The sequence below is a fragment of the Rhipicephalus microplus genome, chromosome X, assembly GCF_043290135.1.
Source record: "Rhipicephalus microplus isolate Deutch F79 chromosome X, USDA_Rmic, whole genome shotgun sequence".
NCBI classification, from domain to species: domain Eukaryota; kingdom Metazoa; phylum Arthropoda; class Arachnida; order Ixodida; family Ixodidae; genus Rhipicephalus; species Rhipicephalus microplus.
Genome location: NC_134710.1, coordinates 395,013,839 through 395,298,556, shown reverse-complemented (window position 1 = coordinate 395,298,556; position 284,718 = coordinate 395,013,839). Strand labels below are relative to the sequence as shown.

Sequence of the window (284,718 nt, the reverse complement as noted above, 5' to 3'; positions counted from 1 at the left end):
GCGGCAACCAAGCCCACCTCAGTGTTCAATTGCCTCTGCAAGATGAAGCCCGAACAAGTTGCAGGGAAGAAGACGGCGGTCTCATACTTCCCTGGAAAGACCAGCTAAAGAACCTAGTAAGAATGGCTCCAGTGATGACAGCAACAGCATGGGCCTGGACAACACCACACATGCTGGAGATGCTTTAGGTCAAGCAGGCTCTGTTGTCACAACACCAGGAGGATGTAATACCACCGGGTCGCAGTTGTCAAAACCATTCAATTATCCAGCACCTGAGAACTCTGCCAGCTAGAGCGAGTGTGTGCGGTGCTTTCAGATTTATAAACTTACAACAAAGCTCTTCCAAGATGATAACAACAATGTGGTGTGCGCGTTTGAACGCGAACCAAATGGCCCCAAACACTTCCCCTGCATTTCACCGACAACAATATCAATCGTGCAACGTGATCTGGAGAGAACTAGACACTACATGGAAGTGAGTTTGCTGCAAGAACTTTCAATTATTAACGATACATTGCGTGCCACTTCGGTAACTTGTATGCATGCCAACTGCTTATCTTTTTATTTTGAAGAAACTTCGTAAAGATTCACGTGTGCGAGAGTGTTTTTCTGTCATTTCTTTTGATACAAAGGCGCAGGACTATATCAAATATTTGAAAAGAAGGCTGAGAGCATGACAATAGCGATGTAGAAAAGGATGTCACTGCGAGGCTGTCTGCGTGATTATTAGAGTACGCTTTGTCTTGAAAGCTTTCTCTGTTCCGTCAATGGGAACCATTATTCTTGCCGTGGGTGGCCAAGAAACATCACTTGGACTTGTGACATTAGATTTCCTAAATATTTTTCCACTTTAAAGACGTACCAAGAACCAATGGTATAAATGCCGACGGAAAATAAACCACCGGCACAGGCATGTCGAGGCGCTTCAATGGGTTTCGCTTGCTTTAGCCGTTCAACTTACAGCATAGGCTTCCTTCGTACCTGAGACACACGTGGCTGTAGAATTGTTCCATCTTTGAACATTTTTAAGGACTAGGCAAAAAGCCAGACAAACGTCTCCAGCTCTTCGTTAAAATATTTCTGTCTCTCTGAACGAGAGCATCGGTTGCTGTTTTTCGGGATTTATGAAGTCCATCTCTTTTTTCATCAGGAAGGTGTTGTGCAAGTGCGCCGGTAAGCAGCAATATGCAATCAGTCCTACTTCTTTGACTTATTCGTTTATCGTTAAAAGCTGGATGCTGGCTTTTGAACCCACAGCTAAGCATTATTTCTTTCGTTTAAGTTATGCATGAGCTATCTCAAAGTGGCACATTGCGTCCATCAACATTTAGGTTCCCCGAGACCTTCGTGCCTTTGCTGTTAGGACCCCAATCATTCTTACGTTTTCATTATGCAGTGCTGAAAACATTTCGGCGCTTTGGTGTTGCTCGAACAGCACAGAATCTCGTTTTCATTGAGAAAGTTCACTCATAAACTCGATATAATGTCGACAAGGCTATGCTAAAGTCACCGTCAGCTAAGGGCCTAGAATACAGTTTTTGTACGCTTCATATATGATAGTAAAATGAGCTAAATATTCTTCAACTTGCCTTCTTTTCGTATTTACCTTTTTTTGTTTTCTACGCAATAAAAAACTGTCACTACAGCAGAATATTCACGTGGCTAATAAATAAATATGTACACAAATAAAAAAATGATGAAGCTTCTCTTTCAACCGTTGAACGCAATAGCGATATTGTCTGCCTATAGTGCGTACTTCAACCACTCAGCGCATGCTTTTTATTGTATCACGTTACTCGAGAAGATTAATCTACAATGTAATTTACAAAGCTGAAAGTAGCTTGTGTCGGTAAAGATTTCGCATATGGCGGCGTTTTGTGTTGTGGGTAGTATATCTTAAGCCACGAGACTATATTCGCATCAAAGGTTTTCGAACTTGCCATGCACCCACTGCGGGGTTTTAAGAGAATGCGTGCATTAACATGTGTGCTTATTTTATAATTTGTGGTCGGCTTTAAACATAAAGTCAATATAATAATAACACGTTCGCACAACTGATGGCAATTTTTACGAGTCCTGGCCTTGCTGATTTTTGTCATTAGGTACAAAAAAAAATTCAGCAGGTTCCACGCACCTGAGTCTGAGTCTTTATTTCAGACATGCATACAAACAAAAATACATGACTGAGGAGGAGAGAAAACAAAGCCACACAGTCGTGGTTCGACGTTCCTTCCTTCCCCCCGGATACATCGGAACTGTGGTATGTACGCAAACAGAAATAGTACAAGCTGATGTGTAGCATAATAAACAAGAAACAAGAACTCAAAATCAGAAAAACTCGGTGCGCAATAAAATTGGCAATGCTACAAAAACTTATCTCTAGATAGATTCAAATAAGGTTGCGTACACAAAATATGATTCAAGTGTTGGGGAAAATGCACATGTTACCGAAATAAGTTTTGAAGAGAGCTAAAGGAAACCTTGGGAATCATGAGTGTCCTTAAGAATCGGTGTTATACTTAGCTCGTGGAGGGAAGAAAACTTTGTTGTAATTTTTATTCCGCTTTTTATTCAGCAAAACGCTACAAAATGACGCTAACTATATGTACAAATGTACGCACTAATATTTGTTAAACAGTCAGAAATTTGTTATATGAGGAGTTGTTCGTTGGAGAAAATAGTTTGAATGATATGTTAAAACAACGAAGCCAAACAGCACACATATACGCCTGTTGAAGTACGAGAGATGAGACGGTGGCGATGAGCCCGTGCCGAAGCCATAGCTTTATATGAGACGTGAGCGTAGGCTGAGTCGTAGCTGCAGCGTCTAGCCAGGCCAGGAGCTAGGCCATTCTGCTTTCCCCGTGGCTCGCACATCACGTGCCACGCGGCGCACTTCTTTAGCGCGGCAGCTGGCCAAGACTGCCGTGGCGCTACATAGCTGCCCCCTAGCGTATTGCGCGGTTTAAAAAGTATATAAAGAAGAAAAACCAAGTAAGAGCGAGACTATATACATGGACGGTAGGCCTAAATGTTCATAAAGAAGTCCAAGTCATGATCTTGAAAGGCATAGGATCTGTGTCGTAGCTCCGGTGGGCGGCACTGAAAGCAGCAGAGTGGACGAGGGTTGCTAGACACGGACGCTGCTGGCAGAAGCAATGGTGGTCGTCCGTTCGGCCGGGCGACGAAAGTCGCGTGCCGACGGCGCAGGTGTGACTTTCGGCGATGACCTCACGACAAATGGCGCGTTACGTGGCATACATGCGGCAGGCATGCGGACACAAGCCGACATTGGCTCGAATGTGGCGTAGTAAGTTTTTCCACGACGCGTACCGTAGGTGGTGGGCTGCGCAGCAAATGGCGGGGTGGGGTTGGAAATGCCGCGTCGATAGTGCTGGTGCTGCGCACGATATCGTAGGCGGAATGCCGACCACTGATGTGTGGAGCGATACACTCTAAAAAAATGCCGAGTAAAAAGGGTGTCTTTTTGTCCCACAACAATAATCGTCATAAGGCTTGAGTGTGCTTCCTTTCTTGAAAACTCGGCGCTGGCCACTTTCCTATCGAGAATGCACTGTAACCCTGATAATGGGCATGTCGATCGTGACCGGAACGTACCGGGCGCGGGGCGATAGCGCAAGGATGGAACGCAACATAGATGACGATTATTGTTGTGGGACAAAAAGGCACCCTTTTTACTCGCTCTTTTTTTTAGAGTGTATACGATACCGCTCTGCCTTTCGCATTTGACAACAATGTGTCAGGGGGTGTCTTCGTCGTACTTGCGCCTTCTCGCCACAAATTCCCGCACATTGGGGTGCTTTGGAAGGGTAGGTGGAAAGCTGCCCGTGTGTTTGGCTCTGAGTACGACAACGTCGTCGTCTCTGACGCACAGCCGAGAGACATGTGAGGCCGTGGACGGGTGTCGGCGTATTTGGAGTCGGGGCGCTTGCATTTCCGGGGACGTTAAGGGGCATGGTTCGCAGAGCAAGCGTAGACTCCGCAGTAGGACTGGGTCTTGAACCAGTGTTCGTAGAATTTTCTCGAAGGTCTGGTGACGGGCAGCACGCGCGCAGGGCAGCATGCTCATTGCTTGCGTGTCTGTCGTAGCATTTGCGGGTAGTTGCGGTTATGGCTGGTTTGGTGCGTTGTACGCGGTTGTCAAACTCCTAATGGTAGGCTCGGCGGTTGTGTCCGAAGTCACCAGGCGGATCAACTGACTCGTCTGTCATCGGCAAATCGGGAGCCGGTGCAGGAGAACAGGACTCTGCGATTAATCCTATGGTGCGTGAAGCCATAACCAGCGTCAAATATCCCACAAAACGAGGTGCAAGTGGTACTGATGGTAAAGCCAGGAACTCGGAGATAGGAACCGGAGACACCGGGGTGGCGAGCATTTCAGTCGACAGGCCGCATGAAGCGGCAGGGTGATCTTCCTCACCTGCATAGCGTGGGGTTGATGGTATGGCGTTAGTCTGGACTGGCCGTGCCACGGGAGGCTCACATGAAAATAAGCAGGCATCACGGTGTCGCTTTTGGGAAGGCGATGTTTGATGCCGTAATACAGGAGCACGGCGTCGCGCAGATGATCTTAAAGGACCACTCACCGGGCACCATACCGAATTTTAGTTAGACAGTGGAAGTTGTTGAGTGTCCAATGAGGAACGTTTTGCCACAAAAATTTTTCGAATCAGTTCATTTCGAGCGGAGTAAACAGGTTTAGTGAAGCGGCGCGAAACGAGGGTGAGAGGAGGTGAGCTCGGAACCCTTGCCGCTTCTCCGCGTAGCCTTCGCAAGCCAAATCTCTACCCCACCCTCGCTGGCATCCGACCAAGAGGTGACGTGCGCATCACGTGCCCGAACAAACCCCGCCCCCGTGCACGCGAGCGGCGTTGCTTTGTTGACCAGCGTTATTTTGTGGTCTTCTGCCTGTTTCTGCGGGATTGTTTGGAAACGCTGGCTTAGACGTGGTAGATTAGATGAGCACAATGAGTGCGCGAACACGTAGGAGCGTTCCATTGCGGTCGTCAGCTCAATGCACTGACCGCGGGGACCCGAACGCATGCGAAACGCTGGCACATTAGCCCCGCTTCTCGTAGCGTTTCACAGGAAAAAATGTAAGAAAAACGCGCACAATTTTTTATTGCGTCTCATTATTTATTTCAAGTTTCATTTATCCCTTAAAGCAACATATACATAAACTACGCATGTTGTATTAAATAATTTTTGCCATGCCACGTGGTATACTGTTGACAACGTCAGAGCAGAGTCGTCTACGTAGAGGACCAACGTCACCGCATTGCCGTGTACGTAGGGCCATTCCTATGCCTACGTCATGCCCTCATTCTGTACGCGTGCGCCGGTAGAGGGGAGGGGGAGCAGCTTTCATCTTTAAATTTTACCCACTTCCGCGGCGCGTAGCGTAGCAAATTTCGGCAGACGAGATCATGAACGCATCGCACTTGTCATCTTAAGATTGTCAAACCCGGTGAGTGGCCCTTTAAGGACGACAGCTCCACGCGAAGCACGTGAGGTGGTGTTTGAGGTCCCCCGGAACATGGTAATCTAGTATCTCAAACATGAATTCTTGGAGCTAAATGCCGTTGAACTCCAAGGCTGCCTCGAACTCTTGGAACCATGACACGATGCAGGAAGCCCGAAACGGAGGTAGAGGTGAGTCAAAGCGCGGCATCAAGGCTTCAGCTGGCCGAAACATGGCCGTGAAACTCAGAGGCAGTGGTGCCGCGCCGGTCGCTTGTCCGTACATCCATGGTCACCAAGTATTGAGGTACGAGAGAGAAGATGGTGGCGATGAGCCCGCGCTGAGGCCACAGCTTTATTTGGGACGCGAGCGTAGGCCACGTCGCAGCTGCAGCGTTCAGCCAGGCCACGAGCTAGACCGTGTTGCTTTCCCTGTGGCTCACGCATCACGTGCCACGCGGCTCACTTCGTCAACGCGGCAGCTCGCCAAGACTGACCTGACGGTACATGCCTTTATATCAATATATGTGACACCTAGGCCCAGTACGGGACTTAACTTGGGTCTGAGCCCGACCCAAGGCCGATGCTCACGGGCCTGGGCTGGGCCAATGAATACCTTATCCGGGATAGAGCAATGCCTTACCCAGGCCAGCCCAGGCTTTCATGCCGGCACGGGCCCGTGCAGTGCTCTGTACCCAAAACCTGCAGCAACACCACCCAGTTCTTCATCTACATCATATGTGACACCTAGGCCCAGTACAAGACTTAACTTGGGTCTGAGCCCGACCCAAGGCCGATGCTCACCGGCCTGGGCTGGGCCAACGAATACCTTACCCGGGATAGAACAATGCCTTACCCAGGCCAGCCCAGGCTTTCGTGCCGGCACGGGCCCGTGCAGTGCTCTGTACCCGAAACCGGCAGCAACACCACCCAGTTCTTCATCTATATCAGCCGTAACCTCCGAAAGACGCCGACAGTTATAGCACGTGCTTCAACCATAGTGTAACATTTATTTGCCCTCAGCTTGAATTTCGTTTTACGATATGCTACCGTAACTTCACCTATCCAACCAACATGCCGGAATCAAGCAAAAATAGAGCTAATAGATGCACCCCAGAAATATACCACCGTAATACAAGCATGAAAAAAGTTGAGGATAAATGCCTCCTTTTTAACGGCCGCTGTTGTTTAGCTGTTTTATGTTTGCTTAGTTAGTGCACACACGAACCGGCGCCAGAGTCCTTCAGTACTTTTACTGGTCATGAAGGGGCGGCGCTACATGAACGCGCAGGGCATCAGACAGACCAGAGGGCAGCATGCTGCTGGTGCCGCCATGAAGACAATACATTATTTTGTGGCATGTCATCGCGTAGTTTTTCACCGTATGATTACTATTGTGCCTTGTGCGCTGTGCCTGAAGATCTGGAAGGATACCGTATACCTCCTGCGTACCTGGTTGTCGATCCGGTTACAAAAGAAATGACGCAAAAGTCTCTTAGTTGTCGCTGCCTACAGTAATCGACAGGAAAAGTGTAAGCGCTCAACGCCGTGACAAGAAACTGGTGTTTTCACATTTTTTTATCCGTATTTGCACGTGTGCGAAAAGCACTTCAATGAGAGTGACATCAATCGCGTGGACCAGTAGCTAATCGGAGGTGTTCTTGTGAAGTCACCGCATGACGTTCCGCAACATTTGCCGACGTTGTACGGAGGATTTTCCACGGCCCCACGGCGTACTTGTATACTGCAGAAAATGCAGAGCTCGCCCACCTGCAAGCGTCGACGGGAACCGTCAGCGAGCTGCATACTGTTGAAGCTGCAATGGACTGTACGGGAGCCCTCTTGACTTAGCTACAATGAATAATGACGAATTAAATGAAATTCAGCATACAGGCTTCCTCTTCCTCATTCCATGCCAGTATAAAATACGGAAGCCAGATGAGTGAAATACTCGCCATTTTCTTATACAGGAATTGAGATGACCAAAAGTGGAGAGGTGATATGCCAAACAGCTTAAAAAAATCAAAGCAGACATCTGTTGCATGCAACAGAGACTTCAGCGGTACTAATAGATGTTTGCTATATGGTGACGGCGCAAGGGAGGTTGCACCACAATGATGTACAAAATTTGCGCAGGCTTTGAAGGCGTGAAAAGGTAATTTTCAATATCAATGCTTCATGACCACAAGAAGGTAAATTTTGGGTTACATTTTGACGCCTCTGGTGCGGTACGCAGTCAGTCAATTCTCACGTTTGAGGAAGCATGAAAGGCTTTCGCCTTACTCTTTCTTTATTGTGAGGTAAAAAAACTAATGCTTGCCCCGCACCGTATACATATAGCAAGCAATGCTAATAAAAAAGAAAAATGAACAGGGCCAGCCAAGCGAAATTTAAAGGGGAAAGATTGGGCAGCAGAAGCGAACTCCACCCCCAGTTAAACCGGACAAGAAAAAAGGAAGGTGTTAACTTGGTGTGCAATGTTGATCTTGCTGCTAACATGTTTGACTGAGTTAACCTTCCGTGACAAATCTTGCGATGTGCAGCTTAATGGGGCTGTCTTGCAGATCTTGCTTTTCTGTCGGCTGATAGAGTAGGAGTTGCCTGTTGATTCAAACTGGTCTTCCTAAATGAGTACTCTGTAAAACTATAATACTTTTGATTACTGCCCCCCTGCGCCCTCCCGGTTAGTGTCAAGTTGATTTGTATCATGATCTCCTCTATAAACTACGACCTACTAACCGGCGCGACCTTTATGTAGGAGTTGCTTGTTGATTCAAACTTGTCTTCCTAACTGTGTACTCCGTAAAAGTATAAGTCATTTGATTACTGCCCCCCTCCCCCGCCCCGTTTATGTCAAGTTGATGTGCATCATGACCTTCTCTATAAACTTATCACCTGATCACCGGCGCCACTTTTATGGAGGCCTGTGGGCCCAAAAATTGGCGCATAGGGACCGGAGATACCACCAGGTGCCACCATGACTCACACTCATAGCAGACGACGCATTGCCACCGTGGGGCACACGTGTGTGCACGTTTCTGCAATTTTTGTCCTCTTTAGAATGCGCCGATCGAGCAACCCACAAATTTAACCAATAAAAGCAACATTCTAGCTGTGAGAAGCACCGTGGTGGTTGGTTTCGGGATGTTAATTAAACGAACTCAATCTGCGTGAGCGCTTTTGCGTCCTCGTCTAAGCGCAGGCAAACGCGAGCACTATGCGACACACCACACCTTATGTTTTGCGCAGTGCGCCCCACCTAACCGCTGTCTAGAAGGTGCAGGAATAATTCGTCCATGGACAAGACCACTATTGAAAAAACGTCCACCATAAGAATGGCGGATTCCACCATCCACCATTTTGGTGGATTATTGTGCTGGAAAATATTGGTGGCACATGGATATGGTGCCGTATGGTGGAGCGGATGGTGGATCGCGGTGGTGTGAACAAGACAGCCTTGGTTTTTATGGTAATAATTTGTAATGAATTTAAATCACTCAAGGATGCTTAAGGCTGTGTTTGCTATGTTTACGAGATGTACGATGTCATGAGATTGAAAAGAAATACTATTGTCGTCCGCGTAAACTACAAACTGAGCAGTTTTGTCATAAATGTTATGTCATTATTGTAAAAACTTAAATAAAACAGGTTCAAGTACGCTACCTTCGGGAACACCTTGTGTTAAGGATCTTGCTGATGAGAGTTTTGATCCAATTACAACGCACTGTTTTCTGTATTGAAGATATAATTTCAAAAGTTTGAATGTAATGCCGTGAAAGCTATAATGCTCCAGCTTTGAGAATAGAGTTTGATGGTTAATAGAATCAAAAGCTTTCGAAAAGTCAGTTAAAATGCCTAGAGTTAATATTTTTTTCTCAAAGTTGTTTAGGATTATTTCTTTTTGCGATAACAGAGCAAGCTCTGTTAATATACCATTGCGGAATTGGTACTCTGTGTCTGATAAGATACTATGTTTATCACAAAATGATGTTATTTTTTTTTTACATGTGACGTTTTTGAGGCCTTTAGAAATTATCTGAAGTACATAAACTGGTCTATAATTTGTTAATTCATTTGTGTTGCCGGATTTAAATTAAACGATCACTTTGGCATGCTGCATTTTCTCAGCAAAGACGCCATTAGATAAACAGATATTAAAAATGTGGGTAAGCACATCTACCACAAGGTCAAGCACATATTTGATCGGTCAAATTTGAAGCCCATTACATCGAGCGCTGTACTATTCTTTAACGACATGAACGTTGTGTATACTTCCTCTGCCATTACAGGTTCAAAAAACGCAGTGTGTCTGTTAAAGTTACCCAGAAAGGAAGTGGCATTTACATCATGCGTACTAGAGTTCAGAGACGTAAAATGCTTGTTAAATGTGTTATCTAATTCTTCACCACCTACGACCTTATCACCAATTGTTTGCTCTAGCTCCTGCTGCCTGTGACAATCGGACAGAAGAATCTTATTTGCTTCGCGCCATACGACATCACTTTTGGTTCCGGCTATATTAATGACCTTTTCATCTCCGAGCAACGATGCCTGTGAAATGTTTTCGAACTTTGTGAAGCACCTACTGCGGGGTCCTAAGGTAATGCGCGATGTAACGCGTGTGCCTCTTGCAAAGCCTGGAGGGCTCTAAAACAGATATTCATTATTTTAATCACATGATCTGACACCTGATGGCAATTCCACGAGTCCTGACCTTGCTGATTCCTGTCCCGGAATACAAAAAAATGGCAGGTTCCGTGTACCTTGGGAATCCATGTTATACGAAGCTTGCGGAGGGATGGTGACTCTGTTGTCACTTTTTTTCAACAAACGTTATATGACGCTAAACATAAATACAATCGTTGTATTCACAGGCGCATGTTGAACAGTCACAAATTTGTTATATAAGCAGTTGTTTACAGTTGCATAACGATATCAACATGGGTATTGGCCATACCCGAAGCGCTAAGCTGATATGTAGCGCTTGTGCTCACGAGGATGATATCCCTGCACACTGCTACATAAACCAACTTCAGTGGATAACGCCTAACTACGACTGACTTTAACCCGACGTTACGGCCGTATTATAGGAGCAAACATGCCATGTATGTAAAGTTGGATAACCAGCCCGGGAACCACTATTGACGTTTCGAGAGTATTAAAGTCTGTTTCAAAAGTCCCACACATCCACGGAGTGAATTATGATGAAAGATCTTGCTCCAAAGGTTAAATCCGGTAAACCATGAATCAATCCTCTGCACACTAATGATCATCATATAAAGACGTGACACGAGAGACCTTGTGGTGTTATTGTATATACACGTTATATACAAAATGTTTATTACTTACATGTCAATGTAATGTATACAAATATTTACATACTGATGCAGTAAATACATTTTGTTCAAGAGCTCATTTTGCGATCACATAGGCTTGGAGGAACGTTTTCATTTTATGATGACTTTGTGATCCGTGAAGTACAAAGCCAGAGAATCTTAAACTATAGAATGGAGTAGAAAGTTAAAGAAGGGTCTTGACTGTGAGCCCGTGCTGCAGCCGCCTTGCGAGCCCTCCGCGCCGCCACCTTGGCGTCGGCGGTGTTCATAGTGCGGGTAGCGGTATCGACGCGCACTGAGCGATGCCCCACGAAAGAAAAAGGAAGCGCACCGAGAGCGAGTACTATATACTGGGTGCCCTACGTAACCTGAGCCAGAGTTTAAATATATGACGGAACACGTAACTACGACGTGACCAAATGCATGTTATTCACCGTTGCCTGGAGTTATACTATGTTGTGTTCTCGATTATTTCATAATTATATATGTTTAAATAACTAACTTTTCAAGAAACGAAGACAGATAAAAATTTCAATGAGAAAGTTGTGCATAGGTTTGCCAAATGCTCGATTAGACAGTTTTGAACTTTATATCTATTATGTATTAGTGTTTTCCTGCGAATCGCAAATGCCCGCGAAATACAAAAAAAATACCACGTGACGATCCCGCTAGCACGTCAGTGCACTCGATAATTCTAGTGCTCCCTAACGTTCCACGTATAAACGACACGCTTCCCTTGCACCGGTTCATGACAGCGATAAGCAATCACAGTGGCTATCCTTTTTGTGGCTGATAGCAAAACGTGTTCATTGTAAAGCCACCACCATCGTTGCGACCCTGCCGAGACAGCACAATGGAGTAAATGCTATGGTCGTTCGTACGCAGTTAGGGAGCACTAGAATCATTGCGCGCACTGCCGCACGAGCAGGTTTGTCACGTGAAATTTTTGGTATTTCGCGGGCATTTGTAATTAGCAAAAAACATTAATACCTAACAGATACAAAGTTCAATACTGTCTAATCGGACGCTTTGCAAACAGATCTACGACTTTCTCTTTGAATTTTTTTATCTATCTTCTCTTTGAGAAAAATTATTCATTAAATATGTAGTAATAAACAATATTTGAAAACACAAAAAATATTCTAACTCCAGGCAACAAAGAACAATATGCGTGTGGTCGCGTCGTAATTACGGGTTCCGGCATATTTTAAACTCAGCCTATGTTTACCTGGGACACCCGGTATGTCTAACACGTTGAGACGCAGTATGCGATCAGATTGTGTTCCTTAAAAGAATTTAAAGCTAGAAAATCAGCGATAAAGCGGCAATTGTTCTTCCTATGTTATCACTACACAGCGAGAAGGTGGAAGTGTGCTCGATTTGATTCTATATGCTTGAATGTCACCTATTCTTTTATTGCCAATATTATTCAATTGAAGATGACTTTGCGAAAGAAGATGAGGGAAACACGGGTAATATTTAAGGTAAGGTTCCATAATTTATTTACCATGTGTATGAAGGACACTGAAGGCTTTATGTCGGCACATGCAAGAGAAAAAGAACTGCTTTACCAATACAATTAAGTACACTCTCAGGATATGATACATGCAAAATAGACAAAGGATGGGAGCTGAAAAAAAAAACAGACGAGAACTCAAGGAGGAAACAGAAGTAGCCATAGCTGAAGACTAATTAACTGCAAAAAAACATGTATAACATCCCTCTCTACCATGACGTATGACTTGCCTCAAAATGCGGAGTCATGATGCAACGCAACGTCATGCTTCTTTCTCAGTATACTGTGCTGCAAAAGTGACGATGGTTAGTTCAAGAGAGGACACAGGATACAGAAGTTTCTCGCACACTGATACGTTCGGAACTAGTGATGGAACGTGAAAAAGCCACATTTATGGAGGGCACCAACGGCGCTACTGCGATGAATTAACCGCGGTTTAGTGAGAACAACGCTCGCGACATGCACTACCCTGCTATATAACCCCCGAGGAACCAGAGGCGCGTGATTTTGCTTTGCTTTGGCGCAATAGTACCGGTGCCGAAAGGTGCCAACAATAAATTACGCATCAGCCTCCTTCATTCCCCGCTTGCACGCTTTTCTTCATGAAGAGCCAATTTTCTCCCCCCCCCCCCCCCCGCCTCCTTCCATTTGGGTTCGCACCGCTTCCGGAACAAAAAGCGAGCACCCGTGCTTCACGCGTGCTGGCCCGTCGTGCATGGTGGCTGGTTTCGCGGGCTGTCTCTGTGAGTTACAGCCTCATTGGATAACACAAAAGCCGCAGGCAGAGCCGAACTCATCGAAGGCTAAATACGAAGGGAAAAAGAATAACTGAAAAAAAATACAAAGCGCCAACGCAAGTGGGGCATTTTGAGCGGGGCTTCCCGCGATGGTAGCGAAGGTGGTTGCGCGATTGGGCGTGCACAAAAGAGCTGCCGCCCGCGAGGTCTGGCAAAGCAACGCGGCGCCTTTCTACGGCTCAGGCAGAAGTGAATAACGTTTCCCATGAGCAGGCGGCTCTGTGCAAGCGGGAGTCTCGTTGACGTGAATGGGAGCCGCGCTGCAACCTGACACGGGTAGTTAACTGGCCCGGCAGATTGCCCCGGGCGACTCGCCGCACGCGCCACCGCAGTGCGTTGAGTGGGCCAGCGCCACTTCCACCGCCAGTGCTCAGGTGTAGGGTTACCGGATCCGTCCATGTTGCTGCCGCTAATCTCGGGCAACTTGGGACTGCTCCCGCTCGTATGCGCGCCACTCATTGTGCGACGTTCCGGCCCGGATTCTTTTTGCCGCGAAATGCCTGTTCGCGTGTTGCGCCGCTCTGTCGGACCGCCCACTCGGCATCATTTGAACCCTGGAACTGTGGTCTGACGCAACCGCAAGCACTGTTTCCCGCGGTATATGCAGTGGATCCCCCGCGAATGAAAAAAAAAGAACAATACTAACAGGAAAATGGTGCTCCGCAAGCACTCGGCGCACAATGCGGGCCATCTGGAATAGATATTGCTCTTTCCAGTAATATTTTGGTCGTCACATCAGCGCGTAGTTAGTGCGAACCAGTGTTTTTTTTTCTTTTTTTTTTCTGTGGGCCACTGACATCATATTCTACTTGCGTGTAGTTGTAGCGACTATTTCTCCTTTTTACAACGGCCTGAATATAACACGGTCAATCCACGACTATAGAGGAAGTAGGAAAAGTAAAGGGGACTGGTAGAACACGCAGCGACAAGGAAAAGCTTGCTATAGGTGGTTATAATAAACAGCGTCAATTATTTCAAACAAAAGAGCGGAAACAGAAAGCACTTGCGATGCTTTATGTTCGGAATAATATATGCTATATATAAGTTCCTGAAAAAAAAAACAAGGCACTTACCCTCAGCACACTGTCATGACGACGATTTCGTCGGATAAGTTTGCTGCAGTGCGTTCGCCGTTGTGAGATTGGCTCGTTTTGGTAGGTCGAGATTCGCCGCGGTCTCTGAAAATTTCACGTTTACATCCCCACGGTACCAGCCGGATGCTGCGCATCTTCTGTGCAGACGAGACAGAAGAATTCGCTGATTTTCGGTCTTCTTGCTGTATATATAGGACCGCGCTAAGGTTGAGCGGCTGCGTAGGTTGTGAGGCAGTTTTCGTTTCCTTCTATTCACTTTGTGTCGTTAGCTCGAGAAGGAACGTCAGCCGATAGCAAGCAGCATTGTTTCAGTTGCACTCGGTCGAAGCGTGCCCGATGGATTAGACGTGAACACAGAGACAGTCTGGCGTCAGCATGGTACCCCGCGTAGTTCTGCAGCGCAAGCGACGGCCGAACATTTCGAGTTCCTGTTAACTCAGGGAAAAGAAATCAGCCACCACAGGGGCAGCAGGGATTCAAAACATCATTGTGATGGCCCTGAAATCGCCTGAAGGCACTGGTAGCCGACGCATCAATGGGCCTCTGCCGAGACCCAGCGCACCGCGGCGACTCCTCGCATCGGTTCGGCTTAAAGCATGGCTGTATACTGTTTGCGCGCCTGCAAAATCGGTGGCGTGAATTGCGAAACCGCAGTGATTGCCATGAACCTTTCGTTCCGGTCCGGTGGGGTAGCTCTTGGAAGCGGGCGGGTTCGCGACAAGTCGGCACCTGTGGTTGAATTGTTGAATTGGCATGTCTTCGACTGCTCCCGCGTTAATTCTTGCAAATGAGCTCGTAAGCGGAACCGCGGGCGGTCAGCGAGCGGTTCTTCTACCAGCGTACAGGGGACAGGCAGGTTATTGCCCCGTCGTCAAAAAATTGGAGTGTTACAGGGGAGCCGTTCTATGGTTCTATGGCCGGGAAAGCCCAGTAGCTCTAAGTCTAGATAATTTCGTACCTCGGAGCTCGCCCATGCTGTTATGACTTTTTCTAGTTGTGTTTTATTTACATTTTGGTTTTTGTTATTTTGGGAGAGGGCATGAACCACCACGTGCACGAAAATGGCGTCCTTGTGACGGGGTTTTTTTTTATCGACTAAGTGTTTTGTCCTGTCAGTGGACAAGTAGGTGATGATTCGCCGAGATCTGTGTAAGGGCGGAGCACCCAGAAAATAAGAAGAGGCCCCGAAGTCCAGGCCAGGCGTTTTAAACCAGGCTCAATCTGTTAGACACCGTTGGCTCCGCTGAATCCCGTAGGGTCGCCCTACAGAAGACGGTCCTTTTCCAAAGTGCCCCACCCCCTTTTTTTTGAAACGTTGATGTCTGTTCTTATGTAACTTTCGATGATATCTGGGGTTTAACGTCCCAAAACCACGATATGATTATGAGAGCCGCCGTAATGGAGAGCTCCAGAAATTTCGACAACCTGGGGTCCGTCAACGTGCACCCAAATCTGAGCACACGGGCCTACAGCCTTTCCGCCTCCATCGGAAATGCAGCTGCCGCAGCTGGGATTTGATCCCTCTACCTCTTATGTAACTTTTGTACAGTCTGTAAATACAAGTTTTTCTCTGTCTACTAGAACTTCTCCAGTGTTTCTGCTTTATCTTAATGTGACCAGCAAGTCAATTACCGCTATTGGAATAGCGGCTGCTCGTTTCGTCGCCCACTTTGCTATATCACCTCGGGTGGTGCGTCTCGGGCGCCGTGTGATGAGAGTTGGTTTCTACGACATCGCAAAATAACCTGGATTTTACTTTTGCGTTCAACGTTATGTTAAAACAAATGGCATCCGCTTTGGCGTGGGATCTCGCTCGGCGTCGTCTGCGTGGTCATCAAGGGAGCGAGTGTTTAGCAAGATCAAAGTAAACTATGTCGTGGGATACACGTATTCTTGGAAGGCTCTGAAGTACCATTGTGCCAATGTTGGCAATCTTAGTTTCTCGAGATATTTGAAGCCATTTCCTGCATTGCATATACTAACGCACTTATTCGTTATCGTAATTGGCGTCATCATCATCAGCATGACGTATAGTTGATACCTTTCGTGGGTTGTTCATGTCTTAACTCGCTTATTCCTCATCGTCTTCGTCGTGTCGTATAATGGGTATAAAGGACAACGCACAACGGACAAGCCTAGGCCCTCAGGTGCGTCATACTAAAGAGATGTGAAGATTGAGCACTAGCCAATATGAACGTGTCAGTATACAGAATGCATTTTACAAAACACTGTGATGAAGAAGATGTACTGAATTCAGTGGTATACCTCAAAAGGAGACCGAGTACATTGAGAGACTGCGCAGACTTCATCAAAAACCTCAATCTCAAGAAAGAGGTTAAGTACTGCCTTGGAAAAAGTAACCATCGTTACACTCGTTATGGTCCATTATAACTGGAATAACTGTCCTCCATTCATTCAATCATTGCAAAAACAATGCCACCAAGCGACAGCTCTGCTGTCACTTTGCAGACTGTCGTGTTCGTTAACGTAATCCCGTGGGGCCGAAAGTACGAGGTCTTATTCAAAATGCGAACTTCCTCCTGAGTGCCTTCCTCTAAACGAAGTATTTCGTAGAGTTTCTTTTTTTATATACCGCAGTTTGGGGTTCGCCGTTCAAGGCATTGAGCGGTGAATTCGAGTTACCGCTCACGTTTTTTTTTTTTTCGAGGGCAGTGGCAGTCCAGGCACGATCGTGGTCTCGGAGAGGAGATGCCGCTCGCCGGAATCGCTGACCAGTGCTGGGCATCCTGCCTTCCCCGTATACACTGGCGCCTCGGGCACGCGCTGAAATCGCAACGTTCAAACGAGCGCTGCTCGAATCTCTTTCGTCGCGCAGCTTCTGGATTCTCAAGAGAAAAGCGAGGCACACTAAAGGGGATGGAAAAACAGACCACGAAAAAGACAAATTCAAGAAGGCCGAAAAAAAAACAAAAGTAAAAGAAAGGCGTAGGAAGGTGCCTCGAGAGCGCAGTTCGTTAAGGGGCTAACCTAAGGGAATCTTAGGTGGCCCCCGCCACGTCGGGAGCGCGAGAGGGAGACGAACTACGCGACCACCGGCCTAGATGGCAGTTGCGCGGAAACCGCTCTTTCAGCATCGGGAATCAAGGAGTGGCAGAGGAAGGGAGAGTCGGCGCTACAGCACAGAGGGTGGCGAACAGGGATAGTAAGGGAGAAACAACGGCCGGAAAGATACAAAACTCCGCTGGAGGGGAAAAACGGAGGGCTCCTGATCGGCCGAAGCGCAAAGTGGATCAGGAAAAGCTTTGGGTTGCGGTTCGGCGAGCTCAGCGCAAGTTTCTGGGGCGGTTCTCTCTCCCTCACTTTAGCTCTATCACTGCAATCTCGCATTCTCGCATACGCTGCTCCTTTCATCACTTGTTAACCATTACGAATGTTCCTACTCTCCCCTAACACACACACAGACACACACACACACACACACACACACATACACACACACACACACACACACACATATATATATATATATATATATATATATATATATATATATATATATATATATATATATATATATATATATATATATAAAGAGAGAGAGAAAGATGCACAGTGATGCACGCATGCCATTCGGCCAGGGCCGAATACATGCACCCAGGCAGGAGAAGAGCGGAGGTAGGTTGACAAGATGCCTTGTTAATAGTGACATCTTTGCTCGTACGAGATGAGTGATTAGAGCTGCGCCGGTCGCACGAATTGATTGGATGAGTGACAGCCGAATCAAGCTGGATCCCAGCAGCTGCGGGCTCACTGCGTGTGGGAACATCCACCCATCGTGAACCTTTATTGATGTTATTGCCGAGTGTGTAACAGCGAGGGGCATTATTACAGTAAAGCGAAATTCTGGAACACAAAGGAGAATAAGAACCAGGCGCGATAACGGAGAGCAGCGGAGCAACAGGAACTGCTGCTTCGCCCACATTCACATAGTGTACTGCTGGAGGAGGAGGAGGAATAACTTTATTAAATGCGAAGAATTTATTAGCAAACATCAGCGAATTTGACCGTATCTATCTATCTATCTATCTATCTATCTATTTATCTATTTATCTATCTATCTATCTATCTTTCTATCTATCTATCTATCTATCCAGCCACCTACAACTTTTAGCTGTCGAGGCCATTTCGATAATGGGATCTATACCGAAATTTGTATCGCATAACATGACTGTAGGACGAGCATGATCTACCAGCCATAACATGAAAATCAAAATATTTCATGAATCTATTGATTTACGTGTTATGGCCACACTGCTATTGCGGTGCTTTCGTTCACATGACATATTGCAACACTCGTGTAGTATGACATCATTGCATGGCGAACATAAGTGACAGGCCCTAACGTAGAAATCAAGACATGCATGCCATGTAAGCCATCCCTACACGGCCCGCTCATGGTGCGTTAGCGGTCATTTCGCTAGTTTCAAATATACCAAATTCGTTATTACGGGACGTGAATGGATGAAAAATGTATATGACTGGTGAAACATGATAACCTTGACATGCGTGTCATGAAGAACATGACTACATTCCACGCTCATATTGTGCTCGTGGCCGTTTCGCTAGCTTCACGTACACCAAATTTGATATTACGTGATGCAAATGGACGACGAAGGCAAATGGCACGTCCAAACATGATAATCATGGCATGCGTGTCGTGTAAAACGTATTTCATGCTACTCTCATAAATCGCTCACTGCCTTTCGCTAACTTCACATATATCAAATTTGGAGTGACGTGACGGGATTGAATGACGAAGGTATATGACTGGTGGAAACGTGATAATCATAACAAGCGTGTCGTTCAAGAAGATGGCTACATACTACGCTCATGAAGTGCTCGGGGCCATGTCACTGGGTTCACATATACCGTATTTGGAATAACGTGATGTGAATGGACAAAGGTAAATGACACGTCCAAGCATGATAATCATGATATACGTGTCATGTAGAACATGGCTACATGGTACGCTCGTTGCGCGCTCCCGGCCGTTCCGCTAGTTCAAGTTCAAGTTTATTAAAAAGGTATCTCAGAACACAATGCATGTTTGTGTGAAGATGCTACACTTTCAGAAGGTCCAAAAGTAAAAACTGTGAGAGGGCCTCCGAAAAAAATTGAACAAAAATAATAATCACAGGGAATAAATTGAATACAGGTTCATTGTTTAGTAAAGAAGCACATATATACACACCAGTATACACATATATATTTACATGTGTAAATGAAAAACCTCAATATTGGCAACACAAAACCGATTGTTATACTAATAGGGCGATGAAAGGGGGTATTTACAAAAAAATCACAAAGCATAATGTCCATAAAGGCAATGTAGAAACGGAGTGGTATGCTATAGAAATGATGAGAGAAAATATGTTTTCAAAGATGAACGAAACTGGTGTAATGATGACGTTTTAATTTCAGGGTCCAAAGCTTTACAAACGTAAATTGCGCTGAAACGAGCAGTTTGCTCGGCATATTACGTCGCGATTCCCGTAACGAAAAATTGTTTGACAGAGCACACCTGGTCTTACTCTTATTAGTGAATATGAATTGGAAGGCCATCAGCAGGCACTTCGTGGTTCATGACTTCTGTAGCAAGACCATCAGGCTAGCTTTGTATGTGAAAACAACAGGGAGTACACTCAATTTTAGAAAGGGGCTTGAACGATGAACGACGGGATGAGAAGATGATCACATTCAGCACGCGCTTCTGAATGCTAACTAAACAAGAGATAGAAGTGTAATAAGTATTTTCTTATGTAGTAATCCTATATTTGATATGTGTATGGATGAAGGCATGATAAAGAGACAGAAGTGTATTAACGCTGAAGCTTGAACACGTTTTAAATAATGACACTATGCCGAAGCCACTTTTTTTAACTACCGAATCGACATGGGTATCGAATTCAAGATTGAAATCACACCCAGGAACTTTGCAGAATTCTTTCGTTTAATTTCAACATTGCTTATCCGTGTGTGTACCGCAGATGTCACTCTTTATTAGGAGAATAGAAAACTGCGAACTTAGACTTTACACGGCTTATACATATGTAATTCTTAAAACACCGGTCCTCAAGCTTCCTTACTGTGTAGTTTAATTTATCTAAAAGGTCAGTGGCGTCAGAAGCAGAAGCTACGATCGTCGTATCATCATCGTACAGAAAACACTTGGCACTAGATAAGTGATTAGGCAGATTATTAATTATAAATGTCAAAACTAGGAGCAGACCAAGAATTGATCCCTAGGGTACACGTTTGGTCATGAGCCTATGTTGGGAAAAGGCACCATCGATAAATGCCCATTGATATCTGTTTGAAAGGCAATATTTCAGAAGTGCGAAAAACGGGCCAGTAATAACGTAGTATTCTAACTTAGAAAACAAAACGTATGGTTAATATTGCCAAAGGCTTTTTAGGAATCAAAGAACACTGAGCCGCCTAATAATCCCCTGTTCAAGTTTGTTGAGATCCAGTAAATAAAGCTAATCACAGCACGTTCTGATAAAAGACCAGCGCAGAACCCGAACTGTGACAAGGACAGTATGCTGAATTTCAAAAATTAGTTCAAGAAACAAATTTCGATTAAGTTTCATACTATTTTGATGAAAAATGTCTTTATAGAAATTGGCCTGTAAATTTTACTAATGCCGGATCGTCCTTCTTTAGTATAGGAATTGCTTTAGCGACCTTAAGTTGATTATGAAAAACCCTTGTGTCAAAGATCAAGTTTACTAAATGGCAGATAGCTTAAGCCATAACTTGTTTGACTAATTTATTATGTATTGAGTGTATGTTGTGGGAGCCAGCTCCTGTATTATTCAGCCTTTTAATAAACTAGCTTCAGATATGCCAATTCGTATTACGTGACGTGAATAGACGACGAAGGTAAATGACACGTCCAAACATGATGGTCACAAAATATGTGTCATGTAAAACATGATTACATGCTACGCTCATATGCGCTCACGGCCGTTTCGCTAGCTTCAAATATATCGAATTTCATATTACGTGACGTGAATGGACTACGAACACAAATGTCAGGTGCCATCATAATAATCATGACATGCATGTGAGTCATGTGCGGCATAATTTACGTCCGCCTCATAAAGTTGTGCTGATTTTAAAGTTACGTATCAATCATCCTAATTCGTGCTTCGCATATAATCGATTCTCTCTGTACGTGGTATCTGCCAATTTTTCAACACTTACTTGCTGTGACGGGCGATCAAGGTCGGGCCCTCAGTCCAGTGTACCACTGGGAAGGCTACACACGCTTAACGATAGCAGCGGTACGCGGGCCTACGAAGGTTATAGTTGTTTTATTATACTGATTTTTACCACTCCTCGGTGGCTTAGTAGCTAAGGTACTCAGCTGCTGACCCACAAGTCACGGGATCGAATCCCGGCTTAGGCGGCAGCATTTTTGATGGAGGCGAAAATGCTGTAGGCCCGTGTGTTGAGATTTCGGGTGCACGTCAAAGAACCCCAGGTGGCCGAAACTTCCGGAGCCCTCCACTACGGCGTCTCTCATATTCATATGGTAAATTTGGGACGTTAGACCCCACATATGAATCAATCAATATTCTGGTTTGCATATATGTGCCTGCCTACAGGTGCACTGAAAACACTTCAATCGGTCCGTTAAATCCATACCGTAGAATTCGTTTAGTATCGATGGCGATGCGGCGGGTGAAGAATGTTGCTGCCAAACAAGAGTGAGTGGAAACTGTAGTGTCAGTTCGAGCTATAGTTGGCACTCTATACTTTACCATTGATAAGTGCAAGTTGTTTGAACTAAAGGGTGTAAAAACACAGATTAGGTGGCAGATTAGATTAAGCGTGCCTGCACACTGTGCACGTGGGTGCTAATGCATATATATATATATATATATATATATATATATTATGTATTATATATATATACGTATACACACACACACACACACACACATATATATATATATATATATATATATATATATATATATATATATAACTCAACCCCTGATGAAGGGAAGACCCTTCCCGAAACTGTTGGGAATTAAATATATCTATCCTTGTTGGCAGCGCTCCCGTTGTGCCATATCGCATACCTTCACGATGACTAACTGGCCCGTTAAATTATTTCTCCCACTATATAAAATATATATATATATATATATATATATATATATATATATATATATATATATATATATATATATATATATATATATATATATATATATATATATATATATATATATATATATATATATATATATCATCAGCCTGACTACGTCCACTGCAGGACATAGGCCTCTCCCCTTTTCCGCCAGTTAACTCGGTGCTGTTCTTGCTGCTGCGAATTTATACCCGCAAACTTCTTAATCTCATCTGCTCACCTAACCTTCCATCTCCCCCTAACCCGCTTGCCTTCTCTGGCAGCCCGCTTCAATTAGTTACCCTTAATGACCAGCGGATATCCTGTCTACGCGCTACATGCCTGGCCCATGTCCATTTCCTTTTCTTGATTTACACTATGATATCCTTAACCCCCGTTTGTTCCCTGATCCACTCTGCTCTCTTCTTGTCTCTTAAGGTTACACCTACCATTCTTTCTGTCCATTGCTTGGTGCGTAGTCCTCAATTTAAGCTGAACCCTCTTTGTAAGTCACCAAGTCTCTGCTCCGTAGCTAAATACCAGCAAGATACAGCTGTTATATACCTTCCCTTTGAGGGATCGTGGCAATATTCCTGTCATAATTGGAGAGTGCTTGCCAAATGTGCTCCCCCCCCCATTCTTATTCTTCTAGTTACTTCAATCTCGTTGTTCGGCTCCGCGGTTATCACCTGCCCTAAGTAGACATAGTCCTTTACCACTTCAAGTGCACTATTACCTATCTCGAAGCGCTGCTCTCTTTCGAGGTCGTTTTCTGCAGAATAATTTTAAGACACACCTTTCTGCTCTCCATGTCGAACTCATTAATCATGAGTTGCAGTTCGTCCCTTGAGTTACTCAGCAATACAATGCCATCCGTGAAGCGCAGGTTACCAAGGTACTCTCCGTTAACTCTTATTCCTAACTGTTCTCATTCTAGGCCTCTAAAAGCCTCCTGTAAGCACGCGGTAAATAGAATTGGGGAGATTGTATCCCCCTAACTTACAACCTTCTTGATTGGTATTCTGTTACTTTCTTTATGAAGCACTATGGTAGGTGTTGATCCCCTGTATATTTACGCCTTCTCGTAAACTATGAAGGCTATGTATAGTGGTTGGCTTTATTCTGATGATTTCTCTATTTCCTAATTGATAGTATGAATGGGATCAATTGTTGAGTAGCCTGTTCTAAATTTTGCTTGTTCCTTTGGTTGATTGAATTTTAATGTTTTCTTAACTCTGCTAGCAATTACCTTTTTAAATAGCTTGTATACTACAGGGAGCAAGCTGATCAGCCTGTAATTCTGCAAGTCCTTGTCATCTTCTTTCTTATGTATTAAAATGATGTTAGCATTCTTCCAAGACTCTGGTACTCTTCCAGTCAGGAAACACTTCGTAAACAGGGTGGCTAATTTTCCTAGCACAATATGTCCTCCATTTTTCAGCAGATCTGATGTAACCTGAGTCTCACCGGCAGCTCTGCCTCTTTGCATGCTCTCCAAGGCTTTTCTGACTTCTTCTATCATTACTGGTGGGGTGTCATCTGGGTTACTGCTAGTTTTTATAGTATTAGGGTGGTGGTTGTCCCGGCTACTGTTCAGATCTCTGTAAAAGCCCTCCGCTATTTTCATTATCTTATCCATATTGGTAGTTATTTTGCCTTCTTTGTCTCTTAGTGCTTACATCCAATTTTTGCCTATCCCGAATTTCCTATTCACTGCTTTGACGCTTCCTCCGTTTTTCAGAGTGTGTTCAATTCTCTCCATGTTATACCTTCTTACATCGGATTAATCAACTTAGAAAGCTCTTTCAGTTCTATTTTGTCTGTTGTACTTGAGACTTTCATGCTTCGACGCTTCTTATTGAGATTCTTCGTTTTCTGGGAAAGCTTGCCAGTGTGCTGTCTAATTACCCTGCCTCCAACATCCACTGCACACTCCGTAAAGGTACTTGTAAGATTATTGGTTGATTGATTGATTTGTGGGGTTTAACGTCCCAAAACCACCATATGATTATGAGAGACGCCGTAGTGGAGGGCTCTGAAAATTTCGACCACCTGGGGTTCTTTAACGTGCACCTAAATCTGAGTACACGGGCCTACATCATTTCCGCCTCCATCGGAAATGCAGCCACCACAGCCGGGATTTGATCCCGCGACCTGCGGGTCAGCAGCCCGAGTACTTTAGCCACTAGACCACCATGGCGGGACAATGTCTTGATGATGTCACCATATGATGTTACGTCATAGATCGCCAAAATTTTTGACGCCGTTATACCGCCATCACGATATCACGTTACAGGATAACGTCATCACATGACATCGTAGCTTGGTCAAAGTTAGATCTATCACGGATGACGTTCAACACCACGTTAGGTGCAGAAAGCTTTCGGAGGGATCAATACGACGACTGAGAGGAACAAGATGACGGCTTTCGTCTTCGACTAGTCTAACGTGAAAGCACAAGGGATCTTGAGAGTTTTTATTTCTTCTTTTTTTTGCATTTATCCACTTTTCTTTTCTCCAGCACCTTGCTCCCTTCGGGAACGCATGGGGATGTCTACGTCATTGCTAGGCAAGTTTATGCTGTGAACACTGCCTGCGCTGAACTCGTAACTGCGCCCTGTGCACACATTTTCCCGTTTAGTAAGGTGCTGTTTCACCATAATAAGCTTGATGAGGAGCCCGCGAATTACAAAAATAGCGGCATGTTCACTTTCGCGCCACGATGTGTTTCACGAAGTGAAACAATAAATTTGTTTCGATTGATAAGTTGCTCTCTGAAAACTTTAATGTCGTGATTTCATCATTATAGGTATACTAATAGAGAAAATTTGGACCAATGTTTGTTTTAAAATTTCGCACCGCAAAGTCCACGTGCACATCGAAAAAGCCAAGGCGTTGGAGCGGAGGCCTCGCAAGGCAGTTGCGGTGCGGGCTCCTCTGGGTCCACGCTGTGTGTGTGTGTGTGTGTGTGTGTGTGTGTGTGTGTGTGTGTGTGTGTGTGTGTGTGTGTGTGTGTGTGTGTGTGTGTGTGTGTGTGTGTGTGTGTGTGTGTGTGTGTGTGTGTGTGTGTGTGTGTGTGTGTGTGTGTGTGTGTGTGTGTGTGTGTGTGTGTGTGTGTGTGTGTGTGTGTGTGTGTGTGTGTGTGTGTGTGTGTGTGTGTGTGTGTGTGTGTGTGTGTGTGTGATTGGGGGGGGGCAGCCACCCCCTAGTCACCTAAAAGGGGGGGGGTCAATCTGGCCATAGATTGACCTAATAGAAGGGAGCCGCTGTCAAGAATCTTCGCTATAGTAATAATGATATTATTAATAATGAATATTTATTTAATGTGTCCAGGAACATCACTAAGGTCTTTTGTGCAGGCACATGTAAAAATAAAACTATAAAAGTAAACAATAGAATCTGCATCGATAAATGATTGATGGATATGTGGGGCTTCACGTCCCAAATTCACCATATGATCATGAGAAATGCCGTAGTGGGGAGCTCCAGAAATATTGATCCTCTGGGGTTCTTTACCATGCGCCCAGAAAAAAAAACTGAACAGTTCTTTCCTCTTGCTGAACGGAGAATATTCAGCCTTCTTGTGTGCTTAATCTTTATGTTTCAGGGCACTTATAGGTCCTGGGGAGAACCAGTGAGACCATTTACAATGTTTATGTATATATTGCGAAAAACTTATGCAGGCTACTTAACACAATCTCCAAAAACTCCTCAACTTGTTCAATATTTTTTGTCAGTAATTTGTGACCAATCAACGGCTAAGATGTAATATATAAAATCTCATGTAGTCACCTTTCTGGAAAGCAAATCTTGGAGGTTCGTTGAAATGACTACTGCAGCTTGTTGTTTAGGCACATACAGATCATCTTATATGGTGGAATTTATCAAAATGAACAAGAGAGGTGTCCGAACGCGAAACTTGAACAGGTTGGTCGCTTGACAGACAGAGGTCTAAGACATTGTCTTTGCAATTGACGAATATGTTATGTTTCAGTAAGGAAATAAACGCCACAAAATTTTAGAGGAAGCTGCACCTTTTCGCAATGAAATAGAATAATGAAGAAAGGTAAGTGTGCTCCACTCAATTCTGGGGCCATTGAAGTCACCAACAACAATTCTGTGCCCATCGTGAGAAGATATCACATGCTGAATGAAAGACATAACATCATGAAACACGGCAGGGGAAATGCTGGGTGTTATATAAGGACATCCTATTAACAATTTTTCGTGGCACTGAAGGCTGAATTCCAAATACATGGATCATTGGGAAGATTCCAGGTCTTTCCGTCTAACGGATTTCAGAGAACTGGCAATGGCAACCAGTATATGCCGCCGTCTTTTTGTTTGGTTGCACTGAAATCTCGGTCACTGTGGAAGGTGGTCAGCGTTGGGGAGAATAGTATTATAATTATTAATAATTATTATAATATTTTTTGGGTTTAGCGTCCCAAAACTTTCGCTGCCCCTGATAGGGATTGTCTTAGTATCATGGTCGAGTGGATGTCTCGAGAATTTACAGTGTACCAGATTTAACCACCTGACCGAGCTCCTTCGTCATCATTCACTTCCTGGATATGACGGCTCTATTTCCCACTTCCCCTTCTCCTGACAATTAGTTGTGCTCCCTATTTGACTGCATAAATTAGCATGGGTTCCTTAACTAACCACTATCTCTACTATTCCACAACTGCGAACTCATGCTACATGTGCTAGCGCACTGCACCAGCTGTGATTTTCGCTTTCGGCATGGAACTCATCTAGGTTCACCCGCCCTAACTTCACCTGGTAACTCAAAAGCGAGACCCCGGCCCGACCCGCAGCCGAGAAATATTTCACCTACCCGACCCGGCCAGGCCCGGCCCGACCGCATATCGGGCTCAACTGGGACCCGAGCCGGTAATCTAGGTGGTGTTGCCAAAACATGAAATTGACAGCAAGGTTGTTTGCTATAAGATATACGTTTTGTTCTCACATGCTTCAATAACAAGTTCGCTTTACCCTACCATCTTTTTTTTTCTACAAGAGGGCTTATGGTGGAAACACTTAAGTGGTCACACTGGGTAAGATAAACGTTTGTTCGCCAGTAGTGTACAGTACATAGTTTATCAGAAAATTCAATGATGAGAATGAAGACTGGCATGTAGCAGATATTGTTAGAAAAATATAATTAGCTGCATCAGTTTAATTTTGACCGGAAACGCGACAAAAACAGAGGAGGCCGAAAAAAAACACTCTCTTCATATTTCTTGCATTGTGCTATATATTCAAATTTGAAGCACGCTGTATGACAGAGCCCATCATGCACCCTTCTGGAAAAGCAGCACCTGTCTTCTATATAGTAGCACCTTGTCACACCAAGATAAATACAGAAACAAGCCAAATATATAACCTTTGTTGTGAATAAATTAAGCTAGATAAAAACTTGTAACGGGGTAGCTACGTGATTCACGTGTACATTTATAAATACGTAAAAGCAATCGAAAAGAAGCAAACATCTAATTCTCATAGCACTATCTTCATAGAAAACGCCACGACCAGTATGTGTAGTTGGTAAATTTTTTTTGGCAATGTTTATAGTTTGTGTCTCCATATGTTATTGTGCAGAAAAATAAATTGTCTAAAGATTTCGGCTTTATGCACGCTATGCGCGGTTGCATCAAAGATCCTGCTGTATTACAGTTTTTCACCCTGCTTCCCCTGCTGGCCGGGGCATGCCTCTGCTTTGAAAACTGTGAAAGCATCGGCAGTCGTTCTCAATTTCGGCCAATTCAGAATGTCCTTGAAGACATCACCAGAAGGAACATAGCATTCACTTATTCCTCTCGTCTCAGAACATCGCGAGATTCTTCAATATTGCAAAGAAAACTTCTCTTTGAGGGCTTTTCCTTGTACTTGTCAGCAGTGTACGTTATTCTCGCTTGCACCATGCTTTTTTTTTCATATTTAAATGATGAAAGTGAACCAACCAGAGATGTTTTACCGTACACGTTGGCTATTTGGCAGGACTGGCTGGAGGTGGATGAAGCAATTTTCTTCTATTATCAGGGTTTCTTCCTGTTCGGCAATATTTGCGCGAATAAGCTTCTCGACGCTTACTCGGTGGATGTGTACGCTTCGAGGTGAAGGGTCATCACCCGACACGGAATTTGTAATCGCCTTTTTTTCATCTTCGTAGGAAGCGGAGCAACTATTACACTGAACACACAACACACGCGCTTAACTTCAACTAAACGTTTATTGCAAACGTGAGAGTGTGTAAAGAGGGTAAATGAGAAAACCTGATAAAAGGCAGAACAACAAAAAGCACACGTGCAGTGCCGTACATTACTCATCTGTTATTATCTATCACACGATCCAAAAAGCGAAGTTCTTTCCGCGTGAGTGAGATAGAAGGTGCAATAACACGCTCAAAATCATCAGGTGTCATTTTTACGGCTTCTACGATGAAACTGGTTAATAAATCTCTGTCCCGATAGTGCACCTTCTATCTCGCTCCACCCATCCAAACATCATAATCATTACATGTGTGTTATGTCAAACATGACCACATGCAACGCTCATAGTGCGCTTGCAGTCGTTGCGCTGGTTTCACAAATAACGAATTTCATACTAGGTGACGTCAATGGATGACGGAGCCATATGACTGGTGCAAATATCATAATCGTGACACCTGTGTCTTGCAAAACATCACTACATGCTACACTCATAGCGCGTTCATTACTGTTTCGCTAGCACCACATACACCATATTTGATATCGCGTGACGTGAATAAACGACGACGGTAAATGACACGTGCAAACATGATAATCATGATATGCGTGTCATGTAAAACCTCACTACCTGGTATACGCTAATGGCGTGCTCGCGGCCGTTTCACTTGATACACATTTACGAAATTTTGTATAACGTGACGTGTATAGACGACGAAGGTGAATGACACGTCCAAACAGGATAATCACGATATGGAAGTCGTGTACAGCATTATTTACGTCCGCCGCGTTTAGTTGTGTTCATTTTGAAGTCATATATCAATTTTCCTTATTCGTGCTTCGCATATCATCGATTCTCAATGTACCAGCTGCCTATAGACTGTTTAACTTCCCTGCCGTTCTTTTCCTCCTATTTTCCTCTCTTCCCACTGTACGTGGAATCTGCCTTTTTTTTTCGTCAGGCACTCCCTGCGGTCACCATGCGTCTCTGCCACTCTGCCACCATGCAACTCTGCCACCATCTACCCTTCATAAAGACCCGTAATAAGGGTAGGGAATGTCTTTTTTATTATATGATACCTTTAGAGATGTTGGCGTTCCTGTAGATCCCCGTGGCCACTTTGTTTTTCAGGTTATTGAAGCACATCAATAAAAAGTATCTTAACAGCTAAGGAGAGCTCGTATAGGTTTATTCACATATCAGCACAAAGAAAAGCACGAAGTCCCATCCTATAAAGAGGCAGCGCTAGCTGACATTTTATACAACCTATCCCCCCTCCCCTCTCACTCCTACTCTAGCAGCTGTCCTCACCCATGCGAGATTAAATTTTCGTAATTCCGCCTGTTAGCTCAAGAGAAAATCTCAGACGTTAATAATGGGGGCACAAAAAGCAGACTGTGCACGTCCATGTCACGTCACATGACCACTGGTAGCCGTCAGAGTGCCACGGAAAACGAGTGTGTATTCAAAGAGTTCTACATAATGAGACTCCACACAGCCTTTCATTTAAACAGACACAAAACACAAGCAATGACTTGGTTTATATTGACGAACAGTACTCCGAGAATTCTAGTTTCCTATATTTCACTAGCATAACTTCAATATTAGCGGAGGAAATTAAGGCTGAAGTTTTCTTTTTATACTTGGCAACCGAAATCTCTGCGCGTGATGTCAAAATTTTCAGAACGTTCTTTTCGTATTTTCGGGAAGTTCACTTGATGATTTTTTAAACATCTATTCTAGTCCTATGGTACACCCAAAAGAGAATGCACTTCTTGTTTATTGATTACAAACTATGTAAGACCCGTAGATCCCTTGAAAACCTATGACGTGGTGTTTGGTGAAAGAAAATTAGGGCCGTCTCCAGCCACATATTCTTTTTCCGCGTTTTATCGCTTACCAAGTGTTGTGTCTGAATAAGAGTAGGTTTTTCGGTATTGTAAAATTAAATTTTACTAATATGCGAAAAATCGTTTAGATCTTTAGTGTCCCTTTAAACGAGGGCCGGAAGTTTCCAGAACGTTTCCCCGCTTTGGAACTTTGCGATCACTCTTGCATCGATAAGTAAACTTGATAAATCTAATATACTACACCTATTATTGTGCTTACAAAATAGCATTTGAGATATATAATAAATACTTTTTTAAGAATATCAATGAGAGTAAATAACGGCATCTTCCTAAAGAGAACCCCGATGGGATGCGAAGCAGCAGAGTTGTGCAGGGGTGGCGTCACAGGTTGAACGGTGCTAAAGTGGGTGCTGCGGTGAGCGCTGGAAGATTCGTTTGAAGCGATGGCTGGCGTAGGTCTTGTCATTTCTTCAGAGCGGACAAGAGGGCTGGACCAGAGGTGGCGCGTGTTTTTGACCTTGACTACCATGGCCTTGTGATTGGTGAAGTGCACGCTGAGAGGTTCCTGCAGACATTCTACATCCAAATTGGCAAAGACAAGATCAAAACACGTTCCCCGTATTGTGGTGGGTAGTTTTCGTTTGCCAACACTCACTTTAGCAAGTGAACTTCACGCAGGTAATCGATAAGTCCTTCTCCTCTTGCTCCGCTGAGGTAAACGTTGAAGTCTGCCGCGACTATAAGAGGAGCGCGTCGACATGTCTCTTCTCAATCAGTCAGCGTCTCCTCCAGACAGCACTGAACATGTTCCTTCGGCAGCTCGAGAGCGAGGTAGAGCGTCACTTACGCTCACGGCAACGAACTCGGAGCAGGAGCGTTTTCTAAAGGTTGCGGATTGTTCTTCCAGGTCACCTCCGCATCGGCCGGCGGAGCCCGGTGCTTGCGGGTGATCGCTTCGGCAGATGGCGCATGGTGCTTTCGAGACGTCGTCGACGACGTTGCCGACGATGGCGACGTTGTCGTCGGCGCATGTTTCTGTGGGCGAAGGAGTTTCACTTTCGGCGGGCTCTCCGTCGTAGATAAACGAGCTGAAAGAGTGTTCACTCTATATGCGCTCGAACGTTGTGAGTAGTGGCGAGAGTAAAGCGAGAGAGGATTCACACGCGGCGAGCACGTGGAGGTGATGGAGAGTGTGACATCACCGCGCACTGCGAGGGAAGGTGTAACTTACTTGGCACCGCCCCAAAACCTGTGGCGCGGGGAGCGTGGTACGGCGCGTTCGCACAAAGACACCAACAGACAGCGAAAAAACGAATGCGAGCAAAGCCCCGAACACCGAGATGTTTGCTATAAAAACACTTGGTCCATTTACTTTACTCTCGCCGGTTTCAGATAAATGAAGTAGCCCCATATGCAAGAGGTTCAGTACTTGTCCCTCATAAAACATCTTCAAATACTTTGCCCCCCTCCTACACACATGCCCACACAGATGCACCCACGGACGCACGAACACACACACACACAGCACTCAAAACAATTTTTTTCGAGACTCTTAAAACCTCAAGTTTCCTGAAAGTTTATAAAATACAACAAATACAGTGTGAAATCCTTGACGCCCCGCCGCGGTGGTCTAGTGGCTAAAGTACTCGGCTGCTGACCCGCAGTTCGCGGGATCGAATCCTGGCTGCGGCGGCTGCTTTCCGATGGAGGCGGAAATGCTGTAGGTCCGTGTGCTCAGATTTCGGAACACGTTAAAGAACCACAGTTGGTCGAAATTTCCGGAGCCCTCCACTATGGCGTTTCTCATAATCATATGGTGGTTTTGGGACCTTAAACCTCGCGTCCCAATAATCAATAATCAATCACATCAAATCCTTCACGTCACGCACGGAGTAGTACAAATTGGTTATCGGAGTAGTAGGTCATCAGTCTAAACCAATTCGGTGTTTCACTTCAGTGTCCCTTTCAGAACTGAAAGAAGCCCAAGCCTGGCCTGACCCCAGCCCTGTAGCTCCAGGCCTGAGCCCAGGCTGGGCCCGCCACGATGAAATCTATTTTACCGAGCCGTGCCTGGCCCACGGGCCGGTTCCGGGTTTTCGGGTAGGCCCGATCTCGTACAGTGCTCTAGCCTGTACACGTAGTCCTGCAACCAAGCACACCTCAGCCGCTCTGCACCCGCAAAGAACATCGAAGAGCGTGCTCGGGCTTGGCATGTTCATGCCGGGCTGAACAATGGGCATTCTGAGCCTAGCCCTTCAATGTGGTTTCTTCGCTGAAGCCACCTGGCTGCTTTCGCACTCCGTTAGTATTTCGATTTACTGAGGCTATCACTTATAATATAGAAAAAGCCGTGATGATTACCTAATCATTCATTCCTAAGACACACGTACACAATAAAACAGACCTCTTTAACCCATCTCCCCTTTCAGACATTATCGATAGTAGAATACCCTTTCCGAATGCCGTTTAGGTGAACACAATAAAGAAATATCGCGTCACCATTTAATCCCACAATTATTCAATCAATAACTGGTTAGGATTTTTGTAATATGGTGATGATTTCGCATGTAGAGACTTGCCGCTGTTGTTTCTTGATTGTATATTTGTTAACAACGTTTCCGTATTATTTTAAAACCGTTCGCTCTCGACATCAAGCAGAGCACCTTAAATTCTGAAGTCCCAATTACCAAATGACCATCTAGAGCAAGTTTTACCTGCCGAACAAAGAAAATGTCCTCCACGGACAACAACTGCCTTGAACATTCGACCATCGCGGAAACTGTAAAAAATTATGGCAGCTTCGCGGTACTGGTTACAAGCCTGAAAGAAGAGCATAGTTGGGAGACCTCACTTGTTTCTGTTGACTTTCTTCTTTCTTTTTATTGATAGCAATTATATGAACACTCTCGGCGAGGTTTTGCTGCTGGTGTCTGCGTCGCCATCACTAACCGTATATGTATACGCATCTACATATACAAAAACGCAAGAAAGAAAAATAAGCAAAAAAAAAAGACTCCGGTGCATGAGGTCCAACTTGGAACCGCGCTCGCGAGCCCTTACCTCACGTTGGGGCGGATCGTATGTTTTGGCGGGCCTTGGGACTTCCCCGGAACGATTCTGTTGTAGTTACTGGGTGCACAAAGGTCACTGCAATCGTTCCACTATTTCCGTTAGGGAAAAGGGCGTGCTTTTTAGACACAGCGAAGTAACAACGGAAACGCTTCTTCGCGTTCCTCTGTACCTGTGAGTACGTTTCGTGCGTGATTTGTGCGTGAAAAATGCGGGCCACGTTTCCATTTGCTTGCCATTCTGCGCGTGACCTTCTCATTTGTCACTATCGTGTTCATTGCTTCACCTTTGTGGCAAAACTGCAACTTTTTTTATCTCTGTTTGTTGCATTTTTGTTTGTTTGTTACTATTTATTTCTTTATATACCTTCCTCTCCCTATATCTTAATATTTTCATCTCAAGGTCACTTTCTACCCTTTCTCTCTGTCTCGGTTTCATTTTATATCTCTCACTCTCTACGTGTGTGTTTTCTATCTCTTTCGTTATCTCTCTCTATTACGTGTTTCCACTTCGCCAAGCTGAGTTTTCGTTGAGCGCTCGTACCTGCTTTACTCGGTAGTGGGACTTGTCTAATTCCAGTGGTGCATACCCAGGTTTTTTTTGGTTGTTTTTTCAACTCCGCAGAAAAGCGCGGCGACTTGAAACAGCTTCGCGGTTAAAACATGATCCAAGGAAGTAGGTATATATTGCGATACCCCGCCGCTGTGGTCTAGAGGCTAAGCCACTCTGCTGCCGACCTGCAGGTCACTCGACCGATTCCTGGATGCGACGGCTGTATTCGCTATTGAGGCGAAAGTGCTGTAGTCCCGTGTGCTGGGAATTGGGTGCACGTTAAAAACACCCAGGTAGCCAAAATTACCGCAGCTTTCTTCTACAGCGTCTCTCATAATCGAAGAGTGGTTTTGAGATGTTAAATCCTACATATCATTATATGTATTCTAATGATAATAAATGATTATTTATGTGTCGATACAGTGCGACATATGCTTAGCAATGAGTGGCGCATAGGAGAAAATTATACATGGTAGCAAATTTGTCTTCATTGTCGTAATAAGTTTCACCTGATAGTTTCACCATTTGTTCTTTGTGTGTTTGGATTTATCCGTTCATTTTTAATCTATATTTCCAGCAGTTTTAGCTTAATATCTGCCTTAATAATCCTGCTACCGTGTTCTTGGTACATACCTCGGTATGACTGCGTATAATCCGGAAGAGAATATCAGTGAAGTTATAGTCATCATCATCATCATTACAGTAAATATTATTGGACGTGTCTTGGATTTCCGGCCTTGAAAGGATCCGGGAGCCATGAAAGAAAACCATGTCAGACAATGCTTCATGGTCATAGATATGATTTGAGCACTACTGCAGAAGGTGGTCGACTGGCACGGTGAGGGGCTTTCATTCAACACCGGCTTCAGCCTTGGAATACGCGGGATCAATGTCCTGGAGGACCACCACAGCTACGAGTGCATTCAGGCCGACGTGAATTTGTTCAACTTGTTAGTTGTTTTAGGAACGGAAGAACGGAAGGTTTTTGTTGAGTGGGGTAGTGCCCTCCAGTAACAATTTTGTATGGTAATGAACTTCCATGTGGTAAATTCCATGCTGTTATTTATGCATTATGAAATTAATAACTCTTTCTCATTACTTGTATAAATGCAGCTGTCAATCTACACAATAGACCGTTTTAAGTTTTATTGAACCTTTTTTTATACAATGCCCTTTTTCTCTCCTATCAAACAATTTGTATAAACCAATGAATCAGGGAATAATTTCTCACTTATATTCAGTAATTCTATCTGCAGAACACATTATTATTTAAAATGATCATTAAAACATTATTAACCTTCACCTATATGAACCTTTGTTTGTTGTAGTCGAACACTAGTCCATAGCCAGAGCTTGCTGTGTGAATACTTTCGGTCGCTAAAGACAATGTGCATATTTTTAGTGATAGTCAATTGCGTAGGCTTGAAAGACACCGTCAATATCTATGATGCCGCGGCGACCAGGCATGTCTACCTTAGAAATGAATGTGCATAGTTTTTAGTCTTCATCGACAAACGATTACGTAGGCTTAGCGTACACTTTCATGATTTATGACGTCATCGTTAGCAGGTTTGGAAATACCTATGTGGCGTCACAACCTATATTTCCTTTATTTTGTGTTTTTTCTGAATTATCAAGCGTCGTTTAGCCTCAAGAGGAATGCCCTTGATACTGTAAAGTTGAAAGAACAAATACGAAATTTCTATCTCCGTTAACAGAAAAAATATGTTGCTATACGACTTACCATGATGATTAAGATTTGGCCTTAACATGAAGAACAAGACGTTTATCTGATTTTCAGTCAAAAGTTCTGAAAGTGGGATTCTTAGTCCGGAATCTCATTGGCACTGGCTGTTGTCCTCGTACGTTTCAATGGCCTCTCGGCTCTTCGCATCTAAGGGAATATGTTGTTACCTATTTCTTGAGGAGACGTACAAGAATAAGAAGAAGATATATTTCTCTGGATGCCAAGCAGATTTCTTGTATGCACCGCTTTCAAACTTAGAGGTCTGACACACCAAGTGCGCTCAAGTTCCTAGTGTCGGAAACAATTGGAGATGATCAACCCGTTGAAGGTTCTTGACCGGTCGGGCAAGGCGCTTTCCTTGAAGACTGTCTTCGGCCTCTGCTTGAGCGTGATCGTCTACTACCTTAAATACATCCACGCCGATGTGATGGCATGCCGCCTCTTACTTGGTGTTGGCAACGGCAACGAAGAGGTGTATGTCATGAGCTTTTGTATATCCTGCTGGTACACACAAAGCATCAAGCACAAGGAGTACAAGGAAGGCCTTGGGAATTCACACGACCACACAATTGTGTGGCCGAGTCGGGACACCCACACCAGTGCGCACGCACAGATAGGTGTCATGAATGTCCTGGTGCTCCACTGGCTATGTTCCCCGCTGCCTTCGAGGCACAATCTCAAGAAGCCAAAGTACTTCAGCCAACATAAAAAGCACGCAGATGCAAATAATTAACATGCTGATGAGCAAAGGCTTTCCACACGAAAATATTCCATGTTACATCACCGAGTTCTTCTTGTATGTGGCTCTCATATTTCAAAAACACGCTACACCAGAAATAGATGAAGGGGTTTTTCCAGACGGCCATCCAGGCGGCGTACTGTAAGCCCGACAGCAGCCCACTCCTCACGCAACTGAAAAAAACTATGGCACAACTTTTTCTTATCAAAGAGGCCAGTGCTCCGAAAAATGTGACTTGCCGATGACAGCGCCTAGAATACCGGAGACTAGAATGTCGTGAACTTGCCGCCGCCGCAATGTTGCACGCGGCTGCCAAATGCCTCCCCGAAAAAACAAATCCTGGGCGCCTGAGACAACTAAGTCAACTCCGGGGCAGAACAGCTGCGTCAAAACGCATCCCGAGCAAGAGCTTGTAACGAAGGCTGTCTCCGCCTTTTCTGGTAAGACAAGGCATAGAGGCTTTCAGAAGAACGGCTTCTGTGAAGACAGCAACTGTATGGGGTTATGCATCACCACTCGGAACGCTCTAGATGTGCTTCAGCGAAAGCATGCTCTGTGAGCCTAACAGCAGGGAGCCTGCTTCTACCAGGCGGTAACAACTCCATGTTTTGTAGCATCTCCGCCCCTGCGAACCTTGCCCTCACCACCATACGTGGACGGTACCCTCACCGGTTCAGCCTCCAACAGCGTCACTGCAGGCTGAAAAGAGGAATCCCTTCTGACGGAAAAGTGCAACTGGCCGTCTAGAAAGCGTCCCCTGTGATACACCGCCTGTCAGACTGACCAATTCAATACTGTAATGTATAGGGACCAGAGATAATTGTAAAGTAAGAGGTGTTCACTACGCAATCAATGCACTGCAAGGGACTTCACGTTTTTTATTAAGTAGCGTGCTATACGTTACTAAGCTGGAGGCATGCCAGCTACTTATCTTTGTTTGAAATGAGTTATTAAATAATCACTTTTGATGGTACTTTTTTGTGTTTTGGGTGGCACATGCGCAAGAGATGAAAATGTCCTGCAGATAAGAAAGCTCAATAGACCAGTGTCTTGCGACGCACACGAAAAAAGGGTACTTTAACTTTTTAACACTTGAAGACATAATTAAAAATCCAATATGAAAACATTGTGCTACATGTTTTATCTACTATGTGCAAGTGAAATCGTTGCTCGCGCGATTTCAAGATGAATGCAGCTCAAGCAGAGGTGAAACATGACGTCATGCTTGGTCGAGCGAAAAACGCCAAGAAGGGAGTAGTAAGGTGGGCTGCGTTACTGAGGCGATAAACGCACATTTGTTTGACTGGGTGTTGTTGCCCGTGGCCATGAGCACCGTATATCGTAAGTGAGGATCAGTATATAGTATTATAGTTCGCTTTTACCCTCCAAAACTACGATACCCTTATGAGGGACACTGCAGTGGAGCGCTGCAAAAATTTCGGGCATCTGGCGTTTTCTAGCACGTACTTACATCTAGAGACACGGGGTCCTAGCGTTTTGCCGCCATGTAAATGCAGCTGCAGCAGCCGAGATTTGATCCCGGAATTTTCGAGTTGGCAGTCGAGCAGAAAAACCACCTGACGGCTACGATGGTCGAGCGGATCGAGAGGCATTTTTTATCTTTGTACGTTTTGAGCTTTCATCGCGAAGTATGCGTTTTCGCAACAGAATGACTGAAGGTCACTTTAATCGTTGTGGCGATCGCGTTATCTAACACCGGCATCTTGTTGCGTTACGCAATGTTGTATACTAAAGAAGTTAGATGTCAGTCCTACTTCGCACAACACTTCGATACGTTGCTATCGCATTCCTTGCTTCACCTAAACCTACTTCGTACAACACTTTATTATGTTGCTATCGCAATCATCGCTTCATTCTCGCAGCGAAACTAAGTTTTTTCTCCACTATTTGATTAAGTAACGTCAAACCATGGTATAATAAAACACGTTCAAAACACTATCCCTTATGGCATCTATAAGAACCTATTTTTTTCACAGTGCAGCTTTGTTGAACAAAGTCTGAAGCCTGCTGATCAAGAATTCCAAAAATGAATTACTTTTCTTCTAATGTGGTCGTTTTTTTCTCTCTGGTGAAAAAGAAAGAAAGCGTTTGCAGGTGTACGTTGTTGGGCAAGGCTGGAACCATCAGCGGAGCTAGAATTGGAACTGCTGAGCAAGAATCCGCTCTCTCAAGCCTGCGTACCTGGCAATTTATTTGACATAGATTTGGCAGGATAAGGTCACATATCGAGTGCTACATGATTTTGCGGTGAATTGTCACGTGAACAGTGTTCCTTGATCTGGCATCATTTTTTCCTCCTCTTTTTTTTCCTCCTTTCTCTTTGTTCGCCGTTCTCTCTTTCTTCTTCGTATCTCTTTGACACACTCTTCCTCATTCTTTTGTTTTCTCTGTCAATTTATTCTCTTTTGAAAACAACTGCTCTATAGCCAGGACACCAGAATAAAAATATTCAGCACGAAAGCGTTTGATAGTCTGCGTTCATCCTGCATTCCTCTATTGTAGTGTCCCGTCTCTAGCGCAGTGAAATTTTCAAAATGACTGACCAACTAGCCCCCCAGCATAGGCTTCCTTAGTTTATTTCTTGTTCTGTGTACGTTTTTCTTCTCTTTTTTTACTTTATTTCGGTCCATACCGTTATTTCTCTTTTGTATATCTCTTTATTTATCTCTCTCTCCGTTTTATCGGCCATCCGAGTTCTTGGATCGCATGCTGAATATATCGACGCAACAGGCGCAGTGGATATAGTGGTGCAGTGCTTGACGGCGTGTTCGGTGAGTGGGCAAAAAATAAAGGAGAGAAAAGAAAGAGTGCGTGGTGGCATAACGATGACAGCTCTCCTGAACACTGTACGGTATTTTGCTGAGCATGAGCAGCTTAGCTGTTAAAAGCTATATCCGTAGCTTTTGAACGATGTTTAAGCATGCATAGAAAGTATACGTGAATTGCTACATCGTCCATTATTTTGCGAAGGAAAGTGACAGGTGTTATGGTACTGAGATCAAACGTAATTATTATATTATTGATACGTTATAATAATGAAGTTACAAGCAGATATGGGTTAAATTAGAAGCACGTGTTAATAACATAATCACACTGTAAACTCTCTTTTCTTGTTGTCAACGATAAGTCAATTCGTGTTGGGAAAGGGAAGTTAGCGTGGCGCAATGACAGAAAACTGGCCTGATTATAAAACGACATGACGTCCCACAGTGCATCATGGAAATGTTACACATATGATGCATCTCTGTAGGGTGGCTGATAGTATATGCACGAATACGATTAGTGGATAAACCACTTTGCTAAACACAACAGCTATTTTAGTGGAGAATGAGATGTGATTTCGCGTGCAGCACAAGTCATGGTGAGTGGTGATAAAATTTTCTCACTTGTCTGTTCTGTTGATGACACTTAAATATACATTATAAAGAGCGGCATGTCAATACCTGGGAATCGTCAATAAATTGATGGAATAAGGTTTCACTCAGTACCACGAGTTTGGAAGCTGATGACCTAGTCATTCACCTGCTCCCGTAGGGGCAACACGTTCCTTTTCTTAGTCAACTGAAATGTTACCTCGTTGTTTATAGAGAGCAGTTGAGTGGCTGCTTTAATTGCTATGTCTCGCGGTAAATAACTTGGTCATGGTCACAAACTTAGATATCTTTACCAGCAGCAAGTTTTTTAACCGAAAGTTTTATTCAAAGGGCTGTTATTTTTTCCTGTCATATTTTTCGGGCCATCTGCATGCTAGATCAGCAATACTCGTCAACATTGTGTCAATTTTGTAGTTGCAAAGAAATGTTTCATTGGCCTAGTCACAGAGAAAAATATGTGTGCATAAACAGTTTTTTTTTTCGATTGCACCCGAATAATTTCCGTAAAGATTTAGAGAGTTTATGTGAGGGCATTCCAGGTCAGCCTAGCTCACTCAGAAATTCATGAACAAAAACATAGCTGCCACAATAGAGTGAAACATGAAAAAGGTTTGAAAACAGAGTTGATAAGTCTTACCTCCTTTGTAGCAACTGTTATGTCGCAATTGTAATTAAATATTGCATATTAACACATTTTTATAAAATGATTTTCTTAAGTGTACACGTTTTCAACAATGTTACTATACTTTTTGTTGTGCGCAACACAACTACACGTAATGACTTATTTCTAGCGGTAATATGTCTGCGTTACATGTTTATCAACTTTTGTGAACGACAGGTGCTGAAATCGGTTCCTCCGTGTTAAATAAGTCCAATATTTTTTGCCTCGTAAATCACACAATTAAAAAAACACAAAGTTTAGTTTCTGGCTACTGGGTAGTATGTGCATAAAATATGACATAATTACTGAATTCCTAAATATCCATAAAATATGAGATAATAACTGAAATCGAAAATATTCATTCACGAATTTCTGTCCATCTCTCTTGGAATCACCCGGTCGCGATAACCACGTTCAGAAGGCTAACTGCAGTTGTATCTACCATATGCTTTTTCAGCCGTTAGAGTAATACGCTCAATTAACTTCTCATTAATGTCCGCCGTAATTTAATGGGTTGTCATCTCCTCGACCATGACATTATTCACAAAAAATCAGTCTGACTGATCTGCTAGACCTGCTAAAAGAACGCAATAAAGAAAAATTGCGTCACAACCAGACCCAGAGTTTCCATTGAGTAAATTTGAAAAAGAGCCGGAACTCCAGCTGAAGGTAGCTAAACATATTCAGGTGACTGCATTTTATTGCCACATTTGTAGCCAATCAGAACGGAAGCGGTATTATGAATGCAGTTTGCTAGAGACAGAAAAATAGTGACAGAGGCAGAGACAGAAATTTTGGAACATTCCAACCAACAAGTCAACTCGTATAAATTAAGCAGTTTTTTCTCTAAAAGCCGCATGTTAAAGATCAGTAGAGTTAAGCTAATACCCGTAGATCTTCAAGTAGTGAAACCTTATTGAAAATGAAGAATCTAGTTGTATCTTGTTGCCAACCTCTGTTTTGTCAGGTTCCGCTGAGAACACTAGCTCAGTATGAACATTCTAGACTGACCCTCAGCTTCAACCCTGATGGTGGGCAGCGGGACTATCGTGACAGCCACGTAGTAGCCATCACACACACAACTTCACTTTCCCGTCTTAAGCGTGCCGTGCGTGTCAGTGTGGGGCCTCGATGCGCAGCAACCCATTGGTGTGTGAAGGACATGAGCGTTCAGTGCAGCTTTCACTATGAAAAGCTTTAAAACAATGTATTTAACAATAGGTATTGGTAAACGCGCTAAAATATATGTTTAAAATAGCAATAACGTATTCATTCCACCAGCGTGAAATTTTCGTCGGCTGACAGGCACGAAAAGCATAGCCAGTAGGCACAAAGTAGCCCCCATTAACCACGCTGACCAGAACTCATATTTATTTCATTATTGATTTGTTCCCTTTTGGTTTTTGGTATGTTTGTTGCGGGTCTAATAGGAACATTTAGCAGTTTCTTGTAGTTTTATTTAGTACCGCTGTTTCCTCGCACATCATTACTAGCGTTGATGTGTACTCCTTCATTGGAGAATATATCAGGTTATTTTTTTTATTTTCTCCATGATTTCTACAACTGTGCGCAGCTTCAGTACTAACATGTACTTTTTAATTTAAGCTCCGATCACCTTTTTTCGGCATATTTGGTATTTTAAATGAAAAAATATTAGGTCGATGGGTAAATAAATGAATAAAATTAGAAAACTTCGCCCTGTCACAAAAATGCAGTCAAGTAAAGCTTGGCTTGTGCACGCCTGAGGTGTTATTATCCTTTAAGGGCGGAGCACCGAAGGGGGCCAAGCTGTCATAAGCTGTCGTAAGCAGTTACTTCATGCTGTGATCGCACGCTGTATTCGTCTATTGGCGTTACACAGGTAGAACCACATATGACGTAGCCAGCTGTAGCATACTAGCTGTAGCTGTAGCACGTGCTCACGCAAAGGAAAATCTTCATCCTCTTGTTCGTCAAACGCCTCCATGATGATATAGTAAGTGCGGACAATACTGCTTTGGCTAGGGAAGCACGAAAACACAAACCACGTGTAAAAACTCAAAATGGAACCGAGTTAGAAATAGAATAAGAGAAAAGGAAAAAATGAAGCATAGTAGAAGCATACAAAGAAGAAAAAAACAAAAAAGAAAGGAGGAAGGAAAGAACAAAAATCGAAGATAAACAAAGACTGCTGCTCAGCAAAAGAACGCTTTAGATGCCGTTCGTACTGGCCTTCATAAAACTAAGCGAATTGAGTTACTACTTGCGTGAACATTATTCTCGCAGAGTTATTTAACATAAAATGTTTTTTTTAAATCTCACTAATTTCTGTCCAAGATATATAGCGACAATGCAAGCTGATCTGAACAAGTGAAAAACAATTATTGTTCTCCTTCCATTTGAAGTACGTCGTTTATTCTTTTATGTATAGATATTATATCCGGAACAAGTGCCTCTAGATTATTCAATCGGCTCTTGGCCGATCCACCTGTGTGAGTATGAGCCATGTCTAAGGATTTATCATCATAATCGAGGCTGCTCAGCTCCCCATTTCGTTCAGGCTTAGTGCAACTATGTGACGCAGACTTGCCTTTCTTTCTGACACTTTGTGCAGTGCTTCCTGCTAACAGCGTTCTTCCTCCGTGCAGGGAACAGCACATTCATCCTCGTGCTTGACAGCGCAACACTCTGTCGCGGCGTGCAACAAAGATGAGCAAGTAACAATGAAATATGGCCCGCGTACGACGCCACCGCTGAAATGTTTGGGTTGTAAAAGCTTCACGTAATAAAAAAAATAGGAATTCAACGGCCAATCTCACACCAAAATAGCAACCACAGGAACGAAAAAAACACATACACAGCCCGGGCGCTCACTTGCAGCTGTTAACTCCTTGAGGAAACAGGCTCATATCAATTCACTTCTCGTCAAAGCATACATAACGTGCGCAACAAGTCAGAAGCACGGTATTTGGACTGCATGTTTCCTTTTGCGTGATTAGGTAAATGACAGCTCGAGCCCGTTGTGCATGCATTGAGTAAATTTATTAGCCTCTTCGCTCAAGAAATAAACAGTTTAAAGTGAGCGCCAGTCCTGTCTATGGGTTTCCTTTGCTTGTGTGGTCGGGATTTCGGCGCGAGATTGACTACTGAATTGAGAAATGCACCAACTAGCCCAACAGCGAGTTCTAGTAAACAAATAAAAAAGTTCGTTAGATCTTTCAATATTGTTACACACGAAGGCGTAGGCTTGGCGGCACTCATCTAAGACATATGGGCGACAGTGAGCAAGCACACTTAAGTTTTCAGTTAAATCAACCCATTGAATGCCTTATGCGAGAACTTTTGTTTCTGTGTGGCAATAAGCACCCACATGTTGCTGCCGATTTTTGTGATGCTGTCAATGATGACGACAATAAAATATTGCTTAATCACTCTTTATGAGAACACTCAGAGCCGTTCAAATTTATGTAATTGACATGGTGTGACGCCCGATGCAATTTCACGCCAATACCATGTAATAATACGTGTGTTATTGTCATTCCTCCAACGATATTACGTATGCATATTGTATTTTCTCCAAGCACCTTCAAAGACTGCCGTTGATACATGGGATAGAATACTTGACTGCCACGAAAACTGCCCGAGTTCGATCCAATTCCTGAGCTTAAGAGCTGCTGTTTATGATATTTAATGAGACCTTTGTTTTTGGTGAAGGAGGTCTCTCATGAGCCATTGAAAGTTTTCGCTTTGTTTAATGGAGTGATCAATTGGCCGCTTCGGTCCTTTGACTTGGAGTCTCCAGATGCCGAGGCAGCTCGCAATCATAGCGCAAAAGTCTGCATACCAACCGAATACATCAGTGATGTCGGAGCCACCACTTGGGTAAACATTCCTGTGATGCATCGACAAATGGCACCGATCAGTTGAGTGGCCATCTCCAACATGTCTGCATGCAGTGGCAGCCATCTGAACTCAGCGCGTAAGTCTGGCGATTATTGTAGTTTTTCATCCTGCTAGTTTCAAGGCATTTGTCCGTGAGCTTCTGTAATAACACAGTTGACGTTTCCTGCGCCTTTACCAGCCGCGTCTTTTTTGACATGGGGGATTTATAGCTACGTTGATGAGAGCTCGCAGACTTGCTTTCAAGAACGACCCAAATAACACACGTTCACGAAGCATTACGCGTCCAGCGATGTCCCCTTCGAAAATACGCACTCAAGCTGTCACCATTGTCACCTGCCGGCAACCACGTGATCCATCCTACCAGCCAGATCACACCACGCTCTCACGTGAAGAAGTCACAGTGATTAGGAGTGATCAGGGTCGAAGTTTGTCACCCCGAAAGAACCAACCCAAGGTAGCCCGAGCGCTGAAATTCTACCAACTGAATGCGCAGCCACATTTCAGAGCTTTATTGAGTGCTCCTAAACTCCCGACCGAATACGCCATAAGAAATGCGTCTACGTAAAACTAGCCCCGTTTCCCGGAGTCTTGAGTACTGATCATTTCCCAGAGGCCGTGTAGCGAGATTCCGAGAAGAGGATACATCGTTACAGGAGGTTTAATGATGATCAAAGGGTAATTGCAGTGGGATGTAACCTTAATTGACCATGTCTGGGGAAAAAAGCATACGCAGACGACGCTCCTCGTTGTACGTTCTGCGGCTTGGTGACGGGCCCCGTTTTCGTGGTTCTGGGTGTGATGAACACTATGGAGTCAAGTAACGATTCATGAAAAGGGATATGATTGAAGAAGACTTGAGAAAGAACCAAGACACCACTTTCGCAAACCATCTTTTAGCCTCGTAATGTGCGTGATCATTGTTCTTGGAGTTTTTTTTTTTTCCGCAGCTACGAGTGCATCCACGCCAACGTGAAGCCGTCCAACGTGCTACTCGTTTAAACAAAGACAATGAAAACAGGTAGTACTTTCTAAACATTGATTTCACCTATCTGTGCTCACAAAATGGCAAACAAAAGGAATGTCTGGAAGATCTCGGGAAGGAGAACAAGCGCACCACGAAGTTTACGAGTCAGTAGGTCGCGTGCACTTGTGAAGGGGTGACATGGACATCCTGGAATGCAGTTTTATACAGTGGTTATGTTGCCATGTTGCCAGCTGCATTGGGAGGACAGCCTCAATGACCACGAGTATACCAGTGACCAGAAGCGCACTCTGAGCGAAAAATTCCTCCTGCTGATGAGTAAATGCTTCCAACGCAAGAACATTCCATGCGGTGTCACCGAGTTTTGGCAGCACGTGGCTTCCATGAAATTCGAGGACACGCCGTTTTATACATGCGCGGTTAAAAAGAATATTGAGGAAGGGAATTCAGGTACCAGCTTTCAATCTCTACTGCAGGTTACACTTCACGCCGCTGAGGATGCCGCGGCACAATCCTTTCTCGCCACAGAATCCCATGCTGCAACAAATCCTCCTTCCTGGTGGTTGCACGAACGTCAGCGTGAGCCTCATGAAGTAGCCTCCGCCAATGAATTTCTCCCGCAAAGGCACGACGCCATCCGGAAAACAGCCGCACATCACTCGCCGCCTCCAAGTTCGCCTCGGGACTTGACGGCATCGTGAAGCAACAGCTCTAGCGAAAGCAGGTGAAGACTAAAGCTTATTCATCCCTCTTGGTTTGTACGAGCTCTAAATACTCTGAGATTTACGTTATGTTGTTGCCCCTACGTCGTTGTTCGAAGTTGTGTGAACGCAGATCGTCTTATTCACTGTTTCAAAAATGATTGTGCCCCCAGTCTTCGTATAGTTGAATAGTTTCAGTTCAAATTTTTTTGCATCTTGAAGCTTCGAGATATGTCTACAGGGTTCGCTCGACATCACTAAAAGGGCAAGATGGTGACACTCGTTAACAGCCACGCGAAAGTATTTCAAACCCGAAGAAAAATAAAAAGCCACCACGTCATCGCGATAAGATATTTTTAGCACGAGTATACCTTATCGTGCTCTTGTGGCTGCCTATTTTTTTCTAATCTGCATGCAGATGCCTGATGGGTAATCGCGTTATCTAAGGAGAATTATTACAGCACACCACAACACATGGACAGACAAAGCGCACGGGACTAGCGGTAACTTCCAACTGTCGGAAGTTAGCGCCAGTCCCGTGCTGTTTGGCTGTCCGTTCGTTTTTTTTTTTGCGCTAGAGTGATTCTCCTTAGGTTTCATAAACCAACTAGCCCAAAAAAACGTTTTACAAAACCTTGGTATTTTATTCTTTCAGGTGCAATGGTTTCGTGGCAAGTTGTTCCATGTAAATGAATGCAATCTGGGTGAAGTGGTCAATTAACTTTACGCCCTGTACTTTTGAATTTCATCCGTTCACAACGGGACTAGGGGCAGCGAGCTGAAATTATGGATAATCTTTCAATAGGCATAGTGCATGCCTGCAATATGCCCTTTAAAACGGCTGACTGCAGTTTAGCAGCAACACACGCAGGAAGTGACGGTATCTGTTCAAGGCAATATAAAAGGGCTGTAACTGAACATCTAAAGCAACAGGACGCATGAAAACAGATAGTAACATGCAGCAGGAAAAAAAATACCGCCGAGGAAGCTCTGGAGCCCCCAGAATACAAAGCTGTCGAAAAGATCGAGGAATCATGGAAAGTGCATAATGTGGACCTCCTCATTTTTATCCCGGGTGCAAAAAAGGTAATTTTTCACCTCCTTGATCACGCATCAACGATGCATTGTGAATGCCCATGCGTGGATGAGGGCCGAGTAACAGAAATAATTTTGCCCACCTGAGGCTCGTAGCAATCACCTTCAGGTTCATCAGAGAAGTCACATTGCGCCTTCATTGTAAAGTGAGTGCCAACGTTCCTAGGGGGACTACTGCAAGTGCCGTTGCGAGTTGCCCACTGTGTCATAATCATAATTGTGTTGCGAGGTTGGGAAGTACTCATTACTTCATTATTTATAGTCTTGTGAAGTGTCGAGGTTAGCACAACGCGTCTACAAGTAATTACGCTCACCTAAGTGAGGCTCGTAGATGGGTGTCGGAGGGGAGGTGGCTAGGCTTGTGCTTTTATTTTGTCCCCGAAATTTTGATAGGGAGCAGGTGTATTACTGAAAATGAATATTGAAAATCAATGTTTTTTAAATAGTCAGGAGTGTTAGCAAGTCTATACCACCCCATGAGAAAAATTCCTGGCTATAACGGCCTTAGCTATGTAGCTGTACATATTTTTATGTTGTGGCTGATGATGATGAACGATTATGGTAGAGCCCTTTGTATCGGGTGGGAAGCTTTGCAGCGCGAACTCGTTGCGCAATATATGTTGCGTTACACCCAGTGTAGCTTTACTCTTCTGTAATGCAACCTTACGTGTGTTAGCTTAACTCCCCTCCTGACATGCCATCTTTATAGGTTTTTGCAAAGACGTCCCAGTTTGGGCATTGTGCAACGAACAGCGATGGCGGAAGACAACTACACCATCAAAATTGGTCGTCAATAATTCATGACAGCTCACGCTGCAAAATTACCGTAGAAGTCTTCTATCGCTTCTCGCTACAGTCATTACGGATAGCAATTCAGAAATTTTCAGCATCTTTATTTATGCTCATTCGATCTATGACGGCTCCACTGCGCCGGAGTCACTGGTGCTTTTGTGGTTTTTGAGACGTCACTCGAGGCTAGATGATGGGTAGCTTTATTAAAGCCTCAAGGGTCTGCCTTTTGTTGTATATTTAGAACTAAAGTCGGTTAATATTTACTTCTAACATTATGTGCATCGTATTGTTCATCACTTTTCAGGGTTGCTTTGCACTTTTGCGCAAAAAACTGCCCATTCTTACTGAGAGTTTGTGCCTAAATTGTATAGAGTAGCTAAAGAAATCTTGCACGTATCTAAAACATAAAATGGAACCGGGCGCACAACTGCGGAAACGGAACGAACAGCCGTGCTGTCGCTGCAGCAATCGCAGGCCTCGCAGAGCATGCTGACTTGCAATGATTTTCCTCGGCACTGGGCCGCGTGCAATCACACAGAACAAACACAGAACGAAAGCACCGTGCTCGCACGTTGTGCCTTGCGGCCTCCGCTCCGAGAAATCCCGAGAAACGAAGCGGCTGCGGCACGTCCTCGCCCACTTTGTCCCCGGGGGCTTTTGGCGCCGTCGGGACCACAGTGGCCGGGCGCATTCGCGCAGCACAGGCATCTGCTGGCCGCAGGGCTCTGCCGGGCACCGGCGAAAGCCTTGAAGATGCTAACTGGCCGCTGCTGATCTTGCTAATGAGTGATTAGCACGAGGCGCGCCACGAGGACCAGCAATTTCTGGACGCACTCTCTGCGCCGATACTTGCGTGGATCTTACATAGCTTGTCGGACGTCTTCGGAAAATACGCGGTCCTTACAGTGGAGCGCCCGTTCTGCCAAATCATCGTAGAGGACACAAGTAATTGTATCCACAAACTGTGCTTGCAATAGCCCCAATTTTCTGAACGCAACAGTTAACGTGAAAGTTCATACTACCTCCCTCAGTATATTCCTTACGAACACAAGTGTAAGGTCACGTCCGACAACCTCACTTGTGCGGCAACCACCCCATTTCCCCTTCTGTCATTATGTAACGCGCCACACCAACGCCTTCACACAAACATACATGTCACACATCATTGTGCTTCTGAACTCACGCAACGAAAAAAAAGGGCAAATGTTGTCAAACTGTTGTCTAGCTGATTAGCAACGGTTTGCTACGAATCGCCTGCTGTTTCTTCGTCATATGATGCTGTCTTGGGGAAAGTTGTGCGTCCATTGTTTCAGATGACATCCATGGTATCATGCAATTCCGATTCTGGCGCGTGCTCTGTATTTCGGACACATATTCTTATTGCACTGAACACTGTTGTTGTGGTGTGCTTGGAAGAATTACCATCGGGTGGCATCGACATGGTGTTTTTCATCTCCTCTCTCGTATTCATCTCTTCCTTGAACAAGGAAATGATGTACACGAGAGGAGGCGCATCCCTGGATAATCGGAATCCGTGTACGGTGGACGGATAGATACAGCTTTATTAAATGTCTGCCATGGTCTTATGTTTCCCTAGGGGAAACACCAAGGTCTTGCCTCAACGCCACCTGGCCTCACGGGCTTCATGGACTTCCCACGTCTATGTGCCGAGGTCTGAGCTGCATGCACAGAGTGACGGGCGACTTCGACTAGATGGTACAGGGTTGAACACAGGGTTGAACTTGAACACAGGGTTTCACTGAAGCCAACGTTTCGACAAGTCGTCTTACCTTCTTCAAGGCTCAATATGAGTGAGAATTAACAGACAACGATGTCAAGAACCTCATAGAGGATGTTACATGAAGTAATTGTAATGTAAGCGTCAAGAAAGAAAAGTGGACAAAAATATAACTTGCCGAGTTATCTCTTGGTCCAATTTTCTGTCTTCACATTTCAATTACAATTATTTCTAATAACATCCCCCATACGTTCGTTGACATCATTGTATGTTAGTTCTCATTATTATTAGGTCTAAGAGAAAAAAACCACTCCCTGAAATTTACACTTCTTTCCATTTTTAAGGCAGCAACTTGAAGATGCCTTCAAGGAATCTTCCCTTGAATTTTGGACTTATTTGGATTCACATCTGACCAAAGCTTGCATGAAAGTAATTGCTCAGCTTGCAGTATTCTTGGAGGACGCCTGAAAGCACACGAAACACTATTTGGGCTGGGGTAGACTTATTTCAGTTTAGCTGCGCCAGTATAAAAACGAGTTACCAATGCGTTTAGACTGCACGTGTTCTTAACAATAGCAAGAGTAACCACCATTGTCGATCTATTTTGGAGTTCTGCTTTATCGAATATGTTGCCATAGCAACGACCCACGTCGTCCTATATAATTCAGAGTGACCGGGAGATTCTTCCCTCAGCAACTTCACAAGGAGGTATGCTGTTCGTGTGTGAGAACGCATGTGTTTGCCGTATATGTGCGTCTATTTTTGCGTTCGAACAACTTTTGTTCAATAAATCTACTGCACAATCAAGGCAATTCTCGTTCTGTTAACTTCGGAGATTTTTAAGCTTCTTGTTTCACCGTTTCGCCTGAACCGCTACGCCTGCAGCGTGCAACGCAACAACTCGGCCCGCATTCTCTCTTCATCCCCTTCTCCATCTTGGAATGGACTGTATGTCAGCTTAATATTCGAATGTGTAGGCGATATAACAAGGCTTAACAATACAAATATTATTTAGCGACATAGGTAACCCTTACAAACTATTAATAAATATATGGTTTTTACGTCCTAAATCAAAATATTACGAGGCACGCCGCAGTTAAGGAGTCCGGACATTTTGACCATGTGGTTTTACTTTTTGTTCACTGATATCCCATGGTAAACAGACATTCAGAATTTCAATTTCACCTCTATTGAAATGCGACCGCTGCGGCCGAGACTACAGCCGCGACCTTCGAGTCAACAGGCGAGCACCGTATACCAGCTACACCACCACTACTGTCCGCGTTAGTATCACGGCAATCTTCTTGGTAGGACCGTTCTCAAGTTCTACACGTTTCAACTTTCCCTATAGGAAGTAGCCCCAATGATCTGCAGCCGAGCAGCACAACGACACAGCTTACTGCACCGCATGCATGCAAATGATCGATGGTTGAAACGAGGAGAGGCAATGCATATGAGTTGCATGCATGACTCTCAGATTCTTGCTGTCTATTTCTTTCTTGTTTCGAGGAAAGACAAATGAGAAAAAGGCAGTAAGAAGCGCTCGCAAGGCGTCGAAAAGCAAAGCCAAAAGACGAAGACGTGAAGAGAGCCAACGAGGAGGCAAGATCGCGTTCGGGCACACAAGTTGAATAAGCGCGGAGGAGAGCGCGGCGGAGGGCGCCTTCGCCGCTGCGCAGCGAGTGCGAGCCAACAAGCTCGAGCATCGCGGAGCCAGCGCCGTTCGCAAGTCCCACGAGATCTGGGCCCTGTGATTTCATTAGCCCGGGCCCTGCACGGCGAGCCGGGTGCACGAGCCGGCGTAGCGGGGTTGGAAGGAGGGGTCATCCCTGCATCCCAGCCAGGCGAGGCCCACGTGGGGGCTGCCTTGTCCTTCTTCATTGGGTCCACCACTGCTGTCGATTGTTGGCTCGAGCGGATACGCGCGCGCATCCTCACGACTGCTACGAGCTTGTTAGGGAAAACCGCCCCGGTCGAACCGAAGTGTACGAAGACCCGCCGTCCCGTACCCGACCCCGTGTGGTCGCGCGGGACTTGCCTGCTCCCCTCGAGTGTTGACTAAGGAGTGTGCCGTAGCGGTTGTAGGGTAGTAAGTCTCGTTCTAGTGGCTTTACTGTAGGTGGAGAGAAGTACAGAGAGGAAGTGGTTTCTTATGCAATGTGAACACACACATACACTATATATATATATATATATATATATATATATATATATATATATATATATATATATATATATATATATATATATATATATATATATATATATATATATATATATATATATATATATATATATATATATATATGTATGTGTGTGTGTGTGTGTGTGTGTGTGTGTGTGTTATTCGAAGGTCGCAGGTTCGGTTCCTGCCCAGGGCAAGTTATTTTTTCACCCACTTTTCTTTCTTAACAATTACCTTATATATTAGTCTAATAACCTCCCCTATACTTTCCTTGACATTATTGTCTGCTAAATTTCAATGTTATTGTGTCAAAACAGGGATAACGAGCTCTTAAGTATACACTTCTTTCCCTTATATATATTATCGAGCACGTGATGTGACACTTCTTTCAGGAGGAACGCACGCAGTATTGTCGCACGTCCCGTTTTCTTTTATCCCGGTATCCCGTCTCTAGCACAGTTGAAGTTTTCAAAACGTCTTGTCAACTAGCACCCCAACATACGCTTCTAGAGTACTGACTTGTAGTGTATACAACAATTTAAAAAAAGATACGTTAACTCTCTTTTCTGTCCCACGGCTCTGCGATGAGACTATATTCTGCAGAGAATGTTTACGTGTATCTTTAAAGACAGTCTTGCACACGGTTATAACTCGGGACTCACAAAAACTGGTCACAGGACTATTTTTTTTTTTTTGCTTAAAGTGTATAGCAAGCGCACCCGCACAGTTAACCTGATCTATACACGAAACACGAGAGTTTATTGGTTATGGTTTCAATGGCACAATAAAAACAAGCCCTAGCCTACGTTTGCACAGAATACACAACCACTAATCGTTCGTGCAGCTTATTGACATAGTAAACGCATTCAAACAAGCATGCAGAGGTAGTTCAGTGACACGAACTATGCTGTGCTGTATAAATAGCGTTTGAATGAAAGTGTTCACGTAGGCAGTGCCGCCGTGTGCTTATTATTGCGACAGTAGATGTCATTTGGAGCATAATACGAAGGAACAAATGCATCTTATGCTTCAAGCGCTTCATACCAACCTTTGTCGCCTTACTGATCGTAGTAATGCATCAAAGTGCTCTCAGTAAGTGATTAACCCCATTTGCTCTTAATCGCGGCAAAGGTGATCGCATTTCATTTTCGATGAAGGTGAAAATGCTTGAGGCCCGTGTGCTTAGATTTACGAGTATGTGCACGTAAAGTACCCCAGGTGGTCAAAACTTCCGGAGCCCTCCACTACGGAATCTCTCATGTTTATATGGTGGTTTTCGGACGCTAAACCTCAAATATTATTATTTTGAAATGCCTGGCATACTTTCGGAGATTTATTGACAGTGTCTTATAATCTTGTAACACGAGGCAGCTAAAGTGCACTTTGAGCAAGTGCACTTCGCCGTGAGTTTCATTTGCACGCTGTCACACGAGAAAGTTTAGTGTGACTCACTCCAAAGTAATATTTGTCAGCAAGCGCGTTCGCCATCCTCACTTTAGTGCGGCGACTCGGTAGCAGTAGCTTGAACAAAAATGCCCTGTTCCCTGAAGCGACGCTTATGGTATTTTTCAAACATTGTTCTCGTTATTAGGAATACTGCTGTGTATTAAAAAAAGTCAAACTACAACAAAAAACCTCGCTACTCTTGTCCTCGGGAAGTGAGCGGCCACGTCCGCCAAGCGGGATGCGGTATAGCATTTGCCGTTCATTGCTGCCCCGTCCGTCGCGTTGTTTACTTCTTGGCTCACTTGCACTTGTGTATGTGAGTCATTAGTCAATTGCAACGGCGTGTACCACTGATGCTGCTTCCACGAGGACAACGGGTTGATTGATTGATTGATTGATTGATTGATTTATATGTGGGGTTTAACGCCCCCAAACCACTATATGATTATGAAAGACGCCGTATTTTCGACCACCTGGGGTTCTTTATATAACGTGCGCCCAAATCTGAGCACATGGGCCTACAACAATTCCGCCTCCATGGAAAATGCAGCCGTCGCAGCCGGGATTCGATCCCGCGACCTGCGGGTCACGAGGACAACGGGTTCCAGTGATGAGATATCCGAGAGCGCAAAATTAAGAAGTATATCTGGCGCTATATGAACCCGCCGATGGCCACTGACACATTTCCAAAATACTACACTTTTTTCTCGTGTAGCAGCGCACCGCCAAAGTGAGGCTTCGTGAGCTTTTGTACAGCCGGCCAGAACTTTAACTATTGTCCGCTGCGGCCACGTTTTTGTCTGTCAGCGTCATATGGAGGAACGAAATTGGAAAAATTTGTTTTGTGGGCATGCGCATTGTGAGCATGAGCATGTCCTCATCATTTTCGGAACTTAATTAAGCGGTATGACAAAGATGCACAAAAAACTGCCACTCACGCACGCTGAAGATTTGCCGACTTTGCACCCACTCAAAGTGCATGCACTGAAGTTGCCACGCCGGAGCGGGGTATTGGCAAACCTCGCAAGGCGCTTGGATGTTTCGCGAAACCTTGCGAAGTCCCTTCAGGTCATGCGAATTCTCGCCACACTGTCAGTTCAGCACAAAACGGCCTTCCAAGTGCAACACCCACATGGGTGTGCATATTTTTGCCAATTTATACTTCGTTGATACCTCTGCTTTCTGCATTCCTATGCGAAATGAAACGGCGCAACATATCTTTACATCTTTCTCACAACAAATTAATGTGATAAAGAGTATGATTGTTTTTTTCAGTCTACCCGTAGATCATGGCAATCAGTCTGTGCCGTGGCGGCCGCCTTTTCGATGAAGGTGAAAATGCTTGAGGTCCATGTAATTAGATTTAGGTGAATAATAAAGTAGTCCATTGATTGAAATTCGGGGTTTACCGTCCCAAAATTCCCATATGATTATGAGAGACGCCGTTGTGAAGGGCTCCGGAAATTTCGACCCCCTGGAGTTCTTTAACGTGCACCAAAATCTGAGCTCACGGGTCTACAGCATTCTCGCCTCGAACGAAAATGCAGCCGTCGCAACCGGGATTCGACCCCGCGACCTGCGGGTCAGCATCCGAATACCTTAACCACTTGACCACATCGAAGCGTTGTTGTGGTGCCTCAGATATGTCCAATAATTGCTTTTCAATTGACAATCGCACAACTATGAACGCTAAACCTTGAGCAATATTTGTGGGCGCAGCGGATGGGGTTGGCCGTTTAATGCCGTTTTAGGTATCGTTAGGGTGGACAAACAGACAAATGTACAGACAGACAGACAGACAGACAGACAGACAGACAGACAGACAGACAGACAGACAGACAGACAGACCAAAATTTCCGTCAAAGACCCCAAGAAAGACTACCGTCTTGAAAAGACAACTGTACTCTAAGTTGCCGTTGTCGACAGAGGCCCTAAGAAGAGGATGGAAGTTTTGAAGTGGGAAAACGCATGAAAAACAAAAGGGAAACACTCGTGCAGCCTCAATTCCATGGCCTCAATATTTTTTTGTTTCTTTTAGTATTACGCTTCTACGCAGTCACCTTCGGAATTCTAAGTTCAGTCCGCGTGTTTCACTCTCGAGTCAAGGATTCCAAGCATGGACAACGGCCGGCAAGATGTACTAGCTTTGGTGAGACTGTAAGCTGCCCAGAGAACAAGCAAAGCGTGCCGATAGCCACAGGCGGGCTCAGATGGCCGGAAAGCGCTGCCAATGGTGTATGTATATTGGGCAAGCTTCGCTGAGCTCCACGTGTTGTATAAACATCCGAAGGAGGGCAACGCTTCGGCAGCTGGGCGTTGACGACGTACAGAACTTTTTTTCTTACCCTTGTCTCAGACGCTTTCTCGAAGCTTGGTGGGGCCGCAGTATAGGCCTTTAACCTTCACTCCTTTGTGGATTCTGCAGTTTGAGCCCTTGTTCAGATAACAGAACGTGCTTCAGTTATTGGTACCAAGAGCGCATAACGCTTCCTCTTGTTTTATCATTTTCTCGTCATTTAAGTTTCAACGTTCATTGGCTGCAACGGCACACATGCGAATGGTTCAGCTACACATGCCCTTTTGTAAGTCGCACGCTACGTGTTTCCCATACATTAGCCCGCATATTCCGTATACTTGGACCCAAAGCAAAGCAGTGCCGCAATGCTTGCGTTTTTGACACTCTACTTAAAATATGTTAATGTATCATTTTCTAGTACACACAGTGTTTAGAATGGTATACTCTAAAAAAAGGGGGAGTGAGAATGGAGAAACGGGCTCCGTTCTTCCTTCGGCGCAGCGAATTCCTCCCTTTCGGGCGCTTTACCCGTCGCGCCTTCTCGCGGCAAGGACCAAAGGAGCAACGTTCCTCCTTCAGCGTTCAAGTTTCTCCTTAATCACGGGGGTCTTGAACACGCGCATGCGCACGCCAAGCCTAGCCGGCCGCGGCCAGTCGCGAGCGATTGCTCTTACCTAAGATTGTTGTAAACAATGCAGGAGTGACGTTTTTTTTTTGTTTTACTGGTGTAGAGTAAAACCCTCTCTTTTTTTATCGTCAGGCACTCGCAAGATGCTCCGCACACTTCCACGTGTGTCTCGTGTTGTTTCATACTACCGATTTGCCACGAATACAAGGAGCTCTGCTTCCCAAGCAATCTTTCTTTATCGATTGCCTTAGAGTGTACAAAAATAATGAATTTTTTCGGTGTCGACATACTTGGTAAGCCCACGCACTTTTAGTTTCGCACGGCACCAACAGCACTCATGAATTCAACGAGGCGCGTAAAAAAGCATCACACTTAATTTTTCAACATTCTAGGAAACCTGATACCACTCTACAGTCCATGCGTGAAAGCACGATCATATACAATTGATAAAGTTATACGTGCCACTACCGCCATATGGATGTTCTTTGCAGTTTACCACCATTCGAATACAGCCGCCGTGGGCGGAAGTCGAACCTGCGTCCTCCAGCATAGTCACACGACACCCAATAAGACTATGCTACCACGGCAGGTGAAAGCACAGAGGGAAACAGGCTGCGAAGTTTCACCGAGCATTTATTCGCCAGACTAGGTTACAACCATCAGAAATGTTTTAAACATCATCATTACTAAACTTTTGTGAAAAGTGAACCAATGACTTCTGTAGTTTAAACCAAACTCTCAATCGCATTCGTTTTGAATTGCTCATGCCAGCACTGAGAAGTAGGAAGGAATTATTCAAGCGTGCAGTATGCCTTTCTCGTCCATGATTCACCTTTGTCGTGAGAAACTCAACACAAAATGCACTTCTAGTAACAGCTGTGCGCAGCAAGTAGATACTAACGCTCACTCACCTTTGTGAAAAGAGTATTCCGAATTCAGAGTAATAACCACCACAGCCACAGTGCTAACAACAAAACTGTGGCATGCACTATGATTGCAAGTTGACACGCGAGGCGAATCGCGAGAGGGATCTGAAGCAGAAAAGTATGTAGGTACAGCATTCTATAAAGTTATAGTAAATTTGCGCACTGCAGCGATAGTACCTCCACTCAAGTATTAGAGCTGCCGCGACGCCAACAGCCACTGTCATAGCTCACGAAAAAATACCATCGGATGCGAGGTCATCGCTTATTTCTCTCGCAGGACCCGCGTTGTAACGTAGGTATACACTGCTAGGACGGTCGTTACCGCATCAAAAACATTGTCATTGAAGGGCTAGTTGTGTACTGTATCCGTGGCTAACGGTCACACTTGTGGTAAGCACGTAAAAAGAATATAAGCAAACGTTAACACGAAACAACTAAACGAGGTCGACGTGACCACAAAACACCTAACACGACGGAGACAAAGTTCGGTCTGCATGGTGCGCCCTCTCCAAGTAACAAGAAGAAAAAAAACGTGACCTCCGAAATGGCTAACGCGCAGCAAGTGTTTGCAATCTAGGAGGCTTCAAGAAAAAAAGTACTGTGGCAGTGGTCTAAAGATGGCGCAGCGTTCGGAATGCCGTGGGCATTCTATGCATGGCTTGGGAGTATTCGCCTTCGTGAAAACCTGATAAGCTCTAGTCATTATTCCGTTCATTATTGCGCAATCATTAATAAACTTACGTTTGTCTAAGCATCAGATACAATATATTTACGTGTGCGCATGTTGTGGTATTGATACAAAACGTGAACAAGGTGTAAGAAAACCTCCTTGTAAATTGTGCCACTATGGTCAGTCGAAATTCATCGCTATATAAGCGGGTGCGCTTTCATAGTAGGGTGTAAGTAAACACGTAGAAGTGTGGGCCGTTGCTGTGAATAGTTGATTGTGTTCTTGTTGCGTATTTGTAGCGTACTCTATGTGTAGTATGTGTGCATGTGTAGCTATATGCATTGCATCAGCACATATTAGGCTTCCGGTGTCAGTGAGTAATCCTGAATGGGCTGAGGCGTAAACAATCCGCAAGGGAGCCGTGATAGTGGGTATGACAACGTACGTCACGGCAGGCAACTTTTTTTTAGTTTCGTTTAGTCCCTCCAGATGGCGCCAGCTACCACCTACTTCACGGCTATGACGCTCTCACACCTCTAGCTACTTATATAACGTTGAACATCTATCGTTGAACGTTGAACATCTAACCTATATAACGTTGAACATCTAACATTGAACGACTGAGTCGGAATGGTTTCGCTGCGATCGAGTCTATGGTTTGGAAGCACATCTCGTGACCTGCGGACCTGTAAACGCATGGATAACGTCGCCGCACTATGTGAATCTGCGAGAAATAAATACAGTAAGCCTAGCATGCACTCTTCAGGTGAGGGCTCTGCAGTATCCGTGTCTTTCGGAGTTCGTCGCTTCGCTGACCGAACGAAACGTGCTTGTTTCGCCGTTCTCTTTCGCGATGTGTTTATCGCCACAGGTTCGTCTGCTTGTTTTTATAATCATTTCGTTCAATATCAAGCTCAGCGGGACCATTTTTTGTAACTTTCAGGGCCGTGTACTCCTTATAAGTCGAGAATCGTTGCATTTGCTAAGCATACTCGCTTCGTCTGGGGGCATTCCCGTGGATGAGGGAGCAACGTTTCTCTATTTAAAGATGAACATTGGGGACATCGCCGTTCCACCCTTTATGGAGAGAACGTCACTCCATTTTTAAAGAGTGATATATACTAGTTCACTGTATTTATGGCACCGCGGCCCCACGCTCGCTAAACCTTTCTAAAACCTAGGAGGTTACGCCCAGCGAGTATAACGTAACAACCCTTTCTTGTCAGATAGTGCTCAATCTACTTGCCAATGGCAGCTAATGGGGAATGAGAGACAAGAGAATTCGGCTTTTAGTGAACGCGCACACTGTGAATTTTTGTTGTTCAACAACACACAGGAGGAATCTCCCACCGGCACCATCTTGCAGGTCAAAGCGTAGGATAGGTTACGCACTACCACGAGGGACAAACGAGTGCCGCGTTAAGAAGCTTCGCCCCTAAAATGCCCTCACGAGAGAATTGTTTTAAGAAAATATTTCAGTCTTTTCCTTATGCTGGGCAGTGGGAATATTGATACCGAAGGCAAGTAGGGCTTACCAATGAATAGCGTGGTGAACCCCTAGTTTTTCCACGCATTCATTTCCTAAGGTGCGTTTCGGTTTATTAACACACGTGCAAACCAATGAAATACGGTACAGAGCATTAAGCGGAACACAAGCTTCTCATGACACACCCTTAGTTCTAAGTAAAAGGAGACAGCGTCGATGAAGGCGATGCTCCGTGCGACGCTCAGACGTGCACAACTGGTCGCACAGTCATCGCGTGTAAACTCTGTGGTGCAGATGTGTTCCAGCTGGCAGTTAGTCCAAGCAGAGAAACGCATTGACGCCGACGCCGTATTTTCGTAATGACAGGCTCCTTGAGAAGACTGTCATCACGATAATACGGCATTGGCAACGTTTTAGGGATAACAAAAAATCCCAATGGACACAAAAACGAATCACGATTCAGGTCGAAATTCAACAGGCATTCTGCGTTGTCGTCAAGTGTTGTACCGCAGTCACGCCAGTATATGAAACTTAAGAAAAGAAGCAACACCCTACAACGCAGCCACCATATAAGGGCTAAGTCAACTTCGGTTGCATGGTTGGCGTTTATAACAATAGAATAAGCACCACGTATGCACTGACTCAGCAAGGGGTAGTAATTTGTTGCTCGAATCAAGAGGAATATATGCCAACAATCGCTAGTAGTGATGTGCACATCATCTTAGCTTCGCCTCCATTTCGTTTCGACAAAAGTGACGTATCTGCTCTTACGTCACTGCTGACGCTGCGCCAGGGCATGTAAGCTATAGCCAATAGGCGTCAATTCAATTGACATCTCTGGTAAGTCCACAATCTGAGCACGACTAATGAATTTGCACAAAGACTTGCGCCTATACCTTGCTCAACATTGTTCAAAGATAGTAATAATAATATTAATAATAATAATAATACAGCATAGGCAGCTACTTGCATCGATTTCCACAATACGTGGGATCAGGGCAGGGCTGCCAGTTCCACCCATGAAAAGTGTATTGGGGCTTCCTTTTTCGCCGAGTCACTTGTATAATTTTCAAGTTGCTTTCACGTCCTTTTTTCGGTTTTATTTACATTTTCCCAGCAAGTCATCATCACCTGCACCGATGCGCATTTGTTGCAGCGCGTTTGTCGAGGACTGGGCAGTTTGGTGTATATATCCTTGCGCTGAGTTCCCCATCAACAGGGGAGGAGGGGGTGACAGTTGATCGCAGCACCTCTCGCCATTCCCCGCCGTCCTCCTAAGTCAATATAGGAGGCATATTTGGCGCTTCAGTTGATTAGGGGGGAAGAGGGGGGGGGGGGCTCCTTGTGCGCACGTTAATCGTGCGCAAGCAATTCTACCCGCTGAATGGAGACTGGTCAGTGTTAAAAAGTACTGCGTGCTTTCTTTCACAGTTGCATAAATTTTCGCGGAACAAAACAATTTGGTGGTTGCTTAAACTCCCTTTAGTACTTGAGCGAGATTATTTTTTATATACAACGACATCTAGCTGTTATAAAATCACAAGAAAGTCCCATATTGTCCACGGCCGCCAGTGTCCGTAACAGTTATCGCATGAAAAACGAAAAAAAAAACTAAATAAGGAAAAAAAACCATATTGGGACGAGGTTTGAACCGGTGTCCGCTCCATGCCAGTCCTGTATTCAACCATAGAGCCAAATGTTTTTTTATTTGTTTAGTTTGTTTTTGAGTCACGCTGGTGCTGGAAATTTCTTTGCACAAAACCCCTAGTTCATTGCCCCGCGAATCGACTGCTGTAGAATTTTTTTAATCTACCGAAAACGAGCAGAGTCACAGATAATTGTCGCACGCACTGCAAATTCTTTTGTAGTTCCGGCTAGTGCGCTGCCCTGTACAAGCGTTATGTCGGAGAGGAACCGCGTTAACATACGCAATATAACTTGGCAAAAGATTAAGATAGCAACCAAGGCGTCATAGAAGGCGAATTGTGTAAGTAGGCGTTACGCAATGTGAAATGCATGAGGAGTGCATCGCTAAATGTTCAGAACCCATCACAAAGGGTTAAGCCATAGTTGTTCATCTTCATCAGCCGCCGAATCAATTAACGTAGCATAGTGCGTACCTTGCGAGAGTGCTTGTATTATATTAGCGAGAAGAGTGCAACGGGTTCTAGAGAGTGTGCTCTTCGAGCTTTCGCCTGTGACTGTGCTCCGCTTCGAGCGGAGGTCGGGCGCATTTACCATAATTTTCAAGAATGGTAAAATTCAATGTTTACGCTTTTTATGGGCTTGCTTTGTGACGGGTATTCACTTGTTTTCTCGGTATAGCATCTCCCAAATATTGAACTAGATTCCTCGTCCTCATTGAATCCACCGTACCTAGCTGTTAAAACTTGAAATGTTTTACGAGGCCACTTTTGATATTACAAGCATATTGTAGTAGTTTGATTAAAGGATAAATTGGATGACGTATACTATTTCGAAAAATGTTTTTACTGCACAGATTACAAAATAAGTGAATCCGACAAAATATCCAAAGTGTTTAACCTTACTATACCAACAACGGAGGCTTATGAAGATGACGCAAGGACAGCGTAGCCTAAAAGATACGATCATTCTAAACAGTAGAACTGTAAATACAGTTCACCTATTATTTGGGACGGCTCAGTGCTGTCCTATAGTTTAGTACCAAGTACTCAAAATTGTGAAACACGTTTTCTAAAGACAAAAAATACAATTGTGAACTCTATATCCTGTGCTATTGTTAGGAATCAATACATTGCCTCCACCCGTACGCCGTACGCCTGGCAGCAAGCATAGAGTAGACGATTAGTTAATTAAAAGCTTCCATGCGTCGCATAAAGGCAACACCCAAATTATTGGCCTCATGCTTGAGAACGCTTCCCGGCTGCGGCGGCTGCATTTCCGATGGAGGCGGAAATGTTGTAGGCCCGTGTACTCAGATTTGGGTGCACGTTAAAGAACCCCAGGTGGTCAAAATTTCCGGAGCCCTCCACTACGGCGTCTCTCATAATCAAATGGTGGTTTTGAGACGTTAAACCCCACAAATCAAATCAAATGCTTGAGAACGCAGGTATACTAGCCGTCGCACAGTGATATTGCTATATGTTAATAACTTTGGACAATATGTGTTTCCTAAGAGGTAACCGCAACTTGCTACAGTAGCTTATTGGCCACGAGATCGATCCAGAAGTCGTAACACCATCGCGGTGGCAGTATGATTACGCGATGGGCGGCGCATCTGCAAATTCACACAGCAGTGCATCGTTTTGAGCTGATTGTCGGCGAATGAAATGCGCTGAGTGAAACATACTATTGATATTACGCTCTGCATCGCCGTATAGATGCACGACGCCCATCCAACGCCACTATTACAAGTGATAAAAACGCAATCTGCCCACGAAATGGATTCTCGCCACGAGTGACGGTGTGCGCTTTAGCACTGACTGACGTTTTTTTTGTTTTTTTCGCTGTTATTTTATTTGTGCGTGTTTTTCGTGTGTGCCGACTACTTCGCACTGTTTAGCGTGACTGAACTAAATTTACTTGCTCATCTTCACGCTCCCCTACTCCCCTCCCCAGCCAAAAAAAAAAAAAACATATGGCGGCTCCACAGCTTTGAAACCCGAGGAAGTCGTCGCACGGACACCCAGGGATTCCCGATCGCTGAGGTCCCCCTGCTCCGTTTACCAAAGCGTCAATGATGTTTGGTTTAAGCATGTGGGGTATCCCCAGCACGAGTAGAACTTTGTTGGGCAGGACGATAGTTATAGCGCGAGAACAAAATGACGACACAGAGACAAGAAGGACACGAAGGACTTTTCTTTGTGTCGGCGTTTTGTTCTCACGCTATAACTATCGACATGCCATACCAACTAGTCCAAGCTGCCACACTTCTATGTTGGGCAGATTGACATTCCCGGTGTGCGACATACATGCGTTACTTTCGGCAGCGCTTTATCGGCTTCCAACTCGTCACGGCAGTGGCGATACGCGTGGGGTAGGAGCACTGGTCTCGCTCGGCGTGGTGGTGGCGCCCTTTCTCGCAGCCAGCTAAAACCAGCCCTACACTGTAAGCTGAAACTATCCGAGTTTGGGGTTTTTGCGGCTCATGACCTCTGAAAACTCTCTCGCGTTTAAAATTACTACCTCGTGTTGGAATAAAAGATGGTACATGACATACTTTTACCACCACCTCTGATGCACGTAGTAAAAGGAGTTCAAAATCCAGTTTTACAACGTAGGGAGTTTTCTATCACGTGATTTTTAAGCTGTGTTTGCGAGTTTATTACCACGTGACTGCAAGGTGCAGCTGCTTCGGCAACTTTTGCCCCATACCCCCCCCCCCCCTTATAGTGACGCTCTCAGTGAATCCTGAAGGTACGCGAGGACCACAGATTTTTTTTTTTTGCATCGTCATGCCTCATGACTGAACTCGAGTCAACGCACATTTACTGGAACTAAGGGCTGCATAAACACAACGAGCGATGACAGCATTCTGTGAACGAAAAAGAAAAAAAGGGGGGGGGGGGAGGTTCAGGTTAGGAGGGCGCTCTCAAAAAAAAAAAAAGAAAACCTGCTGTGGAAAGCTGTCCTGCATATTTTCGCAAATTATTGGCTTCTGCTCTGCGGTGGCCCTGGAGACAGAAAGCGCAAGAAGCTCGGGATCTATGTGTCTGGTTGGGATGATGGATGCCACGTGCTTTCTACATCATCGAGTGACCGTGCGCTACTGAGCGCCTCCGAACCTGCACGTCGCGCATATCTCGCTTCCGTGCCGAATCGCGAAGATCTGCCAGTGCTAACAAAATCAATCTGGTGTCATCGTCCATGGTTGCTTCCTGGAGAAGTGATAAACAAAACGCTTCACTATGTCGTCGGCACCAAGCCGTGGCCGCCAGTGACCAGTGGGAGTGTGTCACCGGGGCAGGTGAAAGAAGCATCGCATATATTTTGTTCCACAGAATACGATGTGTGCTGGAGTAAAGTGCTGCCCTAATTGCCTGCCTCATGCACCAACTGCTCTCAAACATGTAGCGCGAAGCCGGAACCAACAAGCGGCTGCTGGTGAGCACGAAGAAAACCCAGATAGTGGTCCGTCTCTTTCGTTGGAAGTACATACATCACCCAGTCCCCGTAAGACTCCGCAAATAGCGGACACGTGTTCATTTGTGTCTGAAATGACGATGAAATTCGCACAGAATATGTATTCTGTGATCGCCAGCTGTGTTTCATCGCATAGCCGTGCTCCTCGAAAAGGCCTAGTACCCCGTTGGTAAGCAGCTTGTATGCAAACGTGCACCGCTCTTCTACGCCTGATGTCACGAATACGCGCTGCTACTGTGTTTGTGCATCGTCGCTCAATGAAAATCATTGAGCTGCCATGGTTTGTGTGTACTTCGGTATATTTTATGGACTTGTGCATCAGCAGTGCTAACACGTGTGGGGCCAAGAGCCCGGTGTGCTAAGTAATTATTGGATAATCAAAAAGATGGGATCGGGTAGATTTAAAATAAAAGGTCGGTAGAACATACCGCGGCCTGCAGCCCATTTTATGTTTACGCTTGTACCTTTAACCGTTGTTGTAAATCGATGCAAAAAAAGAGCTCTCCTACCAGTACAACACGGCCGGTCAAGAAGTCATGCCTTTATATACCGGATTGTCAAAGTGCATCTTCGAAGTGTGGCAGCTTAAGCCAGTTGCTATGGCATGACGATAGTTATGCGCTCGTGTCTTTCGTGTCCTTCTTGTATCTGTGTCGTCGTATTGTTCTCGCGCTATAACTATCGTCATGCCATACCAACTAACCCAAACTGCCACACTTTTATGTCAAAGTGCAGTCGAGTAACGCGTGTAGACTGTTCGAGTGATGTTGTATTCTGCATTTGTTGTGTGTGCGTGTTTGTCTGTATGAGAATCTATGTGTCATCAATTGTGCCATCATTTGATTTCTATACATTTGTCGACTTTTGGCGAATGCATCCATCAACTTTTATTTTATTTTTTACCACCGGAAATAACTCCCAGAAATAACCTCCAAAACTTGTGAAGGCAGTAAAAATTTACTCTCTCTATACTCGCTCAAAACCTCATTGTGGTAAATAATTATTGCCCTTCCTACGTTCAAAAACTCAGTTAGCACGAGAGGAAGTTTTTAATTCGATAGTAGGTGGTAAAAAAAACACAGGAAAGGTAGTGGGCTAGAGGACAATTTGTTTACCCAGTTTTTGAGGTTATTTCAGGTGATTTTTGTTTAGTATCTATCTATCTATCTATCTATCTATCTATCTATCTATCTATCTATCTATCTATCTATCTATCTATCCGCTTACATTTGGGTGCTCCTCGTGATCACCCCCTTAACTTGGCATGACCCAAAATTAACATGGGAGGGTAAGATGGCAAGATATGGTGCGCTGGTCAAGACATGAATAATGTCACAACCTCGTCACCGTACGTCGTCACGCAATTCCAGCCCAGCAGTGGAACATTCACAGCGCGGGTGGGTATGTGCCGCTTCTATGTGGGTATGCGCCACAGGTTATTGACACCTAGTATCTACCCAGGAGCGACGAGAAAAAAACATTACCAATTTTAATGCGTGGTCGTTAAGCAATACCCGACATCGGTAGCGTCGACGCAACGAAGGCATATAGAATAAATGTCAATGTTGGGAAAAACCTGAAATAGGTAGCGTTGACACCCCCTATGAGTGCAAATATTAAATTTCAGTGTCCCAGCGGAATCAAACATAAGCATTCTACCATAGAATTATACGCCAGGTCTCGGAACTACGTTTAAAATAGACGCTAATCTTCGTGAAACGTCAATGGTGGTTGCAGTACTGCCTACCCAATTTGATAAACTTTACATGTATACTCCTTTGACACATCCGTCACGTTAGGTTGACGTCCATTGTGGTTAGGTGCCATGCGCTGAAGTTCTATTTACGTATCAGTGTCCAGAGAAAACATCTTCGCGAGCATCAGCGATTCATATGAGCTTCTGGTGTTCCTAATGCGGATGTTCCAGCTGACATCGTTGCGCAAATGCGAACGACTGGTTATATAAACTTACAAACTTATAAACTGTGTGTATATATATATATATATATATATATATATATATATATATATATATATATATATATATATATATATATATATATATATATATATATATATATATATATATATATATATATATATATATATGTGTGTGTGTGTGTGTGTGTGTGTGTGTGTGTGTGTTATGTCTGTGCGTGCCACATTTCTACATACATTTAGCGTAATTTCATGACTTGAAGTTGACGCTCAATAAAAAAATTGCTACACGGTTACCATTCCTCCGCATGCTTCGCATAACGTCGATGCCCAGGTACGTGGGATCTACCGAATTTATTTTTTATCCATCACTCTCATATCATACTTCTTTTTTTATCTATCTCTTCAATTTCTATCATTCCCCCAATCTCCCACTGAAAATGTACGGTAGCTAACCGAGCCAAGCTTGGTGAACCTCCCTGCCTTTCCTCTCCGTTTCTCTCTCTCTCCCTATCTACGATTCCTCAAGGCAACATCACTGAGCGACCGCTTGTGAAACCCTGCCATGTGTGTGGTGTGCAATGTGCATCTTTTTCTTGCTCTATTTAACTCCCTTATTCCCCACTCCCCGTGTAGGACAGCAAACTGGACGTAGTTCACCTCCATAGCGTTCTTATATTCTCTCTCTTTCTCTCTACATATTGCCACACAGACTATTTACACTATCCGACATTATGACGAATCAGCGTACACAGTCTTGTGCGCACTTCTGCTTGTGGCCACACGACTCATGCTTTTTGTTCACGGGCACGAGTCAGTGTGGGTCGGAGCTGCGAAGAAGAAGAAGGTGCGTTGGCGGATGAACAGTTTTTGTTTTGGAACGCTCTAGCGGACTCTTCCATCTTTTCGCACATAATTTCCAGGGCACAGCTTCGCCCATACTAAACTAGTTTTGACGTTTCTTCTCTTGCACCCGTTATATTCTGGTGGAGGTGCGGGGTATGATCGGAAGCCCTCTTGACGCAAGAGAGCGAAGCCCCGATCCTCAACGATTGGAACCTGGCGAACTTACTCCGGTACACCAGCGTTCAAGCCGCCGCCTTCGAGGAGAGCCGCCTGAATTCGCACCCCTCTCCAGTGCTCCAGCAGCCCAAGCAGCGTCCACGGACAACAGAACGATGGCTTACCAGGTGACATCATCGGAACTTATTCGGTCCCCACCGTGCTTGCCTGAGCCCTTCCACGGCGACACGTTCGAAGATGTAGAAGATTGGTTAGAGCACTTCGAGCGGGTTGCGAACACCAACGGCTGGGATGAAGCAAGGAAACTGCGTCGCGTGTACTTCGCATTGGAGTATGCAGCGAGGACGTGGTATGAAAACCACGAAGCGTTCATACCGACATGGGAAGAATTTCGACGACAAATAGTAGCTACATATACCAGCACCGATCGTCGGGAGAAGGCGGAGAACGCTCTACAGTCCAGGAACCAGCCCACGAACGAAAGCATTGGCATGTATATTGAGGACATGTCCCGTCTTTTCAAACGCGCTGACCCGAACATGAATGAAGAGAAAAAGCTGCGTCACTTGATGCGAGGTGTCAAACAGGAGTTATTTGCCGGTTTGGTACGCAACCCACCTCGTACAGTTGCTGAATTCCGCACCGAAACCACCTCCATAGAGCGGGCATTGCAGCAGCGCTCTCGTCACTACAATCATGATACGAGTAGTGTTCCTGCCGATGTCCTCTCAGCAAACCTGGGCAGCAGCAGCGAAGCATTGAGGGAAATGGTGCGATCCATTGTGAAGGAAAAGCTCCAGAAGCTGCTGCCCCGACAAGTCGCAACGCCAGTTTCGTCTCTCACTACCCTGTTCAGAGATGATGTTCGCCACGCCATTCTTCAAGTCGAACCCGAGGCGCAACCTGTTCGACTTGAACAGCAATTGCAAGAACGCCCCATACCGACTTACGCCGATGCTATGCGCCAGCCCACCGTGCATACTGCTTCGTTTGCATTTCCCAGTGGCTACTGACCGGCTTCGCGTGGCACAAGCTATCCAGCTAATTCGAGACCATGAAAAAGCGACGTGTGGCGCACACCTGACAGGACGCCTCTCTGTTTTCACTGTGGCGAAGCTGGACACCTGTACAGAATGTGCCCATATCGACGAGTTGATCTCCGTGGATTTTCTCCAAACGCGCCATGCCCCCGAAATGGCGAAAGACCCAAACAAATCGAAGATTACTTGTCCGGCCATCTGTTTCCAACTGCTGGTTTCCAGCATAAGCCTAGATCACCAGCGCCTGCTCGCTATCGATCACCAGGCCCTCGACGATTCAGTTCACCTTCTCCACCTTCAACCTCAACACACCCTCGTTCAAGCAGTTACCATCAGGAAAACTAAAGCCAGCGACCTATGGAGGCAAGGCCGTTGATGTCCGACCAACTGAAGATCCTCTGTCCAGGTCCCAGTGCAGCAACGACGAGCGGAACACTACAACTAGGTTAAGTAAGGACAAAATTTCTTCAGACTTACGCGTTACCGTGGACAGGTGTGAATTTAACGTGTTAGTTGACACAAGCGCTGATTATTCGTTTGTCAGTTACGCTGCCGCAAAGGATTTAAAGAAAGTCCTCACGCCTTGGAGTGGACCCCAGATACGCACGGCTGGGGGTCATGTCATCACACCTCTGGGAAGATGTACCGCAAGAATTGGAATTCAAGGCGCTACTTACGTTTCTGACTTTGTCGTACTTCCGGAATGCTCTAGAGATTTAATACTTGGAATGAATTTTCTGCTAGCAAACGGAGCTATAATCAACCTGCAGAATTCTAGTGTCTCTTTTTCGACAAAACTGGCCATAGACACAAATGAGCTAGAGTACACTGCATTACGTGTTATAGATTGTGATGTTACCGTGCCACCACAATGCAGCGTAATAGTCGGTGTAAGAAATGAAGCATTCATTTATTCTGAAGGTATAGCGGATGCAAACATCGAACTACTGCTCAAGAAAGGCATCTGTGTAGCTCGAGGCATTATTCAATTACGTGGTGGATGTGCCGATGTATTGCTCACGAATTTCGGAAACGAAATTCAGCATCTTGCAAAGGACACTGCCATCGCCTTCCTGCACGGTTTTATAACAGTGACGAATTTATGTGGTCTGGTGTCAGGGCCACCTACTTCGGAACCTGCGCCCGATGTCGTGGCAAGAGTTGAAATCAGCCAAAATCTATCACCAGCCGAGAAGAAAATCATCCAAGACCTCCTAAGAGACTTCACCAGATGTTTCTCTACCTCGTCAAAAGTACGGCTGACCCAGGTTGTTAAACACCGAATAATAACAGATGAAGCTACAAGGCCGGTACTCCAAAATCCGTACGGAGTGTCACCGAAGGAACGAGAGATCATAAAGAGCCAAGTGAAAGAGATGCTGGAGGACGATGTCATACAGCCGTCCAATAGTCCGTGGGCGTCACCTGTACTCCTTGTGAGAAAAAAGGACAACACGCTAAGATTCTGCGTTGATTCCAGAAAGCTGAACAGCGTGACCAAGCGGGATGTCTACCCTTTGCCGCGTATTGATGATACGTTGGATCGGCTACGGCACGCAAAGTATTTCTCTTCATTGGATTTAAAAAGCGGTTATTGGAAAATTGAAGTGGACTAAAGGGAGCGTGAAAAGACTGCTTTCGTAACCCCGGATGGTTTATATGAGTTTAAAGCACTCGCATTCGGCCTCTGTTGTGCGCCTGCAACATTACAGCGCATGATGGACCGCGTCCTTTCAGGCCTCAAATGGCAGTCGTGCTTAGTCTTCCTGGACGACGTTGTGGTGTTTTCAGCAACGTTTCAACAGCATGTGGAGCGACTACGTTCGGTACTTCAGGCTATCCAGTCAGCCGGCTTGACGATTAAACCGGAAAAATGCCAGTTTGGATTTGAGAAGCTTCGTTTCCTCGGTCATGTAATCAGCGTGCAAGGTGTTGGCCCGGACCCGGAAAAGACTGTGGCCGTGGGGCTGTTTCCCAATCCAAAAGACAACAAGAAGGTATGCTGATTTTTGGGTTTATGTGCCTATTACAGGCGGTTTGTGAAAAATTTCGCGAAAATTGCCGAACCTCTAACAAGACTCACAAAAGAGGACGTGCCATTTATTTGGTGCACCGAACAAGACAGTGCTTTCAACACAACGAACACAACGAACTAAAGAAACGTTTGCAAGCCCCACCTATCCTGGCCCACTTCCACGAAACCGCAGATACGGAAGTTCATACAGATGCCAGCAATCTAGGCCTAGGTTCGGTCCTGGTGCAATGGCAAAATATAGAAGAGAAAGTGATAGCATATGCTAGCCGCACCCTCTCAAAAGCAGAAAGAAACTACTCTGCAACCGAAAAAGATTGCTTGGCAGTCATATGGGCGATCAGCAAGTTCAGGCCATACCTCTACGGCAGGCCGTTCCGTGCCGTTAGCGACCACCACTCACTTTGTTGGCTGGCGAGCTTAAAAGACCCATCGAGACGGCTTGCGAGATGGAGTCTCAGGCTCCAAGAATATGACATTGCGGTCACATATAGGTCAGGCAGAAAGTATGATGATGCTGACTGCTTATCACGTTCACCAGTCGACTCGACTCTTTCAGAAGAAGAAGACTTCCCACTCCTTTGTGTGATAAAAACCTCCGAAATCGCCAAACATCAACGGGCTGACATGGCACTGCTGCCATTAATAAAGTATCTCGAAAGGCACGACGAACAAGTTCTTCGCGTATTTAAGAGAGGGTTATCCTCATTCTTCTTGCGAGATAATGCACTTTACAAGAGGAATTTTGAACACAACAAGGAGAAGTTCTTACTCGTTGTACCATCAGCCATGAGGCATGAAGTCTTAGAAGCCTGCCATGATGAACCGTCTGCGGGTCACTTGGGCGCGAGTCGAACTTTCGCCAAAATTCTTCAGAAATACTACTGGCCCAAGTTGCTAGCGTCCGTGAAGCATTACGTCAAGACAAGTCGCGAGTGTCAAAGGCGCAAAGCACCACCCCTCCAGACGGCCGGCCTTCTCCAGCCTATAGAGCCACCTGCGACTCCATTTCAACAGGTTAGAATGGACCTCCTCGGACCATTTCCAATGTCGGCATCAGGAAAAAGGTGGATAATAGTTGCGACTGACTATTTGACACGATACGCTGAAACCGGCTGCCTTGAGCAAGGAACCGCAATGGAAGTCGCGAAGTTTTTCGTTCAGAATATTGTTCTTCGCCATGGATCCCCACTCGTCGTGATCACCGATCGAGGAGCAGCGTTCACGGCTGATTTGATGCAGTCCTTAACGACAATGACTAACACCAGTCATAGGAAGACCACTGCATACCATCCCCAAACCAACGGGTTGACAGAACGTGTGAACCGCACCATCGCTGACATGCTGTCGATGTGCGTTCACATTGAGCATAAATTGTGGGACGAAATCTTGCCATACGCAACCTTCGCCTACAATACGGCCGTGCAGGAGACCATCCGCGTCACACCATTTCAGCTGGTAAACGGTCGCACTGTCACTACGACACTCGATGCCATGTTGCCAGTAGACAACGAACAATACGAGCGATCTGAACTTAACGACTTTCTGCAGAGGGCTGAAGAAGCACGCCAGTTGTCACGACACCGAATACATCAACAGCAAAACAAGGACGCAAGCCGCTGCAACCTGCGCCGCAGAAAAGTTCAGTACAACCCAGGCGAGCGAGTGTGGATATGGGCACCTATTCGACGCCGCGGCCTATCAGAAAAGCTTCTTTATCGATACTTTGGCCCCTATAAGGTTCTCCGACGAATTGGTGACCTAAACTTCGAAGTCATCGCCGATGGACACCTCCGTTCAAAGCGGCAAAACAGCACAGAAGTCGTACACGTCGTTCGTATGAAGCGCTATTATGAGGGGGAATGAAAACGCTCCCTTTCTCTGTTTGCCTCCCTCCATCGCGTATAGGGACGATGCGTATTTCGAAGGGGGACTAACGCCACAGAGACTATTTACACTATCCGACATTATGACGAATCAGCGTCCACAGTCTTGTGCGCACTCCTGCTTGTGGCCACACGACTCATGCTTTTTGTTCACGGGCACGAGTCAGTGTGGGTTGGAGCTGCGAAGAAGAAGAAGGTGCGTTGGCGGATGAATAGTTTTTGTTTTGGAACGCTCTAGCGGACTATTCCATCTTTTTACACATAATTTCCAGGGCACAAGTTCACCCATAATAAGCTCATAATAAATCCTACGCACAGTGCGAATCGATTATATGCGAAGCACGGCTGAGGAAGGATGATATGTCAATAAATTCAGCACAACGTTACGAGTCGGACGTAAATTACGCCGTGCACAACTTCCATGTCATGATTATCATGCTTGGACGTGTCATTTACCTTCGTCGTCTATTCACATTACGTGATACCAAATTTGGTATATGTGGAGCTAGTGAAACAGCCGCGAGCACGCTATGAGCGTAGTATATAGTCATGTTTTACATGACACGTGTGTCATGATTATCATGTCTGCAAAAGTCATATACCTTCGTCATTTATTAACGTCACGTAACAGAAAAATTGGTATTTGTGAAACTAGCGAAACGAGCACGAGTGCGTCATGAGTGTGGCATGTAGCGATGTTCCTACATGACACGCTTATTATAATTATCATGTTTTCATCAGTAGTATAGCTTCGTCATCCAATCACGTTAGTTACACCAAATTTGGTATATGGAAAGCTAGTGAAACGGCCGCGAGCGCACTATGAGTGTGGCATGTAGTCATGGTGTTACATGACACGTATCTCATGATTATCATGTTGGCACCAGTAACGTACCTTCTTCATTCATTCATGTGACGTATATTAAATACCAAATTTGGTATATGTGAAGCTAGCGAAATGGGCGCGAGTGAATCATGAGTGTCGCATGTGGTCATGTTATTACATGACACGCATGCCATGATTATCGCGTTTGGACATGTCATTTACCTTCGTCGACAAGCGTGAGTGCTGACGAGCAGTGTGACCCACTGTTCCATGTTCAATGCAAAGGAACAAGGTGCCCGAGTGGTGGTGTGCTGTTTCAACTAATACTAGCAGATATATGGGCCTAATCTCCCCATAGCTAAATTTTAGTAAATCTTAGTTTCCTCCATATTTGCGACCGCTTCATATGCGTGACAAAACAGCTTGGTTTTGTTGTACACTACTTTTGTCGGCATAAATATACGCTATGTCATCATTTTAGCATTAGCACATTTAAGCTTAAGCAATATTAAAACATCACGTCCGTTCAAAGATGTTCACCATGCAAATAGTATATGTAGCGGGAGAACTGCTCCTACGAAAATTAGTAGAGCGGTTTTGCTGCACGGGATATGTGACCAAGCTACTAACCCCAGACCTTGGTGTTTTGCGTACTTTTGTAGTTACTATTGCATCTCGTGACACCAGCTTTAGGGGGGCGTTCATTTGTAGCTCAATCAAACTATCAAAATGCATATCCTACATTGAGAAATTGGTGGGATGGAATTGAAGTGCCTGGCCATTCCCGAATTGGGAATGGGCCAAATTTTTTCATCGCGAGAAATTACAAGTAATGGATATGCGGCAAGTCCTCATTCCCCGGAATAGAATCAGAATAGAATGTAGGCGCCCATTTTGAAACACTGATACAAATACAATATAGTATGTTTTAAAAAGGTTCACCATGTGATCCACTTGTTCAACCCTCTTAATCATCAATTCTTGCAAGGCTAACACTTCCACGTCATTTTCGCTTAACATTCACTTTTACTGCGGCTGCTCTTGTTGTGCCGCTAAACCTCGTATATTGAACGTGCCTATCTTCAGTGCAAGAGCCGAACTCAGAGAGCGATGAGACAAGCCTCGCGCATTGCATCTGGTTTATATTATCGGGTGGCAGACTTACAACCTGCCGCTCCGCTTGAAGTGGTCTAGCCTTCTCAGACGAGGCCCAAGTATTTTCTCTGGTGGCGCACATCGTTAACTTTAAACACTGCACGTCTGTCCCCAGTTCAGTCGGGAGGTTCCTCAGGTCAACATACACGCTAAGGGACTGCTGGTGATGCCTCTTTCTTTGATGATGGTGCCGACCTCCCATCTGGCGGCATTTTAGACTGTAAAATCAATGTTCGTCGCCTGATGAATGGTGCCTTCGGTAGCGGCTCACCGGCAGAAGTTCCCCGCTGGTCGTTTTCTTCTACCTCAAGCGGCATATTTACGACCGCTGGTGAACAACTTTGCTCGCACTACACGCCGGTGGCGTCCTGAGCTGGTCCACCCGTGCTGGCTGAACACCACCTAGACTACCTCAAGAGCTCACCATGGCCATTGTGACGTCACGGTACAAGTCCGCACCAGTCGCTCCATGGTTTTGCTTGCTGCCAAGTGTGCCTTCTATTTATAGTGCTAGGGGTGCGTACGGAGTGAAAATAATTTTATGAAAGCTTGAATTTCTTGTACAAGCTTAGTAAAAGAAAGTAAATTCGTAAATTTAGGCAGGAATTACAAAAAAAATCCCCCCCTTTCAAAAGACACTCAATGCTGTTTGGTCATACTTTCATTGTACGATCGAAAATCAAACATTTCTTACATCCAATAAACTACAGATTTTTAAACATTGTCAACTTTTTTGTTGCCTTAGCACACAATTAAAGTATGCCAGACTATTTTTTTCCAATGTACTGAAAAAAAGGGGGGGGTGGACAAAGGCGTATCAGCCGAGGGGGCGAGAAGGCGCGAGCCCCCCCCCTAAGAAATGTTGGGGAGGGGGCTGAGTCCCCCCACTTTTCACAGCGCTAACTGTCAGCCGCGCGATTGGAAAATAAACTAAGGCAAGGTTTTCCTTCGCCAAAGTAATCACTCAATTATCCTGTTACGAGGAAAGAAAAAATTTACCAAGGGACGTTTAATTATAGTAAAAATTTTTCCTTAAAACTGCTGTGACGATTGTCCTTGAATATTTCTTGCGGTGCGGGCCACCTATGCGACTCTTTCACGCCTTGTACAGTAGCATTGCAAAGCGGGGTACAGTACAAGGCGTAAAGCATCTTTTACTTGCTTTGTTACGAATGGGAACGCGCAATCGTTTTATGGACCAGTCAGAGCATCTGCTGCTTCAAAGAAATTGTTTTTTTTTTTACCAAAAACGAATAGCGTCACCACTGCTTTATCGAAGCTACTATGAGCCAATGATTGTGACGAATCTTTTTAAATACTTTAGTTCTGCTGTAAAAGAAGCACCACAAAAAGGTTTGCGCTTTTGTCTCTGATAAACCTGATCAGCCTTCCTTACGGTAACTAGGAGCGATGGTAGCAGTTTGCAAAGTGGGGAATAATAAAGCATTTCACTCGAGTACAGTGGGAAGCTTAGCTTCTATAAGCTTACCCCGCAGCTTGACCCACCGGACGAAGGAGAACTGAAAGACCATAATTTTTTGCACGATGAAGGCCTAGTTAGGAGTCGCGCTAGTTAGTTTTCATTCAACTTGAATTGTCTTTTGCAGCTCAAAATACAATTCTGTCATGAGAGAAGCACACGCGCACAGCGCTGCTTAGTTCTCTTTCAGCAAGGATGAGCTCACAGAGGTTTACACGCACACATTACCTCTAAAAAGTTTTCTCGAGTAACTGCGCAGTTACCATGAAAACGGTTCTTTGCTCCTCCGAAAGACGAAATGTGCGCAAAAGGTTGCACACGGCCCCACAAGTGGGGGCTGTTATGCCAGCGAGTCCTCGTCAAACGTCCGTGCCTCTGAAAAAGGCAATCTGGGTCAAGGCCAGTCCGCCTGGCGCGATCACCTCGACGGCGTGAACACGCGCGGCGCCCCTCTGGCCCATGTGCAGTGAGTCAGCTGTGCACGTGACAGCGAGCCGGCGGCCGCATGTCTGGTGGTCTGACGCATGGCGCGGCGGCCCCCATTGGCGGAATCTGCCCTGACGACCAGCGGCGCTTCTGATTGGACATTTTGGTTGGACCCGGTGTAAATAAAAGAAGCCCTGCGGCGCGTCGCGGTCGGAGGTCCTACGAGAGAGGAGTCCCCATGTCGGAGAGCCGACATGTGTGTGAGTCAGCGGTCTTAGGCGAAAGGCTGACCTATGTGTTAGAGAGAAGAGCTCGGCTCTTCGAGTCTCTGTCGGCCCCAGTGCCGAAATTGTAACGCCTCTGTATATATGCTGTACATAAACCTTGTTTAACTCACCATCGTCTCGTCCCCTCGTCTTATCAGCTCGGCGCAGAAGCAGTCGCGAGCTGAGATACATACGCTACCAAACGGCTGGTGACCTTCCCGGCGGAGTTGAAAGCAGTGGCGCCTTCGAGGCCGTGTTGGCGTCCCCGTCTTACGCAACAGTGGTGGCTTCGGTGGGATCGGTCCGTCCTTCGCAACAGTGGTTGGCAGCTGCGGGATCGGCCGGCGTCAGCGACATCGATGCGGTGAGTGCCTGATGTTTTCCCCTCAGTTCACCAGACTACTGTAGCTCAGGTTGTAGTAGTTTAGAGAAGGGCTGTGTGAAGCATTGAAGTGAGCTTTGATCGTTTCAAGCCAAGTCGAAGCGCTTTGAAACCAAAGTTAATGCGGAGGGGGTAAACACGGAAGTGTGAAAAATTGCTTGCGCGTCTTGCTAGTAGGCTTATAGTGGGTACGGCAAGTAGATTTTAACAGGGGCAAACAGCAAGAGGCTAGTGTGAACGATGGAGAACCTTAAAGTGAAGGAACTCATCGAAATTTGTGAGGAACTCGGCATTACTTTGGGCCGTGCGAAACGAAAGCAAGCGATCCTTGAGATCATGAGGGATGAGGGAGTGTCGGCTGAGGAAGTCGATGAGGCCTGGGTGGATATTAAAGCACGCCGTGAGGAGGCTGAAAGGCGAGAAGTAGAAGCTCGCGAAGAAGCTGAAAGGCGCGAAGCTCGCGAAGAAGCTGAAAGGCGCGAACGTCGCGAGGAGGCCGAGAGACAGGAGCGTCTCGAGTTGAAACGACTAGAATTGGCAATCCTACAGTGTTCGCAGGCGCCTAGCGTAGCTTCTCCAACAGTTCAGGTCAGCGGTTTTAGAATTCGGGACCAACTGCCACCGTTCGTAGTAGGCGAGGACATGGCGAAGTATCTCGTCAAGTTTGAACACGTCTGTGAGCGAAACGCTTTGGAGCGGTCTCTTTGGGCGCAGAACCTGTTAGCTCTTCTTCCCGGCGAAGTGTCCGACGCATTAACTTGCTTGTCTAGGGAAGCGTTTGAGAGCTATGACGAGGTTAAGGAAGTGCTCTTGAGACGTTACAAGTTGTCACCCGAGGCTTTCAGGCAAAGGTTCCGGTATGCTGCAAAGGGGAATGAGTCACACGTTGACTGCGCGTTTCGTCTTAAAGCCGATTTAATTGAATGGCTCAAGGGCGAAGGTGTTTATGACGACCGCGATAGAGTGGTGGAATGCGTTGCATTGGAGCAATTCTACCGCTGCATCGAGGACAATGTCAGACTTTGGCTGCAGGACATACTTGGGGAAGTACAGCTAAACAAGGCAGCAGAGTTAGCTGAGGAGTATTATACTCGCCGAAAGTTGCACAGCAGGGCAGTGCGCGTTGAAAAGGATGAGAGAAAAGAGGGCTTTTCAAGGAAACCTGATCAACGGAAACCCGTTCCGCACCGTAATTTCAAAAAGGACCCGTCTCTTACGAAGGACAGTGTAGGGGAAGGGCAAACAGAAGCGGAGAAATCGAGTGAGGTTTCTACCACACAGGTATTTGAATCGGAAAACAAACGGAAGCCGCTAATCTGCTACAACTGCAAAAAGGAAGGGCACATCGCGAGAAACTGTCAGGAAAAGTTTGCCTTCGCAACGATCCGAGAATCAGAAAAAAACATTCGGTTGTTGGAGCCGTATCTCCAAGAAATTAGGGTCAATGAGAAAACGTGCCGAGCACTTAGAGACTCAGCGGCAACCATGGACGTTGTCCATCCTTCATTGGTGTCTCCGGATGACTTCACAGGAGAATGCGCGTGGATTAGGCAAGTCGCCGAGGTGCAGAGTGTTCGCTTACCAATCGCCACGGTTGTCATTGAAGGCCCGTTCGGTAAGCTTCGCACCGAAGCAGCTGTGTCTGCCGCGCTAAATGATCGTTTTCCTTATCTATTCTCCAACAACTCAGAGCAGCTTCTCAAAGAGCAGGGCAAATCGTTCTTCCCCAACTTAGCGTGCATGGCTCTCACGCGATCGCAAGCGCGAAAGCTTTCGCGGAAGCTTGACTTGGTTCCATGCGGTGAACTCTCAAGTGACCTTGTCGGCGGGTCGACGGAACCCCAGAAAGGAAATTTTCCGCATGAGTCATGTGAGCAGTCACGCGAGCGGCCCGTCGCGGGAGCGGCCGGCGCGGTATGCGCTGGGGGAGACGACGTGGCGCCATTGAGTCAGAGCGAGAGGGTTGCAACGCTCTCGCCTGTAGCGGAAAGTTGGAGCGAGCCGCCGAGAGTTGATCGAGAGACGCTCATTCGAGGGCAGAGTGAGGATCTCTCGATTGAAGCGCTAGTGGAAAGCCAAATTGAAGCGCGAGTGGAAAGCCAGAAAAACGCGGCAAAAGTGCTGTCGAAGGAGCACTACGAGAAATCGGGGAAGAAGCGCGCTTTTGAAGTTGATAATCAGGTAATGCGGCTGCAGCCATCCAAAAGGAACAAGCTTGAGGTTGATTGGGAAGGGCCCGCCAAAGTATTATCGAAGCCTTGCGATACAACTTATGAGGTGCAAGTAGGAAGGCGGCAGAACAAAATTTACAACTTGATGAAACCCAATGTTCAACATCAAGCGGTCGTAAATCAGCTGTTGAATGCTTCAAAGGAAGAGGAAGCAGAAATTTTGAGTTCTAGTGAGGTAATTGAAGGGGGATCGAAAGTAATCCGGGAGCAGATAAACCTAGAGCCTAGCTTCAGTGAAGAAGGACCTGAGAAAGAGGACCTGAGAAAGATTGGTTCCGAGTTTGAAGACGTGTTTTCGGACCGCCCCGGAAACACGACGGTGATCGAACACGATATCGAGCTAAGCGGTGAGGAGTCAATCAGTAGCAAGTCGTATCGTTGTTCCCCTGTGCAACGTCGCAAGTGTGAGCCGCTCTTGGTGCCGCATAGGTATCGTCGCCTAAAAGTGGCCGGTTACTGAGGTGGAGCATGTTGCTCCACGGCGCAACTTCGACGTTCGCTAAAAAAAAAAAAAGGAAAGGTAAACGCTAATGCAGGTGCATTGAGCAGTGCGTTCCAGCTAGTAACTTCTCAACCTTTCGGTTTCTGGCTGGCGATTCGGGGCAAAATTTTGACCTCATCACGACCTGGGCTGAGCGCTCTCGTTCAGAGTGATCTCAAGGGGCCAACTTTATGTGGTATTCTAATTCGTTACGTTGTTGTACGTGGAAAAAAAAATTGAGTTGTCATTTTAAGAGTCTTGTGTCCCACATGTGCCTCTTGATGTAGAGGGAACAAAATTCCGATAAACACGTAGATAGGTATATGTTGTACTATACTTTGTCTGGTGTTCTGTCGGGTGACCGGGGGCACTTGCTTGTGTCGTGTGTTGTCTGTTGTCGAACCGTTCTTAGCAAGTTGCAGAACCATCGACAAGTGCTGAAACCGAAGATGGTCAGAAGAGACGAGCGAAGTTGGCCAGCAAGTTGTGGCGACAAGCCAGTGGAGCTGGGATCCGTCGTCAAAAGTGGAATGTGTTCCCGGACCAGTCTGGAGCTGTATTCTCCCCATGGCCCTGGAGGCGAACCTGGAGGGACCTGGCGAACGAGCGCACCTGACATCCGAGCCCCGTGGAAGCAGCTCGTCTTTCCGGTGCATTGTCTGGCGGCGGGGGTGCTGTTATGCCAGCGAGTCCTCGTCAAACGTCCGTGCCTCTGAAAAAGGCAATCTGGGTCAAGGCCAGTCCGCCTGGCGCGATCACCTCGACGGCGTGAACACGCGCGGCGCCCCTCTGGCCCATGTGCAGTGAGTCAGCTGCGCACGTGACAGCGAGCCGGCGGCCGCATGTCTGGTGGTCTGACGCATGGCGCGGCGGCCCCCATTGGCGGAATCTGCCCTGACGACCAGCGGCGCTTCTGATTGGACATTTTGGTTGGACCCGGTGTAAATAAAAGAAGCCCTGCGGCGCGTCGCGGTCGGAGGTCCTACGAGAGAGGAGTCCCCATGTCGGAGAGCCGACATGTGTGTGAGTCAGCGGTCTTAGGCGAAAGGCTGACCTATGTGTTAGAGAGAAGAGCTCGGCTCTTCGAGTCTCTGTCGGCCCCAGTGCCGAAATTGTAACGCCTCTGTATATATGCTGTACATAAACCTTGTTTAACTCACCGTCGTCTCGTCCGCTCGTCTTATCAGCTCGGCGCAGAAGCAGTCGCGAGCTGAGATACATACGCTACCAAACGGCTGGTGACCTTCCCGGCGGAGTTGAAAGCAGTGGCGCCTTCGAGGCCGTGTTGGCGTCCCCGTCTTACGCAACAGTGGTGGCTTCGGTGGGATCGGTCCGTCCTTCGCAACAGGGCACTTTCTTCCTTGTGGAGTAAAGCACCCGTTCTTTGGAGTGACTGCAAAAATGTTTGCGCCGTGTGCAAATGACCAATCGGTGCCTACGCAAGCCTGTTTCATTTCAGACGGTTCTGTTGTGTGGTGTGGTGTAGGGGTTAGTGTACGCGCAAGCTGATTGAATGGTCGAGAGTTGATTGATTGATATGTGGTGTTCAACGTCTCAAAACCACCATATGACTATGAAAAGGCTGCGAAAATTTCAACTACATAGGGTTCTTTAATGTGCATATATATATATATATATATATATATATATATATATATATATATATATATATATATATATATATACATATATATATATATATATATGAGAGACGTTAGTTCCCCCCCTCCTACTTGCAAAGAGTTGATAGGCCACTGGAGGTGGACAGAAATACAAGCAGAAAGCATCTCCTCATAAAAACCGTTTTGCTTCACCAAAGTTATGTTAAGGAAAAAAAAACAAGTAGTCGAAACAACGAATTATCAGAATTCCGCTGACTTTTTACTGACATCTTGTAAAGTTAGCCTAATAGTGATCACATGTTTGGTTTATCAACTCAGAATTGTTTACTCTTAGCACTACCTGACAAAAATACCACAGGTAATTCAAAAAGAGCTCACTCAGCAGTTTTGCGCCGCACCAGAGACCACAAGGTTGCTCACACTGGCGAGATCACAAAGTGTCGTTCGCTGCCCGGAACCACCGCACGATTAGGATTTTCACAACACCCTTCCATCGATGACAGCCCTCGTTGCCGCTTGTAGTCACCTGAGATATCCAGAAAGGGCTTAGAACGACTTACTTTGCCCGAACGCGGCCGAAGCTTCGACCATTTCTCACTGCACTGGCTTGGTGTGCGCAATGTTACTTTGAAGGGAACCACGGCCACCCGGTGGCGAGGTTGCCTACGTAACTACTCCAACAGCCAATGAAAGCCGCCGAGCGATGCATCGGAGCGGAGGAGGAAGGAAGCAACAAAAAGGGAGAAGGCAGGGAGGTTAACCAGAAAGACATCCGGTTGGCTACCCTACACTGGGGGATAAAGGAAGGGGACAAGAAAGACGAGAAAGAGGGAAGAGAGGGAAAAAAGGGGGTGGGGGAGAGACTGACAGTAATTTCACTGCAGCGTGTAGAACTCTACCGCATGTCAGAGGCGTTCACACAAGCCTGTCTTTCTCAGGAAACGCAGCAGGGCTTTCCCTGCCTTGTGGGCTGTCGAGGCATGTGTACGTTGCTGTAATATACTTGTCTCTCTGAGGCAAATCGAGGACAATGACACAGCAGGTGTTCGATATTTTCGTCGGTGCCGCAAACATCGCACGCCGCACTGTCATTAATTCTGATTAACTGACAGTGCGGCGTGCGATGTTTGCGGCACCGACGAAAATATCGAACACCTGCTGTGTCATTGTCCTCGATTTGCCTCAGAGAGACAAGTACTTGCCAACGCAATGCGGCGACTGGATGATCGGCCTCTTTCTGTGCAGGTGCTATTACAGCAACGTACACATGCCTCGACAGCCCACAAGGCAGTGAAAGCCCTGCTGCGTTTCCTGAGAAAGACAGGCTTGTGTGAACAACGAGCAGGAACAACGAGCATCGTTGATGCATCGTTGAGCATCGTTGATGCATCGGAGCAATTGCAGAGCAACCACCGGAGCATAATCAGAGAATTGGCTTCGTTTTCCTCCGGTTTTGTTAGTCCGCAACCAATCGGGGGAAAACGGTAAATAACGAGTGTATATGCTCCGGTACATTCTGGTTTGGGTGACGTCACTGGAGCACAGCGGGATCATCGTCCCACAATTCCTCCAAGCTGAGTATATTTTTATTTACAGTGCGGAGAAAAAATACAGCACTGTCGTCAGTGAAAGCTGATGGTTTATGCTCGTAACTGTTGCATAGTTGTGCGAGTACATCTAATACGTATGCTCTGCATAAGCGGGAGTGGCAATCGTGCTGCAAATATGTATACTTTGTGCCATTCCTAGTTAGCAATACATTTCTTACATCTTCCAAACCACTCTCTTGCATAAGTTCTCAAAGCAGCAAGGCCCTTTGATCATGCGTGGACAGCTTCTTGGTTCTGTCTTCTCTGAAGCACACGCAATTGAAATCCATCACAATTATTATATTTCTTTCATATTTTAAATACAGCTCGGCACTTGCAAAAATGATAACCGATCAGTTACGCTATCCGAAGCATATACGCAAATGATGATGTGCTATTTTTTACCAAACCCTACAAAATCACACGAAACAAGATGGTCATCATCGCTAACATGAATATACTCTAGAAGAAGTTCTAAATAGTTACGCAAAAAGAGAGCACACCCTCCCGAGGTGCCAACGGAATGACAAAAGAGACATTATAGCGGTACCGGAAAGCTCGACCACGCGGTATGTTTGTTTTTGACTTTTGACTTTCGTCTCCTGTAACGCTATAATATCGAGGTCATCCTCTAGAAGAAGACGACTGACCTGATATTGCTTTCGTTTAGATCTTAGTTTGCACACATATAAAGTAGTGATCCGCAATGCAGGTTTGAGCTGTAAGGCCGCAGACAAAAACCGAACGCATGGTTTTTACCTCGCCCGTTGACACATCCCTGGCTTCCACTGTTGAAGTTGTGAGCAGACACGTACAAGGCGTGCATCCTGTACACGCTGTACATAATAATGAAGCCATATTAAGAAAGACCTTGAGCATCTACGGAATTAGGTCCCTCGTTGTCTGTCTTCGCCCGTCGCTATGAGATGACTGTGGGGGCGGACGTTTGCCCGCCGCAATCTTCGGCTTGAACTTCAAGCTGGGCCACCAGAATGTGGTCGCCCCGCCACGGTGGTCTAGTGGCTAAGGTACTCGGCTGCTGACCCGAAGGTCACGGGATCAAATCCCGGCTGTGGCGACTGCATTTCCGATGGAGGCGGAAATGTTGCGGGCCCGTGTACTCAGATTTGGGTGCACGTTAAAGAACCCCAGGTGGTCAAAATTTCCGGAGCCCTCCACTACGGCGTCTCTCATAATCAAGTAGTGGTTTTGGGGCGTTAAACCCCACAAATCAATGAACCAGAATGTGGTCGTTTTGATTGCTGCCTCACCTTCTGTCGTCCTCTCTGGCCCAGCGTCCTCGTTGCTAACTTCCTCAAGCAGTCGCATTGGGCTTGTCCCCGCACTTACAACGTCCATGTCTTCAGGCTGTTGAGTCGACAGCCCAGTAGCTTGTTCCTGCTCGTTGTTCTTTTAGTCCCGCGTTACGGAGCTCGCGCTTTTGGTTTGTTGACTTGAACCACCCACCTTTTCAACCTGAGCCACATGCTTCCTTCGCCCTTCGGGCCCTTACAAAGAGTCGTCAACCCGGGACCCCGACTTGAGCTGCTTGCTGCTTCTTTAGGATCAACTTGGTCCTCTATGTGTTCTAAGACGTGGTTGCTCTCACAGACCCGGCCACACTAGCGTATATTTGGATGCACTCGCTGTCTTCATGGCCTTAGCGTCTGCGCTTGCCACACCAAGGTATGCGACAGTCTTAGCGTACATATCGCGTTCGCCGACATCGTAGGCATAGTGGCGCTTGTCGTACCACAAAAAAAAAGCATTGAGATACCACCAACTCGGAACTGGCGGGGTAGGTCTTCGATGGTCAAAGCCGATTTGAGTTGCAGAGTGATGGTCTGGGTCGAGGTTTCTATACACTCTTAGTCAAATCCTGGTAGACTACACGCCTGCAGGCAGCAAAGCAAATCAAGCTATCACCGCTTCTGCGTGGCTCCGTAGCTGTACGCTAGAGAAACCAGACCGATTTGAAGTGGCCTTCAGCATAGCCGAGACAAAGATTAGCCGGGATTTTTAGTCAAATTTTTCCTGGCAAGATACGCCCTGCGGGGTTAGGCGTGGCATTTACGTAGGCGGCCGGGCCCTGATGTGGTGGCGAAAAAAGCATTGTTTTAGGCTTTTGGAAGCGGTTTCTCGCCGATAATGTGGCGGATATTGTAATTACAGGTAATTAGAAAATTATCAGTATCACAATCACGTACATCAGTGAGATTATCATGCAAAGCACACACAGCCCTGGAATCGAACTCGGGACGGCATGCACGTGAAGCTGATGTCTTACCCATAGTACCACAACGCCACCGCATGAAGGCGATTCTTTTTGCGGGGTATATACCTACCAAGTGGATTTTCGCAAACTGTCGGTGGCACCTTGAACTGCTTTTGTGGAATAGTTTGTAGGGCTTCGTGAACTCAAGACAACCACGGCGAGCGCTTTCGGCGGCGACGTCGGTTCATGATGCGCTGTTTCGCAAGAACGAGTAAACTGTGTTTGTGCGTCGTTTTAGTGCTTCCCCGTGAACCACGGTTCTTACGCTCACCGAAATTCGCGGATGATGCTGTGTTCGGCTGTCCAAACCTGCGTATGTTTCTCGCACGTGCGTGTGCTGTGAGAAATTTTGCAAATTTGTGTCGGGACGTACACGCGTGTCAGTGACAGCTGCCTATTCTCAGCTATTTGAAGACAATGTGCTTTCGCACGTAACCATTTCATGGATATTTGAGCGTGCCTATACTCTAACATTTGCATTTCGTACGCGTGAACTGCCGCGAGCTGCACGCTGGGGCAGCAGCGCCTTTTTAGCATTTAGACGATTACTTATTTCTGCAATTAGTATTTATGCACATTATTTCACTATATGAAGTGGTTTTTACTCATTTTCAGTCTTTAACTGATATTATTTATGGGGAGTGGCTACTCTTACCTTTATTCAGCATCACACCGCTGTTCAAGTGAATGCCAAAACGCGCGCCTAGGTCAAGTATGACGTACACAAATTAGCGACGGACAGATCGGTCTCCTTGCAAATAAATAATGCCTCTACACACCTCTTTCGCGAACGTCGGCGTGCAGTTGGGGTCAAGAAATGGTGCAGAACAAACCTCAAAATATTTGTTGTTACTCCTAGCAGTTGCTCTTTAGAAAACAGGAATTTTTATAGCTGGTACATTATCTCTACAGCAGTACACTGGTTGTCTTGGTGGTGGTTCACTGTTACAACTTCATGCTGGAATATGAGAACTGTACTTAATGTTCAAAAAAGAGTGAGCAAATGTTGATGACATACGCTTTCCTGCTGACTTCGATTGATTGATTTATATGTGGGCTTTAACGTCCCAAAACCACCTTATGATTATGAGAGACGCTGTAGTAGAGGGCTCCGGAAATTTCGACCACCTGAGGTTCTTTAACGGGCACCCAAATCTGAGCAAACGGGTCTAAAACATTTCCACCTCCATCGGAAATGCAGTCGCCGCAGCCGGGATTCGAAGCCGGGACCTGTGGTTCAGCAGCCGAGTACCTTAGCCACTAGACCACCACGGCGGGGCTCTCCTGCTGACGTCTGCATCGGACTTCTGACTTCTGCACTTGATGTTCATCGTCAAATTACGCAACGACATATCAAACATCGACCAATCAATTTTAAATTTTGATCTTTTTCTGTCTCGCGGCCTTCGGTTTTTTTTCTTTTTTGCCATGCTTTCCTAAACTCATCAGTTCAACTTGTTTCTTAGAACATGAGCATTAACATACATAGGCCAGTGTTTCAGAACGCTGTCACGCATGCACTAGTATTCTTTTATTTAGTGCATGACGCAATGTCATACCTCTACAACTGATGAACGAAAAGTTGTTTGTACTCTTTTATAGAAGTCAAAAGAGTAACAATGGGACTGCACAACCCAGTGTATGCCCAAGTGCAGAGTGATGCATTATATCTTGAATAAAGCCTGCCATATAGCACCGAAAAATGTTTCCGTGTCAGGCCATCTTGTAGAAAAACGACCATCACAAGACAGCGGGACGAAACGGCGACGCACAAATGCCACGGCATGCAGGCGATGGTGACCGTGACGCCGGCGCCGAGCGCCCAGCTGGCGTGGGGACGGCAGGGGGGGGGGGGGCGTTTCTTTCTCTTTTCTTTCCGTGCTCGCGCTTGTGGCTAAACGGTTCTGCGTAAGTTGATTCCGGCTCCTGGCGCCAGGCTAGCGCGACGGAGAGGGCGGCGTCCCTCTTTTTCTTTTTTTGTCATCTTGCGCCTGCTCTTACCGGCTGTAAGCGTAACTTCCGCGCTGTGCAGATGTCTCGGGTATTTTTATTGCTGGCTCCCTATAGACAGGATTTAAGTCTGTACGCAGGAGCGCGCCGCCTATGTGCCATTCGTTACTCGGCACCTGACTGAGAGTGTGTAATTGTCATTGCCTGCACCGACAAGTGTTGTGGGCATTTGCCCTAAACCGATGTAAGGAGACCAAACTGTGGTCGAAAAATTATGTTTACAAAGTTCCTACACACTTTGCAGGGACACCACTGCAAGGTTACACATTTCAGATGGCACGCTTATTATTGCGACACAACATATAAAAGCAGTGAAGGGTACTAGACAGTCCCTTCAAAGTGGTGTTTGAATTTGCGCACGCAGACAATTGCTGCTTCGAGCACAGCAGTCAGCTAGGGAGGGAAGAAGAAGAACTTTATTTGTGAGGGGTTCGGGGCAGGGGTGCTGAGCTGGATGGCTGGGGCCTGACGTCCATGGCTCATTGGCTACTACCACCTGCCCGACGTGACCCGGGTGCGCAAGCTTTATCTCTGGGTGAGAGCTGGTGAGCTGTGCCTCCCATTGCTCGAAAGTATTAATGAGTCTGTATTGACCTAGAAAAGTATCTAAATTTAGTGGCTGGTTAAGGTGTCCCCACTAACTGTGGTAGAGCGATGGCGAGCCGCTACACCAGGGGCAGGCGTGCCCATACAATTTTAGGAATTTTTGTTTAATCTTTGCTTGTTGAGAAAGATCCCACGGAGGTCAATCGCATCTTATTCGTTTATTGATTATTGGGAGGCACTGTATTTTTGTCGTGTGCTTCACTGGTTAGCAAGAATTTCGTGAGGGGCCATTCCGGAAGATTCATTGTCCTTATCATTAGTTTCTTCCCGGAGTGTTTCGAAGGATTAAAAGTGAGTCCGAGGCTTTTCTCGGTTCGTGAGCCTTCTATAAAAAGCCTCGGAACTCTCGTTTCGCTCCAGGCGTACGTGTCCTGGACATCTACTTTATAATGTGAACGGCTTATTTAACCAATTACCAACCATGGTGGTCTAGGTGCTAAGGCACTCGGATGCTGACCCGCTGGTCGTGGGATTGATCCCGGCCGCAGTGACTGCATTTTCAATGGATGAGAAAATGTCTGACGCTTGCGTGCATATATTTAGGTGCACGTTAAGAAAATTCTGAAGAATGAAATTTCCGGAGCCCCCCATGACGACGTCTTTCATTATCATGTGGTACTTTTGGGACGTTAAACCTCAACAATATATATTAAATAAAGAGTTGACTTTGCACCAATATCGCAACCACACAGAAGACGAAAACACATAGACAGGACGTACGCTGACTTAGAACTGAGTATTTCTTGTGAACACAAGCTAATATCAACCCACTTCTCGTCAACGCAGGCGCAACATGCTCGCGCCGTTGCTTACCTAGTCACGCTATGAGACACATGCTCTCTAGAAAACGTGACTGCGACTCATACAGGTTGAGTGACGTTTCGCTAATATAAATAATACCCCGTTTATATATCTAATAGGCCTCTGAATTTTCCTGTGCTACCTTCTTTTTACTTTTTCCCAGGATCCTAATCTCCATGAAGCATGGTGTGCATCCACATGAAGTGACGTGCGCGCCTAAATTGTGCACCGTCCCTATTCTTCACCGCAATAGCGTATTCTTATTCTTTATCGAGAGACCATGAGAACGGCCGAATGAGGACGGTTTACCTGCATGTTCACTGCATTTTCCAACACTATTATTTCAGTGGGCAAAAATACACTACCCCGCATAAATGAGGATGCTTAGAGCGATGTTGTATTGCACTCGAGCTGTCGGCAACCCCTTGAAGGCGGTGCTTTTTATGCTTGCCCGTAACAAGCGAGGCGTTCGCAGAAACTCACAGCGTTCGCTCTGTAGAAATTTGGAGGTCCCACTACCGAATACCGCAGATCCGAGATAAATCTGGGACATTGGAGGGAGAAAGCGTATTGAAGAAGAGTGATGAAGAATGCTGAGAAAGGAGGTTGGAGGCTGCTGTGGGGGAAAGTAAAGCCCAGTAAAACGAGAAGTGAAGTGGCATGGCGGTGGGAAGGAGGATTGAGGTGAGCACTAAGGCGAATCTACACACAGTGAAGGGAAGGAGAAATGTGAAACTGAGAAGGAAAAAAAATATAAGGATTTCTTTGCGAGCTGGGACTAGATTCCCGGCACCCATGGTTAAAAGGTTAGCGTCCTAATCACTCGCATATACAGGCACGGTACTAGAACAAGCAGGAAACCCTTTTGTTGCATTGCTATGGGCAACATAACGAGCAAGGATTAGAAAGAAAAAATTCCGCCATATCCACGAAGCGAATGATGATGAGTGGGCGAAGCTCCGGAGGTAAACCTGGTAAACAATGAATCCTCTGCACATTTTGCTCACTCGATATTATTACATCGCTCCCCCTAGCGTACGTCGCCGCACTAAATCGAACGATTGCCTTCAACCAATGACACGCGCAATATGTGACATCATTCCTATTTTATAAGATCTCGCGTCTTTCATCAACTACAAGTACCGCTTTCTAGTTTATAACATCTTGCATCTTTTCATCATCAGCTACAAGTACCACCATCTAGTAAACACTACAAGAACTAAACGAGAGGTGGCTACATACAGGAGACGGTACCGCCATCTAGTGAACACTGCAAGAACTAAACTAGAGGTGGCTACATGGATGGATGGATGGATGTGGCTGTACCCTTTAGATCGGGCGGCGGCTAACGCCACCTAGCCGTAATACTTGGTGAACTAACCATTACATTTATCTTTTTTTTCCTTTAAATAATGAAGTTGAGGATTCGTACTTCGCAGTGAAGAGTATAATTTTCACTCGTGTCTTGACTTTAGCCACCCATCAGATAACCTCCTTCTAGTTAAGTCTACCCGCTTAAAGTCTATTTTGCCCTCGCTGTCCCTAAATTCCAGTGCTTTGAAAAACTCTGCGCCATCATCCTGAACTATAGGGTGAAGCCCTTTACAGAACATTATCAAGTGTTCGGCAGTTTCTTCTTCCTCTCCACACGCACTGCATACTGTGTCTACCCCTTCGTATTTGGCCCGATATGTCTTGGTTCGCAGTACTCCCGTCCTGGCCTCAAACAGTAGAGAACTACCCCGAGTATTATCATAGATCCTTTCCTTGGCAATTTCCTGCTTAAAAGTTCGATAGATCTCTAGTGCGGACTTCTTAATCATGCCCATTCTCCACATGTCAGTCTCCGTTTCCTTCACTTTCTTCTTAACCGATAGTTCTTTTTGGTTTGGCCACCTGCTGTTTTCTAAGTATTTACCAGTCAACTTCCTGGTTCGCTTCCTCCATTTTGTATCGACATTCTTCATGTACAAGTAGCTGAAAACCTTTCTAGCCCAACGCTCCTCCCCCATTTCTCTCAATCGTTTCTCAAATTCTATCTTGCTGCTAGCTTCCCTGCCCTCAAATGATGTCCATCCCATATCACCTTGTACTCCCTGATTTGGTGTATTCCCGTGAGCTCCTAAAGCAAGCCTACCTATTCCACGTTGCTTAATTTCTAATCTTGCTTGAACTTCTGATCTCATGCACAAGACCGCATTGCCGAACGTCAGCCCAGGAACCATGACCCCTTTCCATATTCCTCTCACAACATCATACCTATTGTAATTCCACAGTGCCCTATTTTTCACGACTGCGGCATTCCTGTTACCTTTAGTCGTCACGTATATTTCGTGTTCCCTCAGATACTCGGTCCCATTGCTTATCCATACGCCCAGATATTTGTATTTATCTGTTATCTCTAGCGTGACCTCCTGTATTCTAAGCTCACTACCTTCGTTGTCATTGAAAATCATGACTGCTGATTTTTCCTTACTGAATCTAAAATCTAACCTATCTCCCTCATTACCGCAGATGTCCATCAATCTCTGCAAATCTTCCTTGTTATTGGCCATTAGCACTATATCATCTGCGTACATTAATGCTGGTAGTGCCTGATCAATAAGTTTTCCTTGTTTGACTAAAGAGAGGTTGAAGCCCAGTCCACTTCCCTCTAATTTTGCCTCTAATCCTTGTAGGTACATCATGAATAATAAGGGTGACAGGGGGCACCCCTGCCTAAGCCCCCGTTTTACCTCTGCAGGCTTGGATACCTGTTTTTCCCACTTTATAACTACCTTGTTACCTTTATAGATACCCTTTAAAAGATTAGTGACTACATGTTCCACGCCTAGTGTGTCCAGTATTCCCCACAATTCCTCTTGAACCACGCTATCGTACGCTCCCTTGATATCCAAAAATGCTAGCCACAGGGGCCTGTGTTCCTTTTCTGCTATTTCGATGCACTGCGTCAGTGAGAACAGATTGTCTTCCAACCTCCTGTGTTTCCGAAACCCATTCTGCAGTTCCCCCAGCACCCCCTCATCCTCTATCCACGCCTGCAGTCTTTCCTTTATAATTTGCATCGCCAGCCTGTAGACCACTGATGTCACTGTTATAGGACGGTAGTTGTTTATGTCAGCTTTTTCCCCCTTTCCTTTATAGATCAAGCTCATCCTGCTAAGTTTCCATCCATTGGGAACTTCACCATCGATTATTATTTTGCTCACTGCCTCTCTCAAAGCCTGCTTAGACTTCGGACCTAATGTCTTTATCAGCCTAATTGGAATGCCATCTGGGCCTGTTGATGTACTACCAGGAACCCTTTTCTCAGCCCTTTCCCACTCTTGTTGTGAAAATGGAGCCATTGCACCACTTGATTCGTCCTTGTCTATTGCGGTGCATAAAGTACTTCTTTGTTGAAATTTTTCTGTCACCCTTGTTCTTATATATTCAATAGCTTCGTCCCCTTCTAACCTAGCACCTTGGGCTGTAGTTATAAAACTCTGCTCTAGGCTCGTCTCATTTCTTAGGGAGTTTAGATGGTTCCAAAATTTCGCAGCTGCCTTTTTATCTTTTTTATGTACTTCTGCCAGCCACTGAGCTCCCTTCCTTCTAATCTTTTTATTGATCAGAAGGGATGCATCCCTTCTACAGCTTAGAAAGGTTGCCCATTTTCTTTCAACATCATCTGTCGGTTCACCCCGCTGCTTAGCATGTCTGTGTTCCCTAGAGGCTTCCTGACGTTTTGCTATGGCTCTCTTAACTTCCTCATCCCACCAACTTTTGGGTTTGTGTCTTCTTTTCCGGGGTGATTTGTCACGCGTCTTAACAAGCTCTAGCTCAAAGAGTCTAATTAGATTCGTGTATGTCCACACTGTCTTGTTATCCTCCGTGATTACTTTCTCAATTTGTTTAGTGGCTATTTCAATTTGCCTTTCTGGATAAAAATTTTCCTGTAGTTGCTCATCTTGTCTCCTTCCCACTTTCACTGATCTTCCAAAACTTAGCTTGATACGTTTGTGATCGCTACCCAGACTTCTGGAGCCACCTTCATCTATGTGCATTCCCCTGAGCTTATCGTACATCCTATGTGACATCAGTGCATAATCTATCGTCGACTGAAGCCTTCCTACCTCCCATGTTATTTGCCCCTCACACTTCTCGGTACTGTTGCAAATGATCAAATCAAGCCTTTCACACATATCCATGATCATTTTGCCTGTCGGGTCGGTATACCCATCTATATCTTCTATGTGCGCATTCATGTCTCCTAGTATAATTATCTCGCACTCTCTTCCTAACTCCTGAATGTCCTTTGATATACACTCTACCATTGCCTGGTTTTCCTCTCTGGCCTTTGCTCCCGTCCACAAGTACACGAAACCAAGGAGTGTCATTTGACCTGCCACTTTCCCTTTTAGCCATAAATGTTCCTTGCACTCCTGCTTGACCCTTTGCCAGTCTGTACTTTTATGAATGAATGCCCCAATACCACCCCCCTTTCTGCTGCCTTCTGTTCTGTTACAATATTCCCACGCGTAGTCCGGATTGTTCGGAGGTTGTTCCATGTCCCTGAGATGTGTTTCTACGAAACCGTATACCATCGGCCTCTCTTCCCTTAGCTGTTCTTCTATCTCTTCCCACTTCAGCCTGTTCCTACCACCCTGCATGTTAATATACCCTATGTCTGAATTGGCTCGGCGCTCGTGGCTACGTCTATTTATGCCCCGGACTCTACCTATCTTAGATAGGTAGAGTCCGGGTAGAGTCTATCTTACATACAGGGGACGGTACCGCCATCTAGTGAACACTGCAAGAACTAAACTAGAGGTGGCTACATACAGGCTACAGGGGATGCACAGCCCACGCCCTAAGGAGCTTCGCCCCTAAAATAAAGAAAGGCAGAAAGACACACGAACCGAGAGAAACAGAACAAGAGTGAAAAAGATAAAAACAAAGAGAAAGAGAGAGAGAGAGAGAGAAACAAAAATTGAGACAGGCAGGAAGAGAAAGAAAGGAAGATGGCATATCATAGCCGTGTATAGTTTATCATAACAAGAGGATGGGAAATGAAAGTGATTGTAACAAGGAAGAGAAGAAGCGGGGGAAGGAGGAGGCCACACGGTAACGTATAATATAGCATGCATAATACAGTATAATGTGGGGTGGGAAAAAAGTCAGGGGGAGGAGATAAGAAAGGATGAGGGCAAGGCCACCGGTTTTGTTGATTCCACAGTCTTTGCACCACTAGTTTGTAGCTGCCCGATTTTTTACCTGCCCAGATCTCTGACTGTGGCAGTCTGTGTCATACTTAATTGAAAAAAAAATATGCAGACGGTCGAAGCCTTTAGGACAACACTACAATTTGATACGCGTATACATAAAATTATAAAAAAAGAATATTTACATACTAATTCGCATTCTGCTAAATTGTTTTCGAACCATAATCAGGGATACCCAGCATCATCACTAAGCTATTATAGTGCGTAACATGTCCTACGCTTTGACCTGCAAGATGGTACCGGTGGGAGATTCCTCCTGTGCGTTGTTGAACAACAAAAAATTCGCAGTGTGCGCGTTCACTAAAAGCTGAATTCTGTTGTCTCTCATTCCCCATTAGCAGCCATTGGCAAGTAGATTGAGCACTATCTGACAAGAAAGGATTGTTACTTTATACTCGCTGGGTGTAACCTCCTTGATTTTAGAAAGGTTTAGCGAGTGTGGGGCCACGGTGCCATGAATACAGTGAACTAGTATATACCATGAACTCGAGGTGGTTAAAGGTGGGAAGTAGACCCGAAGCGCAAGCCGTAAGAAAGTGTGCGTGTGCCACTTCTCATTCAGTCCTTGTAATGTCCACTGGACGGCGGTGCTTCTATATATGGGGAATATATGATGAAAAGATGCGAGATGGTGGTACTTGGAGTGTTGAATAGATGGACGAACGGACACACAGACAGATACATGGGCGGACGCATGGATAGCTGCATGGACGGATGGACGCGTGGACGGACGCAGGGGCGGATGCATGGACGAACGCAGGCATGGACGCACGGATGGACGTGCGGACGCACGAACAGACGCACGCACGGACGGGCGGATAGACGCACGGATGGTCACACAGATGGACGCTTGGACGGACGGAAGCAAGAACTAATGGACGGAGGAAGGTTTAGCGAGCGTTAGGCCGCTAAGCTCTGGTATGGGATGCAGGTGCTAGTGTTCAAAAATCAACGTGCCAAAGCTGCACAGAGTATTCGAAGTTTTTCTATGGGGCTCAGAATGGGAAAGGTGCAGTTGGACCGATTTGTTCAGGTGCTTGAAGGACGGGGGTCTTGGTTTGGCGCACCTTTTTTTGAGACAATTAGTGGATATATTTTTGTTCTTCTGTGACGTCAGGGATCCGTTTTTGTGTATACCAACTCTGCTTAGGCAGTACCTTACCGGAACTGGTTGTCACTACTGATAACAAGCTCTTGACGTTGCGCGGCTATCTGAACAAAGTGGTAGGTAGTGTACGTTTTTTGTTGGTTCGTATTTCTTTGAATTATCTATGAAATGTTAAAATGAAAGAATTGCACAGTGTTTTATGTGAAATAGTTTTGCCAGTACTATTGTACAGGGTTATATTAAGAGGATGACCGGAACAGAATGTTCGAAAGCGGGTGAAAAACATGCCGGTCTCTACAGCAAGCCTTGTCCTTCAAGAATGTCGATGCTATAAAAGGAATATTGCGAGCAAAGGAAGTCAAGGTGAAGGAGCACTACGGTCTGGTCATATGATTCTGTAGACCAAGGTATACGCATAAAAGAGCATTGGTACCTTCCCAGCCTACTTGAAGAAGATGTGTGTGAGACCTTGGCACCCTACGGCACTGTAGAGGATATTACGTAGGAGCGGTGGCGCGTTTATGGCCTACTAAACAAGGGTTCTTTGACGCAGCTTTTCAGCTTGGTACTGAGGAAAGACCTAAGACAGCGACTCGCAAAAGGCATCTAACATTGAGGCGCAATACAACGAAGCACCCCACGCTGAAAAAAAAAAATGCACGTAGCTTTCTCAAGCGGGAGTATAAGGAAAAGCGTCTCGTGACCACGCAGCTGGTGACAACGAGGAAAGGAGACCCTACAAACGAGGAACCACCACCTACATTAAAAAGAAATATCCTCCGTCTTTCCAAAGTGCACACATGGTTTATTTTCCAAAACGGGCGATCGATTAAAATTACTTTCAGTAAGCCCATATGGCACAACAGGTATCACCAAGTCTGATTACAGCGCTAATGAATATTCATGGGAATAGTCTACAAATTTTTATAAAAGGTTGGGCCACATCAGACATGTGACAATACAGGACGTACCATCTCCACAAATACTTATGTAACACCTAGTGTCTTTGAATGTTGTTCGATTGATTTTATATGGGTGGTTTAACGTCCCAAAACCACCATGTGATCATGAGAGACGCCGTAGTGGAGGGCTCCGGAAATTTCGACCACCTGAGGTTCTTTACCGTGCACCCAAATCTGAACATACGGGCCTACAGCATTTTCCGCCTCCATCGAAAGTGCAGCCACCGCCACTGGGATTCAATCCCGTGACCTGCTGGTCAGCAGGCGATTACCGTAGCTCGCTCTAGACACACTAGACCACCGCGGCGGGGCTCTTTGAATATTGTGACACCATCGATGGCCGAGTCGCCATGTTGAAATTACATTTAGCCAAGGCGTTTGATAGAGTGTTGCACGAGGTGTTGTTTTCTTATTTATGATGTTAATGTTCGTGATATTATGAAGAAAGGTGTTAAAATTGTGTATGAGGACTGTGCGATACAGGTTATAATTATTAAAACCCTCAGTCTAAGAATCCCTGCTTCATCAAGTGTCCGGTAAGGGTGTCCACTAACCCTTCTACTTTTTTCATTATACCTTGGGTCCTTTTGCTTGGCTGTTATTAATAACAAAAATATTACGGGTTCAGACGGCAAATGACCAAAGTACTAGCCTAAGCGGGCGATATATCGTTAATTGCCAAGCAAGCACCCCCCCCCCCCCCCCCTCTACGGTGAAACGTAATTCGAGCGAATTTGGGAGGAGAGCGCTTGCTCGGTCCTGGACTGAAGTTCAAGATGGCGGCAGGATAGTCTTTAAATATATAAAAAATGCCCATTCATGTTTACAACAAAATGTTTCATTTCTAAAGCATTTCATAAGCAGCATTAGATTGCCTTCAGTGCACTCCTCCTTGTGCTTCTTTTGACACAAGTGATACTGTTCTTGAAAAAGGAGCGTTAGGGGGAGGTGGGTGCTTCCTCTGTCACTCGCGCTTATTTAAGACCATCCCCCCCCCCCCCCGAAAGAGGGTGGGGGAGTACTTGCTCGGGTGGCGGCACTGCTGAGTATTTGATAGTAGCCGCATTCTTTGATGATCGAGAAAACGTCCACGAAGTTGTTCAAGTCAGAAGAGCATACTGCAAGCAGTAAGGATCCGAGATAAAATGGGTTAAAAGCATCGGTATATGGCATGGAAACTAGGACATAAGTCCAACACACTACTCTTCCACCCAGTGGATGACAAAACATGTGAAGTATCTGGCAGTGTCGCTGGAGCACTATAAAATTAGCACAGATTATTGGCTACAGGAAACTGATAAATTGAAGGAAATAAGCAGGTGTCTGGATTGGCCGAGGCATGTCAATGTTCGGCCGTGCGAGTGCTTGTAATTTAATAGGTCTCAATATGGGTTATTCAATTTGATAGGTCTTCGAGATACTCTTTCTGTAAAGAACTGACAACAGTGCCTTTTCCATGGAGAAGCTACGGCGAATGCCTTCTTGAGTACCACATTTTAGTGATACTTATGCGAACGAAACTGGGGGCGCACGTGTCGTAGGGTGTCGTGTGCTTATTAGAATGAAACACCAGACATATACGTGCATGTATTTCTACTGCGACAAGCTCTCCGGTGCCCCCAAAGTGACCTCACTATCTTAAACACAGTAGTTTTGATTCCAGAGTCACAGTGCAGACTTGAAGAGTCTCCTGTGATTTTTTTACCATGCCGCTCCGATCGGGCAACTGGACGTCAGATTATAACAGGCAAGCGTGCATTCAAGGGCAAGAAGACAGCAAAGTCCGTGGTATTTCTGTCAAACACACAGGAGAGTTTATTCAGTAACACGTTCGTCATGAAAATAAAACAAAAACAAAAACAACGCGCCTTTATACAGTAGACACACTGCCGTTGTATAGCTTAATTCACAATCTTTGGTGTTGCTTAAAAGTGCTGCACCTTTTTTAAATATCTTTTGTTTTCTTGTTTCAATTCATGTTCATGCGCTGAAGCAGACTAGACAGCAATGACAAACAGCAGCAAGTTTTCAAACTACGTTGGCGCACGCTGTACACGTGAAAACACGCAACCCGTTCATGAGGAAGGCTATGTACAAGGACGCGATGCGCAATGGCATGCATGTTTCGACGCTGCTTGATACGTGGTGCATGCGCAGCACGCCGTCCTAGTCCACCTGTATAGCTCCGTGACTCGAACTCAGGAGACGCGTTGCCTGTTGATATGAACCAGCTACATCGTTACAATAATCACCGGGGCAAACAAAAGAAAGTTAATGTGCACTGTCTTACAGATCATTCACTTAGGAAGCGTTGTCATTCGCGAACCGGCTTGTCGCGGTTGATTTCATGTGTGATATATGGGTCAACAAATTGCAACTGACTCGTTTATGTGACTGCACAGAGCAAGGGAAGAAATGAGTGATCAGTTTGTGGCTGCACCTTTTCGGACAAGCCACTGCATTCTCTGTAACGATGTGCGTTGCGGAACTGCAGTAGTGGACGCTGATACGTGAATGCCGACGCACGCAGGCTGTCCAGCTGGTTAGCCACCACTTTCAAAAATAAATAACGAGTCAACCCAGACCATGTATCTTAGGAATTCCTACTTTATGCTAGAGCAGGCCGTGGGCTGTATTCTGAGACGATCACTTTTAGAGACATCGCTAGAATGCCTCTGTCAGTGCACGCTAGTTAGCTAGTCGAGGAAAGTTGGGCATTTAGTCAACCACCTTGTTTCGACGTGTGAGATTCTATGCCACAGAAAGCAACACTGGCACCAAAAGTGTTCATCTCAGAACAGGTCGTCGTGTCGGGATTTTGCAATCGACTCTGGCAAACCGTTATTATGGAGGCCGCAATTTCTAGACAGACAATGTCGCTTAATAAGGGCTCATTCCACTTTCTTTCATGCTCTACTGTCATTTGTATTCCATATATTTATTTCTTTGTTTACCATTTCCGCGATTGTATCCACGCAGTTCATTATTGCGCAACTTAGTTTGGGCCAAATAAATAAAATATATCGTTGATAAGAGGAGTTTCCCATTAAATGGTCAGCTCTCCCGTAGTTACGTGTGCAACTTCGCTGTTTGCTGACACCCGTCTTTGCGAGCAGTTTAATAGTCTGAAAGCTTTTTTTTTAATGATGCGTGACCCCTATTCGATCATTCTGCTACATAGAAGCTTTAGTGATTTTGAACTACAGAGGTAAGACTACAATGCAAAAGTAAGTACTCAGTACTCAATCTGTGATAAATTGCGAGAAATGCAATAGCGAAAGCCAGGCATTGGAGCTCACAGTGCAGCTCGGATCGCAAAGAGTGGAGTTCACAATACGTGGAGCTCGCACTTCTGAGAGTCTGAGACAACGATCGAATAATTAGACGTCAAAACTTGTGCACTGAACGCCAGTGATGTTCGCAAGTGACAATATTCTCTAAGATCCGCTTTGTTCGATGGTAGCAAGGCCTCACTTCTGCCTCAAGCTGCGAGAAAATTAACTGACATCGGCATTTTCGCGACATATTGGGCAAAATTTATTTAGTGTAACACAATATAATCTATTAAATTTGTACTTTATTAATGCCTTAAGAATAAGTGCCCAGTATATGTGTTATTTCTGCGCTGATTCTTCTGAAAACAAATGATAAATTTTTTTTTCCTAATGCTTCCGTAACGTTGGTGCTCTGCATACAAAATTAGTTCTTGTATATCACGAGGAAATATGTATCTGGCACTCCTTAAAGTCTCTCTATTTTTATTTTCATTGTACGCTAGAATATTCTGCACTATTTCGTTTGTGTTACTCCAGTTATAACGCTGAGCCAGGCTCAGAGATTATACTGATATTGCAATTTTACTGATTATACTGATATTGCACTTTTGACTATCCGCACGCGTGGTCATAGCTCCCCTTTCACGCATGGCATATAAACGAAACTATAGCACACAACAATCTTTAGATACACGAGATAGCACAATTTTTAAACACTGTGGAATGTAAACTGGGTGTACCGTGTTCAAAAGCACTGATGAATTCGGTGAGATTTTATAGTAGCATATTGATCTCCATTATTCATCACATGCTTTCAAGATAGCACCTCAGTCATTTCAAAGAAGGTTAAAAGAGCCTGCAGTTTTTATGTATAAGTCATTTGTCATGTCTAATAATTCACGTTCACAAGTATAAAACACTGTCTTACCCTTACCGGACGAGTTGATAAATGGGGTTTTAACGTCCCAAAACCACCATCTGATTATGAGAGACGCCGTAGTGGAGGGCTCCGGAAATTTCGACCACCTGGGGTTACCGGACGAGTTAAGCATTACTTAGTTGGGTACAGTGTACTGCATTCATTCACATCATTTAATACTCTTTATTTAGCCTGTTTCGAAAACAGTTATATGTCATCAAGATCAGGCAAAAGGAAACAGGCGTAACTGTTTCCTGACTAGGCCTATATCCCAGCACGTGAACAAAAAAAACAAGGACAGCAGTGAGGTAAGAAAAAACATCTAGTGCAGCACAATTGAACAAAATTACTGTAAAGAGCTCAATTTGAGAAAAAAAGATCTGCCTGCAACTCTTTCCCCACGTTCTCAGACCAGGTTACCGTGACGTCACAAACTTTTGCAGCCTTTTTGAGCCTTGATTCATCAACGGTATAAAGAATAAACTTTTACATATTGCCCATAACACTGAACCACTATATGCATTTTAGCATCTAATGAAAATTCCCCAGGCATGCGCGGCACGCGCAGACAGTCGCAGCAAAAGCATGAAGAGCGGCCTTTCAGGGTCTTTTCTAAACAGACTTCGGGTAAATACTAGAAGCACACTTGTTGGATACCCACAATGCCATAAATGATCATAGTTTCTGCGTAGTAGGCCAGCATTCACTTTGCTATCTTTCGTCATTCTTCGGAGAAACATGGTGTCCGCTAACCACCTGCAACAAATTTTGTGCGAATTTTATGTTGCATTCGGTGGCTAATGACAATGAATAATTACGCCTGAAGTGGGTATGTGCCAAAAGCTATTAGGTGATGAAGAAAAAGCTTTTGTAATGTGTTGGAGCATTGGACGACTGACTAGTTACGCAATTCGTATCGTGTGACGTCTGGTTGTTCCTTTGCTGTTCTAAAACGCTTAATTGCTCATAATAACGCGAATCCTTTTCCAACATCAAGCCCGCCTGAAGCAAGTTTGCGAACGAGTCCCAAGCACCATGCAGCGTGGCTCAGCGGTGAATATATGGGCTGGCACACAGCGGACCTGGGTTCAAATCGCTCTATGTCGCCACATATCTAGGGTGTCTCTTGTTTGAGCTTTTTTTTTTCTATTTCGAACGACTCTGGTTATGGACACCAACGGTGGCGGTGGCGACGGACAACTACGGTGCCACGCGTGACCCGTGTTTTGATCTCATACCAGCTTCCGCTGTAGAGAAAAATTAATGATGGCGGGGAGAGTATGAGCGGGGTAGAAAGAAACATAATCAGGCACATGAATGTCGCTCACTTTTTTCTTTTGGTGTTTTCTTGTATTTTAGTTTACCCTGTCAAGTACCTTGTGGCAGCCTCCCAACAACTCACCCTCGTTACAATCTTGAATGTTGAGCTATTACTATTACACGTCAAACTTCTCCTCTCCGCCAAGTATTATTCAATAGGGCCCAATAGTTTGGTGTAGTGGCTGCGATTCACTTCCTTTTCAATCTCTATAAATAAATGCGCCAAGGAAATAACAAGGTCGTTAGGTTAAGGTGATGCCGAGAATCTTTGGTGACAAGCTGACTTTATATGACTAGAATACCGATGACGTGGTTTACAGAAACAGCTACGCAACAGCTGGAGGGTTTACCTTCGTAAAATACACTTTGAACGTAATTGGCTTAGAGCTGTTGTGTTCTTTTTTTTTGCATTTCATCATTGTTCAGAAAGCTTCACTCACACGGTATATCCTACGAGGCAGGCCAGCTATAACATCATAGATTCTTAAGACGCGATTATTCAAATGGAAAAAAAGGAACTCTCACAGACCTCGTCCTTGTTTGATGTGGCTGAAGGTGAGAACCATCTGCTGTCGCTACTTTACTGTGCACTTCATGGTGAAGACCAGCGTTCTCGAATCAACTCTCACTGATGTTACTTTCTTATCTACTCAGTACCGACGTAATTTTGTTTCAATATGCTGTAAATATGTTTCAATGTTTCAACTTTCACCGTCTCAACAAGCATTAAAGGCTTTCGCTCTTATAAATTCAAGAAATATTTGGTAGAAATAAGCATTCGTACTACTGAACTATTCTTGAATGATCAGATCAGAAGTTCTGTCCACTGTAGTCTTTTCAAGAAATTGGGCTCAAATATTGCAAGTGTTATAAGCTAATTTTACATTTTAAAAAGGACACTTGCAAATACCTGACACTAACTAGTGAATCAATTTTCTTTCCATCACAAGTGATTACCATATTTTTCAAGCTCAACTTCGTGAAATAAACTTTGGAGTGAAGGTCATTTGACCACCGATTAGAAGTCAAACATACAAAAAATACATAATATTCACAATATTGTATTTTCTGTGACGTGGAGGGTAGCATGTGGTATGTAACTTCTCTGACGTCTGCTAAGAAGTGACATCACGTAATGTCCGCTATTTTCACAAATGTAGTGACGTAGTCTGAATATAAGCAAAAAAAAACTGAAGCCCAAACTACCCTTTTTTGAAATTTTTAAAATAAGCAGCAGCCGGCTTGACGCACGTCACCAAGACTTCGTGGATACTTTAGGACATTTGTGCGACAGAACTTTTTTTAACTTCAATTGCGTGGAAGCTAACTCAGTTGCATAACACCTACTGCAGAAACACATACCTAGGAGCATGTCGAGGCTGCAAAAATTTATAACTTGAAATTCCCTCTCGTTTCTGTCTCTCATTCAATGACGTCACTGAGGATCGTTGCAGGAACTCTAAGGCAGTGCCGCTCACAATATTCTGTTTCTTTCGTTTGTGTTATCTGCTTATGGAGCTGCTATGTGAAGTACAACTTACATGTTCGGTGTTAGTGATGTAAAATAAACCAAGGTGTTTAAGTTAGCGTGCGTTTTGAATGACCTTCACAGACACACTCTTAAATGCTTCGTACACTTCATCAAATAAATTTTTGTATTAGTTCGATGCAAAACCCAACATCGACACGGTAAGCATACTCGCACTGGCGTTCATTCACGACATTGAATTATTTCAATCGTTAAGGTTATGGTCGTCTGCGTGCACGAGATCAACAAGTTTAACTTGCACGGCAGATGTCTAAGTGCGTGGTGTATATGTCCATCATTGTTTCTTGTTATAGAGGACTCATATAATTATGATAGGTCAGAAAACACCACCGCTGTTTGTTGTCGGATGTCGTGTCACTGTTTTGTAGCCGGTATATGGGTATCGAACATCACAGGTATGAACTGTGGTTCCGTAAATTTTCAACAAATATGAACATTTTTACTTTATCAGATGAGCAGTAAAGCTTCAACCCACCCCGTGGACCACGCGGTGATATGTTGTAAACTGAAACAAAACATATAAAAAATGCTAAGGCAGCTGTACAATCATGGCGAAGCCCATGCATAAGCGGACAGCGCGTAAAAAAGATGAAACAAGGAAGCAAAACTGAAAACTTATCGCCGGTGTAGACATAACCGCCACTGAATTGCTCAGGCTGAAATAACACAATGGGTGTAGTTTCTCGCTTATCTGTTACCCTTGCCGATCACTGCGAGCAACGTCTTGCCTTGAACGGACATGTCGCTAACTCCGTCACGCACGATTTACCAGTGCAACATATCCCTTCACTTCAGAACAAAAGCAACAATGCGCCATACCAAGATGGAATAAACGGAGCAAATCTACGCCGCGAACGCGCAGCGAAATAACTCGTGCAAGAGAGGCGGACACGCAGGGGTGCGCAACGACGTGATGTCATAGCATCCCCTTATTTCCTTTGCGTCGTATCGCGTTCGCAATCCGAGAGAGTCTTCACGATGTCCCGCGGTTGCTATCACTCTATAAGGACGTTTTCTTGATCCGAGTGGCGCCGTCTTCTCTGTCAGCGATTCGTGCCGTTTCTCGATTCAATATAGGCTGCCCCAACGGCACAGTTATATTGCGTCTCGAGCTGGAGCCGCACGGTGTACACACAGGCAGCGCGTCGTGGTGGCAGCAGCGCTAGGAGCAGCAGGCGGCGCTTAGCGGCGGCGGGGCGCCGTCGTCATTCCGACGTTGTTAGATGGGCCGGATGTCAGCGTGCTGTGTCTCCTTGTGCCTGCGCAGGTCCACTTTCCTCTGGAAGGCCCGGCCGCACACATCGCAAGCGAACGGCTTGAAGCCCGTGTGCTTGCGGCTGTGGGTGATCAGGTTCGAGGACTGGCTAAACGCCTTGCCGCACACGGCGCACTTGTGCGGCTTTTCACCTGCGAACGACAAGAAAAGAGGCGTGTTTCAGCAACGGTACGCGGTATTCGTCCACATTGGGCGTGATGAAAAATCCGCGTTAGAAGTGTGCGCTTTATCATCACCTTCGTCATCCAACTTGTGCTGGTTGTCAAAGTGAAGATTTCTTCCTTCAATTATTCACTGTTTTGACTTAGGTGACACCTGAGAGTATCCTTTTATTTTAATGGCATCATGAACTATGATTCTATTTACAGAGTCGTCACACCATGACTTTTTTAGATAGATAGATAGATAGATAGATAGATAGATAGATAGATAGATAGATAGATAGATAGATAGATAGATAGATAGATAGATAGATAGATAGATAGATAGATAGATAGATAGATAGATAGATAGATAGATAGATAGCCACTTAGGGTTCCTCAACGTGCAACCAAATCAGAGCACACGGGCCTACAGCATTTTCGCCTCCATTGAAAATGCAGCCGCCGCAGCCGCAATTCAATCCCGCGACCTGCGGGTCAGCAGCTGAGCACCTTGGCCACTAGACCACCGCAGCGGGGGCACTGTGACTTTGTTATAGGCTTCGGTATCTGCCGTGAGTATAGTGAGGCCCATTTACTCGACTTCGTTTTCTTAGGTTAAACAACAATATCGGTTACACCAGTTTGATTATTAATCTACAAATTCACTACCTAGACGATTTCTAATACGTAGTAGACCTGCAAGGCATCTAACATGTTCGTTTAAACAACCACAAAAAAGGAAAGCGTTTGTTTGGGTAGTGAAACTGCGACTGAATTTTCAAAATTTTAAGCCTTTCGTCACTTCTCTCCAGGTATGACACATTGGCTGTCTGAATTGACCGGTGTTTTTCGTTGTGAACTGCTCTATAGAATACACTCTTGTTTGCGAATGCAGTTACACGAAAAAAACCCAATAGCGTCACGGGAATTCTTTGACGGATTCCACCATGCACCAATCGCAAGGTGTATACTTATTGGCCTTCGTAAGAAAAGAATAAAAAAAAGCCCGAACAATTACCCTTTTTCATGGCATGGTTTGCAGTAGGTCAGTGCACTGTGCGTGGTTACGAGAGTTCATGTGATTAGAAATTCATTTTTTTTCTTCTGCGATACTTTAGTTCATGGTAATTATTTGCTTAATCTACGTACGTTTAAGCCAGTGGTTCTAATTGCACAGTTATTACGCTAATCAATGTGCATTACGACCACACGACACAGGAAGTACAGCAAAAATACCAGTGTTATGAGCTTAGCAAAACAGTACGCGATATCTATCATATGGTTGCTTATGTGCATTTCAGAAGCATGAAAACACTTTAGCAAGCTCACTTGCAATAAACCTCTGCTTCATGATCTTATAACCTGAATTTTTTACTGGAAAGCAGGAAAAATTTGTCAACTTTTCATTGAGGAAAAACATTGATTACATAGCGAATCAAAATATTTATTAACTCCATTGTTCATGTATGATTTACCCTAAAGTAATTTAAAACATCCGCTTAGAAAAGGAACAATTCCCTCAGCGCACGTGAGCTGTTGAGCATCGCTCTCAGGATTAGCCCAGAAGAGTTGGCCTTTAAGTTAATGGGAAGCATTGAAGCAATTGTTGAAGTGTTTAAACAAAAATGAACGTTGTGAACTGAAGTGTTTAAGACAAAAGGAAACAGACAGAAACGAGACTAAAGTAGGAAAGCGCCAGGTATACGTTTCGGGCACGCTTCATGTAGAAATTTCACGCAAATATGAGTGAAAATATTGAAAAAAAAAACGCATCGCAGACCGGCAAAAGCAGCGGCAATGGGGACAATCAGAAAACACCACGCCATTCAAGTGATCCCATCGTTCTTAAGGGTCACTGAGACATCTTCGCCGGTGTGCATGCGTGCAATAAATAAAGGGCGGTCTCCCGCGTTCCGGAGGTGGAAGTGAAATTATTCCGGTGATCACTGTCGCCACTTTGTCGGCATATGCGCAGAACACCTCCACGCTTCCGTTCGAAAAGATTAACGCGATAAAAGACAAGCGCTACTGCTCGGCCCGCTCTCAGCCGTCTCCCGCCCTGCGGCATGTAAAAGAGCAATTGGAGCGACGATTGCCGCGATCAGCGGGCCTCATGAGGCAGGCGGGGTGGGGACCCCGCTTACCCGCCTCCGCGCGCCAGTGGTGGAGGTGGGGGACGACGTGTCACGTCGCAGCGAACCCATCGCGTAACACATTCAATATGTTGATCCCGCCGCTGCTCCTGTTTTTCTTCCGTTGCGCTTTTGTGTGGCGGGTCCCCTCTTGCTTTCAATGACTAAATCAGCGAGTAATTTTTCGTGGGGGCTGCCGTGGCTACGCCAGCGACCCCCAGGGTGAGGACTCCCTCCTCGGGGGTTCTTCCTGACGGCGGGATCGCGCGCAAGATGAATGGGCCCAGTTTCGGTGAATAGCTATCGACAGTGAACCCTGGAGGGGGCTCGGCCGCGAGCCTCTACTGCAGCAGGGAGTCCGTTCAGCGTAAGGAGCAAAACGCGCCGTCACGCAGACTCGGCCGCCAGGAACGCGAAGTGGTGTGCAGTGTACCACGGGGATCGGTGCCGCGTCGAACTCCCCTGTCATACGCGTGGTTCATTTTATTGAGAAGAGAAGAATTGCCGATTGGAAGTAATGAAGTGGCTCTCATAACCCGCTGAAGATATATTCGTCGCGCGCAACATTTTATACACATCGTGGGAAATAAGATGTTTAAGTAAAACGGTTAAATGGTACACCCAGATTTTCTCTCTCTCTCTCTCTCTTTCAGTCTACATTCTGTACGAATTGTGACCACTTAGTGTAAAAAATTCTTTAAGCATAGATACCAGCAGATCATGGTGTTGGATTTTACATTACTACCCAAGTCCAAATATGGGGTAAAGAGCGTACCACAATGAAAATCTTTCTGACAAAAAAACAGGGCAAGAGTGGTGGATGTCTCATAAATACGAGTCGTTTTGACAACACAACGGGTACGATGATGTTGTCTTTGTTAGAGGTGAGAGTGATTAAAATTACGAGGCATAGGTGGGATGCGTCATTTTTTATGCATAACAATCAGTTTTACTGTTTTTTTCGTACCAGAAATATGTTATGCTGAGGCACCACGACAGTTAAGTCCCACGAAAGCGTGTTTCCACGAAAACATTCCATGAAAGGTCGATGTCCCGGGTCTAGACTTCCAACCACAACAAGATTTTTCTTAAAGTGGCAATATTTGTTAACGGAAGATTCGTATTGATTTGGTTGTAGCTTTGGCAATGGGCGGGTGGAAGTGAAATCTTTGCCTGCCCTGGAGTGCCAAGTGGTGTATAGGAAATTTTTTTCATACGGCAGATTCCGATGCCTTTGAACATAAAAAAGATATTTTTGCGCGACTACAAGCACTGTGATGACGTCAGCAGTCCACCAGTTTCTTTACTGAAACAAAGGCACACTTAAAGCGACAAATTTATTATTGAATATTGGCTTCAGAGAAGTAAAAGTAATAATAGCCACACTGACAGTGGATGTACTCTGCGAAATTAATTTAGAAATTATCAGAACACAAACTCCGCGTTTATAATTACAAACAGATAATAAATACCCCACTAAGCTCATTTTTAGGTCATTGCACCACCACAACCAGCGGTGATGGTTAAACAAGAATATAACACGATATCTTAGGATTTAAGGCTCCGATGAAGTTTTATTCTAGCGCTTGATGCACGCATCATGGGGCAAAAATGACTGCGCAAGAAGTTCTCTATTACTAAGAAGGTACCTCGGAGGCGAATCAGCCAGTTTGTTTTTTTTTTCTTTTTTTTTTGGTAAAGACAACTAAATTGTGCCGATGTCTTCTTGGCATTATATGGCAGATTTCTTAAAACATTCTTTGAGCATACTTTTTGAGTTTTCATCATGTTTTTTAGTTTCGAATGAAACACCTAACTTTTGTTTTTGTTATTTTTTTCTTCGGAATAACCCTGAAGAAGAGGGTGGGTGCCGTTCCTACAGATAGTGTGAAGTTTTATTCATTGGTCATTTATATCACATACATATGATGCAGAGTTTTGCTATGAAACTGGGTCATGTATGCTATGTCGGCTAAGTAATGAAAAATATATACCAAGGTTCTGTCACCTCATAGCACCTGCTTCTTCACCCTACCTGAAACCATAGGCATGGGTCGTGCTGTGAAAATAAAAGCAGCTCTTGAAGTGGAGTGAAGTGACAGGGAGCAAATGACGTTTAAGTATTCGCGCATCTCCTCGCATGCATAACAATTTCCCCCAATGAAGAAAGGACTGGCACAGCTCATGATATTGCACAAAAGGTGCCAAGAACCGGTCATTATACGAGTGATGACCCCCGTTATATTATGACACAGACGTCCGATTTTAAGGTTCACGTAGACTCGTCGAGAGCTTTAGCTCTAGGCGATAGCCCGGTGACTGTACTTCCCGGAGTAGAGGAATCACGTGCATATTCGCAGTGGCACCCGCTACCTCCTCGCAACATCCCCTTCCTCGAGGGGCCTCGGCAGGCAGCACCCCTGGCGGCGTGCATTGTTAATGACAAGCCTGATTGTGTGTGCCTCGCCGATGGCGTAATAGCAGCGGGGCACAGCGGGGCTGACTCGTGAAGAGCGTGCAGAGCAGCGCCCTGGCGGGGCGCAACACGTCCCCAGGGCAATTAAGTAATCTGGCCATCTGCATTCAATCACACGTGGTATGTACAACGCGACCGGGGGAGGGAAAACGGTGAGGAGGTGAGACGGGTTCTTTTTGGGTGTGGTGTGGGTGGAGGGCGCGTAGGCGTGGGCGTAGGGAACGTGGATGGAGGGGGGGGGGATGACACAGGCTTAACGTGGTGGCCTCGCGGCAACTGGTCTGAAACGCATCACTGCGTTTTCGACCCGTGAGCTGTACCTTTGGCGACTTTTTTACAGTGGTCTTCATTACTGTCAAATCAATTATTTCGTGAATTGTTTAGGTCGTATCGGCATTTTTTCCCGTCGTTAGCGAAATCAGGTGAATAAAAAGGTATGGCCAGCTGGGTCACTGCCGAGAGAACACAAAATAATGCAATAGATGTTCTGAGAAATGAATGAAATGCGTGGTGCAGTGTTTTCTTGGCAATTCGAGATACCGTCGTGCATCGACTAAGAGACCAGTTCTTTACGAAGATTCTGATGATTCGTGGAAACCTCTGGTGGAGCGTTAGTTTATGGTTTGTTTGAGCTCAAGCGCCAACTAAAAAATAGTGTAAGTAGTCGCCCAACATGTATTCGTATGGTGCCTTATTTCCTTTTCTTCTTGCATCGAAACTGTTTTAATTTAAAAAAACGGTGTTAGAACCTTGCGTTATTTGTCAAGTTTTTTTACAATCACAAAATCCCACCTCAGAAGCTTTTTTCTTGAAAGTTTCAAATTAATTAGACTGGGTTGAAACTGTGGCACAAGTAATAAAGCGTCGCTGTCATTGATGAAATTTGATGGATTCAACGAAAAACACAAACGCACCATTAAAGAATACGTTCATGCCTTAAATAAATAGGGTTCATAGTACTCCGCGTGTAAAAACTGCAATCTTTAGCTACTCCGTCAATGATTGACACCTTCTTCGTACCTGTGAATGTTTTCCGGCTGAACAAATATTTCTTGTGTTGTCTTCCATTTTGTGACGACGAAGTTGTGTGCTTTCATTCAAGAATGCCAGGATATGCATGACATCACGATTGGCCAGAATGTACCTCTGACGTGAAATTCTAGCATAAAGGTGCTCTATAAATACGTCCCTCACATCTACAAGGATTCAAAACAAAACTCAGCAAAAGCCCCCGGCAGAACAGTTCATGTAAGCTTCAGGTGAACGCTGCTTGCATAGCGCTTATAGGGATCGAGAAAGAAATCGTGGAATGTGTCCTCACAGGACTTTCTTTTTGATTTGTTTTTTTTTTGCTCTGTGTATCACGTCCACTTCCCAGATACGTAGTTCATTGCTGTTCAGCTTTTAAAGACGATAGTCTCTCCTAGGGTAATTCGACGCAAAAACTTTGGTCTGTCTCTCTGTCTGTCCATACATTAGTCTGTTTGTCCGCCGTAACAATACCCCAAGCGGCACCAAGCGATGCCCCAAATGGCCAACCCCATCTGAAGCGCCCACCAATATTGCTCAAGTTTCAGCACTCATACTTGTGTGCTTCTCAATAAAAAAAAACAATTATTGCGCCTATCTGAGGCACCATAAACCCACAACAATATTTTGAAAATTGTGTCTTTTTAGTAGAGAAAGCACACATAAGTAATTTTAGGGACCGCAGCGTTTTTTTGCAACTCGATGCTCAAAAAGGCAAGTGTTTCCAACGTGTTGCTAAGCGGACACGGTGGTGGCACCTGCCCGTCGCTTTGCGGTCTACACCTTACCGCCTCCAGGACAGGCACGCACGCCTTCCTTCGTTTTCAAAGATAACTGCCAGACAGCACTCGTGTCTAACGCACCTCAATGCGCTCGTTTGCCTTCGCTGCACAGATCTAGACTCTCTAACGCAGCGCCTCCATAAAATAATTCACCAATTTTGTCACACAGAACATCAAATAAACGTTTTGTTCATTCTCTGCACACGCATGACTATCGTCTTTCGACGACATTTTCTGTGAAATAGGCAGATACTGGGCCATATTTTTTCCAATTTTTTTAGAATGAAGTTATTATCAGAATCACACACTCCACTCCAACCGCAGTTTACGCACTCCTGTTCAAATAGAGGGTAGTCCGACAGAAATAATAAATCAATATTTTTCAGGAAAAATTGATGCTGAACATAATATTAACGATGGGGGCCGGTCAGTAACGAATCTTCGGAAACTTGGACAGTTATCAGGGGACGGAAACTCCCTATACCTTCCATGGCGCGCGCTTTCGCATGGTGACACGCTATGGCAGCGTCGTTTTCACCACTGGCGGCTGCCGGGCATGCTGTTAGAAATAATTCACAAACAAAACATTTCTACTATGACGTCATTGGTGAGGTCAGCAAATAGTGGGAAAGGGTATAAACCATGGGTAGCAGGGTTGCAGCGAAAGCTCTCTTTTTCACTTCCCATGCAAGTTGAATGCGTTTGTTCTATCTTTCATGTCCTCTGGGCAGTCGGGCAACGCTGCTATTCATTAAATTCAGTTAACGACTTTTTCAATGTTGTTCGCGTGCGATGAAGTTGACAAACAAAAGCTGGCCCATTTCTCAATATGCAAAATGCGGTGAACACAAGCAAATTTAGACTTTTTGTAATCGCACGTTTTCTACTACAAACACATGGATCTATGAAGAGCTAATCTGCAAAATCAGCTTTATTTAACATCTGAAATCTGCTCATAATGTGCAAAAAATTATTCAAGATTATCTAAGCCCATGCGAAGATTATTCACAAGTAGTTCACGTCGTACTTGACTCAATCCTGTCTTTCATGACAGAGAACATATTTTCTTTCAGATCATGAGTACCAAACAATACAGAAGATGGAGGCATGAAGCGATGAGCAACCATTAAACAGCCAATGACACTGCAAAGTATGCACTCTTAAAGAAAGGCAGTACTACTTCTTACTTTTGAGGTAGTAAAGGGGTGTCACAACATTCACTACCTAAGTAGTAACTGCACGTAGTAGATCGCAGACAATTACTACTTTGATGTAGTAAATGTATGTAGTCTACTGAATGTTATCTTTATTCATTCATTAATTCATTCATTCACACATACATAAGAGTCACCCCGGTGTATGACTGGCTTTGCAGCTCTAAAGCACTGAGATGTCGGGAAGAAAAGTTATGTTAGGTTAGGTTAGGTTACCGAGAGCGAGATAATAGTGTAAGTCCGGATGAAGAGAGCGTCTTTTTGTTCGGTGGCGAATAATATTTAATCACGTGTTGGGAGTTGCCGAGCGCCGCATATACAAGGAGTGAGGCGACAAATAATCCTTTTGTTAGTACGTAGTCGCGTTGTCTTCCCCGCATTACCATTCTTCAAGCCAGACAAGAGTACTTCAGTTGCACTTGACAGGTAGCACTTGGCAGGTAGGTGAATATTTGTGAGAAACCGCCCATATGGTTTCTCCTTTGTGTACAATGGCTGCCTAAATTACCTTCCATTCGCACCCATTCACACTTCACATTATTTCGAATAGGTGTTCGAAACCTGTCTATGCTTACTTAAAGCTGCAAGATTTTCAGTCTTGGATTCTTCGAGGGCACATCAGTTAAATGCAGAGCGGCTAATTAAGGCCAGCTTTATTGGCTACCCTGCACTGACAAAAGGAGGAAGAGGACCGAATGACAAGTAGCGAAAGGAGAGCATTTTGTACTTCGTGCCAACATGCACACAATTGTGCGTTCTTGATATCACATCGCAAACGAAAGTGATGGAAGTTACAGATTAGACAGTTTGTTGAACTGCGCTAGTGATCAACTTTAAGGAGAGTATTAACAATTATTAATTCGTAAAATATTCACCCACGTTCAACAACTCCACAGTGCGCAGTGTTGTAAGGGCACTGCTTTTAAAAACATACACATTTGCATAATTATTCGCAACATATCCGCGTTGTGGCAGTGTTTTGACATAGCACATGTTATATTGTTTAATGTGTCAGTACAAGACACTGCTGCAATATACCGCAGCAAGGAAGATTGAACATAATAGTTACAGTATTGTTAGCCCACTTCCAATAACACCGAAGTCTTCGTTGTTGAGTAAAATGCCTAGCATCGTTTTATAACACAGACATCAATCTAGTGAATTCATCCAGGATATGGGTTCGGATCCCACCTTTGGTAAGTTGTTTTTTTTTTTCGTTTGCAGTGATTATTTTGAATGCTTAGTTTCTACGCTTTCAATAAAAGCAACAAACAATTTACCCCATGCTCTTTTTGCCTTTACATGATTGTGACAACCAAAATCTGCGCTCCATTGTTGCCTCACTACAATTATACAATTTTAGGAAACCAAGAACACCAATATGGTGCTTCGGAGTTCAAATTACTTGAAGGACTGAAATAACCCACTTCCGTCCCTGAAGGTTATTTGGCTTCGTTGATATGCTCGACATCTCCACTACATGGCTACAGCTCGGAGGAAGAATGATGGACTAACAATTAAAAAATGTAATTCATAAATGGCTCCAAGCTCTAGGAAGAATTATGCAACACGCACTTGAATACGTAGTTGCTAATGTTAAACATCACTAGCCACTACACTAAATAGCGCAGATATTACTATTAGGAGCACACACACACATTCGCGCGCACGCACGCACACACGTAACGCAACGCAACACCACGCATTGTGCTATTGTTCTTGAGCCATATCACAACCGTCTGCTTTCGGGATTGGTGAGCGAAAGTGTGAGAAAGAAAGTGGCTCAGAAGAAAAACCCTTTCGACGGGTGCTTTGCGGAATGCGGCCGTACGCACCTTCGATTCGGCGCCAGGGACAGCCAATGACCTCCGAGGTGTGGAAAGAAAGGGCTGGGAGGAGACATTCGAAGACGATTCTCGATGCTCTTTCGTTTGTTTCGACGTAGGGCGCGGGAATTCCATTCTCTGCCCGGTCTTTTTCTCGCCAGTATTTTTTGTCTTCTCCCCTATTCTGCGGCTCTGCCCGTAAGAGTGCTCCCTCGTCCCAATGTTCTCCCATTCGAAGCCGCAACACGAGTCTCTCTCTTTTTCAACCGCAGAAAGTGGTTTTCGCCGCAGCATGAATCACCTCGCAGTGAAGCCAGTACTGCGGAAAAGCGAGCAGCGTTTTTTCACTGCAAGGACGGCGACGACGGCAGTAGAAATGCCGCTAAAGTAAAAAGAAAATATTTACAAAATGGTGGTTTTTTTTAATGTTTTGAAAGAGAAATGAGAAAGAAGCGCTCGTTGAATTCCTAGCTTCCGTAGTGGCGTGTTTTTCAGTTTCATTTTTTTCTTAAACCATGGTGAGGCGTCAGTGTTATAAGTTCGCGATAAGGATGTCAGTCGAAATGAGATTCCAGACGACATTTAGACGAGTACTCTTTGAGGAATAGGATGTGGTGCGGCGTTTAGAGTAAGCAATAAAACATAATCTGCAGCGTTGGATCCACTTATGCCGCGAGCGTGGTGAGGTCTATATCCTCGCCTCGAGCGAGGTGATAGCGAAAATAGGATGGAAGAGCAAAGAAAAAAAAAGTAAGAGAGTGCTTTTTTTCATAACTTGAGAAAGAATCTCTTCATGCCTTCCGAGTGGGTTGGTTTTTATTTATTCTTTTTTTTTTCATTTTTTCAGTAACACAGAGCATCTTCTCCTCAACGTCTCTGTGCGCTCGGCAATGCCCATTTACGAAGGAACTCAAGAGGACAGAGCGAAATCAACCTAGAGAGAATGTGGCATAAAAAAAAACTCGCGAGTGAAGGTTCGCGAGAAAAAAAAAGTACCAGCCCGAGTGAGAAAAAATCTAGAATGGGGACAATTTTAAAGCGCCAAGGTTGGCGCGTTTTATTGGCAATAAATCAAGAAGTGTAATATTTCTGTTGGCGTTTTCCTTCTTCTTTCCTTCTCGTTTTCAGTACTGGAGGAAAGTTTCGTGGCGGCGCTTTGAAGAAAGGTTCTGAACGGCGAAGATGGGAGTGGAGGTTGGCGATGGCACGACGTGCGGCGAAAATGGGGGCGAGATTCGACCGACGTTTTCGTGGGCGTCGCCTGTGGTTCGGGGTCTGTCGTCGTTGGCGCTGGCGAGATTATTACTGGGCGCTCTCACGCGTCGTTCGGCGAACGTTGTGGTGATTGAGGGCTGCTGGCGCGAAAAGCGCCCCTCCCCCTCCCTTCTTCTCCCTCTTCACCTCTCCCTGTTCATATCGCCCGCATGCCTACGCGAAGCTAGAATGCCCACCACGTGGCTCAGGTTCCAGTCTTCACTATAAGCCCACCATTCTGCCTCAATAACAGGGCCGGGTCGGTGGAACCAATCTTCCACAAGGAATCCATGATCCAGCCGGAACAGCTGCTAAAACGCTAATCTCCCGCTCTGCGTCGCTGCGATTTATTCCTGGCGTTACTATTCGCAAGCACATTTTTATCAACTCAGACGCATATGGTTTAATCACTTTCATTCTCTCTGTAACCACAATTGGGAGCCTTTTCGTGTTTTTATTTTTGCGTTTGTCGCCGCTCGTAGTGTGTTGTAGTTGTTCATATGTGCGCTTCTATGATATTACGATACATTTACATAACCTTAAAAATGTAATAGCGTTGACCACAAACATTCGTCTTTCTCTCAGCGTTTTTTAACTATTGAACGCCCAGTCACGACAGCGTGCTTCACTAATGCTGTGTATAAGACAAACAGCTCTTTATGAACTATATTTTTAATATAGAAGTTACAAAGCAGATGAACAGATGTTCTGCAAAGCCACATACAGCAATATATTGTACATTTTTCAACTTGACAAAACACCAGTTGAGGTTTTTTAGAATATTTCAACGTGAAACTGCAACATAGACAAGCTGACTCTTGAAGGGACACAGAAAGCAAATATTAGGTTTTCGTTGATGGCTTGAATAGCAATCTAGAAACCACGTAGTGTTACTTGCATACGAAGTTAGTGCTCATTTTGAAATGAAATCACGTTTTAATGGTCCACTTGGCGTTTGCACACTTCAAGTAACCCGCCCAATAACAGGCCTCTCTGACGTAGCAGTTGCCTTGCCCAACGTTGCCCACCTTGACTGCGCTGGCAGCGACATACGGAAGGGCTGCATAAATGCAGGGTTATTGGACGATAGTGTCAACATCTTGTGATGCTTTGTGCAACCACAGTTATAGACACGTTTGTATTTGCCTAGTGTTTTTAAGAAAAAAATTCTTACGAAAGCAACGTATTCGTAATTACGTACCTGCATCCCATTCACACCAGAAGAATAATGCACTATATTCCTGCAACTAGATATTTTGTGCTTGCCCCGGTTCAAGTAGGCCTGCTAGATGGCATCACCTATCCAGCCTAATCACATCAAAACAGAACTTTTGAGCTCATTGCGCCATCCATTGCATATATTAGTAATGGTGAGCAGTTTTTTTTTCCATGAAGCAAGCATAAAAAAAGAAACAGCATTTAGTTACGCGTTTCGATGCGCGGAACGTTATTTTTATTGGAAGTGGTTTGATTACTTGTAGTTTATTTTAACTGAACCCTTTGACTTCTTTAGGATCATTTCAAAATGGCCCACTCATGGCGCATGTGGTGTCGCACATTTACCTAAATTTTCTATAAGTAGAGCCCTGCTATTGATAATAGTGATGTTTTAGGCGTTCTCAAACATTGATCTTGCACTCTGATGCCAATTGTTATTTGCTATTTATGTACATTTAAGATTTGTGGCCCCACTTCCAGGTTGTCTTTTTTGTTATTGAGTTTTTAAAATGGTTACGTGTTTCAGCTTCATTTTGCTGTACCTGCGTTACATGAATGCTAAAAGGACAATTAAATATACTACATTCATTACTGTTTCAAGACACTTGGCCAAATTTAGCAGTGATAAAAAAGCGGCTTATTTAGCAGTGATAAAAAAGCGGCAAATAAAATGGAGCCAGAGCTTGTTTTATTTTGCCATCAAACAGCAGTGTCCCTGTCATCGTTGAAGCGCCGCCTATTCGCAGCTATTCGGGAAGCATAGAACTCATGGGAATTGACATACCCTATAGCTGTGGACATGATTTCGAGGTGCTAAAGTGAAACCTTCGACCAGCTTCTCTTGAGCTAAGAATAGATAGAGAAGCCTGTTATTAACATTACTACAGACATTGCAGTCAATTATGAACGTTATAGAAGCTAACTATAGACATAGCTACTCTATTTTAGGAAGCACATTGCGGTTTTCCCGTCGTATATCTATAGCATTCCGATAGATGGTCCGCCATTTTGGAATCTTAGGAGATGAGCCAGCAGATAGAGAAGTTGTGCATGGTAAGAACTACACCCATTAAGTATGTAGTGCGTTTTCCAGTCGCCCGGTTACGGCAATCGTCTCTGTTAAAAACGTGGAGTCTGCACTGCGCTTGGCTAATCCCTCACACTTCACCGCTTCGCCATAGATCTAGATTCCACATCCAGGACTTCTTCCGAAGTGAATAGAAGCCGTACAACGTTAGTGGGCAGAGTAAGAGTCGGTGAGGAATACACGAGGCATCATTTTTGTAAGATAAGCCACAAAAAATTACCATAACTGACAGCGATGTAATGCGTCAAAAACCATCTCGCACATCTTCAGTCACCACTCGGTTTACGCAACACAAGGCTTGACAGTGCTGTATTCTCTAGTCTGAACTATAGACTTCTGAAGAAGCGGAATACCTCAGAGCCACTAACAAGCATAAGAAGTGCAACAAGCGCACTCGTGATATTTTTTTAAGGGCGGTCTCGCATCCGCGGGCTCTAGATCTGAAAAATGTGCATTTCAGCATGTTTTATGATGATGCACAGAACAGCAAAGAGCGGCTTGTATGTACGTAGTTAACTGTTCACTATAATATCTCCGCTTTCAATCTTCTTCAACACAGAGTAACAAGCCATAGACTAAATTCCTGTAGCCGACGTTTTTATCGCATCAAAGATTGTCACGCTTTCTCTCGTATATACGCGATGTATTTGGATGCTCGCGCTATTTTTCGTAAAGAAGAGGGAGCAGGAAAACTTTACAACACCATGTTTACATCCTTTACAATGTTGAAAAAGGCGCGTAGCACACCTGACACACAAATCTCTTACTAACGTCTGACGGCTTTTTTGTCATGTTTCGGTGAATGTTGCCAGAAGCACCTGTTTGCTGGTAAACTTGCCCTTGTATTCCGTCCCACTGTCGTCAATGAAACAAGCCATAATGCGTTAAACATATTTTTTGAACACGTGCGCTGTGAAATGACATCAAATCAAGTTACTTACGCGCTACGTAATCTTCACGTGCATTCTTCTTGTATTGACCCTAGCGTACGTTCAGTCTACGATTAACATATGAATCATCCTAACCACTTTGCGATTAAGGAAAGCCTTTTTGTTTTCCACTTGATCTATTCACAATTCCGTCCTAGTAGACATGTTGGGATGCGTTGAAGCCTGGGTTTGAGGCCCATCTCTCTTTCGATCACCGTTTCTCTCTTTAAAGCAATATTTTTTCCTCTATATCAATAAATCAATTAATCTATAAATAAATCAGTCAGTCAGCCTTATGAATATATAAAAACATGGACGTATGAAAACTTTTATAAAGGAAATAAAAACGTCTGTAATGCCAACGTGAGTCATAGAAAATTCCGTAAAATTTCGGCAAACACCTGAAGCTTCAAACCGAAGTAAAACTTATCAAATACCGAATCCAGAATAGTGGCGTAAAAATCCTTCATCGACCCTTTCCAATACTGACAAAAGGCCTAAAAAGACGTTAATCAGTTATGAGTAGAGAGAGAGAGAATTTATTTACAGAAAGGTAGAGAGGTCGACAGTTAAGAATAAATTTACAACAAAATACTGCAAGAAGTAATAAATAAATCATTAATCTACCTGGAAGTAGTCTCTGATAAAGTGAGAATCTGATAAGGACCCAGGAATTACTGAGCTCGCCCCTAATCTCCTCCATACATATATATCACGTGAAGTGCACGTCTCTGCACATAAGTTTTGCTAAGTAAAGTAATAATACATGGCTCGACGCTGGCTGTCCTTTGTCAATACGCCTTGTGTATATGCGCTAGGAAGCATTGTATTACCGCGATGAATCTAGCTTTGAACAGGTGAAAATATGCGGATAACGTGCACAACATCTTACTCCGGGTCTACGTGAGAGGTTAGTACCATTGTCCATACTTTTTTATTGGCAGTGACGCGAATACTTTGCCAGCTGTCATCATCGCTGTCCAAATAACCACCACGCCTTTACATTGCTTATATTACTTGTAAAGGTAGCGCTAGTGGAAACCGACGAAAAAAAGGCACACTGTCACAAAGACGAAAGTGCTTCTAGCAGGTAGTTTTTTATTGAAAATCCACCTTTCATATAAAAATCCTTTAGTTTCTTTTTTGGTCACGTGACGATTTCAGAGCACTGATGCATTCAGGAATAACATTTATTTCTTTGACAACACTATAGATGGTGTGCTGGCACATATCTCCAGTCTTTGCTTCAATGGTTTGGCGAGTACACTTATCTTTGTGGCCGCTGCCCATGATACACTTCGAATACATAGGTAAACAATCACAGTCTTTGCAATGTGTGTACAGATTCCCATCTCTGTATCGTGGAACGTTTCGTTTGTGTTCCCGTAAACGATCACCGATCCATCTGCCAGTTTGACCGATGTATTTACTGCCATATGTCAGTGGTAAACTGTACACGACGCCTTCAGTGAATGACACAAAATTATTCGATTTTCTTTCTCGCATCCTGCCGGCTTTTCAGTGACTGGGGCGATGAGCTTACACAGGTGACTTAGCTTATCGGGTGCTGAAAAAAAAAAAACACTTCTACGTCGACCTGACCTGCTAGTTTCTTCACCCGGTGTGAGATCTTGTGCATATACCCGACTACTGTCACCTTGGGTTTTCTAGATGTGGTGGCTGGTTCACCATTCGGGTGGCGAACATTTGTGACCACATTGCTCGCAACGAAGACAAGAACCTGCGTATAGGTATTCTGCCAAGCCCATCCGTGCTGCTTCTTCATGCAGGTGGGTTGCCATTGTGTAATTGCAAGATTTGCGGATGGCATTCGTAAAGCAGACGTTGACAATACCATGCTTCAGCAACTTTTAATGGGATGAACTGTACGCCAAAAGCGGCTCTTTGGCTCGGGGTTGGTAAACCCAGCATCCACATTTTTCGCCAAAGGTTAGTCGGAGGTCGGGAAACTGAAAAGGGTCGTCAACCGGTAATTCATGGGTTAGAATGAGCGGGCCAAGGCGGTTCCGGAAGATTTCTGAATTCCCGGCATCCTGGTCATTGTTGCCTAAGGTTTTGTCATAGATGATTATGCAGTCATCGACAAATCCAAAAATTCCTTCCCATATTGGTACTGTCAGGATTGTCGTCTTCAACGCACTCGTTTGCAATAGCTTAGTGATTGCACGCGAAGACACATTCACTCCATGACAAAATTTTTAGCGAACGAAAAAAAAAAAGCACGGACAAAGCAAGAGAAGACGGAAAGATGCGCTTCCTCATCTGCTTTTTTTGTGTTTTTTTTTCTTGCGATGCAAGTTTCGGCGTGTATGAGCACCAATCAAGCCACTCTTCCATTTTTTGGTCTTACATTCACTCCCCAAATCACCACTCCTTCGCCCACTTCTTCAGATAAAAAAAAGAACAAAAAGAGAGCGGACTGCACACAGCCTCTAGCTACCCGGGCGGCAGCAGTTAAAACTGATTGATTGATATGTGGGGTTTAACGTCCCGAAGCCATCATATGATTATGAGAGACGCCGTATAGTGGAAAAACACGGAAATTTCGACCACCTGGGGTTCTTTAACGTGCACCCAAACCTTAGCACACGGGCCTACAACATTTTGCAGCAGTTAAGAGACTCTGAGGCTTGAATTTCTGCCTTTTGCGCAAGTCAGGTGCCCACTGCGCATGCAGCGCGCTTCTGAGAAGCGGTGTCATCCATGCGTCCACTACCGAGTGGGCTTTCTCGCAGCGGCGACAGGAGCGCCGTTACACTACGACCACGGATTCTCTCCTCGCAAGAGCCGCTCGGCTCCGGGGTTGCAGCTGCGGGCACCGGAACGCGTGGGTCAATTCCCGGGCGCCCTTAAATGCAAATGACCCATCCGCTTCTCCCCATTTTCTCTCCGCGTACCGCTCGCTTCGTGTAAGCATTTTTTTCAAATATTTTTTGCACTTTTTTTGCCCACTCTCTCGGTACTGCATACCGGGCAGCAGCCCATGAGTCCGCGTCGTCCGAAATCTAGCGCGGTGCATTTGCATGTTCGCTAATCAGCGGCCCTAGACGGCTAATGACGCCTCCGCGGTGATGATTATGATGATGAGCGGCCTCTCTCCGCCTTCATCAGCGAGTTCTCCAATCTCGCGCACACGAGAGGCCGGTAACAACGCCGCGCTGGACCCTTCGTTTATTCATCGGGTCCATTTAGCCTCGGGTTCGTCTGCCTCGTTCTATCGTTACTCTGTTTACTTTTTTATTTTCTTACGTACATCGTTTTTCTGTATCTCACGTGATTTTCTTGTGTGCGTTTTTTTTTTTCAGATTTCAGCTGGCCAAGAGCTCCATCATAACCCGCTCTTTTTTATATACGTAAACCGGCACGCTCTAAAATAACACAAACGCACGGGATAGTTGAGCGTATTTTTTTTACGCATAACGAAGCCGATCTCTGCTCTTCACTGCACTTAAATTGTCTAAGTACTACATTCGTGCCGTTTGTTTACAAAAAGCGAACACTCGCACAGCTTCACTGGCGGTCTATTTAAGCGCCCCGTCCTGCAAATGAAAGTGAGCGACAATTAGCACACGAGCAGGGCTACTGCCGGGAACGAAATCACACAGGACGTGCAATCACACTTTCTCTTATAGACGCACTTGAAGGGCACTGAGAAAAAACTGAATGGCCAGCGAAAGCCTAACGTACACGTCAATGGCGAGTGCTACGGCGGCGGTTTGAGTTAGTTATGAAGTTTATTGATTGATATGTGGGGTTTAACGTCCCAAAACCGCTATATGATTATGAAAGACGCCGTACCAGTGGAGTGCCCCGGAAATTTCCCCCAACTGGGATTTCTTTCACGTGCATCCAAATCTGAGCGCACGGGCCTACGAAATTTCCGCTTCCATCGGAAAAGCAGCCGCCACAGCCGGTTAGTTAGGAAGTGAACGCCCAACATCATACATACAAGTTTAGCTGCTGCAGACCCAACGTGCAGAAGCATGTGGAGTGTGAACACATACATGTGCATGTTCGTGCTCCTTCGTTAGCCAGTATTCTGATCATTCTAACAAGATAAGTTGTACTGTGTTTGCGTTAGGTATGCGAGCGTATGACTGAGGAATCTATATTTCAGCCTTTCCCGCTAAATTGTGAAGCCAGGTCTCGTCAGCCATGTTGGCATTAACGCTGTCAAAGCAGCTGTGTCAGTATTTATTAAAGGCTATACGAAACACTACTACGGTTCATAAAACATTTTTTGATGTGGATCCAAGGCAGAAAGACACAAAGGGTCATTGAATGAAACTTTCTGTTTGAAAAAAAAAACTGGAAGTAAAATCATCATAGTGGCGCTAAAGGACAGTTGACTCAACACCTCCATCCGACAGTGTATCCAACTATATTCTTTGGCATAGCTCTTAGCAAATGCTGCCATCGTTTTTAATGATTGTTGGGATTCTACGCCCGAAAACTTCGATATCATAATGAGGGATGCCGTAATGAAGAAGGAAGAAAATTTCGACAATCAGCTGTTTGTTGATTTACACCTAAATCTAGGTACACGGACCTCGAAAATTTTGCCTCCCGTGCAAAGCGGCTACCACGGCCAGGACTCGAATCACGGCATTCGCGTCAACAGTTGACCACTATTGGCCAGGTGTGCTACCGATGGCGGCGCTGCGAACCACGCTTGCATGACGTCAGTTCAATGATTTGCGCGCTGTCGAAGTGCGGCACCGTATAGAAACCACCGTCGTGGTGAAACTCAGCAAAGAAGCAGTTCAATTGGTTAGCTTGGCTACAGGCGCTGTTCTAACTGTGGGTGTCCGCTTTTGAACGACCCGTAAACCACCCCCTTTTTTTTTTCAAGCATTTCAAGTAAACAAGCGCATCGTAGGCAGAATGCCACCGCCATCAACGATTCTACAAGTGACAGCGCTATAGAGCCACCGGCGCGCCACAAATTCCAAGAAGCAATACCTCCTTCTTTCCGGGCCTTTCGAGCCTCCGTGTGACGCGCCGTGCCACATCTCTGACGCGCCGAGCCAAATATGCCAAAGTAGCTGTGATTGGTCGAGCAAGAGCCTACGACTTCCGGTCAGTCTGCAAGCAGCTCTCCGCGCTGCTTGTTGTTCGTCGTGTTGCCCGTATGCGTGCAACATGTGCGGGGCACGGCGTGTCGCCGTACGGGTCCAATGCATTGGCGATTCTTTGAAGGCGTGCGCGCAACGCAGTGTCGATACCGGCACGATTACGGCAGCCACGACTCGCTAATAAGCACGCAGCTATAACGCAACTGACGGAGTCGACGGCTGGAGTGGCGGAAACCGGAAGTAGACGGTGTTTCAAGCAGCTCGTCAGCGATGACGTATGCCACGTGAGGCTAGGAGGGGCATGGGAGGGCACTTGGCAAAAGGGCAAAGCGGTGTGGGAGAGCACACCAACCGAGGGAAGGGCAAAAGAGAGCTAAAGGTGTGGTCGTCACAGTTTCGAGAATCAAACACGTCTAACTCACTATTACTGCACCGTTTTCATAAATTTTCATCGCTCCGTGTTCGTCGTACACGCGTGCACAATTCCCCCACCCCAACTGAATGCAGACCTCTGGGTAGTTTACGAGCCCTCTAACGCTTATTTTAAAGCACAGAGCTTTGTTTCTTAAAACTGCGGCTGCTTATCTCCGCAGCGAGTGCTGCGCAATGGTGGAGTACTACTCTGTGCCTGTATATGATTAGTGATCACCCTCTATGAGAAGGATGCTAGCTTTCACAACTATCTTAAGGACCCAAAGATGCGCATTAAGTCGATAGTCATACTCAGAAAGGGCGCTTTCTCTCTTTGATCGACCGTGTGCGACAAGCACTTCACTGACGAGTGACTTTTGCTACATGCACACTTCGTTCCACTTTTCGGTAAGCTTGCAACCGCGTTGCAACCACCAGTACTAATTGCATTCATTGCACGCAGGCAACAGGCTACAGGCGACTTACAACGGGTGAGGTGCCGTCCCAAACCCTAGCGCGAAGGCCCATAGACAGGGAACCGATGATTCGGACTTTGAATCGCCTCGTATAAGCGCGCCTCCAGAGCGCAGCTGAGTGGCGCAGCACGTCTGAGACAGAACATCGGAGCACATCCGAACTAATTATATAGTATCGCACGGCGGAAACTGCAGACGACGAGCGACACTTACACATATATTTTCACTTTTTTTTTTCAGCAATGCGGTCGGCGCCATTGGTATGCTCATCGGCCATCTGGGAGGTTTCTTATCACTGTCGTTTATAGGCTGCAACTAAAACAAGCTCATAATTGCACTCGAGAACATTCATTGTCGGCGTTAGTTGACCTTGTCTGTTCGCTTGATTTTGTTCCTGCGCGAAGCAGACGATCCGCGCACAGGAGCAGTGGCTGCTGCAGCGCCGTTGAGAGTGGAGTCCACAAACTGACGTCACACGTGAGAGGTCATGACTGTAAGATCTCGAGGCCAACAGCCACTATTTCATCATAGCTAGTTTGTAGGTTCGTGGCCATGCTAATGGCTGTCTTGCAGAATATCTCACTTCGAAAAAATCATGTATAGCTAACCGTAGTTCCTATCCAAGAACACGTCTGCCGTGTTTCAAGTGGTTGTTACTTGGACACTGTGTTGTACTCTATTATTAGTGGTGGTTTCCGGACTATCTTCACTGGAGGAAGCCGTAACGCAGTAGCTATTTTGCATGCAAGCTCCCTGCAATGTACGTCACGCATGCTCGTCAGGGAAATGGTATTTCGAGCGCCACTTCCTCAAGAACCAGCTCAAAACAAGCGCAACGTCTTTTACCAGATGATCAGCGTCTTAACGCCACCATTGAAGAGCACAGGACTCTTGAACAGCTGCGTTACTACGAGAAGTGGCGGAGACAACAGAGATGACAACGTGCACAACGGCGTCGTGCGCGTACCATGGACAACATAGTGTCCAAGAGATTCAGTGCGATGGCAAACGCAGCAGCCTGGCGATGAATTCATCGCAAGGCTGCCACAGTTCATGCAGTGTCTACCATAGTTAATAAAGCAGTCGCGAATGTCGTTGCGAAGATTATGGCGAGGTAAATTCAGCTTGTCTTGAGTCGATTTTTTTTTCGTTCGTGAATGAAGTAGCGGTGCAATCTAACTCATAGGCCGTCAATGCGTATTTGCCTAATAATTAGGGTACAGCCCGTGTGAATGTCGTGTAGTTACCCGTGTCAATATGTCGCAGTCGGTAGCCATTATAGGTGTCGTTTACTGCTTTGCATTTCAACTCTATTCACAACGTTCATTAGAGACAAATCTTTTTTTTGGTATTTTTAATAAACATTATCAAGATAGGGAAAATAAAAACAGAATGGCTTCGAGGTATGATTCACTACTGCGGCAAAACTGAAACTTCGAAGAACAATGGAAGTGTTTTGTTCTACTTTTCTCGCAAATTACTTGCTATATGTAGCAACAAACACCAAACCATTCAAGACAGTCTGCCTAGAACAATTTCTGATATGTAAATTACATCCACATTTGTTATTGCTTTTTTGTTATGAGTGTGTGGGGGGGGATGGTAACTGCTTATTTTAAGGATTAAGGATTATCGAAACGTACTGCGTATTTTTTGTATATTAAGAACTCAGAGGAACGTGTTCTCTGCGAAAGGACCTAGCATATTTTCTTAAACAAGAGTGGTTAACAGAAAAAAAATGCTGAGATCTTATATAGCGAAATCATTATTGCACGCCCTATAGTGTCCGTGGACTCTGGGTTGAATTTAACCTTTTAGCTCCTCGAAAGGGCAACTAAATCTATGTTTTTTCCTCTTCGTGCTCTACAGAGTGCCGCTGACATGTCTCGTTAATGAAGACGCAGCCCTCTGGCTTAGCGGCGATACGATAACCCACAATACATCAATACTCAACGACTGCCATTTGCTCGGTTCGCAGTGATATACACTGAAATTTAGATGACTTTCGGTAAGGCTTGAACTCCAGGGCTGATGAAACGAGCTATCGTCTTAGCTTTCGGCATGTTATTGCATCCTGCTCGCCAGTGACTGTTTGCCACAAAATGCGGTGTAAGCAGGACCGCCAGTCTCTGTGCTAGCCCCACCGAAAAGATTATGTAGGCTTGCTCTAAATTGGGGTGCTAGTGAAAAAATGCCCATCCGCAACTTATGAACTGTGAGTGAGTGAGTGAGTGAGTGAGTGAGTGAGTGAGTGAGTGAGTGAGTGAATGAGTGAGTGAGTGAGTGAGTGAGTGAGAGAGTGAGCTTGTGGTTGAGTGAACTTTTATTTTACTATCGAAAGTAGTAATCTCTCATCGCTATAACGTTTTTTCTAGTGCAGACTGACACACGGACAAAGAGAGGGAACGACACCAGCACTACTATCAACTGAAGGCTTTACTCAGCATAGGAAAACATATATACCGACGCTGTCACCCGCTGCCCATGCACACCATCATAGGTGCTATTTCCGGAGCTGTCGTGCCATTTTTTTTTAAAGCGATACTTTTTTTGGAAATTGTTACTGGTGGGTGGCTGATACAAGATGCCTGCCTAATGTGGATGTGATATGCCTGTGCGATCTCTCATATGGTGCAGTTATGGTGCCTAAACAGAGTGACTGTATTCGAAAAGCGTGCATCGCATCCACACTGCACACAATGCATCACCAAATGCTTTAGCAACCTGCCCTTCAAAAGAGTCGCTTCTGAAAAAAAAGAAAAGTGAGTAGAAGCAGATATGGCGCGATAGCTCCACACATTGCACCTATACGACAGTGCGCATGCGCAGTGGGTGACAGCGTAGGTATATATGTTTTCATTTGCTGAATAACGCCTTCAGTTGATATTCATAGTAATAGCGCTCGTGTTGTCCTCTTTTGCCTTCCGTACCTCGACTTTGTCTGTTTCTTCTAGCACATTCGTGCTCGCGCTGCAGCCCTTATTACTATGAATTCAAACCAACTAGCCCAAATCGCCATTCTTCTTCAGTTGATAGTAGCGCTAATGCCATTCCCTCTTTTTGCCCGTTTGTCAGTGTGCGATAAGAAATAAGAAAACGTCATCATGCAGTCATACCAACTAGCTCATCTTGCAGTAATTGATTGATATGTGGGGTTTAACGTCCCAAAACCACCATTTGATTATGAGAGACGCCGTAGTGGAGGGCTCCGGAAATTTCGACCACCTGGGGTTCTTTAACGTGCACCCAAATCTGAGCACACGGGCCTACAACATTTCCGCCTCCATCAGAAATGCAGCCGCCGCAGCCGGGATTTGAACCCGCGCCCTGCGGGTCAGCAGCCGAGTACCTTAGCCACTAGACCACCGCGGCGGGGCTCGTCTTGCAGTATTACTCCAGTAATCTCTCTTTCTCTCTCTTTTTATGCAAGGACAACTTTATATATTATGATGTGGGCTATATACCAGTTAAGGTGAACTCACAACCTCCGCATCCGACTAAGTATACGCCAGCTGTTGGCGTTTCATATGAGCGTTTCAGGCATGCTTATTTATTTTTTTCTGATGAAAAAAAAACTGTATCCCTCCATTTCTCTCACATAACGCTTAGGTGACGCAAAAAATTGTAACGCCATAGCTTAGTTTTGTTTCTGCGGTGCGAGCGATGACTTGCAACTTAATTTATTCACATCTACCAACTTGATAATAAGAAAAAAAGGACGCAGTCTCAAATAAAAAATATCAACAAAGGATTCGCTCAAGCTGTCGCGCCATAATCGGGCCTCGATCCGAAGTGGCAGGCGCCCGAGAGACAGGCAAACAAAGTGGCACCGGTCACTATAGCGACCTGCAAAAAGTGTGTTCACGCCCGGCTGTCCACAACAAGGCAGCGCGTCGCCCTCTACTTGCGCCCCAACGACACCCTCCACTCCTTCCCGGGGCAGTGAGTAAAACAAGAGCAAGTGCGAAGATACACGAAGCACTAAGGATGGAGGTCGTGAGCAGCATCGTCCCTGTCTCGGCATCGTGTGTGCGCTTGTGCGGTCAAAATCCCCCAAGGCGAGGAGGCCCTCCTTTGAATCTAGTTCCAAGGGCCCGCTGAAATTCAATCTTTCCCGAGGCTCTGCGGGGTTGAGAGAGGGCGCGCAAATTGCGACTTGTAATCCGGTTAACGGATCTGGACCTCCCTTTGTTTGTCCTGCTCGGCGCAACCTGCTGCCACCGGCGGGCTGCGCATTTCGCGGGCTGCCCTCTTCTCTGCGTCAACGTCGATACACGCTATGAGTCAAAGCCGTCACGACTCTTACCCTGCTTTCCCGTGCGGTTCATCGCGAAAGCTGGGCCCCGCAAAAAAAAAAAAAAAAAAAACGATTGCAGTGTGTAAACAGCGTTGTTTATGAAGACGTGGCCTATACGAGCTTTCGTCGCACTTGGGTCGCGTGAGTCGGCCCAAGTCGGCGCTTTCACGGCGCAGTGAAATGTCTCGGGCGGTGGCCGCGCCAGCTATCAGCGAAGCGTATATACGATGTCCGGAACAAACTTGGCCTATACGGAGTAGACTTGCAGGCGACAAGGGCTTTTCAAACTAGTATAGTTGTTGTGAATGTGGCAACAAGAAATGATTATTCAAAATCATATGGTGGTTTTAGGAAGTCTAACCGAACAAATATTATTATCGCATTATAATTTCACATCGTTAAGTCGACCTAAAGGAACTTCGACAGGGAAGCTATAAATCAATTTAGGTGGACAAAGTATTTTAGATTCCTATTCTCATTTATTTCTCCACGATACATTTTTAATGAGGAAACGCAGGTCAAAGCGCACTCAAGCACTGACATTTGAGCAGAACATAGTGGGTGTCAAAGAATTATATTACGTCACTGTTTTTCGCAACTCTTATTCGGCTCGAAGATAATGTTGAACCGGAATCGAAGATATTAATGCGATGAATGAGTGTATTTTGTATTGAAATTGGCTGCGGAGTTGCACACCATAGAATAAGAGCCGGACACACAGATGGAGAGTAGAAAATGATAACAAGCAAAAACACTTACCAACTAGCTCTAGATTGTGTCATTCCAGCGATAGCATGTCAGCCAGCCTAACGCAAAAATGTGCTTACTCTCTTCCATTGTTTTTATCACACGACAACTGCACTATAGGTGACATTGTTTCGCAACAGCGCTGCTGCTAATATAAAGATACGCTTCAACATTTTGGCACTGATATGTATGGCAGTGACAGCGATCTGAGAAAATGGCCTGTCCTTCGCTTGCTGGAGTGAGAACACACTTCAACACACACAAAAAAAACTACACGTCTCCATTGCCCTCGAGCTAAAGCTGCCGAAGTACGCGTATCGCATTACAAATTGACTGTTACAGTTGGTAATTGTGTACGGTAGTCCCTTTAGCCGTACAGCTTTGAAAAGTGCAGCATATTTTTTAGTGAAACGTAAATTTAGAGGTCAGAAGAGGACTAAAATGTGTGTGGTGCGTGGTGGCGCCGCTCGTGAGGGAGCGGGAAGAAGAGGAAGATTATTGGAACGCTTAAGAAGCCAGGTGGGTCGAGGCAGTCGGGCAGGAAAAGAGAACGAGTGCTGCGGTGGCTACCGGTTCATTGCGGCGCCAAACTTCCCACAGGTGGACTGCAGACGAACTCGGACGACAAGCGACGCCTGGCGACGACGGTGCAAGCGTCACCATCGAGACCCACGAGCGAGTTGGCGACTCCGGGAGCCACCGAGCCAGGCAAGTTGAGGCCTGTGGGACGTGCCTAGCGGTGTTCCAGGCGTGGCCAAGCATGCGTCTTGCCAGCTACCCTGCAGCGAAGCGGCCGTCCCAGCGATTGTCGTGATGGGACATCCACACCGTAGCATCACACCCTCACGGCGACACGTCGGACCATCTCGTTGACAGCGACGTGTAAGTGGCTCACGTGTCAAGGTCGTGGGAACCGTGTATTATAGGGTATAATAGTGAAGGAATAATTGTGCCGCAAGCGATTTTGAGATCATTTATGTCATTGTATATCATCCATATACTTGTGTCCAAGTCACATAAACGTGCTGTCGTTGTCTACGTCTCATCTCTTGTCATTTGAGCACCCTGGCCCAAGCGAACCTGTCACAATTGGCGAGCCTTCCAGGATTGGCTAATTACATCGGTAGCCAACGCTCAAACACAGGGGTGAGGCATGGATAACGACAACGTTGTCAATGTGGGAAAAGATCTAAGACTGAAGGATGCAGAATTGAGGGCATGGGTAAAGCAAGATCGTGTACGAATATGCGATGAGTGTGCCGAAGAGTGAAACGCTCTGAAGGAGGAAGTGGCATCCAAGCAGCAGTTAATTGAACAGGAACGTCAGGCAGCTCGCCAGAAAGCGGAGCAGCAACAAAATCTGCTAGAACAAGAGATGAAGGTGCCTGAGCTGAAGCTTCGGCTTCAAGAAATGGCCGCTAGTCCGCAGACAGCCCACGACGTAAATGCTGTGAGCATAAATGCGTCAGTTGCGTCATACGTGCAGTCCCCACAAGCTAATACTTCCTTTCAATTACAAAAAGGACGACCTACACGCATACCTACAACGCTTTGAACATGTCGCCACCTGTAAGAAGCAAAGCAGTAAACCTTTCTACTCATAACCAAGAAAATAAACTTAATCTAGTATGATCAAGATAATCTATATACTTTCGAAAAGTGGTGGGGTCAGGGTCTCATTGCCTGCTTCGTCCAATGAAGTTTTATTACTTCCTTTAAGAGACATATCATATACTGTCAAGAAGCACCACATATAACGGCCCATGCCGGATTTCGATGCCAATTGTTAGATGACTAAGGGGCAGATAATGAGACGTCTCGGGTTGCTTCTCGAGTCGAGCTACCGTGCGTAATATCAGTGAAACCTCGCTTGGAGTTAGCAGTCGTTAAACGCATATTGACAGAGTCAGCAATTACCCCTGCGTATACGTTCTGCGTAGAGGTCCGACAGTGCAGCCTGTGATCACTGTGGCAATGAACAAGCAACAGTACCTAGCTTTTTCCGATTGGCCGCAGTACAAGGCACGGAGACTGTTCTTTTGCAAGATCAACAGGCTCTACGACCAACCTCTGTCGAAAGAAAGAATTTTATGCCATCGGCATGGCTTAGCGTCGCATAAGAAAGCAGCTTATGAGCTACTGAGCTTTTTGCGATTCACCTGCCTTTCTGACGATTGTAATTAAAACGTCTTCCTGTGAGCTTTCCTTCCTTTTCTATATTAATATTTCACTAATTGTGTTGGTGTGCAGGTTTTATTTATCTCTCCCAATCCATATTTTCTCACCCTAGAGTAAGGTAAGTAACCGCACGCTAATAATTGATTCACCTTCCTGCCATCAACTTGATACAACGCTTTCTTTCTTGTAGGGTTAGCTACAAACGACGTTTTGCGACGCACACTTATCGTCGAGTCCGAGGGGATCTCTTGGTCACGTTCACTGACACATGGTTTTCTGCGTTCTACTCGAAATTCGACAAGACCTAACATTAGTTCTCTACCATATCCCTCATTGGGTCTGATAAAAAAGCGATCTAGAGGACGCATTGCTGTCACGCAACGTGCAGTAAATAAATGTGGACGCTTGTGTACTCACTCTTGAACAAAAAATAGCATAAAAACGAGCTTCCGGTGACTAGTTCTCGAAGGGCTTTCTTTTGTTTGAGTGCTTGTTTGTCGTTCCAGATATCCGTAAAGGGAAAAGCGGACACATAAAGTCTACCACTTTACAACAGCACGAGCATCGCACGGATGTCATGGTAGTCTTATATGTAAAGAACAGACAAGCCGGAATGAGCAAAAACACACACACACACACACACTAAAACAATGTCACTGCACACCATGACAAGCATTGTGTGCGATTGGCACGCTGGCTGGAAGGTCACGCCGGACAAGTGTACTATTTTGTCCGTTCCCTATAAGATCCTTTCTTTATCTCACTGCTGTCTACTCCGCACTCTCCCCTGCGCATCATCGATTTGCTACCAGAACTCTCGTAGGCAACGAGTCACAGCAATGTCGGATAACGAGGTTAGCAGCGGGAAAGGAATAAACCAGAGTGAGGCGGTCGAAAGTGGAGGCAACTAAAGAGTGTAGAGGGTGATGCATACACAAAATACGGATCAAAAAAAAAGAGAGAAAGAGAGAGAAGCGAAAGCATCGGAGAAGAGCGGTATATATGTGTCCGAATCGGAGAATAAATCCGCGGAAAACAGGCAGCGATCCGTTTGGCCAGAGCAGAACACGGATCGTAATTCTCACCCGCAATTTCCGAGGGCTCCCAGGGCCGACCTTTTGAGTCAGCCACGAGGGGGCGTCGCGGTGGGCATGGCCGCTGCTTTTGCTGTCAGAGACAACAAACCGTCCGGCGCGCGATATCAGGCCGATGGGCTCTTAAGCGGCTGGCCGACGAGCGTGGACGTAAAGGAGGAGGGGGTAGCTGAGGGAACCTGCACCACTTTCTTTCTGGGATCCGGCACTGGCTTTTATTAAATAGGCCTAGCCGGCGAGCGCGTGTACCTTCGGAGCGATGGGGGCTGCTCGCAAAGAAGGATTTCGGAATTCGGCGCCTGGCGCTTGAAGGTGCGCTCGCCAACCGGGCTGCCGCCGCGGCAATCGGGGCCAGGCCCGAGCGGCGCTGTATAATTTATACCGGGGCTAAAAGCTCGAGTCCGGCGCGGGCCGCGCGTGCCACAGGGGCTAAACGACCCGCTCAAACCTCCGACAGGGAACCTGCGCGCCTGAGGGAAGCCCCGCGCGGTGTTCCGAAGAGGGGCGCCATTGCAAGACAAATGGCCCACCAAATTGGATTTGTGTGCGCTTCGGGTCGGGCCGGGCTATGACTTCCGGCCGCGATTATTGTGTGTGTGCACGCCTCTCCCTCGAAAGCGCGCACGATGTGCACACGCAACTACCTACGCGGGGAGCGCGTGATGCTTGCGAGACCCTTTCCCTCTACGCTCACACACACGCGTAAGCGCTTTCTTTGCAATTGTTCAGGGAGCGGGTGGAGAGAGGGCAGGGGGGCACACGCGAACCCCGGTTTTTAAAGTGGAATGCCTCCTCCTAGAAGTGGGTGGCCGGGTGGGGTGTCGCGAGAAGCCCGCGCGCCGCAGGGGCGGTTTAAAACGGAGTCCGCGTGTCAGGGGCGACAGGACGCGAGGCGACAGTAAAAGGATGGTCGATGACTCCAGCCACGGCAGGCTCGCAGAATCAGAGCTGGCATCGCTTCCCCTTTACTTCGGATGCACGCGCAAACGCGCGCCTCTGGGTTAGCCCGTAACGCGGTCTGGCGAGCGCATACAGCGGCAAGTGAGGGAGACACCAAGCGCACTTTTCCGGACCTTAATTGGTCACTGAATTCTTAATGGCCGACCCCCACCCACGTTGGTGAGCGCTATTGTCTCTGCGAGCGTCGCGCGACGGTGTCCTGACGCGGCCTACAGCAAGAGGGTCGCGCCGAGAAAACGGGCGAGACGTCTGATCAAATTTTAAAGCCGGCCGCCCTCCCGCCCTGCTTTCTGTGTGGCCGCTGAGCAAGTTTTTCCCCCGAGGTCCCTCTCTCGGACGGATGTGCGCGCGCGCACACACACAATCGGATTTCCCTACAATTTGCAGCCGCTTTTGTTTTCCCCCGGGTTCATCACGCGTGCTCTCTGCGGCGCTCAGCTCTTGTCTCGCGCGCCGCCGTTGCCTTCGCTCCCCTCGTTCCCCTCCAGCCAGTGGCGAAACCAGCGCGCGCGGGAATTCAGTCCCGCTCCTTGCCAGAGTCGCCGTCCGAAGGGAAGCACAGCGCGATGTTTGCCTCTCATTGAGTCCGTCTTCTGCGGCTCGTTTCTGCACCCAAGGCTGCACTACCCATCTTGAGAGATTCCTTCTCTTTTCCATTGTATTTCTTTTTTTTTTCGTTGAGCGGGGTGTGCCGCTTCGCGGATTGCAAGAAATGAATGCTGCTCGTCCCTCACGCGACCGCTTGCGTTGTAGCGGCGCTCGTCTGGTCACGTTATAATTTGTGTTTATATTTGTCCCCCTGCGATGAAGAACCACGCCTACTTGTGCACACCCTTAGCTGTCTTTTGCATCTTTTTCTTCTACGTTCCTCTATTTCCTGATTTCTTTCTCTTTTTTTTTTGCGACTTCCTCTATTTCACCTACCCCTTAAACAAATGACACAGAACGTAGTGTCACAGCGAACATCATCACACCAACGCAGTGAAATAACTGTAGCCAATGAAGGCGCATTCTGTTCAGCTGCATATTTTCTTACTTTTGCGAGACGTCACGCTAGTAGCTGAAGGAAATGTAATGAGTGTACGGTATAAGCTGATTAACACTTTAGCAAGTGGCAAATAGCGCGAAGGACTGCACGAGATTTACATATTATAGACGACACGAAGTGCTGTTTCGTGTCATCCAACGCTTGTCGCTCACATTCTGTAGCACCCCTTGCTACTCTACACCCCTGAATGATATTTTTGATTGAATAAATTTCACACAATACAGGAGGAAAATGTGTAAGCAGGAGTGTCATAGATGTGGTATCAATTCTATGTGCTCACTTTACTGTGGCGGTAGGTGGAGTATGATTGTGGTTACCCACTTTCGTTGCTGCCATTTGTTTAAAATCATGAAGTGAGCTTCAGATTCAGAGTCAACTACGGTGAAATCTATTTTCTTCTGTATCACGTATCACCCATTTCCAGAATACAGACGTTTTCAGCAAAGTCAAAGTACAAATGCTACGAAACATTATCTAGAGTTTTCTATCAGCTGCGTGTAAATTTCAGCGCTGATCGCCCGTAGGGGGCTTGATTCGCGAGTATAAAAAAAATAAAATCTATTTTTTCTATAAACTTTGCGAGCGAAAGGTATGTTTGGCTGGTTTCGCATGCACGCAGTGTTTCATTGAAGTTAGGTTTTATTGCAAAGCTGAGTGAAACAATGCAATGTCAGAGATCAGGGTTGAACTTGGAGGCTGCTTTGCACCGGACTACTTTACGGCCATGTCTGGCAACAAAAATTTGTTGCTTCAAAGGCTATTTTGTGACTACTTTAAATGTCTGATTTTTGTGCATTCAGTATTATTAGCAAATCAAACACAATATCTCAACAGCGTTCTCCCATATCAGCCCATGCGTGCATGCGTCCTCACCAACCAGCCGGCTGGTGCGCACCGAGGCATCCTAACGAAAGAAACGGGGCGCCTGCAAGTAGCAGGCGGCGAAGTTACTGCATGAATGCTGTCAAACATGTAACTAGCCCGCTACTCATTCTGCCCGCTATCTATACTGATTTCACGTGCCAGTTTCAAGTTCTGATGTGCAGGGCGTATACTCGTGTGAACATGAGAAAAACATGGGTCCGCGACAAAACAAAGCTGGTCTGTTCACCTAAACATGATGGGACTCTGCGAAGCTGGACGGGCATTATGTAAGTTTTACTAATCAACTTCCATCTACCACTGCAAAGAAAAACTGCTTCAACGTTTAATGTTCTCATTGACTCGTTTGTAGGAATGTTTCTGAATGAACATATTAGTACGGCCATTCGCGATATCGAGCTCTGAATGGTATCTTTGCAACGCAAAAGTAAATAAATCATTTTACGGGTACGTGAGCAACATGAAAATGAATGAACGGATATGCCGTGATCCTTGATGTGCAGAAAATTTTTGTATGTGAGGAAACATGCACTATAATTACCTTTGCTGCAAAACAACAAGCATGTCTGTGGAGGTGCAAGCCGCTTCAATGAAAAAATGACCACTGGTCCCTATATAGCTGCCTCGTAGTGATTGAATTCGTTATTCAACCATGCTGCAGCGCACTCCAAAGTATTATGCAGCAATTTGAAAGAAAACGGCAACATGAGTGCCAGGTTGAACACGCAAAAAGTGACGGCATTGACGAGAACGCCAGCACGGCATCACGGCGTCTTGAACCGGAAGTTGGTGCAGACGAGAGCTGTAGCCCACAATCCATTGCGTGAGCCACAATTTTTTTATCCACCTACTGTGCTGACTACTTATTTAGTCCTACGTTCAAATACCTGATGATGCCGTGCCGTCCGTGCATGTAAAAGTACAATGCTCGCTTGTCAAAACGTTGCAAATGCCCCTTGATCGTGGCGCTTCGGCACTGCATCGTGGCTGCCGATCGCGAGTTCCGCTGCAACTGGAACAAAATTCGCGCCTTCGGGCCGCCACCCTGAAATGTCTCTCGTTTGCTACGCCGAGAAACGCGCCGACACCCGCGCCGCCAATTGCGCGCCCCGACGAGGCTTTCCCCCCATATGGAATCCGTTGAAACGATGTGCGCCACTTTTGCGAGCCCATCATCGCGGGCGCTTTTTTGCGCGCCACCCTCGGTCGCGATCTCTCATTCCGCGGGCGCTATCTAGGAGAGTACCACCACCGCTGCTGGCGCTGGCCGACCGATTCACGGACGGCGGCTGCGAATGAACCAGTCATTGCACGGCTTCTCCCTGGGCGCTCCGGACGACTGGGCGCGCGGCTTCTTTTCAGCGCTCGTCGGTCGGGAATAGCTTTGCCGCTGCCGCCGCGATCAAGACAGGCACTGCGAAGCGGGCGCCTCCGTGGCTGCATCCAGCGGGCCCGGTAGGGTGCTCCGCTATTTTTTTTTTTGTCTCGTCTTCAACGCTCTCCTTTCTCATTCAGTTCCACAAGCCCGACGGGATTTTTGTTCTGCTCGCTCGTTTCCAGCGTCGTGCGCTGCGCGTGTCTGCCTAGAAGTGAAACCGCCTTTGGATGGGACGAGAAGGCAGCGAGCTAGAACGCTCTGACGCGCTGCTGCAGAGGCGTGCACTGGCTGCTCGCTGCCCTCTCCTTTTTTCTCTCTCACTTTCTGTATCTCGGGCCTTTCACTCCCTTTTCTTCTCTCTCTTTTTTTTCTTCTTATCCTTCCCGCCACCGACGAAAGCGAGTTTCGCCGTATTCTACAGTTGAACGCGGGCGTGCGAATATACGGACAGAGGGCGCCTGAATATGATTGTCTCGCGCCCGCTGCTCATCTCGCACAGTGCTAGGGGATTCTATTCCCGGCGTGCTCGACCCTCATCTTTATTCGCACGGTGGCAGTAGATTGCTTTCTACAGCTTTCTCGAGCGAGCCGGCAGAAATGAGAAGAATCCGGGAAATACGAAAAGCTGTCGAGGGTGGCGAGAAAAGCTTCCGTTCCGCCAGCGCCCTCCGCTTTTTTTTCTTCCTCCTCCTTTTCATTCTTTCTAACGGACGCGCCATTTTTGTTATTTCAAGCATGATATCCTTCTCAGAAGAAAGATTCCTGTCACAACAGAAGAGACCGGATCATATACAACAAATGCTCGCGGGCTAAAGTGGCGACTGCAGGGCGCCAGAACTTTTTTTTTTATTGCTGTAATGTGCACAAGGCTGTCAAGTTCCTCTGATAGGACGATACAAACTGCTAACTGCGAATCTCTATGCAAACTGTTATGACAGTTGACATCACGGGAACTTTCCAATAACAACAAAAAAGACGCTTTTCGAGGGACGTCCATTCGAGAACTTCGAGGTGCAAGGATAGTCGGAATAAATGTCGGCGCAACCTAAACAAAAACAAAAAAGAAACGCAAAAATAAACAAACGAAGCGAGGCACCACACAGCCATGTTTAGCCGGACAAGAAACGTGAGGGCTAAAACAGGGCGCAGGGAATGCACCAGTTACGGTTACAGCAAAATGACAAAGACGATAACGAAACTATACGATGATACAACAAGAGAAACAGCGAGGAAACTACTAAAATTGCGTGCTAACATTGATGATAAAACTTTAATTAAGCGGTGGGTTATGGCGTTCTGGAAATGCACTCTCAGTTATCAGGTACGCCCAGTAAGTATTTAGGCAGAGGGGACATTATTATAACCTTTACCACATGGGGTTCTCAGAGGTGCTACCAAAACAAGTATGCTTGCCTTTCGACATTCATCAACAATGTTGGATAGGGCTGGCACCGAATGCACTAACAGCAATGACATCTTAATACTGCTAGGAACAACGTTGGTCCATCATGGTAGAATCGTAATTAGGATCGAGGATAATAGCAGCGACAATACCATCAGAGTTTAAGATAAAAAAAAAATATTGAACAGGGCATGTCACTAGAGCCAGTGTTTTCACCAGTTCCCTTCAAGGCAGTGACTGCCTATTTTAGTGCTTGTATGTGTGTGCTTGCACGTACACGTGCGCTAAGCCTGCCTTAGCGCACGTACGTGTGTAAGCATACACATACAAGCTCTACAGGGTAAGTAGTCACCATTTTGAAGAGGACAATACCACTGGTCAAAATTCTGTGTCTAACAACATGCCCGTTTCAAGTATTTTTTTATCTCTCTTCAAGTCTCCACCTTCTCCTGAACCTCGGCCTTTTTATTGCGATAGTAATTATATGGACACTCTTAGCTGTATTTTGTCGTCGGCGTCGACGTGTGCGTCACCGTCACTCACCATATATGTATATATATCTATATATAGGAAACGCAAGAATGAAAATAATCCAGAGAAAGACTCCGGCGCGCGGAATAGAACGTGGGACCTCTGATACGTGAGTGCGAAGAGTTTTTTTTTTTTTAATTTGGAAGACTACCCACAGCGTCATCTTAGGTATTATTGCGGGGGGCACAGTGCCTCATAGAATGAATCCGCAGTCTTGCGGTGAACTAAATCAGCTGGTAACATATTCCATTCGACAGTGGCTTGCAAAAAAAAAGAATGGATCCGTTCTGAGGTTTGTATGGCCGTACTTTAAATTTATGGCCTTGGCGAGAGGAATGATAATGCGCAGGTTTTATATATTCTAAAAGATTAATGTCTGTTTTATTGTTGTAGATTAAATAATATAGTTTCAATCTTAGATTACGTCTTCGATCTTGTAAGTAATACCAATTAAGTTATCTTTTCATACATTGAGAGCTTTTAGATCGGTAATATTTCCCGAGACAAAATCTTGCTGCTATGTACTGAATGCGCTCTAGTGCATGAATGTGTACTTTTTGAAACGGATCCCACACAGGACAGGCGTATTCCAGTATTGGTCTGACATAGGCTTAATATGTGGCCTGTTTAAATCGCCTTAGTTGCATGTTTAAGATTTCTTTGTAAAAAGCCTAGGGCTTTTACTGTCAGTGTGTTCAGATCATCCATCCCCCATCCTCAGAAACTGTGACACCCGAGTACTTGTATTTGTGTTCTTTCCTAATAACTTCATTGTTTAAGATGTAAAGATTTGTAAAGTTATTGACCCTTTTGGTGAAACTGATGTGAACGCATTTATTATTGTTAAGTACCATATCATTATTTTTACACCATACCTCCACGTGATTAAGGTCATCCTGAAGCTGACTGGAATCTGTTTGGTCGGTCAGTTCAGTACGCCACACACAGTCGTCAGCAAACATTCTAATACGACACTTAATTGTATCCGAAATGTCATTAATCAACATAAAAAAGAGAAGTGGACCGAGCACGGAACCCTGAGATACCCCTGATGTCACCGAAACTAAACATGAACTTGATCCGCCTAGTACAACCTTCTGTTTTCTTGAAGTTAAATAGTCCGCAATTCATCGGCAAATGATTTGATGAATGTTCAAGTTCTGTAGTTTTTTAATCACAATAGAGCGTGATACCGTATTGAAGGCCTTTCAGAAGTCCAAAAATAAGCAATCAATCGGTCCTAAATTATCTAAAAATCATGCTAAATCATCATATAACTCAATTAATTCGGTTGTAAATGAAAAACCCTGTCTAAATACGTCTTGTTAAGCATTTTAAAAATGAATTGAAGTCAAGTGATTCATTAAGGCAGAAAAAAGGACATGTTCAATTAATTTACAACAAATCGGCGTCTAAGAAATTGGTCTGTAATTTGATACATCTGATTTAGAACCACTTTTGAAAATGGGCACAACATTAGCTATTTTCCAGTCATCAGGAAGCTTGCCTTCATCGAGTGATTTTTTCTAAATAACATAAAGATAACAGGCTAGTGCCTCAGAGCATTGTTTTAAAACTCTTGGTGATATGCCATCTGGGCCAGTTGCTTTACTTTCGTCAAAGCGCTGTAACAACTTCACTATGCCATTGAATGAAAGCTCTATCTCACCCACTGGCAAACATTATTCTTTTTTATTTGCGACAATAATTTGTGTAGGAGGGTGGAAAACCGATTTTTAAATGTTTTTGAAAAGTGTGGCTTAATCTCTATCCTCAGTTACGATCTCGCCACCGTAACGTAGATTTGGTGGGCTAACCTTCTCATTACCACATCATCTCATATACTTCCAAAACCTCTTAATATTAGGAAAGTCTGTGGCCAAACTGAGGATGCCACTGAGCCACGGAGGAAAACGTCCTTCAACGTTCAAACGGCAAGCCATTTATACCTATCACTTACCACTAGTAACAGGCATCTCAGGAGGAATAGTCGTGTTTTCAGCATTAGCAGCAAGATGGCGCAATGAGCGCGCGTAGCCACATCGTCACGAAGCGGCGACGGGTGCTCTGATATCCCACGTGTACTTTGCCCCGCGGAGAGGAGGGGGTGGGCGCTCTCCCACGCACCCTTATCTCGGGGTGGGGAGGATCGGACGTCTTGGCTGGCCTTCGGCTTTCACCGGAATGATTCTGTTGTAATTACCGGGCCCACAAATGTCACTGCAATCATGGCACAGTCTCCGTTTGCAAAAAGCACGCGCTTTTCAGACACAGCGAAGTAACAAATGAGACGCTTATTCGCGTGCATCTACCTGATAGTACGTTTCGTGCGTCGAATTTATTATTTGCAACAGAGTATAGGTCGAATGGTGCCGTCATCAGCCCTTCAACATAACAACAGCTTATGTTGTATGCACGGAGAGTTTCGTGCTAATATATCTAAGCTGTTTATCCCGGGGAAAAGTTAGTTGCAATGTAGTGTTGGCATTTTGGGTGTGAAAATCATGTTGTACACCACATTCCTGAAGCGGTGTCTATATTTTGCTTCCTGAATATACGTTTGTTAACGCATATCTCGATTTTTTTTCTGAGGGAAGTGCAGATAGCTCAGCCCCTTGGATAATAGTACGAGGTAAACTTTGGAACCGAGAAAGAATATCATTGTTGTACAGGTCAATGTCCCACCTCTAATAATATAAAGTATATATTACGCACGCTCTCTGTGTTGCACCGGTGCTTTATAGTATTTCTACGGCGGCTGTACAAGAACAAGGTTTCAAACCTGGCAAGAAAGTTTGTCTTGCGGTTTTGTGTGTATAGAAAATGATTTACGATTTTGTCGATATTTTACGGGTTTGTGGGAAGCGAATCGCCACGATATGAGAATAATTTAGAATCGCGCCGCACTTAGGCTACATGTCTTCCTCAATAAATCTCTGTAGGTATTAGTTTGAATTAGAACCTGCAATATTGTAAGACTGTCTTCTTCCCGCTTACAATTTTTTTTTCGAAATACCCAGAAAGTACATATTTAAGTAAACAGCTGCCTGTGCGCCATTTTTGCTTGCCACTGCCATGAAAAACTATATATAGCGCAAGTGAAATAAAATGTAGAACACAGAAACGGTACGTGACATTGTTCAATGGTGCCGCGGAAGCAAAACTACCTCTTGTAGATAACTCTGTTTAACGTGCTGGTTCCAGTAACACAAGACATGTTTAATTTCTGTCTGTCATAACTATAGGTGCAACCACAGGGGAAGAGAATTCTCCACAGTGATCGCAATTTGGCAGAACTATGGTATTTTGCAATCGGACAAGTAATAAATAAAATATTTAAAATTTCAGTGAGGCACTTCCCTGATTATGTCATCTTTCGAAATGTCATCCCTATTATCACGTACAGCGTAATCAGTAAAAAAAACAACAGTGTCACAACTCTCATATTTGTCAGTTTGGAAATTCCGCCTAAAGCTCACCAACATGCACGAATTAGGCAAGGTTCCCACGTAGGAGCTTCACTGTCAGCACTATCTGCGGGATAATCTAGCTGTGTCTGAGCCTATACGAGTCCATGAACGTGATAGAGTAAATTGTTTGTTTGTTTGTTTGTTTGTTTGTTTGTTTGTTTGTTTAACCATAAAGTGATGATATCACAGCAGCACAAGGTGTACCTGTTGACAGATGGCACTACCTGTCGTGCCGTTTCACACTTTCAAGGTTCCGGAGGGGTGAGTTGAACATTCAGCCGCATCAATGAAGACTGTTCGGTAAACGCTGTTACAGAGGCACTACAGCATGGCTTTCAACTACTCGGGCCACAGGTGTTGTGGCCCGAGAATTCCCCACCGGAGCCATGACTACAACCGAAGAAAAGAAAGAAAAAAAAGAGGCCCATGACAGTGTTGTTGAATGCTCACTTGCCCCGTATGTGGCTCTCTTTAAAAGGACGTGTGAACTATCTTTACATATTGTACTCTCTCCAGGAAGCAGTGCGTCTCACCTTAAATATAGTTGTGGTGTCTTTTTAAAGAGAGCCATGAGCACGACAACTGAACAAGTGACGCATAGTGAACTCAAGCCAAATCGCGAGTTGGCCGAGTTGGTAGATGTTCATCGTGGAATATTTTACAGCACAACGGGTTATAGGCGGACAGAGCAGGTACACAGCGCTGAGCTCTCAACTGAAATTTATTTGGAAAAAGAAAGGAAATATATAGCAGACAATGAGTCATTGAAACTGTGCGCATGTGTTACAGCACAGCACGCTTCATGTCTTGTCTAACAGGAAGTTATACTCTTCATCTTGAATAGTAATAGATCAATCACTTATGCGCTTGTTATTGTATATATTAAAAAAAGCTTCGGCTATCTCACGTCTGCGCTGATTCACATGTCCATATTTGATGGAAGTTTTCTGCAAGTAGGGCACACATCCGCATGATCTACAATGCGCTGCCAAATGAGACGTGATTGCAGCACCTTATAGTGTCAGCTCATGCTCTCGTAAGCACACGTTAATGCACCGGCCTGTTTGGCCTGTTAGTTAAGATAGCTTCCTGTTAGACAAGACTTGAAGCGTGTTGTGCTGTAACACATGTGCCCATGCGAACAGTTTCGAATACTCATTGTCTCCTATTTATGTCCTTTCTTTTTCCAAATAAATTTCAGTTGAGAGTTCAGCACTGTGTTTCTTCTCAGTCCATATCTAACCCGTTGCGATGTTAAATATTCCACGATAATTAACTCAACAAGCGCACTTCGTTCGAAAAAAGTTCTCGCCGTGCTACGCCAGGAGCAGCACTGGCGAGATCAGCGCGTGGGGCACTCACCGGTGTGTATGTAGGTGTGCTTCTTCATGTCCGACTTCTGGTGGAAGCGCTTGCCGCAATACTCGCACGGGTAGGGCCGCGTGTCCGAGTGGATCAGCAGGTGCGTGGACAGCGTCGAGGAGCGCTTGAACGTCTTGCCGCACTGCTTGCACTCGAAAGTACGCTCAGACGTGTGCACGGCGCGGTGCTGGCTGAGGCTGACCTCGTGGCCGAACGTCTTGTTGCAGAGCTCGCAGGCGAAGGGCCGCTTTCCGCTGTGCGAGCGCCGCGCGTGCACCTCGAGTCCGTGAGCCGTGGAGAACATCTTGTCGCACTTCAGGCAGGAGTACACGTCTGACAGCGGGTGCTGGTGCAGGTGGTGCAAGTGGTGCAGGTGGTGGTGGTGGTGGTGCGCTGCCGACAGGAGGCCGGCCGCCGACAGCGACTGTGGGCTCAGCCGCGGACCCAGCTCCAGCCGGTTGCATGGTGACTGCACCAGACAGAACGGGTGGGAACTTTATAGTAGAATTGTCCGGGTACAACTCCCCGAAAACTACGATATATTTTCATGGACGCCTTCATGGAGGGCTCCGGATCTTTCAGTGCTTTATTGTTCTTATACGTGCACCTAAGCGTAAGTGTAAGCGCCCCTAGCATTTCACCTCAATTCAAGGTATACGGTAACCGCGGCCGGAATTCCATCTCGCTACGTTTGGGTCAGCACTTGAGCAGCGTAGCGAGTAGACGACTGTGGCGTTTGTGTGCGAACTTCTCGCTCGTACGAAACAACGCACGCATGAGCGAAAGACAAGTTTTGTTAGCTTTTTGACCCTTTAGATTTTGTGGCATCGTTGACTGCGATAGAAAACTCGTAATTAAAAATGCGTGTTCGCCCTCTTTCTATGTCATGCGATTAGCAGTCCCCGAAGTGAAAAAATTTTCGATTATACAAAAACTGTGCACGTGCGTAAGATTCTAAATTCTGTTTTCACATTTTAGGCATCTGAAGAAACCTAATGGACCAAGGAAGTTTTACAAAAATAACAACGTGAAAGCTAATTGTTTTTTTTTCTGCAAGCATTCCCACTACCGAAACTAGCTTCTCTGAGTGTACAGGTTCTCGTTCGTATAATTTTATGTACTGCTGTTATCACTCTTTGTTTATTAATTTGTAAACCATACTACCTGTTTGTGACGGAGTAGGTGATGTACGAGCATATTGTGCAAAATGGTCTAAGAAGTTGTACTTCTTACTACATGAACAGCCGTACATTCCTTACATTCCTTCACAACACAGAAAAGAAAAACCTTCGCAGTATATTCTAATTAGCTTCTTTTTATCAAAGTAAGTGCTGCCGCTACCACTACTGTGTCCCATGACTTAAGCTGTAAACTGAGGCAGGAACTGGCAATAGGGTCAGTCATTGATAAAAGACAAAAAACTCTTTGCAGCGTTAAGGCATGCACCAACCACTAATGATCGCAATCGGTGCGCAAACGAGACGACCTGCTCGGCTGGCAAATCTGAAACGGCCCCCATTGTGAAAACCATTCAGTGTTCCATGGTGTTGTTCACGATACAGAACCACTGTGAACACCTACCCGGAACGGCGTTAACATTATGCAGTATAAAAGTACAAGTTCTTGTGCGAAACCATCAGACAAAGTCATTTACGCGAGGACAAAGCATTACTGCTTTTTGTACGCTTCCCGGACTCTTGATGAGCATGTTCTTCACTCATGTGCACTTTATTCTTGAAGAAAGTTTTTTTCATACAGGAATGTCTGACAGGCCAACATACGGCTGTTGTGTGGGCAGATGAACAAAATTCTGCATGCGCCCTCACAGTTTTGAGGAGCAGCCGGTGAGTGTTTCGGACACTCGACAGCCGCTGACTGGCAGACCGAAAGGTGTCAGGACAGTAGTCACACTGGACATGTGCACTAACAGAAGATTTAGTCTACTTTTAAGGTTTACGGGTCACTGACAAATGCAGTGATCGTGATTTACGTCTCCTGCTACAATCCACTTTCCCCAATTTTGTCTTTCATTAACCTATTTCTATGTCACTTGAGGTGGACCCTGTTCATACGTCTTGAATTTGTGATGGAACGACTTATTATAGAATTCAATTGTCTCATAATCACTGTGCGGCGAAATTTTCTGACATCACGAAATATGCACAAAATAATCACACCACATACACGTCTTTTGTTTCCTCTATGGCACGCGGCAAGTTACATTGAGAGGGGAGTGGAGGAGGCGTGACCAAAATTATTAGCTTATGAATGCGAGTCAGTTGGTACGAACATATAAGTAAAGCAGCACAAAATAAAAAAAAATACACTGACAAATATACACAGGGAGGCTAGCACTAGTCTTGGGTCTACCTGAGCGATTTTATTTTTCTGTTGCTTTAAGTGTTACCCAAACTTTACGCTGTTGCGCGCCATGTCGTTGAGAATTTCCTCTTTTGTATCTGTTACCACAATGACCGCTACGTCTGCTTCAGACTTGCGTAGCCCCAAAATGTAAAGCCCCCCCGAGCAGTGGCTCCTCTACATGGCGAGGCAGTTCCCTTCCAAGATGGCATGGTGACGTGGCCTTCACTTTTTGTCTAATCAGCCAATAACCTTCATGCTGCCTAGTCTGTCTGTCAAAGGAAAAAAGCAAGCGATTGCTGGCTGCCTTCAGCACGCAATCATCAAAACTTTGATGCGTGTAGTACAGTAATATTTTGTACCACATGTTTACAGCAGCCCCTAATTAATGATGGCCCTACCACGGTGGTCTAGTGGCTAAGGTACTTGGCTGCTGAGTCGCGGGTTCAAATCCCGGCTGTGGCGGCTGCATTTCCTATGGAGGCGAAAACGTTGTAGACCCGTGTGCTCAGATTTGGGTGCACTTTAAAGAACCCTAGGTGGTCGAAATTTTCGGAGCCCTCCACTACAGCGTCTCTCAAAATCATATGGTGGTTTTGAGACGTTAAACGCCACATATCAGTCAAATCAAATCAATCTTAACTAATGATGGGCAGCGTTTTATGTTCACGAAGTGTTGCAATCTTCATTTAATTTCCCCCCCCCCCTTTCTCCTAACCGAGTTGCAAGAATTTTTTTTGTTCGCAAGTGGTCTTTTCCATTGGCAAGCCGTCTTCGGTAATCATACATCTATAGTCTAAGCATTCGCTGAAATATCCCCATTTAAACAGTTGGGATGTAAGAGTTACTGCTGGGGTTTGGTGGTTTACATGGTTTAACGGCCAGAACGAAGCAACATTACAGACACCATAGTGCAAGCCTTAGAAGCCGCCAGATAAGTTTGACCATCTGGTGTTTTTTGAAGCGCACTGAAGTCGCAAAGTACAAGTCTCTACCAATTCGCCTTCGCCTTGATTTCGTTCGCTACATCCAGAGATCAAACCCCCGTCTTTTTGAGCCAGCAGCAGGGAACCTTCGCCACTCGGCTGCCGCGGTGGTGAGAAAAGAAAACAATGACTCCTACCATGGAGGATATTAGACCTGCTCCACCAGGATCTCTTGAGGAAGGACTTAGAGCTTGGCGGCCGGGGGTCTTGTTGGACGCCTGGGACGGTGGCGTTGGCGGCGAGGAGGCCGCGCTGCCGAGAACCAGAGGACCCTGTGCGGGAGTTGACGTGGCACTGGAGGCCGGCTGCAGACTCGGAGGCCCAGTGGGTGGCGGGGCAGGTGGGGGTGGCACGATTGCGTCGGCGAACAACCATGGCTTGACGGCGCCCACCCGCAAGTCGCATGTGAGTGAGCCCAGGGCAAAAGGCCGCAAATGGAGCGCCGACAGACCCTGTGCTGCAGCCGCAGCGCTGAACAGCTTGGATGATTCTGTAGCAGCTGCCCCAGACTTGCCTCCACCTGCGGAACCAATACAGACGCATCACAGCAATGTTAGTAAGCAACGGGATACAGGCGCCAAAACGGCCCATGACGATCAAATTTTTGGTCAACTCTTTTTGCGATTCTTTTTTCACATTATGAAGTGTCATGCGCGTGAGTGTGCTTTTGTAGAGGGACCATAAACAGAATACGACTTTTATAGTCTTAGTGAACTACCATTCCACTATACCAAATACATTACTTTTATCTGGAAAAGGCGTTCAGTAAGTGAGAAAACACTCAAAAACAAAACACTGTTCCCGCCTCTACATTGAAGCTCCCGCCCCAGCTCGCCTCAACGTCATAAATCATGAGGGCTCTGCTGAGGCTTACGCAGTATTTAGACTGATTTATCAGGGCGGAAAAGAACATTTAGAAAGACACACACACACACACACAGACATTTAGTAAGACACACACACACAGCGCTGTGTTAATGTGTCTTTCTAAATGTCCCGTCTTTCTCGCCCTGATAAATCAGTCTAAATAATCATGAACCAACTCGCCCAAGCAACAGTTTTAGCAATATTTTAGCAGTGAAAATTATGTAGCAATACTGTAGCAGTGAAAAAAAATCCCGGACCCAATGTCTCGCCATAGCAAGTTTCAAAAAAATTCCAAAGAACTAATGTTGTGAAAGTGTGCCAACGGGATTTTGAAATTCATGACATCACACTGACGTTGGTGTGCTTACGTTTCCGCCCAAAATTAAAAATTAGACCTTCACCTTAATTTTTCTTCCATTAAATATGCTATGGTGGGAAATTAACGAAAATAGAGAGTTCAAAGAATAGTTTGTCTTTTTAGAGTGGTTAATTGTTTCACCTGCAGATGTCCTTTGAGCGAAGCTTTGATAACTCAAATTCTGTAGCGGCGTTGAACGCAAGCGATGCAGCGCCGGAAAGCACGTAGAAAGGCGGCCCTGGAAGATTCGCGACGATACCCTAATGACGACGATGATTAAAGACGGCGAAGTTGAGAAATTTCTTATTCTATGAACACATCTTTGACAAGCTTTCTCGATGACAAGCTTTCTCGATAGCCACAACGTTTTATCGCCCTGTTAGTATGGTTTTCAGCCGGGTAAAAGCACTCAAACACTCTTTGAAGACTTTTCCGGTCAGTTGAATGCAGGTTTCGATAATAATAAAGTGGCATATGCGCTCCGTCTTGATTGCAGCAAGGCGTTTGATAGTGTCCATCATACCTTGTTTTTGAATAAACTTTTCTCATCAGGATTTAGAGGTGTGTTCTGGTGTTTACTGGATAATTTTCTACTAGACAATTGTCAACTACCATTAGTTGGGCAATATTATAGCGCTTTTCGAGCCATCAATACCGAAGTTCCGCAGGGATCGAATCTCAGTTCATTGTTCAATATTTTTGTAAATGACCTGTATAGTACGATACCGGTTTCTGTATATAATATGCGGATTACACGGTGATCTTGACATCTGCCAACAACATCTATGAGGCAATTACTCTCCTGCAGTCAGCTGCCACTGAAGCCGTGGTTTCGAGACAACCTATCAACATAAATGTGTCTAAAATTAATTTATTCTTCTTTTACAATCCATTGAAGAAATCAATCATTGACTATTCTTTCATTTCGTATTGTTTTGATTGTCCGTCCTACTCTTGTGAACCATTGCAACATTCATCTGTTGGGAAGTACTTCGGCTTATATATTGATAGCGATCATTCTTGGAATAGACATCTCGCTTATATTTGCAAAAGACTTTGCGCTACGTCATGTTTGCCATATAAGATACTATATGCCGTTTTCAGTATGAAAGATGACAACACACTGTTACGAGCGTGCTGTGGACCACAGGCTGAAAGGCTCCCAGAGGCAGTACCCGGAGCCAGACTACCTGAAGAAAGATGCCGCACGATTGGCCTGCAGCAGCGTGTGGAACCTGTTTCGTGTTGTGCAGTGCTCTCGACTCTTGCAGAGACACTGAGTGCGTTCGTCACGGTCACTGGGTGCGTCCACCAAAGACACTGGGTGCGTCCTTTGCAGGCACCAGAGGCGTCCGACGGAGACGCTGCACGTGTCTCAAAAGCGGTAGTGCGCCCTCCTCCTCGAGGACCTCGGCGCCTATAAAAGACCGGCTCAAATAGCGTCGGAGGCTTTCCCGTCCACGTTCTGTACATACGTTGTAAATATAACCGTTTTGTTTCCTTCTGGCTGCGTTTCGCCTTGGCCCTGCCTGCATGCTCCCTGCCCGGCGTTGACCCTCGCGACACGCTACCCAAGAAGACCGGCGAGGCCTACCTCTTCGTAACAACACGCTCTATAGAGCGTGTTGTTACGAAGAGCCAACACGCTCTATAGAGCGTGTTGTTACTGTAGCCTATAGGCTACAGTACACTGTGTTATTCAATAACCATTTACGGATACTGTACTGTCTGATGGCACAACAGATCGTATACTGCGTTCAATATTAACAAAATCTATCTTATGACCTCAGCTTGAATTCTGATAGAGACATTTTCAAAATGTTATTAATACCTAATTTTAATGATCCATTAACTCAAACCGTTGTCTTAAAGCATTTCTGGCACAATTAATTTCTGGCTTAATGTGTCACTTCGCGTTCATTAAGGCCCCAAGTCCGTTATTGGAGAACAAGATGTTCAACAAGGTATATGGAACTAGAACACGAGAACATAATGTTTCGCATTATTTTAATGTACGGCCCCCCAGCACTTTTGGCATAAAAACAAAATACCAAATAAAGAAACTACTACGGTGCATTTATCTCTACGTGCAATGTGATTTTGGTGTTCTTTATATGCACTCATTTGCAAGCATACTTCTGAGCAATCGTTTAGTGTGCCACTTTCGTTGTAACACATCGCTGTTTGTTTTTTCGCTTTCAATTCTTGTAACTATGGTATACTGTGAATGATTACAGTTTATATGGCCTGGGCTTCTAATATATTGTGCACGTTATTTTGTGCTATAATCTCTATTCTGCGATTAACTACAATTATGTAACGCGTTCAGTTTTATTTTCTACCTGCCAGGCTTTTTCGCTCAAGCCTCCAATTGGCTTTGGCAGGCCTAGCCATATTTACTGCTTTATTCGTAGAACTTGTTCGTATTCGTAGAAATGTTCTAAAGCTTCTACTTTACAAATTACCAATTGCTTAAATTTTATGTAAATTTATAAAAGCGCTCAATTATTGGCCGATCCCCCACAGTGACTGTGAGCCACAGCTAATAAGTGAACGAGAAAAAGGCGCCGAGTTCTACGGTAGACTGCAAGAAGGCTTCCTAATATCGCTGGTAGCGTCCAAGGTGCAGCTTGTTTTCTTCTTTTTTCCCTTCTCCTTACGCTCTTAATCTCTTTCAAGCATTGCCCTTGCTTCCCATACAAGGTAACCAACCACAATCACCACTGGCTTAACTTCATCGACTTTCTACGCACCTTTTTTCAATAAAATTTCTTGCAATGAATATAAATTGGTTTCTCCACTAGACACATCATCTATGCTGGCAACGCACGCTTTACAGGAATAGCAGTGCAGAAAGAATTAATGAGTGTGGGAGGAATCCACAGCTGTAAAATTGAAATGTTTTAAGCTAATGGCTGCACATTATGAAACTGAACGCATTGCTGATTAATTTACTGGAAGCAATCTCTCTGTCTTCTCTTGGTGTTGCGAAACGTATTATAAGCCCACAAGGAACTCTGAAATAAGTTTCAAGTGTTCTGCCCATAATACCAAATAAATAATATTTCGGTGTTACTGAAATAACGATTTATGCACTCCAAACGGCCCCTATTCAGTGTTTTACACCTTTTAATAAGTGCATTCCTCTTTGTGGACATCTTAAAACCAAACTAGAAATGATGCTTTATGCTGGGACACCTTAGCTTGAAGTGCCTCCCAATGCAACTTACTCAACTACTCATCCATGGTCGTGTACCAAATTAACTGCGGCCAGGAAGATTGAAATCTAACCAAGCAGGGTGTATAAGTTTATATCTATGTGCACCACAGCAATTATAAGGCTGTCCCAACTACTATTACCAAATGTTGGAAACTAAAAGATGTACTCTCGCCTAACCCTTTGAAAGGCGCTAGATATTCAGTGGGCTCACTGGTAATCACAGAGCGAAATGGCACATCAAAATAAAAAAAAAAACTACTGACAAGTTACAAGACAACACCACGGGTTGTGGGCGCCAATTTAATGGAACACTTAAAGGACGCTACGCGTTAGTAAGTATTTGAACAAAATGAAATGAACATCCGCTGACAATCCTGTAAAATTAGTCGGGAACTCGTAGAGGGACAGCGGATAGTGTAGCAACAGCGTGGAGTGAATCACATGCTTTTTCTACTCACTATTCTGTGAGCGGATGAATCGAAAAATTCGTGATGAGACATCTTAACGCGGAACGAGACTCAGGTGATGCACTCACGCCTCATCCAAGCTTCTCTCTATCAACACCACCATTTTCCTCTCTCAGAAGCAAAGAAAGAGAACAGAAAAAGGAGCGCAATTGAAAAAAAAAACACACTGAAAGCTGCAGAAAAACTTCGGGTCACTCACGTTTTTAAAGGCAGCCAGTCAGGTGTGTAATCGATCAATCGCCCCGAGGACAGAGAGCCCGCCACAACCTTGCGTGCACCGTGTCGCTGCCACGAACACATCGAGGGAGACGAGAAAAAAAACCTAGAATAAAGCGGTAGCCCGAGAGTCAGCCAGACAGGAAGGAAAGGAAAGCGCTATAAGAGAAAAAAATGGCAACCTATACAGAAAACAAAAGAAAGGGGCGAAATCAAGCAGTGCGCAGGCAGCGTCCACGCCGTCCCCAGGAGACAGCGCGATCGAGCGAAGTGCGCGCCGCCCTGGATGTGGAACAAAAGAGAGTCGCCCCCGCATAGAAGAAACAGCAGCAGCAGGTTGTCGGAGCGAAAAGTTGGCGCTTGCCGGGACGTCCACACGTCCACGTTAATCACGCGAGCGCTACACTTCCAGCAACAGGCGTCTCTCACGCATCCCCCCTTTGCAATACGCTCGGAAACGGGCCACGCTAGGGAGGCTGTAGTGCAATGAAATTAGCGCCCGGTCTGGCAGCGGGGAGAGCAAAAAGCAGTATCGCTTTCGGCCCGGGAGTCCCTCAGGACCTGGGGACGACGGCGCTGCCACCGACGGCGACGCTGAAACAGCGAGAACACGCGCGTGAGCTAGTGACCGGGAGTGCCGAGATCGGAGCTGCGGCGCGGCCTGCATCTCGAAATGCACGCAGGCGGCAAGTATATGGCTGCACATTAGGGCAAACTTGTGTTCTAGCTTTTCCGTACCGTGAAAAGTGGTGTCGCTGCTGTACGCCGCTAAGAGTATGATTATAGGGAAGCTAAACCGTGTTAAGCGCAGAACTTACATGACGGGATGGGACAGGAAGCAACACATGCACACTGAATCTGTCACACCAACAAGGTCATAAATATACTGTTGGAAAGTTCGATTATAGGTGATGGATGAATGGAAAACTCTGGTCAACAAAGGGTTGCTTTTGATGCAGATTTGTCTTCTAAGCAGCCAAGAGAAGCAAAGCATGTGCGCGAGCTCCTTAGGTTAAACGCCAAGTATGAATAACTTGTCACCAAGTGGGCCTTGTTATGGTGCGGGGCTACTGGACTGAAAAACTTGGATTCGATCCCCGCAGCGGTGGTTTCATTTCGATGGAGGCGGAACGTTAGAGGCCCGTGTACTTGCATTTGGATGCACTTTAAGTAACCGCTAAGTGTTAAAGAAACGTTAAAGGCGGTCGAAATTTCCGATGTTCTCCACTACTGCGGACCTAGTAATGAAATCCTAATTTCACCATGGAAAGTCGCAGAAAATGATTAATAAAATTGAAATCTCTTAAGAGACAACTTTTTAATGAAAATGTTTTATGTTTCTTAATCCTTGCTGCATTAACATTACGAGGGCTCTAGATGTATTAACTTTTGGCTGGTTTAATTGAGTTGCAAATTGGTAATTTTATAATCTGTGAAGTCTAAACGAAATCACATAGGTTCGACAAAGATAGCATATCAACAACTTTTCGCTGAGTGGTTTGTAGAAAAAGTAGGAGCTAAAGAAGTCACGCCAAAGGCATTGGTGGCGCACTTTCACGCAGTCTAACACGCCATAATTCATGCATGCAGCTGCGCACAAAAACGCGGGATTTTATTTACGAGGCTCTACAATCTTTTTTCGTTCCATGCGTGGACGTGCATGAGGAGAATGAAGTGGTCTTTCTTTTCTACCATACTTCCCCGAGGCACACAATTGACTTAGTCGAAAGGAATGTTGGGAGTCGAAGACAGTTTCCTGATGTATACCAGCACCTGTTCGCATAAACAGCCGAAAAAAAATACCGCGAACCTGGGAATTCAAAACTCTTCAGGACCCATGGCACTATCCAAGGAAAAAGAAGAAGATTATGAAGAAAATAAATAGCAACGCCGCTTCTCGCTTCCCGATGGTGCTCGAAACTGGCTCGCTTCAGCCAGAGTCACCTCCGTAGCGTGTAGCGTGCCACCTGAGATGCTGGCACAAGGAAGTTTTCACGGGAACTTTAAACTCACAATTGTCATAGCTGATTGACACACTGACCACGCTGGCAACATGTTCATGACAATCGTAATTGACGGCTGATTTTAGTAGTAGGAAACCGACAACAATTTTTTGTATATTGTTTTCTTTTGCCAATGGAAAATAATAATTCCTGGGGTTTTGCGTGCCAAAACCACGGCGTACCCGTGGTACGCCTTCACTACGGCGTACCACGGGTACGCCGTAGTGAAGGGCTCCAAAAATATTTACCACCTGGTGTTCTCTACCATTTCGCCTTAATCAGAGTGCGACCACCATGGCTGGGATCAAACCCGCTTTTTCTAATCAAATAAATCATTTCGTAGAGTTTCACTTTCATACGGTACTTATAACCTGTCACAGAGCCCTGACTTTCATTACAGGAAATAAGATACGCACAAAAAAACTACTGCCGGTTAAGCAAAACTACAACTATTAGTAGTGTCTGTCGAAGTACGGCTGTTGCAATCTGCAGCGACTCCTGACCGCAAGCTAATTTATAGCTAACAAAAAGTGCGGACAAATACGAGCGGGTATTTTCATGCGCGCGCGCACACACACACAAAAACGCAGCCCAGGCCAATAGTGCAAAGGTCAAAAGGACCACTCGAGCCAACCCCGTTTGCTCTCAATCTGAGCCTCGCAGGGACTCGCGTGAAACCCTGCCTTGCTGCACAATGGGAGGCGAAGCTGAGCGACGGGATTTCATTACCCGGAGCTTTATCTATAGCTCACTCGACCTCGATGGGCTTTAATATGAAGCAACACCGAGAGTGGTGTCAAAACATAGATAAAAATAATCTCGCTAGTACCGTTTTGTTAGGAACCAGCGCCTTTCCTCACACAATGGCGTGTCATATGATATACCCCGCATTGTGTGTACGTAATGGGAGCGTTTTCCTGCATACGCTGTTTTTCATCACCTTCTAGACAATAAACAAACATCTCATCAACTTTCGCTTTCTTTCCAGTAACTATAAATTAGCTATAAAATGTGTGCACGTTCTTGAGAATACGGCTACGTTGAAAAATGCAGTGACGCCTTTCTGCTTGTTCAGTTTAAGAACGCAATCTAAGACATTTTTAAAACCGTAAAGGCAGACATCCGCGGGGTCATGCATTAGAACGACAGCAAAAATGTGCATGATTCATAACTTATTAGCGTTTATGATTACGATTGAATATTGATGCAGCGCTGAATTATGCGTGAACATGAGTGCAGTGAAAACTGTTAAAATATATTTAAAAACACAAACAATGGGTAGTGGTTATTTTCATTCTCGCTAAAAAAAAAAGACGTGGTCTGCGATATATAATTATTGTTGGGGTTATTTTTAAACCCACGATGTGGTTGCGAGAGACGCCGTAATGGAGGGCTCGGAAAATTATGACCAACATAGGGTCTTTAACCTACACCTAAAACGCAGTGCATAAGCTTCTGGTATTTTTGTCTCCATCGAAAGCGCAGCCGCCATGGCCGGGATTCGATCCCGCAACCTGCGTTTAGCAGTTTAGCACTTCAATCACTACACTACCATGATGGCTTCCACGATATACTTTTAGTGTTGTTCATTAGTTTCAGTGGAGCAAAAATTTAATGCTTGAAGAAAGCCTTCAGGTGAACATATCTCGCGAAAGCCACACACAAAAAAAGTGCTGTGCCATTGTCACTTAGCAACCACAGCCTGTTAAAAAAGTAAAGTGAACATGATGAAAAACAGTAGTTTTACCAGGCTTTTACAACTATAGAATCGTTTGTGAGAATAAAACGGCCTCTGCGTAAGCCACGTTGTAAGTGTAATTAGCAGCGAAGATAAGTCAGTGACAGAAAGCTCCTCAGAGGGGCAAAACTTGCCTCCGCGTCACATGTCAATCATTCCTCTTTTTTTTTTTAACGACCACAGACTTCGACTAATTCAGCTGCTTGCATCGGATCATTGCACACTGTTCAATATACGTGGTGCTGCTAACGGCGCGTTCGAATTCGAGAGGCGTAATTTGTAATCCGTGCTCGCAATCCTCTCAAGCTGTAGTTAAACGAGTCGCGTTTTTCCAAGTACACATCGAAAAGAAGGGTCAATCCGAAGTTACCGTTTATAAGCTTTGTACCCCGCATGGACAAGTTACTCGAAATGCACCACACGTGCCGTTCACAGCATACCTCTTATTGTTCATTTCTCTTTCTTTCTTCATTTTAATGAAAGGAAAACAGCGAGATGAAGCACTTCGTCAACCCAGGGCTCGCAAGCGTCACTTCGTCAGCGGGTTTTCTCTCTCTTTGGAAGCAGAGTGCTGCTACGCAGTGTTGGCGTGTATTCAAGGCTGGCAGCCGGCCTAAAGAACCAAAGCGCGGGTCTCGATCGTGCGCTCAGCCACGGAAAAGGGAACGGGGCTATGTAACGGAAGAGATTGATTGGATTGGTCGTGCGCCTGCTTTGTGTCCCAGAGGCTCGCCCCGGGCTATTGACACAACATTAGAAAAGAGCGCGCGCAGACTGTCGGGGTTTGGCGGCGCTGGGTAGCATGCGAGCTCGGGTGCGTCGCCAAGGCTGCAGCCGCGCGACTCAGCCCGGGGTCGGCGAGGGCGCAGGTTGGCGCTGCAGCCGCCGGCTGGGGCTCTGCGAGCAACCAGATGGTGGCAGCAGACGCCGCGTGGAATTGTTCTTCACCTAAACGCCTCGCTCAACCCCGCAGAGAAAAAACAAACAAAAAGGGTTGAAGTTAAAAATTACGTTGTCTTGACCTGCGCGTAAGTGCTCAACACTACACACAGTGGTGCTCGTCGTCGTTTGTGTTCTGTCCGTTGTGTGTTTTTGCGCGGCAGTGCACCTGCTAAACACTTGTCCACTTGACGGCCAAGCAGTGCGAGCACAATGGAACCTCAAAATTTGGGATCAGGAATGCAAGAAAAAATAAAGAGACAGAATTGATGGCAAGCGTCGAATGCATACAGAGACGTTTGAACGCCGCCGTCAAGGAAAAGCAAAACGCCGGTGTTCGCGAACGCAGACGAGCGTAAAACAAGAAACGAATGGCCGACACAAGCAATCAAATTCACGTTGAGCCAGACGGCACCACACAACAAGGCCACCCTCTGCTGGCCCCTTCATCAGCTCGCCTGGTAGAGAGGTCCTCGACGCGTTTACCCCGTCTCACTCCAACGGGCTCGACGAACAGGGGCGTCGACTGGGGACGCGCAGGAGGAAAAGGGGGTGTCTGCGACGGCGCACATTCTCCCCAAGCGCGTGGTTGTGTAGACTGATCTCGACGAACCCGTTTCGTGCTTATCGAAAGATAATATTATTGTTTCCCTTCCCAGGTATAGAGCGAGCGGCCGGAGATTGAAGAGGAGTTGCTCGAAGACTTGATCTCCGTGTTCGATCCCCGTACGCCCACATATTTCCTTTCTTTCTTTCTTTCTTTCTTTCTTTCTTTCTTTCTTTCTTTCTTTCTTTCTTTCTTTCTTTCTTTCTTTCTTTCTTTCTTTCTTTCTTTCTTTCTTTCTTCCTTTCTTTCTTTCTTTCTTTCTTTCTTTCTTTTTTCTTTCTTTCTTCCTTGCTTGCTTTCTTCCTTTCTTTCTTTCTTTCTTTTCTTATTCGTGTGTACGCGCATGTTGTTCCCTTGTGGTCTTCTGTCGCTGTCTCAACGACCGAGCCGCACGCGGCAACCAACCCACACTGCACTCGAGTTATCCGTGGGCGACACGGTGCAAGATGTTTTTGAGAGGCATGCGTTCAGAGGTCGGGTGGCCGCGCATCCCGAATGGATAATACGATTAGTTTTGTTCTCGCAAAAAAAATTGCTCACTAGGGCATTTGCAATATCTACACACAGCATCATCTCAAGTCATGCAACCTCTTCTACCCTTTCTATCCAGCGATCGCATGAGAGTGCCTAGAAGTAAGCTTTTCAGCACGTACTCAGCTTTAAGTGTGCGCGACAAGCGACACTCTAACACCTATGCTGTACAGCATTATCAATAGTTTGATGCTAATATCACAGAAAATTCAAAAAAATATATCACCAGGCTTGCGCTGAACGCCCAGCACTGTCACAGCGAAAGCTGGAAGAGCCGCCTTTCAGAGCATTTTTTAACACTTTTTGGGTGACCACTGCAAGCACACTTGCAGGGTACCCACTACACCGTAAAAATCATTGTGTAGTAGGCAGCCTTCTTTCGTCATTCCTCGCAGAACCGCGCTTCCTGCTGCACACTTGCAAGGAACTTTGTGCAGTTTTTTGTGCCTGTGGCTGACGGCGATGAAGAGTTATGCCAGAAGCTTTTGTAATCCCAGTAATTCCCCACAGTGGGTATGCGCCACAGTTAATAGGTGAACAAGATCAAGCTTTTGTGAAAGGCTTGAAGATTCGACGAACCACTCGTTGCGCAATTCGCATTATCCAATACCTTTGCTGCTCTATATTTATTTATTTATTTATTTATTTATTCATTTTACCTGCAGCGCCAACAAGGCATTACAGCAGGGGGGTATATGCAAATACATGAATACGATTCATCACATGGGGGAAAAAATATTGCTTCATTACTCATATTAATGCCATTCTTTTTCCGATATTAAGCCTGCCAAAGGCCAGCTTGCAAAGCAGTTTGAAGCAACGGCGTGGCTCAGTGCTTGTACTCTTTCTAACAATGAAAGAACACATTCATTTGTTCTTACTACCTCGAGAATCGGTCATATGCCTTCTTTAAAATATTGCCTTGTGGGTTTTTTCAGGGTCACAGTGAAATCCAGCCATTCGAGAGCGTCATATACTGTGCAGAACAGTCATCATGATTAACTCAAAAGCTAATCCATTATCATTCTCGATTGGAAAGTACCTGATTCCATGATGGTCTCACGGAAATTCTTTTTTAATTGTCACCTGTAAAATATCCCAAAGGTATACCCCTTCTCAACAGTCTAGGAAAACGTGGTCAATTGTTTCCGCTTTGTTACAGGCTAGGCAGTGAGTTCCCATGGCATATAAAAACCACGCTTCTCTAGGAAGGTTTTTACAGGAAGTGTTCCGGTAGAAACCGTGCTTACTATGAAGGAATTTTAAGGTGAGATGTGCTTTACAACGCTTCACAGCCATACTAACTGTTCTGTCGATTTTGCCGTGTAATGTAATGTATTTACCTCGTCTTGTCACGTGTGAAGTATAACCGGCGGTAATACAGAAAAAAAAAAACCAGCGTGGCCCAGTGGTAGAATATTTGGCTGGCACGCAGGGGACTTGGGTTTAAGTCCCATTGTGCCCTGGGTGTTTTTTATTGAATGAGTTTCACGAGCGGAGCTCCTTATGGCGCGGCTTTTGGGTCCTTTGTTGTAGTGCGTAACCACCGGGGGCACATACCCGAAAGAACGGTCCATAGAATATCCGCTGGATGGCACCTTTTGTATATGATGAATACATAATGAAAATATGTGAGATGGCTGGACTTGGAGTGTTCACTAGAGAGACGGACGGACGGACTGAAAGATGGACAAAAAAACAAGAGGCGGACGCACGCACGGACGGGCGGATGGACAGACAGAGGAATGGCCACACGAACAGACGCACGGATGGACAGCCAGACGAACCAACGAACAGACGGAAGAATGGACGTACGGATGGACGCATCGACGGACGGACGCACCGATGGTCACACGGATGGACGTACACAATGACGGATGCACCAACGGACGCATGAACGGACGAAAGCACGGACGGACTGACGAACGCTTTGCCTCATCAATCATCATTCACTCCGTGGATATGCTGTGATTTTTTTATTTTTTTTACTTTTTTGTGCGATAGTGATTACGGACACCGGCGGCGGCTGCAGACAACTACAGCGCATACGTGACCCGTGTTGTGGTCTCATAACAGCTTTTGTTGCAAAACGAAACAGCTGTTTGGGCGCGACGCTTGTTTCCCTTGTATATTTATCCATATTGCAACCACTTCCAGGAATCTTCCTGACCGGGCCCAATGAAGATTCTAAAAAGGTATGAGTAATTGGTAAGGGAGTTCTACATATAAGCTCGCCACGGCATAGTGCAGGGCCTGAGGAGCACTACTTTTGACCACAAAGCCACAGATAATAATAATTGTCGGAGTTTTTCAAGCCAAAACCACGATATCGTTATGAGGCATACCATTGCACAGGACTCTTACTAGATTTTGACAAAATGGGGTTCATTAACTTGCACCTAAATATAGGTGCGCGGAGTTTCTTGTATTTAATGGAGTCGCCGGAGTTGGGAATGGAACACGTGTTCTGGAGCACGTCAGGGTGACTCCGTACCTGGTGCAATATACCAGGGTGGGTACTCATCTATAGAAAGAACATGCAGAGCAGAAAAGTTTTGTAAGGTACGTGTTTACATTACGAATATGTCGACACGTTGCTTATATAATAAAAAGAGGATGAGAGAGAGAATGGTTGAGCTGTTGCTTGCACACTATTCTTTTGGTATCCAAGCTGAAGAAACGAAAATATTGTATCCCCCTTTTCAATTTAGCGCGATTGCATTAACTTCTTTGGTAGCCGAATAAAAATCTAGCAGTCACTCAGCACTCTAGTTAGAGGTTTTTCTCTTTATACACTGTACACTGGCGGCTTCGAGGTGTTGGCATTCTCTGGGTTCGAGCAAACAGGAGGCTCTTTTAATCGGCTTTCTAACCCCAGTACGAGAGGGCGTTGTTGGGCTAGATGTCCGGGGTTCCAAAAATATTGCAGCATTTTTTTTTCTTTCGAAAACGCTGGTAGATACCCGCAGCTCCCAGCGTAGTATAATGGTGACGCATTGTTTGGCGAAGGGCTATATAACCGCATTAGAAACTCTTCCTCCTCACTGGAAACTCGCTCACGTCGCTTATTGACTTATATGCGTTGCAATAGGTGTTGCCATCCTGTAAGGTAGTTAATTTTTTTTTACGCTTGATTTTGTGTGTGCGGTGGGACGGGGTGTATGCGCGGGCAGAAATAACGGAAACATGTGAAGCATAGGGTCACGTGATTGCACACAGAGTGATGCTGCCTGAGCAGGAGAGAAGATATAAAGTGGCTGCTCGTTCTAGACATTACGATTAATTATATATGAGGCTTAACGTATCAAAATCACCGTATGATTATGAAAGACGCCATAGTGGAGGGCTGCGGAAATTTTGACCACCTGGGATTCTTTACCGTATAAACCCAAATCTGTACGCACGGGCCTACAGCATTTCCGCCTCCATCAGAAATGCAGCCGCGATTCGCTCCCGCGACCTGCGGGTCGGCAGCTGAGTACATTAGCCACTAGACTACCACGGTGGGGCGGCATTTCGATTACCTTCATTGATTGCGAAAGGGCCTCTGAATCAATCGGAGCTCAAGGTTGAGAGAGGTTTCTTTCTAGCCTAGTGCCCTTCCTGTAGGTGTGATCACCTTCTCACCATTTATTTCTTCATAAAACATGCTAATGAAATCTGCACCAGCGTCGTATGAGTTACCGAACAAAGGTAACAAAATGCGTTACTCGCTACGCTAACGAAAAAAAGGAACGCGTTACCATCCTGCGTTACTCACACACGTATACAAAATAAACATAACGTGTTATCGTTAGCATTACCGAAAAAAAAAAGCAACGCATGTTACTTCTGCTGTTACTGCGGGGTCTGGAATTTGAATTCTAATATGTAAAAATTGATGCAGTTTCACGACCCAAAACAATATCACAATTATGAGGGAGACTTATATCTGAATGCTAAGTTTGTCCTTACTGAAGTAATCAGAATATCAATTTAATAAACTTTATAGTGATATTTCACATGGAACCTCAAACGAAAACAGCAACTTGAGCGGAACCACTGGTATAACTACGAAATGTTTCCACAAGTGTGCTGAGAACTTGACCATTACTATAGTGGCTAAATGTTTAGCGTAGAGTTGTAAGTCAACGCTTATAACTACGTTGCACATCATAAGCCACTTAAGTGACACTAAACAGGAAATGCGTTTTCATCACCAATGCTCTCAGAAAAGAAGTTATCACAGATGCCTCAATAAATAAGCAGTCAATCTGACGACGGGCATCTATACTAGCTTGAAAACTATAAGCAGAGATTTTGTAGGAGTAAGAAATTTTCTTAATTGCATTGTCCTGGACAAACATAACGGCATTATTCCCGTGAAAATTGAAAATGCCTATGCGAAGGCGATCGTGGTTAACCTCCCCCGTCGGTAAATTCAACAACCAGCCCGCAGTCAGAAGCAGATAGAATAAATTATAATGTTGATAACAAAACTTGATTTGATTGATTGATTGATTGATATGTGGGGTTTTACGTCCCAAAACCACTATATGATTATGAGAGACGCCGTAGTGGAGGGCTCCGGAAATTTAGACCACCTGGGGTTCTTTAACGTGCACCCAAATCTGAGCACACGGGCCTACAACATTTCCGCCTCCATCGGAAATGCAGCCGCCGCAGCTGGGATTCGAACCCGCGCTCTGCGGGTCAGCAGCCGAGTACCTTAGCCACTAGACCACCGCGGCGGGGCATGATAACAAAACTTGAAAACGGCGCTATGGTGTTGTACGGACAATTCCTTGGTCACTGCAGCTTGTAGAATTCAAGCGGCTGCTCTATTTCTAAGCCGTCTTCGGTCAACCTGCCACGCTTCTTCAGAAATTGCCCCACCGCGGTGGTCTAGTGGCTAAGGTACTCGGCTGCTGACCCGCAGGGGTTCAAATCCCGGCTGCGGCGGCTGCATTTCCGATGGAGGCAGAAATGTCGTAGGCCCGTGTGCTCAGATTTGGGTGCACGTTAAAGAATCCCAGGTGGTCGAAATTTCCGGAGCCTCCACTACGGCGTCTCTCATAATCATATGGTGGTTTTGGGACGTTAAATCCCACAAATCAATCAATCAATCTTCAGAAATCCATTCGAAACCACAGTAAACAGGTGCTCGACGAACGTATTAGATAATACTTTGTGAACATCTGGCCGATTGATAAAAAAAATTCGCTGCTGCGATATGAGAACATCTCTAGGATTGTGGCGCCTACAAGACTGAGAAGTTTTGTGCAAGACTCCCGGTATAATTGGAATGAATAAAAAGTAATGAGCAACGTTGCACCTCACGTCACCGAAAGATGGTAACGTAAGTACGTCAATCATTATACTTGCAAAATAGTAACTAGTACGTTACTGATTATCGAAAAATAAATTTACGCATTTATATCAGTAACAGCGTTACTTTTGACGCGTTACCGCCAACACCGATCAGCATCAAGCATTGAGCCTATCAGGATTTCGCGCTTTTTGGTTCATGCTAACATTTCTGGTTGCGCAGTCAAAAACACGCCACAAACGATGCAAAATCAGTTGATCGTGCACAATAATCTTGTGATACAAGGCAGACCGAGCATGCGAGGGCAAGACCAAGCAGAGTAGGGGATAATTAACAGCTGATATCGCTCGTATATATAGACCAATCAAAAGCTTAGTTCGTCATGACGTCAAGTGAACAGACAGCTGGCATTACGAATCGGGCTGAAAAAAAAAAAGAAAACGCAAAAATAACTCACTCATAGACTTCCTCCTATGGTTAGAGATTTTTTGAGGGCCTTTTAATTTGGATGATCATCTGCTATCTGTCGATTTTTTTTTGAGCTTTTATAACTGACTTTTTCTGAAATTCACATATGCCTTTTAATGTGTCGATTCATAATAATTTGTAGTAACTTCTGAAGAGTTAAAGTAGAAGGTTGCCAATATTTAGAAACAATATTCGCAAATGGAAGTGACCCCCCCAAAAAAAACAGAAAATACCGGCTCTTTTTTCTCGGAAAATGGGTGTATGTGCGTTGCGTTTAAATGCACCTGCTTATATACGGTGCTGCGGTATATAAGCAAGCGGTATATATACGGCGCTGCGGTATAAACCATACTGGATGGAGTACTTAACGAGAATTCATAGTTTTTTAACAATTCTCCTCATGTTCCTTCTCTTGTTGTAACCATGACTCTTTCTCTTGTTGTAACCATGACCCCCGCATTCATAATCTTAATTAACGTGATCACCCTTTTTTACGACGCTCTTCTGTTCACTGACAATAGCTGCCATTCGGCACGCTCCGAGATACTTCCTAACAATGGAGCACTAGAGAAAAAGTATGAAAGAATATTAGGCACCTTGGCCTCTTATGATTGCCTATACAAACGTACAAATACCACAACTATTATTTCTAAAGAGCCTAAAAATTGTAGATTTCAGTAGTGCATGCTCGTAACAACTAATAGAACCAAACGATTGGCAGGGAAAATGCCCCTTGGGATTAATGCAACAGCTTAGCAATACAAAAAAACTGGATTGCGTAGGGCAACGTTGTATAGTGCCACGTTCGTTCCTCAAGTTTTCTTATCACGCAGTTACGCTGTATACGCAATTCTCAGCGCAAACTATGTCTATACGAGAAGCCTCAAGACACAGTAGGCGCGGCTTGCGCCGAGAATTGCGTACAGCGTAAAGGGGTAATAAGAAAACTTGAGGAACGAACGTGGCAGACAAATGGTCTCATCGAGTGGCTAAACAAGACAATCGCCGACATGCTGGCCATATACGTCGAAGTCGAAAACAAGACGTGGGACACCATCCTTCCGTACGTGACCTCCGCATAAAACAGGGCCGTGCAGGAGATGGTGCAGACGCCACCGTACAGGTTGGTCTACGAAAGGAGTCCGACAACGACGCTCGACGCAATGCTGCCCAACGTCGCTGACAAAGAAAACGTTGATGTCACCTTCTATATTCAGCGCGCTGAAGAAGTTGGTCAACTAGCCCGCCTGCGCATCTCGAATCAGCAGACGACCGACCACCGCCGTTACTATTATCGGCGAAGCTTCGTGGAATACCAGCCCGGTGAACATGTTTGCGTATGAACGCCGACACTCCGCCGTAGACTCAGTGAAAAACTTCTGCGACGATACTTCGGACCATACAGGGTAGTACGACGTCTCGGCCCACTCGACTACGAGGTTCTCCACAACGGCACTCTCAACGGCGCCGATCGCTATGCCTGAAGTCGTTCATGTGGCGCGCCTCAAGGCGTTTCATGAACGTTAACGAACTGAATGAGTGTATTTTGTTGCTGTTGTTATATTGCTGTATAATAATTTATTATTTGTACTTTCTTACAATATTATTGTAAGATTGTATTGCTTTCATCTTCTGTGAAAGCATCGGGACGATGCCTTTTTCAAAGGGGGTCAATGCCACGCTCGTTTCTCAAGTTTTCTTATATCTCCGTTATACTGTACGTGATTCTCAGTGCAAACCACGCCTACTGTGTTTGAGAAGCTTCAAGACTACAGTAGATCATTTTGTGAAGATTAGGCTCACTTTATCAACATTTCAGATAATTCTGGAACCCACGTTGCCGCTAGCGATAACGCTAGAATGTTCGATGGCAAGTGTATAAATGGCGACGAGCGCCCCGCCGCGGTGGTCTAGTGGCTAGGGTACTCAGCTGCTGATCAGTTTGTCACGGGATTGAATCCCGGCGGCGGCGGCTGCATTTTCGATGGAGGCGGAAACGCTGTAGGCCCATGTGTTCCGATGTAGCTACACGTTAAAGAACCCCAGGTGGTTGATATTTCCGGAGCCGTCCACTACGGCGTCTCTCATAATCATACGGTGGTTTTGGGACGTTAGACACCACATATCAATCGAAAAGCCAACATGCATCGCCGCTTGTCAGTTGATCGACGGCCGACGCTCCGTTCGCCGCTATCAGTGCGATACTGCTACTGTAATCCGACTTCCCATTTATCGGGCATAGGTTCGCCCAAATAAATAGTTTGATCTCAACATACAGCCCCGCCGCGGTGGTCTAGTGGCTAAGGTACTCGGCTGCTGACCTGCAGGGCGTGGGTTCGAATCCAGGCTGCGGCGGCTACATTTCCGATGGAGGCGGAAATGTTGTAGGCCCGTGTGCTCAGATTTGGGTGCACGTTAAAGGAACCCAGGTGGTCTAAATTTCCGGAGCCCTCCACTACGGCGTCTCTCATAATCATATAGTGGTTTTGGGACGTTAAAACTAACATATCAATCAAATCAATCTCAACATACAGCCTCCTATGTTCGGCCACGTCACGACTCCATGACGATTTCATAGGGAAGCTGAGGTGCCCCGCATTTAAAAACTTCATGATTTCCTTCACACTGAGTGCACTGCTTGAAAGCTGCGATTGCTGTTACTGACGGAAAAACAAGTACTACGTCTGTGTTTCACGCTGGCAAGATCAGTTGCTGAAATAATTGACTTTATTGAGAAGTTCTAATTATTCCATTTGATGCAAGGTTAAGTAGTTTACTGCGCGTACTATTCGAAAGATTTTGCTTTCACAAACAGTTTTTATCCCATATTTCGTTTTTTTTTTCAGAAATCTGTGGCGACATTATCAAAGACCTCTTCGCTATTTTAAGTACAAGTATCTCTGCCCCAAATGTCCAATTCTCAACAGTTTTACGAGTCTGTTCGGTCGTTTCACAAGCGAAAACAACTTGCTTCAACTTGCACCTTACTCTAAGCCAGGTTACAAAAATAAGACGAAAATGCGCAAATTTCGGGTAGTTAAATTATCAAATGAAGCCATTTAAGAAAAACAACGTCAACAAAAAAAAAACGCCCAAACCACGGTAAGCGTGACATCGCTTGGGACTGCGTGGTAAATATACGTATACATAGCCGCATGGGTATATAACTGCTTTTCTCTTCCGAATGCAGATGTTGAAACTCATTTATTTCTTTAGACTGCATAATGGGGGAGACCTGCTGTGCTCTGGAATGGTTAGATGCTCGCCCAACGGAACTATTCTGTTGTCTGATGACAAGCGCTTACAGGTGAAGTAGTTGCTATGGTTGTGGATTAACTTAGGCATACAGCATGTCAGCGGCTACTGATTTCCTTATTGCATAACCAACTAATAAATCTTATGGAAATGTACCCCAAGGTATCAAAGCAGCAACAAGCAATGTAAAAGTGCATGAGGTATATGTAAAATGTAAATTGTGCATATATGTGTGCTCTCTTCCTCGGTCTTGAAGAATTATCAGCGTGACAAAAATGTGGACGGGAACAGAAAAGACAACCTACAGCGCTGACTCGCCACTAAAGTTTATTGCAAAAAGGAGTAGACTAAATAGCACCTGGAAAATCTGAAAAAAGAAAGAACCATCGTGCATGATCTTCCTCGAATACGCTATAGCACAATAGCACTACCTTGTTTGATTCGTTTCGCTCAAAGCGCTTTTGTGCATGAAAAAAACTGGAGAGGAAAGAAAAACACTTTCATCAGAGCTCAGTACATCAAAAAATGCTGTACTAAATTGAGTGCTGTAAAAACTCTTCCAGTCGTAGTCTTATTATTTTTCAATGCAATCGGGAACAAATGCGTAAATATTACAGTCGTTAAACATCTCGTTTTTAGCGTATATGAACGAAGGGTCGCGTATGGAAATAACTGAACCTGCCATCAGCGCCAGAAACTTTGCAAGAGAGCATGTGCCTCGGCTGGTGTTCTCAAAAGCACCTTGTATATAGTGAGGCTAGCGTCTCTAATCTCAAATAAATTACTATCAAAGCAACAAAAGTATAAAGGCTATAGCGCTGAGAAATTGATGTCACATTGCGAGAACAATGCACACAAGAGATTCACTGGCACTACAACCGCTTGTCCTTATGCATGGGCCGCATTTCAGTACATGGTCAGTTTAAATGAGCGCGTCACAATCTGTCGAATACTTTCACGATTTTATTACGCACAGGGCAGGGACATTTTGTGAAATATCGTCAACTGGGCTGAATGGTCAGCGTGCTGGTTTTTCGAACGAAAGCGGAAATTCATGCTCTTCGGTTGTTGTAATCAGCACTGCTACGGATTGACGGCTCCACAGCCGTTTTACTCACACTCATGGCACTGAGGGTAAACCAGAACATGCAGTAAGGTAAAAACGCCGGGCGCTGAACGCACACGGCAGTGAAATATAGCCGCTGATAAAAGGCCACGCCAGAGGTGAAACACGTCAATTTCCGAACACGATAAACGCCTCCGAAATAGTACGTGGAATTCAAAAGAGTCGCAAAGAGAGCTATGCTTTTACTGACAGTTGCTTAATTGTCCAGTATGTCCTCGGGCATTAAAAAAAAAACCACCGACGATTACGATACTCGTCAAATGCGAGCGGCGCTTCGTGTTGGGGCTATGCCAGTTTAGGCTCGCCGCAGTTGTAACATTGTAGCATTCGTTACATATTGTCACAGACAGTGCCAGTGCTCGAGTGCTACGCATACCTCTCCGCGCATTGCAGGCCTCGCGAACTAAGCGAAGCACCGACAGCCCCCTTACGACGAGTGAAGCCAGCCGCAGTGCAGGTGCCAGCCGTACATGCGCCCTCTTTTGCCCTCGTTTCTACCCTTTCTTTTAGGGGCGAAGCTCCTTATAGCGGCACCCGTTCTTCCCGCGTCCCGTCGTAGTATGTAACTAGTCTTACGCTTTGACCTGCAAGGCATAACATTTGACCTCCAAAGTGGTGCCGGTGAGAGATTTCTTCTGTGCGTCGTTTAACAATAAAAGATAGTGCTCAATGTACATGCCCATAGCTGCTAATGGGGAATGAGAGACAGGAGCATTCGGCTTTTAGTCAACGCTCACGCTGCGATCCCCATTAGCAGCCATTGGCATGTACATTAAGCACTATCGGACAAGAAAGGGTTGCTACATTATACTCGCTGGGTGTAACCTCCTTAGTTCTAGAAAGGTTTAGCGAGCGTTGAGCCGTAGTGCCATGAATTGAATGAACTAGTATATACCATGAATGAATTCGAGGTGGTTAAAGGGGGGAAGCAGATACGAAGCGCAAGCCGTAAGAATTTAAAAGCTGAATCCTCCTGTCTCTCATTTCACATTAGCAGCCACTGGCATGTACATTGAGCACTCTCTGACAGGAAAGGGTTGTTACGTTATATTCGCTGGGCGTAACCTCCTTGGTTTTAGAAAGGTTTAGCGAGCATTGGGCCGCAGTGCCATGAATACAGTGAACTAGTATATACCATGAACTCAAGGTGGTTGGAGGTGGGAAGTAGACCTGAAGCGCAAGCCGTAAGAAAGTGTGCGTGTGTCACCTCTTGTTTAGTCCTTGGAATGTCCACTGAATGGCTGTGCTTCTATATGGGGAATATATGATAAAAAGATGCGAGATGGTGGGACTTGGAGTGTTGAATAGATGGACGAACGGGCACACAGACAGATGCATGGGTGGACGCATGAACGGACGCAGGAGCAGATGCATGGACGAACGCAGGGACGGACGCACGAACAGACGCACGCACGGACGGGCGGATGGACGCATGGACGGTCACACAGACGGACGCATGGACGAACAGAAGCAAGAACGAATGGACGGACGAATGCTTCGCCCCACTTTCCATAATTCACTCCGTGGATATGCTGCCAATTTTTTTCCCTCTGCTGCTCTCACACTTTTGTTTATTCCTCTTTTCGTTTATTTTTCTGTCTTCCTATGTGTTTTTTTTTCTATCACTTTTTCGTCCCCTTTTCTTTCGTATTTTTTCGCTCTCTTTCAATGTCTTTGTCTGTCATTCTCGATTGCTACCTCTCTCTTTCTCTTATTTTTCATGTCTATATATTTTTGTTTTTTTATTCCTTTATTTGATTGTATTTGTTTTCTTCCTCCTTCTTTCGCATTTCTCTCTCTCTATCTCTCTCTATCTCTCTCTCTCTCTCTTATTTTCATTAGAGACCCGTACCTGCTGTACAGTAGTGAGGTTTGCCCAATACCTATGGCATGGACTTGCTCACTCGGTTACGCCACCTATACGCTGACGGTGACGCCACTCAACAAAGGAAAGGGCAGGCCTGAGAACACGTACGCGTTGCAGCGCGAGAGCGTGAAGTTGCATGCAGCCGTTTTTTCTCTCCTTCCACAGCCAGAGGGAGTGGCCCGAGTCAACGCGCTCCAACGCATACGTGCGCTCAAGCCTTGAGAGCTGCGCGCTAAAGAGAGCTCCGGGCAAACTATTCAGCAAAGAATAGAGCAGACAGCTTAGAGAGCCCCATGCACAGCCCCGAGAGACATGCTACAACAGCCGCTGCTCAAGAGGAGATTTGTTGCCAGTTTCGCAAAGCATGAAGAAAAAGCTGAATAGAACTGCAAAACGCTCCAATGGAACCAGAACAAATCATCGTCGTGTTCCTTGCTGCGTAAGCATATCACACACACAATATTTCATCATTTCTATGATATATTAGTGGGAAATCACTTTAATTTAGTTTTAACGCGATACCGTTAAAAAAGCTCATTTGGCACACATTTTAGCGTCGGCGTCATGGGTTGTGAGCGAACAATGATCTTGTCCCAGCCTGCGGAACCTAGGAATATGCAAATAAATAAATTAAGAAATTTCTGAGTCCGAGCAAGGACTGAATCAAGGCCGTTTGCGTGGCGAGTAGCTTTTCTACCATACAGCCACGAACCCGCTTGGAAATGAAATGAAAATAACTTCTGCATGGAAATACCTTGAAAATAACTTCCATGCTTCACAAGCACAAACGTCCTGCACGGAGTATTCATATTACAACATGTAATATCACAGTAGTATTACATCGTGCAAATGTGCATTGCTATCGGGCGTCAGAACATGCGATTATCATAAAGACTTCATTAGTTGAAAGCCGGCCACCCATCGCAGAAGACACAAACGTTACTGCGCGCATTCCCTTAAGACCACGTAGTAGATCAAAAGCGAGTTCGAAAACATTTCACGAGTAATACAGACCATGGTTTTAAGCATGCTACCTCAAACACAGAATGCAACCATACGATAAAACTTTACTGACACAAGCTGTTTTCAATTTTGTCAATTGCAGTGTAGTAAAACACAAAAATTTTACCGAGTAACATCGTACAATAGGAAGTTTCAACTAACGGGTTGAAGTACACACTAGAGACGAGATATCGCTGTCGCCTTCAGCTGTTACAAGTGAAGAATAATGGTTTTCGAAATTTTATGAAATAATAATTGGTTACATGCTACGTGCACCTTATAGGTCTGGTTTAGGATTGTCGGGCAGCTTCTCTCATTGCTTCGTATTTTCGGCTCAAGCTTGAAGTTTCAAGTTTCAAGTTCATTAAAAGTATTGCAGAATACAATGCGTATATCGAGGTGCAACCTTTTCAGAAGGAGGCCCAGAAGTAAAATCATGGGAGGGCCTCCTAGGAAGTCAGAAGTTTCGAAAGATGACAGTTAGCATTTTTTTTCTTCTCAAAGTAACTGGGCGTTCGCTCTACGGCTGCCTTATTTTACACCTACATTTCTCGCAGGAATTCTGGCAATCCCACTGGGTATTCCAAAACTTAGTTCTAAGTAATGCCTATCGCAGACTTTTTGTCTGTCTGCAGACATTGAACGTACAACAAACAGCCAGACCAACTAAAGATACCTTTGGTACTTATACATTGCGCTCGACCGCCGATCCGAAGGGCGCTGAATCGAGTCCTGGGCGACGCGGACACACTTCAATGAAGGCGGAAAGGCTAGTGGCTGCTGCACTCATAGAGTTTCTTGTATATACACTATAGAGGAAACTCTGGAGCATATACAACCCTTGTCAGATTGACCGACAATGCGGAATACGACGTCTGCTGCACCAAAGAACACATCGACCGTTTGATATGCCTTTGCCTTCGTTTTGCCTCTGAAAGACAGAAGCTTTTGAAAGCATTGCGACAATTGGACGATCAGCCACTCTCTATGCAGATGCTACTGGAATACCGTCCTCGCCTTTCGTCGGCTCAAAAAGCAGTCAAAGCTGTCTTGTGCTTCTTCAGTACCACAGGCCTACGTGACAACCTTCAAATTTTGTGTAGTGCCACCACTGCATACGCGTCAGCCCATTGACTGACAATTCTTTTTCCTCTCTCTCTAATCTTTATGCTCCCTTTCCCCTTCCCCCAGCGTAGGGTAGCAAACCGGGCACGTGCCTGGTTAACCTTCCTGCCTTCTCTCTTGTTGTTCATCTCCCCCCCCCCCTGGCGCTAGTGTCTATAGGGGCTACAACGCATGGCGCTTCAGCGAGCATGACAATTACGGTTAGTACACGTATTGGTCTACAGTATACTTAATGTTCTTTTTGGTTTTGCGTGGCTTGAAGCTGCTTTGTCCCGAAGCAACAATCGGCAAAGGTTCAGCAGTGGCGCTTCACCACCTTAATCTATTAGGCTTACCACTTCAAATCGGGACACAAAGTTCAAAAAACGTTCATTCTTTCCTTCAAAACAAAACTGAAACACCGCTATAAACGAATCCACAAGTGCGATTCGGCAACAGCAAGTATGAAAACTAGGCAAATCCGTGCACTACCCATCATTCCCATGGTCACTGAACGATCGCAGCGCCAGAGTCCCCTCTAGTTAATTTTAGGAAACTCTATGGGTGTACCTATACTTAGGTTCACATTAATGAACCCTAGGTTTTCCAAATTTCTGAAGCCTCCCCCCCTACAGTGTTCCTCATAAGCATATGGTCGTTTTCCGACGTAAAATCTCTACAATTATGGAATATGTTGTACTGTGTAGTCTGTCAATTATTCGGTTAGGCTTGGTCAACGGGCATACTGAAATGTTTGAATTCATCAGCTAATTTGCTCACTGAGATGGCCCGGTGTTAAGTGCATTTCCACTTGTTTCTTTCATTGCAGACGCAAGATTTTAGCTTCTTAGATTCCTAAGATGCACTGAAAGATTTCTCGTTCAATCGAAGTATTACCGACACTTTGACGTGCCCATGAAGACGACCAAACCATTTTCACGTTAAGACAACGTGAGTCTAACTTATCTACCGCTGCTGAATTCACCGTGATGATGATATGTGAGGTTTAACGTTCCAAAACCCCCATATGATTATGAGAGACGCCGTAGTGGATGGCTCCGGAAATTTCGACCTCTTGGGGTTCTTAACGTGCACCCAAATCTGAGCACAAGGGCCTACAACATTTCCGCCTCCATCAGAAATGCAGCCGCCGCAGCCGTGATTCAATCCCGCGACCTGCGGGTCAGCAGCCGAGTACCTTAGCCACTAGACCACCACGGCGGAGCTGAATTCACCGTCTAAGCTTTGTTACTTTAAAAAGTCGCGTTTTCTCGTTAAGCTTGTAATGTGGCAGAAAAAAATACATCACTTTCTTTCATCATGCCATATCCTTTCCTCCCTCCACGGAATGTTCCTTACAATGCCGACTGATAAGCAGGGTCGGCTTTGGCTGTATCGAAAATTCCTGGTCCACCGTGGTGGTGTAGTGGTTAGGGTGCCCCGCTGCTGACGCGAAGTGCGCGGGCTTGATCTTAGCCGTGGCGGTCGCAAAATTAATGGAGGCGAAATGGCAGAGGACTGTGTACTGTGTGATATCAGTGCGCGTTAAAGAACATCAGATGATGAAAATTTGCAGAGCCCTCCACTACGTGGTCTCTCATAATCAAATCGTGATTTCGGGACGTAAAACGTCTGCAATTATTATTATGTATAAAAAATTGCGTATCTTGGAGCGGTTTGCCGCTAGTAGGGGATCTATAATACTTTTTCGGTTTTACGTCCCAAGACTAAGACATGATTGTGAGATACGCATTAGTACATGGCTCCGGAATTAATTTCGACCACCTGTTTCTTTTGTTGTTTTTTAAACATGCACGTATTCTAAACATGTATATAAGTACACAGGCTTCAAATATTTTCGCCGTCATCGAAACTGCGGCCGCCACGCCAAGATTCGATGCCTTGACCTTCGGATGAGCGATTGAGTGCCGTAAAGGCTAGATTGGCTGCGGCTAAATATTCTGATTACCCTTCACAAATTCATTCAGTCATCTGAAACATTTCGCTGCTATAGTGGCTATGGTGTTGCAGACCACAGGAAACACACTCTTTTTTGTGTTTTTGATACGTTTCTGTGTAAATGAGAACTCACCTTATCGTATCAATTTAGATCAAATTCTCTCCTCGACTTTTCTTTTCGGTGTTACATACTGTTGTTACATAGTATTGTTTTACGAAAAGGTTCTCACGCATTCCATTTATAGGTTGTGTACCACTCGTGGGTACGACCCATTTCTACTGGGCAACAACATCATCGCACCAAAGGCCTGGAAGATGGATACATACACAGACACTGCGTTGTCATGCCGTCCGTGGCTTTCATGATTCTTCCCCAGTAATTATGTTGAACCAACTATTACAAGCTCTCACCTCTTCAGTGGGTGTGATTTTTGTAAAATGAGATACGCTAAAAGCCATCGACGAAGTCATCGAATGAAATTTTATTTGAAAGTCGGGTGTCGGAATTCGGTTGGTTATTAAAAAGAAGATTGTCCTTAGATACCGGTATGTTGGGCGGGAAAAATCAGCCTTAGGCGCCGGTCTTTGATGTTGTTATCGGTCTCGTTCACAGCGAATACGGCGAACCCAAAAGTGAGACAGATTTATTCGCAATTGCTTATCTCAGGCCAGTCGTGCCTGCCATACTCACGCGCCTTGGTTGATCCACTTGTAGAGGAGCTGGCTGTTTATTGCGCCGTATTTTGCGGTACAAGAAGCAGCTGACAAGCCGCCCTCTCATGCGTCACGTATATTTGCTATAGAGAGAGTGAGGTGAACATTGTGATTCACGCGGCCAACTCGTCAGCAACGAGCCAAGCATTGCGTTGTGTAATTCCTAAAGCAAGTCAATAACGTTTTTAGTAGGTGGACTCACCCGAGCTGGAGTAGGAGGGGATGTTTCGTGAAACATACTAATGTTATTAGAAATAATAGTAGAGGAACTTACAAGTTTTAAGCATGCAATGTCGACTACCGGTATACACTTACACACCATTCGAGTCTCAGCGTAAACGTACACTCGTAAATGTTATATTTGAGCCCAGTGCGCAGAAACTTCTTTTTCAGTTGGCACGTCATGCCTGCGATGCCGTCATCTAATAATGATAGTATTTTTGTGGTGTTTTACGTGCCAGGGTCGCAATATAGTTATCAGGCATGTTGTCGTGGGGGCTCCGGAAATTTGGTCAATCTTCTGTTCTTCGACGTGCACTCGTCGCACGCTTCAAGCATGGGCCCTCAGCATTTCGCGTCTAATATAAATGTGGTCGCCGCTGCCGTAACCTAACTCGCGTACTTCATATCACCACACCAACATTCTCATTGCAGCGTCGTCATTTCATCGTAATGATGCCGCCGCCCTTATGGGGTCGCCATCGCATGCATCGTCGTGTAGCCGTGTTATGCCATCGCCATCGTCATATCTGTCTTAGTCAATTCAGTGTCGTCGCCGTCATTCCTGCGGACCCGTTCCATCACTTTTGTTCTATCATTGTCATGGTTGGAATCCACATGTTCTAGAACAATTACCTGATGTTCAGCGACGCGTTTTTACTGCTATAATGAGGCCAACTTTTTTTGTGCTCTACACTCTCGAATGATTGCTAAAGCAGAACGAAGACTTCAGCCTAGACCAATGAAACATGGCCACAGTATTTGTGTGTGAGGGGGGCAGGGTACTCACATTCAAAACATGGGCACCTAGTTCGTTCCTTAATGGACAAGACGGTTACGCTCTTTCCTGCTGCGTCGTACCAATTTACCTGTAAAACTTACCTGTTCACACCGGCCCTGCGAAAGTTAACCTTCAGTGCAGCCGTGGAAAGCCAGCACTACAACTGCTGAGGGTGCTATTCTTTTATTAATGCGAAAGTGTGAGACCCTACAAATCAATATAATCCCGCGCTAACATCCCATGATACGAGAACTCACGTGATGACGGGGGGGCGTTACGTTTGGTATGATCGCGTAACGTGCTTGCGAGATACCGTGAAACGTTACGTCACAATAGTACCTGATGTCGTTATGCGGTGACACCATCAAACGAAACGTGTAGTCACGTATTGTCCTGATAATGTGATAATGTCAAGTGATATGTCATGAAAGGTCACTTCAACAAGCAGCCCACTGTAAGCTTCCCACTCGTTTGTATTCTCTTCAGCATCGGCCCTTCACGAGACTAGGTTATAGTTAATAAGAAATTATATATATATATATATATATATAGAACTCTACGATGAATGGGCGAAGTGGCCTGGCTCATACGCCATGTTTATTCCATAATCACTTCTTCAGTCACTGCCTTCCTATACGTCACACGATTCCCCTCCCCCCGAAGGAGTGCACGAGCTATAGACTATAAAGCATGAACAAGCGTAGTCTCAAAACAAGGAAAAAAAATGACGGAAAATTCAGTACAACCTCGAATGAGAGTTACATAAACATGCACAGACATTTCACAGGAGTGGGCCGCAGTCCAGTGATATCAAGTAGAGTTCTGGTGGGCGAGGCTGGCTGTTGTGTTCTGGCCAACAAAAGCACGGCTTGAAGGAAGAAATTACTGATGACACAACAATTCTTGCGAGGAATGAAGAAGGGTGAATGTCCTTCTAGCATTTGAGGGTCGGATGTCCTAAGCACCGAGTTCTCCATCGTAGACGCTGCTTTCTGTGTCGTGGCTGAGACAGAACGAGTGCTTGCAGCCTGCATGTGCGAGAACCGAAGCTGATGGTATGATGCCTTTGTTCCTTCATTGTACACGTGGTAGCTGCACGTCTTTTTCGTAGCTTTCTGTGCCCTTCTCTCAGTTTGTTGAATCGTAGACACGGCCTTGAGAACTGCATGGTGAAGAAAACTTTGTCGGCGTTGCTTTCTGTTAAGATGGTTTAGGCATTGACTTTGTCTTTGCTTCTTTAATTGGTGTTGTCTCCGATTAAGCCACAAGTGCACTCGTGATGAGGTTTCACTTGTTCGCTGTTCTTGTTCGAGTAAGCGTTGTAGTGCCTGGAGTTCGTGGAGTTGCCTTTGTTGTAGTTGCTCATTTTGTTGCAAAAGTTGGTCAGATGGGTATCTTTCAGGAACATGAGTCTTTTTCTTTGCGCGATGATGTGATCAGTTGATAGTCGGTAGTCGATACTCTACTGCTGGGCTTGTCTTGCGATGAAAGCAGCGTGACAGACTGATGAGAAAGCTCCCAAGTTGGTTGTGTGTCATCATTGATTGTAAATGCTTCTGTCTGTTCACAATGCGCCGGCGTTGGTGGACTCGAAATTTCTGCAGTGTTTTGACTCGCATGTGTGTCATCACTTGACGATGAGAGCACAACAAACATGGCTTGAGGTGGTTCTGTTGGCGTATATTTTTTTCTTTTTTCAGCGTGATTAGGCTGAGAATGTCTGTCGAAAGACTCTGGTCCAGAACGTCAGGGTGCGGGCTGGTATTGTGAGGATTCCCCAGCTCGTCACGCGTAAATGCCGTCACACGTTGGAAACCATCTGGGCCTTCTGTGTGACACGAATCATCAAATGATTCGGGTGGTTCAGTAACATCTGAAGTGTTGTGGTGCAGTGAACACGTTGAAAATGCCGATTTTGTTGCTCTTGGGAAAGCCCACCTTAGGTTCAGTCTTTTGGCGAATTGGTCTAGATTCCTTTCGGTATACAGATGCTTTACTTTGTCTGTTGTGATGTGCACGTTACCAGTCGGTGTTGGACTGCGTGATGTTTTTTTTTTTTTCGGAAGAGTCATATGATGGTACAATGATGGTATATTTTCTCTAAGTTTTTGTTTGGAAAATAGGCTTACGGCGGAAAGACATCGCGTAACTGTGATGGGTGAGTTGAGAAGCCTTCCGCTGATGCAGTGCGGACAGATCTTTATCGTAATCTTTGAAACAGGTGATCATTTCCTCTTTGATCTTCCTCGAAGACTCATCGTTCTCGAAGATGTGGGTGAGGTAAAATTTGAAAGCCTCACCGGAGACGTAGTCACTAAAGTTGATGACCATCTCCCGTTCCGACCAGGGTGCAGCGGCGGCGTGGAGCTCGAATAAGTTGAACCAGTCTTGTACGGGTCCATCGTCCGCTGATCCGGTGTACCTCGGGATGTCAAGGTCAGATCATGGTGCTGTCATGATGCTGGTCATGGTGTAGAGTTGGGATGCACTTGCGTGGTCCACGTTCGGTCACTGCGTCTTGCTGAGGTGTTCGATGATGATGGCTGGTCGATGAAGCGGCTGCTAGTTCTCCATCCTGTCGACTCGTGTAACGCTACAATGAAAGGGGCGACGTCACCTGGCTCATACGCCATGTTTATTCCATAAGCACTTCTTCATCCTCTGCCTCTACCATCAGTCACTGCCTTCCTACGTCACACACACACACACACACACACACACATATATATATATATATATATGTATATATATATATATAAATATATTTATATATATATATATGTTAGCCTTTATACAGGCTAACAGCTTCACTGAAAAAATATATAATTAACGGAAGATGATTTCGTCGCCACGAATGGTATGTCGCTTGAAGAAACTAATTAACCCTTTTCTAAAGAGAAATAAAGGACATTGTACTAAATTTACTAAAAGTTACGTTTTTCGCTGTGCTTGTAGAGCTTTTTTTTTTCTTCATAAACCGACACTGTTACTTCCCTTCAATCAGGTTCCTTTACTTTACTAACTTCAGTAATAAAAATAGCTTTAAGATGGCTCTGCCATAAGATAATATAGTGAATGATGGCAATAAATCGAAAGACAAGACACTAATGACAAAACGTAGGCAAAAATAGTTATCTATCAAGAGCAAACACAGCTATGACGAGTGTAGCAGTCGTTGATTCTATGTTGGACCAATTTTTATTGAAGATGAGCATGGTTGTCATCGGTCATTCTGGTGCATTATATCCAGGTGGCTGGCTATAGTATAGTAAACGGGAACGAAAAATTTGAAGCTTGAAACCCAACGCACTTGATTCTTTATATAGCACGAAATCGGTTTCACAAAAAGAAACGATCATGCTGTCAATTCGCGACTCCAACTGAGCGCTCACCACCTGGCAGCCGCGCTTGTAAACGGCACTAACAGGGTACGCATTGAAAGGAGACATGTTAGCAGGTTGTGCGCGTTGAGAAGCGGTCACGCAGCTCCTCCTTCAACAAAAAACTTTTGGTCCATCTGCCTGTACATTTGTCTGTTTGTGCGCTCTTAACGATACCTCAAACGGTCGACCCTATCCGCAGCACCCACCCAAAATGCTCAAGATCCAGCGGTCATACTTGTGCGATAGTTAATTAAAAACCAATCATTGCGCATATCTGAGGTACCATAACAACACGTCGATGTTTTGTATGTGTACCTTTATTCTAGAGAATACGCACACAAGTCATTCAAAGGACCGTAGTGTTAAATACGCTGCACTGACAGTGCAACGCGGTGCTCAAAAAGGCAAGTGTTACCATCGCTTTGCTAAAATGACACGGTGGAGGCACCTGCTCGTCGCCTTGTGTTTTACACCTTATCGCCTCCGAAAATGGCACGCATCTTTCTCCGCAGGCGCGCGCGTGCCTTCCTTCGTTTTCGAAGATAACAGCCAGATGGCGCTCGTGTCTGATGTGCCTCAATGCACTCGTTCGCCTCCGCTGCACACTCGAGGCACTCTAACGCAGCGCCTCCTGAATACCCTTCACCGATTGTTTTGCGCAGAGCATCAAATAAATGTTTTGTTCACTCTCTCCAGACGCAAGACTCGTCTTTCGATGGCATTTGCAATGTTGTATGCAGACCGGGGCCAATTTTTTTTTTTTGCCATGCCACGCACGCGATCCCGAAAAAAAAAAGAAAGCGACGTCTAGAGACAGGGTGCCGCAATGCGTGGCGTCGTGGTGGAAAGATGGCAGCGTATAGTTCTGTCACTGCTTGATGAATGCCTTATTCATAGACACCTAATATGAATGCCTTTATTCAGATGAATGACCTTATTCATAGACACCTAATAACAAGAAATCGGTGAACGGAAAGAAAGAAGCACTCCTACTACACTCAAAATTACGATTTGCCTTATCTCAATATACAGTGTCTCAGGCATAGCTCCGTTTTATAATCTAGTGAGTGGCGTGCGTATTGAGTTTTTGACGGGACAACGGAACTCATTGGGATGCGTACGATTGGCAGCATGCGTCGCAGCGTAGTTACCTCAAGAAATGAGAATGTCTTTCCTGTAGAAGTTCAGCAACGCTGCGCAAAAGTGCTTGCGTCTTTTGGAAAGGCCCACAACGCATGAGTATTGGCCTTCTTCGACTTTGAGCTCCTTGGACATGTCCTTTTTAACTTGAAAGAAAATCGAATGCGGTTCGCCAAAGAGGCACGATGTTTGTTCGCACAGCGCAACTATTCCCGCTGATTCCTCAGTGAAATCATTTACGCCGATGAAAATGAGACGGTCCGCGGCCAGCACCGTTTCGGCTTTAACAAAGCAACGCGATTCGACGCCACAATGAACAAACGTTAGCACAGCGCCAAGCGAAAGTGCCGCATTGACCATGTTAGGCGCAGCCATCTTTGTTTTTTCGACCAGTGTTGCTAGCACACGGAGCATTTTATGAAGACAAGAGTGATACGTTTGAGTGAGTGTCTCACAGCGCTCTCACAGAACCACATTCGCCCACACATTCGCCTGATGAATTCAGAGCAACGCGGATATGAGCCATAACTCCAGCTTAATACTACTCAGAGTCGCTCTGTCACTCTGACCTCCGACCTTGAAGGGTGACCAATGTTCAGTCAAATGACGTAGTACGTTTTCGTTTTATTTTAAGGGCAAAGCTGCTTATGGCGTCCCCCGTTCGTTCCTTCATCGTTTGTAGCCACCGGTGGCGCAGACAGACAGACAGACGGACAGACAGACAGACAGACAGACAGACAGACAGACAGACAGACAGACAGACAGACAGACAGACAGACAGACAGACAGACAGACAGACAGACAGGTGGACGGACGGACGTATGCACGGACAGACAGATGGATGAACAGACGATTCACGGTTTACCTATAAAACCCTCCGACGCTTTACCCCACTCAGAATCATTCACTCCGAGGATTTACTGCGATTTTTTTATATTTTTTGCAGTGGGTATTCCATCGTGTAGCGCTAACGCGCCTTGCACTTCGATGTTTATTTTCACAACTGAAGCAGGACTAACGCGATGCTTCGGCTAACGACTTTCTATGGCTCCAGTCATTAGGGCGCACTCCGCATAGTTAGCGATTTTCGTAACAGCGTGGTATTGAAACCACTTGAAAGGTGCGATTAGAAGTACGGCACCAGAAGACCTGATGGACGCGCGACAGGCATACTGTTATGCCTGCGAGTCCACAGCGAACGTCCATGCCTCTGAAAAAGGCAATCTGTGTCAAGGCCTGCCCGCGAGCCCGCCTGACGCGAACAACTCAACGGCGTCATCACGTGGCGGCGCCTTTCTGCCGCGCACGTGCAGTGAGTCACCTCAGCCAGCGACCCGGCGCCTTCCTGTCTGGCGAGTCTGACGCAATGCGTGGCGACGTCACTCGTCCTTGGGTGCAGCCACGTGCAGCGCAGCGGCTCCAGATTCGATGAGAAGACGCGGCCCAGTGGCGACGCCATTGCAGGATTCTGACCTCACGACCAGCGGCGCTTCTGGTTGGACATTTGGTTACCCAAAGAATCTACCCGGTGCATATAAAAGAAGCCCTGCGGCGCGTCGCGAGCAGTAGACCTATGGGTTTGAAAGGAGAGCTCGGCTCTTCGGGTCTCTAAGCTGTCAGCGCCAGTGCCGAATTTGTAACGCATCTGTATATATGCTGTACATAAACCTTGTTTAACGCACCGTCGTCTCGTCCGCTCGTCTATCAGCTCTGCGCAAAAGCAGTCGCGAGCTGAGAAAACTACGCTACCAAACGGCTGGTGACCGGGTCGGTGGAGATCGGAGCAGTGGCGCCTTCGGGACCGTGTTGGCGTCGCCGTCTTTCGAAACAGTGGTTGCAGCGGTGAGATTCACGGCGTCCTTCGTAACGTCGTCGGAGGCGCGCTTCGCAACAGTATACGCACTCACCGGGAGAGAGCAGGTGGCCATCTGAAGGCGGGTAGAGGTGCAGGAAGGGCCACAGCGGAGGCGGCTGGTCTGCCCGCAGACCGATCGGCCACAGCGGCGGCAACAGCGGGTCTAGAAGCCAGTTGCCCGGGCGGGGAAGACCCGACAGGGTCGGCAAGCCTCCTGCACCACGTAAACGTTGGTAAACATCGCTTTGAAAAGAAAGCCAACAGCGCGCGCAAGTCGGTAAAGGCAGGGCGCGTGTAGCACACCTCTTCGCGCGTCACCCGATTCAGAATCTATACATGCATCGTTCAACTATGATCGCATCGACAACAGCAGAGTAGATGCTATATCGCATGCCCGTCATCTGCATATCTCATGGTTCGGTTGAAAAAACATTCCTGTCTTTCGCAACCACATTTTCTGAACACAGTTTCCTATCAATCAATCTATCTATCTATCTATCTATCTATCTATCTATCTATCTATCTATCTATCTATCTATCTATCTATCTATCTATCTATCAATCAAGCAATCAGGATTTTTTTTCAGCTTCGAAGACATTCAATAGAGCTTGGTGGGTACAGACAAAAAAGCTGTAGATCAGGCTTGACAGGTTTCCCTACCCCCGGGCCATACAAAGTATACAGCAAGGCAAAAACGGGCAAATGTTATACTCATCCGGACAGCGACCTTCATTTGGCGTCGCTACAATGTTCTGACCACGTTTAATATGCGGTAAACACAACTTGCAATAAATATTGCTAAGTCGTGCACATATGGTGATATGTGGTGGTCTAGTGGCTATACTCGGCTGCTCACCCGCAGGTCGTGGGATCCAAATCCCGGCTGCGGCGACTGCATTTTCGATGGAGGCGAAAATGTTGTATACGCCCATGTGGTCATATTTGGGAGCACGTTAAAAATCCCCACTTGGTCAAACTTCCGGAGCCCTCCGCTACGGCGTCTCTCAAAATCTTATGGTGGTTTTTTGACGTTAAACCCCTAGTATGAATCAATGAATCGCAGTGTATGTGTTACTGTTCCACGTCTGAGACGTCAATGTGTAGATCCCGTGTTATGCTATGGAATGTGGGATTGTTTTACCCATCTGTTTCGCAGACTTCCCGGTCTTCCAGGTTTATATGATGATTGAGGGCATTTTCAACACCATTTACTGAATACAACTGCTCGTATAGAAAGCACCCGAACTGCGAGCATGCAGCCCTTCGTATCTGTTCAACGTCTCCCTTCCGTTAAAACAAAATCAAACTTCAAGCCACGTCGGAACTTCTAAGTCATCCTAATGCTTCGGATCAAAAACCTTTTATTCGTAGACGATGCTATAGGTTAGCAAGATTACTCCGCTTTAAAAAATCTTTGCCCGATTGCCATTGAAACATGCGGAACTGCAGCTGCGCGCGCCGTTATGTCAGGGCTTCCCATTCGAGCTTCGCTGCTTCAGCGCGATATTCAAGCCGCTAGAACGCCTGATGTAAATGGCGTCAACCCGGATAAAATGCCTCATCCTACGGGCGGAAACCACGGCGGGTGTCTCAAGCAAGCAACGGCAATTCAGCCGGTGCGCCTGACGTAACCATGGCAGTGCTGATTCCTCACGCAAAGAGCGGCAAGTCCTCTCATCCACAGTTTCAATTCCAACAAGCGATAAACGGTGGTTTGTCGTTGGAGGCTTCAAACTACTAGCCGACCAAACAGATGCCAGGGGTTTTAAATAACGAAGCCGCGCGGAGAGACGGAAAGAGCGAGCGAAGAAATCACGCGTCCCCATCGCATTTCAGGGCGCACTTATCGAGCTTTCGGCTCCAGTGCAGGATATGTAACGCCTCTGATTGACTGATATGTGGGGTTTAACGTCCCAAAACCACCATATGATTATGAGAGACGCCGTAGTGGAGGGCCCGGAAATTTCGACCACCTGGGGTTCTTTAACGTGCACCCAAATCTGAGCACACGGGCCTACAACATTTCCGCCTCCATCGGAAATGCAGCCGCCGCAGCCGGGATTCGAACCCGCGACCTGCGGGTCTGCAGCCCAGTACCTTAGCCACTAGACCACCACGGCGGGGCTATGTGACGCCTCTGTTTATTCTGCATGTAAATGTTGCCTTAACTCACCCTAGCCTTGTCCGCTTTGTGTGTCAGCTCTTCTCAGAAATGACAATTGGGCTGAGGTAGCCAATAGCTTATCTGCATGGTATACTAAGAGCACTGAACGCCGGGCGAGTTGATGATTCCGAACTACAAAACTGCGCGAAAAAAGCGACAGGAAACAGAGAAGGCACACACACAAGCACACACTACCAACTAAAAGTTCATTGAAGGATACACATGTATAACTAGCAGGTATTGCAGTATTGCAACATTGCAGGGATAGCAAGTGTTACCCATTACTTCTCGAAACAAGGGTGTTGTCCTGGCACAGGAATAGGACAGCGAGAGAAGTTGCTGAGGCTTTTTATATACTCAAGTACATGGTGACACGTGCATGTGTTGCGAGGACTTCAGTCACTTTGCACCAACTAAATATAGATTATCTCACTGCTAACCTCTAATCTTTCACGTCATACTTTTTTGTTAGTTTTATATGTGTATCCTTCAATAAACTTTCAGTTGTTAAATAATCTGCGCTTGTGTGTGGGCCTTCTATGTTTCTTGTCGCTTTTTCGTGCAGTTTTGTAGTTATGGTATACTAATAGGCGCCTTTTAGCACCAGAGGCGTGTTCTTGCTCGAATCACATTTAATTTTACGGTAAGTGTCGCTTCCATTGGCTGCGTACAAAATAGTGTTTCAAAGAACCAGAAATGTACCGCGATTAATTTATCATTCATCGCTGTGGTAAACCCTAATTTCGCTCGCGTTGTGCAATGCTCGGGCTTGCGCATACGAGGAATACTCGTGCGCTTTTATCGCCCACTCAGCTTAGCTAAATATTTGCGTATATCGAACATCAAAAGTGTGCACGCCACGTAGTGTTCAGTGATGGGTGCTGTCATCTCTCTAAAACTACATCGCAAAATGGGAATACAGGACACGTCCTAAGTTGTCAAGATCGCAGCAATCTACGCTGATTTACAGAATTTCTGCAGTGCATTTGGGTAATCGCTGTTTGTTCCTTCTTATTTCTTTACAGGGCAATTCAGGCAAAAACATGCGTTGTTCATACTGTGCTTAAAATCCGTCTCTTTATGGTCGGTGTAGCTTATTAGAAGTGAAGCCTATAAACATAAACACCCCACGACGTTAAGGTCTGTGCGCTGTGAAACATCGCACAGGGTTACAAGCTCAAATATAGACTCCAAAATTTACAATGTGTTGAAATGACCTCATTACTTTTTATTTAAAGCGAGTCGTACCAAGGAAAAAATGAGGAAAAAAGATTACAATGAAGTGTATGAATAATAACACGTGATCATAAAGCATGATTATTTCTGAGCCGGCCGAAGTGTACTTCGCAAACCAATGCAATAATGCGGCCCTGAAGTAGTATGCTCGGGAAAGCGTATTTGCGACTCTCAAGGGAAAATGGCAAGCCTTTGTTTTATTTCGTACCTAATTGACTCGTTTGTTAGCAGGGCAGCACGCTATATCGTGGGGGCTAGCAGTTATCCCCGCTCTTCTGGACCTCCCTGCGTTCGTCTCCATCATTAATCCCTTCGCCTCGTAATCTATCAAGCTAATACGACAACTCCACCCTCACCCCACTTATATGTGCATTACTTTGATGCTCGAAGAACGCGACGGGAACGAAATACGAGAGGTGGAAGACGGACAACAATAAAGTTGCTAACACTCTGCACCATTACAAATTCATTCGCCAGCAAAACTGTAATAACCGTTGGACCCCTTTGCGGGTGTGTAAAAAACAAGAAAAAAAAAACAAGATGCAAACAACGAGCCGCACTCTTCCTGCTGCCCCCCTTTATATCCCGGGGTCTCCCACGTTTCGTCTTCCTTGAAATGGATGCTCTCACACAAGGACTCCCCAATAAGCAGAGCAGTTATTTTCTCTTTGCTGCTGTCTTGAAATGGGTCCTCCCGAGTTGCCACAACGGCGTTTTATAATGGAACGCCTTGCAGGCGGCCGTGTGAGCGCCCATCGGCTGAATGGAAGAGCCAGGTTGACGGCGGCCGCTGGGGCGTTTTGCGCACCACTCACTTTCTTTTCTTTTCTATACTCTTCCTCGCGGCAGAGCTGGTGGACCGACCGGAAACGCCATGGCCGGCCGCCAAAGGCCTGTAGTATGAGAGTGTAAGAGAGGAGGCTGTAATGGCATTTGGAAAAAGACGATCGCAGAGAGCACACACGGAAGCGGTGGCGGCGCGCGTATTGGAGCTGATCAAATATTCAGCGCCATCAGAGTAAGCGCTGCTGCCGCCGCCACGACTCCCGTTCGGCCCGTCCGGCGTCCTAAACATCGGCCGCCGGGCTTCTCTCCGACACCGCCGACGTCTCTGTTTATCGGCGCACCGGCTCGCGCTGATAACAGATTGTCCCAGTAACAGGACGCGACGCTTTTGCTGCAGCGGGGCGATGGGAGTGGGGGGAGGGTGGAGGGTCTCGGTTCCGCTATTGTCAGAGTGTATATACGCCATCACCTCGCGCGGTGGTGACTGCAGGAGAAGAGTGAAAGCGAGTCCACTTGTTTGCTCGCTTGCAACGTGCCGCCCGCATGGACGCTACAGGCTCGGTGCAAACGTTATTTTTATAATGCAGCAAATCGCTCACAGCTCGGAGTCGGCCGACAGTGAAGCCATGGCCCAGCGCTCCGCGCGGGTTTGTACGTATCCGATATTGTGGCTCTTTTATATGTGCTTTGCCCGTTTTTCTCTACATTTTTTTTTTTATTTGAGTGGAATCGGTGTTTCTTGCCATCGTTTCTGCTCTGTCTGTTTCATAGGATATGCACTCTTCGAAGCTATGATATTAGGCAACGTAATCTTTGTCGTGCACTTTACTTCTTTTGTTTTATTTATTTGTTTCCCATGCTGGCGGGTATAAAAGTTCAATTGTGGCGTTTGTAGGGCAGAAGAAAGTGTGACTTATGCCTAAATACTGCTAACTTTATTTGCATTAATTTCATACTTTTGGGGGGTCATTTACAAAATCTTCATTCATTCTACCACCTAGGACTATTCCTCTTCACTTGATGCAAGTGTTTTATTTTATGGAAGTAATTTGGTCCCAGTGCCTTTGCCGCCGAAAAAAGATATATATACATAGGACGAATTCGACTCTTGGTCACTGTAATGCATCATTATGCCGCATTATATATCTCGTTCATCGGATGTATCGAGCCACTTGTTCAAGCCGAAAAGTGGTTACTTTATCAGGAGAGCACAAATGTTAACTTTCCTTTTGTGCTCAGACATGGCGTAGTCGCACTTGCTCCCTGTATATGTGCGTATAATATTTTGCCCCGTTCAGTTCTCGAACTTCTCTCTTTTTATTGTTTGTTTTTGGGATTTACTTACATTAGCAACAGAAACGGGTTTAACAGCCATAAATATCGTTCACACTGAAACAAGCTTGTGCAATGATGCTAACGTAGGCGGCATGTGTTGTGGAGCTGGCATGTAGTATACTTGTTTCATGACCAGCTATTGCAATGATGCGTAAACGCTTCTACCCATAATTATCTGCCATAAATAATAAGACCGTTCTTTACACTGCATTTGGTTTATTGGACGTTTTTTGAAGGTTAGGGAGCTTTAGAATAAAGGGGCGCAAAGGCAAGCACGCGGGCATGTCACGTGGTATTTTTTGTGTTTCGCAATAAAAAAATTCTTAATAGATAATAAGCTAGACTCTGTTCAATCGGACATTTCGCCAGTGGATCTACATATTTATTATTACAAATTTTCTCCTAGCTTTGTTGTTTCAAAACTTAGTGAATTAATAGGGCTTAATTAAAAATTAGGCTGGATACAAAAGTTAGTGTGTCTTGCTCCGTGTAATAGTAAGTATGAAAGATTAGACGGCATCGTCGTGGAGTGCGTCATTGTACTTTTAAACTCTGGCTTGAGTTGACTGGGCCACCCGTGTAATGTTGGGAGACAGCAGGGTTTCATGCAAAAAGCACGACCTCACCTGCGACCACGGTTGCGAAGGCTTTTTGAAGAGCTTGAAGTCACGTGACGGCTTGTGCATGTATATGATGGTTTAAATTGCCGTGGTCATTGCTAGCGGTACGTGAAATTTCCCCGATGCTTGGGCTGCGTGTAGCGCGCGGGTTCCCTTTGTCGTCACATTCCGTTGCTTGTTTCTTACTAGAAATTCCCCGTTTCGTCACGCCGACTATAGCCAAAGCTCCTGATCTATTTAGATCACTGTATAGGGTCAGCATGATCTCATACTGAACGGTGTAGTACGGCTTCCTGCACGTAGTAAATGCGCAACGATTGAGCATACGCAGATGTACAATGCTATTTTGTCATGTGAGCGATTACACTGTCGTCATACTATCACTGATGACCAAGTTTACTTGTCACCATTGCGACCTGGTCGTTACTGTCCTCTGATGACGACTTATACTCATTACGGAGAATTGCGCGAGTATTGGGGCAATTCCAGCATTATTTTTGAAAAAAAGCACTTTCCGAGCTGCTATAATTAAATAATACATCGACTTAAATCTCCAAATACCAGTATTAGCAATTAAGTATTCAAAGCTTCCGAAATTGAAGTACGGGCATCGCCGTTGTTATCTTCGTCATCATCGAGAAGACGTTTTTGATCAGGACTGTGCCGACGAAACTCCCCGCACGCTAAGTGTTAATGAACTATTCTAATAATGATAGCTTTCGGTCAGCGTCAAACTTTTGTTACGAACGAAAATATAGACTATGAGGTAAATTTGGGCAAGGAGAAGGAGAGTTTCGTTTGCAAGTGCCCTTTGTCATTCACCGGACGGCAATCCCGATTAGCTGTAATATATACTTCTTCACAGTAAATTTTCTCGTAAAAACCCATATCCTTTTTGTAAAGACTCGGAATATTTCAACACAAATCGAGATTCACCGAACAAAAATATTCATTGAGTGCACCTGTGTTTAGGAGCAATATGCATGGAGTGAAATTTTTATTTCACAGCCTTTATACTGGTATCGTGGAGCTCACAGCTTCTGGTCAGAAACCGACCTTGACGGAACAACCGACTCTTCTAGTCGGCTCCTGCCGGCAACGAAACTTTTTTAGGTAATCATTGCGAGATACATTGTTTGAATTTGCTAATAGCAATGAATATTCAAGACGACTGGCTGATGGGCTATACATTAAAAGCTCGTTAATTTCAAGCTTACTGGACCGAAAAAATTTTCCGCATTAACCAAATTCCGTACTATCAAAAGTGTCAACAAAACAATCGATAAAAACCTATTTCATCATTAGAGTTGAGAACTTTATTTGCCGTCAGTGCACCTTCATTTTCTTGATGAGCACGCAAATTGTGCACTTGTCTTGCATTAAGAGCAGCATGAAAGCCACGGCATTCGCAACTCCCGACTTTTTTTTTCATAATAAATCTACGACCTATCCTAAATATTCTGAAACGCACTAATCCGAAACCAGCCCACAACGTTGTACATCGTGGCGTTAGCGTATACGGTTCACGCTGATGGCGATTTAGACTGCACCCCCTCGTTTCGGTTCTCTGTGAACGGCGTTTTCGCTCTTTGCGTCGCACATCTGCGGCGCCTCGCATTCGGCATGCTTCGGGAATAATCCGAATTGACGGGGCTGTGCCCAAATGTGACCGAATGAACGAGAGTTTGACGCCAGTGAACAATACATGACTTGCCGGAACCAGAGAACGCCAACGGAATTACCCGATTTTTCAAATTAACGGTTGTCGAACTAACGAGTTTTCACTCTAGCTGGTAAGACATAATTAACAATGGTGAAAAGAACCACACGCACGGCACAACCGCAACATGCCACAAAGCGCTTCGTTATCGTCTTCCCCATGCTCCGTCATTGTGGATCTTCGTACTATTGCGTAAATCTAAGTATACAGGAAAAATATTATAAATAAAAGCCAAGCCTCTTGTTACAAATGACAGAAAGTAAAAATACAATAAACAAAATACTAAAGAAATATTTTGCCGGGAATGATACTATTGTGACCAGGCTGATCAGGCGCTTGAGTTATCATAGTTCTTTTTTCCTGCCTGTTTTTTTTGTTTGTTTCTTCTACTATACTACTATTATGATGGAACTAGACACAAAAGAGAGCCACGGCTATAATCCGACAGCAGATTTTATCCCACCAGGAGACGATCCCTCATTTGGGACACTCTTATGTGATGCCACTCTAACTCGGCCGAGAAAACAAAGAGGGAGACGGTGCGGAAGGAGGCGAACGCACTGTACTTCCGTGGTATCGCAGCTCGCACCTGTCATGAGTCTACGCGTACCGCAACTTGAAACAAGGCTGTTACACGTCGGCTTTGTGCCACTTATTTGAGGATTGTAATGTTTCTAGATGAGCGCACTCTTTCTTCACCGCAACTGCTCAGATCCAACATTGCACCAGTCATTTTACTCCACGTGCACACACATGCACATAGATAGATAGATAGATAGATAGATAGATAGATAGATAGATAGATAGATAGATAGATAGATAGATAGATAGATAGATAGATAGATAGATAGATAGATAGATAGATAGATAGATAGATAGATAGATAGATAGATAGATAGATAGATAGATAGATAGATAGATAGATAGATAGATAGATAGATAGATAGATAGATAGATAGATAGATAGATAGATAGATAGATCTTACAAGTGACGAAGTGATGTCACTGAACTAGTATGTGAAACGTCTTGAGCGTGTCACGGTGAAAGCATGAACATGTTTCTCATTTGTTTTCACAAAAAAACAACGACGTAAGAAAAAGCGTATATTTTTTTTTACTTTACATCCTGCACACTCCTTACTGCACCGTGCCAAGGATGCCATACGAACAAAAGCGCCTAGAAAGTGACTGCAAGATAAGGCGGCAGACCACGATGGTTAGACAAAATATTAAAAAAAAAATCTATGGGCTGCTTTTCGAAAAGAGCAGAGATTATGGAGCACAGATATGGTGGTCCGTGCTTCGAAAATCTTTGCGTCTTTTGGAATAGAGCCGCGCTCTATAAAAAGGGCAACTCAATATACATCTCGTAACAATAATATTATTTTTGTTATTCATGGTTCCCTAGAACGCTGCTACCTTGCGCAGTTGGAGTAACATATATGCCAAAGTTGTGAAACAAACAAGAAGATAGCAAACGAGCACGCGAAGGGAAAAAAGCAGCAAATACTGATTAGTTCAACAAGAAAAAAGCACTCGGGTATATGCCCCCGTAATGAAACGAAATCCGCAAAGCACGAAGCTCGGGCACGTCGAGATGCGCCCCACATACCGAGCGAGAGCCGCAACCGCAAGCAGAGATCCGATGAAACGAAGGAGAGCAAAAGGGCATAGAAGGAAGGAAAAGCGAGCGCGCTGCTTAAGACGGATAGAGGCAGGCAGGCGCAACAAAGCACTGTCTACGCGCCTCCACTCCTCGTTGTGGCTTTTACAGCGAAACCGGCGAAAAACAAAAGGGGCGAAACACGATGAGAAAAGAAAGAAGACTGGTTTTGTGAAGAGGCAAACCAGAAGACGGGTGGCAAACACTAGGAAGTGAAGAGGAAAAGAAAAAGTGCCAGTACGCAACGCTGGATTGAGAGAGAAGAGGGGAAGGATACAATCCGAGGAGACAGGCAGGCGTGGCGAGATAGCGGCTGTGGCCGGCGGGGGGGGGGGGGGGGGGGACTGAGTTTGCTTCCCTCTTTGTGAGTTTTTTTCTTTCACCCGCGGGTTTTCCTCCCCGACTCTCAGTGCCTCTCGCGAGCGGCGAAAATCCTCCGGTTCCGTTGTTCTCACCTCGAGCCGCCGCAGAGGGCTTAAGAAGAGAGGGGAATGATTTGTCTTTGAGCTCGGGGATTCCCCCCAGGCCACAAATTAATTGCGGTCTATGAGGAGAACCCGAAGAAAAGAGAGACTACGCTGGGTGAGGAGCTCAGAAGGGAAGGGAGGCGAAGCAGTCTCTGTCTATACACACTGCGCGTATGGTATAAGTGCGTCTGTGCGCACGCACTCACTAGCCGGCGGCGCGCCGATGAGCGGCTGCCGATGGCTCTTCCTCCTCGCACGCAGTGCGGCCGAGCAGGCAGGCTGGATTAAATTCAGCCGCTCTCCTGGTCTCGCCCGTCCGTGGCGGAGGCGGCTTCCGGGAAGCAGGGCGTTAACAAGCTTATTACTCGCAGCAGATTGGTAACACGGGCGCGGACGCTTAGGTCCGATTGCGCTGCCTGGCTGGCAGCTCCAGTGGCGGCGATCGCTCGAGGTGCTGCTTCGGGCTTTCCTTTCATCTCTATTTTCTTTCCCTCGCTTTCTGCATGTTCCTCTCTCATAATGAAAAAAAGAAAATGCCCGCTCGTCGCGGGAAGCGAATCCTTGTTCTTTCGCTTCTCGTCACACAGCTCAGGGCTTTGTATATTCTCCGGTCATTGTTCTGTAGAAAACAGCGCTAAAAAGACGGGACAAAATAAGGACACAAACCACAGCGCCACGGTTTGTGTCTTTCTTGGCCCCGTCTTTTTAGCGCTAATATCTAGTGGAGATCATGATCTAACCAGCCCTACTGCGTACCCTACTGTAGCCGTTGAGCTTTCACAGCGGTCAAATGTGTTCACGACGTTGTGGCAGGTACGCGAAAATTGTGTGTATAGCGAAACGATCCTCCAACATGTGCACGGCTTGTAGGAGGGGATTGTTGCTATGGTTCAACTGACACCGTGCGAGAGACGAGAAGTTTTCGAAACCATACCTGGAAGTGAACTGTTCTAACTTGAAGTTGATTGATTGATTGATATGTGGGGTTTAACGTCCCAAAACCACCATATGATTATGAGAGACGCCGTAGTGGAGGGCTCCGGAAATTTCGACCACCTGGGGTTCTTTAACGTGCACCCAAATCTGAGCACACGGGCCTACAACATTTCCGCCTCCATCGGAAATGCAGCCGCCGCAGCCGGGATTCGAACCCGCAACCTGCGGGTCAGCAGCCGAGTACCTTAGCCACTAGACCACCACGGCGGGGCAAAAAATAACCAGCCGTGAGCAGGAATCGACAATATGCAAGCGCAACAACCTTGTTGAGTGGTGACGCTAAGGCGCTCGCCTAATGTCCTTATCTTTAACTTGAAGTGCAAGCCTGGCTGAGTGGTAGTGGAATAATGCTTCGATAAATAAGAGTTAACCGCTTATGCCAAATTGAGTCGAATATTTTTAAGCGTGAAAGAGCTAGCGATGATAATAGCACCATATTACACGCAGAGAACCAGCAGCAGGTGCAGTGCTTTATCTTAGTGGTTGTGCTGCTGTAGGAAGCGTGCGTGCGTGTAACAACAATCGAAATTTTCAAATCGGCAATTTCCGCGTTGAATCGATCAAAGTAGACGCTAGTCTCAGGAACATCCTTGACTTTGAGTGGCTTGTTCTGACAGCGGTGGTTAGTAAATACGTGACAAAAAAACAACAACAAAACCCATATGCCATATGTTATGGGGATGCATGCAATACCCTGGAACCACTACAATAACAGAAGAGCAGTGGAAGGTGGATTGGTTATCGGACCCAGGCCTGAAGAATCAGTGAAGCCTGGTTCAACGGGCACACGAGATAGCGAAGGCCCGCGGCTACCTGTAATAAGGAGGCCACTCACCTTGGTCGCACAGTGCGCTTGCTCGAATTGCGAGTTTATTCCCTATCTCTTTCATGGGGAAACAGAATATTATAAAGAAATAAAACAAGCAATATAGGAATCAGTAGATGTCTGCACAGATCTCTATGAGAACGCCATTAATCAATAGATTATCAATAGAATGAAATGTGATTCACGAATATTTTATTTCGTATAAGCACTTACGACTATACCACCGCCTGGCGACCCCTTGAACCAGTCTGCTGGAAAGCAAACGGCACGTCAGTCCGCTTTGCAGTCCTTTGTCGTGGTATAGACGGTTTAGGTGTTTGTAAACAAACTGACTCGCGCCGAATGGTCTACCCCAAAAGTCTTCCGGTGCGCCACTTCCAGTAATGCCTTTTTCAATGGTCCCGGTGGTGTTTTCGTGTTGTGTTTGATTGATTGATTGATTGATTGATTGATTGATTGATTGATTGATTGATATGTGAGATTTAACGTCCCAAAATCACCATATGAATAGGAGAGACGCCGTAGTGGAGAGCTCCGGGAAATTTCGACCACCTGGGGTTCTTTAACGTGCACCCAAATCTGAGCACACGGGCCTACAGCATTTCCGCCTCCAGAGGAAATGCAGCCGCAGCAGCCGGGATTTGATCCCACGACCTGGTGGTGTTCTTGAGTTTGCTGCTCTATCATTTTTGGCGCAGTCCTTAGTAAGTGTTTAAAGCAACGTCTATCGGCTACACGAAGGGGCTCGTCGACGTAGCGCACAAGATGAACAGGAGCGGCCACCGCTGCAGGTAACACGGTTCGCGCGGCTGACAGGCCCCGCGCGAGATACCCGTCGAGGCGATCCAATGAGCGTGGCCCCCAGCTGCGCGTTACCTCTAAGAGTAACCCACAGAAAATGCACAAACTGCCGGGGGAGCTTGTCAGCGCGAACTTAATTGGGACAGTTGATTCTGCATGTAGACGATGTAGATATGCTTTTTTGTGGACGCGGACAGAGAATTGACAACGATAACCTGTCTTTTTTTTTTTCGCTGTGCATGTCTTCAAAGCGCACCCAAATCGTCGAAATGCAGGGGAAGAGCTGCGCGATTCATAGTGAAGTTGTACAATCCAGCTTTTCAACTGTAACTGAAAACTTGCCTCCTTTCAAACCACGGACATATTTGTGTTTTCGTCTAAGCGCATAGCCTCAGGGTGAAACGCTTACTTTCGTGCCTGTGTCACACCGGACACTTTTTATAGAGATCACCGGTGACCGAAATCACTAGTGATCCGAAGTGTTCGTGTGACTGAGAAATTATAAAATGTACTGATTATGCGATGACATCCACTGCGGCTGGGTCACGCAAATTATTATGGCTTACACACTAGTAAACTATATATGAATAACCTTTCCGGTCCATGCTCACACCGAAAGACAAATGAGCTAATATGCAGTGACGTTCATTAGTGGCAGAAAGAAAGGCGATAAATCATTTGCTCGCACAGAGGAGAGTCCACTCGCTGGCGTCGCTTCCCAGATGCAACGAAAACAAATTACGGACACCTCGACGTACACCTAAACAAACCGCAGGCACTCACCCTGCGAATGTTGCAAAAAAAACATGTATCCATGTCCGTTTATTTGGTCAAAATTCGTAGACGGAATAGACCCACGCTGTCAGCGCTGTGGTCATCCGAGGTGCACCCTCCAGCACTCAGACCAAACAAAGTTCCTCGACTGACTGACTGACCGCGAGGCGATTCATGTTGAGAGCGGCTACTCAGTGTCCTACGTTTACAATGGATTTTCAGTGTTAGATTTCACGTTGTGCTACTCATTGAAGGCGTCAGTACATACATATCTGTCACGGGTAGAAGGCGACACCGACCGATGTGAATTTCCTGTAACTGGGGGACTTCGACTAGCCTAACATCTGAGGATCACCTCTGTGCCATTAGTCAGCACTGAGCTATACATTGTCTTTATTGCAGTGGGCTGAACAAACCAGCGTGCTCTTAGTGAGAATCCAGTTTTCTCACGTGATCGCTGCAACGCAGGTGCTCTTTCTATCGTCATCAGTCGGAAAACAGAACGTTTTCTCTAGCGCAAAAAATTAGTTCAGGCTTGCAGACTGCATCCTGGCTTGACAGAGCTGTGCTCGATTTGCGAGTGCTTCATCGGTATAATTTTATCCGCATAAAACATGGGAACACAAGCAGCCACGGACAGCAACGAAGGCTAGAACTACGCAAAAATAAGCTAAACCGCAAGTTTCCAGGGTTTTTTGTTCGGTGAACGCACAATGTTGCCAGAGATGCTTAAGGATAGCAATCCTAAAGAATAGAGAGAGAGAGAGAGAGAGAAAATCAAGAGTGAGAATAGTCAAAGGTAAAAGCATGGACTAAATAATGCAGATGGCCTGCTCAGACAAGAAGAAACAGCCATAAAAGCCACACGCCTTGTATTGCCGAGAGGAGAGTGGAGCCTATTTAGCGGCAAGGTCGCTGCACCTGCGTGCTTCGCGAGGCATGGATTGTGTACGAATGGCTCGCCTGACAAGAGAGAGCGGGGGTCACGTGCGCGAGATGCCTGATCGGCGTGGAGCAATCCGGCGAGCGAGCGCCATCCAAGACGGCCATTAAAGCGCAGGGCCGCACAACGCCGGTCTCGGCCGCCCCTAATCGGGTTACGACGGCCGCCTGGATGTCGGCGGCGCAACCCTGCGACAGGCTGCCACTCACCGGCCGAGCGCCCAAATGCCGGGATTCGGAGACGCGCTTCGCATGCCTATCGCCCCAAACGAAGGCTATACGTGCGCGGTGACCCCCGACGCGCTGGCTAATCTCTGCCCATTCGTTGCGGACCCGCGGAGCCAGCTATTCAGCCGGCCTCTCCTGGTACGCAGCTTGCTCGAACTTTCGAATGAAACGCTTGAGACGCATGTGTGTCTTGCCTCGATGGGGCATTTATTGTGGAGTGGTTATTACTATACATTAACGACATAATCGAATCTGTGCGTACTATTTGCCTTACGGTTAACTTCAGTTACAATGATGACTTGTGTTAGTTTGCTTGGACTTAGAACTTCAGGGATTCTGAAGGGCCAAGATGATCAGATAATTTTGGAACAAGATTTGGTGTGAATATATAAGATTTCGATCATTCTTTCACTCACTCGTTCACTCGTTTATTTATACATTAAAATATTGCTTCGCATATATATACTTGCATATAGACGAAACGCATCCTACCCGCCACCGTGGTCTAGTGGTTAAGGCACTCGGCTGCTGATCCGCAGGTCGCGGTATCAAATCCCGGCAGCGGCGGCTGCATTTCCGATGGAGGCCGAAATGTTGAAGGCCCGTGTGCTCAGATTTGGGTTCACGTTAAAGAACTCCAGGTGGTCGAAATTTCCGGAGCCCCTCCAATACGGCGTTCCATGTATACGCAAGTACACATTGAATATATGCGCTCCAGCGACCAACGTCACGGTGCACTTTTCCTATATAATACGTCACGAACATCACCTGTTCACCGTGCTACAACAAAAACGTGATCACGATAGCCAAGTGCATCGGGGTTTGTCGCTTTCTTATTTTGCTTTTTTTTAGTATGTCATCTGCCTGTTCGTTCACTCCGTTATGGTAGCAGATACCGGCTCGGCCAATCTCGTGACGTCATCCGACATTTCGTCACCATCAGCCATTTCATCATCCGAAGGTCGCAGGCCTGGTTCCTGCCACACCATGTTCTCTCTTTGTTCATTTTACTTTCTTTATGTCAAAGTCAGTACGAAGAACACAAAACAGTGCAATTAACACCCGCTTTATCGTCCCTGGCTCCGTTATCGTTCGGTTTTCGCCAAGGTTACTCCTAACAAAAATGAACAAGGCCATAACAGTAATATAATCCGTGGAGTTTTAACGTCCTAAACAATGCTATCATTACGAGAGGCTCCATAGTTGGAAGGCACGGTAAATTTCGACCACCTCAGGTGTTCTGTTTATGTTTATGTACGGAGACCTCGAGTATTTTTACTTCCATTGGAAATGTGGACGCCGCGGCCAGCATTCGATCCGGTGACCTGCGGGTCAGAAGTCGAGCCCCATGACCACCGGACCACTGCCATTGGTAAGAGAGCATTTAAAGTTAACTTTCTTCATCTAGCTTCACAAATGCATATTGCCGCATGGTGTGAAGCAAAACAACCACAAAAAATTGACACCTGAATCCGCTGCTGAATTTCTCATGCAGTAGACTTCGGTTTTATACGGAATGGCATATTAGCGTACACACGCTGATGCGAGTGAGCGCGTGTTTTACTGTACGCTTATATAGTCAAGCAACAGGTCTCTGGATAATGTGTATACGTGTGTGATACGTGGTCATCTCTGTAGCAAAACCACCCAGCTCACGCAGGCATAGATAATGCTGAATCGATGCTAGATACAATGACGGAAAAGAAGAAAAATAGAGAAATGAGCAAAGGGCAGTGAGGTGAATCGGAGGACAAACCTCTGATACGCGGCTCTATGCACTTTAAGGCAATAGTGGAGCGCCAGGGGCAATGCAACTTGTAAGGGTACAGACGCGAACGCAAGCAAGCCGCTCGAAAGTGTCAAAAGGGCACTCGCTAATTTCAAATGACTATTTTCTTATTCATCATCATCATCGTCATCATCATAATTGTATTATTATTATTATTATTATTATTATTATTATTATTATTATTATTATTATTATTATTATTATTATTATTATTGAACGAATACAATGAAAAATGCTATACATAGCAGAAGAAAGGTTTTTGTTAGCAGTATCAGAAGGCTCTTCTAAACGGCTTTCCTTCGTATTAAAAACCGCAGAGTACATTTGGATTTTCACAGCCAAAATATAGTTCATTGGGAAAAAAAGTTTGCATAAAAGACAGTGGTGCAGGCTTATAAAAAAAATACAGTTGACTTTGTATGGATCTGTACTTTACCAATTAGTAAAAAATGATACCAAATAAAAAAAACGTAACAAAATCACCGGTGATTGCGACACTTCTGATTGGGAAATGAGAGCAGGATTCTGGCGTCAGCGGCACTGAGCGCCTCTTAAGGAAGTTCGCTTACCAGCTGCTGACGACAAAGAACGGTTACAGGGCAGTTTTGAACGACCGTTGAGTGGTCCAGGCGTTTCACGCTAAAGTTGTGTGGCGCTGCTGATCTTTCTTTTCGTGTTCATATCGCTTAAAGTTAGATCATATACGTTCAACTAAACAGTCTGATATGTCCGTTCATGTTGTTTAAATATACAATAAAGTGTTTATTCGCAGTTATAGATGCACATTTAGCTTTTAGGTTGTTGAACAGTAAATCTGGCAAGCGATACTTATAGCGGGACCACACGCTGAAAAGAAGCAAGTGTTTTTTGTCGAGAGTACACTCTTAACGTTGTTCCACATAGGTTCCAGATAAAGCAGTCGTTAACCGGAACAGACGGAGCTGTTATGTGGATAGGATGGGTTTTGGCGAGGGCTATCTGGACCAGCAGCTGTTTTGTTTCCCTTAGCTTTTGGTTACTGAAGTGGAACTCGATATATACCATCGAGCCCAGCGGTTTGTTCGAGTTACCAAGGGGCGTGTTTTCAAGGCTGTTCTACTTACGGTGGCAAAGCGATGCCGTATCTACATCACATGTTACAGATAGCACAAGGAACCAGTTTATACTGATTAGGAGCGTCGGGGAGTAGGTCCTACCCATTAATCACTTCTTTGACTTCGAAATGTGCAACGGAAGAAAGCACGCGCAAGACGGGGCTAGCGCTCGCGAAATAACTACTGCAGGACCTCCACGTCTTTCGGCAGTGAATCTTCCTGCAAGCAGAAGAAGGCACGTCCGTGAACTCGCACCAACACACTCTTCACTGGCGAGTGTTGGGGTGGTTACGGAGTTGACAAGTGCTGCATAGGCTTATACCCCTGTCACACGGCCACCACCAAACTCCGTTAAACACCGTCAACGTTAATCTCCCTTAGGGGGTTCAACGGAGAAGGAGTTGTGGCAGTGTCACACGGCAAACGACAAGGTTGTAACAGTTGCCGCGAGGAGCGTCAGCTGGCGCTGTTTGATCTTCGGAAAAGTATTCTAATTTCATCTCTATTGATTTTTTGTGAATCCTCTTTATGTGGTTTTTACAAAAAGCACTATTAAGTAGGTATGCGACTAAAAACATTAAAAATAATTTCATATAAAAACGCAATTGCTAAATGTAGCGATGCTGCTAGTGACGCTGGCCACATTGTGCTTTTAGTTGTTTTGCTGCTGTGTATATGCCCGGTACCGGTACGAAAGTTCTTATGCTTCCTTGCCACGTGAGCGCACATTTTGTGTTCTTCAGCCGTGAGTGACACAGCGGACGACGTAAGGAAGTGGTACGAAAATGCGCTGGTATTGACGTTGATCAGCTGGCGTCGGCCAGCCCGACTCGCGGGGCATGGTGTGTATAAGGCATCAGTGTTGGGAGTAAGTGAACTCTGGCGGGCGTAAATATATGCAAACAAATACCCGTTGTGAATGAGTACTACAACGAAAGAACGTTTAATATTGCCAAAATGTATTATTTTTTCACTGCGGCCACTTAGTGCTCGAAATTGTTCTCTGACCTCTAGACTGCTGGGGACGAGAGTACATCGTTTCGCTGCGAAGGGAGATCGTTGAACGTCCTTTGCGAAATGCTCCGTTTATCTTCGTTTGCGTAAGGGTGGTCGTGTGACACGGACCGCATCTTCATTGCCGTAAGGACGAGGGAGTTAAACGGTCTTCGCAGGTGCCCGTGTGACAGGGGTATTACAGGCAACGTGCGCCATTTTCTTTGCTCGTGAACGTGCCTGCTTTTGCGAAGCTTTGTTCGTGTTTCTAGATGGTTTTGGAGGCTCATCGTTTTGCTTTTGAAGCCTCGCATTATTGATTCTGCGGTCGCTTCCCATAAGTGAGTGACGAGCATTTATACTGCTTATGCATTAGCGGTACGGCGGAGGCAGTCCTTGCGCCATTTTTATCGCTTGCTTTGAGTTCTGCCTTTATTGTGTAGCTTGAAAGTTTATGCTACCGCAACCTAACGAAGAGAGTTTGGTCGTGCATGAACTAGCAAGATGAGTACGTAAGCGTCTGTCAGCAGCATAGTTTGTGTGCGTGGTAGAGCTGTTATGTAAATTCTGCTAAGAAATCATGGACGTGGTGAAATGCTCGCAACGAAAATGGCACTGTACCAGTTTGATGCGTTTAACTATAGGCTTGGTTCACTGAGGTTTGTTGTGTAAAACACTGACGTTTATGGGAATAATTATGCTTGCTTGCTCGTATTGCCTGCGTGAGTGTATTAGGACAATTCATGATGACCTTTCAAAAGCGTTGTTGGCACGACTGGTTCGCTTCAACAGCATTTCCAGTTTACGACGAACTAGTTTGCAGTTTTCACCACGTGAAGTCATCTTATGTTTTCATATTTTAACGTCTGTGACAACTGCGTGGTGTTCAAAGTGGTGTTTGGTGCATTGTGGGGTATCTCTGTTGTGCGCAGTGCCGTGTCGTGTAATGTGTGTTCTTAAAAAAAATAACATTCGCACTAATTTATCTTATAAATCACTTTTATATTGTGCCGCTTTCAACACTATTAGATTTTATATGTGAAGTACTGAGCATTACTATGCGAATATGTGCTGATTCTGTACAGTTAAAGTAATAATGAACAAGCAGAGATGGTACCGACTTCAGAGTTCTCAAATTTTTTTCCAGTGACTTGCTTCGAGATTGACGACTCGCTTGTTATTGGACACCGCGATAAAGGCCCACAGCGTTATCTTATTATAGGAAAAAGAAACTTCACCATTCATTTCTCCACGCACGTCTAAAAAGTCATTGATTTTTCTAAGGTAAGAGCAATGGCGTGGTTCTCATTTAATTTTCTACTTCGAGAATGTTGTATAGATTTACATCACTTTGAGTGTGTGTGTCTGCTTGTACATGCATTTGTGTGCGCGCGTGTGTGTGTGCTCGTGTTTTTGCGCGTGGGTGGGAGTGGGGCGGATTTGAACGGTATGTGTGTGTGTGTGTGAGCTGTGTGTAGGGGGGGGGGTATGGAATGTTTTAATCTGCATGTGTATTTATGGGTTATATTACGTACATTATGGGTTCTATTACGTTCCAGCTAATTGGAGCTGCAAAGGCACCAAAACTGCCACAAAGTTAATTCAAATATTTTAAACACTCCCTTGCAAGCTTGCAGGAGTAAGCGCATTTTAGAATTAAATTACATTATATAGAGTTAAGGTGATTCTCGCTTTGCTGTTTTAACACCTAACTGTTGAAACGTTGGTTTTTTTCATTTTTTGAGGATATAGAATGCTGTTTAGAATTGCCAGATCTTGATGTCACCAATGCAAAAAAAAGTCTTCCGGCATCAAAAGACTGTAGCGAAGGCTACTTAAACAGCCAAGTGAACTTCATAGGAACACAGTCCTCGACCTAAGCTCCGGCAACAGAACGAACTACTACTACAATGAGCTCCACAGGTCAGGTAGCCATGTAAACACTGACGTTTCGCCATACTGATGCCGTAGTTTTGCTAAGTATGTCAAAGGATTCACTAGAATACGCGCAAATCATCTGGCATCCACATCAGATGTGTCTGACTAACATGCTTGAATCCGTACAAAACAAGGCCGCGCGCTTCATTCTGTCATCGTACTCAAGATACCAGAGTGTATCTGCCTTGAAGGACGAACTTAATCTCCCCCCTCTCACCCAACGCAGGCAGTTGTCAAGATTAACTTTTTTTCACACCCTGTACCATCATCCAACACCATTCACTCGCAAATTTATACTCCCGGCACCCTATACGTCCGCACGCACTGACCACGCTCACAAAGTTGGCCCAATTTTTGCCCGAACAAACAAATATCAGAACTCACCCCTTGTTCTGGCAATCAATGAATGGAATTCTTTACCTAGCAGCCTAGTGGACCAAACAGACACCTCTTCTTTTCAAACCGCACTCCTCGCTTTTCTAGCTATTTAAATACCCTGTAACTTGTCTTCATCATGTTCATCTTTTGTAGGCTGTAAATTTGTGTTCCTGCATGCCTTCCAAATACCAGATTTTCTGTCACTTTACACTTTTTTTATATGTTTCACGCTGTACTTTGCAATTGTGTACTTTTGCTGCCTTTATGCTATTGTAATGTCACTTTTGTTGTGTTGATTCTTTCTTTTTACAATATTGTATATTGTGTCGGCTTTCAACCCATTCCCCCCCTATGTAATGCCCATTTGGGCCCTTAGGGTACCTAAATAAATAAAATAAATAAATATATAAATAGCAACCAGGTGGAATACAACTGTACCATTAATATCATCTTGACTAGAAACTTACGTCAAGCGGCAATTTCTCTTTCTTGCACATGTTTTTCTGAGTTAACAATTGACATTTCGCACGTGTGTGAGATTAATAACTGATGAAACCTGATACTGCGAGTTATTACCCGTTTTACTTGTTACTTATTCAAGATGTTCAGTTTATTCCTAATGTATTGATGTTGTTGGTACACAAACTTCATTCCGTATTGCTATGCACTGTGGCTTATTCTGTGTGTTTTTGAGATGGCCTTGTATTATCTATATACACTGTACTTGTTTTCACGTAACCATGTGCGAGAAAGTGTTCTGTGAAATAAATTGTTGAAAATATTTTTATTCTTTGTTTTACTGCCAGTCGAAATGGCAGGCGGATTTCTGAGCATTATTGTTTTTCTGTGAGCAGCATTTTGCCTTCAGATCATGCACACACAAAGCAATAGCAACAGCTGTAGCAGTTGTATCTTCACACTAGCATTGCAGGGTTGAGGTTTTGTATGATGTAGGATAATTTGGGTATGCATCTACGCCGAATAAGCACGAACATGCAAATGCAAGTGCTGTAGCTTTACTACGGTCATTTTCACAATTTTGGAGGTTATTGATTGGTGCTATTCGGCCCTGTCTGACAGCACGGTTGTTTCCAGATTCACCTAAATCATCTAAATTACCATTTAAAATTCACTGAATACATGAATGGCTTACTTTTCGTCATCTTGACGCAAGCTTGTATACCTACTATGGTTACCGTCACCGATATCTGGCATAACTAAGCCGATATGACACTTAAGTAGGACCCCTCAACATTAAATTTCTTATATATTTTGTCGTATACCTGAACTGACAACTGAGCTGTCATTATTCAGTACAACATGTTGAAAAAATGGGCAGGCGTGTTTTGATAGAGCATAAATACTGGCGTGTTCCACGATCACATACCTGCACAGCAATCAACTAAAACAATTTTTTTCAATGTTATATTATTCTGAGAAATGACCCTTCATTCGTCCGTTCAGGTATACAGCAAAGGTATGAGTAAATTGAATGCTTACTTGCCTCATTTAGGTATCATACCCGTTTACTTACGCCAGAAATACGGGTGACACTAATCATGGTGTGCAAAAATTCCCTAGGATGCATGAATTCCCTAGATACCAAATAAGTGGAACGCTGCAACATACACAACCCAGTGAACAATGAGTGGAACACTGTTCGTCATACTCGAAGTGTAATCTGGGACGCATCTCCGCTTAACTAAACGGAACTTTTTTGCAAAAATGTTCCACTTCTTTTCTGGAACCTATGTGGAACCAGATTAAGAGTTTATGTACAGTTTGCACGGTTCAAGTGGCAGAAATGCACCAATAAATAATTCGCAACGCTCACATACACTGTGTTTTAAGCATAATGGTTACATTCTTCTTTTGTGATAGCGTGTACGAGCACACTGTCAATGAGATGTCACGTTGGCGCTGTTGCCGCTTTCATCGCTCAATGGCCATCGAAGTTTCAGTGGAGTTGCGGCGTGCTCCGTGACTTGCTAGACTATTGACTAGACGGTCTTAGAAACCACCCGGACGACAGCTCGTGCTTAAAATTTAAGTCAATAGGCCGTCATTATTATGCGCCTTGGAATGCGTGAAAATGTTTTTTTCCTAGCCATAAGTGTATTATATTCACCAGTGGTAGGTAACCCCAATACTTTCTCGGAATGTACGTATTACGTAGGCTTGAGAAGGTGCAAGTCACATGAAGACACAAATTATTTGACAGAGTTATTATACCTGGGAATCGAGTTAGATTTCCGATGTAGGAAACTTGTTCGGACCAAATAAGCTCAGAGAAATTAAGAAACTCAATACGGATTTCTCAGATGATTTGTTTCAAAGAAGTCCGTGTCAACTTCGTTGCGACTTCACGCAACAAATGAGCGGTTTCTTAATTTCCTCTTCTAAACTTTCGTTGCCCTCACTGAATTTATTTCAGTAGCTTGCTCAGCTCCCTCAGACAATGGTGTCGTTCCAGACACACACACACACACACACACACACACACACACACACACACATATATATATATATATATATATATATATATATATATATATATATATATATATATATATATATATATATATATATATATATATATATATATATATATATATATATATATATATATATATATATATATATATATATATAGCAAGAGATAAAGGTGAACCAGAACCACCCATCATATTGATTCCGTCCATCTAACCCAGCTGGTAAATTCTGCAACCTCCCTCAAAATCCCATAGGAAAAAAAATAAAAAAATAACGCGAGTGATAACAGCGTTCATGCGTATTTTGGCACCGGCTTGATGACCGAAATAAAGCGAAGGACAAGTTTATCTCGCCGCACGCACGCCAGCGTATAATGGGGGAGGACAGGCGAATCCATACGCACCGGTAAGTTCTTGGAACCACGTTCTCAAAATCGCCGGTCGTTTCGAGATCACTTTATTATATGAAACAGTCCAAGTGGCGGCAAAACGAGCGGCGCGGAAGGTGAAGCGGCGACCGGCGGGGTGAAAAGACTGCTCCTTTATGGGGAAAGGTGGCGAGGTTGAAGAGGCCGCTATTGCCCCGCAATTACATCGAACGCCACGGGGAGCAAGAAAGGGGCATGGCGTGCGCGCCTGTATGCAGTCGTTGGACCGGGAACAAGGTGCTGTCGAAACCTTCTCTCGCCTTCTTTTATTTCGAGTCTGTATAGCGCCGACGAATGGCCGGGCTCGGAACGGCCGCCACCGGCGCGGCGCACACGCCAAGCGTTCAAATCGAATGGACGACGCGGAGGAGCCAATCTCGCCGCCGGCCGTCCGACCACCACGCTCAAAGCGTTGGCACAGAGCGGCGGTGGCAACGCGAACTCCCCGCGCCTTTTTCCTTTCACCATCCCCACAGTTCGCGGATCGACCATTGCAGCCCGAGTCATCTCCGCCTCAGCGCCGTTGTCAGCGTGGGGTCGATTTGTAATCACTCAATTCAGAGGCTTCAGAGGCAGTCACGCGAAAGGGAGAGATGCAAAAAGAACAGCAAATAATGAACGGAGGCATATATCTCAACGTTTTCCATTGGCAGCCCATAAACAACTCGGGTGAAAGAGGCAGATCGAAGCGAACGCCCCGATCCGTATACAGTTGCATACACGAAACCGAGAAAAGCGCTGGGCAGTAAGACTGCTTGCTATATGTATATCCGTATGCGGGGGCTCCTCGTCGGGTCACCGCATTATTGCCTGAGACGAGCGTTTTCAGGCTGCTTTAATATTTGACAAAGTTTTCTTATTGTATTCACCTGAGCGGCATCTCGCTTATGTAGGTGTTTAGTTAAAGTACCGTTTAGCGCTTTACTTTGAAGCGTGTTCAGACCTCGAGTGTAACCCTTGTGTATAGTGTGCATACTTACGAAACTATAGCGAAGCGACGTCCCAACTACTTTAGTTAGAAATGTCTCTGTTTGGCAGTATCCATTCAGCGTGAACTGTTTGGAGGATCTTTTGTGATCAGAGGGGGTAAAAAACCTGCCAAAAATTTAAATGGGTATTCTTTTGGGGAAGAGGGAGGAGGGCAATGATATTTTCGCAGTGGTTGAAGTTGTAACTGAGCATGGGATTAGGTCGCGTGTTGTTGCGTTCTCACTTTCATTAGATTTTGTGAAAAAGATCATGCCTTCGTGCCTGTATACATCTCGTTTGAAGCAATGCGACGCAATATTCTAGCAGTACATCTCGTGTTGCTGAATGTATCTCACTTCTTACTTCAAATCAAATCAATTCATTTTATGTCCCCTAAAAACAGGTCCTTCTATACATGTTAATTTCAAAACGTTGTGAGGAATTGATGGCGTAGGACGAAGCCCTTTATTTGCGTTTGTTCCCGTAATCCAGGATTCCATGAAAGATACAAATTGAGGCCGAATGCGGTGTCATCTCCTTCTTGTAAAATGTAACATACTAGAGAGAGACAGAAAAGCAGAAACCGCCAGGCCTTGGCGGAACGCGCGGCACTGTCACAGTCGAAGCTGGAATAACGGCCTTTCAGAACCTTTTTAATACTCTTTTTGTAGCTGCTATAAGCACACTTGCCGGGTACCCACTACCTTTTCAGGCATTCACTAGGCCATCCTTCGTCATTCTTTGGAGAAGTGTGGTACCCGCTACACAATTGCCAAGAGCTTAGTTGCAATTTCGTTGTGCTGTGGCTGGCGACGATGAAGAATTACGCCAGAAGCTTTTGTAATCACCACAATTCATCGTGGGCCACATTTAATAGGTGAACAAGATCGAGCTTTCGTAAATGGATGGAGCATTCGACGTCATACTCGTTGCGCGATTCGCATTATGTAACACCTGGTTGTTTCATTGCTGTTCTAAAACGCTTTATTACTGATATTAACACAATTCCTTTCCCGGCATCAAGCCTGCCTTAAGCCAGTTTGCAAAGGAGTACCAAGCACCGACGTATAGCGCAGTTGCACAATGCTGGGCTGGCACGCAGGGGATCCGCCTTCATTTTTTTTAATTACTGAGCTTTTATTATTTTGCGCGATAGTGGTTATGGATACCAGTGGAGGTGGCAGCAGCGGGCAACTATACGGCATGTACGTGACCCGTGTTGTGATCTCATAACAGCTTTGGCTGTAAAAAAAAAACGCAAGGCCTGCGTGGAACGCGCAGCACAGTGACAGCACAAGCTGGAAGAGCGGCCTTTCAGAGGAAGGAAGGAAGAGCCTGGAATCTGAGGCACCCAACCACGCTGGGGCATTGGCCAAAAACCGAGTAGTTCTAATGAACTCTTGTTAATTTGTTAACTCACGTCTTTTCAACTAATGAGAGGGATCAAGGGAAAAACTAAATATGAGAAATTGACTATTAAAGATAACAGATATAGAAAATGAAGCATATATATTCAGCAACAGCAACAAATGAGTTAATAAGTAAAGCAATTTGGAAAAATTATTTTCATGTAATAATATGTTCTACAGTTCGAATCTCTTTAAAGCTTTAATAAACTCCTGCAAGGCATTGGAAGCTTTCCCCTAACTGAAGCCCAGGGGCAAAGCGCCAAAATAGGTAGATTTGCAGTGTTTAGCTACACTCCTACAAGATGGAAAACGGCATGTAATGTAATTTTTCGCAATTTGGCGCATCTTTTACATTATAATAAATAATGGTCTGATGTCTCAGGGACTCAACAAAACCAAGAATTAGGGGAAGCATCCACACCAGCTCAGTATAAATAAATATTAAGATAAAGAGTTCGACACCAAAGCCTATTTAGTGTTTGCGACTTCAACTGCAATCGTGTGACATATTTTACTATTCCAACGATGAATTAAGTGTTGAAATTCTAATGTGTTTAATATGGACGGGAAAGAAAATTGTTTTAACATCATTTTCCACCTAAATAGAGCGCCTATATTGAAGTTAGATGCTGGTATTATGTGCGAATAACAAGGTCCTTTAACAATGACTTAGCTAACGCATCAGCTATTTCATTAAGAAAGAATCCCTTATGGCCTGGTACCGAAACCAATTTAACCAATGTATATACGGTGGAACTAATGATTTGAAAGTACTTAACGCTTGGGAGTTCTCGTTTAAAGCGAGAGAAGAAAACACCGACAGCGAATCAGTTAAAATTACGGCAGAACTACTTGATGCTGTTAATTGGCGGAGAGCTATAATTTTGAGCAAAACATTCTGCTACAAAATGGGCACAATACCTGGAATGCGTAGAGAAAATGACCAATCAAAATTAGGATCCAAGTTCCAGAGCACTTCATAGCCTTTACTAAACACTCTTTGGATAACTGTTACAAGCACTTTTGTCGGGTACCCACTACAGCATATTAATCATAATTTTGTGTTGTAGGCAGGCATTCACTCTGCCATCCTTCATCAATGTTCGCAGAAGCGTGGTATCCCCTACACACTACCAAAAAATGCTGGGCAAATTTTTTATGCTGTGGCTTATACGACGATGAAGAATTATGCACCACTGTTAATAGGTGATGAAGAACAAGCTTTTGTAATAGGTTGGAGCATTGAACGATCAACTCGGTATGCCATTCACATTGTGGGACACCTGTTTGTTCCATTTCTGTTCTAAATCGATTTATGGCTCATTAAAACACAGCTTTTTTCCCGACATCAAGTCTACCTAAGGCCAGTTTCCAAAGCAGTTGCAAGCACTGACGTGGCTCAGTGGTTGAATTCTGAGCCTTCATGCAGGGGACCCGGGTTCGATTCTCCTCGCGTCCTTAATGTCATTTCTTTACTGAATTGTTTTTTTCTTATTCTGTACAATAATGGTCACTGACACCAGCGGTGGTGGACAATTGCGGTGCCACAAGTGACCCGTGTTGTGATCTGTAGACAGCTTTTACTGTAAAAAAACAACAAGTAGGTTTGATTGATTGATATGTGGGTTTAACGTCCCAAAATCACCATATGATTATGAGAGACGTCGTAGTTGATGGCTCCGGAAATTTCCACCACCTGGGGTTCTTTAACGGGCACCCAAATCTGAGCACACGGGCCTACAACATTTCCGCCTCCATCGAAAATGCAGCCGCCGCAGCCGGGATTCGATCCCGCGGCCTGCGGGTCAGCAGCCGAGTACCTTAGCCACTAGACCACCGCGGCGGGGCAAACAGGTAGGCACCAAGTAAAGAGGGCAACCAGGTGACTATGTTGTTTACTACCTTAGCCTGATGTAAGAGAGTGATGAATAGAGCGAGGAAAACAGGAATAGAGTGAGCATTGCATGCGTTCTCAACTGCAGCGGAATCATGATCGGTCAATGTGGACCACGTTCCTCAGAAAGTGCGATGGCTTACAGCTATGGGTTTCTGTGACAATGATGGATATTAGTGCCTAAAAACTTTCGTTTAAGAAAAGGGCCCCGTCAACATATATGCGCAGCCGCAATTTGAAGCTTGGTGAGGCAGGACGGTCGCTCATTGTCAGTTAATTACATATCAAAATTTTGTCTGATATAAGCCGGAGCAACAGGGGGCCGAATTCACAAATCTTCGTATTCGTTCTTTGCGTGGCGCTTTTAGTAATTGTACTAACCGCATTTAGTATCGACTGAAGTAGTCATGTACAAACATTTCTTGCATATATTTTTTGTGCATACGAACCCGAATGCATATCAATCACCATGAATCGAAGAAATCATTTATTAAATCGAAGAGCTTCAATTTCACTAATACATTTGCTTGTGCACATTGGTTCTCTCTGCGAGTACGAAGTGTAGGGGATGAGTAAACTATAATATATATGTATACTTTTGTATGTGCGAGTTCCCATTGGTTGCGCAACTTGGGTACTGATATCACAAGCATAAGTACTGGCAGATTTTTTTTTTTACGAACGGTTTATACTATGAATGTCTATAGTACAATGCCTGTATTTTGTGAGTACGGGCATATTATTATACGTAAAGGGGAAAAAAATTCGAACATATCCCGATGCGAGACTCATTACGACCAAAGTGGCTGGTCAGTGAGGAACGCTTGTGCAATAAGAATGTCAAATGATTGATCCCAAGCGTACAGTGAGTGGACCTGGGACGAAATTCGCGGAAACTGTGTTTTCTGACTGAGCAGCTGGCTTCCCTTACGATACGTCTCGCATCGCAATTGGCTGAAGGTTCTTCTTACGAACATTTATTACGTTACTAATTTTCGTGAACACGGGTCCTCGTGCGGAACCGCTGTTTCTGTTACGCATGAAATTCAAAAAAAAAAAAAACATGGACGGTGACCAAAGTGTTGATCTGCGCTTTGCGAGCTCGAGGGACAATTGTCGAAGGCTCGGATTAAAGTCTCGAAGCGGACTGCCCTCTCGGTGCAGTCAAGGAGCGTGCGCGGCTTGCTATGATGTGCGATATAATATCGCGCTCAGTGAAAGCCGCGGCCAATAATGCCGAGAGTGCCGCTCGGGCTTATCAGCCCTAAAGCAGTCTGAATGAGGTACACAGGATGCGCAATGCTCATGATTCGGCTCTCGGCGTCCCCTTATCCGATATTTCAGGTGCGCTATACACACAAGTGTACCCCCGTTTATTATTGCATGTATACGTTTTAGGCAGCCGCCGGCCAGTTGAAGTACTCCAGATAAATAGAAAATGCTGCTGACACGCAAATATTTCGGTGAAACAGAAAGAACACCGATACCGTGGACCTGAAGTTGTTGTTTTTTTCTGATACGTTAATGCTTAATTTGGAGACAATAATTTCGATATCGACGTTTAAAATAAATACTAACACCTGACAATAATAACTGTTGGGGTTTATCATCCCAAAACCACCATATGTTGTGAGAGGCGCCGTAGTGGAGGGCTCCGGAAAATTAGACCACCTGTAGTTCCTTAACGTGCACCAAAATCTGAGCACACGGGCCTACACCATTTTCGTCTTCATCGAAACTGCAGCCGCCGAAGCCGGGATTCGATGCCGCAGCCTGCGGGTCAGAAGCCGAGTACCTCAGCCACTAGACAACCACGGCGAGGATATGAGACGCCGTAGCGGAGGGCTCCGGAAACATCGACACGATGGGTTTCTTTAACGGGCATTTAAATGTAACCATACGGGCCTCAAGCATTTTCGACTCCCTCGAGAAGGCGGCCACGACGGCCGGGATTCGGTTCCACAACCTGCCGGTCAGACGTCGAGCGCCCTGACCACTACGCCATCGTGGCGGGCCTGCTAATTGTTGTTTTCTACGACGTACAAATTTGCATCTATCCGGCTTCGGAAAGAAGCTTGGAGAGGGGCATTGTACAGGCATTGTGGTGATCGAAATTTAGAAGTGATTGCAGCATTATACTACACTTGGCAATACGATGCAACCGCCAATCATTATTATTATTATTATTATTAATATTAATATTATTATTATTATTAATATTATTATTATTATTATTATTATTATTATTATTATTATTATTATTATTATTATTATTATTATTATTATTATTATTATTTCATGGGGCTGAAATTACGATGACTATGGGGCAAGCCGTAGTGGTGGGTGCTTGTTGCACTAGGGACTAGGAGAACTTGTAATTGGGCTTCTTGATTAGCAGTTTGATTACTGTGTTTAGCCCAGGAGATCATCCAGAGTTTAATATTTTGTTAATTATGTAAAACAGAGAATGGATGCATGCATTTCGACCCCTTCGAAATGCAACCGCCCTGGCCGGGAATCGCACTCACGTCATTGACCTTGAGGTTAGCAGCGTCATACCGCTAATTTAGGCTGCAATAGTATGTACCCTAGCCAGGGGTGTGGGGGGAAGTGTGGGCCATCTAACCTGCCCCTTCGTAACTGATGCCTCTGGCCCCCTGAAAAAGAACTTCGCACTAACTGCCACGTGCTCCCTCGCGTCTTCAGTCGTTCGATTTCATTGACGCTTCAATTCATGCCCTCCTCCAATTAGGGCGGCGGCAAACGTCAACAGCATTCAAAATTGGCAGCCATCCTGCCTTCAGCATTTAGTAGTTTTAAGTACTTTTAAGTGATTAGGCGATCACCAAGCATGATCACTGCGGTTGCACGAGTGGGCTTTTCCGCACTTGCCCTCACGTCGTGGGTAAGCCTGCTTTCTTTGTCACAAGATTAGTAGTGATGCATGTGCCTCGACATTTACATGTGCGGGCTATCTCCATAACAAAGGTTGGAAACAACAAGCAAGAGAGTTAAGTGCGCTAACACGTAAACTAGGCGCCGTAACGCGTTAATTACTCAGAAATCTCATAATTTCGTAGATTATACGAGCCGAAAGGGCAGGCCGTTTTCACGCGCCTTTAAATAGACTTGTTGCCACAAGGCGTGGAATAACTACTGAGAAATATAATTATTTTTGAAGTAGCCTAAATAATGACTGCAGGTTACACGCAAGCAACAAAGGCAGCACGCTACAAAGACTAGTGTTATATTGCATGATTCCGCGTTGTGTTAACGATATCCTATAGAGTAAATGTGGAAATGACTTCAAACGAACACGAGGGGAGAAATTCGGCCTTGTTGGTTCGACACGACCAAATATCTAGTGCAATGTAACACAAAACGAGGAGAGAGGACACAACACGTGTGCTACGCGCTGTGTTCTGCCGTCTTGTCTTTCTATTACGTTGCGCACAATATTACATAACGAGCAGTTCACTACTTGAACCAGAAAAACAAAACTGTTGGTATGTTTGAAAATAATTATTCAGAATGCACGGTGTTGCCCACTACCGTAAAGCTAACTGTGAACAATTTTCAGTGATCCACTTGATGAACTGAATGTGACTGTACACGGGTAAAGGGATATAAATACCCGGTTCAATAGAGTATGCGCTTTAGTGAACGAGATGAAAGGTTTTAGGTCATACGGCCAATTATCGGCATAACTGAAAAGAACATTCACAAATAAAAAAATACGGAAGTACCCGCTAATTTCACCTTGCGCAAACTTTCACGTCGTAAACGTTGAAGAATCGCAGATTAACCTTTACAGCAGCTAATAAATGCTCTACAAGCTTGAAACAAAACAAAAATGATAGCCGCAACGTCTATATGGTTACATTTCGTTGAACTGCCCCCTGTCCCACGAATCTCCTACACCCCTCTCTTTCTTCTAATTTATTCTGAACGCATGTTTGCAATACCAGACGACGTTATATTCAAATTACCTGGATATCAGGGTCCGAATTCACAATACTTCTATTTCAGAGATACCTTTTCCCGTTGGTCAGAGGGCTTAGCTAATGACATCTCCCACATCTTTGTTGGTTGAAATACCCTATTACGAAAAAAGTTTAGCCTATGACGTTTCGGTGAATATGGACCCTGGCCGCAGTCTTCTGATCACTTTCGTAGAAACAGCCCCATTTGAGGCCTGTGCGTAGAGGGCACAACGTATGAAAGTCACCCAAATTATGCTTGAAACAAAATATGCGCTTTGTTAGCTTAGATCCATGTAAGGAGCAGCACTGGTTAGCAGTGAACGCAAAATGACTGAAAGTGGGCCGCACGCACTTTTCTAGACCACTCGCGCCTTAAATCCCCAACATGGGCGCGGTTTTGTTTAAATGAAAATGTATGAGGCAATGGTGGAATGCTCCCTTCAAAAGCTAAGGAGTCACCGGCTGCCTATTTGAGTGCCATCTATTCATATCATATCAACAAAATTGACTGCAGCTTAAATAAAAGTAACACCTTCATAAAGCGCGTATTGTACGTAGGTGTGAAATGGCGCTCAAGTACAGCAGCGGGCGCAAGCGATTTTAAAACGACTGAACATCGGTTCCCAACGAAGAAAGGGGAACGCTTTCAAAAGTGCAAGAATGACATTAAAAAAATCTATACGACAAACAATGGACTGACCACATGGTACACTCATGCGCGGAAGAATGTCCCGTCTATCCTATACTGAACTTTGCTTAAAGCTTTCTTTTTCTCCTCGTGGTAACTTCTCTCCCCGCCCCCCACCAGCCTAATACTTTGCATCAACTTCTTCGTATTTGCTCATTGTGTTTTTTTTTCGTACCGTTTTTACTTCTTTGTAATCACTGCTAACCATGCATAACACGTATCTTGTTTGTTCTCTGCTATTATTCTGCCTTCTTAAAAAAAAACGATCAATTTTGAAGGAAAAGCCTTAATGCATTATACAAACGATATATCCTGAAATATATTGCAAGTTGCTGGGCAACCGTAGTTTGTCAGTTTCGTTTTCTGTACAGTTCAGTATACGGGACATCATCTGCTAAAGTATAACACGGCAGAACGGAGAAGCGACATATCGCGAGATTCTCACTGTCGCACGGACAAAAGAAAAAATGGATATAAAAGAGCGAGCTCATCAACCTGGCTTTATTTCTATTCGACGGCGTTTGCAGGTACCTTCGAATCCCCCGTATTATGCACTAAAGTGCATATCACGAGCGTCCTATGACGTTGTTGCACCGAAGTCCTGCGCTGAGTGTAGGAAGTGTTTCCCTGCAACATTGTTCTAGCGACAATGTTGTGCCATTGTTGTCTTGCCGCACTATGTGACACCGAGAAGTGATCCACCTTAAATTTTAAATGACGAGCCAATGTGTCAAGTGCGCTGCGCGCCCTTTCGGGCGGCTGAGGACATATGCTCTACACCCATTCGACCGAGCAATGCATACAGGAAACTGGGAATAATTGGCTGAAAGTAAAGAGATAAATTGTTGATAACAGTGTGCCCTCCTCCTTCCATGTCGTGCTCGACCTCCTCCTCCCTCGTTGTAGGATAAAATACGAGATTTTTTTCTTCTACTAGCATCCATGTTTACCAGTTATTATCTGTTTCCTCCCCTCTTTCGCTTGCTAAGGCAATAAAAGAAGTGAAGTATAGTCGACAATGTGTGCACACGATTTGCTTATGGCACTTCAATCTGAGTACAAACTGAGCCTGAACAAAATAAATCAAGCAAACAAACAAAATTTTTAGGCAGTGAATTACTGGCTTTCAATAAAATAAAAAGTAAAAAAGAAAATGGAAAGTATGCAACGTCTGCCGTCCGGTGGGAATATACACCACGCAATATGAATTATAGTATCACACTGAATGTACATTGCCGAAAATTCTTATAAACAAGTACGTACACAGAGGTATGTGCGTATGTGTAATATCAATGTAAATGGCATAACAGCAGCTTGACGACGCTTCGTCAGCGTTAAAAAATGCGCCAAGAGGTCACACTTATCTTTTTGAACTGCTGACATTACATTCCTTCTGGAGAGACATTCGGCTGTATACCGTAGGGGTCAGGTCATCGAGCATGGGTACTACAGCTCCCGAACTCGAATCTTGCTGTCAGAAAAATTTTATGCGTTTATTTTTCGTTACATGGTGCGCACCTGCCCTGCTGTTGCGACACTCGTTATTGCGTGTGGTGTGTGTGGGGGATGCCAGACACGTCGTCTATGGAACCTCGTCGGGCCAGCTAAAGACAATCTATCTTGAGTAAATAAGTTAGTTCAATTTATTTCTGTAATATAATTTTGCTCGAGTGGTGTGCAGATTAATAAGATTGTGTCGCGTCTACACCTCTCATTTTAATTTTTTATCGACTTAATTATGCTTGCAATCCCTTAATTTTCAGAAATATAAAAAATCGTCACACTGCATGGTTCATATATTACCAGGTTAATTTCGACCACTTTTCAGGTATGGCGGTCCTGCCAAGCATGGATGTCCTGTATATACGTCGATTTTCCCATGTATTAATTTTATATATTTCGTCCGTACTTCCTTATGTTGAACATAAAAATTGACGAGAGACTCCCTTTGACGCCAAGAAATTGAGTTATATCGTATGCGGGACATATATTGCTCGCAGGACTTTGAGGGACATATATCGCAGGACATATATCGCAGGGCACATATTGCTCGCAGGAACATAAAAGTAGATGACAGCGCTACCCATACACAAAGACACGCCGGTATGAAACGCCGGACCTTAAGATTTATGTTCACCTCCTGTACTGACAGCATTTAAAGACTTTTTTTTCAGCGAACTGATTTGACGAAGTGTTTCCGAAGAAACATTTTTCAATAGAGGTGCAATTGAGCAGCACTGCGTAAATCACGAAGATGCCTAAAGTCGTGCGGTGTCACGTGCACGTAAACTGTTGCTGATGAGTGTGCGTGTGTATGTGCACGCGGCGGGGGGGGGGGGGTCAATAAAGCGGTAACCACACAGCATCATTGGTGCTATCATGGATCCTCCTATATGGCCTAAATCACAAGATCTTTCGTTTACAAGTCCTGCATACGAAATTCCGCAGTAATAAATTGAACATAGGTATACAGGTGCTGTCACCTGAACATACTGACAATATGGTAGCTCAACAAGTTTTATTTAATTAGTAAAATTGAATTCTGCGATTGGGCCAGTGATAATATGCAGGTAGTTGAGATAAACCCCGCTGCTCTCATAACTAACGGCGGTATGACAACTGCTGTTATCAGGTCATTGCGTGGTCACTGCGGAATAATTATGCACATGCGCCTTGGCATGCGCCAGCTATTAGAAAAAATGTTTAGTACGTGTCAATCATCAATCATTTTTAGACCACAGTAAGAATTCATGCAATAAAGAAATAAAGGCACGAAAAGGGCTTATATTAACAAGATGTCCTGCATATGAATGTGAAATTAGGAAGTCCGAGTAATTCATATTGTTTACGCGACCAGTGAAGGAACGGTTAAACTTCGAAACCACATATTGGTGGGCACCATTTTCCTTATTTATTTTACTGATTTACATGACGTTATAACGCTAACCAACGTTCCTATAGTGAGGATAAATGCTTAGCACGCTGTCATCAATTATTCAAGGTATGAGCAATTATTCCATAATAAATTATGACATTGTATTACCACGTCTGGTCAAAACTGGCGCTTTTTGAACAGCAGCAATAGAACACCCAAAATCTGTGAAAACGCAAACCAGACGCCACTATTCAAAGCCGTCTAAACAACCTCCACTCTAACACAATCACCGCATGATTTAATAATGAATAAACGTTTATATTCATTTCTAGCAGGACACGTTCGACCGATAAAAGTATAGTTGTGATTTTGTTCGCACGTTTGAGGCAGCGCGCAGCATGCTCGGAACACCGTCTCGGAGCTAAATGATGTGCTTCATCAGTTAGCTTCCGAGGCAGTGGTGGTAACAGCACGACCTTGTCACCCTCCTCCTCCTTTCACTAGAAAAAAAAAGCATCTAACAAGAAGGGGTCATGTTCATCGCCTACCCGCGGCTTCCACGCGTTTGATATTTTGCACACAAGTTGGGGCATGCTCGAGAAGACATTCTGCTCACCGGTGAAGCTGTGCTTGGGGGTGACCACCCGAAAAGCCGAGCCTCCCAGTTCGCGCGGGCCTCGGTGGCCGCCGAAGCCGGCTTCAAGCGCGGCCGTGGCCTGGCAGCCGTCCTCCTTGGCAGCGGCCGTCATCCTTTCGGGAGACTTGGCCATGTGAGGAAGAGGAACAAGCACGGCGGCCAACACGCGCTGCCGAGCCGCACGCGCGTTCGAGTGGCACAGCGCGTGCACGCTCGTTCCCAACGCCGGCCGTGCTTGTTGCCGGTGGCGGTGCAGCGGCGGTGGGGGGTCCGCCGGAAGGGGGAACAGCGCGCCGCATGGCCCCGCCGCCTCGCGCACCGTGCCCCGCCCACGCCAATCAGAGCCGCTCAAAGCGGGCCAATGGTGGCCGAGAATGTTAATAAGATCGCAAGGAAAAAGGAACGCTGCAGGGAAGGGAGAGGCAAGACGATCGATTCCTCCAGTGTCCGTCCTTCATTGCGCGCCTTCGCTCTTGGCGGCGGCGGCCAGGCGCCATTTCCTGTCTGCCTGTTTTTGTTTAGGCGCGCCCGCGATTTTTCGGTCACCTTCCCTCTTCTCGATGCCTTCTCCGTCTCATCCATCCCCATCCTTCTCTTTTTTCTCTACCGTGCAAACGACGCCCTGATTTTCTCCCCTTTCTTCATTCCATGTGTGGCTAGGAGCGTGGTGGATTTGGCTGCGGCTGAGGCTCGGTCTTTACTTTCATTCTTCACGGCCTTAAGCTTTGCTTTTTCTCCCCAGGCACTTCCCAGATATGTGTGTTTACTCGCAGTCGAAGCTTGTTATAAGGCTGTTGCGCTCTTCGTCTTCATCCGCGTGAAAGTTGTAAATGTGTGATAAGAAATTACAGCAGGGCAGGAAACCAGTGTATTTGTATGCACTCTCCGGATACACCACGTGTCTCATATCAATGCGTAAGACTCGAAAACTTTGGAGGTATGGTCGCAGCTTCGTCTTCTTCCGAAGAAATGCGCTTTCTCATCGCGAAGTGCGGTTGCTTCTATCGGTCTTTTTAGGTCAGCGTTTCGTCCTGAGAACACCCACATTTTTGGAGACAAAGATCTCCCCTCCCCCCCCCCAGACACTTTTTTCTACTGATTTCTATCTTCAAACCTTATGTCCGTCTTCATTCTGCAATCCCCTCCATGTTTACTTTGAGCAAGTGGTTCGTGGGTCGACATAAAACAAGAAATAAATAGGTGAGGCTAAGCCAGGCAAGGCTTGAAATGGTGAAACTGGAGGATTCTGAGAACTAATCTCGTTGCTTCTAGGCCGTTGCTGGACTTCAGCTTTAGAGTTTCTTATACAGGGTGTCCCAGGTAACTTTAGCCAGAGTTTAAAAATATGTCGGCACAAGCAATCGCGACGTGACCAAATGCATGTTGCTCACCGTTACCTGGAGTTAGTCAAACTTTTTTTGTGTTCTCCAATTTCGTTTAATTGGATCTGTTTAATCAACCAACTTTTCAAGGAACAAAGATTGATAAAAAATTTTAATGAAAAAGTTGTATATCGGTTTGTAAAACGTCCGATTAGACAGTTTTGAACTTTATATCTGTTAAGTATTAGTGTTTATCTGGTAATCACAAATACCCGCGAAATACAAAAAGTACCACGTGACAAACCTGCTCGTGCGCCAGTGCGCGCAATGATTCTAGTGCTCCCTAACTTTCCACGTAAGAACGACCATAGAAATTGCCTCATTGTGCTGTCTCGGCAGGGCCGCAACGATGGTGGTGGCTTTACGGTGGACACGTTTCGCTATCGGCCACAAAAACGATAACCACTGTGACTGCTTACCGCTGTCATGAACCGGTGTGAGGAAACGTACAGTTCCTAGGCGGAACGTTAGTGGGCAATAGAATCATCGTGCGCAATGACGCACGTGCGGGTTTGTCACGTGGTGTTTTTTTTTTATTTCGCGGGCATATGTAATTAGCCAGAAAACACTAATACTTAACAGATATAAAGTTCAAAATTATCTATTTGAACGTTTTGCAAACCGATTTACAACTTTCTCTTCGAAATTTTTTACCCATCTTCGTTCCTTCAAAAGTTTAAGTAAACAGATCCAAATAAACAATATTTGAGAACACAAAAAATTGTCTGACTAACTCATCGCAAGCCGCGCCGCGGTGGTCTAGAAGTTATAAGGTACCCGGCCGCTGACCCGCAGGTAGCGGGATCGAATCTCGGCTGCGGCGGCTGCATTTCCGATGGAGGCGGAAATGTTGTAGGCCCGTGTGCTCAGATTTGGGTGCACGTTAAAGAACCCCAGGTGGTTGAAATTTCCGGAGCCCTCCACTACGGCGTCTCTCATAATCATATATATGGTGGTTTTGGGATATTAAACCCCACATATCAATTATTAACTCATCGCAACGGTGAGCAACATGCATTTATCGCGTCTTAATTGCCTGTGCCGGCAATATTTTTAAACTCCGGCTAAAGTTGGACACCCTGTATATCCAATAGAGGGAACTCTGCCGCTATAGTGCCTGTGGTAGCTGCTACGCATGGCGGTTCAGCGAGCATGGGAACGGTGGGTGGTACATGGATTTGTCTAATCGTTGTACTTTGTCCTCTATGCGTGTTCGTGTGGCTTGGAGCTGGCTGTTCTGTCACGAAACAAAAATCAGCGAATTTTCAGCGGTTGCACTTCACCACCTTAATGTTTCAGGCTTACCATTTCAAATCGAATCACGAAGTTCAGGGTTTGTTCTTTCCTTCCAAACAAAACCAAAACACAGAAATAAATGAAGCCGGAAGTGTGATTCGTCGCCCGCAAGTACGAAGAGTGGGCAAATACGTCAACTATACCCATCATTCCCATATATCTGAATGATTTCAGTGCCAGAGTCTACTTTAGTTAATTTTGGGAAACTCTACAGCTTTAGCTATAGATGGCGATAGATTGTTTTTACGTTGATTCTCAGCGCAGGGAGGATTCAGTTAAACAACACACAGCCACAGAGACGACACGGATGTCCAAACTTCACAAAGAAACTCAGGCAGAAACGGAGCGTTCACGCCAATCGTATATCTCTAAATGCACGTATACTCGTTGGCGTATTGATTGATTGATTTGTGGGGTTTAACGTCCCAAAAACATCATATGATTATGAGAGACGCCGTAGTGGAGGGCTCCAGAAATTTCGACCACCTTGGTTTCTCTAAAGTGCACCCGAATCTGAGCTCACGGGCCTACATTTTCGCCTCCATCGGAAATGCAGCCGCCGCAGCTGGGATTCGATCCCGCGACCTGCGGGTTAGCAGCCGAGTACCTTAGCCACTAGACCACCGCGGCGGGGCGTTGGCGCATATATATATATATATATATATATATATATATATATATATATATATATATATTGATACGTGTATCGAACTATCGCCCCGACACAGCTGAACTGTCACCCAAATGAAGAAGATGACAACGTGGTTGTTGTGGGTTGGACTCTCGAGCTTCTCCTGTTGGCCTGCATGACTGTGCGCTCTTTAAGCCGTTAGCAAGGCCAGCTCTTGGTGAATAAATCTTCCCCGTAACATCTTTTGGTGGAGGTGCGGGGTATTCACACAACCCGGCTCTGGAACTCCGCAGTGGACGCCAGCTTTGTCCAGCCGCGATGCCTGAAACCGGCACTCAGACCTCGCCATCCACGCCGGCTCCATCACTTGTGATTCGCCCTCATCTTCTCGACCCTGGCACGTTTTCCGGGGACAGCACGGACGTCGAAGAATGACTCGCATTATTCGAGCGCGTCAGCAAGCACTACAGGTGGGACGAAACGCTTATGCTGGCAAATATTCTATTCTACCTACGGGGTACGGCACGCGCCTGGTATGAGACGCATGAAGAACTAACCAGCTGGGACACATGCAAGCAAGAGCTTCGCGATTTGTTCGGTCGGTCAGTTGCTCGTCAGATGGCAGCCAGGCAGGAACTCGCGTCGCGTGTTCAATCATCGACGGAGTCGTACGTCACGTACATCCAAGACGTACTGGCACTGTGCCGGAAGACTGACAAAAACATGTCCGAGGCGGACAAAATCAGCAACGTGTTGAAAGGTATTGCTGATGATGCTTTCAACATACTGATGGGCAAGAACTGCACCACTGTCGACTCCATCATATCTGAATGCCGGCGATTTGAGCAAGCTAAGAGCAGGCGAATCACCCACCACATCGCGAGACTACCAAACACTGCTGCGACTTCGTCTTGCGAGGATTCTGCAGCGCCCCGTTCATTTGCGCCTTCTGCCAATATCGCAAGGATTGTTCGCCAGGAGCTGGAAGCCATAGCACCCGCTTCCTATCAGCACCCTGCGCAAGACAACTGGGCAACAGTCTCGCTTATTCAAGCCGTCGTACGTCAGGAGTTTGCTAACCTGGGCGTCCAGGTTCCCCAGCTCGCCAGACTTATGCCGCAGCCCATGAGCACTCCCGTCCACAACGCTGACCACCACTCTGCTCCACTTGTCGCTGCGGCAGCTTCGACTCCTCGGTTTCCACCACGCTACCGAAATCCATCTGAGTGGCGCACGCACGATGATCGACCCATCTGCTTTTCTTGCTCTCGAGTTGGGCACATCTCCCGCCATTGCCGCAACAGGTGGTATTTCCGGCCAAGCTTTCGTAATGTAGATCGCCGTCAGGACCGCGTACACTATTCGGAACCCGGTTTTCCGAATGACCATCTTCAGGACCCTTCAGCTCGCCGTTCATCTCCACGCTCCGAACCGTCCTACGCTGACGTCGTCGCCCAGAGAAACTGGTCTTGCCACTCGCCGTCACCTCATGGTCGGCCGTCACGCTCCCCTCAACGCCGCCGCTCTCCGTCACCGGCTTATTCTGGCCATTCCCCGAGATACTGACGAGTGCAGCTCCTGGAGGTGGCGCTGCGTTGACGACTTGGAACGAAAACCCTCAACCGGCTACAAATTCAAGACGCAATTTACTTTGGGTGTTCGTTGATGCCACGCCGTTAGTGCTCTAATTGACACTGGTGCCCAACTATCTTTTATGAGTTCTACACTTCGATCTCGTCTGAAACAGGTTCTCACACCGGCTATGTTCTCTACTGTTCGAGTTGCCGACGGAAGTCGAACATCGCTGCTTGGTATGTGCACTGCCCGGGTTACATTTGCTGGCCAACACACTTCCCTTCTCTTCGCAGTCCTCGATGCCTGCCCACACGACGTCATCCTTGGAATTGACTTCTTAACCACCCACTCCACCCTGATCGATTGTTCTACCGGTATCTTACGGCTCGAATTGCCTTTGTGCTCCGATTTCACTCCTCCAAGTCGCACTCGGCTACGATCCGTGGAGTCTCTACGGCTACCACACCAGGCTGCTATGCACATTCCTCTGTCGCCCTTCCCGTCCGTTCCTGATGGAGCCTATCTGGTGACTCCCCTCATTGATTTGACCCTTACGCACCACATCGCACTACCACATACTATAGTGGTTGTTGCTAACAACACGCTGCTACTTCGAGTTCTGAACTTCTTTCTCTACGTCGACCCAAGTTCTTCCCCAAGGCATCACTTTAGCCGATCTTTCCACCCTTGATGAATGTTCGATTTGTTCTCATACCCCTGACACTAAGTAAAACTTCTTTTGGGCCTAGTTGGTTCATAGCCATAGAATATACTTTTACAGCGCAAACATAAAACGATCCACAAAGAAAGCGACGATGCATAAATACCTCCTGGGCGACCTCACCGCACATGCGCCACACATCTCGACAGATAACAGACACTCAGAGGAACAATCAGAGTTGACAAAAGAAATGAAACCGTGTATTACATACGTGATGAAATGAACTGAAACTCAGATGGGAGCAGCGTCAGAGACGTGTCGCTTATACAAAGCTGAGCCCTTTTTCTGATATGATAGGCTTCCAAAGCCAGCAGCGCATGTTCATTGTTACTCCTGCCAAGGATCGACGTCCCTTCAAAACGTGGCTCACAATTGCAGCAAGAATTAATATGAGCCACAAGATGGGCTCCTTTATCTTCGTTCTTGTTAACTTTTTGAGCGTGTTCCCTGAGCCGCTCGTTGATACATCTTCCAGTTTTTCCGACGTAGAACTTGCCACACGAGAGCGGGATGGCATAAACCACGCCGACGGCACACGGGACATAAGTCACACCGTGTCGGATTTTGCAACCTCCTCTGTTCATACCGCAAGTGCGGGAGCACAGCTTGGAAAGCTTGTTCGGGGCAGACAGCGCCATAGCGACCCCATGTCTGCCTGCCACTTTCTTGAGCTGATGGGATATCCCATGCATATACGGGACCACCACAGGCCTCGCTTTGTCCTGTACGGCGTCCGCCCGCTTGGCAGTTTTCTTTTTCTGGAGGAGCGTTTCCGCCACTGCAATCAAAAGCGACCTTGGGAACCCCGCAGCCAAAAGTCGGCTGATCTGATTTGCGAAACTATCGTGCATCTTGTGAGTGCATGATTTTCTAAGCGCCGCTTCCATGGCCCCCATCGCAATACCTCTTTTCACAATTTTCGAATGCGCCGACTTAAAAGGTAACAAGTCCTTAGTTGCGCGTGGATGATAGGACCAACACACATGACGTTCACAAAACTCGAGCCTTAATTCTAAAAACTGTAAAACACCATTCTGTGGGAGCTCAAAAGTAAACACCAGACCTCGTCCTTCTCTGCTAAAATCACCTAAAATCTTAGTCACCGAGTCCTGGTAGGAGGAGTCTATAGATAATAAAACCAAAAAATCATCGACGTACCTAAAAACCTTTACAATCTTTCTCGCGCTAAAACCTATGCTTAAAGAGCAATCCACATTTGCTAAAAAAATATCTACAAGCAGAGGCGCCAGACAGGAACCAATACATATGCCATTACGCTGCAAATATGGCTGGTCATTAAACACGATAAAAGTGACCTTAAGATAAAACTCTAAAAGGCTCAAGAAATTGCTCAAAGAAACACCGGCAAAATTCTGAAAAGGCACAGCCCCATAGGCCTCAATGCACGTTTGCACAGAAGACATAAGCTCATGCTGGGGTACAGAATAAAACAAATCTTCTATGTCAACTGAGAATCCATAACCCACATTGGTATTCCTACTCAAGAAGTGCACTACATCATCTGCATTTTTTGTACGAAAGGGATCATTGTACACCAGTGACTTCAATTTTTCCTGCAAAAACAGGCTGACATTGTGTTGCCAGCACCCCTTTTCACTGACGATGGTTCTAAAGGGTACCTCTGCCTTATGAGTCTTCGCCGTGAAAAACACAGTCAAAGAGTTCCCTCTGCTATTCTGGATGCTCTTCGCAAGCAATGTTAATTCCAGTTTCTTACAAAAATCCACGAATTTTGTTTTCACACGCACCTCCCGCTTCCCAACAGGAGCAAAGTTTTTTGACACAGCCTGCAGCGCTTTTTCGCTAAAAATGCCTTTTTCCACAACAACAAAACCACCCTCTTTATCCGCCTGCATGAGGCAAAGGTCGTTAGCCCTCAGAAAGGACACCGCGCGTCGGACACAACGATCTGAATGCAGGGGTGGGCCTTTTGGCACCGACTTTTCTAAACTTACTACGCCCTCAAGTAGGCATTGATCGCGGGAATCTTGCTTCGCTTTAGACGCGATGTTTCTATTCATTGCAATCAGATCATGCGCAGGAACATGCGAAGGTATACAGAATTTTGGGCCTTTCGCCAGCAATTGTTCTACGTCATCAGGCAGGTTAGCATTTCCAATCACCTTCACCTTTTTCTTTACAACCGGGGCAGATTTTTCACCAGAGCGGCACAAAATTCTCACCATACTGTTCCAATTTGCTTCCGTTAGTTGAGCCGCTAGTCGAACACAAGAGCGGAACTTCTTCAGGGCCAGCCAATCAGGATCAGTTGAATGACAAAGCGCCCAAATCTACTTGTGTTTCTTCCTCTGCTGTCGTCGATGCACTCCTCAGCCACATCGTACTTTCGACGTGCCGATCTAGACTGTATGGATTCTGCCTGCGTAAGGGGCTTGTGCCGACAGATGTGAGAGCGTTTTTCGGCCCTGTGACCCCGTCATGGTCCCATGTCAAGAGGCTATGCAAATTATTACGTTCAGAATTATGGCGGCAAGTGCGACTATTCAGGGACTGGATTTGGGCGCTTTGTCATTCAACTGATCCTGATTGGCTGGCCCTGAAGAAGTTCCGCTCTTGTGTTCGACTAGCGGCTCAACTAACGGAAGCAAATTGGAACAGTATGGTGAGAATTTTGTGCCGCTCTGGTGAAAAATCTGCCCCGGTTGTAAAGAAAAAGGTGAAGGTGATTGGAAATGCTAACCTGCCTGATGACGTAGAACAATTGCTGGCGAAAGGCCCAAAATTCTGTATACCTTCGCATGTTCCTGCGCATGATCTGATTGCAATGAATAGAAACATCGCGTCTAAAGCGAAGCAAGATTCCCGCGATCAATGCCTACTTGAGGGCGTAGTAAGTTTAGAAAAGTCGGTGCCAAAAGGCCCACCCCTGCATTCAGATCGTTGTGTCCGACGCGCGGTGTCCTTTCTGAGGGCTAACGACCTTTGCCTCATGCAGGCGGATAAAGAGGGTGGTTTTGTTGTTGTGGAAAAAGGCATTTTTAGCGAAAAAGCGCTGCAGGCTGTGTCAAAAAACTTTGCTCCTGTTGGGAAGCGGGAGGTGCGTGTGAAAACAAAATTCGTGGATTTTTGTAAGAAACTGGAATTAACATTGCTTGCGAAGAGCATCCAGAATAGCAGAGGGAACTCTTTGACTGTGTTTTTCACGGCGAAGACTCATAAGGCAGAGGTACCCTTTAGAACCATCGTCAGTGAAAAGGGGTGCTGGCAACACAATGTCAGCCTGTTTTTGCAGGAAAAATTGAAGTCACTGGTGTACAATGATCCCTTTCGTACAAAAAATGCAGATGATGTAGTGCACTTCTTGAGTAGGAATACCAATGTGGGTTATGGATTCTCAGTTGACATAGAAGATTTGTTTTATTCTGTACCCCAGCATGAGCTTATGTCTTCTGTGCAAACGTGCATTGAGGCCTATGGGGCTGTGCCTTTTCAGAATTTTGCCGGTGTTTCTTTGAGCAATTTCTTGAGCCTTTTAGAGTTTTATCTTAAGGTCACTTTTATCGTGTTTAATGACCAGCCATATTTGCAGCGTAATGGCATATGTATTGGTTCCTGTCTGGCGCCTCTGCTTGTAGATATTTTTTTAGCAAATGTGGATTGCTCTTTAAGCATAGGTTTTAGCGCGAGAAAGATTGTAAAGGTTTTTAGGTACGTCGATGATTTTTTGGTTTTATTATCTATAGACTCCTCCTACCAGGACTCGGTGACTAAGATTTTAGGTGATTTTAGCAGAGAAGGACGAGGTCTGGTGTTTACTTTTGAGCTCCCACAGAATGGTGTTTTACAGTTTTTAGAATTAAGGCTCGAGTTTTGTGAACGTCATGTGTGTTGGTCCTATCATCCACGCGCAACTAAGGACTTGTTACCTTTTAAGTCGGCGCATTCGAAAATTGTGAAAAGAGGTATTGCGATGGGGGCCATGGAAGCGGCGCTTAGAAAATCATGCACTCACAAGATGCACGATAGTTTCGCAAATCAGATCAGCCGACTTTTGGCTGCGGGGTTCCCAAGGTCGCTTTTGATTGCAGTGGCGGAAACGCTCCTCCAGAAAAAGAAAACTGCCAAGCGGGCGGACGCCGTACAGGACAAAGCGAGGCCTGTGGTGGTCCCGTATATGCATGGGATATCCCATCAGCTCAAGAAAGTGGCAGGCAGACATGGGGTCGCTATGGCGCTGTCTGCCCCGAACAAGCTTTCCAAGCTGTGCTCCCGCACTTGCGGTATGAACAGAGGAGGTTGCAAAATCCGACACGGTGTGACTTATGTCCCGTGTGCCGTCGGCGTGGTTTATGCCATCCCGCTCTCGTGTGGCAAGTTCTACGTCGGAAAAACTGGAAGATGTATCAACGAGCGGCTCAGGGAACACGCTCAAAAAGTTAACAAGAACGAAGATAAAGGAGCCCATCTTGTGGCTCATATTAATTCTTGCTGCAATTGTGAGCCACGTTTTGAAGGGACGTCGATCCTTGGCAGGAGTAACAATGAACATGCGCTGCTGGCTTTGGAAGCCTATCATATCAGAAAAAGGGCTCAGCTTTGTATAAGCGACACGTCTCTGACGCTGCTCCCATCTGAGTTTCAGTTCATTTCATCACGTATGTAATACACGGTTTCATTTCTTTTGTCAACTCTGATTGTTCCTCTGAGTGTCTGTTATCTGTCGAGATGTGTGGCGCATGTGCGGTGAGGTCGCCCAGGAGGTATTTATGCATTGACATATCCCGAAATAAAGTCAGTTGTTAGTCAGCGCTGGTGTGTGTCGTCGCTTTCTTTGTGGATCGTTTTATGTTTGCGCTGTAAAAGTATATTCTATGCCCTGACACTAAGACCATGGCGAAACCTGTCATCACGTCACAATATATATATATATATATATATATATATATATATATATATATATATATATATATATATATATATATATATATTCTCACTAACTAGAACCTAGTCTCGTGGAGGACACGATGCTGAAGAAAATACAAACGAGCGGGAAGCGTACAATAGGCTGCTTGTTGAAGTGGCGTTTCATGACACATCACTTGACACTTGACATTATCAAATTATCAGGACTTCATTACGTGGCTACACGTTTCATTTGATGGCGTCACTGCATGACGATATCAGGTAATATTGTCGCTTGACGATTGCCTGATTACGTAGCGTATTACGTATATATATATATATATATATATATATATATATATATATATATATATATATATATATATATATATATATATATATATATATATATATATATATATATATATATATATATATATATATATATATATATATATATATATATATATATATATATATATATATATATATATATATATATATATATATATATATATATATATATATATATATATATATATATATATATATATATATATATATATATCCGTACCGTATTTTGCCTTATTAGTTAAGCTCAGATGAATCAGCCGATATATTGTCGCTCAAGCAGCCAAAAATGCAACGCGGTTGGCGTTTCTCCCCGCCTTATGTACTACGTACGTAAGCACCATCGGCAAGGCGATGTGCCGCATCACGTTCAAACGTGAACCTTTTACGATGATAACAATCAAATCACGAGAAAGGCCCGAGTGCGAGCAGTGCCAGAAGGTGCTCGGATTTGCATTTCGCTGTCGAGCTATACGAAACAAATGAAAAAAGAAAAAAAGATACCGAGACGATTTTGCATAGATTGTCGGCGCGTATACGAAGCAGGCGGCGGCAAGTTAGGTTCCTCGCGCACACTGAGGGATTCACATTATACAGCGAGCGCGCGGATACATAGCTCTCAGCGAGAGAGCTGAGCTCCAATCGGGCGCGCGTCTTAAAAATCTTGTCATGAGAGCCGTCGAGCGTGAAGGAAGGATACAAAAGAAGGATAGTGACGAAACAAAGAAGTGGAAAGGTAAAAGGCGTAGGAATAAAAAAAGATCTCCCGGAGATCGGTGAAGGAAAAATGCGAGGTTGGAGAGAGCGCGCACCGTTCTGTGCCCTTCACTTATTCCCGCGTTGCCAAAGCCCTGTTTTCCCCTTTAACCTTTGTTATCTTTCTTCGCGCTAAGTTTATTTTCTATTTTTCTTTCTTCTCGACGTGTTTTCTCTCGCAGCCTTTCGGGTCATCCCCGAAGGAAAAAGGAAGCCCGACTCGCAGTTGGACGAGCAGATTACCGATCAATAGAGTCGTCAATCAACAGACTCCCGCAGCAGGAATCCCGGGCCGGCACCCTTCGGTCGCGCGTCCGAATAAAGTCACACCACCCTTCGCTTAGTGGGAACGGCCGTCATCCTTCACTAACACCTACGATTGAAAAAAACAAGGAAGACAAATAAAGATGACACAAGAAAAATTTGAGCGCTGTGTCTATACGTGCCAGCATTCATGTTTGTACCTTTTTTCTCCTGTATTTTGAGGCACCGTCACTCAAGTGCAGCTATGCCGCTTTATGTATACGAAGCAATAAACCATCGTGCACACTCTATAAAGTCAGGCTGAACGCAGGTGAAGACCTCAGCGTCCACTGGAGGAAATACTAGATATTTCATATGTTGAGCGAAATCTCTTCAATGCCACAACGAAGCTCTGAAGACACTATAGGTATAGCGTCGCAATCGTAACTCATTACGCTGTTTCTCTTCACTGTAATTTTAATGTGTTCGGATTTTATGTACATTTCTATGATTTGCCATATTTAATATCTTCAGGAGTTCGAAGTGCACGTAATTTGGAATTGCAGCAGGTTGTTTTTTTTTCTTTAAAATAAATCTACAGTATTATTTGTGAGCACGATATCGAATTATCCCTAACGTGCCTCAGATACATCATTTCATGACGCACACAGCTGGTTAGCGATCCCGCATCTCCCTGTAATCTGAAACTTCTTAAAACAGATTAGATAAAATATGCTTTATTATGTCGGCAATTATCATTTCGACCATGTGTATTCAGTATCAAAAGACAAACAGAACGCCTCAATACTGCATCGCATGCCATCAAGTGCATTATAATTCTGCCGCTTGGGACTAAGAAGCGGTCCAATATCGCCTGCCCTCTGATGGTCCAAGGAGAAGATGATGTTCCGTAACGATAGCACTGCTGCCCTCTTTTTACGTTCAATACAGCAGTATTACTAAAACAAGCGACAAGGAGTCACGTGACATGCATTATTCACTGCCGAAAACCCCCGCTGGAATATCAAGCTGACGTGCTATGCAGTGAAGGTGAAGGAAAGGAAGACTTCGTACTATATTGTGGTTGTTCAGTTGGAAAATATTTTCGGCCTTAAAACAAAATGTACTCTTAAAACTTCCTGCTTATCTTACAGACAAACAATAATAAGCAACAGTATAAAACCAATATTTTAACATTAGCGGCTACATTGCGAAAGTTAGGCTGCAATTTGAGTCAAAGGCTGTTTTTTTCAACTTTACCACAATATTTAGGCAATATTTTTGCTTCATTTACTCCAGAAGCATTTTATTCATTTAACATATGAACATGTAAAGCAGCAATCATAACTATATTACTGGCGAAAAAACTTGTTTTTTATTAAAAAAACGCTAGACATGCATCATATTGCAATTTTCTGACAAAGAGAAAATGAAGAAAATTTAAACACAAACGAATAGACTATCTTACATAGTCATGAAAGAGAAGCGCTTTGAGATTATTGAAAAAATTGTTTCGTAACAATTACTCAATCCAGTAATGGCATATAAATTATTCGGCTTGCCAGAGTTTCACTTAAGTGCCCAAAGTTTGAAGAACCCTAAAGGTTTCATGCGAAGCATAATACTTGGATAACTATTTCTCACAATCATATAAACTGTATGATTTCTTTCAGCATCATCAGAAATGGTCGAAAATTGACAGGGTATATATACAGGGAGTCCCACGTAATATTTAGCCAGAGCTTAAAAATATGCCGTAATAAGGCGTAATTACGACGTGACTAAATGCATGTTGCTACCGTGGCCCGGAGTTAGTCAGACTGTTTTTTCTGTTCTCAAATAATGTTTAATTAGACTTGTTTGTTTAACTAGCTTTCGAAGGAACGAAGATGGATAAAAAATCTCAGTGACAAAGTTGTATATCTGTTAGTAAAACCTCTATATAGATAGTTTTGAACTTTATATCTGTTCATTATTAGTATTTTACTGCTAATTAAAATTGGCCATGAAATAGAGCTATAGGCCGTAGGCATCGCGAATATTGCCTAACAAAATATATCTTACTTTGAAGATACAGAACTACTTCATGAATATTATGCCAGCTTTCCTTTTACGTCATATACGCTTGATCAGTTTTCATTAGAAAAAAAAAGTACCACCACTGCAAATGAAATCCTGGTTTGGATTTCGAGCTGCATTTGGATGAGCGTGAAGTACAAATGTGCCCGTTTAGTCAGTTTAGGTTCAGAGTAAAAAATTCTAGTCTCGAAAAGTTCCACCAGGCCTCTTTCGTAACCAAAGTGTTTTATTTGGAAGATATAACAAATGAATGAAGATAGAACCAGAAGAGAAAAAAAAACACACTAAAGCGAGATAGAGCCAAAAAGCGGACGCAAGTACAAACAGATACGAAAGCTCGACGGGCAGATTTCTCTTTATTTTCCTTTTCTTGCAACACTGCTTTGCATCAGCTCTAGCAACAAGGCGCCGGGTCAGTAACCACACGATGTCGTATGCGCAGACATGCACCCTGAAGACCACTGGCGCATAGGTTAGAGGGCAGCCACACAACAACTGCTTACGCCTGCCGAGATGCAGGTGCGTGTATGTAAAGGTGGAACCGAGTGGGGAAACAAAGGGGGGGGATTGCCACATAGAAGGCTGTAACTTTTGCTGCAGCGCACGGATATCGCGTGGCGGACACGTGCAACGCGTCTCGTAGTCCCCGCACGTGCAACACGCGCCAACGAGAGGGCGTGCGCACTCAATTCGCCACGGCCTGGCGCCCCTACGCAGGCCTCGATCGAAGCAGTCGCTACCCCTCCAGGCACGGCCGCGAACCGCAGGGGGGGCCTTCCGCCGGTCCTGGCCATGCATACAGCGGGGCTGTTACGAGATACCGCGAGAGCAGCTGTTGCTTTATCGAACCATATAGATTTTCGAGCCAAGTTATAAGGTCGTTCGGCGCTGTTTCGTAAAACGCGATGTAAATAAGCGTAGCTTGTGCAGTCGTTTGCCCATTTCTGCTCTTGAAGTAAACTACGACGCGACAGTCCGTGGCTTACAATAGTGCAAATATCACAGCGAGAATATATTTCTGCCGTTTGAGAATGCGGCCATCATACCCATCGGGAAAACAAACTCCATATCGCACGTAATTGGGCAACTCGCTTTATTCTTTCTGACTATATATACTCGCGTCATGCCAGTGTCCGGTCAAATGAAAGGAAGTTTTAACGCGCAATAATTGTCGAAGCATCGCAGGTGTTTCCACCTATGACTCTTTTATAAACTTTTTCAACATAAGCTCTTGCTGAGGAAAAAGAAATTTTGTGTGCCCCTACTTAACCTCATCAGTGACACCTTCGTACTAAGAAGGGCAAGAATCGAGACCTTTCTTCTTGAAATGTGTGTGTGTGTGTGTGTGTGTGTGTGTGTGTGTGTGTGTGTGTGTGTGTGTGTGTGTGTGTGTGTGTGTGCGTGTGCGTGCGTGCGTGTGTGTGTGTGTGTGTGTGTGTGTGTGTGTGTGTGTGTGTGTCATGGTGTTAGAGGCGCTGGCTAACACTCCCGGGGTTAGACGTTGTACACATGCCTAAATAATAGAGACAAACAATCTTGATGCCTAAGCAGCTGAGAATGAAGTTTAGCTTTCCTTCATTTCGTCATTACTCCATATCAATTAAAATAACAAATAAATCATTTCTCACATGTGTTCTTCTTGTCATTACTTCGAGCGGATGCAAAAGAATACTGAGAATTATTTTACTGAGATCACAATAGGATTATAGAACACGCGGTATCACTCTAAAAATACCACGCTTGATGTCACGCTAAGCTGTAAATTTAAGCGTGAAGTCCACGCAAACGAGTCGTGGATGACGTTTCAAGCGCTACGTGACCAAAAGATGTGCACTTTCTTGATGTCAGCGTGAGGGCAAGTCTGCTTGCCGTGGTACGGTAATCCGCAAGTGTGAGCGAGACGTGTGCGCGTGTGCAGCGGAAATAGCACGCTTACAATTCCGTGACGAACACGCGCATAAGCCTTCACCATCACGCATATGAAAATCCTAATGGCGGAGCCGCGATATGCGGCGCCGTCGGCCCGAAGGGCGGACATGCGCACTCACAACCACGAACGTGACGAGATGCACACGCCCATACACCTTCTCCTCGCGTTTCATGAGAGACCACAAGAAACGTCGCGGAAGGCTGTCGAGTATCGGTGCGATGAGGCTGCTCTCAGCCATATTTGTTGCGGATTCAGCCGACGGCTGTGGTGATTCATGTTTGATCCTTGCAGCGCAAAGATTTTTGCCGTGTTCGCGTCTACAGGCATTCTTGGCGTTGAACGCAACGGGTGCAAACACAGCAATTGTGATTGTGTCGTGTTATCGTGTTATGTGAGAAAATCCCCCGCAATCTGACGATTTGGGAGAAGCATTTCTACATGTATGTTGTGTACACGAAGACATCGCAACTGCCATTCGTGGACGATTGATATGTAGGCGAGAATGTTTGTCATGCAGGCATCATTGTTTTTCAACAGTTTCTTGATTGCTCGTTACATGTGGGGTGCAAAAGGTGCCTTAATGACACATTTTGTTTAGCGGAGGATGATAATCTACCGTCGGAGCAACAACACACACTCTCTCTCTATATATTACGTATTCACCTTCATATTTTCCAAATCAGTTTTTAGGCAGAAACAGTGAATTTCTAAGAGATGTTTTGTTTACACGTGTGTGTGTTGTTGCTTTTTGTGCCTTTTTTTTTTGACAGTGATGTGATTCTTGCTTATTTTTATCTGCGTTTACGAGGACTTCTTTTTTTTTCTTTTGCAGACACACACAAGGGACCCAATAGAACCCTGAAATTTCTGCGAGAAAAGAAGGCTTCTTCTTATCGGCAGGCAACACGAAAGAATTGATATGAGGAAGAGACGTCTCCAGAGAACGCACTGGTGATCTGCATACGCTTGTATTACATGAAATATTTGACATATCCGGTAACATATGAACAACTGTTTAGCTTCGTCCAGTCAGTCATAAAAGCGGGTTGAAGCGAAGATTCATCAGGGACACAAATGAGATTAAGGAGTTTGTTCAATGCACTGTATTCTTAAATTGACGATATACATTGGCGTATGGTTCCTCAGAACATAAAAATATTTCACCTGTAAATTGTGTAACTTCTGTTTTTCGCTATTATTTCGGTGCGTCCCGTTTTCTTAAAGTGTTTGCTACATGAATAAAAGAAATCTTATGGGTCGTATGTCTTCTGTTACTCATATTGTTCGCTTTCTTTACAATAAGGAACCAGATCAATATAATTTGATTACGTATTGTTGTTCAACAACAGGGTACACTGAATGCTTGATGGGGGAAATACTGTCCCATCGTCCCATACGTCGTGCTCATGATTGGCTTTGTTCGAACACCTAGCGTGGCACAGCGCGTTCGATATAGCATTTGTTCATTTGTGCAAAGAAATAGAGGGATGCTTGTTTACCCATTATATGTTTTGCATCATAGAAATGCACTAGGGCTTCACGAAACCGTTTGTTAATAAAATAGTTTCAGTGGCAATGGCGGCAGTGCCTTCAGTAATCAGTCGGCAGAACGTTCAGCAACTGCTTAGCCTGCTAGCGGCTAAGTTAGCGTGGAAAAAACAGCATTGCGGGTGAAGCTTCAGAGGAGCGACCCTAGCAGACAGTGAGCGGTGCTGGCTGGAATGTGCGCCCAAGGAGAGACGGGCGAGGGAGTGGGGCTGGCCCCAACTCCATCTTTTTCCTCCTGCGGCACACATGCTATAAGCATGCTAAACTGTAACGCTATAATAGGCGTGGGAAAAGTGTCCCGTGTGTCATGCCTGCCATGCGTGAAGAGGGGCTCACTGATCGCTCATAGTAGATGTGATCGGTAAGCGTGGACAGAAATCGCGCATACATAAAGCGTGTAGAAAAAACTGAAACGCACACTTAGGTAAGTGGGGGATTTTTTTAGAGTGTACTGTTAGAAGATCTAGCTTGATTTGACCCCACGGGGCTCTTGAACGTGAGCATTTACGTAGCTTGAGAACAAACGAGAGCATATGTAGATTTTGCCCACAGTGAAATGCGGATGCCACAACCGGCGTCGAAACACGCCACCAACGCAGTGACTGCAGGGACGTCGTGGTGGGGTACCGCAGGGCAATCCGGCGTCCCCGTTAATGTCCCTCGCAAGCAAGGCTCTCCGGCAGAGGCACATAGAAGGCAGTGTGGGAACTGTGTGAGGGCAGTGGAGTAGTTCGCTTGTACTTACACCGTCGTCTAGGTCTCTGTCCCGTGTTGCGCCGTTGTCCTATAGTATTTTATTTAGGTGCAAAAAATTACACTTTCAAAAGAAAGGACTAAATGCATTCACGCCTGACAAGGTCCTAGTGCACAATATAAAGTTCTCCTTCATATTATGCATTAACTATCCCAGCAACGAGCTTTATTGCCTTACGGTGATCTCTTTGGTGGTGACTGAGGCTAGCTTTGACTACCACGTTTCTAAATCAGGATACTAAACTAAAGGAATATGCAATGCGGTGCTGTTAGCGCATCTCGCGAATACACCAGCGAATGAAGACGGTAAAGCAGAGCAGAGAGGTGACAAACAGGAGACGTCTCGTCCCTGCTTCTCCGCGAGTGTCTTGTCTTTTTATTTCGCGCACGACAAATGTGAGTCTACACCGCTTCGACAAGGAGGGGGGGTGTGATTGGGGAGAGAGGCAGAAGTGGTGGAGTTGCCTGCGCCATTGACGCCTGCTGCGGCATGGGGACCCGCCTATGGATTGCATGGGCGTCGGCGCCCGCTGCGCCATCGGCGGATAGCGTCCCGCCTTAAGCGCCACTTTCCCCAATCACGGCAGTGCACTGCCGAGAAAGCGCCCTTTCAGGTGCTCTCTTTGCCAGCCAGCGATCTCTCCCTGGTTGCTTTCAAAGCGCCTCCTCGGCGTTTCGCGGCCCAGCTGTCGTCGTTCGTTGACTAGGCTCGTGGCATGGGTCGCGTGCTCGGAAACGGATGCGTTTGGGCCGTTCGGTTCCAGACTCGAGCGGGAACAGCGCACCGTCGTATGGTGTCCCCTTCTGGTCGGCGTCCTGTCTCTGTGCTCTGTTTCCACGGGAGCCGTGCGCTCAGTCTTCGAGATAGTGGCCCTAATGTCATCGGCACGCATACCTACTCGCCCACGTACATGACTTACACTGAGGCAAGGTTTGTACGTGGGCGACTTTCTCTTTCTTCCTACTATAGCACACTTATTCGGACAAATTTTGTTACTATAGGTTACTTTACCTGGCATGTAAATTTTTGCCCATGTTTAAATGAGACCACCATGAACTGGATTAAACCAGTCGCCTGATCCAGCAGCATAATGTGAAAGTCACGGCGCTGGTGGGACGTGCTTGAAGCAGGCCGCGCGAAAAAAAATCCCGCCGTATACACGAAGTGAATGATTATGAGTGGGCAAAGTAGTGAGATCATTCGGTGTTACCATACATCCCCCGTGAAGTTGACCACTCACGCATGCAAATGAGTGTCAAGCGGTGTGCAGTTATATTTAATGTTTATTAGTCCTGACTAATATACTGTGTTGAGTTGCGAATTTCATTTTGCTTTCATCCTTACTGCTTTGGGGTATCGAATATAACCTGAGGTTGGCAAAGACGAGGTCTAAACACGTCCTCTGGTGATTGTTGGTTGTTGCCAGTTATACGAAATTCACGGTAGAGCATATCAAGACGTCATCTACACTGAACAAGCCAGTGGTGGTATATGATCATAAACATCATCAGCATCATCGTCATCGTCATGGCGTATAGTTGCTACCTCGCATGCGCTGTGCCGTGATGGCAGAAAGAGAATGTGTGGTCTGGAACACGCTTGTCCTTCATCGTCATAGCATCATCGTCAATGTCAGCGGTGGCTACGCCGTACAGCGACGCCAACGCCAACGGACAAGCCTCGACCTTAAGAAACTTCACCCCTAAAAAAAAGCAAGCAGTGAATAAACAAAAACAAAAATGTAATAGCGTCGGGCATGTAACTTTTATGCGCTTTTTTATTATTATCTTTATTTCCTTTAGCTCTAGTAACTATAACGTCACGCGGTGTAGAGGAACACATTATCAACAAATTTTCAAAAGAAAAATGGAGTGTAATCTTTGGCTTGCCTAATTTCGCCTCATCCCACTAGTTCCGGTGAACCAGTGTGACGACGAAAGCACAACCCTTAATAATAATCTCCTCCACCACATAGACCAAAGAGCCAGTTCTTAGAGAGCCGCTTTGAGGTCCCCATTACTGTATTGAGCCTTGTCCCTGGTTTTCTAGCGCTGCACGTAACCAAATGATTACACCGAAAGTTCTCCAGGCCACCGAGCCTCGAGTCACTCGACGCTCTTTTTTTTGCCATGAAAGGAGCTTTCATGACAATTTATTTTCCCCGCTGAAAAAAAAAATTGAATGCGAAGCAATTCTTTGCTTACTGAAACACTTCTGGTATCTATCTATCTATCTATCTATCTATCTATCTATCTATCTATCTATCTATCTATCTATCTATCTATCTATCTATCTATCTATCTATCTATCTATCAAGCCGCCTACGTCAGGGTGCTCTCGTGATCAGCCCTTTATTTTGGGGCAAACAAAAATTAGTATGGGAGGGTAACATAGCTTGACGAATACGTCTCACTGGTCATGACATAGATAATGTCACGATCACGTCGCCTACATCGTCAAAGACTTTCCAAAAAACAGTAGCACATGACCGCGGGTGGGTATGTGCCACTGAAATGCGGGTATGTGCCTCAGGTGATTAACACGTCATATCTGCCCAGAAACGGCGAGAACAAACGTGGGTAGTTTCAACGCGTGAGTTAAAGAAAAAGCTGACATCGGCTGCGTTGGCCCGACGAATGTAAAGAAAAAAATGGCCCGAATCGACATGTTGCATTTCAAATGTCGTCGAAAGACGATAGTATTGCGTCTGGAGAGAGTGAACAAAACGTTTATTTGATGTTCTGCGCGAAAAAAACTGGTGAATAGTATTCTGGAGGTGCTGCGTTAGAATGCCTAGAGCGTGTAGCGGAGGCGAACAAGCGCATCGACGCACGTTAGACACGAGCGCTATCTGGCAGTTATCTTCGAAAACGAAGGCATGCAACCCGCGGAAAAAGATGCGCGCCAGTCTCGGATGTGATAATGTGTAGAACGCAAAGCGACGGGCAGGTGCCACCACCGTGTCGTCGTAGCAAAGCGTTGGAAACACCTTTTTGAGCATCGCGTTGCACTGACAGCGCAGCGCGATAAACGCTACAGTTTTTAGGGTTACTTGTGTGTACCTCTTCTAGTATAAAGGCAGGCATGTAAAACATAGACGTATTGTTATGGCGCCTCAGATATGTGCAATAATTGCTTTTTATTTGACAATCGCACAACTATGAACGCTAAACCTTGAGCAATATTGGTGGGCGCTGCGGATGGGGTTGGCCGTTTGGTGCCGTATGAGGTATCGTTAAAGGCAGACAAACAGACAAATGTACAGACAGACAGACAGTCAGACAGACAGACAGACAGACAGACAGACAGACAGACAGACAGACAGACAGACAGACAGACAGACGGACGGATGGACGGACGGACGGACGGACAGACAGACAGACAGACAGACAGACAGACAGACAGACAGACAGACCAAAATGTTTTCGTCGAAAGTCCCCAAGGAAGACTATCGTCTTTAATAACATCATCTCCAACTAAAGGAACCATGAGTTACAAGCGAAGCACCGCATAGGTCGACTTAAAGTTCTGTTCATCACGGGTACCTTGCCCGAGGTTACCGCGTCCTTGCAAGTGGAGCACACCATGAATTCACTACAGTTTCTGTTACTGTTACTCGTCCCGAACTCTTGTTGGAGGATTCCATGCGGGTTCATCGCCATGCCTCGCGGGAGCAGGTGCGTTCCTCGCACTTCTGCAGAATCTCGTTCACCGACGCCATCACGTGATTACTGAGAAATTGCAATTGAGGAGAGGCCACAACACCTTACCCAACCCCTTACACAGGCCAGAACACGCTAGCTGATGAGTGCGTTCTGGCACTGTTTGAGGTAGCTGTTGCGCAGGCTCATTAAGGGTGCTCACGCCGCACACCGGATTGAGCTCGACCATAAGCTGCTTGGCCTCTAAAAATGTCAGAGTGCCAGTCGGAATTGAACGCAGCACTCTGTGTGGCAACCAAGTATTCTACCACAAAGGCACGCCAGGCCTCGCAACTTCTTTTTAAATAGACTGTAAAGTTCGGGACTGTAAGTTTGCGGGTATAAATTGGCAGCAGCAAGCATAGGACCGGGTTAACTGGCGTAACACGGGAGAGGTCTTTGTCCTACAGTGGACGTAGTCAGGCTGATGATGATGAATGTTCGGGAAGCGTGCATTAGGAATGCAGTGATGGTTATCCAGTTTTATAAACATTACGTATGTATTCCTACGATACAGCGGTCACGTAAGGTTAAGATCAACTGTAGTTATGTGCAAAGCACTGAAGGTGATTGACAGTTTAGATCAAGCAAGGAACGGCACGAACAAATTGGTAATTTTAATGGAGAGCGCTGAGAAAATATATTGCATCTCCACGAAGTGAATACACGATGATTGTCCGAAGCTACATATCCTATAAGGTGCGTAATGTCTAAGTTGAAGTCACCGGCTCGTATTAAGGACAGACAGATGGGTGGACAGACGGACAGGTGGACGCATGCATGGTAGGACGCCTCAATAGACGGACAAATAGACGGACGGACTTATGGATGGATGGATGCGTAGACGAATAGACGGATGGTCAGGCGGATGGCGCGGGTGATCATGCATGGCGCTGTCGTATAGCTGATACCACATGAAGTTGGTTCTGTACACATCTCTTCGTTTTATATGCGAAGCAGCTCTTTGACAAGCCTGTGTAATGCTGTCCCTCCGTTCGCACTGGCCTCCCCTGGCCACAGGTGTTGGGGCGGTGCCTAGTAGGTCCCGCCTTCCCTCGCAGTGCGCGCGCGCTGACGTCACCCTCTCCCTAGCCGGTCACTGCTCGCCGCTTCCTCTCTCTCACTTCCCCCTCTCCAGTGCTCGCAATGTTCGATCGCACATCTAGAGAACAGTCTTTCTGCGATCAAACTTGCAGGAAAGTTAACCCACCTCCTGGTTGTTTGCGTTTCAAACAAACGTTCACTCGAGTAAACGCTACACCGAGTTTCGCTTCAAACCTTTTTTCCAGCACCCGTGTCGACGCCTGTTTCCACCGGGTCAACACCATGCGCACCGCTGCTGCTTCGCATTCTATCAGGGTTCTCTTCGGGGAGATTGTCCATATTTTTTTGTATGATGAGTCTAGTTTCGGTTTGAGTTTTGTGAGGCGTGATGGACGCCAACTAGGTCGGACCTAAAGAGCTTTACCCCTAAAAGCTGACATCACCAGCGTTGACCCTCCCCCCCCCCCCCCCCCAAAAGAAAACGCGTAGAATATATTTCATGGTCACAGCAAGAATTGAAACCCAGCATTGTGCGTGGCAATCAAGTATTTTACCACAGAGCCACACCATGCCTCCAAACTGCTTTTCAAGTAGACCATAACTTTCATGAAACGTCAATTGAGATAGCAGTGCTCCAATCCTATAAACAGTACATACGTGCACCTAACATACAGCCGTCCCGTCGGGGTTAACTACAATTGTAGTGAAGCGCCATCCACTGAAGCTCATTTATCTAGCAGTGTCCAGGGCCGCCATCTTCGCTGGTAATAGCAATACTTATCAACTTACCGCTTCTGATGTTGCTAATACCCACGGGTTTGTTCGCATCATTACGCAGCAGTAAACATACAATTGTTCAACATATTATTGTGCGTACAACATTTTCATGTATTTTAACATTGTTTCGTAACGTTTCGCTCAACAAAAAAAAATACAACACAGTTACCTTCCCTTTCCATGCTTCGCATAACATCGATTCCGAAGGTACGTGGAATACAAGAGTATAAAATGAGTCATTAAAAATATTAACAACAAAATCATTTGTAACGAAAACTTCAAAGTTCAAACGAAAAATTTCAAATTTTGGCAGATCCCAAGTTCCATGGAAATCGAGGGAAGGTGGCTGTGGAATAATTTCTTGTTAAACGAAAGGTTAGAAAATGACCTAAAAGTAGGTACGAATGTACGCACATACATATGTTGAAAAGATGCAAAAGTTCTATATCACCAATTTACAGTTGCGTAATGATACAGACCACAACATTGGTATTACCAACACCAGAAGCTGTTAGCTGATATCTAGCGTTTGTGCTTGCGAGGGTGCTAGCTCTGGATCAACGTTGCCCTGGATAGTGCTACATAGACAAACTTCAGTGGACGGCACTTAACTACAATTGAAGTTAACCCGACATGACGCCTGTGATACACGAGCGCATATGTAATGTTTATGACGTTATAAATATATCCATCACGTAAACCGCACTTGACGTTTCAGCAGCATTACGCCTACGCAGGGTCTTATTTTAAAGTAGTTCCGAGACCTGGCGTCGTTCTTTAGTAGAACACTGGAATGCCACAGAGAATGCTTGGGTATACGATTCCTACTGGGACCGTTATAATAATTATTTGCATTCATCAGGTCAACGCTGCCGATACCAGCTTTTATTAACGCTATTCACTTTGAATTGCGAATGTCTGTTCATGCCGTTCTTGGGTGCATGTAGATTGTCAACACCTGCAACGCATCCCCGCATACCGGAGCCGATGGTATACGAGTATGTGTCACGATGCTGCCTGCGCCACTTGTGGGCAGACCGCTACATTAGCAGACATGCTCTGGGAATGTGGGTCGCTTGAACCGGTTTATAGCAAAGCCGATTGTGCTGCGCTTCTGCTTATCTCAGAACTTCAGCAAGAAATCTTGGCCGTCCAGTGTGCCCACGACCGGGCCATCAGGCTAGACCTGCCGGTCCCCACGTGGCAGTAGCCGCCACGTGGCAGTAGCTGGGTGGCGCGTGGTAACTTCAGTGCCTGCACTGAGACATAATAAAGTGGTCTCACTCACTCACTCACTCACCACTCACTCACTCACACACATGTCTGTAAGAAATATTTTGATGACGTATGCAACGGGATTTTCACGTTATTCATGTTATGACCAACCGTGTTGTGCCGTCTGCATCTGGGCATTGCTTTCCCTAATGCCTACTCATTTAAGATTGGGATGGCCGACAGCACGGAGTGCAACGACTGCGCTGTCGATGAGACTATTGCACATCTTTTATGTTACTGCCCGGCATACACAAACCAGAGGCCTCACCTCCAGTGTTCTAAATCAACTAGACAGAAGAGAGTTCAATGTAGAGAAGGTATTGAGACCATGGCGCTGCCCATCCCAGTTCCAAGAGGCCACGAAAGTGCTGTTGCATTTCGTTTAGACACAAACCGCTTCATCGTTTGTGATGTGAAACTATTACGCGTCAGCTCACTCAAAGATTTTTTTTTCCTCCACCTCTATAACTTTCCTTCCACCTCTCCCCTTGCGCAGTGCAGGGTAGCCTACCGGAGCTCAGGCCTGGTTCACCTCCCCGCCTTTCTCCTTATTATTTCTCTCTCTCTCTCACACACAACTCTTCGCCAAACCCTCTAACTCTACAATACTAGTTTTGGTCTATCCCAGGATGAGGAGGTGAACACGAGGACTCCGAGACATTGGCGGTTAGATGATAGATAGATAGATAGATAGATAGATAGATAGATAGATAGATAGATAGATAGATAGATAGATAGATAGATAGATAGATAGATAGATAGATAGATAGATAGATAGGCTCAAAGTGCCTGCAGGTCACTAAATATGATTTTGATTTAAAAAGATAGTGCCCTGTTATTGTATGCATACACATACGTGTGTCTGAAATGTTTCGCCTCAATATGTCCCCAAGGGAATACAATCGTTCAGCTGAGCTCACATTTCACAATATGAAGAATCATGGTCACCAGTATTTTTCTGTTCTTTTTTTTCTTATTTTATTTTTCCCTGTAGTGTGTTCATTTGAACATTATCACGTTATTGTCTGTCAAACCAATATATATACATATATATATATTAATGAGATCTAACAGACAGTAATGCCAAGGAATGTACAGGGGAGGTTATTAGAACCAATGGAATGTAAATAAGAAGAAAGAAAAGTGGATATATATATATATATATATATATATATATATATATATATATATATACGAGTAGTAACATAATGGGCGAGACGTGTGAACAAGTTAACTGCCGTTGACAGCATGTTGATTGATTGATTGATTGATTGATTGATTGATTGATTGATTGATTGATATGTGAGGTTTAACGTCCCAAAACCACCATATGATTATGAGAGACGCCATAGTGGAGGGCTCCGGAAATTTCAACCACCTGGGGTTCTTTAACGTGCACCGAAATCTGAGCACACGGGCCTACAACATTTCCGCCTCCACTGGAAATGCAGCCGCCGCAGCCGGCATTCGAACCCGCAACCTGCAGTTCAGCAGCCAAATACCTTAGCCACTTGACCACCGCGGCGGCGACGTCGACGGCATGTTTCCTTTATAAAATCAACGACGATGTGTGCTGGAGAGTAGGCCATTTAGATTGAAATGTGGGGAAGGAGGGGAGTAGAAGTGGATTGTATACCATTTCAGTATGAGTCGCGTCTATGTATGGACTGCTCGTGTGTTAAAAGGTTCCCGCTGACATCTGACTAAGACTAAATGATGTTTGAGGCGTTTTAAAAAGCTGTACACGTGGACACAAAACGATGTTCTTTACTCAATAGCTGGTGTTCTCTGCTATATGCAGCGTAATATAATGAGAATATGGGTGTTTTTGGCAGTATTGTGTGATTGTTCAGAGAGTTGATTGATTGATATGTGGGGTTTAACGTCCCAAAACCACTATATGATTATGAGAGACGCCGTAGTGGAGGGCTCCGGAAATTTAGACCACCTGGGGTTCTTTAACGTGCACCCAAATCTGAGCACACGGGCCTACAACATTTCCGCCTCCATCGGAAATGCAGCCGCCGCAGCCGGGATTCGAACCCGCGCCCTGCGGGTCAGCAGCCGAGTACCTTAGCCACTAGACCACCGCGGCGGGGCGTTCAGAGAGTTGCCTTATTCGAATAGTGTCCCAGTGAACCATGAGAGATATGCAGCAGCACTTACTGCCCTAGTTGACCCTCAATCACCAATCGCATGCTGGGCCGTGAGGATGGACGGAGAAGTAAAACTGTTTCATATTTGGCCAATCGAAGTGATTACAAAAGGCACTATTTTCTAATTGGGAGACCGAGGTAGCATGTCCAAGAGTATCACGTTTTGTCGCCCAATTGAAGACTTCTGTCCGTTATTTATTTTTAAACGTTTTTATGGTGGTATGAAGAAATAAGATAGCTATTTCTAAAGTAATAATGACACAAGGCAGATGCTAAAACTTCTTAAGATTTTATGATTTACGCATGCTATACGTCTCTGCGTCGAGTTGGCAAGATGCATTTGCTGCGCCAGAAATATTGGCAGTGACATGCCATGAATGAAATCAAGATCGTCTCCGTAAGACCATCATGCTTTCTGTATGTTTGATGGACCTACTTTTTAACAATTTTTTTCTGGAGTTGTGTTGTGTTTTTGATTAGGCCTTCCAAGAATTTTATTCAACTTTCGTTTATGAAATAACCCAGCCGGGAAGTATACACAAAAAAGACCGGAAAATATCTTATCCTTTTTTTGTCTATAATCTATGTATTTGCTACGAAGTAGCAAAAAACTAATTTATAGAGTAACACAGGTAACATAACAGGTGCGCGTTGGACCGATAAAAATTTTATAACTATTGGAAGATTACCGCACTTCAGCAGCTTGTTGCTGTTTGCCGTTTACATCAAAAGTGTAAAACAAATGTCTGCTGTGTATCAAATTTCTCTATGTGACAAGGTTTTGCTGCTTACAAGGTGCCATAGCACCATCATCGTGTTCGTGACCCCAATACAAGATGGTCGTGAAATGGTGAATTGCTATATAGAAAACTGAGTAACTCTTTTTATTTTCTATGCAGGATTGACATAAGAACGATATGGTTGACCAACTTCTTGAGGATATCGCGCGAGAAGCGATAGCGAAGCAACTAAATTTATTGCTATAGTCACAACAAGTGTGGTTTTGAGCACTGCAGTCATGAAGTATAATTTTATTGCCGCCTTATGGCTGGTATAGCTGCAATCTTTCCGAGAAAAATAATGCAAGACGCGTGAAACGCGTGTCATTTCTCCACCAGCCCAAGAAATATTGCCGTCCTGGGCGATATGATTCTTTACGTTAACAGTTCATGTTTTTGATTTCAGCAATATTAGATTTCAAGGGCCTTTACTACTTTTATTTCCATTCCCAACAAAGTGCTATTTCATTTATCTATTTAAATGAAAATGGCGGATTGGTTTCGTGTACGCATAGGCATACTTTTGACTATATTTACAGCACTTTGCTCAAGTTGAGTACATTTTTGCTAGTTCTCCCCATTTCTTGGCTGTTTTTGGCCTTTGAAACCAGCGATCTACTTCCGTTACAATATGGTTACAAGTTTCCACAGTGTAAACCCCATGGAGTGTTCAAATATAAAAACACGTGTGTTTCACCTCGACGCGTGCTCGAAGCCACTTCTTTCCTCTTTCTCGCTGGAACTGTTTTTTTGAAAGAACAACGGCAGAGACCCCTGAGACCCTCATCGACCTCCAAAAAAGTGCAAAAATGAGACAAACAGTAAGCGTCAGTAAGCGGCTGAAGCACACACACAAAAAAAAGGGGGGGGGGAGGGTATAAGACACCGATAAACATTGCCCCTTTCCTCTCATGTTTGCAGCAGCTCTGTACCAATATTGACACCACCCGCTGAGAAGATGTGTTACATAGCGTATGTGCAAATGCCAATCAGCCAGTAACACACTGCAGTCATTTCTCTCGTGGCGAGAAAAACCGGCAATGCCGAGCTGTCGAGTCACGCGGCAGCGAGCGTGTAGATTGGGCAATTTGTTCTCATCGCCAGGGCGGCATGGGACGCACGCAGCGCGCATAACCCGTTGCGACGATTATTTTCCGCCCGATGACTCAGGTGATCAGCATTTTTTGTCATCCTCTTTCACCGCGCTTCTTCCGGAGAGGTCAAAGCCGGAGAGACAAGAAAAGGCGACGCAGCCAAGTGCGCCAATTGCGGCCGCATCGCCCAGAAGCCCCGCGACGAACAGCGGTCGAGACGGGACGGGGCCGCGGTTGGAAGGGTGCTGAGTCAAGTGCGCTTAATTAATAACAGCGCTACGATTCCGGGTAGCTCCCACGGTCTGTCTCTATTCGTTTTGTCCCGGCAAGGGTGACAAAAAATATGGGTTAGAGCAGCGTGTGGCGCGACAGGCACCGACGCGGTCTCGAGTGGCGTCTGCGAGTGGCCTTGTCACATATATTTATCCGAGGTTGTTGTCCTGAGCGTGGATGTTGTTTACCGATGCTGGAAAGGATGTTAATTGGTCGCCTGGTCACACAAGCCGCCTGCGGAAGTGGCGATCTGCGAGCCGTGCACTGTGCTGATTGATCAACAAACGGCGTACAAGATGAGAAAGTCAACTGTTGGAGAGGAACTACTCTATCAAAGTGTCGTTTGCTCTAGCTACATGCGACGTTAGATCAAACGCTGAAAAATATTAGCAGAAAGAAGTGGTGAGCCTTATCCGGATACACATTAAGCCTGCTGAGCAAGGCAAGCGGAGTATAACGGACGAATTCGGAAATAAATGCCTCGCGGTTAGCGACTGCCGTTGGTTTTGTGAGTGTATATGATGTCACATGGCCATTTGTCACCGTCTCTACAACGCTTTGGTTATTCGTTTGTTTGGGATACGCTTACGTCGTCTATTTCCTTAAACATTTATATTTCAATGGCCTGAGTACTTGAGTCGGTCACTATAAAGTTTCCGGCAATTAGTTCGAGGTTTCTGCGTCTATATAAGTGCGGAGACATTCTTCAATGGCGTCACAGGTGGCTCTGGAGGAACAAGTGTTATGCCCAGACTGTGTGTTCTGTGCGACATCTTTCTATATTGTAGACTACCCTTGTGGTACAGATAGGCATCAAGCAAGACTCTCGATTGGTTCTTTGCCGAACCTACAGCCGATCTTTTGTTTGGTCGTTTTCGAGGGCGACGGTTCGCCCCCTCAAAAAACAAAAAAGGCGCAAACTTTGACTCTTTTTCGTGAGTCAAAGTAATGTACTTGTCAGGTACATTACTTTGAAGAGACATGGTAACCCTGTCTTGGATCCCACGAGTCTCTGACGAGGGTGTGATGATTGGAAACCGGATATTACACAAATGACTATCACCCTATTTTGATAGATTAGCATAAAAATTGCACGTTAAGAAGGGTTTTATAGCTTCTTATTGTCCATTCACGCGTATATTGGGGTTCGTGTCTAAATTAAACAAATACTTACAATTGTCAGTTTCCAAAATCTGCACCAACATACAGGTTATCAGCCTGAAGTATTGCTTTGGGGTGCCGTTTAAGACCGCTATTCACGTTACCGGAACACACTGACTGTTCGGAACACTACGGCGTTCAATGTAGTCATCGAGTTCAACATAACCCCCGGTAAGCAACGGCTAGCTTCAGTAAAGTGGGACGTGCCGGCAAAGATACACCACCGCATTTATATGGCGTGAGCGGAAGGCGAGCGCGAAACCGCGGGGTGCCGTCAGGGATATATAAAGAGGGAAGATAAAAAAAAAATGAGTGGAGCTCGCACTACGTTGCGCAAGGCTGGGTTAGAGAAGAGCTGGTGGACAATTAGCTGGTCCTGGCTTGGCTGGGCTCTTACCCTCTCACTCTTTCTTTTCCCACCCCGTGATAGAATATACTATACATGGCTATGCTCCCTCAGTGTTTTTTTCTATTTTTATTTGTGTGAATCTATTTCTTTTTCTTATCTCTTCTTTTATGTGTCTATTTCTTCTTTTTTTCTCTATATTTTTCTCTCTCTTCTTTTGCTACCTATTTTCTATGTCCCGTTCTTTACGCGTTTTCTTTATTTAATTATTTATTATTATTTATTATTTAATATTTATTTATTTATTTGTTTATTGCTCTCTACTCGTCCTGCCCTCCTGCGTACCGTCATATATCTCCTCCTCGCCCTCATTTTAGTTCCCGACAGCCTTGCTGTACTATACAAAGATATATGCCCTGCTAGCGTACCTGGATAGCCAAAGGATCCCGAGGATTGCCCCGCCGCGGTGGTCTAGTGGCTAAGGTACTCGGCTGCTGACCCGCAGGTCACGGGTTCGATTCCCGGCTGCGGCGGCTGCATTTCCGATGGAGGCGGAAATGTTGTAGGCCCGTGTACTCAGATATGGGTGCACGTTAAAGAACCCCAGGTGGTCAAAATTTCCGGAGCCCTCCACTACGGCGTCTCTCATAATCAAATGGTGGTTTTGGGACGTTAAACCCCACAAATCAATCAATCAAAGGATCCCGAGGCTCGCCTTCCGATCGGGGTACGTGGTTTGGAATCTTGTCTATTTGAAAAGCGTTTTTTACATCAAGAATTTCTCTATTTCTCTTTCTCTCTTTTCGTGTGTACTTGCACTCTCGCCCAACAGCGTAGTTGTATCCCATGGAGAAGAGGGAGAAAAGGAGAAGATGAGGATGAGGACAAAGACAGTGCGTGATGAAAATTTTTTATCTACAACACACAGCAAGCAATGTGTGCAGCAGCTTTGTGGTGCAGGAAAGGAGAAAACATAGACAGATTACACATATGCTATCGTATAAATGGAGAGACTGTGTTCTACACGGATCATGCGCGACAAAATGACGGTTAAGTTCAGTCGTTGGCTCCTTCGCACCATCGTAAGGAATATATTTTTTTGTTTACATGGCGTGGATACAGGTCGTGCACGTCTTCGTTTAAAATTATTAACGTTTATGTAAAAAGTCACAGCTTTGCCGGAAAGGCGAAGCAATGAACGCGATATCAACAAATTGAAAGGTCACGCGAAGAATGTAAAGCAGATCGAAACATTCCCCGCGCTCCTCACGCACAAATGACACACAAAACGTACTCACAGGTACGGATGCACGCGAATAACGTCTCATTTGACACTTTGCTGTGTCTGAAAAGCGCGCGCTTTTCGCAAACGGAGACTGGAATGATTGCAGTGACCTATGTGCACACGGTAACTAGAGCAGAATCGTTCCAGGTAAAGCCCGAGGCCAGCCATGGCATACGACCTTCCCCTCCTTGCCACCACGAGATAAGGGCGCGTGAGGGAGCGTCGCTCCCCTTCTCTAATCCGGGCAAAGTACGCATGGGAGATTAGAGCGGGCGTTGCCGCGCGATGTGGTGACGCACGCTCGTTGCGCCATCTTGCTGATAATGCTGAAAACACAATGCCCCCCCCCCAAGTCTCGTGAGCAGCGGTAAGTGTTAGATATAAGTAGCTTGCCGTTTAAACGGCGAAGGATGTGCTCCGGGGTGGCTCAGTGGTTAACGCCTCACGTTCACGACGCAGAGGTCCGACGTTCGATTCGTCGCGCCGGAGTGTTTTTTCTGAATTTTTTTTCTAAGCTCACTTGAACCCGCCCTCACGGATATTCTTTTCAACCGGACTCACTTGAACTTAGACTCACCACAACATTACTCACTCGGACTCACAGCTTGGTCTGAGTATGAGTGAGCATGAATGAGTCGACTCATGAATGAGTTCGCCGATCTATGGTATGACTTGACCTTTGCCTTTCAATCTGTGAGGGCTGCAAAAGAAGGTGGCAGGATAGCGCTTCTCTTGTCCGCTTTTTTTTCTAATCTCTCTTTGTCTCGCAGTTCTACTTTTAAGCGAAATGAAGCGTGGTCTATTTTACAAGCAGTTATTAGTGGTAGCTAAATGCGCGGAAAAGTGTGGTATTTCTTAATTCCTCTGCTGCCACGATGAAGCTTGTCGAGAAATTAATTGCTGTGCATTAGAACTTCCGTACAATCAAAGCTCATCCCCACATGCTTCTCCACTGGACTACACCGCTTAAAATCTAGCAGATCGCTTTTCGTCGCCAAGTTCTGTTCTCGACTTCCCTTGGCTGCAGTTATGTCTTATGTATTTCACACACAACGAATAATCCTGCATGCTTCCTCCAAGCTGCTAAATCACAAGTGGCAGACTACGTGGAGCCCGGTATGCATTTCATGTTCGAGACGTGTAGACTGGGTGCATGTTAAAGAACCCCAGGTGGTCAAAATTTTCTGGGGCCCTTCACTATGGCGTCTCTTATAATCAAATAGTGGCTTTGGGACGTTAAACCCCACAAATCAATCAATCAATCGAGACGTGTAGACTAAAATGCGTACGACTGAAAGAGAATTCTCTCCTAGGTGAGTCGCTATTGCGTTGCGCGATACTGCAGCAAGACCTCGCAGGCTCAATCCCGAAAGCATAGGAAGGCAGGCGAATACAGACTGCATAAACGTTAAAGAATCCCAGTTGGTCAAAATTGTTAAGAAGACGTTCCAACATATTGACCCTTAAAACTTTTTGCGTTTTTTTTTCAAATTTCGTATACCTTCCATCTAATTCTCCCGCCGTCTGCCTCAACAACATTCTGCAGCTGGAGCAATGCTGTTTAGGGTCTTCATAAGCTTTTCGAACTCGCTTTGTGGGGCTAAACATGGACGCCCTACTCCTACAACCATGAATCTGCAGACAAATCGCTAAAGTCGACCTCAATATTTGACTGTGACTGCGCAACACGCTGTCGATCTGATTGCGTGCGTGCGCGTCGGCTGTCTTCGCAGAGAGAATTTTGATCCCCGCCTTCGCTGGTGGTGGCCTCCTTCCATCGCGACTCGGGCACTCCTTGCGCGCCAGTTCCACGCTAATGTCGCGCGCGCCAGTGCCAATGAGAGAAAACTGGACCGGATCTTTACCTAATTAGAGCGAATTAGCGGATCACACAGAGCTGCTGCCGCCATCCTTGGGCGTCCATATAACACGGCCGCGTCGAAGGGCGGCCGTCCCGAAAGCTTCGCATGCTGCCGGACAAGACAGAAAGGAGAAAATAAATGGAGTGACGGTTTAATAAGAACTCCTTTGGCACGCAATGCTCCATTTCCCACCACCCTCCTCCTGTTCGTTTGTTTTACGGTCTCGGGCGTAAATCACTGGTGAGGGTCGCGTCGAAACATGCCGCCCGAGCCGAGACGGAGAAGAAGAAAAGGGCGTCGCGGTGCGGGAGGAGACGAATAGAAAGTGAACAAGAAGAGGTTGTCCGGAGGAGGAGGAGGAGGATGCGCTGTTTCGACCAGGGCCCTTGTCAAGTCGTGCGAGGCAAGTATATAAGTGCACGACGGCCAGCGCGAAGAACAGGCCCGCCGGCGTCGGAGGGAATAGCGGGCGCACCGCAGTGCGCGCACCCCCTCCCCAGAAAGCGCGGCGGGTTTGATTGCAGCCATTAGCCGTATCCTGCCTAAATAAGAGTCCCGCCAGCGCGGCGCCCGTTCTCTTAGGGGGAGCGCTGGTGTGGCCGTCGGCTGAGATGCCGAGGAAAGAGCGCTGGCTCTCGTGCCGGCTCTGCTTGGCGCCGCAGTTGGTCGTCGACGCGTGTGACGCGACGCGCGGCCTCCGCGGTTCACCCACCAGAGTACGTGTATGTTGGTTGCTTCGTGGCACCCGCATCACACAGTGCAGATGGACGGGGTTAGGGATATGTTTCGCTATACCTGGCACGTTACCTGAAACCATCCTTCATCATCAATGACCTTCGACGATAAAAGCAACAACAGAGGCATTGCGCGTGTCCGAAACGGGAGCAACTAGTGAATGGACGACGTACAGGATAGGGGCGAAATGGGTTTGTTGATCAATTATAGAGAAAGAGAGAATTATTTTATGGAGAGCTGGAGAAGTTTACCTGTTTTTTTTTACCTGAAATGCTACTCAAGGTGTCGGGTGATGACTGTGTCATATACAGTGATAAACACATAATGCATGCAGTCACATTGACTGTATACACATGACATACAGTCACGTGACTGTTGGTATTGATTAGTCATAGTTCTAATAGTATCTGGATAGCTCAGCACAACCTTGACGCAAGAAACCGAAAAATCGAAGTCGAAGCGACCGCTTGCATCGTCTTCATTTCTTATTTTGTGTATGTTTTTTTTCAGCGTTATCCAGACATTTCGAATATTGGAGGGACAAGAGTACGTCTTACTTATAATAAGGCCGCAGCCTTATTATAAGTAACAACTCATAAAGAGCTGTCTTTTGAACAAGAAAAAAAAACACGAAGGCAATCGACTCACTTCGCCCGGCATGTGATGATGCTCTATTTCGTAATTTAACCAGCGCTTAAGCTTTCGACGGGAAAAGCCCTTAAAACGCAGCTGACAGTTAAGTAAAAAAATTGTTTTCAGTTGTGCAACTGGTGGTTTGGCGCCAGTGAGCTTGCCAATCGTGTTAAGGCGCATATGTCTATGTCATCGTCTTACTATGACAAATTATTTAAAAAAGCTAAAATTGAACTTTGAAATACCTCGACCCCGTCCACCACCGACAGTCATTTAGCAGCGATAAAGATAGAACTCTTTACCAAGCTATAGTACCGCAACATAGATTCAATTCAATTCAATTCAATTCAATTTTTATTTACCAGAAAACAATCTGGAGGGACACCTGGGCAAAAAGCTGTCGCAGCAGCTTGGCGAAGGCCCAGGGTCCCTTACATGGCAATGGCACATATACGACACATGTCAACAAGTGTTTTTACATAGCATTTGCATCGAAAAAATTATACATACAGATCAGCATACATCACATGTACATATAATATGTAACAATGACACTTCGTATAACAATGAAGGGTAATGCGTTATTGTAAAGATAAAAAGTGGTTGCGCAGATGTTTTTATTTATTCCGGTTGCGTGTTTGTGCCGGTTAAGTATGGTTGGAATATTATGAGCTAGTGATTGCAGGCCATAGGTGTTCCGGGACCAAGGCACCTTCCATACTTCAGGGTTGCGTGTGCGTTTCGTGTTGTTGTGCGGTTCTAACTTAGCGAGTGACGCAAAATATTTTTCAACATTTTGGGATGAGAAATAAGTTTTTTTTCTAATAATCTACATTCATACAGCCTGTCAACGCGGTGTGATTTGTGTTTGAGAAATATACCATGTGTGGCTGAAAGTCGATCAACATTTTCTATATAGCAAACAATTTTCTTTTGAACTGTTACAAGTATTTGCATGTTGAATTTTGAAGTTGTTGCCCAGGTAACAGTAGTGGACATGTGACAGGAATAGACCGTAATAAATTTGCAACTTTGCCCCTTCAGGCAAGAATGCGCCGCCAGGCACCATAGCACCGGTAACCGCAGATAGCCTACTGCAAAGATAATTGATATTGGTATCCCAACGTAAACCAGAAGAAAAATATACTCCAAGAATTTTCAACACTTCGCCCAACCAAATACGTTGATTCTGAAAGTAAATATCATTATGAATGACGAGGGGTTTATTTTTAGAGTGAAACACAATAACTTTAGTTTCCTTTAAATTTACCTTAAATGAGCACTGATATAAAATTTACTCTTGCCAAGATTTTTGTGTCAGCGTGTAGCTATAGACCCCGTAGAAGCGAATCACGACCTAAAACGCAACTGAGGGATGAATACCTATCACTTTTATTGATTTATATCACTGGTATCTAGCACTATTCAAAACGGCTGGCAATCCCGCCACTTTTAGCGCTGGGAGCACCATCAGTGGCGCTACCTCGTGGTCACCTCCAGATCACGCCACAGCTGACCACTTCTCCACAGAAAAGAGGGACGTCAGGCTCAGCTGCTCCGCAAACACTTCGTCTGCTAGGTGGACACATTCAGCCATGCCTTATCACCTGCGTTGCTGTCGTCGCCGTACAAAGGGTCGACTCGGGTTCAATACGATAGTCTGGAGCATGAAATTCCCTTGATTCGCGACCTCGCGAATTATTTTTGCTTCGATCGATCTTTTGCATAACAGTGATTCTGAAATGGACGCTGTTCCAAGCAGCACTGCAGAGGTGCCCGAGGATGCACGCTTCAGCCATGTTCGCTCGTGTGTCTCAGTTATCTATATTGGTGTGTTTTGGCGTGTAAAGCATTCAGATATACGCAGAGCCTCAATGCAATATAGCTATCGCGAGTGAGTATCAGCGGAGAAATAGAATAAGTTTCCTGCTTGCCAGATTCTTTATTGCGCCTCCAGATGGCCCCACCTATCCAGCCACTCACGGTAAACACGGTATTATCACTTTTACGGGGACGCAAAGTCTACAGCTGAACTAAAATTTAACGATGCCTGCGTGTTACTTGTTATCGATGTTATCTCACTATACGCCGTTCCACTTTTGATACCTTGTGGTTGTGTTTATGTGTAACACATACGTGATACGAAAAGGCATCCTCATTGTGCTTTTTCTATGTTTCGAACTAGACGACTGCAACTCACCTGCAACTCACCTGCAACTCAGAACAATTCCCCGACATGCTGAACGACAAGTACACGTTTAACGATGCTCTTTTCTTTCACAATTTTTAAAGGTGGCTTTTATCTTTATAATTTCACGAAATCATTCACTTCGGTGGGACGAAGATCAGAAGCGACGAGAGAGTGCGTTTCTGCGCTTCGGCGCCAGTCGGCACCACGATAAGAACACTCGGATCGTACACGTCATCGCTACTAGGGCATCGTCACTCAGGATGGTATTTGTGGAATGTATCACACCGAACATGTTGCACTAGTGTCGATGTCGCAGGGCAGTCTATTTTCCGTTTTTTTCTCCTTAGCTTTTCTGCGCTGTTTGACATCGAATTAAAATAAGTTCCACGCGACGGATGCCGTTGAAATTGGGCCAGGAAGACCTATGTATACGAAGCGATCGAATGATAGGCACTACTCGATCTTGAAATTTGATGTCAGTGCTTCTTTAAGCCTGTTTGCTTGAGTGCAGTTTGACAAACTGAGCATAATTTCATTGCATCTTTTGGCACGTTTGTTGCCATCGGGACCTGACACACACAATGTGCAATCATCCGCGTACATAATAATTTTCGCATCATCGGCTATACTTACAATGTCATCAATAAATACATTAAACAAAAGTGGTACAAGAATACTTCATTGGTGCACACCGCATAGAACAGGTAAATAGGATGACTTGTGGTTATTGATGGAGACACATTGATTTCGTTCTTGATATGACTGAAGTTTTTCTAACGGTCTTCCACGAAATCCACATAGGGAAAGTTTGTGAATAAGAATCTCGTGATCAAGACTGTCGAAATATTCACTGAAATCAATGAATATACCAGCTGTCTAGCAGTTTCATTCAAAGCTCTGTAATATGTATTCCTTCAGTGTTAGGAGTGTCTTTTCTGTCAACCTGTTTTTTCGGAAGCCATACTGTGAGTCAGTAAGAATGCTTTTGTTATTTAAGAAGTCTGTCATTCGAGTAAATACGAGTTTTTCTATATCCTTCGAAAAAACTGGGAGTACAGATATCGGTTGGTAGTTTGACGCAGAATCCCGATCACCATCCTTATAAATAACTGAAACTTTAGCGTATCCCATTGCGCTTGGATAAATGGACGTTTCTAAAATTAAGTTATAAATGTGCACCAGTGGAAGAAAAATAATTCTGAAAACATATTTTAGAAGCTTAATCTGCAAGTTGTTTATTTCTAAAGCCCTACTGTTCTTCAGTCCTATGTACACTCTGTGTATACTTCACCTTCATCGGTTAGGCGCAAAGAATTGGTAGGGCAACATTGCCGTCGAAACAGAACACTATATGAATAACACAAAATTTAGCATTTGGTGTCAGGTTTTCTTCTTTTTCTGAAAGATCAGGGTTGAACAGTGAATTATTAGTTACTAGGAGCAATGCTATCATTTCACGTTACTTTCCGGCTCTTTCATGGTTCATGTCGCTTCTCGACGTATAGTACTCCAAGATGGCGGCCTTTATAGACGTCAGTGCAGGTATACTCTAGCAGTAGACCAACACATAGTTGTGCACATGTTCCTCGCAGTATTCGTGTCTTTGATCCTTCTGTGGTGCCAGGGGTGCAGACAGAATTCTTTTTCGGAGGGAGGGGGTGCGGGCCCGGTGTGAGACCCCCTGGCTACGCCTCTGGTAGTTGCGACAGAATTTTTAAAGAGTGGAATGTGCGCTCTCAGCGTCTCGACAATGATATGCATTGTGACCGGCTGATTCATCACGGCTACCGTCACATCATTTAGCGTCTTTGACAGCGCGGAGGCCCCATTGTTCGTTCTGCGGTATTGTGACAAAACATCAGGACATAATACCATCTGGCTACAAACTTGTGATGCATCCAGCAGCTGCATTATGGAGTCTACATCAACCTGACGTGCGCTTATCAGTTCCTGGAATCGTTAAAAAGGCACGCACGTCACCGCTAGCCCTGAAGCAATTGACTTTGCGTTTGTTGGACGAAAGGTACTTCAACCGCATACATGTTTACACCGATGGCTCCACTAATTCCAACAGCTCTACAGGCGCAGTGGTTGTTCCATCTGATAATGTGTTGCTTTGATACAAGTTCACTCACACCCCGAAGTTGACAGCAGCAGAGCTCGCTGCACTTCAAGGTGCAGTAAAGTACATTCTTCGGCAGCAACCTAACCAATGGGCGATCTTTTGCGACTCGAGGTCAGCCTTACATACACTACGGTTTGTTATGCAGCATGGGTTGCACGAACAATTAGTATATCAGTATATCAGATAAGACACGACTACCACGAAGCGCTCAAGGAAGGTCTCGATATTCTATTTCAGTGGTTGCCGAGTCATTGCGGAATTGTCGGCAATGACCGCGTGGATGAAGCAGCTCGATCGGCTCATGACCAACACCTACGTACGCCCATACCACTCTTGAGAACGGACGCTGCAAGGCGACTACAATCACTTTCTCGCCGTATAACTCTCCTACAACGGAATACACCGGGTTTCTCCAACACGCACCTGCATTCGATCGACCCAAACTTGCAACTTCGTTTGCCATCCGGGCTCCCACGATGCGCTGAAACTTTACTGTGTCGCATGAGGTTGGGCGTTCCTACAACGGAATACACCGGGTTTCTCCAACACGCACCTGCATTCGATCGACCCAAACTTGCAACTTCGTTTGCCATCCGGGCTCCCACGATGCGCTGAAACTTTACTGTGTCGCATGAGGTTGGGCGTGGCATTTACGAATGCGTACTCTCGTCTCCTTGGAATGGCGAGCACTTCGGCATGCAACATCTGCGCCAGCGAGGAAACGCTCAAGCGCATTCTATGCCATTATACAGCATACCAGTCTGAACGACGTATTATGGAAGCCAAGCTCCGTCAGCTGGATTCACGGCCGCTTACAGAAAAGAAGAACCTGGGACCTCGGCCGACGGTCTCCCATACACGCAAAGCCACGAAAGCCCTCATGCACTTCTTAAGGACCACCAGACTTCATGACTGCTGGTGAAAGAAAAGTGTGACACCATGCTGTGTAGTCTCGAGCTGACTGTTAATCCTTCTCTTTCTTACTCCTCTTCTTTTCTATCTCTTTTCTTTTTATTATTTTCTCTTTCCCCCACCCCAAGTGTAGGGTAGCCAACCGAGCCAGGCTTGGTTAACCTCCCTGCCTTTCCTCTCTTTTTATCTCTCTCTCTCTCTCTCTCTTTAAAGAGCGGAGAACTTTGAGCTTTTTGTTGCGCCGGGTAGTGCGAACAATAATTACCATCACCATGACCCACTACGCACTTGATTTGTTCCCTTCAACTTGTGCTTCACTGCCACTACGATAGCGGCCACATGACAAAATACAAAACTGGAACGGGCGAGTATGTTGCGTAACTAACAATGACGTAAGCTCACGTAAGAAGTCATGGCCAGGAAATAACAAAACGACTAGACACAAGATTAATATAAAGCAGCATTCACGCGCCTGAAGTCACATAACATCACGTAAATAATAATAAAAATTTTTGGAAGCGATTTCAGGGCTATCTCAAAATCATGATATGATTGTGAGAGACACCGTAGTCGAGAGCTCCGGAAGTTTCGACCAGCTGCGCCTATTTAACGCACACCTAAATCTAAGCACGCGGGCCTCAAGCATCTTTGCCATCATCGAAAGTGTGGTCGCCGTGGCCGGGATTCAATTCCCCAACCTGCGGGTTAGCAGTCCATCACTATAACCACTTATCTACCATGGCGGGTTAACGTGACTCAGTCCCGTGACCAGAATAAAAAACATCACGTAACATCACGTAACATCAGTAACTACTCGCGCGACTGAAAATCACGTAACATATAACTCAACATCTAGTCACATAACTAAAATGACATAACATTTATAGTCACGCGACTAAAATGATGCAGCATCGCGCTGTAGCTACTTGCATGACATGTTTCTGTCGTAAACCACGAAATATCCAGACACTTGAACTAAATAACGACACATAATATGTAGCCACGTGGCATCTGTAACAAAGTCTGGCTAACTATAAACATACCTCTATTAGCAAAAGCACGTATGTAGCAAAAGCTTGGTAATATTTGCGGAATTTAGCTACATTGAACAGGCAACGACGTCAGAAACTGGTCGGAAATATGGCGTCGAACACTAACTAAGAAGAGAAGAAATGAGGATCAGAAGGGATATGACTTCACTAAACACCGCTTCTCTTCCCCTCTCGCCTATACCTTCCTGTAGCACTTCACCAAAGCAGCTCTCCAGGGCATTGCCTCGCCATATCGTCATGAACCAAACGAACAGCTAATTGCTGAAATACGACTGCTTCATCACCGGGCTATAGAGAAACAACATGACATAGCGTATCAATGGATACCAGCCCACTGCAGCATGGATGGAAACGACCATGCAGATGAAGCAGCCCGAACTGCTCATGATGATGCCCCTTGTGTAGCTATACCATTATCAAGAACGAACACCGCTGCAAGGCTTCGATCACTTGCCCGAGAACTGACACTCGCTCAGTGGAATTCACCGGCATTCACCAACGTCCGCCTTCATAATTTGGACCCGCACCTACAGCTCCGTCTTCCATCAGGAATAACCAGAGCAGAGGAGACACTTTTGGGCCGTCTGTGGATTGGGGTGGCCTTTACGAATGCTTATTCGTTTCGAATCGGAATGGACAGCAGCCCGACATGTGACAACTGTGGCTGCGCAGAGACTTTCTCCCATTTTCTCTGCGAGTGTCCTCGCTTCAGCATGCCAAGAAAAGAACTGTCGAAAGCTTTAGATAGATTAGACAATCGCCAATTGTCGGAAGAAAGGGTATTAGGACACTGGCCGAGACCGTCCTCTGCACGCAAGGCATTGAGAGCGTTGTTGCACTTTCTGCGGGCTAGTGGTCTTAGAGACAGACTGTAAGCAGCGTCGTGGATCGTCTGATGACCTTCTCTCCCCCTTTTTTTTACAACGTCTCTTTTCTCTCATCCTTTATCCCCCTTACCCCCTTCTCCAGTACAGGGTAGCCAGCCGGTCTGAGAACCGGCTAACCTCGCTGTCCTTCCTCATTTATTCCTCCTCCTCCTCCTCAGTAAAGTGTGTACCATGTTACAAGTGAAAGAGAGATATAATGAATCGTGGCGAACATTATACGAATCGCCACAACCAGCGTGCCGGGGCCACACGTTATGTATTATATCGTGAGTCGATTGGGCAGACCGTCCGTGCGGGTTGCCCGATCCAGAATAAGCTGGGCCAACTGAATGCCTAATTGCTACGCTCTTACGACGAGAGCATGCATTCGCGAAGGCAATCGAACGTGTACGTGCGGCCCCAAAACGTCGCGAGGGTGAAGCCGCGGCGCCGTTTATTGGGAGGTCAGGGCGGTGGGTCCCGTCACGCCATGCCCGCCACCGCAGGCCAAACAAACTGTGTCGGTCGATGGCCATCTAGCCTTTTCTATGTGCTTTGACTCCACACAGCCACATGCTGTTTTTACCCTTGTTTCAGCGCTTTTTTTATTTGATTCTGTAGAAGTCACCCGCCGCGGTTTCAGCCCGGTGGCTTGTAGTCTTCACAACACGCTTATGATTATATCCGCCCTCATGTTGCCGTCCTTCGTGCGATTGTTCGTCAGACGATGTATTCTTACCAATCTAAGACACATATTTATTTTTGTTGCCATTGCAATATCAAAAAATTTCGTGATATGGTCGCTGCGAGCTAATCTTTTTCACGTGATGTAGTGCGATGGTTTGCGACACAGTATTTACATTGTTCTGAGCATAACCACTTCATCTCAACTTGAAATTTGATGTGGGGTGGTCGACTTGCAATCGAAACTCAAATTAGAACAGCCAGTTACGGCGGAACTAACGAGAAATCGGGCACGCCGTGGCATGGCTGCAATATAACCTTTGCTTTCTGGCTCTTCACGCAGAATATAATTATTCTGCGTGGTTGCTTGGACAAAATTCTTTATTTCAACTGTTACGAAGATGCTGTTCACCGTCACAAGTGCCGCTGATGTTTAGAAAGGAGCCTCCTTTACCAACCATTGACACTTCCCCCCCATACGTGTGTACACTCGTATGCACACACGCACACACACTCAAATACGCTCGCACACGCGCACGCACGCGCACGCACGTGCGTATACACGCGCGCGCGTTTGAGAGTAAACTTTAGTCTATAGGTTAATTTCAGAAAGTGCCCTATGTGTGTAGACTGCCTACTGATGTCGTGCAAGGACCTACAGATGCCACAAAAAAATATGTAGGTGCTATGAAAAATAACCAGATCAAATTACACTAACCACTTGAGAAAAATTGACGTGAAAGATTATTCTGCTAAAACTCTGTCTGGAAACAGCATCTTGCAACTTCAACTGTTTAATGATAATTATCAACGTGGTCTTTTATGTGCTTAACGCAGTGATTCTTGATAAGGTGGATGCGTGCCGCACGCCGCATAAACAGGACCACAATGCAGTGGCAGATGAGAGAAGGTTTGATCTGTAGGATATATCTCTACAGCCAGGACGTATAGTCTACTTAAAACCGAAAACTTTGCAGTGAAGAAACCGTTCTTCAAGTCGCTTCTCAGGACAGAATGGGAGGTTGTAAACTCAGCCCAAATTGAACCTTTTCTTTAAAAATAAGTGCCTATGTATAGAAAGCTAGCTGCAAGCTTATAAGAAAAATGTATTACTGTGTTATCTGTATTTATTGATGGCTTTTGTTTGTTACTTCAAATCTGACCTGTACACTTTTTTTATGTTGCATATTGTATTGAACCGTTCACTAGCCACTGTGCGCTATCGGTCCAAATAATCCCTGTAATTGCATATATCTATTCATGAAAATAAAGTTCAGTGATTGATTGATTGATTGATTGATTGAACCTTTAGTATACGTTGTAAGCATAGAAATTTCCATTTGATCTTAATAAAAAATTGAAGGACACTTCGTAATTCCCAGATTGTGTTCGGTGAAAGCCTGCGGCCATTCGAATGACCATTCCTCGATGACGACGGTGATGGTGACAACTTAATTTGAGTCTATAAAAGACGCAGGGGAGACCCCACGTCACTTGGCAAGTCCCATATCTTGTTTTTTTTTCTTTTTACCTAATCTCAGGCATCATTTGACGGATGAAGGAGCGTAAAAAGTAAAAAGAAGAGACCAAAACTGTGGCAGCATAACTGTTGCTATGTGCCACTGAGTCATCTCGTGATTGCTGAGGGAGTGTGAGGGGGGAAAGGTTACAGCTGGCATCGTTCCAGGGTCCGGACGGAGGGATGGTTACCGCGGGTGAGATTACTTAATTACTATACTTAGATGCTAAAGGCAGCATATTTTTGCAATTAGAGCAATGCACGTACTCTCGCCATTAAAACATTTTTTAACGAAGCAGATGCAAAATACTTGCCATATTAACCTGTTGAAGCTGCATTTAATTTTTTGTGTGGAGTCGCGCTGTTGGAAATTAATTTTATAGGATTAATTTCTCTTGTCTAGTGATGTACGCAATGGTCTGGACAAAGCAGACGTAATGTTTTGCAAGAACAGATGGAAACAATGCCCTTAAACCTGTCATTTAGCTCCTCATGCAGCCCACATTATGTGCAGGGCGATTATTTTACTTAATATTTTCCAAGTTGATATTGAAGATAAACACCAGGAATAGGGAACCAGTTAAGAACCCTTGGACTGAGGCTGCTAAAAACAAAGTCTCACGAAGGTTCAAAAGCAAGATGCATCTAAAAAGTGCCGTAAACTCTTTATACCAGCCGACGCCATTCATGACATTGCAAGGCAGATCACAGAAAAAGCGTAAGGAAAAAATCACTATATGAAATGAACTTTATTTGGACCAGGCTCTTTGTACTTCAGCCCTTAGGTGATTTATTGATATGTGTGGTTTAACGTCCATATAGTTGTGAGAGACGCCGTAGTGGAGGGCTCCAGAAATTTCGACCACCTGGGGTTAACGTGCACCCAAATATAAGCACACGGGCCTACAGAATTTTTGCTTCCATCGAAAATGCAGCAGCCGCCGCCGGGATTCGATCTCGTGACCCGTGGGTCAGCAGCCCAGTACCTTAGCCACTAGACTACCGCGGTGAGGCAGCCCTAAGGTGGGTGGCCTCCTCAGTCCAGGTAGCCATGGCTTGCTGCCGGTGCCAGAGCCCGGTTCACCAACCATAGCTGGTTGTCAGGGTCTTGCGTCACCAGCAAAGCCTCCCACTGTCTTCGAATACTTGCTGTGGATTCGTTTCTTTCTTTTCGTTTCCACTTTGCGATGACGACGGTGGTATGTCCGGATTGTAACGACTCGCCAGTACCATGTGGCACTGAATGTTGCGCGTGTCTGCAGGGGAAAACTTGCAGTCCCGCCTGAAGGTCCCTGGATACATTGGGTGCATAAATGATCCGCGCGGGTAAGTTGCGGCTTGTGGTACCATATCAGAGCTTGTTCTCTACTCAGACTCTTGTGTGCCGGCGGGTACCACTTTCTCTGCTTCCTGTAGAGTACCAAAATGTCTGCGTACTTCTTCGGTATGCGCTCATGCGCGTCGTGGCAGCCGTCGGTACGTGTTCAGAGCGTATCCGAGATGGATTGGCATGCATAATCTCGAGTCGTGGCATGCGCCGCCTGGCTCCCCGCGACAGACTCATGTCCTGGTGCCCAAAGGATGGTTGTTTCATCCATCTTGGTGCTTTTTAAGACACGTAGTGCTGCCTTTCCGATCCTTCTGTTCACGTACTTTGTGCACGCCTCTTGCGAATGTTATCACGGCAGCCCGCGTCTTCTTCAATGTAGCGATGGCCAGGGCTATGCGCAGCTCTTCCGCTCTTCTCACATGCTTTGCACGTATGGATGCTGCTCTTATTTGCCGCTTTCGTCGACCACGCTTATAACAGAACAGTCATTTGTAAGGTAAGGCGTGGCGTCCGTGTATCTCACATCGTCTTCTTTGCTGTTGTTGCGTTCTAGAATCTCCTTGAGCAATTTTATCCTGGCTTGACATCTTACTTTGTCGTATTCGGGATGCATGTTCTTCGGTATAAGGCTTATATGTGAGTTATTTCTGATCTAGTACGGAATACTCTGAGGGACACGCAAGCAATTCTCGATGTGGTAGCCCAAATCTCGAAGCAGGGCTCTTCTCGTATTCGTCAGCTGCAGTCTCTACAGCTGGTGGACACGGTATGCTTTCATGAACTCTTCTTATGTGCTGTACACTCCCATTTTGAGCAACTTTTTCGTGGATGTGGAAGGTCACAGGCCCGTGGCAAACTTGTGAATTTTTCTAATAACAGTGTTAATTTTAATCCTGTGGCTACTCTTCATATCTACATACGGGGTCCCGTCCGTGATTATGCTTGCTGACAAACGCCTGCATCATTTTCGTGCAGTCTTCTTTCAGTCCGTGGCTTTTGATTGTCACTATTTTTATCAGGTGACTGACCTGTTGCGCGGTTTTCTGAACCTTTTTTAAGTCTGCTCCTCCTGCCCCATCCTTTTGAATAAGCAGTCCAAGAATGCGCCGCGTTGAAATCTGAGGAATTACGACGCCTCCCACCTTCACTTCCGGGTCCCATGCCTGCGGCGGTTGTCGGCCTGTTGAGCGCTTTCTTAGCATTAAGAGTTCAGACTTTTCTGGGGCGCACGTCAGTCCACATGTTCCAATATATCATTATGTTCGGTCGACCACTTATTGCAGATTGTCTTGCTGTTGGCCTGTGGATTACCCCGTAGTCCAAATGGTGAAGTCGTCAGCATATATTGCATGGTCAATCCTTGCTATTTGTTGGAGTTCCTTTGACAACGAGCTTATAGCTATAGATTGAATAGAGTTGAAGAAATGATGGAGCCTCGGGGCGTACCATTCGGTGGTATATCAAACTTCTAAGAGCGCAAGTCGCCTATTTCCACTGTAGCTGTCCTTTCTGTGAGAAAAGATCTAACGTAGTTATAAACTTATTATCCGCAATTATAAATGTTAAGGTGTTGCAGTATGGCTTCATGCGACACGTTGTTGAAAGCCCCTTTCACGTCTAGTGCAAGGATGGCTTTCTGGATATGCTTGGCCAGTCTGTCTAATACTTTTTTCTTGATCTGCAGTAGGATGTCTAGCGTGGACAGGTGAGCTCTGAAGCCGAGCATGGTTTTTGGGAAATGTCCGTTGTCCTCAAGGTATTCGACTACGCTATTGTGCACCACGTGCTCGTTCAGTTTTTTCAGCACACGAGGTCAGGGGTTTAAGTCTTAGGTTCTGAATCTTGATAAGCTTGTTCGGCTTAGAAATCGTGATCCCCTCCACATGTTTTGACTCCGGTGGTACTTTACCGCTGTCCCAACATTCATTGATATATTTCAAGACAGCGTCTAGAGATGGTCCCTCTAAATTCCGGAGTACCTTGTTACTTATTTTGTCGTTCCCGGTGCCGTGTTGCGTGTGAGCTTGGTGAGGGCCCTCTGTATCTCCGCCACTGTGAAGGGTCAATCTAGTTCAATGTTGAGGTTACCACAATACTCGTCAAAGCGTGAATGTGTACAGTAATGTACCGCTCCGTACCAAGCAACTTCTCTTTCACTTCTTCGACGATGTCTTCCGCTTTTTCTTGGTGGTTATGTATGAGTCTGTGTATACTTTATGTTTTGCAGCACTCTTTGTCTCTTTCTTCGCTAGGAAATGTTTGAGTATAGCCTATGTACGCTTGGCACTTAGGGTTCCTTGAAGCTTATTACAAGTGTCATGCCAGTTCTTTTTTTACAGTTGTTGAGAATACTCTTGCGCCTCCTTGAACAGCTTGGAGATTCGAATCTTCAGTTTTCGGTTGCACTTGTGACGTTGCCAACGCTTCGCGAGGCCCCTTCGCGCCTCCCACAGGTGCGGTAAGTGAGTATCAAAAACGGGGGTGTTTCGCGACCATTGGATCACCCGTGTGTGCTTCTCTGCTCTTTCTACTATACATCGAGTCCTCTTTTATATGTCTTGTATTGTAGCATCAGCAAAACTCTCGTCCTTGCGAAAGGCTTGCCAGTCCGTTATCCTGGCTTTTCTGATTTTTGTCGCCGATTTGCGGTGTGGAATGATCGTTTCCATTATATAATGGTCGCTGCCCAAATTTTTTTCCATGCAACTTCACTCATGATGTTTCAGGCCTTATACAAATGTGAGGTCCGGACTGCTGTTTCTTGATACACTTGCCAATGCGCGTGGGTGTCTAAAGGACGTTTAACAGGGTGAGGTGGTGTTGTTCCGCGACGTTATGCATGTCTACTCCTTTTTTCTTTGACGCCGTGTAACCCCAGCAGGGTATACATGGGGAGCATTAAAATCCCCAACCACTGTTAGTCCGTTGCCCTTGCTCAGCTTCTTTACTTCTCTTATTAGCTGGTCTAGATCCTTTAGGTGGTCCTTTGAAAGGCTGTGCACGTGTAACACATATAAGCTTTGCTGCTGTTTTTTCTCGGGCAAGTTTACACGAGGATGTGCTCGATGCGGTGATCGATCCAATGTTGCTGAGCGTTGACGGTCTTCTTCGTCAGGATTGCAGTCCTTATTTTGCCGTCGCTGACGTGAGTGACGTAACCTCTCACCTTGAAGTCTTCAGCTTCGGTTTCTTGCAGGGCTATAACATCGGGGTCGAATTGCAAGCATAATTGAGAAAGGTTACTTGTCTTACTCCGCATAGAATGACAGTTCCATTACCAAATTTTGAGCTGTGGGTGCTGCTTGTCTGGGACTTTCTGTTGAGTTTTTTCCGCCATCTTTCTTACTTATGGTCGGCCGCATCATAGATTTTCTCACTGGTTACTTAGGCTTATTGCGAGAATTCTCTCTTTCTTCCAATGTGTGAATGCGCCGACTGAATGTTTTCCCTTATTGCGTCATTTTATAGTGCCAGAATCTGACTTCCCCTTTCACTCTTGAGTGTTTGGAACCAACTTTGTAGCATCTGTGTCACTGCGGTCTGAACCACCTGAGATACCTTGGACATCATGTCGTTCATCATGACTGCCATATTGCCGTTGATGTGGTGTTCAAACGCACGGTCGTTCTGCGTTGTCTCTGCTTGATTTGCCAGTGTTGCTGCCTTCGGGTTGTAGGTGTTGCTTGTTGGCACAGTGGTTAATATGGTGGAGGTCTTTGCACGTTTTGAGTCTGCTCCCTTCGTAGCTTTTCTATTTGTCGCATAAGATATATGCGAGCTGTTTCTCTGTGCTGGTCTCCTTCTCTTGCATCTTCTTCTCTTGCACTTCTAGCGCTCGCTTCAATTCTTCGTTTTCTCCTCGAAGAAGCGCTAACTTTTCATCGTAGATGGATAGTGTCGAGATTGGGTTGACAGTATAGTTACCGTTTACAATCGACTGTGCCCTGTGACATTGTCAGCTCCGCTTAGCTTGCCCTACACACTGTCGGGTTCTACGTCCGTTGGTGTTGTCCTGGGATGCCCGGTTCTCTTCCCCTCGATTTCAATCTCGACTTGAATTTAGACATTGTCTTCTGTTTGTTCTCATTCGGTGACTGTAGTGCTTGCGGCACTACGTGATAGTTGTCGTTCATGTTAGCGACGTCGTTTTGATACCAAGAGCTTCTCTGCTTCGATCTTAATCGCTCCCGGAATCACAACGGAGGCGGGGCCAGCCTCAGCTTCCTCAGACAATCTCTACTCGCCGTTTCATGTGGCATTCCGCAGAGCTTACATTTTGGTTCGCATTTATGCTTTTTGGGGTCAGGGTTCTGTTCTCCACAGTTGTCACGTAGCTCATCGTGGGGATTAGCGCAGACGTCTTGCCTGTGTCCTATGTTCCAACAAGACTTGCCGTATTGCATCGACTTTCTGTACGGCTTGTAGTGGGAGAGTGTGCATCCAACTTTAATGTAGAACGGCACATGAAGACCTTTAAAAGTGATCACTGCTGACGTCGATCGGCCCAGCATTCTGGCGTATATGGATTTTATAGTTCTTCCAGCAAGGAGATATTCTAACTGCTTGTCCGTGGTACCTTCGTCGATTCCGTGAAAAACGCCACGCACGGTGCCCGGAATCGGCTTGAGGTACGGTGCGAGCTCATATGTTGCTTGTCTTAGTTGTATGCTTGTTACTTCTGCAAGTCTCAGTGCACACTCCTCCTCTTGTGACTCGCCAAAATTAAGTTCTCGTGCCACTGCGTCTGTATAATGACTTTAGCATAGAGTTCCTGGAGCGAGACTCCGCATGCATAGGCTAGTTTTCTTACTATAACTCCTTCTATCCAGTTTCGTATCTTCATTCCAGTTTGAGTTCTGTACACAATCTTGGAATGGTTTTCTGAAAGCGATGGAACCGCTGGCCAGCGAGAAAATCACTTGCTTGCATTGTTCTGGCCCAAAAACGCTTGAGATGCTACTTGCTGTTTTCCGTCTTTTGTACTGTGTTCCTTGCTGCTGTGACGCGGAGACTCTTCATGCGTCTTCTCGGTTGCAGCGAATTCTATCTTCTGCTGCTGAGGTGCTAGAATTAAGCATCATCCTTGGTCTGTTCTTGCATAGTGTTTTTCCGCTATTGCTGTCGAATGGTGGTTTCATGTCGCTCATTTCAGCTTCAATATTTTTGGTTTGTGCTGGATACGTTGGGCGCTGAGTTTCCATATCGTTATAAGGAGCCGATTTTGAAGAACGAAAAAAAAAAACATTGAAAATTCTGTAGGACGGTGCGGTGTGCATGTGGACCTTGATGCACGAGGCATGGGGCGCGTGGCCTCGGAGGGCAAGCTTGGCAATTCTGACGAGGCCTAATTGGGCACGACCATTGGCTTGAAACTTTCGAGAATAGTTATTGCATAAATAAGTGACTCACGTTGATGCCATGATCTCGCTGAATGACACTTCTATAGCCGAGTAGAGTGCTGCAGGCAGTCAGGTGCCATGACGCGGTAATCCACAGAAATTGCACTCAGAATAGAGAGAACAATGCAAAAATTCTTAGGTGTTAGAAATTCAGTTTAAAGCCAAAAGAATTACTGAAATCTGCTGTCCTAGCCTTTTTTGGTGATATCACTTACGCACAGGCTGCCTTCATAATAAACTAAAGAGGGCTGTGATAGTTCTTATGTAAATTTTATTGATTCTTTCAACTCGTCCTATAGAACAACTTATACGCCTCATTCAGTCATGGAAAGTTTGCTTGAAATATCAAGTTGTTGTTGAGTCAATTTTATTTTTTTCCACAGAGAATGCGGGCGTTTATTAATTTTTTAACTGCAGTGTTTCTTTTTTTTTAATCAGACAGGCTGTACGCGTAGTGAACGTAGCCTTTATAACAGCGAAATCCCGTTTAAGGCTGTGTTTCAGAAGACTAGTTAGGAAAGTTGCGTTGACTAGCTGTATTATTATTATTATTATTATTATTATTATTATTATTATTATTATTATTATTATTATTATTATTATTATTATTATTATTATTATTATTAACACCAGGCTGAACTAACAGTGCAAGAATAGCATGGTACGACCCGCCGCGGTGGTTTGGACGCAGGATCGTTTCGGATGAAGGCGGGTATGTTTGTGGCCTGTGCACTTGGATTTAGGCGCATGTTAAAGAACAGCAGGTGGTAGAAATTTCCGGAACCCTCCACTATACGTATCTAATGATCATATGATGGTTTTGGGGCATTAAACGCCAGCAAGGATTCTTAATAGTGTGGTACGCAAAATAGATCTGTCGATGGGATCTAAGATTGAGAAGCTTGCTTATGGAAGGCTTACTCCAGCTTACTACATGTCCACAGGCAGGTGCTTGCTTGTGACTGACGCCTCTGCCTTAAGAAATATACTGAAACCCCAGATTTGCAAAGCTTCGAATACAGGAGTACACCGCCGGATTTTGTGGACGTAGGGATCTTGTTACGCACACGTCGCCCCTAAAGCGGGCTGCAAGTTTATTCGCTACAGCCACTAGCATATCAAAAGGAGCTCGGTGCTATATATCTTCGTGCATACTGGAATCCCTTGAACTCGCGCTACCGAGGGTGCCAAAAACGTCACAAGTGGTCACTTTTTACCAAAAACCTGCTGTTTTGGATAGCTGATAGAGTTTGCAGAAGCGCAACTGCAGAATGAAGCAACGAGTGATTCATCCAGAATAGTCGCTTACCGACCGAAACGACCAGTTACAAATTACGTTCTCGGTCACATCGATAGTGGTCGGCGTGAATGAGCTCAAGTTCTTGCAGGTGAAGAGATGTGAACTCTTGATTCGGAAATTCATTAGTCCAGGTCTAGTACAATGCGTCTTTACAAATGATTTTTGCAAAGTACCAGCAACTTTTAGACAAATACTGATAAATGTTAATTGTAAAAAGCGCCTTTTATCATTTGGCATGTGCGGGCTCACACCGGTTAGATAGCAAATACGAACTGATCGTGTTACAGGTTGAAGTAAAAAGGTGCTGTAACTATTAGCTGTCTGCCATGTCCCGTGGAGGTGTCAGCATCTGCATTCAAATACGTGTCAATTTCTGCCGAACCAGCTGCACTGTTTAAACGAAGCAGAAGGAGCAATACGGGTAAAGGAAACCGAACAAAAGCAGGGAAACAGAGTGATGTCGCTAGTTATAGGGAAGGACGGCCGACGACATGCACCCCACTTGAACTACACCCTGTTCTGAGAGGAGCTGAGTCCTTGCTCTCTGGGAGTGCGTCAGGTGGTGCCACCGGCGCACTCGAGTGTCTCTCCCGGCGAGAGAAGCCGGGTGCGTCGCCCAGCTTCGCCCGGGTGGATAAATCATTTGCGGTTGAGGTGCAGCGCGGCGGAGGAGGGCAGTGCGGCCGCAGAATCTCTTCGCTGAGGAGAAAGGGGATTCGCCGTGTCGGGAACTCTCTCCCTCGTTTGGCGAGGGGCGGCATATGGCGCTGTTCTCATCGCCGCGGCGTTAACATCGCGGGTCAATACGACACGCCACTCGGTTGCGTCGAACGAAGGCAGCACCGATACGCGCGCCGAGGTGACGAAGGCTTCGCTTTGGCGGCGACAGAGATTAGGAAAGGCGCAGAGGGGGGAGAGGAACACGAGAGAGGGCTCTCAGAGATGTCCGGAGATCGCACGGCTTTCTCGGCGTCGAAAGAGTGCGGACTAGAGAAGGGAGGCTGAACGTGGGGTGTGTGTGCGGCGACGCGCGTGTTATCGTTGGGCGGGCGTAGTGCGGCTGGATTATATAATCATTCTAAGAGTCTGTATTCGCCCCTCATGTGCTCGATGAGTGGAAGACGATCTCTGGTCGCTCTAGCGATTGACAACTCTCTTACGTGGCTCTCGGGCGAGCGTTACAATCAGTCACGGTTGGTGCCCTCCCCTAACGCGTTTAGTCTTGTATATGTTGCCTGAGTACAGCTGTTTCACGCCGGAGGTCTAAATGATGTGGAGAGAAAGAACGGATGTGTCTAACCTATCAAATGATAAATTAGTTTTATAAGTATGAATAGCATGCGTTTTCAGCTGATGATCTTGTGAATCACACATATAACTTTTCTGATGTTAGAGTGTAAAAACAGCCACGTACAGAACCTTTTTCAGGTTTTCTTTGCAGCTTGTTGTTGGCACTGCTGCCGTAAGGACGACATCGTCCCCACCACCTGCCCCCCCCCCCCCTCTCCCCACCTCTTGGACCCACCGGAGTAGCTCAGCATGTAAGGTGTGGTTCTGTTAAGCACGAAGGCATGGGTTCGAGCACGGCCACGGTGGCTGCGTGTCAATGGGGGCGAAACGCAATCAACCGAGTGCTTAGATTTAGGTACACGCTAAACAACAGCTGATGGTCTAAGTTTCCGCAGTACTCCCCTAAAGCGTGCCTCAATATCTTATGAAAAATTTGGCAGCGTGAAAAGACGGGTTGGTTGGTTTATACGTATTTAAATGCAAGAGAAAAAGAACTGCCAAAATGGGTTGTCAGTCCGATAACTTTGAATGAATTCATCTCTTGTGCGTCCTCGTCTGGGGTTTGGCTGTTCGTTTTTCTCGTATGTAATCGTGATTTTGCCACGTAACATCTGAGCAATTATAGTAATATTACCCCCCACCCTCTCACTTCTCCACGAATGCACCTTTGAGTACAGGGAGGCGGTTAACGCATACAATAAACACTGCGCAAATTGTAGCGCCCCTAATTATTTCTGTGAAGCATGTGCTTGCAGTTTAAATCTGACGTCAACTTCTCACTAACGACCTTTTCGCCCATTTAAGTGAACCATAGGTGTGGTTTTCATGAGGACATGCTATAACACACACACACATTGTTGTTGTGCCGAATCAGTGATGTTAATAGTTGTATGGCTCGAATAGGAAGCATCCTCGATAACAACTTCGACTCAACAGAAATTCTGCCCTATCCGCATACAACACCGGTGCCGCGCCGAACGTCAACGTCATTAATTATTCCTAGCCTCGTGATGGGCGCAGGACTTATGTGCCATTAGGATAATGCGCAAAACATCACGCGCTTCTCGCAGCTACCGCATCTGGCGTCGACCCTCTTGAGAATCACACCTTTGTAACGTGTGGCCAAGAGGGAATGCGCAGCGAGCGCCCGCTGAGCCGCAGTCACATGAATACGCCATTCGTGAGCACTTCGCCGGTTGCTGCGGCTGAGTACCCTCGCTTCCTTTTTCGAGCCCCTCTCTTTGCTGGTTTTTCTGGGCACGTGTAGCTCGCTCAGCGCAGTCGAAACACACGCAGCGAAGCTTAGCTTGGGCGTGATGTAGCTCTTTTAATTAGAGCTATGCCCACCTGTCAGCGGCAACTGTGGCATCATCTGTGAACCGTGCGAGGTGGCGGATGGGTATCATATGCTGTGGCCGCCCCGCGGAGGGGCAGTCGTTGTGATCGCGTGGGCGCTGGTGCCGCGCTCGAAGGGCAGCGGGTGATCGTCGGAACTTTGAGATGGAGATCGACGGTGCCGCCGTCATGCAGTGCAACACCACGTGGTTTCGTCATTACTACTGCAGCGAGCGCCGTCGCTGTTGTTGTAGCCCCGGAGGCTTGATCATTCCTACCCACGAAGAGGACCATGACCACATGATGATTTTCGCAAAAAAAGCATATAGCGAAGGAATAATTCAAGCAATGCAGAACACTGTAGAAGGAGATGGAGATTTTTTTTTTCGTCTTCTTATTCTTTTTGTTATTATTGCGGGGACAGTATGTATATATATATATATATATATATATATATATATATATATATATATATATATATATATATACGCTAGAATTTCTTGCTCCGCCGCGGTGGTCTAGTGGCTAAGGTACTCGGCTGCTGACCCGCAGGGCGCGGGTTCGAATCCCGGCTGCGGCGGCTGCATTTCCGATGGAGGCGGAAATGTTGTAGGCCCGTGTGCTCAGATTTGGGTGCACGTTAAAGAACCCCAGGTGGTCTAAATTTCCGGAGCCCTCCACTACGGCGTCTCTCATAATCATATAGTGGTTTTGGGACGTTAAACTCCACATATCATCATCATCTAGAATTTCTTTTTAGGAAGTTGGCGCCGTTAAAAAAGAGAGAGAGAAGTTATAGTCGTTAGTTTATTAGGCGCGAGCGACTCATGCAGAGGTACCTGAGCTATCTTTAGCCAGAGATAAAAAAAAAAAAAATATGCCGACATACGCAATGCCAATGCGACCAAGTGCATGTTGCTGGCCGTTGCCTGGAGTGAGTCATAATATTTTTGCGTTCCTAATAATTGTTTTATTAGGCTCTTTTATTAACTAACTTTTGAAGAATTGAAGATGGGTAAACAATTCGAATTAGAATGTTGTAGGGCGGCTTTCAAAACCTCCGATTATGCATTTCTGAGCTTCATATCTGTTATTTAAGTGTTTTTGGCGAACTAAAAGAGCCCGAGAAATACAAAAATATACCACGCGACAAGCCCACTCGCGCAGAAGTGTGCACGAAGATTGTAGTGCACCCTAACATTCCACGTACGAACGACCATTTGCCCGATTGTGCTGTCTACACGAGGTGGCGACGATGGTGGTTGCTTTGTGCCGAACACCTTTAGCTATCTGCCACAAAAGGGATAACCACTGTGACTGCTTGTAGCTATCATGAACCGGTATAACACAGAGCCACACCGCTGCTTGAAACTCCGTTGGAAACGGGCCTTAGGCAGCCTTGATGTCGGGAAAGGAATCGCAACAACCAGGCGTCACACAATGCGAATAGCGTAACAAGTGGATCATCGAATGCTCCAACCAATTACAAAAACTTCGGGTATAATTCTTCCTCTTCGTCAGCCGCAGCATAAAAAAACTGCACAAAATTTCTTCCAAGTATGTAGCGCGTACCATACTTCTCCGAAGAGTGACGAATGATGGTATAGGGATTGCCTCCCTGTTATATACACAAAAGCTAGGATGATTTATTGTGTAGTGGGTACCCTGCAAGTATGTTTATATCAATTACCGTAAGAGTGTTTAACAAAGGCTCTGAAAAGCCGCTCTTCGCACTTTCGCTGTGACTGTGCTGCGCATTCCGCCAAAACCTGGTGGTTTTTGTATTTCGCGGGCAATTGTATTCAGCAGAAAAGCACTAAACATTAACAAGTATGAAGTTCGAAACTCTAATCGGACGTTTTGCAAACGGCCTACAACTTTCTCGTTGGAATTTCGACCCATCTTCTGTCCTTCGAAAGTTTTTCTGTCATCTTCTGTCCTTCGAAAATTTAAAAAGGCTATAATTGAGAAATTGATCAAAACACGAAAAATAATCTGGCTTACTTCAGGTAACGGTCGGCAACATGAATTTGGTCGCATGGTCATTGCGTGTGTCAGAATATACCTAATGCCTTGCTAAATATAGCTGGGGCACCCCGTGTGTGCAAATCTTGTTTTGAAATAAATTGCTGAAATCGGCAGGCTAATTCCGGTTTTAAATAAAGCAAATATCGAGAAAAGTTTCCCATTTCACACCGGGTGTCCAACCTCATTGTTATTAGGCCGATAATGCTGGGTATACGTGTATTAGCTACAGGAACTATTGCATGCGCGGCTTTTACAATGTCGTCTGACACAAAAATACAGAGTTTTATTGTAGCAAATAAATTTACAGGCCAAGCATCGTATGCGTATCTCGCTAAAAAGCAGGAATTAGTCTCATATATCGAATAATTTTATATAAAACTGGTGAAAGATATCCTGTATTTTTGTACGAGCTTAATGCGCAAGTAGGCTTTGCGGCAGTGTTTTTCAATAATGCAAAGAAGCGGCCTGTAGCCATTTATAGGAGACGTTTTTTTTTTCTCAGTGGTTTGTACTTTGGTGGCGGGTAACGTTTAGCGGTAGGTTGTAGGTGAGATGATCCGGCAACAATGTAAACAGCGTCTCAGCATATCCAAACTAAGCTGTGCGTACTCGTCGGGTGCCAGAAGCCTCGACGGTCTTGCTTTCGTTGTTTCAAATCGGAAAGCTTTAATGGCCTCGTTGAGCGAGTGTCTCAGTGAATCGCCATGTGGCCTAGAAGTGCAGCACGAATACCCATGATACACCGTGTGGAACTGTTGTAGGCGAGCATAAAGCGAACCCGTTCGTTGGCTTGTCTGTCCATTCGCTGAATGCCATTCCTCATTGTCCGAGGTAAAAATACAAGGAGCGCGCGTATCCTTGAGCAGAGTATCACGTGCGCGTGACGTGTGTTGGTGCTTTAGGGGCCTCGCGTTTCAATATAAACATTTCTTTTGCATAAGCGGGCCTAGAAGAACTAGGCCACATCCATCTTTGTTTCAATGTCATTAGTGTGCTTATTTAGATGATGTACGCAGAGGTGACGTAAAGCTTTTTTTTTCCTCTACAGTAGAATGTGTTCATTATTGAAAGTATCACGGCGAATAGCCACGTTCTTCTGTTTTGCGGTATACATTGCGTAAAAAAAAAAAAACCACCAATGGCTACCTTGTACGGTGCTGACGTCGACGAGGAGCCAATCATGCCTTGGCAGGTGATACCCGCTCTGCCTGGCGCCCTCCTAATCACACCGCCCACTTCCCACATGAATGTGCGATAGTTCCCTTCCATAGATAAAGTCAACTTCGTGGGAGGGAAAGCCAAGTTATTAGGACGTATCGCATTGTCAGTGCGCTGTATATTCAGTGTTCAGGCTATATTTGCTCGATTCAGCCATAAATCTTTCTATTCATTTCCGTTAAAGCATTGTAGTGTGCAACAATAGTTCAATATACAGGGTATTACGTTTTACACTAGTTCAATGTAGTGGGTGCACGGTAAAGCACCCCAGGCGGTCAAAATTTTTGGAGCCCTCCACCATGGCGTCCCTCATAATCATATAGTGGTTGTGGGACGGTAAAACCCACATATCAATCAAATCAATTAGTTCAGTATAGTCTGGTTTCACTGTACAAGCTATCAGAAACTCAAGTACAACAGGTATTTAAAATATAGTTTTGGGGCCTATTGTAACCTGACATCTCGAGTCGATATGAGCTTTTCATGGGGTGGTCGTACAAGACGTTGTGACGTTTCTACGGCTGCACTACTCCATGACTCTGTTGTGACGTACAAACGGTGATCTTGTGTGTTTTAGTGCCTGACGTCATCATAACAAGTCATACTGGCACGTGCAACCACCAGATGTGATATAGCATGACGTCTTGGTAGTGTCGACATAAGTAGGAGTGTCATGCGAAAATTGACTTCAATGCCAAAGTAAGATAAGAATAAGTATTCATTGAGCTTCACCTTTGCTGAGAGCCGTCTTTGGATGCGGGCGATCAGCGCGGCGGAGTTAACTCACCTTAGCGAATTGGTGTCAATGGCTCTTGAAAAATGAGGTGGAAAGCGCGCAGAAGCGCTCAGGGAAACTCACCGAGGGCAATTTAAATTTTCGCTTCAGGATGTGAAGGATCCAAACGAAGGGAGGTGAACCAGATGCTTCTCCAGTTTGCTACCTCACAATTTCGAAAAGAAACTAAGCAATAAAAAAGAGAGAGAACGAATGCTCATGGTTATATCAGTGTGGAACAAGCCTGTCTGCCCGTTTCACGCCTACCGTTGATCAAGAAGTCCTGGTGCACTAATATCTGACTTGCATGTATAGTCTGAAAGAAGCAAAAATCGCGTGCGAGGATGTTCGCTTAAAATTTTTAAGAAGAAAGCCTTATATGTCTCACAAAACAAGAAAATTGACCATCCAGGGCATCAGCGTCTCCTCGTGGTGTAAACACAAGTGATGTTAAAAATTGTCACCACGTGAGGACGTCATCACATAGTGACCTATATAAACCAAAATCTGAGACCTCGTTATCACGTCACCATTATGTGATTATGGCGTCACATGATGGCGTCATCAAACGACATCATCGCTTGGTCAACGGTGGACTGATCACTGAGGCATTGCAAAACCCTGCGACGTGTAAAAAATCGCAGCATATCCACGGAGTGACTGATGACTAGTGGACCGAAGTGTTCGTCAGTACGTCCGTGCTTCCGTCCGTCTATGTGTCCATCCATGCGTCCATCTGTGTGACCGTCGGTGCGTTCATCCATCCATGCGTCCGTCTGTACGTGCGTCCATCCGCTTGTACATTCGTTCATCTGTCTGTCTGTTCATCTGTTCATCCGTACGTTCGCCCCTCTGCCTGTCTGTCCGCCTGTGCGTTCGTCAGTTCACCCGTCCGTCCTTCTATCTAGTGAACACTCCAAGTACATCTATCTCAGATATTTTCATCATGTATTTTTTATATACAAGTGTCGCCATCCAGCGGACATTCTAAGGATCGCTCTTTCGGGTATATGCCACCGGTGGTTACGCACTACAACGAGGCACGCACTTTCCACGCAATAAAAAAGTTTCGCCCCTCAAAACTTGCAACGCTTCCAATCCTCGAGGCAATGCACAACCCCTTATGGTACGAGAAGCTGTCGCAGGAGGGAGTATTACTACACCGCCTCAGAAGAAGGCGCCTCTCGAGTCATCGTATGGGTGAATGCTCCAGGGACCCTGTGAGTTTTCGTCCCAGATCTATGTATCCCCGTCAATCATCAGTTTTTATGCCAAGTACACAATCCGTATAGCTTCGCCAGTTATTTTTTTCCCTCATCCACTCCTTATTCTGTTCCTATGCACCAAATGTGCGTGAAACAAACACGGGGCACTGCCAGTCCGGTCGAGGAGTGCGTAAACGGGGCCGACGGTCTCGGCACAGCGGTGTCTGGGTTCCGTGGATAACAACCGTGAATGGGGCCGGTGACGCCTTTTTCGCGTCCATGCGCCTACTCGCAAGTTACACGTGCTGCCTATGCGAGCCAGTGTGCCTAATGCCGCCGAGCTTGGTTAAAGATGCATCCGGTGTTGGATTGCCATCGCCCCGGGGTGTCGCCTCGGCCACGTATATTTATCCTGACAGATACACGGCGTTCCTCTTCGCTTGATTGCTATCGCTCGCGCCAGATGAGTCTCTTTTTTTTTTTGTTTTGATGCTGTTGATTGTTTGTTGAGAGGGGGGGAGGTAAAAACGTTGATCGCCCTCTGCAGCTTTTCTTTTGCACTTTTGTTCTATTTCTTTGTTTTATTTGGACCCCTCGTGCCAGCGTTAAAAAAGCCAAGCTTTTAAGGATGAGTGATTCACGCATATTGCTGATTGTCTACGCCTGCCTTCGCGTATGCGTGCTTGCGTGCTGTTCTTTGACGTACCGCACGAGCTGCCTGCACATTCTATCAAGCATTTTATAATGTGTTATTGGTAATTTTGGAAGACACACCCTCGTCTTTGTTTTTTCTCATTCCCATTTTCACTTGCTCTGTCACTTTTAGTTTAACACGAATCTTGCAAACAATGCGGGCTTCCAACTACTAATTGATAGAATAACCGCTGATATACTTGATAGCTGAGCGAAAATATGCTTAGGGTAATTTCTTTTATTTCCGTGCAGCCACCTTTCGAAAGTTTGGACCAAACTTCTCGTAATAGGATGTCGTGCACGTCTTTACGTTGCACGACTGAAGTTTGCGCACCATTTCACCATAACATGATGCCTTTTAACAGTCCCTGCTCATGCTCAGCAGTTATCTGTATTTGTTTATATCGGCGTTTCCCCCCAAAAAGCAATTGAAAACCCGGGAAATTTTCGACGCCAAGTTCTTGTATGTACAATCCGTGTGTAAGGTAATTCAAGCAAATTGACGCTTGCATTCTATTTTATCTACTAGTTTTATATCTAGATTTCCCATATCACAGTACGAATTAAAGTTGTTTTCCTTTTAATTTAGCCACAATTCAAAAATTATTGTGCCGATTTCGGTATTAGAACTCGTGTCACTTGTTTACAGATTGCTTATCAGTAGGCAGCATGTCCACAAAGTAAAATTCTTGCACCCTTAAGCATGTGATAGGGATGTTTGCGTTACAAATACCCTCGCAGGTATCTTTACTAGTTCCTTATTTGCACAGTGTGGGTGTTCCTAAGTAAAACACCAATGCAACATCCAAATATTGCTCATTTGAATTCTCATATGAAGGGTGTATTTGAAGAGCGCTACAAATTTACGAAGTTTAGAGTGGTTTATTTTTATACCCCCTTTAGAAAAGTGTCACTTGTCAATGCACCCATATTTTAAAGGCGATCATATACACCTCTTCTAGAAGAGTGTTTTTACATGTTGCACTTTTTTTCCGGAGAGCCTTCCTAAGCAGCTCTCGATATAGATGCACCTGGACAACGAAGAAAAATGTCACCCATGGGACAAGTGATGTAAATTCTTAAAGGGGGCCCGTAACACTGGTTCAGCACGTTAAGAAAGGCTGGCAATCGGTAGTCTAACCTCCTGACCACATGCTAGACAGACATTTATAGTGTATCAAATTGTCAGAAATTTAAAATTCACAAAGACAACTAGAAATTGTTTTCTCTGCTCTTCATAAATGATGCCATAAACCCAAATGACCGCGCCATATATCCAAAGTCAACGGACGTTCGATAATCTAGCCATCGTTCGCTGCATCCTTACGGTGGCCGCCGCAGAAAATTGCGAAATGCTCATGCTTCTCACTGAAAGTAAGGCACGCGGTCGAAGAAAAAGAAAAAAAAAGTACTCAACATCTTGAAAAACGGGCGCATTTTCTTGTCGACTTGTCACCCCCACCACTCCGCGTGGCTTTCGGCGAGCTCGCTGACGCGGAAGAAGTAGACAGAAAGAGCTTGCGTGCGACAAATACCTGTAACTGCAGTCGTACTTGACAGATTTTTAAGGAAATTGCATCAGTCGATTCGTGTAACAACAAGCTATTGTAATGAATTCATTTGATGATTCCTTCGAAAAGAGTTGCAGGGCCCCTTTAGGTGTGTAAACAATTTTAACCTTTACTAAACGCACAAAAATGCGTGAGATTTCAATAGCTCTTCATCAATTTCTGCCAAATTTTTGCAAGCATTCACAGCGAATATTGCCCTTACCAGGTAGACCATACACGCCTCGAGAAGCAAGAAGAGAAAGAAAAGGACGTTTTCACACTAAGAGTACCAAGCCGGAAACAAGTGTGAAGCTGGGCAGCCATTTTTGTTTTAAAGACGATACTCTTTCTTGGGGACCTTCGACGAAAAATTTTGGTCTATCTGTCTGTCTGTACATTTGTCTGTTTGTCCGCCCTAACGATACCACAATCGCCACCAAACGGCCTAACCCATTCGCAGCGCCCACCAATAATGCTCAAGGTTTAGCGTTCTTAGTTGAGCAATTGTCAATTAAAAAGCAATTATTGCGCATATCTGAGGCGCCATAACAGCACTTTGTAGTTTTGTATGTCTGCCTTCATACTAGAAGAGGCACACGCAAGTAACTCTAAGGAATGTAGCGTTTATCGCACTGCGCTGACAGTGCCACGCGATGCGCAAGAAGGTGTTTCTAACGCTTTGCTACGACGTCACGGTGGTGGCACCTGCCCGTCGCTTTGGGTTCTACACCTTATCACCTCCGAGACTGGTGCGCATCTTTCTTCGCGGGCTGCACGCCTTCGTTTTCGAAGATAACTGCCAGATGGCGCTTGTGTCTAACGTGCCTCGATGCGCTAGTTCGCCTCCGCTGCACGCTCGAAGCACTCTAACGCAGCGCCTCCGGAATTCCATTAACCGATTTTCTTGCGCAGAACATCAAATAAACGTTTTGTTCACTATCGTCTTTCGACTTCATTTGCGGTGTAACATGCGAATTTGGAACCCATTTTTTCTTCCGTTTTCTCTTTCTTTATTCCTATCTTTTTTTTCTACTTTCTCAATTTTTCGTTTTATGTATTACTATATTTATTTCTATTTATTTCACCCTCTCTACTTCTCTCTATTGCTTTCTCTTTCTTGCGGTTTGAAATTTTGTTCCTATTTTTCATCTTATTTGATCCTCTTTTTTGCCTGCATTACGCCAAGAACACTAGTTGTCTCTTTTTTTTTTTCTGAAGATGATAAGTGTTCATCATCAAGGTACTCAAACAGAAGATGAATAAGTAGAGGACGAAACCTCTCCTTGGCGCGAGTGAGCACTCAATAAGCTAGACATGGATCGGTTCGGCAAGCGACGGCGACAGCGTATATACAGAGACACACGACACCACACAACAGCTCGGTCCCCTTTAAGTGCTTAGGACTTAAAAGGGTACTTGCACCTTTTTTTCGAAGGACAGTTAGTTGACTCTGCCATTCCAACCTCCCGTAAACACAAGCTGCTCTGGGCAAGTGTGAAGCTCAACAAACGCTGGTAAAATATTTTGTTTTTGATCTCGTGGATGCGCTAAGAACCCTTCTAAGGTCGCTTGCATCTCGTGGCGCGCACGTGTCTGGCGGACAGGCCGCATTTAGGTCTACCAGCCACCGAGCAGTAGGTGGCGCAGTGCTTGCGCGGGTGCACCATCACCACCGCTATGGTTAGCGTGGTGGCGCCAGCACGGCCGCCCAGTGCCGAGGCTATAGGTGGCCGCACAGAAAACATTCACGAGTCTCTCAGGCATCGGGGTGGCGATCGAGTGAACGTCTCCCGCAGAGGATCCACGGGGTACATCAACTGCGGGTTGTTTCCCGTGAGTGCCTCCTGATGAGTCGAACATCGGCGAAGCAGCCTTCACGTAACATTGTGTTCGTATTTATGTTGATGGAGTGCCTTGAAATATTGTATAACGTTGTTCTAGCGTGTCTCCAGTGACACATTTGATTTGGCCGAAGATATCGTCATTTGTACAAGTAGTTGAAAAAGTGGTTTTTCGGATTGCCCGACAGCATCTTTTGTGTCCGTGTGTTCCGAGAGTGCCGCTCTATCGTCGAAACCACACAATGTCAAAGTCAGTTTTTTTCCTCGCGACACCAACCCCAGCTTGACGTCAGGCTACAGTACTAATTCTGGTAAGTTCACGCTGTATATAGTCTGGTTAGTTGGTGTGACGTCGGGTACAGACACTTTCAAGGTGGCCGCGTGTACGTCACAAAACATTCAAAATAGCCCCTTGTGGGTCACGAACGGACCATAGTGTGGAGCACTCACGGAAGTATTCCTTCATCTTGTTCGAGCGCGTGACCAGAAGGTCATGCTGCTCGACCGTGTTTCGAGGACAGGGTACAGCAGAAACCAAAGTTATATTTTAAAAACATACTGCAATTACTGTTTCGGGGTGCACGCGTGCTTAGAACTACTTTTACTAGGATATTGAGCACTTCGCTTGGCCTTCCTTTTGACGCAAGAGAGCAACAACTGAAAAGTTTAGGTTAGTACCCTTTTAAATTAGAGACGTACACCACATGCGCGTTAAGTTTGTTTCTCCACCTTAAAAAGGTAGGAAAGAGATTATTTGATGAGCATACGTAAAATATTATAGAATTTACAGGACATGTGCTGCCTTGCTCAGACGTCAAAAAAACAAGCGGTTCATACACTGATAGAATGAAAAGAGTTGTTCGAGAACTGGGTTCATTATTAACAACTATGATAATACGGTTAGGATTAGGAATATGATGTTGCAGGTTGCCGGTGAATATAGCCTAACTAATTCGACTGAAGAATATTTCAAGTTATAAATGCACGACTTTATGCATCTTGCCCTCCCCTGTAATATATAGCTTAGTATGTGCGAGTATAGGCACAGGTAAAAGTGTTAAATGTGGCTGTGGAGTAAACAGGAAGTGTTGCACATAGACTTGAAGTCACTACATGCGACCGCACTAAATCTTTGTTGCTGCATCCATTCTTGACAGTGGAATGAATTTCAGTACGCGAATTTTGTGAGCAATCTTAGCCGCATCACACGCATGCTCATCGCCACAATGCTGCATTCCCCTATATATCAAACCACTGAAAAGTTATATCACGCCCTTTGTCTACTAGTTGGCACTACAGTTGTCTTACTTTCCGGACTAACAGTCTTGGAATGCCCGAGATGCCCGACGTAAAGCATATAGAATACATTGCTGAGCTCATTTTAAATGCGTAAACGTACTTTGTTTTATTAGTGCTCCTCGTTCGATCGTACGAAGCGTGCCGCCGAGTGCTGCGAGTGGTCTTCGTTATCCGGTGAGACGTTTCAAAGTGAATTTTCTTCAGATTTCACTTGGAAGATCGCAGCCCCTGTGTATTCTTCAACAGTTATCAAAACAATCATGTGCAGATAATGTGACATTTCTTATTGCTCACACAGTATAAGTTGAGACAGCTGCGTTGAAGCTGGCAGCGAGAGTTTTGCCTTAAGAATATCTGTCACTATCAGACGAAGTCTCAGTAACACTCCAATGTGGTGTCACGAATATATTAATTACTAGGGAGAAAGTCTCGGTAAAGTGACAGACGTGATCTGACAGAAAGAGGCACCGAATGGTTCTTCCGAAAGTGAGGCGAAGTGGTGGGCAGTG

The 284,718-nt window shown here is 45.4% G+C and overlaps 1 protein-coding gene across 1 annotated transcript; it reads right to left on the bottom strand.

The window, feature by feature from the left end:
• Positions 1–97,754: 97,754 nt before the first annotated feature.
• LOC119161908 (uncharacterized) lies at positions 97,755–218,539 on the bottom strand. The gene is made up of 5 exons (XM_075880167.1): positions 218,306–218,539; positions 182,253–182,414; positions 147,211–147,593; positions 143,727–144,195; positions 97,755–104,435 (listed from the first exon to the last, which is right to left on the bottom strand). Exons 1-5 carry the CDS (start codon positions 218,457–218,459, stop codon positions 104,248–104,250), a joined length of 1,356 nt encoding a protein of 451 aa, XP_075736282.1. The 5' UTR covers positions 218,460–218,539; the 3' UTR covers positions 97,755–104,247.
• Positions 218,540–284,718: the final 66,179 nt, after the last annotated feature.

Coding starts and splice junctions, on each gene's coding strand:
- LOC119161908 (XM_075880167.1), bottom strand. CDS start 218,459: ATGGCCAAGTCTCCCGAAAGGATGACGGCCGCTGCCAAGGAGGACGGC. Junction 182,415..218,305: donor CCCCAAGCACAGCTTCACCG/GTGAGCAGAATG, acceptor TACGTGGTGCAG/GAGGCTTGCCGACCCTGTCG. Junction 147,594..182,252: donor TGGCCACCTGCTCTCTCCCG/GTGAGTGCGTAT, acceptor TTGGTTCCGCAG/GTGGAGGCAAGTCTGGGGCA.